This window comes from Mesoplodon bidens, assembly GCF_964165515.1.
Source record: "Mesoplodon bidens genome assembly, chromosome: 1".
In the NCBI taxonomy this organism is placed as follows: domain Eukaryota; kingdom Metazoa; phylum Chordata; class Mammalia; order Artiodactyla; family Ziphiidae; genus Mesoplodon; species Mesoplodon bidens.
In genome coordinates this window covers 151064488-151352845 of record NC_138176.1, presented here as the reverse complement: position 1 = coordinate 151352845, position 288358 = coordinate 151064488, and the positions used below count along the sequence as shown (strand labels likewise).

At 36.7% G+C, this 288358-nt stretch overlaps 1 protein-coding gene across 1 annotated transcript; it reads right to left on the bottom strand.

Moving 5' to 3' along the window:
* Positions 1-62037: 62037 nt before the first annotated feature.
* Positions 62038-267858, bottom strand: ARAP2 (ArfGAP with RhoGAP domain, ankyrin repeat and PH domain 2; the record flags this gene model as incomplete). Its single annotated transcript, XM_081237829.1, has 33 exons — positions 267787-267858; positions 253029-254081; positions 234088-234146; positions 232920-232996; positions 232093-232184; positions 230267-230620; positions 214750-214819; positions 208298-208418; positions 195030-195208; positions 183806-183921; positions 180835-181034; positions 177317-177402; positions 176120-176302; positions 173457-173631; positions 172620-172754; positions 165330-165474; positions 163205-163307; positions 162375-162570; positions 162107-162170; positions 148347-148510; positions 143871-144083; positions 140530-140635; positions 137005-137152; positions 135441-135509; positions 132968-133042; positions 130097-130214; positions 115037-115165; positions 104853-104992; positions 94728-94810; positions 93592-93627; positions 78246-78309; positions 71818-71952; positions 62038-62397 (listed from the first exon to the last, which is right to left on the bottom strand). Exons 2-33 carry the CDS (start codon positions 253934-253936, stop codon positions 62038-62040), a joined length of 5103 nt encoding a protein of 1700 aa, XP_081093955.1. The 5' UTR covers positions 253937-254081; positions 267787-267858.
* Between the last annotated feature and the right edge of the window lie 20500 nt (positions 267859-288358).

Sequence of the window (288358 nt, the reverse complement as noted above, 5' to 3'; positions counted from 1 at the left end):
CCCCCCATCCCACCCATCTAGGTGGTCAGAAAGCATGGAACTGATCTCCCTATGCTATGTGACTGCTTCCCACTAGTTGTCTATTTTACATTTGGTAGTGTATATATGTCCATATATAAACTACCACTCTCTCACTTTCTCCATGCTTAGCTTTCTCCCTCCCTGTGTCCTCCAGTCCATTCTCTAGTAGGTCTGCATTTTTATTCCTGTCTTGCCCCTAGGTTCTTTATGACCATTTTTTTTTAGGTTCCATATATATGTGTTAGAATACAGTATTTGTTTTTCTCATTCTGACTTATTTTACTCTGTGTGACAGACTCTAGGTCCATCCACCTCATTACAAATAACTCAGTTTCGTTTATTTTTATGGCTGAGTAATATTCCGCTGTATATATGTGCCACATCTTCTTTATCCATTCATCTGTTGATGGACACTTAGGTTGCTTGCATGTCCTGGCTGTTGTAAATAGAGCTGCAATGAACATTGTGCTACATGACTCTTTTTTAATGATAGTTTTCTCAGGATATATGCCCAGTAGTGGGAATGCTGGGTCATATGGTAGTTCTATTTTTAGTTTTTCAAGGAACCTCCATACTCTTCTCCATAGTGGCTGTAACAATTCACATTCCAACCAACAATGTATGAGGGTCCCCTTTTCTCCACACCCATCCAGCAATTAATGTTTGTAGATTTTTTGATGATGGCCATACTGAATGGTGTGAGATGATATTGCATTGTAGTTTTGATTTGCATTTCTCTAGTGATTAATGATGTTGAGCATTCTTTCATGTGTTTGTTGGCAATCTGTATATCTTCTTTGGAGAAATGTCCATTTAGGTCTTCTGCCCATTTTTGGATTGGGTTGTTTGTTTTTCTGATATTAAGTTGCACGAGCTGCTTGTAAATATGGAGATTAATCCTTTGTCAGTTTGTTCATTTGCAAATATTTTCTCCCAGTCTGAGGGTTGTCTTTACGTCTTGTTTATGGTTTCCTTTGCTGTGCAAAAGCTTTGAAGTTTCATTAGGTCGCATTTGTTTATTTTTCTTTTTATTTCCATTTCTCTAGGAGGTGGGTCAAAAAGGATCTTGCTGTGATTTATGTCATAGAGTATTCTGCCTATGTTTTCCTCTAAGAGTTTGATAGTGTGTGACTTACATTTAGGTCTTTAATCCATTTTGAGTTTATTTTTGTGTATGGTGTTAGGGAGTGTTCTAATTTCATTCTTTTACATGTAGCTGTGCAGTTTTCCCAGCAGCACTTATGGAAGAGAATGTCGTTTCTCCATTGTATATCCTGGCATCCTTTATCAAAGATAAGGTTAGCATATGTGCGTGGGAATATCTCTGGGCTTTCTATCCTTTTCCATTGAGCTATATTACTGTTTGGGGGCCTGTACCATACTCTCTTGATTTCTGTAGCTTTGTAATATAGTCTGAAGTCAGGGAGTGTGATTCCTCCAGCTCCATTTTCCTTTCTCAAGACTGCTTTGACTATTCGGGATCTTTTGTGTTTCCATAGAAATTGTGAAATTTTTTGTTCTAGTTCTGTGAAAAATGCCAGTGGTTGTTTCATAGTGATTACATTGAATCGGTAGAGTTCTTTGGGTAGTATAGTCATTTTCACAATGTTGATTCTTCCAATCCAAGAACATAGTATACCTCTCCATCTATTTGTATCATGTTTAATTTCTTTCATCAGTGTCTTATAATTTTCAGCATACAGGTGTTTTGTCTCCTTAGGTAGGTTTATTCCTAGATATTTTATTCTTTTGGTTGCAGTGGTAAATGGGAGTGTTTCTTTTATTTTTTTATTCTTATTTTCTGCTTTATAACAAAGTTAATCAGTTTTACATATACATCTGTTCCCATAACCCTTCCCTCTTGCGTCTCGCTCCCTCCCACCCTCCCTATCCCACCCCTCCAGGCGGTCACAAAGAACCGAGTTGATCTCCCTGTGCTATGCGGCTGCTTCCCACTAGCTATCTGCCTTGGGAGGGTTTCTTAATATCACTTTCAGATTTTTCATCATTAGTGTATAGGAACGGCAGAGATTTCTGTGTAATAATTTTGTATCCTGCTACTTTACCAAATTCATTGATGACCTCTAATAGTTTTCTGGTAGCATCTTTAGGATTCTCTATGTACAGAATCATGTCATCTGCAAACAGTGACAGCTTTACTTCCTCTTTTCTGATTTGGATTCCTTTTATCTCCTTCTCTTCTCTAATTGCTGTGACTAAAACTTCAAAAAATTATGTTGAATAAGAGTGGTGAGAATGGGCAACCTTGTCTTGTTCCTGATATTAGTGGAAATGGTTTCAGTGTTTCATCATTGAGGACGATGTTGGCTGTGGGTTTGTCACATATGGCCTGTATTACGTTTAGTAAAGTTCCTTCTATGCCTACCATCTGCAGGGTTTTTATCATAAATGGGTGTTGAATTTTGTCGAAAGCTTTCTCTGCATCTATTTAGATGATCACATGGTTTATCTCCTTCAATTTGTTAATATGGTGTATCATGTTGATTAATTTCCGTATATTGAAGAATTCTTGCATTCCTGGAATAAACCCCACTTTATCATGGTGTATGATGCTTTTAATGTGCTGTTGGATTGTGTTGGCTAGTATTTTGTTGAGGATTTTTGCATCTATGTTCATCAGTGATATTGGCCTGTAGTTTTCTTTCTTTGTGACATCCGTGTCTGGTTTTGGTATCAGGGTGATGGTGGCCTCGTAGAATGAGTTTGGGAGTGTTCCTCCATCTGCTATATTTTGGAAGAGTTTGAGAAGGATAGGTGTTAGCTCATCTCTAAATGTTAGATAGAATTCGCCTGTGAAGCCATCTGGTCCTGGGCTTTTGTTTGTTGGAAGATTTTTAATCACAGTTTCAATTTCAGTGCTTGTGATTTGTCTGTTCCTATTTTCTGTTTCTTCCTGATTCAGTCTGCCAGGTTGTGCTTTTCTAAGAATTTGTCCATTTCTTCCGGGTTGCCCATTTTATTGGCATAGAGTTGCTTGTAGTAATCTCTCATGATCTTTTGTATTTCTGCAGAGTCAGTTGTTACTTCTCCTTTTTCATTTCTAATTCTATTGATTTGAGTCTTCTCCCTTTTTTTCTTGATGAGTCCGGCTAATGGTTTATCAATTTTGTTTATCTTCTCAAAGAAGCAGCTTTTAGTTTTCTTGATCTTTACTATCGTTTCCTTCATTTCTTTTTCATTTATTTCTGATCTGATCTTTATGATTTCTTTCCTTCTGCTAACTTTGGGGTGTTTTTGTTCTTCTTTCTCTAAATGCTTTAGGTGCAAAGTTAGGTTGTTTATTCGAGATGTTTCCTGTTCCTTAAGGTAGGATTGTATTGCTATAAACTTCCCTCTTAGAACTGCTTTTGCTGTATCCCATAGGTTTTGGTTCATCGTGTCTCCATTGTCATTTGCTTATAGGTATTCTTTGATTTCCTCTTTGATTTCTTCAGTGATCACTTCGTTATTAAGTAGTGTATCATTTACCCTCCATGTGTTTGTATTTTTTACAGATCTTTTCCTGTAATGGATATCTAGTCTCATATCATTGTGGTCAGAACAGTCACTTGATATGATTTCAATTTTCATAAATTTACCAAGGTTTGATTTGTGACCCAAGATATGATCTATCCTGGAGAATGTTCCATGAACACTTGAGAAAAATGTGTAGTCTGTTGTTTGTAGTTGGAATGTCTTATAAATATCTATTAAGTCCATCTTGTTTAATGTATCATTTAAAGCTAGTGTTTCCTTATTTATTTTCATTTTGGTTGATCTGTCCATTGGTGAAAGTGGGATGTTAAAATCCCCTACTATAAATGTGTTACTGACCATTTCCCCTTTTATGGCTGTCAGTATTTGCCTTATGTATTGAGGTGCTCCTATATTGGGTGCATAAATATTTACAATTGTTATATATCCTTCTTGGATTGATCCCTTGATTATTATATAGTGTCCTCCTTTGTCTCTTGTAATAGTCTTTATTTTAAAGTCTATTTTGTCTGATATGAGAAGTGCCACTCCAGCTTTCTCTTGTTTTCGATTTGCATAGAATATCTTTTTGCATCCCCTCACTTTCAGTCTGTATGTGTTACTAGGTCTGTAGTGGGTCTCTTGTTGACGGCATATATACAGGTCTTGTTTTTGTATCCATTCAGGCAGTCTATGACTTTTGGTTGGAGCATTTAATCCATTTACATTTAAGCTAATTATCGACATGTATGTTCATTTTACCATTTTCTTAATTGTTTTGGTTTTTTATTGTAGGTGTTTTCCTTCCCTTTTCTTTCCTGCCTAGAGAAGTTCCTTTACCATTTGTTGTAGAACTGGTTTGTTGTGGTGAATTCTCTTAGATTTTGCTTGTATGTAAATGTTTCTTTTTTTTACATCTTTATTGGAGTATAATTGCTTTACAATGGTGTGTTAGTTTCCGCTTTATAACAAAGTGAATCAGTTATACATGTATATATGTTCCTGTATCTCTTCCCTCTTGCATCTCCCTCCCTCCCACCCTCCCTATCACACCCCTCTAGGTGGTCACAAAGCACCGAGCTATCTCCCTGTGCTACATGTCTGCTTCCCACTAGCTATCTATTTTACATATGGTAGTGTGTATATATGCCCATGCCACTCTCTCACTTTGTCACAGCTTACCCTTCCCCCTCCCCATATGCTCAAGTCCATTCTCTAGTGGGTCTGTGTCTTTATTCCCGTCTTACGCCTTGGTTCTTCATGACACTTTTTTTTCTTAGATTCCATATATACGTGTTAGCATACAGTATTAGATTTTCTATTTCTGACTTACTTCACTCTGTATGACAGACTCTGCGTCCATCCACCTCACTACAAATAACTGAATTTCATTTTTTTTGTGGCTGAGTAATATTCCAATGTATACATGGGCCACATCTTCTTTATCCATTCATCCGATGATAGACACTTAGGTTGTTTCCATCTCCTGGCTGTTGTAAATAGAGATGCAATGAATATTTTGGTACATGACTCTTTTTGAATGATGGTTTTCTCAGGGTATATGCCCAGTAGTGGGATTGCTGGGTCATATGGTAGTTCTATTTGTAGTTTTTTAAGGAACCTCCACACTGTTCTCCATAGTGGCTATACCAATTCACATTCCCACCAGCAGTGCAAGAGGGTTCCCTTTTCTCCATACCCTCTCCAGCATTTATTGTTTCTAGATTTTTTTTTTTTTTTTTTTTTTTTTTGCTGTACGCGGGCCTCTCACTGCTGTGGCCTCTCCCGTTGCGGAGCACAGGCTCCGGACACACAGGCTCCACGGCCATGGCTCGCGGGCCCAGCCGCTGCGCGGCATGTGGGATCTTCCGGGATAGGGGCACGAACCCGTGTCCCCTGCATCGGCAGGCGGACTCTCAACCACTGCGCCACCAGGGAAGCCCCAGTTTCTAGATTTTTTGATGATGGCCTGTCTGACTGGTGTGAGATGATATCTCATTGTAGTTTTGATTTGCATTTCTCTAATGATTAATGATTTTGAGCATTCTTTCATGTGTTTGTTGGCAATCTCTCTATCTTCTTTAGAGAAATGTCTATTTAGGTCTTCTGACCATTTTTGGAATGGATTGTTTGTTTTTTTGTTATTGAGATGCACGAGCTGCTTTTAAATATTGGAGATTAATCATTTGTCAGTTGCTTCATTTGCAAATATTTTCTCCCATTCTGAGGGTTGTCTTTTGGTCTTGTTTATGGTTTCCTTTGCTGTGCAAAAGCTTTTAAGTTCCATTAGGTCCCATTTGTTTATTTTTCCTTTTATTTCCATTTCTCTAGCAGGTGGGTCAAAAAGGATCTTACTGTGATTTATGTCCCAGAGTGTTCTGCCTATGTTTTCCTCTAAGAGTTTGACAGTTTCTGGCCTTACATTTAGGTGTTTAACCCATTTTGAGCTTATTTTTGTGTATGGTGTTAGGGAGTGTTCTAATCTCATACTTTTACATGTACCTGTCCAGTTTTCCCAGCACCACTTACTAAAGAGGCTGTCTTTTCTCCACTGTACTTTTCTACCTCCTATATCAAAGATAAGGTGACCATATGTGTGTGGGTTTATCTCTGGGCTTTCTATCCTGTTCTACTGATCTATATTTCGGTTTTTGTGCGAGTACCATAGTGTCTTGATTACTGTAGCTTGTAGTGTAATATGAAGTCAGGGAGCTTGATTCCTCCAGCTCCGTTTTTTTTTCTCAAGATTGCTTTGGCTATTCGGGGTTTTCTGTGTTTCCATACAAATTGTGAATTTTTTTGTGCTAGCTCTGTGAAAAATGCTAGTGGTAGTTTGATAGGGATTGCTTTGAATCTCTAGATTGCTTTGGGTAGTAGAGTCATTTTCACAATGTTGATTCTTCTAATCCAAGAACATGGTATACCTCTCCATCTATTTGTATCATGTTTAATTTCTTTCATCAGTGTCTTATAATTTTCAGCATACAGGTCTTTTGTCTCTTTAGGTAGGTTTATTCCTAGATATTTTATTCTTTTTGTTGCAATGGTAAATGGGAGTGTTTTCTTAATTTCCCTTTCAGATTTCTCATCATTAGTGTATAGGAATGCCAGAGATTTCTGGGCATTAATTTTGTATCCTGCTACTTTACCAAATTCATTGATGACCTCTAGTAGTTTTCTGGTAGCATCTTTAGGATTCTCTATATATAGTATCATGTCATCTGCAAACAGTGACAGCTTTACTTCTTTTCTCATTTGGATTCCTTTTATTTCCTTCTCTTCTCTGATTGCTGTGGCTAAAACTTCCAAAACTATGTTAAGTGTGGTGAGAGTGGGCAACCTTGTCTTGTTCCTGATATTAGTGGAAATGGTTTCAGTGTTTCACCACTGAGGATGATGTTGGCTGTGGGTTTGTCGTATATGGCCTGTATTATGTTGAGGAAAGTTCCCTCTATGCCTACTTTCTGCAGCGTTTTTATCATAAATGGGTGTTGAATTTTGTCAAAAGCTTTTTCTGCATCTATTGAGATGATCATATGGTTTATCTCCTTCAATTTGTTAATATGGTGTATCATGTTGATTAATTTCCTTATATTGAAGAATCCTTGCATTCCTGGAATATACCCCACTTGGTCATGTTGTATGATCCTTTAATGTGCTGTTGGATTCTGTTGGCTAGTATTTTGTTGAGGATTTTTGCATCTATGTTCATCAGCGATATTGGCCTGTAATTTTCTTTCTTTGTGACATCCATGTCTGGTTTTGGTATCAAGGTGATGGTGGCCTCATAGAATGAGTTTGGGATGCTCCTCCTTCTGCTATAATTTGGAAGAGTTTGAGAAGGATAGGTGTTATCTCATCTCTAAATGTTAGATAGATTTCGCCTGTGAAGCCATCTGGTCCTGGGCTTTTGTTTGTTGGAAGATTTTTAATCACAGTTTCAATTTCAATGCTTGTGATTTGTCTGTTCCTATTTTCTGTTTCTTCCTGATTCAGTCTGTCACGTTGTACATTTCTAAGCATTTGTCCATTTCTTCCGGGTTGTCCATTTTATTGGCATAGAGTTGCTTGTAGTAATCTCTCATGATCTTTTGTATTTCTGTAGAGTCAGTTGTTACTTCTCCTTTTTCATTTCTAATTCTGTTGATTTGAGTCTTCTCCCTTTTTTTCTTGATGAGTCTGGCTAATGGTTTATCAATTTTGTTTATCTTCTCTAAGAAGCAGCTTTTAGTTTTCTTGATCTTTGCTATCATTTCCTTCAATTTCTTTTTCATTTATTTCTGATCTGATCTTTATGATTTCTTTCCTTCTGCTAACTTTGGGGTGTTTTTGTTCTTCTTTCTCTAAATGCTTTAGGTGCAAGGTTAGGTTGTTTATTCGAGATGTTTCCTGTTCCTTAAGGTAGGATTGTATTGCTATAAGCTTCACTCTTAGAACTGCTTTTGCTGCATCCCATAGGTTTTGGTTCATCGTGTCTCCATTGTCATTTGTTTCTAGGTATTTTTTGATTTCCTCTTTGATTTCTTCAGTGATCACTTCGTTATTAAGTAGTGTATCGTTTACCCTCCATGTGTTTGTATTTTTTACAGATCTTTTCCTGTAATGGATATCTAGTCTCATAGCATTGTGGTCGGAAAAGATACTTGATAATATTTCAATTTTCATAAATTTACCAATGTTTGTGTTGTGACCTAAGTTATGTTCTATCCCGGAGAATGTTCCATGAACACTTGAGGAAAATGTGTATTCTGTTGTTTTTGGATGGAATGTCCTATAAATATCAATTAAGTCCATCTTGTTTTATGTATCAATTAAAGCTTTGTTTCCTTATTTATTTTCATTTTGGTTGATCTGTCCATTGGTGAAAGTGGGATGTTAAAATCCCCTACTATAAATGTGTTACTGACCATTTCCCCTTTTATGGCTGTCAGTATTTGCCTTATGTATTGAGGTGGTCCTATGTTGGGTGCAGGCATATTTACAATTGTTATATCTTCTTCTTGGATCAGTCCCTTGATCATTATGTAGTGTCTTTCTTTGTCTCTTATAATAGTCTTTATTTTAAAGTCTATTTTGTGTGATATGAGAATTGCTACTCCAGCTTTCTTTTGATTTCTCTTTGCATGGAATATCGTTTTCCATCCCCTCAATTTCAGTCTGTATGTGTCCCTAGGTCTGAAGTGGGTCTCTTGTTGATGGCATATATATGGGTATTGTTTTTGTATCCGTTCAGCCAGTCTATGTCTTTTGGTGGGAGCTTTTAATCCATTTACTTTTAAGGTAATTATCCATATGTATGTTCCTATTCCCATTTTCTTAATTGTTTTGGGGTCTTTATTGTAGGTTTTTTCCTTCTTTTGTGTTTCTTGACTAGAGAAGTTCCTTTAGCATTTTTTGTAAAGCTGGTTTGGTGGGCTCACTCTCTCAGCTTTTGCTTTTCTGTTAAGGTTTTAATTTCTCCATCAAATTTGAATGAGATCCTTGCTGGGTAGAATCATCTTGGGGTAGGTTTTTCTCCTTCATCACTTAAATATGTCCTGCCAGCCCCTTGTGGCTTTCAGTGTTTCTGCTGGAAGATCATCTGTTAACCTTATGGGGATTCCCTTGTGTGTTATTTGTTGTTTTTCCCTTGCTGTTTTTAATATATTTTCTTTGTATTTAAATTTTGACAGTTTGATTCTATATGTCTTGGTGTGCTCCTCCTTGGATTTATCCAGTATGGGACTCTCTGCTTCCTGGTCTTGATTAACTATTTCCTTTCCCATATTAGGGAAGTTTTCAACTATAATCTCTTCAAATGTTTCCTCAGTCCCTTTCTTTTCCTCTTCTTCTTCTTTGACCCCTATAATTCCAGTGTTGGTTCATTTTCTCTTTTCCCAGAGGTCTCTGATACTGTTCTCAGCTCTTTTCATTCTTTTTACTTTTTTCTGCTCTGCATTAGTTATTTCCACTCTTTTATCTTCCAAGTCACTTACCCATTCTTCTGCCTCAGTTATTCTGCTATTGATCCCTTCTAGAGTATTTTTAATTTCATTTATTGTGTTGTTCATCATTCCTTGTTTCCTCTTTGGTTCTTCTTGGTCCTTGTTAAATGTTTCTTGCATTTCCTCTATTCTATTTCCAAGATTTTGGATCATCTTTACTATCATTATTCTGAATTCTGTTTCAGGTAGACTGCCTATTTCCTCTTCATTTTTTAGTTCTACTGAGTTTTTATCTTGCTCCTTCAGCTGCTGTGTGTTTTTCTGTCTTCTCATTTTGCTTATCTTACTGTGTTTGGGGTCTCCTTTTTGCAGGCTGCAGGTTCATAGATCCCATTGTTTTTGGTGTCTCTCCCCAGTGGTTAAAGTTGGTTCAGTGGGTTGTGTAGACTTCCTGGCGGAGGGGACTAGTTCCTGTGTTCTGGTGGATGAGGCTGGATCTTGTCTTTCTGGTGGGCAGGTCCACGTCTTGTGGTGTGTTTTGGGGTGTCTGTGGCCTTATTATGATTTTAGGCAGCCTCTCTGCTAATGGGTGGTGTTGTGTTCCTGTCTTCCTAGTTGTTTGACATAGGGTTGTCCAGCACTGTAGCTTGCTGCTCGTTGAGTGAAGCTGGGTGTTAGGGTTGAGATGGAGATCTCTGGGAGATTTTCGCCATTTGATATTACATGGAGCTGGGAGGCCTATTGTGGACCATTGTCCTGTAGTTGGCTCTCACACCTCAGAGGCAGAGTACTGACTCCTGGCTGCAGCACCAAGAGCTCTTCCTCCACACAGCTCAGAATAAAAGGGAGAAAAAGTAGAAAGAAAAGAAGAGGATAAAATAAAATAATATAAAGTAAGATAAAATAAAATAATGTTATTAAAATAAAAATAATTATTAAGAAAAAAGTTTTTAAGTAAAAAAAAATACGGATGTATAGGACAAATGGTGAAAGCAAAGCTATGCACACAAAATCTCACACGGAAGCATACACACACACACTCACAGCAAGAGGAAAAGGGGAAAAAGTAATAAATCTTGCTCTCAAAGTCCACCTCCTCAGTTTGGGATGATTCATTGTCTATTCAGATATTCCACAGATGCAGGGTACATCAAGTTGATTGTGGAGCTTTAATTCACTGCTCCTGAGGCTGCTGGGAGAGATTTCCCTTTCTCTTCTTTGTTCGCACAGCTCCTGGGGTTCAGCTTTGGATTTGGCCCTGCCTCTGAGTGTAGGTCGCGTGAAGGCACCTGTTCTTTGCTCAGACAGGACGGGGTTAAAGAAGCAGCTGATTCGGGGCTCTGGCTTTCAGGCCGGGTGGAGGGAGGGGCATGGGGTACAGGGCGAGTCTGCGGCAGCAGAGGATGGCGGGACGTTGCAGCAGCCTGAAGCGTGCCATGCGTTCTCCAGCAGAAGTTGTCCCTGGATCACAGGACACTGGCAGTGGCGGGCTGCACAGGCTCCCGGGAGGGGAGGTGTGGAGAGTGACCTGTGCTCGCACACAGGCTTCTTGGTGGTGGCAGCAGCAGCCCTAATGTCTCATGCCCGTTTCTGGGGTCCGTGTTGTTAGCCGTGGCTCGCGCCCATTTCTGGAGCTCCTTTAAGCTGCGATCTTAATTCCTCTCCTTGCGCACCAGTAAACAAAATGGAAGAAAAAGTCTCTTGCCTCTTTGACAAGTCCAGACTTTTCCCCGGACTCCCTCCCAGCTAGCCGTGGTGCACTAGCTCCCTTCAGGCTGTGTTCACGCCACCAGTCCTCTCCCTGGGATGCCACCGAAGCCTAAGCTTCAGCTCCCAGCCCTGCCCTCCCCAGCGCGTGAGCAAACAAGCCTCTCGGGCTGGTGATTGCCAGTCGGCACAGATCCTCTGTGCGGGAATCTCTCCGCTTTGCCCTCCGCACCCCTGTTGCTGCACTCTCCTCTGTGGCTCCAAAGATTCCCCCCTCCACCACCCTCAGTCTCCACCCATGAAGGGGCTTCCTAGTGTGTGGAAACATTTCCTCCTTCACGGCTCCCTCCCACTGGTGCAGGTCCCATCCCTGTTGTTTTGTCTTTGTTTATTCTTTTTTCTTTTGCCCTACCCAGGTATATGGGGAGTTTCTTGCCTTTTGGGAGGTCTGAGGTCTTCTGCCAGTGTTCAGTGGGTATTCTGTAGGAGTTGTTCCATGTGTAGATGTATTTCTGATGTATCTGTGGGGAGGAAGGTGATCTCCGTGTCTTACTCTTCCACCATGTTCCCCGAGACCCCTCTGTAAATATTTTAATATCTCCATCAAATCTGAATGAGATCCTTGCTGGGTAGAGTAATCTTGGTTGCAGGTTTTTCCCTTTCATCACTTTAAGTATGTCCTGCTACTCCCTTCTGACTGCAGATTTTCTGCTGAAAGATCAGCTGTTAACCTTATGGGGATTCCCTTGTATTTTATTTGTTCTTTTTCCCTTGCTGCTTTTAATATTTTTTCTTTGTATTTACTTTTTGATAGTTTCATTAATATGTGTGTTGACGTGTTTTTCCTTGGATTTATCCTGTATGGGACTCTGTACTTCTGGACTTGATTAATTATTTCCTTTCCCATATTAGGGAAGTTTTCAACTATAATCTCTTCAAATGTTTTCTCAGTCCCTTTCTTTTTCTCTTCTTCTTCTGAGACCCCTATAATTCGAATGTTGGTGCTTTTAATATTGTCCCAGATGTGTCTGAGACTGTCCTCAATTGTTTTCATTCTTTTTCCTTTATTTTGCTCTACAGTAGTTATTTCCACTATTTTATCTTCCAGGTCTCTTATCAGTTCTTCTGCCTCATGTATTCTGCTATTGATTCCTTCTAGAGAATTTTTAATTTCATTATTGTGTTGTTCATGATAGTTTGTTTGCTCTTTAGTTTTTCTAGGTCCTTGTTAAATGTTTCTTGTATCTTCTCCATTCTATTTCCAAGATTTTGGATCATCTTTACTATCATTATTTTGAATTATTTTCCAGGTAGACTGCCTATTTCCTTTTCATTTCTTTGGTCTGGTGGGTTTTTGCTTTGCTCCTTCATCTGCTGTGTGTTTCTCTGTGTTCTCATTTTGCTTAACTTACTGTGTTTGGGGTCTCCTTTTCTCAGGCTGCATGTTCGTAGTTCCCATTGTTTTTGGTGTCTGTCCCCAGTGGCTAAGGTTGGTTCAGTGGGTTGTGTAGACTTCCTGGTGGAGGGAACTAGTGCCTGTGTTCTGGTGGATGAGGCTGGATCTTGTCTTTCTTGTTGTCAGGTCCACGTCTGGTGGTGTGTTTTGGGTTTTCTGTGATCCTATTACGATTTTAGGCAGCCTCTCTGCTAATGGGTGGGGTTGTGTTCCTGTCTTGCTAGTTTTTTGGCATAGGGTGTCCAGCACTGTAGCTTGCTGCTCCTAGAGTGGAGCTGAGTCTTGGCGTTGAGATGGAGATCTCTGGGAGATTTTCACCTTTTGATATTACATGGAGCTGGGAGGTCTCTTGTGGACCAGTGTTCTGAAGTTGGCTCTCCCGCCTCAGAGGCATAGCCCTGACCCCTGGCTGGAGCACCAAGAGCCTGTCATCCACACAGCTCAGAATAAAAGGGAGAAAGAAAGAAAGAAAGAAAGAAAGAAAGAAAGAAAGAAAGAAAGAAAGAAAGAAAGAAAGGAAGGAAGGAAGGAAGGAAGGAAGAAAGAAGTGAAATTAAATTGAATTAGTTATTAAAATAAAAAACAATTATTAGAAACATTTTTAAATAATTAAATAAAAGGCAAGAGAGAAAGAAGAGAACAACCAAACCAACAAACAAATCCACCAATGATAACAAGCACTGAAAACTATACTAAGAAAAAGGGGGGGGGGGGGCAGATAGAACCCTAGGACAAATGGTAAAAGCAAAGTTACACAGACAAAATCACACAGAGAAGCATATGCATACACACTCACAAAAAGAGAAAAAGGGAAAAAATATATATATCGTTGCTCCCAAAGTCCACCTCCTCAATTTGGGATGATTCGTTGTCTATTCAGGTATTCCACAGTTTCAGGATACATCAAGTTGATTGCGGCAGTTTAATCCGCTGCTCCTTAGGCTGCTGGGAGAGATTTCCCTTTCTCTTTGTTTGCACAGCTCCTGGGGTTCAGCTTTGGATTTGGCCCTGCCTCTGCATGTAGGTCGCCAGAGGGCATCTGTTCTTCGCTCAGACAGGACGGAGTTAAAGGAGCAGCTGATTAGGGGGTTCTGGCTCACTCAGGCCGGGGGAGGGAGGGGTACGGAATGTGGGGTGTGCCTGCGGCGGCAGAGGCCTATGTCATTGCACCTGCCTGAGGCACGCCATGTGTTCTCCCAGGTAAGTTGTCCCTGGATCACAGGACACTGGCAGTGGCGAGCTGCACAGGCTCCCGGGAGGGGAGGTGTGGAGAGTGACCTGTGCTCGCACACAGGTTTCTTGGTGGCGGCAGCTGCAGCCTTAGACTCTCATGCCTGTTTCTGGGGTCTGTGCTATTAGCCACGGCTCGTGCCTGTCTCTGGAGCTCCTTTAAGCAGTGCTCTTAATCCCCTCTCCTCTCGCACCAGGAAACAAAGAGGCAAGAAAAAGTCTCTTATCTCTTTGGCAGTTCCACACCTTTTCCCCGGACTCCCTCCTGGCTAGCCGTGGAGCTCTAACCCCCTTCAGGCTGTGTTCACGCTGCCAGTCCTCTCCCTGGGATCCGACCAAAGCCCAAGCCTCAGCTCCCAGCCCTGCCCGCCTTGGCGGGTGAGCAGAAAAGCCTCTCGGGCTGGTGAGTGCTGGTCGGCACCAATCCTCTGTGTGGGAATCTCTCTGCTTTGCCCTCCACACCCCTGTTGCTGCACTCTCCTCCATGGCTCCAAAGCTTCCTCCCGCTGCCACCCTGCAGTCTCCCCCCATGAAGGGGCTTCCTAGTGTGTGGAAACCTTTCCTCCTTCATAGCTCCCTCCCACTGGTGCAGGTCCGTCCCTATTCTTTCGTCTGTGTTTTTTCTTTTGCCCTACCCAGGTACATGGGGAGTTTGTTGCCTTTTGGGTGGTCTGAGATCTTCTGCCAGAGTTCAGTAGGTGTTCTGTAGGAGTTATTCCACATGTAGATGTATTTCTGATATATTTGTGGGGAAGAAGGTGATCTCCACGTCTTACTCTTCCACCATCTTGAAGTTCCTCTCTCTTAAAATTTTTATGGAGTGCCATGTGCTGACACTGTCCCTTCCTGATTTTGAAGTGCACACATACCCATGATTAAGTAGCTTCACCATGCTGACAAAGATCCCCTGACACATCTTCAACGTTTGGGTCTCTGTATTCAATAAAATAATCAATGATTTTATAAACTAATCTTTGATAATATGAAAAATCTAAAGGAAACCTTGGAGAATTGCATTTTTCTTTTCATATTTCACTTCTATGCTTTAGCTAGAGTTTTCTGCTGAAAATTGCTCTGTGTTTCAATATAGAGGAATTTTAGTCCACATATCAGAAACATCATTTCCAGAAGTCTAACTACAAAATGATAATAGGACTTTGGGGTTGCAAGTAATAGAAACCTTTTTAGAAATTTATAGTAAGTCTCATATATTTCCCAGACCCTAAAGGTATGCAAGTCGAGGAGGAAGAAAACTGTGTGAGATACACATTTGTAGTAATTAGTGAATGTGTGGTATTTAAGGCCATGATACCAAATGAAAGAACTCAAGAATGAGCACCAATATTGAAGAGAAGAAGTATGAGCACTAAGCATGCCAACACTTTGAGGTTTCTGTGTACATTCATTAGAATTTGGTGTCCTCTTTACCAAGAGAGGAAGGATTTGGAAAGGGAGCGATCACCTGTGTCAAAGACCACTGAAGTTATCAGAGATATGGGAATTAATCAGTTCATTTGGCAAAGTGGAGGTCATTCATGATCTTGTCCAGAAATAGTTTCGGGTTTTATTGAAGAGTGCAGGATCTGGTGGGGAGGAAAGCCTGATCAGAGAGAGTTCAAGAGAGAATAGGAGTAAACAGGACACTGTAAAAGAGGGTCATTTGAGGTAGTTTGCTATTGGGAAGTAGCAGGAGGAGTATAGGGTATCAAGAGGGGCTTTTCTTTTTTCTTTTTTATAGTTAAGATGAAAGTTCTTATAGGATCGTTGGTATATTTGTTGGTTTGCAACCTCAGGAATTCCCTTGGTGAAATCTGAAACTGGCCCAGCGAACAGAGGGCAAAGAGAGATTGAAGAAAGAGGCAGACCACTCCAGGTTGGGAGATGGCAGGTTTCATGAGCCGAGGAACTTACATACAAGGCTTGTCTTGGGCAGTCACAAGATGAGTAGATCTCTGCACCTGCCCACTGAAATCCTAAAAGTTTACATAGCGGCCTAACAGGGTTCAGTCATGCATACCGTCCAGATGGTCTCAGTAACACATTGCTCTCTCTGAAGGCTGTGTTGTTGAAAACAGTGCCTAGTGAGGGAATGGGAGGTGGAACATACATTCCAAGGACGGAGGAGGAGGTAAGGAGCCTCTGGTTGTCTGGGTCCAGCTTGCATTTCAACTGACAGATTCTCTTGCTGACCTCCTCCAACACCCTCCCCCTCATGACTAGCTCTTACAATATTACACATGCCCTCACTTCCACAATGTGCCCTGAGCTGTGTAAGAAGTTTTGTGAGCATGAACATGGCTCGTTAGGTGACTCTCAGACTATGTTGAAGGCAGAGGCCACAGCAACAATATAGGTACATGTAAGAGAAACACAAATTAAGCCAGTGATTCCCAAAATAAGTAATTTTCTTTTTACCAAGAGCCACATGATCCAAACCATTGATTTACTAAGTCCCCTAGGTTGAGGGTCAGATGACCCAGGGCATTTACTCGTATGCTTATGTGATTTAATAAAGATGACACATTAGCAGACTCGTCAGGTATAAATACACAAATTCTGTTTGGAAAATGGCACAAGTACCTTTTTGTGTTTCAGTAATAATGTCTAAGTCTATCCTACCTTGGAGGACAACTTTTCTCATTAGACATTTCAGTGTTCCATAAAGAAATCTTTGCAGACTATTATGTAAGGTTTGTTGGGCAAATTTAGTGAGGACTTCTCTGCGTGCTATAATGTCTTCCAAGCCAATGGAGGGAACAAAGATGGCATCCAAATGATCAAACCAATGGAAAACGGAATGTGCCCACCTGGCCTGAGGAGACAGAGGTTAGCAGCTTTAGGAACTTGACCTGGTTGTGCATCACATTCATGTCAGCCAGGAGAGGCAGTATTGGCAGGAGTGAGCAGAGGGATTGGGGATATGCCACGTCAGAACCCCCACCTTCTACCTTCTTTCAGTGGTAAATATTCCAGTCCAGATATAGTGCATTTCCACAGGTCCAGCTTGCAGTAGGACAAAGGGATCCCGGTGGAGATTGAGTAGTTTCCCCTCACCCAGGGGTGCAAAGTTGTTCACCCATCCTGGTATGACATCCAATTGCAAATTCCAGTAGATAGTGCCTTTCCCAGGTCTGATGAGACTGGGTGTTCTCAGCAGCATAGCACATTGATCCATGGTGAGAGCCAGGGCAATGTCTTTCCCCTGAGACTTCTAAACTTTATGATGTTGTGTGTCTCAGCAGGGGTCCCCAGTCTGGCATATGGGGCAACAAGCCCTAATGGTTAATCGTACAAATGTATTAAAGGCTGGGATAGAACTTTAGTTCAGTCAGTCAATCTGGTTTTAACTGTTAGTAATTCAATATGCTGCTTTGATATTCCGTTCTTCCTTTCTGTCAACCCTGTTCCTTGTGGGTCATAGGGGAGATAGAACCTCCATTCAGTGTCATGTTCTGTTGCCCATTCTTATATATCATGTTCTGTTGCCCATTCTTATATGATCTTTGAAATGTGGCCCTTAATCACTGTGTATTTGATGAGGATACCTGTACATTGTACTCAGCTTCTCTAATCTCCTAATGGTGGCAGCCTGGTTTACAGAGTGACACGGTAACTTGGGTTAGGCCAGACACAGTGTCCACACAAACCAAGGCATATTTAGAGCCCTCACTTGGAGGGAGGGGGCTAATATAAGTTTTTCAATTCCACACCAGCTGGGAACTCCAGTGAATGGCCCCAGACTCCTTTGGCATTTTCCCTGGGGATTGTTTGGAACACACAGGACATGCTGTTATTTCATTAACCAAATCACTGTATTTCACTGATTGATTTGCATATGTTGAACCATTCTTGTGACTCTGGAACAAACCCAATTTGATCATGGTGTATGATTCTTTTTATGCATTGCTAGATTCACTTTGCTAATATATTGTTCAGGATTTTTGCATCTATATTCATTGAAGATTTGGCCTGTAATTTTTTTTTTTAGTGTCTTTGTTTGGTTTTGGTATCAGAGTAATGGCTTCATAGAATGAATTTGGGAGTGTTCCCTTCTCTTCAATTTTTTGGAATAATTTGAGAATTTTTGAGAATAATTTAGAATAATTTTGGAATAATTTGAGAAGGATAGGTGTTAGTTTGGTAGAATTCCTCTGCGAAGCTGGACTTTTGTTTGCTGGGAATATTTTTATTACAGATTCAATTTCACTTCTAGTGATCAGTATGTGCAAATTGTCTGATTCTTCTTGACTCAGTCTTGGAAGGCTGTATGTTATAAGCCAGAAATCTGTTCAATTTGTTGGCATATAACTGCTCATAGTATTCTCTTATGATTTTCTGTATCTCTGTGGTATGTTTATTTCTCCTCATTCATTTCTTATTTTGTTCATTTGGGTCTTCTCTCTCTTTTTCTTGGTGAGCCTAGCTAAAGGTTTATCAACTTTTTAAATTTAATTTTTTATTTTGTATTGGAGTATAGTTGATTTACAATATTGTGTTTCAGGTGTACAGAAAATTGATTCCATTGTACATATACATACATCCATTCTTTTAAAGATTTTTTCCCATATAAGTTATTACAGGCTATTGAGTAGAGTTCCCTGTGCTATACAGTAGGTCCTTGTTGATTATCTATTTTATATATAGTAGTGTGTATATGTCAATTCCAAACTACTAATTTATCCCTCCCTCTTATCAACTTTTTTTTTCTTTTCTAAAAACAGCTTTTGATTTTATTGATCTGTTCTGTTGAGGATTTTTATCTCTACTTCTTCTCCGATCTTTATTATTTCCTTCCTTCTATTGAATTTCTGCTTTGTTTGTTCTTCTTTTTCTAATTCTTTTAGGTGGTAGGTTAGGTGTTATTTGAAATTTTTCTTGTTTCTTGAGTAAGGCCTGCATTGCTATGAACTTTACTCTTAGAAATCCTTTTGCTGAATCCCCTAGATTTTCGAAAGCTGTGTTTTCATCTTCATTTGTCTGGAGGTATTTTCTGATTTCCTTTTTGATTTTGTTGACTAACTGCTTTTTAGTAAATTGTTCTTTATTCTTCACATGTTTGTTCTTTTCCCATTTTTGTTTCTATAGTTGATTTCTAGTTTCATAACCTCATGGTTAGAAAAGATGCTTAATGTTATTTCTATCCTGTTACATTTCTTGAGGCTTGTTTTTTGATGCAGTATGTAATCTATCCTGGAGAACATTTCATGTGCACTTGAAAAACAATGTGTATTCTACTTTTTTGGGGTGTAATGTTCTGTAGATTTCAGTTAAGTCCAACTAGTCTATTGTGTCATTGAAGACCTCTGTTGCCTTTTTGATTTTCTGTCTGGATGGTCTGTCCATTGATGTCAGTGGGATGTTAAAGTCTCCTACTACTGTTGTATTATTGTCAATTTCTCCATTTATTTCTGTTAATATTTGCTTTATATAATTAGATGCCCCTGTATTGGGTGTGTATATGTTAATGAGTGTAATGCCCTCTACTTGTATTGATCCCTTTATTATTATATAATGTCCTCTTTTGTCTTTCATTATAGACTTTGTTTTAAATTCTATTTTGTCTAATATGAGTATTGCTCCACCTGAAAGAATTGTTACTTTCTTGTTTCCATTTGCATGAAGTATCTTTTTCTATCCTCTCACTTTCAGTCTCTGTATGACTTTCACCCTGAAGTGAGTTGCAGCATATTGAAGGACTTTGTTTTTTATTCAACTAGCTACCCTATGTCTTTTGATTGGGTTATTTAGTCCATTGATATTGAATGTAATTATTGATAGGTATATACTTATTGAAATTTTATTCCTTTCTACTCCCCTCCCCTACAGTTTATATTTTTGATGTCATATTTTATATCTCTATGCTATCCCTTTACTGTTCATTGTAGTTATAATTACTTTTACAGTTTTTTCATTCTTTAATCTATGTACTGGCTTAAGTGATCTTCAATCCTTACTATATATTTGCCTTCCTTATTGGAACTTTGCCTTTTCTAAAAATTCTTCCTTTTTTTCCATTTAGAGGAGACCCTTCAACATTTCTTTTAGAGTAGGATTAGTATTGCTGAATTCTTTTAGTTTGTGCTTGTCTGACAAGTTCTTTATCTCTCCTGTTCTAAATAATAATCCTACTGGGTAGAGTATCCTAAGTTGAAGGTTTTTCTTTTTCTTTTTTGTCTATGAATATATCATCTCACTCTCTTCTGGCCTGCAAAATTTCTGTAGAGAAATCAGCTGATAGCCTTATCAGGATTCTCTTGTATGTGACTCTTTGTTTCTCTCTTGCTGTCTTTAGAATTCTCTCTTTATCTTTAGCTTTGCCATTTTAATTATAATGTCTTGGTGTGGGTCTGTCTGGGTTCATCTTGTTTGGGACCCTCTGTGTGTCCTGTACCTGGATATGTTTCCTTCTTTAGATTTGGGAAATTTTTATCCATAATTTATTCAAATACATTTTTGCTCCCCTTCTCTCTCTCTTCTCCTTCTGGAACCCCTATAATGTCTATGTTGGTATGTTTTATGTTTCCCATAAATCTTATATATTGCTTTCATTTTTTTATTTGTCTTTCTGCTGTTCTGATTGGGTGAGTTCCATTATTCTATCTTCCAGGTCACTTATGCATTCTTCTGTGTCATTTAGTCTGCTATTCTTTGCTTCTAGAGTGCTTTTTGTCTCAGAAATTGAATTACCTATTTTTGGGGGTCGTCTTTATCATTTCTAGTTCCTTGTTAAAATGAGCTATGCATAGATCAATTCTCTTTCCTAATTTAGTTAGCAACTTTTGTTGTTGTTGTTACCAACTCTTTGAATTCATTGTCTGGGAGACAGATTATCTATGTTTAATTTGTTTTTTTCAGGGGTTGTCTCTTGCTCTTTTAATCAAAAAGGCAGAGGAACTACTCTCATCTTACTTAATTTTCTCTGTCTCTATGAATTTATGTAAAACAGTAATCTATTGTGGTCTTGAAGGGGGTGTTTTTATGTGGGAGAATTCCTATGTAGACAACATGTGCCCAACCTTTTTGGTGTGAGGTATGGTAAGGATGCCAGACACGTCTTTCCTCAGGGTGTGCTGGCCACTCTCACCTTAGTAGGGGGTGTGGCTAGTGTTGGAATAGCTAGAGCCTGTGCATTGTGTGAGGTGGGACTTCCTTTCTGCTCAGTGGCAGTTACCTACCTGTCAGGAATGGGTTCTGCTCTCAAGTTGCTAGAGCAGAATCCCTGAAGGTCAAGCTCAAGCTGACACTGTTCCCTTTAAGTGTGTGTATTTCTCCTCCCTACACTGGGGCCTTTACCCCAAAGGAGTGGAGTGTTGAATTAAGTGGATCCTGTGCCTTTACAGAGGTCTGATGTACTACTTGTGTAGGTGTCTGCAGCTCCACTCAGAAGCAGCCCAAGGATGCATCTTTTCCTCTGTTGTGGTCATCCCAGATCTAGTGCTATGTTTTGACATGGTGTGTGTAGGGCTAGAGTGATTGCTCAGGTGGGACTGAGGATTGCAGCATGTTGGTTGTGGGAGTTCAAGCAGCTGAGCTACTGTCAGAAGTCTGGGCTGCTTCGGGGGAGCTATTTGAGTAAGTGCCAACAGTGGCCACTGCCGTACTACCTGGACCACTTCCCAGAACCCAGGTGGCCTCTGCATCCCTAGATCAAGTATCTTCCCAGGTTCTGGCTGCCCTAGATCCAGTGTCAGGCAGTGGGGTGGAGAGAGCAGGTCTGGGGTGTTTGCTCTGTTCAGTTTGGGGAGTGAAATGGCAGCTGCTAGGGGAGACCTCTTTCTGCCCTGACTGTGGCACACCAGCACCTGTGCACTCCTCATAACTGGAGTCTATGCTACTCCAGCCTTTCTGTCTGTCCTAATGGTTCTCCAAGCAGCTAAGGGGGCTTATCTCCTCCATGTAGGTCCCTAGGGCTGGGACACCCAGTCTGTGGCTCATCCTGCTCACTCCCCAGGGCAAGTGTCCACTGGTGCAATTTCCCTTTTCCTCTTAGTCCCCTCCCAGGGATCCAGATCCTGACCCGATGCTTTTCTTCCTGTTCTACCTGATTACATGGGTATCTCTTGCAGTCTTGGTTGTATAAGAGTTCTTTTGCCAGTTTCCAGTAAGTTTTCCATGAGAACTGTTCCACATTTAGATGTATTTTTGATATGTTTGTGGGGGAAGGTAAGCTCCATGTCCTCTTACTCCTCCATTTTTTCACCCTAATATAAGTACACTATTGATATCAAAGTTTATTTTTCTTTAAGCCAATTAAACAGTGCTCTTTTATAAATTATTTTTAAAATACCATCTGATGGTATAAAAATACCACATATAAATATAACATTTATAGACACACACAAACATACAGGTGCAGAGAACCTATGGCTTTCATCCCAAAATGTTAATCATGAATCAGGTACAAAAATGCAAAACTAACTAGTTTATAAATAACATTTGAATCCAAATTGTGTCTGGCAGACAGAACAAGTTAAGGTTACTTGCTCACATGACTAACGATTTTTACTAATATCTGTGGGAAAGGTTTTAAGATTTGTATTTTCCTTTGAGTAATCTTATGGAGACTGTGGACTAGATTTTGGGCAACGAAGTTTCTATAGCAGTCTATATTTTAAAAAGCCTCTTTTTTATTTCTCATTTTTAAATAATCTCAAGCAGTCATGGACAGTGTTTTAGGTATTTCCTGGGGTGTTAGATTTCAAAGATGTAAGATTTCTATCTTCAAGGGAAAGAGAAAGAATGTAAGCTTTTTCTAAGGAGTTTTGGGGTATACTTGTTTATTACCAGAAGTCTAGGGTAATTACTATTTAAAATTTTCTTCTGTATTAGTGGTTGGACAGCATGTGGTGTTTCATCTTTTTCTTTGTCAATCACTTCAACATCCTCCCCTTTCTCTCCTCACTTTGCTAGGGGTTCCACCTCTTAGTGTCTCAATCAGGCTTTGCCAAAAGTGTTTGGGCTTTAATCTGTGGTAATTTGTGTCCTCCTAGCTTTGCAAAATGGCATGCCAAGGTCTCCAACTTATTATCCTATTCTCCCACCTTGTCTGCCAGCCCCAAAGCTAGCAGTCATGGACACTTGCACATTCTTCTCTAACCTCACCCCTTCTTTCAACTTTCTAACTCAAGCTTTAGTCTCTAGTTAGGCATCAGTGTCCAGCCAATCTGCCCACAGTAGAGGTCCATCCACTATATAGCCCTTGGTCTCCTTTCTTTGCCACAGTGCACTCTGCGCAGTTTATCAAGCAAGAGCATCAGACAAGTCCCCACTTGGGGGACATCCCCATATTCACTCAGTGGTCCATAAGCATCTCACATACAGCCTATCCCTCCCCACATAGAGGTCATTGGCCAATCAGGATTTCCCCCATGGATGCCTCTTCTCCAAGACACATATATATATTTTTTTCTACTGGATGGCTCAGGAGTTGCTGGTTCACAACCTCCAGAGTTTCCTGAGTGAAATCTGAAACTGCCCCTCACACCCATATACAGCGGGCAAGGAGAGACCAAAGAAAGAGGCAGATCAATCCAGATTAGTAGGTGGCCGGTTTAATAAACAAGGGAAGGGCTTCCCTGGTGGCGCAGTGGTTGAGAGTCCGCCTGCCGATGCAGGGGACACGGGTTCGTGCCCCGGTCTGGGAAGATCCCACATGCCGCGGAGCGGCTAGGCCCGTGAGCCATGGCTGCTGAGCCTGCGCGTCCGGAGCCTGTGCTCTGCAGGGGGAGAGGCCACAACAGTGAGAGGCCCGCCTACCGCAAAAAAAAAAATAAATAAATAAATAAATAAATAAATAAACAAGGGAACATCCATGCAAGGCTTATCATGTACCACCAAAAGATGAGCGGATCTCTGTACCCACCCACGAGAATCCTAGAAGTTTATATAGAAACCTTAACTGGGTTAAGTCATGTATACTGTCCAGATGGTTTCAACAACACATGCTCTCTCAAGGCTGCATCCTTGAAAATAGATCTCACAGTGGGAATGGTGTACAGAACAAGCATTCCAAGGACAGAGGAGGGGGTGAGGAGCCCCTGATTGCCCGGGTCCAGTTCATGGGTCAACTGGCAATCATGTCCTCTTGATGGCCTCCTCCAACAATGTTGGTGATAATAAAAATGCAGAGACAGAAAAATTATAAAGCAAGGGAGAGGGGACAGTTGTCAGAACAATTTACAGATGAGGAAACTGAGATATGAAATGTTGAGAAATTTGCCCCCAGTTTCACTGTTAGTAACTGGCAGACCTAGAATAAAATCTCAGGATGCCTCACTGCAGAGATTCTCCACTTCAGTTCTACTCTATGTTGCCTCTCCCTATAGAGGGGAGGGAATGATTAATCACCTCACTGTAAACTGGGTGTATGCCCCAAAACACATCCTAGCAGCCTAAAAGTAAGGGAGTTCCTAACTAATAGTATGTTATTTTATAAACCTCAGTGAGGAGAGAATTCCTATGTGGATTTTAGAAAACATTCTCATGTAGACCACAGGAAAAAAAAAGTTTTTGAAGTTTTGTGGGAATGTATAGGCCATTATCCCCAAAGGTGGTGTGTGAAAGAAGTAAGCAACAATAGGAAAAAACCTAACCACAGGCATTCCCCACAGGCATAAGAAAAACCCTCACTAATCACAATAATACAGAACGAGGAAACCAGAAAGTTTAAGCTTTCTGTCCAGGCCAAAGCAGAGCTAATTCATCAAGTTCAGCAAAAATCCAAAAACAGTGACTGTGAAGCACATAGTTCATAATGCCATTAGGTCAGTAAGATGACTTTCATTAGATAGAAATATGTGAACAAAATATGTTCTGATTATATTAACATATAAGTAAACCTACAGAATACAAACAATTTTTCACTTTCACATGAATAGTCAAGAAGCAGATCATTCAGGAGTCCACCTCTGGCAAATCTATCCAAGCAGGCAGCACCTTCAGAGTCTTATGTGACTTCAGAGATACATGCTGAGAATCTCATGCCTTCCAGGTGATGTGGATCTATAGGACTTGACTTGGGATGTGCTAGTGTTCATCACCTATAGATCATGTTTCCTTGCACCAGGGTGTCTGCCTCCCAGATCAGCATGTGGAGGTCAGGTCTTCAGGGGTTCCCCTCCACACTCTGTTTAAGAACTCTCCAGCCAGGAATAGCTCCCCAGTGACTGGACAAGGAAAGCAGCCCTTCATTAGGGGACAAGGTGTCTCTCATCCAAGAAAATATAAGACTTCTGAGAAGGCACAATCTATTCTGGACATAGCTTACACTTGACAGGCGTAAACTCATTCTAGTGACTATATAAAAACGAATGCATTTTCCATCCTCTTAGCTTTGGTAATAATCCAAATTATAAACCATTCTAGTCATCTAGTCTCTTCAGTACAAGCATCCTGTTTTGTACCAATTTTAGTTTTATACTTTTTCCGATACTAACTTCCTTATTGAAATTTCCATTGTTCTATCAGGTACCTCAATTCTGTGACTGGCTCCTTTACTCCTCAATATCTATTGACTATTTCTCTCCCTGTTGGCGTAATTGAAGTCCATCTCATTCTTGTGGATACCAGTTTCTCTCCATCTTCCTCAAGTGGGCACTGCTAATTCTCTCATGAATACATAGCTTAAGACCCAGATAATAATAACAATTAATGTTTAATGAGCACACAATGTGATACATTTTATGAAAATTTTCTCATGTAATCCTATCAGTATTTTGATTCTCAATTTTCAGATAAGAAAAGCAGACATGAAGTAAATTTGCAGAAGCCAAACAATTGGTAAACTATGGAACCAAAAGGCTCAAAGTGCCTGAGACCAATCCTAGTATGCAGTCAGAATCTTCTTCAACATGTTCTTCCCTTTTGTACAGACTACATTGGAATACATATTACATTAAAGATATCCCTGAAAACTCAGTGCAAAGTGGATGACAGTGCATTTTTCTAGATAATACTGTCTATCTGGTATACATAACATACGTGAAAGTAAATTTTAATCAGAGTTTAACCAAATACATATATCTATATCTGTATCTATCTATCTATCTATCTATCTCTTATCTAATTTAAAAATACCACACTAGGAAAACATCAATTTCCAAATAGGGGTTAGGTTCTTGAGCCAGGTCTCCCCTCCCCCTTTTCTCTACTTTCATGATAGACTAACCCCTACATTGACTCACACATTCTTTGTTAGATATATAAAATACATTTTTTTCTTTTTTTAAATTGAAGTATAGTTGATTTACAATGTTGTTTATTTCTGCTGTATAGCAAAGTGATTCAGTTATACATATATATACATTCTTTTTAAAAATTTTATATTGGAGTATAGTTGATTAACAATGTTGTGTTAGTTTCAGGTGTACAAAAAAGTGATTCAGTTATACACGTATCTATTCTTTTTCAAACTCTTTTCCCATTTAGGTTACAGAATATTGAGCAGAGTTCCCTGTGCTATATAGTAGGTCCTTGTTGGTTATTATTTTAAATATGGTAGTGTGTATATGTCAATCCCAAACTCCCAATTTATTCCTCCCCCACCATGTTTCCCCTTTGGTAACCATAAGTTTGTATTTCCCCTTTGGTAACCATAAGTTTGTTTTCTAAGTCTGTGAGTCTGTTTCTGTTTTGTAAATAAGTTCATTTTTTAGATTCTGCATAAAAGCATTATTATTTGATATTTGTCTTTCTCTGTCTGACTTACGTCACTTAGTATGATAATCTCCAAGTCCATCCATGTTGCTACAAATGGCATTATTTCATTCTTTTAAATGGCTCAGTGATATTCCATTGTATATATGTACCACATCTATATCGATTCCTCTGTCGATGGGCATTTAGGTTGCTTCCATGTCTTGGCTATTGTAAAACATAGCCAAGACATGGCAATGAACATTGGAGTACATGTATCATTTCGAACCATGATTTTCTGCAGATATATGCCCAGGAGTGAGATTGTAGGATAATATGGTAACTCTACTTTTAGTTGTTTTAAGGAATCTCCACACTGTTCTCCATAGTGTCTGCCCCAACTTACATTCCCACCAACAGTGTAGGAGGGTTCCCTTTTCTCCGCACCCTCTCCAGCATGTGTTATTTGTAGACTTTTTGATGATGGTCATTCTGACCTCTATGAGGTGGTACTTCATTGTAGTTTTGATTTGCATTTCTATAATAGTAATGTTCAGCATCTTTTCATATGCCTATTGGCCGTCTGTATTTCTTCTTTGGAGAAATGTCTATTTAGGTCTTCTGCCCATTTTTCAATTGGGTTTTTGAGGTTTTTTTTGTTGTTTTTGAGTTGTTTGAGCTGTTTGTATATTTTGGAAATTAAGCCCTTGTTGGTCACATAGTTTGCAAATATTTTCTCCCATTCTGTAGGCTGTCTTTTGTTTTGTTTATGGTTTTCTTTTCTGTGCAAAAGCTTGTAAGTTTGAATAGGTCCCATTTGTTTATTTTTTTAAAATTTCTATTGCCTTGGGAGACTGACCTAAGAAAACATTGGTACGAATTATGTCAGAGAATGTTTTACTTATGACCTCTTTAGGAGTTTTATGGTGTCGTGTCTTATGTTTAAGTCTTTAAGCCATTTTGAGTGGCTTATTTTTGTGTATGGTGTGAGGGTGTGTGGCTGTCCAACATTCCCAACAGCATTTCCAGAAAAGACTGTCTTTTTCCCATTGTATATTTTTCATTCCTTTGTTGAGGATTAATTGACCATAGGTATGTGGGTTTATTTCTCAGCTCTCTATTCTTTTCCATTGATCCATATGTCTGTTTTTGTGCTAATACGATACTCTTTTGGTTACTGTGGCTCTGTAGTATTGTCTGAAGTCTGGGAGGGTTATGCCTCTTGCTTTGTTCTTTTTCTACAAGATTGTTTTGGCAATTCTGGGTCTTTCATGGTTATATATAAATTTTAGGATTAATTTTTCTAGGTCTGTGAAAAATGTCATGGGTAATTCAATAGAGATCACATTAAACCTGTAGATTGCTTTGCATACTGTGGCCATTTTAACAATATTAATTCTTCCAATCCAAGAACATGGGATATCTTTCCATTTCTTTCAATCCTTGTCAATTTCTTTTATTAATGATTTATAGTTCTTAGCATATAAGTCATCTCCTTGGTCAGGTTTATTCCTAAGTATTTTATTTTGGGGGTTGTAATTTTAAAAGGTATTGTCTTTTTACATTCCCTTTCTGATAGTTAATTGTTAAAGAAATGCAACCAATTTCTGTATGTTAATCTTATATCCTGCTACCTTGCTGAATTCGTTTATCAGTTCTAGTTTTTGTGTGGAGTCTTTAGAGTTTTCTATATATAGTATTATGTCATCTGCATATAGTGACAATTTTACATCTTCCCTTCCAACTTGGATTCCTTTTATTTCTTTTTCTTGTCTGACTGCTGTAGCTATGACTTCCAAAACTATGTTGAATAGAAGAGGTGAGAGGGGGCATCTTTGTCTTGTTCCAGATTTTAGCAGGAAGATTTTCAGTTTATCACAGTTAAACATTAGATTGGCTGTGGGTTTGTCATAAATAGCTTTTATTATATTGATATATATTCCTTTTATGCCCAACTTGGTAAGAGTTTTTATCATGGATGGATGTTGAATTTTGTCAAGTACTTTTTCTGCATCTATTGAGATGATCATGTGGTTTTTGTCTTTTGTTGATGTGGTATATCACATTGATTGATTTGCATATTTTGAATCACCCTTGTGAACTTGGGATGAATCCCACTTGGTTGTGGTGTATGATCTTCTTTATGTGATGTTGGATTCAGTTTGCTAATATTTTGTTGAGAATTTTTGCATTTATATTCGTCAAAGATATTGGTTTTAATTTTCTTTTTTGATGCTGTCTTTTTCTGGTTTTGATATCAGGGTGATGGTGACTTCATAGAATGTCTTTGGGCATGTTCCCTCCTCTTCAATCTTTTGAAAGAGTTTGAGAAGGGTCATTATAAGTTCTTCTTTGTATGTTTGGTAGATATTTCACATGTGAAGCTATCTGATCCTGGACTTTTGTTTGTAGAGGGTTTTTTAAAATTAAATATTCTATTTCACTTCTAGTGACTGGTCTGTTCAAATTATCTATTTCTTCTTGATTCAGTTTATGTGTGCTCTATGTTTGCAGAAACTTGTTCATTTCTTTTCGGTTGTCGAATTTGTTGGTATATAATTGTTCATAGTTCCCTTATGGTTCTGTATTTTTGCGGTATCAGTTGTTATGTCTTTGTTTTCATTACTATTTTGTTTATTTGAATTCTCTCTTTTCTTCTTGATAAACCTGCCCAGAGGGTTGTCAATTTTGTTTACCCTTTCAAAGAACCAGCTCTTGGTCTTATTGATTTTTTTTTCTCTTGTTTTTTTAATCTCTATTTTATTTATTTCCTCCCTGATCTTTATTATTTCCTTCCTTCTGCTGACTTTAGGTTTCATTTGTTCTTCTTTTTCAAATTCTTTAAAGTGGTAGGTTAGGTTGTGTATTTGAGTCTTTTCTTGTTTTTTGAAGGCCTGTATTGCTGTGAACTTCCCTGTAAGAACTGCTTTTGCTACATCCCATAGATTTTGTATAGTTGTGTTTTCATTGTCATTTGTCTCAAAGTATTTTTTAATTTCCTCTTTGATTTCATTGTTGACTGATTGTTCTTTTAGTAGCAAGTTGCTTAGCCTCCATGTAATTATCATTTTTCGCATTTCTTCTTCTGTGGTTGATTTCTAGTTTCATGCCATTGTGGTCAGAAAAGAAGCCTGAGATAACTTCTATACTGTTAAATTTGGGGGTGCTTGTTTTGTGCCCTAGTATGTGGTCCATCCTAGAGAATATTCCATGTGCACTTGAAAAGAATGTGTATTTTCTTTGTTTTGGATGTAATGTCCTGAAAATATCAATTAACTGTTGTATCATTTAGGACCTCTGTTGCCTTATTGATTTTCTGTCTAGAAGATCTGTCCATTGATGGGGTGTTAAAGTCTCCTCAATCTTCTGATTGAATGATTTTCATTATTCTATCTTCCAGATCACCTGTTCATTCTTCTCCATTATTCATTCTGCTATTCATTGCCTTTTGCTCAGTTTTTGTCTCAGCAAATAAGTTTTCTAATTTTTCTTGGCTCATCTTTATAGTTGGTTTCCTTTTTACAGTACTCTGCATTTCTGTTGATAGCCTTTCTTATTTCCTTCAATATTTTCATTATCTCATTTTTGAAACTAGTGTCTATTAGAGTGAAGTGGTCTGTTTCATTGTTTGTTCTTTCAGGGGAATTCTCTTGGTCTTTTAACTGGAGGTGATTCCTCTGCTTCTTTGTTTTACTTATATTTCTCTTACTCTGTGAGTTTAGGGGAAACAGTTATCCACTGTGGTCCTTGAGGGCTATTTATATGTGGGAGCATCCCTGTGTAGCTTGTGTGAGTTTAATATTTTTGGTTCAAGGGCTGTTTTCTGTATGGATCCCTGCTGCCTCTTTCCTCAGAGTGTACTGGCCATTATTGCCTTGATAGGGGGTGTTCAGATTCAGCGGCTGGTGCCTGCTCTTGGGGTTCTTGGTGGCGTTGTCAGCTCTCATGTGCCCTTGGAGCCCACGATGGCAGCACAGGCAGCTTGCACTCACCCCTGGAGCACAGGAGCCTAGTGAGAGGGGCTCATGACTGCTTCTGAAGCCTGGGAGGGCAGTAATGGTGGCTCATGACCACTCCTGGGGTCTGTGATGGTGGCCCAGAGCTTGTGTAGGTGATGTCCTGTCACCTCAGAGCATGCAGGGAAAAAGGCTGTAATGGCAGGTCCCACCCCTCTCCTTACTCACCTCCCAAACAATGGCTCCTAGCCTCTAAGGTCAGCCAGGCTTCCCCAACGTATGCCCTCAGTTGTGGTCACAGCAGACTCCAGCCTGTTCAGGCTGTTTCTGTGCCACCAATTCCAGTCCTCTCCTTAGGTCTGATCTCCAAAGCGGAAGCTTCAGCATCCAGCCCCTGCCCACACTAATGGACACACGTCTCAGGCTGAGGAGCACAGGAAGGTGGAACTGATCGTCTTGCAGGTTTCCCTCCATTCTGGCTGCTGCAAACTGGTTGCTGCACTCTCCTCCAATGCTCTGAAGTTTCTCCCTGTCCCAGGTGTTCTCCCTGCCAGTGAGGAGATTGTCATGGTGCAGGAACCTTTTCCTCTTTCATAGCTCCCTCCCAGGAACACAGGTCACATTCCGGTTTTTCCCTCTTTCTTTTATTTTTATTTTTTCTTTTGTCCTACCCAGTTATATGAAGATTTTCTTGCCCTTTTAGAAGTCTGAGGTCTTTTGCCAGTGTTCAGTAGATATTCTTGGAGAATCATTCCACATGTAGTTGTATTTTTAACATATTTGTGGGAGGAGGTGAGCTTCACGTTGTAATACTCCACCATCTTGATCCTCAGCCCTGTAATACATTTCTTCATACCACAATTAAGGCTTGAAAAATCCACCTCTAAAATATACCTCTAATCATATTCATTTTTTTCACTGCCACTGCAATAATCTAATCCAACTCTGCATCATTTCTTTCCTAGATTACCATAATATGCTCCCTTTATTTTTCTCCCATCCTTATTCAATCCATTCTCCACCTAGCAGCTTCAGTAGTATATCCTGAAATTGGGTGCTCTAAATCCTTCATTGGTGTTCAGTTAAGCTAGAGAAAAAATTCAAAAGCTTTAAATGTGTATGTCAGGATCCTTCATGATCTAGCCACTGCCTACCTTTGCCTCAGCTTTTGGAACTCTCATCATGGCTTCCTAGGCTTCAGACATATTGATATTTCAGATTCTCTAATGAAACAATTTCCCTTTCAGGAGGCATTAATCTTTGAGTTATGACAGCTACTATATTGGTGTATGAAAAGAAAACATGCAAAACATATTTTATCTCATCCTTTATTAGTACCTATTTTTGTTGAAACATAATATCTGTTTCATTAACAAATGTATATATGCAACTAAGAAGAAAGGAAGGAAAGAAAGGAAGGAAGAAAGAAGAGGAGAGGAAAGGAGAGCAATAAAGCTAGCTAGCTGTTGGCAGTGTATGCTCATAAATATTTTACTGGTAGAAGTGTAAAATCAAACAAATTTGAAGGACATATCCTAATGCTGCAAACTGTTTCCTACTTCTGAGATTTCAAACTTGTTATTCTCTACCTGGAATATTCTTTGCCTAATTTTTCATCAGGTTAACAAATTGCTTGTGATTCTTTTATTGTCATTTACAGAAAATGGAAATAACTCCCTAATAAAATTTGGTCCCTCTGTTATATGCTTGCTATATCTTTTCTTCAAATCATTTATCAGAGTGTATAAATCTATTTATTTAGTGAGTATTATATAATCTTCCTTGTTAACCACTAAGTTTCTTGAGGGTTAAGAGGGTCTATTTTGCTTATCACTGAATCCCAGCTAGCTAACTAGGACCTTGCTCAGTTACTCAACCCAGCTTCCGTGAATGGTGCTTTGTCCCTGTAAGATTCCTTTTTTATCTCTCCTTTGATCTGTTATGTTTTAATTTCATAATTAACTCTTGAAGGTTAGTTCTGTCTCTGTCTTATCTAAGTTCTTCACAGACTTCACAGACTTCACAGACTCTCGAAACACTGAAAAATGCATAAAATAAAGAGTCTACCACTGGGACAAACTGTAAGACCACACTTCGTATCACCAGATTAACTTTAGGATCTAAAACTAGAAGTTAACTCTGGTGTACATCTTTTTATTTAGTAACTGTGACCTGTAGCCAGTTATCTCATTGTCACACCCTTTTTAAACATAATAAACCATATACTAGCTATTAACTTCTATTTTGCAAAAATAGTCACCTGGACATATGAGGGTAATGCCCAGAGGGAACTATGTCCGAGAAATCACAATTATAAAACACCTTGGTTTTCTTTTTAATTTTGATTGTTTGCATGTTGTGTTTTGAAAAATGATAAATTAATCTTATGTTTAATTAAGACTTAAGTTGACAAACAGTTTTTCCTGACTTTTCTAATATGATTAAAATGTTTGTTTTTCCAAAAAATTGTTTTGTATCATTCTTTCAAATAGTAAGTCCTTTGGAGTAAAACCCCTTCTGAAGAACTCTGAAGCAGTTGGCAAACTTCTATCTTACTCTAGAAACTGCCTTCATGATCTGAATTCTAGGTATTATGGAAAATGACTGCCACAGGCATCTAATAAGAGGCTGTCTTTGCTTCTTGTTATTAGACCATTTTCTTGAAGAGAGCTAATAGCTGATTGTTACCGAATTCCTACAGTTGTTTTAAGTAAGCCCCCACTTCAGAATTCATGCATTCAGCTATTTCAAAATACAAAACTTGATGGTTAAATTTTAAAATTTTGAAGTTTTCTTTGCCTCATAGATTGGTATTCAGCTCTAAATAAAATGAGATAGGATGTGTGAAACTACATAATGCCTAGCCTAGTATACACTAGGACCTCAAGAAATGTCCATTAAAGAGAGTTGAAAGGAAAAGGAAAACTCTTTTCAGTGTAAAAAAAAAAAAAGGCTACAATTAGCCAATTAACATTAAATATAATGCTTGACATTTCATTTGCATGCAGACAGATATGTGAATAAAATATCTTGACTTATTATAGAGTTTATCTTCAAAACTTTTCACACTTTTCTTAGAATTAATTATGCATAATTTAAACAAAGTTAATGGAGAGGAGATAATGGCATTTTTGGGTTATATTTGAAACTGTAATTTGTTAGTTCATTTTTTTATTTAACACAGATTTATTCAGTGTATATTTTATGAAAGCTTTAAAGGTGATGACCTGAGAGTTGTTTTCCATGCCTAGAAAGGAACCTCTTTCACTTGGTTCTGTAGATTGATAGAATTGCTATATTTTAGAAGTCCCTCACTTATAACTTTCACCACAACAATGTAATCATCCAACTGCTCTGTGTTGTGAACACATAGGACTGTGTTCACAAATGTTCTGACACAGAATATCTGCAGCCAGACTCTAGGGATGTTGCTCCAGTCAGAAAGTCAGAACCACATGTCTGGTAAAGTTTGTCAGGATTTTTTTTCTTTTAGGTTTAGCCAACTGATATAAAATTAGCATGAAGGTAATTTTGCAGTAGTTCTTTGGAATTCCCTCACAAAATGAGGGCATTTGCAGCTGAAACACATGAACCTAAAACAACATATGGAATATGGAATATTCCCTGTCTCTGAATAAGGATGGAATGGATTCGCTTGTGATACTCTCTCATCCTGGAATCCTCTCTTCATTCTAATCAGATGCTGCTCCATGAGCACTTACAGGTGTTTCAAGAAACATTGATTTTATTAGTCATTATTTAAGATCTGCCTATCCTCTATATTTTTCTTTAGAGGATCACAAAAATGTAGTTCTTTATGTATTTCATTACTGAAGTGAAATCTAGAAAAAAACGTAAATTGGGACACAATTAAAATATGGGTATTTTCATCCAACTGAATACTGTACTTTCTGCACTTGTTTGTTCAGATCTTCAGGCAATTTATTTTTGTCTGCAAAATAATGCACTTATGTTTGTTTGTCATGTATTACTCCAGCCCTCTACTACAGGAAGAACAAGTCTTTGTTCAATTCTTTTTGGTTTTCATGTCTTTCACTCAAAAAAGACTTCTAAAAATTTATAATTTATGTTAGTAAAATTTTGTAAAGTACAATATTAAGTATCAAATGACTTTTAAAATCCCATTTAAAAATTGCAGAGATTTGTCTTCATTCTCTCCATGTTTAAAAAGTCTTGTTCCCATGAAGACTTTATACTATCATTAGTTAATATCTCAAGACGTGAAAATTCCCTTAGGGCTAAATTCAGCATTAATGGTAGTGAATATAATTTCTAATAGTCTTCATCTTGATAACTACAGTTTTAGGTGACTTTTGGTCAGATCACTTTAGGGCATCAACTTTATTGCATAATGAGGCTCTGAAATGCTCCAATTTTGTGGTCAGGAAGATAAGTTGGTTTTGTCATCTTGTTTTATGTTCACATTATTAGTATTACTTTCATTTCACAGATCATTTTTCCTTTCTTTCTTCATTTCTTGCCTGCTTTTTAAAAAATCTTTTAAACCAAGTGTCCTTGTCTAAGAGTTTTCTTAATTAAAATTAGTAAATATTTATAAATCCATGTACACAGTCAAGTATGAACTACAATATAAGACAATGAACATAACTGCTAACTCTTCCACATTGCATATCACTCTTTCTTGAAGACCAAGTGAGCATGTACTGGTCAATCTGTAGATTAAATATGAATAAAGTTTTTAAATAAAATTCAGATAGTAATTTTCATATGCTCTTTGGACACCTTCAATGAACCTAACCATTTTCTGGACCATTACCTAGTGCATCCTATTAGAACAGTTCATATCTGAAAAATAGGGCATGTTAGATTTATGAACTATGAATTTTTTTAAAAAAGTTAAATGTTGAACATCCAAGTAGAGTCATTAAACTCTTAAATAGAAATAACAAATGATAAAATCTGACATTTATTAGGAAATGTATACATTTCAGGAATATGGTAATTTGAATATGAATGTAAAAATAAAATTGCCAGGAAATACAAACGTTAATAGCTTTTAATTAGAACACATTGGAAAGGAAGTAGGAATGAAAGGAGCATGTGATTGAACTTATTCATAAAGAGCAAACACTAATTTATTCTAAGTCATTAGTGTTAATATAGTCTGCAGCAATGGACAAATCAATGTTAATTGAGTGCTAAAAGGAAAACATGCAGGAAGCAGCTTTCACTATTATGAACTGTGGGTACATATGAATAGGCAGAATTGAAATTAAATACAATTTAATTCAGTCCGAATACTTTTATTAACATAAAAATTGCTAGACAGAGTGAAAAATTATATGTGCCTTTTATGCTGCATTTTCCAATACTTTATTATGAAAACACATGAACATGCAGCAGAGTTGAAAAAATGTTTCCCTGAACCCCCTGAAATCTACCACTTAGATTCTACCCTTTACATTTTACTATACTTGCTCAACTATCCTATCTGAACCTCTCTATTCATCCATTAACTCATCCTAGTTTCTGCCCATTTAAATAATTTTGCAGATATCGCAACAACTTCCTCAAATACTTTAGCATGCATTTTTATATAAAATTTACATAAAATGGAATGCACATATATTAAGTGTATCTTCCCTGAGTTTTCATAAATGCATATGCCTGTGTAGCCCAAACCTCTATCAAGACTACAGAAGGTTATGATTCATCCATTCCAGAAAGTTACCTCATTAGCAGTCCAGTCAATTGCTGTCCCCACCCAACACAATTACTGTAATATTATGATTTATAATAAATATATATTTGATCTTTGTCCCCATTTCTGGCACAAAGCTCCTAAAACCCTTGGCGATTTTTCTGATGAAGAAATAATGGTATTTTTTGTTATGTAAATAAGGTGACTTTTGGAAAGTACCTAAGCATGGAGATGACCTTGTGATTAGAGGGTTGGAAATCTCAGTCCCATCCTTCTGACCTCTGGGGAGGAAAGAGGGGCTAGATATTGAGTTCAGTCACCAGTAGCCAATGATTTAATCAGTCATACCTGTATAAAGAAGCCTCTGTAAAAAATCACAAAGGAGAGCTTCCAGGTTGGTGAACATATGGAGATTTGGGGAGAGTGGTGCTCCCAGAGAGCATGGAAGCTCTGTGCCCTTTTTCCATACCTTGTCCTAGGCATCTCTTCCATATGGCTCTTCCTGGGTTATATCACTTTATAATAAACATAATCTAGTAAATAAGTAATCTAGATTACTAGTGATTTAGTAAGTAAAATATTTCTGAGTTTGGTGAGGCACTCTAGTAAATTAATGGAACCCAGGAAAGGGGGTCATTTGAACTTTGAATCTTTAGCCCATGGTGATAACGCAGAAGCACAGGTGATAATCTGAACTTGTGACTGGCAACTGAAGTGGGGAGTGGGGAGCAGTCTTGTGGGACTGAGTCCTCAATGTACGGGGTCTGATGATATCTTCTTTGGGTAGATAGTGTCATAATTGAGTTGAATTGCAGGACGCCCAGCTGGTGTTGGAGAATTGCCTTTTGGTGTGGGGGAAAGCCCTCCAACACGCACACATTGGAAATTGGCACTCAGAACCCATTTGATTTATGACGTTTTTCCACTACAGTGCTGTATATTTCTAAAACTGATCCACCAATTAAAAAGCAATTACCATACATTCAATTACCTGGGTGTCCGTTTTTCAAAGACATTAACAATAATGTCTTTCTCTTTAAAAGAAAAATATTTCAAATTTTACTCATAAAATACTTATGCACCTTTCAAATAGTTGAGTAAAACTTGAAGACTATTTAAAGTAAAAATTATTTAAAGGGAGGCTGGGTTTAGTTGGAGACTGAGTGAAGCATTAGGCAACTTCCATTAAATCTCAGAGAGCTGGCAAGTTATAAGCACTGTGGATGAACCGTGGTCCCATTTCTTGTTCTTCACCCAGTTGATTATCTTACACATTTAGATCCAATTATGAAATTGCTAACTAGCTCAATACCAGCCATAAAGAAGGTACACAATAAATCATTGTTAAGTGGAATAAAAGAGTGAATGAAAACAGAATGAATGAGGAGGGAACTAGCATTTGCCAAGTATTTGGGAACATGACTAGCAAAATGCTACACGTTTTAAATATATTATCTTGTCTTTTCTTAAAGCAATCATGCAAGTTAGGTACACTTTGCTAATGCTTTGTACATGATAAATGCTCAGTACATCACTATAACTGCTAGTATGCATCACTGTAACTCCTGAAATGCGCAGGCTCAAATTTACTAAGGGGTTTTAATCCTCAGGAACATCAGAGCAGCAATTGGATTACTCACCTGCAATAGGCTTAACACTAATCTTTTCATATTCCCAAATTCTCTTTGTCTGGACCAGAAAGAAGTAGCTCAGTAAATAGTATATCAAATGCCAGTGGTTTATATTCATAATCAGTTATTGCTCCATTATTCTAAAAACTGGAAATATTAGCAGCTTTATTTCAGGGTCAATTTTTTTCTATTATAGTTGGTAAGTAGAAAAAGCCACAGAATTTCTGATAAATGGTAAATTTAAATATTCCATGCTAAAGGCAATTGAATCTATTTCAGAAGTGCAACAGGAATTTATAAGGATATATATCTTCAAAAAACAAGCTGAAAGCGAATTTTAATCAAAACTGAGACCAGATCTAGACTTCCAGTATAAAATGACATTTATATAAAACAAATGAAAATTTCTATTTAAATACCATTAACAAAAGGAGGAAAAAAGCAAACAAAAAGGCAAAATAAGCAAATGAATAGGCAAATAACACTATCCAAAAAATCATTACACCATTACCACAAACTGTTAGATAAACGTCTGTCAAAATCTGGAAATAATTTTCACCAAGTCTAAGGCTGATTACTACTCTTGTCTGTGCAGTCATCCAAGAAATATTTATTAAACACTTTGTCCTGTGGTAAAATAGGAAATCTCCCAAGGGCCTATAGGCTATATAGGACATTTTATAATGATTGTTGATTACCGATGAGGACAGGAGTTTGTTTTGCAGTAGTAATTTAAAATGTATATTGCCAGGAATTTAGTATTCAAGTTTAATGACTTTAGCTGATTGACAGGTTATATCTTTTAAAATATGCAATAACTCCTGGTGTTGATTTTGTCGTTTGAACAGCCAACTGATATAAATGATTTAAATGTTTCTGGTATTTAAATTGTATTAATTGTATAAGAGCACATTCAAAATATTTAAAAAGTGATTGACTCCCTCTCCAGACATGAGTACAACATCTGCCACTAAATTAGCCTTATTATTCCACTAAAATCCTATAAAGAAGTCTCAATTCTGGTAATTTTGTAAGATGATTTTAAAATCTTAGATACTTGGAATGAGTGTATAGCATTCTCTGTGTGCAAGCACTGTTCTTCATGAGATGGAGTAAAATAGAAGTCATTATGTTTTGTAAAATCAGACATAAATAACCATCACATCTTTAGAAATGTGATCTAGCATGTCAAATGTGTAATTTCTAACTTGTTCTAAAATACAGTACTAGTTAGATGTCTAATTTCCTTATTCAACTGAGTAATTCTGTATAGTTGAAAGAGTACTGATTAAATCATTCTATTTCATTTACTTGTGTAATTTCACAGTTCTATTTCATGAACAGACAAGAATTGGTGTATAGTTAGAATAATGCATAAGAAAACACAAGCCAGACAAATCCCTTGGAAGCAAAGGCTAGGTTCATCTGCTAAGGAAGATTTGTATCTCACTAAAGGATTCTTAGTCTTTTTATTAGGTAATTGAGCAGATGGGCAGAAAATGATTAAGAAATATTAGGATTAATACAAATTTACTCAAACATACTGGTTATAGGTAATATTTTCAATATAAAACTATAAATATAAAAATATTTTCATTGGTGTAACCATTTGTAGAAAGTATGTGTAGGTACAAATGCTTGCACTGGAGCCAGGGCACATTTGCAGAGCTTGACTTGTGTTGTAGTCAGCACTTCCAGGAACAAGAGCCATGGATACACCCCCATAGGAGCTATGAGACCTGATAAAGGAGCCAACATTTATAATGAAGTCTAAGTGGATTGCTGAATAGTGTTGCCTTATGTTGCTGGGATTTGGTAAATAAAAGGAATTCAACAGAAATGAGCTGAAGGTCCATGGTTTTGGTGATGGTTTATAGCTTTGAATGCTGCAACCAGTCCTTTGGGAATGGAAATTTTCATGTCTCTGGAGTGCTTAGCCTCTGCTTAGCCTCTAAAGGCACTGCTTAGCCTCTAAAGGCAAGTGTGTGTTTGGGAAGAAGTGTGTGTCAACCACTGAGGTCACTGGTTATTGCAATGATGGATGATCTCAATAGTTGTTAGGTGGTAAGTCTTTTCCTCAAAAGAAGAGAATTAATTTGCTTAATTGTTCTGTCTTTATTCAGGTGGGTCCCTAGTTAAATCTTGTATAACTGTTAGGAAATTGTTTCTAAGACATTTTCTGTCAGTGGAGAGGTTAATAGTACAACTATTGATACTTTCTTTATCATTGTAATCTCTTGTCCTTGCTTATGAATTGAACCAAAGAGACTTTTGTGAGAGCAAGTGCCAAGAAGAGAAAATTTGTAGACTTACTTCAGTGTTTTCAGTCATGTAACAGTTACATGCAATAGAGCTCATGTATGGAGCTCTTAGCTATCCAGATAGCACCTTCCAGGGAAATGTGATCCTGGACTGTGAACCTTGAAGATTACAAATGTATGGTAGATATAAAGATTTTATTCATTTATATTCTGCTGTATAAGAAATGTCTCTTTTTATCTGAAGTAATGCTTCCTCCTTTAAAGTCAAATTTGTTTTGTATTAGTATGGGGTCACTAGCTTTCTTTGGATTAGTGTCTGCAGAGTATATTTTTTCTTCAACATTTATTTTCAGTATCTGTCTTTATATTTAAGGTGTGTCTTAGAAGCAGCATTTAGGTTTTGTTGCTGTTTGCTTTTAATCAAAATTTAGTTATTTTAAATTTGAGGTAGTTACTGATATATTTGGCCTTATAGCTACCACCTTAGTATTTGTTTTTGGCTTGTTCTGTTATGCTCATTTTTCTTTTTGTTCTTTTGGATAATTTAAATAGATTTTATTTTTGTTTTTCTTCTCTGTAAACATGAGTCATACATTCTTTTTTTTTTTTTTTTTTTTTTTTTTTGTGCTACGCGGACCTCTCACTGTTGTGGCCTCTCCCGTTGCAGAGCACAGGCTCTGGATGCGCAGGCTCAGCAGCCATGGCTCACGGGTCCAGCCACTCCGCAGCATGTGGGATCTTCCCGGATCGGGGCAGGGCGCGAACCCATGTCCCCTGCATTGGCAGACAGACTCTCAACCACTGTGCCACCAGGGAAGACCAAGTCATATATTCTTTTACTATTCGTTTATTAGGTACTCTAGAGATTACAACACACATGCTTAATTTATTAAAATTTATTACATTCATTTCTCTCATATGCATGGAACTTCAAGTCCATGTAGCCCCTAACACATCTTTGGTATAGTTATTACTTACTCTATGTATATCAACCAAGACAGTATATCATTATTTTGTACAGTCAATATTGATTTATGTTTACCTGTATTTTCCCCCTTCTTTTGTTCTTTAGTTTTCCTGCATTTTGGCACTTTATCTGGGACCAATTTCTTTTTGCCTAAACTCTCTTTAGTATTCCTTTTAGTACAGATCTCTAGGGAAACATATATATTTATCTGAAGTAGTATTTATTTTATCATCTTTTCATTTCTATTAAGGTATGGTTGATGTACAATATTGTATAAATTTCAGATGTACAAGAGTGATTCACAATTTTTAAATGTTATATTCCATTTATAGTTACTATAAAATATTGGCTATATTCCCCATGTTACACAACATATCATTGTTGCTTATTTATTTTATGCATAGTAGTTTGTACCTCTTGATCCCCTACTACTATCTTGCCCCTTCCCTCCTTCCTTCTCATTGGTAATCACTAGTTTGTTTTCTATATCTGTGAGTCTGTTTCTTTTTTGTTATATTCACTAGTTTGTTTTATTTTTTAGATTCCACATATAAGAGTATCATACAGTATTTCTCTGCCTAACTTATTTCACTTAGCATAATAACCTCCAAGTCCATCGATGTTGCTGCAGATGCCAAAATTTCGTTCTTTTTTATGGCTGAGTAGTATTCCAATGTGTATGAGTATGTTTCTGTATATACATACACACACACACACACATAAATACATATACATACATACATCTTGATCCATTCATCTATTGGCCACTTAGGTTGCTTGAATTTCTTGACTATTGTAAATGATGCTGCTATGAACATTGGGGTACATGTATCTTTACTTTTTTTCTTTTTTAAATTGAAGTATACTTGATTTACAATGTTGTGTAATTTCTGCTGTACAACAAAGTGATTCAGTTATATAATATATACATTATTTTTCATTTTTCATTATGATTTATCGTAGGGTATTGAATGTAGTTCTCTCTGCTATATAGTAGGACCTTGTTGTTTATCCATTCTATATATAATAGCTTACATCTCCTAACCCCAGCTTCCCACTCCATCCCTCCCCCAACCCCCTCCCCACTGGCAACCACAAATCTGTTCTCTATGTCCATGAGTCAGTTTTGTAGATAGGTTCATTTGTGTTCTATTTTAGATTCCACATATAAGTGATATCATATGCTATTTGTCATTCTCTTTCTGACTTACTTCACTTAGTATGATAATCTCTAGTTGCATCCATGTTGCTACAAATGGCATTATTTCATTCTTTTTTATGGCTGAGTAGTATTCCATTGTGTATATGTACCACATCTTCTTTATCCATTCATCTGTCTATGGACATTTAGGTTGTTTCCATGTCTTGGCTATTGTGAATAGTGCTGCTATGAACATAGGGGTGTTCTTTTTGAATTACAGTTTTGTCTGGATATATGCCCAGGAGTGGGATTACTGGATCACATGACAACTCTATTTTTTGTTTTTTGAGGAACCCCCATGCTGTTTTGCATAGTGTCTGTACCACCTTACATTCCCACCAACAGTGTAGGAGGGTTCCCTTTTTTCCACACCCTCTCCAGCATTTGTTATTTATAGACTTTTTATTGATGGCCATTCTCACTGGTGTGAGGTGGTACATCGTTGTAGTTTTGATTTGCATTTCTCTGATAATTAGCAATGTTGAGCATCTTTTCATGTGAATATTGGCTATCTGTCTGTATTCTTTGGAGAAATGTCTACTTAGGTCTTCTGCCCATTTTTTGATTGGGTTGTTTGCTTTTTTTGTTATTAAGTTGTATAAGCTGTTTATATACTTTGGAAATTAAGCCCTTGTCAGTCACTTCATTTGCAAATATTTTGTCCCATTCTGTCAATTGTCATTTTGTTTATGGTTTCTTTTGCTGTGCAAAATCTTGTAAGTTTGATTACATCTCATTTGTTTATTTTTGTTTTTATTTCTAATGCCTTGGGAGACTGACCTAAGAAAACATTGGCATGACTTACGTCAGAGAGTGTTTTGCCGATGATCTCTTCTAGGAGTTTTATGGTGTCATTTTTAAGTCTTTAAGCCATCTTGAGTTTATTTTTGTGTATGGTGAGAGGGTGTATTCTAACTTCATTGATTTACATGCAAATGTCCAAATTTCTCAGCACCACTTGAAGAGATGGTCATTTTCCTATTTTATATTCTTCCCTCCTTTGTTGAAGATTAATTGACCACAGGTGTATGGGTTTATTTCTGGACTCTCTATTCTGTTCCATTGATCTGTATGGCTGTTTTATGTCAATACCATGCTGTTTTTATTGTTGTAGCTTTGTAGAATCGTCTGAAGTCTGGCAGGGTTATGCTTCCTGCATTTGTTCTTTTTCTTCCAGATTGCTTTGGAAATTCTGGGTCTTTTATGGTTCCATATAGATTTTAGGGTTATTTCTTCTAGTTCTGTGAAAAATGTCATGAGTACCTTAACACATTATTGACCAGAGACATATTAATACGTCTTTTGTTAACTGAACATTATTGACCAAAGACATATCAATACGTTTTTAGAGAGTGATACAATTAACATCACTGTGTGAAGTTGTTAGAGCTTAAAATTGATCAAGGGTTCATTATACAACTTATGATTGTCATTATCATATACATTTTGTTCCATTAGGTTTTTGTTCTAAGCTTGCATATATTATAAATGCAAGTTTATTACATAAAATTTTCAAAAATGACACATCGTGAAAATTTGAGTGAAGATGAATTTTTGGTGAATTTTATGCAGATACTTTCTCTGTCTGAGTGACATATATACTAGTGTCTCAGAAAATGATAGTTCTTCAGAATATAGTTCTGATTCAGACAATGTGAATAGGAGGCCAACAAAAAGACAACAAAGCATAGTGATTGATTCTGATACGGACATTGAAAATTAAACTCATGGAGCTGGAGATTGCTCCTTTGTTTCTACAGAAAAGTGGACTGAAGATAACATTTCACAAAAATGAGACAACTTTACACATGTGTCAGGTGTCACTATTGAATGTAATAACCTACAAAGTGTTAGTGAAATAACAGAATTAATTTTTGGTAATGACTTTCTTGAGTTGGTCACTTCTCAAACAAACTTGTATCATCACCAACAGAATGAAAAATCATATAAAAAGTATGATAAGGCTTTAAAATGGACTGATGTAACCAATACTGACATGAAAAAATTTCTTGGTTTAATAACTTTGATGGGACAGATAAGAAAGTCACACTGGAAAGAATATTGGTGGACTGATACCTTACTTGAAACCCCTATCTTTCCAAAGGTTATGATGAGAAGCAAGTTCAAACAAATGATATTTCTCCACTTTAATGATAGCTCAGAAACTCCACTTCCTGTAGACAGAATTTCAAAGTTATTTTGGATTATTTTCTACCAAAATTTCAATTGATCTGTATACAAAAACAAGAGTTATCACTTGATGAGGCAATGATAAAGTGGAGAGGATGACTCAGATTCAAAACCTATAATCCAGGAAAACTTACAAAATATGGAACTTTGGTCAGGATGGTTAGCAAAAGTGAAACTGGATATATATGCAACCTTGAGATTTACATGGGTGAAGGAAAGAAATTGCAAGAAACAATGCTATCAGCCCTACCACCTTATCTTGGTTCATGGCACCATATTTACCAAGACAATTATTACAACAGTGTGTCCACATCTGAAATATTGTTGAAAAATAAAACCAGAGTTTGTGGGACTATAAGAGAGAATCATGGTCTACCAAACCAATTAAAGGAGAAATATAAAAATCTACAAAGGGGAGAAATGACATTCTAACAGAAGGGAGAAGTGATTCTTCTTATATGGAAAGATAATAAGCTAGTCCACATGGTGACAGCTATTCATGACCCCACCATAGCATCTACAGGAAGGGAAAACAGGAGGACTGGCCATCAGATAACTAAGCCCACTTGTATATTAGAGTATAATAAATATATGAAAGGAGTTGATCGATCCAATCAATATCTGGCAAACTTCAATATCCTTCAGAAAACTCGAAAATGGTTTAAGAAAGAGGGTTTCTATTTGACCAATTGTGTTTATTCAATGTGTTTAAAATATATTGTAGCCTTAATGCACAGAATAAAATGACTTACAAGCAATTTTTTTAGCAGTAGCTAGAGAGTGGGTAACTGACCATTCTGGTGAGTGTAGTGGTAGTCCCACACCTAGTCCTTCTTGTGGCATTTCTAAAAGAGCTCCCTGCCAAGATCCACCTTGTTGACCATCAGGTAAAATAAAAGAACATATTCTAGAGGAAATAATACCCACAGGACTAAACAAAAAATGCTGTTAGAAAGTGTAGTCTGCTCTTCCAGGGGAAAGAAGAGTGAAACACAGTATAGATGTAATAGATGTTCTGTTCCCCTGCACAGAGGTGCCCGCTATACTGCCTATCACACTCTAACAAAATATTAGAATGCTTTAGTAATACATGTACAAAGTTTCAAATAAATACATTAAGTGAAAAAAACATTTTTTGATATTTATTCAAACGTGGGTGTTTCAATATTCACTTACATGACAAATCGACAACCACAGGTGTTAGTTTCTGCAAAAATCCCTTGGTCAGTAATGTGTTAATAAAGGTTGCATTAAATCTGTAGATTGCTTTGGATAGTGTGGCCATTTTAACAATATTAACTCTTCCTATCTAAGAGCATGGGATATCTATCTATTTCTTTGAATCATCTTCAGTTTTCTTTATTAATGTTTTATTGTTCTCAGCATAGAAGTCTTTCACCTCCTTGGTCAGGTTTATTCCTAAGTATTTTATTTTTGGGGGTGTGATTTTAAAAAGTACTTTTTATTATTTTATTTTACATTCCCTTTCTGATATTTCATTGTCAATGTAAAGAAATGCAACCAATTTCTATATGTTAATCTTGTGTCCTGCTATCTTGCTGAAATAGTTTTTCAGTTCTAGTAGTTTTTGTGTTGAATCTTAAGGGTTTTCAAAAAATAGTATCAAGTCTTCTGCATATAATTACAATTTTACCTCTTCCCTTCCAACTTGGATAACTTTATTTCTCTTTCTTGTCTGATTGCTGTGGCTACGACTTCCAACACTATGTTGAATAGAAGAGGTGAGAGTGGGCATCCTTGTCTTGTTCCAGATTTTAGAGGTCAGGTTTTCAGCTTTTCTCCATTGAGTATTATATTGGCTGTGAGTTTGTCATAAATAGCTTTTATTATGTTGAGATATGCTCCCTATATACCCACTTTGGTAAGAGTTTTTTCATGAATGGATGTTGAATTTTGTCAGATGCTTTTTCTGCATCTATTGAGGTGATCATGTGATTTTTGTCTTTTCTTTGGTTAGTGTGGTATATTGCAGTAATTGATTTGCATATGTTGAATGAGACATGAACTTGGGATGTATCATACTTGGTCATGGTTTATGATCTTTTTTATGTGTTGCTGAATTCAGTTTGCTAATATTTTGTTGAGAAATTTTGCACCTATATTCATCAAAGATAGTGGCCTGTAATTTTCTTTTTTGCTAGTGTCTTTGTCTGGTTTTGGTATCAGAGTGATGGTGGCTTCATAGAATGTCTTTGGGAGTGTTCCCTTCTCTTCAGTCTTTTAGAAGAGTTTGAGAAGTGTTGGTATAAGTTCTTCTTTGTATGTTTAGTAGAATTCACCTGTGAAGCCATCTTGTCCTAGACTTTTGTTTGTAGGGAGTTTTTAATTACAGATGTTATTTCACTTCTAGTGAATCGGTTTGTTCAAGTTATCTATTTCTTCTTGATTCATTTTTGTGGGATGTGTGTTTCTAGAAAGTTGTCCATTTCTTCTAGGTTGTTGAATTTGTTAGCATATAATTGTTCATAATATTCCCTTATATTTTTTTGTATTTTGTGGTATTGGTTGTTATGTCTCCTTTTTTATATTTTATATTGTTTATTTGGCTTCTCTCCCTCTTTTTCTTGGTGAGCCTGGCCAGAGTTTTGTCCAACTTCTTTACCCTTTCAAAGAACCAGCTCTTGGTTTTATTGATTTTTTTCTACTTTTTTTTAATCTCTATTTTATTTGTTTCCTCCCTGATCTTTATTATTTCCTTCCTTCTGATGATTTTATGTTTTGTTTGTTCTCCTTTTTCTAATTCTTTTAAGTGGTAATTTAGGTTGTTTGACATTTTTCCTGTTTTTTGAAGAAGGCGGGTATCACTATGAACTTCCCTCAAAGAACTGCTTTTGCTGCATTCCATATACTTTGTATGGTTGTGTTTTCATTGTCATTTGTCTCAAAGTATTTTTTAATTTCCTCTGATTGCATTGTTGATGCATTGGTTTTTTGGTAACATATTATTTAGTCTCCATGTAATCATTTTTTTCTCATTTCTTTTTCTGTGGTTGATTTCTAGTCTCATGCCATTGTGGTCAGAAAAGATGCCTGAGATAATTTCTATACTCTTAAATTTGGGAGGCTTGTTTTGTGCCCTAGTATGTGGCCCATCCTAGAGAATGTTCCATGTGTACTTGAAAAGAATGTGTATTCTGTTTGGATGTAATGTCCTGAAAATATCAATTAAGTCTAACTGTTGTATTATTTAGGATCTCTGTTGCCTTATTGATTTTCTGTCTAGAAGATCTGTCCATTGATGTGAGTGGGATGTTAAAGTCTCCTACTATTATTGTACTACTGTCAATTTCTCCCTTTATGTCTGTTAGTATTTATGTATTTGGGTGCTCCTATATTAGGTATATATATGTTGACTAGTGTAAAATACTCTTCTTGTGTTATCCCTTTATTATTATATACTGTCCTTCTTCGTCTTTCTTTATGGACTTTCTTTTAAAGTCTATTTTGTCTGAGTATTGTGAATGTTCTTTCTTGTCATTTCCATTTGCCTTAGATAATTTTTCTATGCCCTCACTTTCAATCTGTGTGTCCTTTGCCCTATTTTTTAAATCCAATCTACCACTCTGTGTCTTTTAACTGGAGCATTTAGTCTATTGACATTAAGGTAATTATTGGTTGATATGTATTTGTTGACATTTTAAACCTTGTTTTCTCATTGATTTTTACATTTTTCTTTGTCCCATACTTTTTCTTTTTGGTTTTCCTTTTGTGGTTTGATGTTTTTCAGTTGTATTATACTTATATTCTCTTCTTTTTGACTTTTCTGAATCTACTGTACGTTTTTGATTTGTGGTTACCCTGTTTTTGAAATATGTTATTCCCTTCCTATACCTATTTCCCTTAGCCTGGTAGTCATATAGGCCCAAACACTTTCTAAGAAATGAAAACATCTACAATTTTTTACTCTTCTCACCCACATTTTCTGATTTTGATGTCCTCTTCTACATCTTCCTGTTCATCCTTTTGCTGTTCATTGTAGTTATCATCCATTTCACAAAAACGTTTTGATTTTTTAAAAACTGTGTACTGGTTTATTTAGGTGATTTGCTTTCCAATTGTGATTTTCTCTTTCCTATAGATTCTTATTTCTCTTCTATTTAGAGAAGACTTTTCAGTAGTTCTCTTAAAATAGGTTTAGTATTGTTGTATTCATTTAGTTTTTGCTTGTCTGAGAAATACTTTCTCTTTCCCTCTATTCTAAATGATAATCTTGCTGGGTAGAGTATCCTAGGTTGCAGACTTTTCCCTTTCAGGACTGTGAATACATCTTGACACTGCCTTTTGGCCTGCAACATTTCTGTAGAGAAATCAGCTGAGAGTCTTACGTCAGTTCCCTTGTAATTAATGCTTTGTTTTTCTCTTGCTGCCTTTAGAATCATCTCATTAACTTTTGCCATTTTAATTATAACATGTCTTGGTGTAGGTCTGTTTGGGTTTATCTTGTTTGGGACCCTCTGTACTTCATGTACCTGGATATCTTTTGGGGAAGTTTTCAGCCATAATTTCTTCATATACATTTTTGATCCCTTTTTCTCTTTCTTCCCCTTTTGGAATCCCTATTATGCATAGATTGACATGCTTTACATTATCCCATAGGTCTCTTATATTGCTTTTATTATTTTTTTTTATTTGGCTTTCTGTATGCTGTCCTGATTGGGTGATTTCCATTATTGTATCTTCCAGGTCACTTATTCTTTCTTCCACATTATTAATTCTGCCATTCATTGCCTTTAGCTTGGCTTTCATCTCGGCAAATGAGTTTTCTAATTTTTCTTGGTTCCTCTTTATAGTTTCTAGTTCCTTTTTATAGTACTCTGCATTTCTTTCAATCACCTTTCTTAATTCCTTCAGTATTTTCATTATCTCCTTTTTGAAATTGGTGTCTATAAGACTGAAGAGGTCTGTTTCATTGTTTATTCTTTCAGGGGAATTCTCTTGGTCTTTTAACTGGGAGCGGTTCCTCTGCTTCTTCACTGTACTTATATTTCTCTTACTTTGTGAGTTTAGGAGAAAGAATTATCTACTGTGGTCTTTGTGGGCTATTTATATGTGGGAGCCTCCTTGTGTAGGTTGTGTGGGTTTAATATTTTTGGTGTAAGGGCTGTTTATAGTGTGGATGCCTATTGCCTATTTCCTCAGTGTGTGCTGGCTGTTATCCCCTTGATGGGGGGTGTGCTGATGGGGTGGCTGTTGCCCGGTCCTGGCGTTCTTGGTGGTGATGGCAGCTCACGTGTGCCCCCCCAGAGCACATGATGGGAGTGGAGGTGACTCATGACTGCTCCTGGATTTTGGGAGGGCAGCGGCAGCAGCTTGCAACTGCTCCTGGAATCCGCCAGGGTGGCTTGCAACCTCTCCTGGAGTCCGCAAGTATGGCAGCAGCTCACGACTGCTCCCAGAATCCAGGAGGGTGGTGGTGGTGGTGGCTTGCAACCACTTCTGTAGCAGGTGCTGACAGCAGCAGTGGCGGTGGCTTGTGATTGCTCCTGGAGCTCACGTAGTTGGTGTCCTGCCACTTGAGAGCTCACACAGGGGAAAAGACTGCAATGGCAGATCCTGCCCCCCTCCACATCCCCCAAAACAAATGGCACCTGGTTTCTAAGGCACCTGGGCTTCCTCCACATACACCCTCAGTTGTAGTCGCACATGATCCCAGCACATTCAGGCTGCTTTTGTGCAGCCCACCCCAGTCCTCTCTCTGGATCTGATCTCCAAAGCCACAGCCTCAGAACCCAGCCACCACCCCCATACTGGTGGATGCACGTCTCAGGCTGGGGAATGCAGGGCAGTGGCACTGACCGTCTGTGCAGGTGTCTCTCAGATCCAGCTGCTGCAAACTTGTTTGTGCATTCTCTTCTGAGGCCCTGAAGTTCCTCCTTTGTCCCAGCTGATCTCCTTGCTGGTGAGGGAACTTCCAGGGTGCAGGAAATTTCCTCTTTCACAGCTCTCTCCCAGGGATGCAGGTCCATCCCAATTACTTTCTCACTTTTTTTTTTTTTTTTTTTTGTCCTACCTGGTTTCATGGGGATTTTCTTGCCCTTTCAGCTCTCTGAGGTTTTCGGCCCACATTCAGTAGGCATTCTGTGAGAATCTTTCCACATGTAGATGTATTTTTGAAGTACTTGTGGGAGAAGGTGAACTTCATGTCCTACTACTCCACCATCTTGATACTCAATTCCTATCTTTTCTAATTAGTGTCTCCATTTTTTGGACATATACTGAGGAGTGGAATTTCTGGGTCATATGGTAGTTCTAATTTTTAGGGTTTTTTTTTGTGGAAACTTTCATAATGTATTCCACAGTGCCTGCACCAATTTACATTCCCACCAATTTACATTCCCACCATTCCCACTAGAATTCCATTTTCTCATATCCTCACCAACATTAATTATTTGTGTTCTTTTTGTTGTGAGATGGTATTTCATGGTTTTAATTTGCATTGCTCTGATGATTAACTGTGTTGGGGATCTTTTCACATGCCTGTTGGCAATCTGCATGTCTTCTTTGGAAAAATATCTGTTTATATTTTCTGCCCATTTTAAAATTAGGTTATGTAGGGGTTTTTTTGATGTTGAGTGTATGATCTGTTTATATATTTTGGATATTAATTCCTTACTAGTCATACCATTTGCAAGTATTTTCTCCTAATCAGTAGGTTTTCCTTTTGTTTCGTCAGTGATTTCCTTTGCTGTGCAAAAGGTCCTGTTTGGGATTAACATATACACACTACTATATATGACATATATAACAAACAAGGGCCTTCTGTATAGCACAGGGTGCTATACTCTATATCTTGAAATAGCCTATAATGGAAAAATAATCTGAAAAAGAATAGTTATATATATATATATATACATATATATATATATATATATAAAACTGAATTTCTTTGCTGTATACCTGAAACTAGCACAACATTGTAAGTCAACTATACTTCAATTTTAAAAAGTTTAATTAGGTCCCATTTGTTTATTTTTGCTTTTATTTCCTTTGTTTTAGGAGACAGATCCAAAAAATTATTGCTACGATTTACATCAAAGACTGTTCCACCTATGTTTTTCTCCAGAAGTTTTATGATGTCCTGTCTTATATTTAGGTTTTCTATATGATGTTAGAGAATGTTCAAATTTTATTCTTTTACATGTAGCTGTCCAGTATTCCCAGCACTGGTTATTGAAGAGACTGCCTTTTCTCCATTTTATATTCTTGCTTCCTTTGTTTAGATTAATTGACCATAAATGTGTGGGTGTATTTCTGGGCTCTCTTTCCTGTTCCAGTGACCTATGTGTTTGATTTTGTGCCAGTACCTTACAGTTTGATTATGCTAGCTTTGTAGTGTAGTCTGAAATCAGGGAGCATGATTCCTCCAGTTCTGTTCTTATTTTTCAAGATCATTTTGGCTATTTGGGGTCTTCTGTGTTTCCATACAAATTTTAAAATTATTTGTTGTAGTTCTGTGAAAAATGTAATTGGTATTTTGATAGGGATTACATTGAATCTGTAGATTGCCTTGGGTAGTATGGTCATTTTAAAAATGATAGTTCTTCCAATCCATGAACATAGTATATCTTTCCATCTGTTTCTGTTATATTCAATTTCTTTCATCAGTGTTATATAGATTTCCGATTACAGGTCTTTTACCTCCTTTAGTAGGTTTATTCCTAGGTATTTTATTCTTTTTGATGCAATTGTAATTGGGATTGTTTCCTTAATTTCTCTTTCTGATAGTTCATTGTTACTGTATAGAAAGGCAGCACATTTGTGTATTAATGTTCTATTCTGCAACTTTACCTAATTTATTGATTAGGTCTAGTAGTTTTTTGGTGGCATTCTTAGGATTTTCTATTTATAGTATAATGTCATCTGCAAATACTGTCAGTTTTATTTTTCCTTTCCAATTTGGATTCCTTTTATTTCTTTTTCTTGTCTGATTGCTGTCACTAGGATTTCTGATTCTATGTTGAATAATAGCTGCGTGAGTAGGCATCCTGTCTTTTTCCTAATCTTAGAGGAAATGCTTTCAGCTTTTCACCATTGAGTATAATGTTAGCTGTGGGCTTGTCCTATGTGGCTTTTATTATGTTAAGGTATGTTTCTGCTGTGCCCACTCTCTGGAGAGTTTTAATCATAAAAGGTTGTTAAATTTTGTCAAAAGATTTTTCTGCATGTATTGAGATGATCACATGGTTTTTAATATTTAATTTGTTAATGTGGTGTATCACACTGATTGATTTGTGGATACTGAAAAATTCTTGCATCCCTAGGATAAATTCCACTTGATCATGGTGTATGATCCTTTTGATGTATTACTGAATTCAGTTTCCTACTGTTTTGTTGAGGACTTCTACATCTATATTCATCAGTGATTTTGGCCTGTAATTTTTTTTCTGTAGTGTCTTTGTGCGGCCTGGGTATTAGGGTGATGCCGACCTCACAGAATGTGTTTGGAAGTGTTCCTTCCTCTGTAATTTTTTGGGAATAGTTTGAGAAGAATAGTTTTTAACTCTTCTCTAAATATTTATTAGAGTTCACCTTTGAAGCCATCTGATACTGGACTTTTGTTTGTTGGGAGTGTTTTTTTTTTGGTTATTGATTTATAGATATTTTATTACTGTTTCATTTTCATTACGGGTAATTGGTCTATGCATATTTTCTATCTCTTCCTCGTTCAGTATTGGGAGATTGTACATGTCTAGGAATTTGTCCATTTCTTCTAGGTTGTCAATTTTATTGGTGTATAATTGCTCTTAGTAGATTTTTCTGTTTCTTTGTATTTCTGTGTTGGTTGTAACTTCTCCTTTTTCATTTCTGATTATATCGATTTGGGCCCTCTCTCTCTCTTTTGTCTTTCTTTCTTTTATTTCTTTAAAGTCTGGGTAAATGTTTATCAATGTTGTTTATCTTTTCAAAGAACCAGCTCTTAATTTTATTGAGCTTTTCTTTTTTAAAATTTTCTCTTTTTTTTTGTAAATTTCATTTAAGTTTGTTCTGATCTTTATGATTCCTTTCCTTCTACTAACTTTGAGTTTTGTTTGTTCTTCTTTTTCTAGCCCCTTTAGGTATAAGTTTAGGGTGTTTATTTGAGATTTTTCTTGTTTCCTGAGGTAAGCTTGTATTGCTATAAACTTCCCTCTTAAAACTGCTTTTGCTGCATCCTGTATATTTTGGATCATTGTGTTTTCATTTTCATTTGTCTCCAGGTATGTTTTGATTTCCTTTTTGATTATTTTCAGTGATCCATTGGCTGTTTAGTACCACATTGTTCAGCCTCCCTGTGTTTTTGTATTTTGCAGTTTTTTTTCTTGTAGTTGATTTCTGCTCTCACAGTGTTATGTTGGAAAAAGATGCTTGATATTATTTCAGTCTTCTTAAATTTACTGAGACTTGTTTTGTGGCCTAGCATGTGATCTATCATGGAAATGTCCTATGTGCACTTGAAAAGACTGTGTATCTTTGCTGCTTTCAGATGGAATGTTCTGTGTGTGTTTGTGTGTGTGTGTGTGTGTGTATAAAATGCATCTCGTATAATGTGTCATACAATGACAGTGTTTCCTTATTGATTTTCTGTCTGGATGATCTGTTCATTGATGTAAGTGGGTGTTAAAGACCCCTAATATTATTGTGTTACTATTGATTTCTACCTTTACGTCTGTTAATATTTGCTTTATGTATTTATGTGCTCCATGTTGAGTGTATATATATTTACAATTGTTATATCTTCTTCTTGGATTGATCCTTTATCATTATGTAATGTCTTTCTTTGTCTAACAGTCTTTATTTTAAAGTCTAATATAAGTATTGCTACCCCAGCTTTCTTTTGGTTTCCATATCCATGGAATAGCTTTTTCCATTCCCTCACTTTCAGTCTGTGTGTGTCTTTAGATATGAAGGGAATTTCTTGCAGACAACATATATATATATATATATATATATATATATATATATATATATATACACATACATACATACAGGTCTTGGTTTTATCCATTCAGCCACTCTGTGTCTTTTGATTGGAGGTTTTAGTCCATTTACATTTAAAATAATTTAAAATACATTTAAAATAATTATTGATATGTGTATTTTTATTGCCATTTTGTTAACTATTTTTGGGTTGTTTTTTTGTAGGTGCTTTTTGTTCCTTTCTTCTTCCTTTCTTCTATTCTCTTGAGGTTTGATGACTATCTTTGGTGTTATGTTTGGATTCCTTTTTCTTTTTGTGTGTGTGTATTTATTATAGATTTTTGGTTTGTTGTTACCATGAGGTTTAGCAATCTATATATACACATGATTGTTTTAAGTTGCTGATCTCTTAATTTCAAATGCATTTTTAAAACCCTGCATTTGTACTCTCTTCCCTCATGATTACTCTTTTTGATATATTTTATGTCTAATTGTTTTGTGTATCCCTTATCTGCATATTGTAGGTCTAGATGATTTTACTATTTTTGTCTTTTAACCTTCCTACTACCTTTGTGCATGGATGATTTTCCTCCTTTACTATAAGTTTGCCCTTACTGATAAGCTTTTAGTTTTTGTGATTGTCATGTTTCTTGTTGTGCCTTTTTCTGTTTTACTTAATGAAGTTCCTTTAACGTTTCTTGTAAAGCTTGTTTGGTGGTATTGAACTCTTGTATCTTTTGCTTCTCTGTGAAGCTTTTGATCTCTTCATCAAATCTGAATAAGAGCCTTGCTGGGTGGAGTATTCTTGGTTGTAGGTTTTTCCCTTTCTCACTTTGAATATATTGTGCCATTCCCTTCTGGCCTACAGAGTTTCTGCTGAAAAGTCAGCTGATAGCCTTAAGGGAGTTACCTTGTACATTATATGTTGCTTTTACCTTGCTGCTTTAAATATTCTGTCTTTATCCTTAATTTTTGCCATTTTAGTTACAATGTGTTTTGATCTGTCTTCTTTGGGTTAATTCTGTGTGAGACTCTCTGTGCCTCCTGAACTTGGGTATCTGCTTCCTTTCCCAGGTTAGGGATGTTTTTAGCTATTCTATCTCTAATTATGTTCTTAGCCCTTTTATCTGTCTCTTCTCCTTCTGGGATCCCTATAATGAAAATATTAGTGGACCTGATATTTTCCCAGTGGTCTCCTATACAGTGTTCTTTCCTTTTCATTCTTTTTTTCCTTTTTTAGTTCAGCATCCGTGATTTCCATGACTCTGTCTTCCAGCTCGCTGATCCATTCCTCTGGATTACTTAGTCTATCATTGATTCTTTCTAGTGTATTTTTCATTTTAGTTATTTTATTCTTCTTGTTTGGTTATTCTTATATTTTCTAACTCTTTTAAAAACTTCTAACTTCTTGCTCTGTGTTTACGTTCTTCTCCCTTGTTCTTCGATCATCTTTACAATCACTACCCTGAACTCTTTCTCAGGTACATTGTCTATATACACTTCACTTAGTTCTTCTGGAATTCTATCTTGTTCCTTCCTTTGGAATATGCTCCTCTATCATTTCATTTTGCCTACCTTGCATTTTGTTTGTTTTTATGTATCTGGTAGGTTGGTTACCTTTCCTGACCTTGGAGAGTGACATTTTAAAGGAGAAGTCCTATGCGTGCCAGCAATGCAATTCTCTCTCTTCGCCAGAGCTATATGCACTAGGGTTTCCCCCCATGAGGGTTGTATGGATCTTTGTATTGTGGCAGGCTGACTAGCCTAGAGCAGTTCCTATCTCTTGTTGGAATCATTGTCCTTCAAGCTACTTTATTATACCATGACTTCATTTATTCAACATATCCTTCATGAGTGACTATAGGCTATGTTATAGGCACTGTTCTATATACTGGGAATATAGTGGTGAACCTAAGATTCTGCACTGGCTGAGTTACATTCTGGTGTAACTAATTAGACCATTAACACATATACTAATAAATATGTAAATTGTCAGATGATGAGCCCTATGATGTAAAAAAAATAAGATAAAGGGGATAGAAGGTGATGATGTCATTTTATATGAGATGTTCAGAGGAAGTCTGTCTGGTAAGGAGACATTTGATGATGCTTTAGATATGGTATATTTGAGATGACAGTTGGACACTCAAGTAGAGATGTAAATTACTCAGTCTTGAACCCAGTGAGTAGGTCCAGACTGTAGTTAAACAGATGGGAAAGCTGGAAGATGTACTGTATTTAAAGCTATGAGATTGGATGAGTATCCAGTAGAGGTTCAGAGAAGACTGACTAGTGAAGGAGGAAAACTACAAGATAATGGTGTCCTGGAGACCAATCCTAGAATGTATTGCACAGAGGAGGGGAGAAAAACTGTATAAAATGCTACAGATAGTGATGGGTCAAGTATGATGATTGAAAACTGACCATTTAGATTGGCAATGAGGTTGTTTTGATTGTGAGAGGAGTAGTTATGGTAGAATAATGGGAAACAAAATGTTGAATGAAGAGGGTTCAAAGAAAGAATGGGAGGGAAAAAATAGAAGGCAGGAAGTGAGACATTTTATCAAGAGATTTGCTGCAAACAGAAGTCAAATGAAGCATTAGCTGGAGGGGAAGATGAGATTGCCTCCAATGAGATATGTCACTTTTATCTGAGCAATATTAGTGTTGATCTTATCTCAGGATCATGGTTTGGCTTATCTTGGTTGATTGAAATGACTTTTTGTCTCTCCCTAGTGAGAATGCTCAGTTATTTAACTGAAGACTTCTCTGTGTTGTTCTTTGAAAGGATTAACAATATTTTTTATCAGTCCAGTTTTGTGAACCATCAGCATCTTCACTCTTCTGGAATAGTGGTTCTTCATGTCATAGAACTTGGATCTTTACAAGCAGCCCCAAACTATAATTTTGCTGGGCAACAATTTTGAATTGTTTGTGCTGTATTATTTCAGTATTCAATTTATTTAGCTATCTGACTTCTAAGTAGTTACATCTCAAAATGCTCTCTTATCCTCCATTAATCATTATGATAGGTGTAACTCTGATGTAGTATTACAAAGTTATTCTGAGATGTGGGATAACAAGAGCACAAGAACCAGTGCTTGAAAATACCAGGGGGCATTCTGCTCATCTCATACCTGTATTAACAGATTAATATAAAAGTGTACTAGGGCTACCATTAACAAAATTCCAGACTGGGTGGCAAAAATAATAGGAATTTATTTCCTCTCGATTTTTTTTTGGAGGTTAGAAGACTGAGATCAAGATGTTGGCAAGTTTGTTTTCATCTGAGGCCTTTCTCCTTGGCTTGCAGATGGCCGCCTTCTTGCTATGTCCTCATACAGTTTGGCCCCTGTGTGTTGTGTGTCCAAATTTCCTCTTCTTATAAGGACACCAGTCAGATTTGTGAGAGCCCACCCCAAAAACCTCATTTTGACTTAATCACCTCTTTAAAGGCTCTATTTCCAAATACTGCAAATTTTGGGGTACTAGGGTTTAGGGCTTCAGCATACGGGTTTTGGGGAAACACAATTCATCCTACCACCTGTGGTAATCTGTTCCATTAGTGTATAACATATTTTTAAAGGGATGAGAAAAAAAATAAGCAATTTGAAAACAGTAGTAAGAAGTAGCAACTTAGACCCAATGAGAGCTAGAAAAACTAATAAATTAATAAAGAACATTTACTACACCTCTACCATGGGTCAGGTATGTGATATACACACACATAGAAAAATATGTATACAGTCATCTCTCAGTATCTGCAGGAGATTGGTTCCAGGACCCGGTATGGATACCAAAATCTGAGGATGCTCAAGTTCCATAGTCAGCTCTTCATACTCATGGGTTTCATATCTGTAGATTCAGCCAACCATGAATAGCATATTAAATTTGCAGTCACAGTTGCCTGAATCTGTGAATGCAGAATGGGTGGATACTGAGGGCCAACTGAATACTTATTGAAAAAAATCCACAGATAGGTGGACCTGGGCAGTTCTTTCCCTTCAACAACCTGGGGGTTAAGGGCGCTGACCTCTGCCCAGTTGAAAATCCTCGTATAACTTAGAGTTGGTTCTCCCTATCTGTGGAATCAACCAACCATAGATTGTGTAGTACTGTAGTATTTACTGTTGAAAAAAATCCACGTATAAGTGAACTGGCACAGTTCAAACTTGTGTTGTTCAAGGGCCAACTGTATATGACTCATACTACAAGATCAGTGTTATTCCCACTTCTTGGATGAGGACATTTAGATTCTGAACTTTAATAATTCACAAAAAGTCTTAAATCTGTACAGGTATCTCAATTTTTAAAAATGTTACATTCAACATATAGTAGCCATGGCAGAGAAGATAAGGATATACAAAATAATTTAAAACATTTAACAAAAAATTGTTAAAGATAATAACTATAGGGCTTCCCTGGTTGCACAGTGGTTGAGAGTCCACCTGCCGATGCAGGGGACTTGGGTTCGTGCCCTGGTCCGGGAAGATCCCACATGTTGCAGAGCGGCTAGGCCCGTGAGCCATGGCCGTGGAGCCTGTGCTCCGCAACAGGAGAGGCCACAACAGTGAGAGGCCTATGTACCGCAAAAAAAAAAAAAATAAATAAAATAATAATAATAATAATAATAACTATAAAATGTAAAGTAGATAAATTTTATCTATCTACAAGATTCATTTCTGTGATGACTATTTCTAAATGATTAGAAATAAATGTGATGGTTGTACACAATAGGATATCCACATTGTTGATAATATGAAAGCCTTGGTGCAAATTTTGATGAGATAGTGAAAGTTTACATCTTCTTCTCCCCAGAGTGATTATCAAAAGTTTGAGAAAACGTGCAAATATCTGGATACTACCATCTATCCAAATAAATTTGGTGCATTTTCAAAAATATTTCCTTTTACAATATAGTTTATTTTAGGATTAAAAATTATCAAATGTAAATGCAAATTAGCAGCTAATATAGTTATGTGCACATCATATTTTTGCTTCAATTACTTTTGCTTAGTTTTATTAACTTTAGGGCTCTAGAAATGAGAGTACCATCAATCTGTTTGTGTCATGTCTGCATATATTCATCATTTAAAAAAGAACAATATTCATACTGACATGTTTGAAAAAATGACAGCTAGTTTGAAGTGTATATTAAATTCAGATTTTTAAAAAAAGGCAAAAAGGAAGGCAATCTATTTGATTTCTCTATTTTGAAAAGTTGAAAGTGGTTATTTTGAAAATCAGTCACACTCAAGTGGACTTGTAAAACAATTTTAATTTTTACTCAAAATATATGAGAGGTCATCATTAGTCCTTATCTTACACTTGAAAAATGGAGACAATTGTACAGGAAGGGAAGGGAAACAGAAGTTATTAGATTTTAAGCTCGAGTTTCAAAAGTATTCAAATAAGGCAGGTAAAAAAAAGGATACTTTCCCATTGTCCAACATAATTTTCATGTCTCATTTCATAAAACATAAATATCATTTACCAGAAATAAGTTTATTTTAGATTTTTTCCTAAATGCCATTTCTTGCTTTTCAAAGGCTCCCCAGCAGTGCCACCTATAAACTGACCAGCAGTTTCTCTCTTTAAAAAAATTCCAATCTATGTGAATTTAAAGAATAAATATCACACCCCCATGGTAAACTATTTTATCACCACCAGATATAAGTGATCAGTATTTTTCAATGAGGAAATTCATAGCATTAAACAGTGTTATACTGCACTATGATTGGACTGACTGAAGTATGGGCCTCTGTATACAAATTCTGATAAGACACCTGAAAAACGGGGAAAAGGAAATGGAAACTTACACTGCATTGAAGAGACTGTGTGCACAGGACCTCACATGGATGCCACCTGCACTGTGTGCAAGTGGAATAAAGCTAGGAATAAAGCTTGGCTACCTAAAATAATTTTGCTCAAAATAATTTTGATCAAAACTCAACAGACTTAATAAAATTCTAAAGAAACTGACAAAAAGTGCTACCACTAATGTCACCTATAACTAGATAGTATTGTCTGTCTGAGGAAAATAACCAACTCAGTAGGTGCTCTTTATGTGGAAACAAAAATAGAGGCTTTGTCATTATTTGTCAGGCACAGGGAGGAGACTGCTGCTTTATTAAAAAAAAAAAAAAAAGACAAGGTTAAAAGTGAACTGGTAGCCCCCAGAAGTATAGTATCAATAGTTAATCTAACTCCTACCCCCAGGTGGCCATATGTTGTACACTTCCAGTAAATTCTGACTCAGTCTTACCTAATAAGAAATGAACATACAAAGAAAAACAATAACAAAAACCCAACAATAAAACCCTGTGATGATGAATGTTGCTCATATCAAAATGATAGTAAGGAACTCTAAATAAAAAAACAAAAAAACAAAAATTGCTTGTACACAGCAACAGTGCAAGTGTCATACATGCCAGGTCCTGTGCACACAATGTCTTCAATGCAGTGTAAGTTTCCTCTCAGCAGCCACCTGCAAAGAACTGAAGTGTAGTGAATGGATTTGCACTGCAGCTGATTAAATAACACTGTAAGGAAGAGTGGCCAGTGCCACTATTCATGTTTAGTGGCTGAATACTAATCTTGGGAAATACTTAGTCACTAGAATTTTTTTTCTTAACAGTTTCCCATGAACAAGGTCTGGTCAACAGTGAACTAGAATGAATCTCAACCTGATCTCCTTGACTTTCAGGACATTTTTAACTCTCTGCCTCTTTTTTTTTTTTTTTAATGTCAGTTCATTGGTTTGTTTATTTATTTATTTTTGGCTGTGTTGGGTCTTCGTTTCTGTGTGAGGGCTTTCTCCAGTTACAGCAAGCGGGGGCCACTCTTCATCGCGGTTCGCGGGCCTCTCACTATCGTGGCCTCTCTTATTGCAGAGCACAGGCTCCAGACGCACAGGCTCAGTAGTTGTGGCTCACGGGCCCAGTTGCTCCATGGCATGTGGGATCTTCACAGACCAGGGTTTGAACCCGTGTCCCCTGCATCGGCAGGCAGATTCTCAACCACTGTGCCACCAGGGAAGCACCCTCTTTGCTTCTTTTTAAAGTGTGGTTTGATAGGCAGCCACTAAAATAAATCCTCCCCTTTTTCAACTTACTTCCTTTTTTCCCTGTAAGGTGGACCCTGTGTAAACCTAAAAACATATGGTAACTTTATATACAAGTTTCTCAAAGTGCAAAATGTGTTACGTATAGCTTCATAGGCTTCATTTATACAGAGCATTCTATACAATACAGTACAGTTTGCGATTTCTGTTCATAAATTTATACCACTTAGACAACTACAGTTGACCCTTGAACAATGTGGGTTTGAACCACATGGGTCCACTTATATATGGACATCTTTTGATAGTAAATCCTACAGCACTACATGATCCACAATTAGTTCAGTCCACAAATGCAGAGGAATTCTGTATAGAGTGGAGGGGGTTGACTATAAATTATGCATGGATTAACACACCAACGCTTGCCCCGTGTTGTTCAAGGGTCAACTGTACTTCAAAAGGTTGGCCACTCAAAGTAACCCAATGCCTTCCTACACAAGGTTAATATAGCTGAACTGTACAGGCTTTGTTCAGAACAAAACACAGTGAATTTTACACTTATATATACATACATAGTTTAAAATGCTCTTTAAATGGTTAAGGATAGCTAGACAAATCTCACCAACCATGAAATATATTTTGGTTTCTGGTTTGCACATATACATTGTACACAATATTTAAAAAAATAATTTGCAAGACAAGTCATTTTACTTATTTTTCACCATCTATTCAGCCTGTAACTCTTTTGGAAGGGTTCTTGACCGCTGTAGAACCACACTAAGCTCTTCGATGACCTTTGGCGGTAACTTATTATTAGACTCTAAAGTAGCTTTGCCATTCCTGTCCTCAGTCTTCCTCAATGTCTTTAGGCCTTTATGGCCTTTCTCTTGCCCTTGAAGGACCTCAGCTTCTGTGTCCTCCAGACAGTTGAAACTCCAATGTTTTCTGGTTCGATTTCGAAGTTTCTCATCCTTGTGCTCCAGGCACTGGGCCACAATGGAGGCTCTCTCCTTTAAGGTGCCATCCCCATGCTCTTGGTCATGCTTTGCACTGAGCCGTAGCCTTTTGAGTTCTGCTTTTGCACTCTAAAAATAAAACAAAACATCTCACAGGGAAGCAAGATCTGGCACACTTTGTTTAAAGAATACTCTGCACATAAAAGTTGATGCTTCTTGTATTAGAATTTATTTCTATGATTTAGGTTCTAACTTGACTTTGGCACAAGCAGCATGTCTGCATTTATAGACTGAACTCAGAGCTACAAAATCAACTGAAATGGAGATCACGGAAATTCATTTTAACAAGCATTTAACATACTACTTCAAAGATGTCTTTCAAGTCAGTTATTCAAATTGACTCTCATTTCAAACTTGCCTCTTCCAATTCACTGCCGCTTAGATGTGTCACATATTCATGCATCTGTAATTCCTAAAGTATTATACCCAAGGGACAGAGGAAAAAGGGAATCTCTGTGGCCATGAGTCCAGGAAATGCTCTGTACTACAGATCCCTCTTTGAGAGTCACAATACATATTAGCATATTAAAGAAGCTAAGAAATATTACAGCAGAAAAATCTGACTTCTTTTTCTATTTTCTCTTCCCCAAATATTTGACTAGTGAAATCTTTTCCCCACATAATACACTATTAGAATCCCACAGAAATATATACCCATAGATATACTTATGAAAATACTGAAAGGTATATATAGTTATGTATTAAAACCCACTTTTGTATCAATGGATTAAAGTAAACATTCATTCAGTGAACTTTAAGTGCCTACAGGTACCAGAAATCCATCGAGACACAACTTGTATTGGAACAGAGGTGCACTTTCTTAACTAGCATCCAGGGTGTCTTGTGACTGGGCAAGTACTGGCATCCAGAACTCTCATGAGATTCTCAAAGGTGACTACAACCTCATCAAATGTAAGATAAAAGAATGAACAACAGAGAAGCAAGCTTCTAGTGGATATGGAGCCACAGCAAAAGGCTACCCAAAAAACTGGGTCAGGGAGGTGGGGGCAGGAAGGCATAGTCATTTTTCTTTTCACGAATTGAAGGAATTTCTTCAATATTTCCCTAGTAAAAATTGCAAAGCACAGAAAGAAGAGAGCCAAAGAAAATTTTGTTATTATATTACAAATGTTTGAGATAGAGAAGATGAAATGAAAGGGGTAGTATAATATTAAGAATGGGACTATTTTGCAGATGGCAGAGTAGTAGGATGTGAGCTCACCCCTTCTTAGGAAAACACCAAAAATCACAACTAACTGCTGAAAAACCATCAACCAAAAAAAAAAAAAAAAAAGAAAAAAGCCAGAACCTACAAAAAAAGATACCCCACATCCAAAGACAAAGAAGAAGCCACAATGAGATGGCAGGAAGGGCACAATTGTGATAAAATCAAATCCCATATCTGCCAGGTGGGTGACCCACAAAACTGGAAAATAATTATACCACAGAAGTTCTCCCACAGGAGTGGAAGTCCTGAGCCCCACATGAGGCTTCCCAACCTGGGGGTCTGGCAACAGGAGGAGGAGCCCACAGAGAATCTGGCTTTGAAGCCCAGCAGAGTTTGATCACAGGAATTCCACAGGACTGGGGGAAACAGAAACTCCACTCTTGGAGGGTACACACAAGTTCTCATGCACACCAGGACCCAGGGAAAAAAAAGGAGTGAACTCATAAAAGACTGGGCCAGACCTACCTTCTAGTATTGGAGGGTCTCCTGCAGAGGCAGGGGGGTGGCTGTGGTTCACTGTGGGGGACAAAGACACTGGCAGCAGTAGTTCTCGGGAGTACTCATTGGTGTGAGCCTTCCTGGAGGCTGCCATTTCCTCCCCAAGACCTAGCCCCACTCAACGGCCTATAGGCTCCAGTGGTGGGAAACCTCAGGCCAAACAACCAATACAGCACCACCCATCAGCAGACAGACTGCCTAAAGTCTTCCTGAGCATGGCCCTGCCCACCAGAAGGAAAAGACTAGCTTCACCCACCATTGGGCAGGAACCAGTCCCTCCCACCAGGAAGCCTGCACAAGTCCCTTAGCCTCATCTACCAGAGGGCAGACAGCAGAAGCAAGAACTACAATCCTGCAGCCTGTGGAAATGAGATGGCAGAGGAGTATTTCCCAGATGAAGGAACAAGATGAAACCCCAGAAGAACAACTAAGTGAAGCGGAGATAGGCAATCTACCAGAAAAAGAATTCAGAGTAATGATACTGCAAGATGATCCAAGATCTCAGGAAAAGAATGGAGGCACAGATTGAGAAGTTACAAGAAAAGTTTAACAAAGACCTAGAAGAACTAGAGAACAAACAGAGATGAACAACACAATAACTGAAATGAAAAATACACTAGAAGAAATCAATAGCAGAATAGCTGAGGCAGAAAAATGGATAAGTGAGCTGCAAGACAGAATGGTGGAAATCAATGCTGCAAAACAGAATAAAGAAAAAAGAATGAAAAGAAATGAAAACAGTCTAAGAGACCTCTGGGACAATGTTAAATGCCCCAACATTCACATTACAGGAGTCCTGGAAGGAGAAGAGAGAGAGAAAGGATCTGAGAAAATAATTGAAGAGATAATAGCTGAAAACTTCCCTACCATGGAAAGGAAACAGTCACCTAAGTCCAGGAAGTGCAGAGAGTCCCAGGCAGGATAACCCCAAAAAGAACATGCCAAGACACATAGTAATCAAATTGACAAAAATTAAAGACAAAGAAAGAACATTAAAAGCAAAAAGGGAAAAGAGACAAATAACATACAAGGGAACTCCCCTAAGGTTAACAGCTGATTTCTCAGCAGAAACTTTACAAGCCAGAAGGGAGTGGCATGATATATTTAAAGTGATGAAAGGGAAGAACCTATAACCAAGAATACTCTATCCAGCAAGGCGCTCATTCACATTTGAGGGAGAAATCAAAAGCTTTACAGACAAGCAAAGCTAAGAGAATTCAGCACCACCAGACCAGCTTTGCAACAAATGCTAACGGAACTTCTCAAAGCAGAAAAAAGGCCACAGCTAGAAACAAGGAAATTAGACATGGAAAAGTTTTCTGGTAAAGGCAAACATACAGTAAAGGTAGGAAATCATCTGCACACAAATATGATTACCAAAACCAGCAACTGTGAGACGAGGAGAGCACAAATGCAGGATATTGGAAATGCATTTGAAATGAAAAGACCAGCAACTTAAAACAATCTTGTTTGTATATAGACTGCTATATCAAAACCTCATGGTAACTGCAAACTGAAAATCTACAATAGATACACTCAAAGAAAAAGGAATCCAAACACAACACTAAAGTTAGTCATCAATTCACAGGAGAACAAAAGAGGAAGGGAAGAAAAAAGAGCTGCAAAGACAAATCCAAAACAATTAAGAAAATGGCAATAAGAACATATATATTGATAATTACCTTAAATCTAAATGGAATGAATGCTCCCACCAAAAACAGACTGGCTGAATGGATACAAAAACAAAACCCCTATATATATATTCTGTCTACAAGAGATGCACTTCAGATCTAGGGACACATACAGACTGAAAGTGAGGGGATGCAAAAAGGTGTTCCATGCAAATGGAAATCAAAAGAAAGCTGGGGGGCTTCCCTGGTGGCACAGTGGTTGAGAGTCCGCCTGCTAATGCAGGGGACATGGGTTCGTGTCCTGGTCTGGGAAGATTCCACATGCGGCGGAGTGCTGGGCCCGTGAGCCATGGTCGCTGAGCCTGCACGTCTGGAGCCTGTGCTCCACAATGGGAGAGGCCACAACAGTGAGAGGCCTGTGTACCGCAAAAAAACCAACAACAACAAAAAAAACAAAGCTGGAGTAGCAATACTCATATCACATAAAATAGGCTTTAGAATAAAGACTGTTACAAGAGACAAAGAAGGACACCACATAATGATCAAGGGATCAATCCAAGAAGAAGATACAACAATTGTAAATATATAAGCACCCAACATAGGTGCCTCAATATATAGGGCAAATACTAACAGCCATATAAGGAGAAATTGACAGCAACACAATAATAGTGAGGGACTTTAACACCCCATTTTCATCAACGGACAGATCATCCATACAAAAAATCAGTAAGGAAACACACTTTAAATGACACATTAGACCAGATGGACTTAACTGAGATTTATAGAGCATTCCATCCCAAAGCAGCAGAATACATATTCTTCTCACATGCACATGGAACGTTCTCCAGGCCACGTGCTGGGCCATAAAGTGAGCTTTGGTAAATTTAAGAAAATTGAAATCATTATCAAGCATATTTTCCGACCACAACAATATGAGATTAGAAATCAACTATAAGAAAAAAAAACATAAAAAACAAACATGTGAAGGTTAAACAATATGCTATTAAAGAACCAATGGATCGCTGAAGAAATCAAAGAGGAAATCAGAAGATACCCAGAGACAAATGAAAATGAAAGCACAATGATCCAAAACCTATGGATGCAGCAAAAGCAGTTCTAAGAGGGAAGTTTATAGCAATATAACCTTACCTCAGGAAACAAGAAAAATTACAAATAAACAACCTAACCTTATGCTTAAAGCAACTAGAGGAAGAAGAACAAAAACCCAAAGTTAGTAGAAGGAAAGAAATCATAAAGATCAGAGCAGAAATAAATGAAATAGAAATGAAGAAAACAGAATATCAATGAAACTAAAAAGCTGGTTCTTTGAAAAATTAAAATTGATAAACCTTTAGCCACACTTATCAAGAAAAAAAGGGAAAGGGCTCAAATCAATAAAATTAGAAATGAAAAAGGAGAAGTTACAGCAACAGCACAGAAATACAGAGGATCATAAGAAACTACTACAAATAACTATATGCTAATAAAGTGGAAAACCTGGAAGAAATGGACAAGTTCTTAGAAAGGTACATGGACAAGTTCTTAGAAAGGTACAATCTCTTAAGACTGAAACAGGAATAAAAAATATGAACAGATCAATCAGGAGTACTGAAATTGAAACTGTGATTAAAAAACTCCCAACAAACAAAAGTCCAGGACCAGATGGCTTCACAGGCAAATTCTATCAAACATTTAGAGAAGAGCTAACACATCCTTCTGAAAGTGTTCCAAAAATTTTCAGAGGAAGGAAAACTCCTAAATTCATTCTATGAGGCCATCATCACCCTGGTACCAAAACCTGACAAAGATACTACAAAAAAAGAAAATTACAGGCCAATAGCACTGGTGAACGTAGATGCAAAAATCCTCAACAAAATACTAGCAATCTGAATCCAACAATACATTAAAAGGATCATACCCCATGATCAAGTGGGATTCATCCCAGGGATGCAAGGATTCTTCAGTATCTGCAAATCAATCAGTGTGATACACCATATTAACAAATTGAAGAATAAAAACCATATGATCACCTCAGTACATGCAGAATAAGCTTTTGACAAAATTCAACATCCATTTATGATAAAAACTCTCCAGAAAGTGTGCATAGAGGGAACATACCTCAACACAATAAAGACCATATATGACAAACCCAAAGCTAACATTATATCCAACAGTGAAAAGCTAAAAGCATTTCCTCTAAGGTCAGGGACAAGAGAAGGATGTTCAATTGCGCCACTTTTATTCAACATAGCTTTGGAACTCCTAGCCATGGCAATCAGAGAATAGAAAGAAAGGAATGCAAATTGGAAAAGAAGAAGTAAAACTGTCACTGTTTGCAGATGACATGATACTATACATAGAAAATCCTAAAGATGCTACCAGAAAACTACTAGAGCTCATCAATGAATTTGGTAAAGTTGCAGGATACAAAATTATTACACAGAAATCTGTTGCATTTCTACACACTAACTATGAAAGATCAGAAAGTGAAATTAAAGAAACAATCTCATTTACCATCTCATCAAAAAGAATAAAATACTTAGGAATAAGCCTACCTAAGGAGGCAGAAGACTTGTACTCTGAAAACTATAAGACACTGATGAAAGAAATCAAAGATGACACAAACAGATGGAGAGATATACCATATTCTTGCATTGTAAGAATCCACATTGTCAGAATGACTATACTACACAAAGTATTGCTATATTTAAAATAGATAACCAACAAGGTCCTCCTGGATAGACCAGGGAACTCTGCTCAATATTCTGTAATAACCTAATGGGAAAAGAATTTGAAAAAGAATAGATACATGTATATGTATAACTGAATCACTTTGCTGTACACCTGAAACTAACACAACATTGTTAATCAACTATACTCCAATATAAAATAAAAATTTTTAAAAATACTATTTAAAAAAAAGAATGAAACTAAGTAGCATAAACAGTGCTGTAACTAAGGATGTCTAATATAATGTTTAAAGGGCAACACCTCACCTCTTTATTTTTCTCTATAGTGCCCATCAATTTCTAATATACTAGACAAGCTACTTATATCTCTTGTGATTATCTGAATGCCCTGCTAGAAAGTTAATACAATGCAAGGTTTCTTTTGTTTGATTTGTTCATTGACGTGCAAACCTATCACAGTGCCTGCACACAGGAAGTGGTCAATAAATATTTTCTGAATAGGAAATGAAGAAAGCTTAAAAAAATTCAGATGTTTAATATTCTGTTCTATTTTTCTAAATTTCAGCAGATCAGGACATGTAATTTTGTGATAGTCAAATTCAAGCTGAATAAAAACATTTTACTCAACATAATTTGTAAATAATTTTGCAATTTAGAATTTTCTGATAAGCTCATGATTATACATCTCAGATAAATATTTCTTCTCTAAAACTGACAGGAAGAAATATTTAGTTATCTAGTATGTAGTTGAATTCCAAAGTTTAATTAAAATATGTTTAAGAGAGATAGTAGCAATAGTTGCACAACCATGTGAATGTAATTAATGTACTATGCACTTAAAATGGTTAAAATGTAAAATTTTATGTGTATTTTATCACAGTACAAAAAATATGAGAGATTAGTAAAAATTATGGCTATTTAGCATAGGAATGTGACTGGGAGTTTATAAATATGAATCTTATTAAAAAGTTTCACATGACATCTATTAGGGAAAATCAAGGATCAATATAGAGTGGTTTTTATATTATACAGTTCTCATTACTTTTCAATTATCAGCAGAAAGACTTTGGGATGCTCTTAGATGCAGAATTTAGAGGCCAAATATTCATACATGTAATGCTGAAATTTCAAGTAAAACTATGATATTAGTCTAAATGACATAACCTTATACAAAGGTGGGGAGGCATGATGAAGTGAACAGGTAGAAATCAAGAAGAGATGGTAGTGAGTGATTTGCATGAACAATATGGTGTGTGGAGTGCCTTTGCATGTTGTGGGGAAAGAAAGCCAAGGCATCAGTACTGTGGAAAGAAGGGCATCATTTATGTGCTGCACTATCCTTAAGGTCTTAATAATGTAAAAAGAAAGACTGATAAGGTATGAAATTAGGAGAGTAAAAGGTAGGCTGGTCCAGACGATGCCAGTTTGTGTCAGAGGGCATTTAGAGACAACTGTTTGTTTAAATGGAAATGAGGATATGAAATGGAGTGTGTCTCCCAGCAGAGAGAACACCCCCCTATGAAGTAATGGCTTTTATTATCCCTAGGAGCTTACAGATAAAAGCTGAGCACAATGAACACGATGAAGTAGGCACCTAAGAGGAAGTAGGAGGGCCATAGGTAGCATCTAGCTTGTACATTCTTATGCACTATTTGCCTCTTCATGTATGATTTCCTTTGTCAACAACTTACTTCCTCTGGCTTATTCACTAGCTCACTACTAATTTACTCAATTAATTTTGGAAGTCACTTCCTCCAGGAAGCCTTCCCTGCCTGAAGGAGGTATTCTCATACAAGTTTCAACTGAACCTCATGAAAGCAAGACAGCTCACAGAATGGGAAGTCACCAAATTCACCAATCTGTCAACAATTTGTTTGAAAAGCAACGCTTCTTGAATATATCTGTTGATATGACTATATTTTTTTCTTATGAATCTAATCTTAGTAATACTTTGTCATTTTATTAATATATTTTCTTATGTATTTACATAAATCTAATTCAATAACAAATATTTTATTGGTTCATATGAAAACTTGCAATTCTAATTATGTCTTAATTCTTTTTAAGAATTAAATTTTAAAATTTGTTGAATTACCATATTTACTAAATTTACAAAAAAGCTTGGTTTAGTTTACTAACAAATCTTCTAGCAATTAATATTTCACTTTCAATCCTGAGGCACTGTCAGGAGAAGCTGGAGTCACAGTAGGACATATCTACTCCCTATGTTTCTGTGTTCCCTAATCTGGGTTCTTGGGAAAAATGACTCTTAAAGTTTTAAGATTCCAGATTAGCTGAGGAATCCATAGTTCTGCAAAGCAGTTTATTAGGAAGAAAAACCTGTAAGCGCAGAATGGCAGGAGTGACAAGCTCCTGAGTTCTTGCTGTCTTATTCCTCCTTTTGATCACAGCAGCGCATAAGGACTGAACAGGCAACAAAGGGAATAAACCATTATTTCAAAGCTTTTATCTTCTAGAGAAGAAGCATATTACAGTGAGATAAATGTTCAAGGAAAGACAGTCATGGAAAAACATTAAAAAAATCTGATCACAAAATTAAAATGGCTTTTTTCTTTCAAAAGTTATTCCTGTTACACCTGAAACTAACACAACGTTGTAAATCAACTATATTCCAGTAAAATTTTTTTAAAAAGTTATTCCTGTTTGGAAAGCAAGGAACTCACACAGCTTAATGGCCAAACCTAGACTCCAAGAAGAAATAACAGTATCTTTTACATGCTTCTCTTTTTGCTATGAGGGACTCATTTAAGGCCTTGAAATGCACATTAGTTGCAAATTGTCTAATGAGTTTTGAGTGCAAACAGCCTATGTCTTTTCCTGAATCAAGACTGATGCTACTTATGGTCACCCTGCCCTTCAAGGTGAGAAGGAAAGCACACAGTTTTCATGAAAGATGCCGAATCTTCTTTATTGATGCTCAGGGGTCATCTTGCAGTTCCTTATATTAACTGAGACACCCCATCGGTTCCCAGCCTCTGAAATTTGACTGTGTTACGGGAAAGTCTAGTTACCATGGCTCCAGACATTCTGCCATGGGCTCATTCTAAGGAGGTTAGAAGTGAACTTGTCAGGCTAATTTGAGACTGTGATTTTTATCACCAGAACTTCTATATACATATTTAACATTCTTGGCCACTTTAGGAATAAACAAATAAAGTGGTATTGTACATATTTAATTGAGTGGTCAATGACATTATTAAAATTGATCATTTAAGAGAAGTTAATAAAATATAAAACTTCAGAGAGTGGCATAGGGTTATTCATAAAGTTTTCTTGATGGATGTGATTTTTACTGTGCTTTTCAAAGTGCTTATTACTGTGCTTTTGAAACCAATGAAGTAATTAATGCATTTAATCACATTAAGACTTAAGAAAACAAATGCTATGATTAATATAAAAACAAATAAAATCCTAACCTTACCTCAATATCTCTCCAGGCTTGAGTTGCATTGTTCTCATGCTGGATGGGAATTAGAGGCAAACCTCCAATTTTGGGAGTTTTGGTTATAGAACGTTTTCGTTCCTTTCCAGCTGGTGGCCATATATCACTTTCATGCTGTGGAAACACAATTTCTTGCTGTGGGTGTGTGATTTTATTATGTGGTACACCAAATTATATAGTCACTTGGCTCCTTTCTCATATATCCAAGTCAGATGATCTGCTTTCCATGAGAAGCCTGTTTGTAATTATGATTTTCACTCTGATGGTGGCACTGCTTGAGTATGTAAAACTCTTAAGTGAACTGAGCTTTGAGGTCTCAGTTCAATTTCTAAACTTCAAATACATGCCTTCTGTACTACTTATCCAACCAAAAGGGGAAAAATATTTAAGGAAACCGGCAAATCTCTTTGTGGAAGAAAAATAATATACGTGTCTACATTTTTAGGCCCTGTAATCAAAGCAACTGTACATTCATTTTCCCTTACCACCGAAGACAACTTGAGTGTCAAAATAATTTGACATTATATATACCCCAAGTCAACCTAAGGTATGGCTATTGGAAAAATTATCTTTATTTTATGACCTTTTGAAAAATGTTACTTTTTCATCTAATTGAATTCCAAAGAAACGTTACCTTGTACACAGACATTTCTACTGCAAATCATTGTACAACAGAGAGTGGCGCACATTTGTTCTCAAACTATTGACTACATATTCTGGGCACTGAGCAATTATAGATATGACTGGAGAAAAGGTAATTTTGCAAAGGGAAGAAATATCCATAGGTTAAAAATATAAGCTCTTCGATGATAAATCCTTAAGATATGCATATAAAAGAAAAATCTTTAAAGAATTTTTCTCTTCTTCAGGGTAGATTAACTTTTCAGAAGTTGGGAAAAACAAATTGATTTTCAGACAACAACCTGTGAAAGAAATACAGAATACCAACTACACACAATGAGACGTTTATAGATGTTATGATGAAATGAAAACCATTTGGTAAACTATATAGCTAAATGCCTACTCATTCTTTTCCTCTACTCTTAAGAATGAACAGATTCTTATTCTTATGTTGCAATTAGTAGTTTAACATTGTGTTTTATAGCAAAAAACTAATTTCAACAAATGTTGACTATATACTCACTATAAAATAGCAGCTAAGTTATACTGAGGGGCAGACTGCTTGACTTTGTGCTTATCAATATACAGATATTATCTCATTTAATCCTCAATGGTCCTACAGTGCAGGTCCTATTATTACTAGATTTAGTGCATAGGCATCAGATCTACCCTTGGATTTCAGTGAAGTGCTTACTTTGGTTCAGCAAATCTACAATGGTAAATTATACGATATTTCAATCAGAGAGAAAGTTACAAGTTTCATATTATTATTTTTATGTCATGGTCTTAAACTTGGTAAAAAAAACTTTGATATTACATAATTGGGATGTTCCCAACATGTAAAGCTGGGAGAATACTGGCTGGGGAGGAATTAGGTAATCCTATGAATTATGCCTACACTTTTACTCACTGATGTATAATATATGTGTTAAATGGTATTTTGAGGAATCTAAGAGCAATGTAGTTTTCAAACACATTTTTTTTTCTGACATGATATACAATGCTGTGAATACTAGCTAATTAGTTCTCAGTGGATTGATCCAAGAGGTATTTTTCCCAATAACAGAAATCTTTAGATCTAAGTAATATGTTCTGATAACATTTATAGTTATGTATAAGTGACTTCAAAAGTCATACTGCATGGAGCATATAGTTGAGGATCATACTCTCATTATTATAACCAGTGATCACATCCCCAAATCTTCATTTTGCATCCCACTTTCTTTTTCAAAATTTTTCCCCACAGCTTTACTGAGGTATAATTGACAAGACTGTAAGATATTTAAAGTGTACAATGTGATGATTTGATACATGCATACATTGTGAAAGGATTCCCCCCATCAAGTTAATCAACATATCTATCATCTCACATATTTAACCTTTCTGGGTTTCTTTTGGTGAGAACATTTAAGTTCTACTCTCTTAGCAAATTTAAATTAGATAATACAGTGTCATGAACTATAGTCACCATGTCATCTATTAGATCCTCAGACCTTATTCATCTTATATCTGAAAGTATGTACACTTTTTCCAACCTCGCACTATTTCCCCCACAGCCCCTGGCAACCAACTGTTCCACTCTGTTTCTATGAGTTTGATTTTTATATGGGATACCATGCAGTAATTGTCTTTGTCTGGTTTAATTCACTTAGCAAAATGCCCTCCAGGTTCATCCATGTTGTCCCAAGTGACAGATTTCCTTTTTTAGGGCTGAACAATATTCCATTGTATACATGTTTGCATATATGTATGTGTGCGTATATACACACACACTACACACATCTTCTTTATCCATTCATCCATTGATAGACACTTAAGGTTGTTTCCGTACCTTGCCTATGGTGAATAATCCTGCAATAAACATGGTTCTGCCTCTCACTTTCTGACCTTGACATCTTTCTAGGTAACCTAGTTTAGTTTCATTAACCCTAAATATTCTTTAGACTCCTTGAGAGCTTCAGTCCATTCTCCACCACCATTCTACTTTTCACATTTTTTCCCACTTCCTTCACAGTCTGGCTTAGATTTCATGGTCAATCAATCAGTATACTCACCTCCTTATAAATAAGATCAAGTCCTGTGTTGCTTCTCCTTTGATCACACTTGCCTGGCAAAGCCCCAAGCCTAGTTAAACCCAATTCTACTTACTCCATGGGTGCCTCCAAATTGATGGAGGGGAAATAAAAAATAGAAAATCAATCTGGAGATTCATCTCACTTTAAATTTACCCTTAAATTTCAAGTGAGCACTTAGCCTTCCCTTTATATTCTAGTATAGTACAACTGGCTCCCTCACTCTCTGAAGGTAATATCTCATCTTTTATTCTGCCCCTACACTTCTAATATCCACCCCGACTCACATGTGCTGACCTCACTGATTTAATTGAAAATTAGTAATCATCCAATAATTTCATTTTCCCACCATGAAATGTACCAGTCTCTCTGCATCTATAGCCATATAAACAAGGCTCCCTTCTCTTCCAATAAGTATTTACTCTGATTATAAATAACTCTGCCCCAATCATATCTATAATCACTCAGTGGGCCAGAATATATAGTCAATAATATGAGAACAAAAGTGCCCCACACTCTGTTGTACAATGATTTTTTTTTCACAATGCTGAACACATGTACTTGCTCACATTGCTTCCTGTTGGCTCAGGGCCTCTGCTGGTTTAATATTCTATTCTCTAATTCCTTGATAGAACTCTCTACACATATCACTTGGTTTTCCTCCTTCCTCAAAGCTTCCTATTTCTTTTGCTCAATTTTTCGCTTCTGTTTGACCTTTAATGTTTGGAATGTCCTAGGGCTTATTTGTCTGTCTTTTCTTTCTCTCTCTCTCCCTGTAGCCTCCCCTCTCCAATTTTGTGTTCTAATTCTCTATCATTCATACAGTCTCTCTCTCATCTCACCCTATCCTCCCATGGTCTTTCAATACAATCCAAATGCTGACTTTCACAAAATTTACATTTCGGCCCCCAAATTTTGCCTGAGTTTTTGATCTATACACCTAAACTGCTGCTCATCATATCCCCTTGTATGTCTAACAGGCATCTCAAATTTCATGTGGCCAAAACAGTACTCTCAATTTTCTTCTGCGGCTCTGATAATGTCACCTACATTCATCAGCTGCCCAAGGCCAAACAAACTAGGACTCTTGCTTGATTTCTACTCCTCTAAAACTGCTATAGTTGATCAATATGTATGCTTTACTGCCTCTACCTTCAAATACTCCTGGACCTGAATATGTCTTACCAGACCCACTGTTACCACCCTAGTCTGAGCTGCCATCTTCTTCCACAGAGTTGTTCTTCCTGCTTCCATCTTTGACCTCCTACAGTGCAGTTCAACAAAGGAACCAAAATTATTATTATCCAGTAATATAAGCTGATTATATCTTTCCCTTGTTTCCCACTGAACCTCCTAAACTGGGACTACATCATCTGTCCCCTGCCTTCCTCATCTCTTACATCCTGTCTCAGATAGGCCTTCATAATAGTCATGGAATAAGTCAAGATTATAACATGTCAGGACCTTGCTGACCCCTATCCCTGCCCTGGAATGCTCTGCCTGTCCTGCATACTCAGCTCCCTCGTTTCAGACAGGTCTCAGCACACCTTTCAGATACTCAGAAAGGTATTCCCTAAGAATCTTTCTCAATTAATGTCCTCCTTATATCAGTCACACTGGCTTTCCTTTCCCTAGCTTATTTTATTTATTGTTTTATCACACTAATATCTATTTGAAATTTTATCAGATTATCCTCTATACTACTTTAGAAATACTAACTGCACATGTACTTTGTAACATGTATTGGGTTCGGTGATACAGATATATAATTAGTTCTAATAAGACTGACAAGGTCCTTCCTCTCATGGAGTTTACATTTTAGTAGGAAAGACAGACATAAAGCTAAAGACACAAATGCTTTTTAATTAGTATGACAGTGTTGAAGTACAGAATGCTAAGTGTTCCTACAGCCTGAAGGTCTAATTGGTCTGAAGGTCAGGGAAGGTTTCTCTGAGAATGTGACATGTAAGCTGAAGACTTTTGAGGCAGGGGTAAGGATGGGGGTGGATATTAGAAAAGTATTCAGGGCACCAGAAAGAATGCATTGTAAGGGGCACTCACTGTTGGACTGTGTGTGTGTGTGTGTGTGTGTGTGTGTGTGTATTAACATATATATTAATGTTTGCTATTTTCCTGTCTCTTTCCCTATGGAGGTGAACCATTAAATTCTCAAATCCAAAAGGACCCTACTGTTTACCTTAATCCTAAGAAGTGGAATGAACTTAAGAAATGTAATTGGGCTGAGTCTCTGGGGCCAACACAATGAGGGACAGGTGAGTCAGGGAGAAATAACTTGGCGGTAAGAGCAACCTCTGCTTCCTGGCTATTTACACCTTGATTTTCAACTACAGAGCCTACTGACTTCAGTTATAAAAATGAAAACAATTTAATTCTGCCATAACCAGACACTATAACAGTTTTAGACTCTATAGTTCCAATTTTACTAATACTTCAAGCCTACTCTTTTTACATTAGGACTTGAATATCTGGTTTTTTAAATAGTCACAAAAAAGAAGCAAAGTCTCTAAAAAGTTAGCCACTGGTCTTTTTCTGAAAATGCATTCCCAGGTAGTAACAGTAGAATCGGGCTGAGAAAAGCAGTGTTTATTAACCACTGGGAAGGTTAAGAAGTTAAATGAACAGAGAAAATGGTTTTCAAGATAAATAAGGACAAGATTTGGGGGTGAATTAACTTCTCACTTGTAAGAGAAACAGGGAAGCACATCCTCAGTAATAAAGAGTGGCAACTTAATTGTTACCAGTGAATTTCAATGCTCTTGTGGGAAAGCGTTGCTGGGAATTCAGCCAGACAAGGTTGGGGAAGAAACCAGTCCTATTAATGGGTCTATTTAACCCTTCACTGAAAGAGTGAGTCCTCCAATACGGAGGAGACTAAATGGAGAATTGAGTATAGACGTTGGCCTCTGGTGCCTCTGTGTTAAACCACTAACTAAATGTATGGTCCTAAGCAAATCATGGAGCCTTTGGTAACCTTTGTTCCCTCATATATAAGCAGTGCCATGCAATTTGTTGCAAGGAATACATGAGTTAACTCTTTTGAAGTATCTAGCACACAATATGTACTTAAAGAAATGTAGGTTCCTGTCCTTGTTTCTGAAAAAAGCAGGAAGCTGTGGGGAGAACAAGAAGGAAAAGAGCATATTTTCTAAACAAAGATCAATGTGGGACTCTGGGAGGACCACAGCTTAGACAAGTCCATTTCTTACACCACTGTCTTGAAGCACCTCCCCAACCTGAGGAGCTGCTGGGCTGGCTAAAAAAAAAAAAAAAAAAAAAGATGCAACAAAGACTAGACTGTCTTTCAGGGGCTTCCCTGGTGGCACAGTGGTTGAGAGTCCTCCTGCTGATTCAGGGGACACGGGCTCGTGCCATGGTCGGGAAGATCCCACATGCTATGGAGTGGCTAGGCCCGTGAGCCCTGGCTGCTGAGCCTGCACATCCGGAGCCTGTGCTCCACAATGGGAGAGACCACAACAGTGAGAGGCCTGCATACCGCAAAAAAAAAAAAAAAGAGTAGACTATTTCAAAGAGTAATGGGTAAATCTGGGTTCTCTTATATTTAAAAAAACATGAATGATAAAATAAAAGCATACACATAAAACTCATTAAAAATTCTTTGAAAACTACTACCCCATTAACATTTGCTATAAACAGTTGTTATACTTTACTGGCTAGTTGAAACAGATATGATACCTGGGCGATAAAGATATTGGCCATCCACTCCATCTGAGTTTGTGAGCTATCACAACACAGGTGCCTGCAAAACAAGGTTTATAAAATATAATATTCAAAAAGACAATGGAATTCTCCAATGTATTTATTTGGTGAGTAAGTGATCAGAAACCTCTTGGGGTTTCTCCTTTTAATGACATTAATGTAATCAAAATGGGAGTATTTCAATACAAGTTGTTTCAGGCTTCTGTTAAGTGGACAGTATCAAAATAGTATAAAGATGCTAATTTAACCAAAATATAGCCAAAGGCTTTGGTAACTGCTGAAAAATGATCGGTGGTATTTTTGGAAAGGCAGAAAGGTCAATGTCATTTGCTTTCTCAGGTACATGACTGTAAAACATCTTTTTCCCCAGAAACTCTGAGCCTAAGAAGAAAAAGTATGTGCACATAAGAGCAGGTTTTTGAAAAAGGCTTAATCAGCCACCTTCATTATGATTATAAACATTAATACCCACAAGGCTCATAAAAATGAACTAAATGAAAAACCACTGCATGTCCAATAACACTGATTCAGTAACCTTTTTTTATTGAAAACCTACACAAAACAGAGATGTTGCCCTCTAGGTTCACATCATCTATTAGGGGAGCCAGGAATATAAACAAATAAATTATAAGACAGTGAGAAAAGGAGAAAGTAAAGTTGAACACAAACATAGAAAGAGAGGGAGCTTCAAGATGGCGGAAGAGTAAGACATGGAGACCACCTTCCTCCCCACAAATACATCAGAAATACATCTACATGAGGAACAACTCCTACAGAACACCCATTGAACTCTGGCAGAAGACCTCAGACCTGCCAAAAGGCAAACTCCCCACATACCTGGGTAGGGCAAAAGAAAAAAGAAAAAACAGAGACAAAAGAATAGGGACAGAACCTGCACCAGTGAGAGGGAGCTGTGAAGGAGGAAAGATTTCAACACACTAGGAAGGCCCTTTGTGGGCAGAGACTGCGGGTGGCGGAGGGGGTAAGCTTCGGAGCCACAGAGGAGAGCACAGCAACAGGAGTGCAGAGGGCAAAGTGGAGAGATTCCTGCATGGAGGATCGGTGCCAACCAGCATTCACCAGCTCAAGAGGCTTGTCTGCTCACCTGCCGGGAGAGGTGGGGGCTGGGAGCTCAGGCTCAGGCTTCCATCTGATCCCAGGGAGAGGACTGGGGTTGGCTGCGTGAACACAGCCTGAAGGGGGCTAGTGTGCCACAGCTAGCGGGAGGGAGTCCGGGAAAAAGTCTGGAGCTGCCTAAGAGGCAAGAGACATTTTCTTGCCTCTTTGTTTCCTGGTGCACGAGGAGAGGGGATTAAGAGCGTGGCTTAAAGGAGCTCCAGAGACAGGCGCAAGCTGTGGATATCAGTGTGGACCCCAGAGATGAGCATGAGACGCTAAGGCTGCTGCTGCAGCCACCAAGGAGCCTGTGTGCAAGCACAGGTCACTATCCACACCTCCCTTCCCAGGATCCTGTGCAGCCCACCACTGCCAGGGTCCCATGATACAGGGACAACTTCCCTGGTAGAATACACAGTGCAACTCAGGCTGGTGCAACGTCACACCAGCCTCTGCTGCTGCAGGCTTGCCCTGAAATCCACACCCCTCACTCCACCAGGCCTGAGTAAGCCAGAGCCCCTGAATAAGCTGCTCCTTTAACCTCTACTTGTCTGAGCAAAGAACAGAAGCCCTCAGTGACCTACATGCAGAGGCGAGGCCAAATCCAAAGCTGAACCCCAGGAGCTGAGCAAACAAAGAAGAGAAAGGGAAATTTCTCCCAGAAGCCTCAGGAACAGTGGATTAAATCTCCACAGTCAACTTGATGTACCCTGCATCTGTGGAATACCTGAATAGACAAATAATCATCCCAAACTGAGGACGTGGACTTTGGGAGCAATGATATATTCATATTTTTTCCCTGTTTCTCTTTTTGTGAGTGTGTATTTGTACACTTCTGTGTTGTGACTTTGTCTCTATAGCTTTGCTTTTACCATTTGTCCTAGGGTGCTGCCTGTCCTTTTTTTTTTTTTTTTTTTTTTTTTTAGTTTTTAGCACTTGTTATCAATGGTGGATATATTTTTTGGCTTGTTGCTCTCTTCTTTATTTCTTTTTATTACTTAAATTTTTTTCAAATTATTTTTTATTTTAATAACTTTATTTTATTTTATCTTATTTTATTTTATTTTCTTTCTTCCTTTCTTGTTTTTCTACATTTTATTCTGAGCCGTGTGGATGACAGGCTCTTGGTGCTCCAGCCAGGCATAAGGGCTGTTCCTCTGAGTTGGGAGAGCCAAGCTCAGGACACTGGTCCATAAGAGACCTCCCAGCTCCACGTAATATCAAATGGCAAAATTCTCCCAGAGATCTCCATCTCAATGCCAAGACCCAGCTCCACTCAATGACCAGCAAGCTACAGTGCTGGACACCCTATGGCAAACTAGCAAGACAGGAACATAAACCCATCCATTAGCAGAGAGGATGCCTAAAATCATAATAGGGTCACAGAAACCCCAAAACACACCACCAGACATGGACCTGCCCACCAGAAAGAGAAGATCCAGCCTCATACACCAGAACACAGGCATGAGTCCACTCCACCAGGAAGCCTACACAACCCACTGAACCAACAACCTTAGCCACTGGGGACAGACACCAGAAAAAACAGGAACTACGAACCTGCAGCCTGCAAAAAGGAGACCCCAAACACAGTAATTAAACAAAATGAGAAGACAGAGAAACACACAGCATATGAAGGAGCAAGACAAAAACCCACCAGACCTAACAAATGAAGAGGAAATAGGCAGTCTACCTGAAAAAGAATTCAGAATAATTATAGTGAAGATGATCCAAAATCTTGGAAATAGAATGGAGAAAAGACAAGAAATGTTTAACAAGGATGTAGAAGAATGAAAGAGCAAACAAACAGTGATAAAGAACACAATACATGATATTAAAAATTCTCTAGAAGGGATCATTAGCAGAATAACTAAGGTAGAAGAACGGATAAGTGACTTGGAACATAAAACAGTGGAAATAACTACTACAGAGTAGAATAAAGAAAAAAGAATGAAAATATTGAGGACAGTCTCAGAGACCTCTGGGACAACATTAAATGCACCAACATCCGAATTATAGGGGTCCCAGAAGAAGAAGAGAAAAAGAAAGGGACTGAAAACATATTTTAAGAGATTATAGTTGAAAACTTCCCTAATATGGGAAAGGAAATAAGTAATCAAGTCCAGGAAGCACAGAGAGTCCCATATAGGATAAATCCAAGGAGAAACACGCAAGACACATATTAATCAAACTATCAAAAAATTAAATACAAAGAAAAAGTATTGAAGGCAGCAAGGGAAAAACAACAAATAACGCACAAGGGAATCCCCATAAGGTTAACAGCTGATCTTTCAGCAGAAACTCTGCAAGCCAGAAGGGAGTGGCAGGACATATTTAAAGTGATGAAGGAGAAAAATCTACAGCCAAGATTACTCTACCCAGCAAGGATCTCATTCAGATTTTTTTTTTGAACTATGTGGGCCTCTCACTGTTGTGGCCTCTCCTGTTGCAGAGCACAGGGTCCAGATGTGCAGGCTCAGCGACCATGGCTCACGGGCCCAGCCGCTCCACGGCATGTGGTATCTTCCCAGACCGGGCACGAACTCATTTCCCCTGCATCAGCAGGAGGACTCCCAACCACTGTGCCACAAGGGAAGCCCTCATTCAGATTTGATGGAGAAGTTAAAACCTTTAAAGACAAGCAAAAGCTAAGAGAATTCAGGACCATGAAACCAGCTTTACAAAAAATGCTAAAGGAACTTCTCTAGGCATGAAACACAAGAGAAAAGAAAAGACCTACAATAACAAACCCAAAACAATTAAGAAAATGGGAATAGGAACATACATATCTATAATTACCTTAAATGTAAATGGACCTAATGCTCCCACCAAAAGACAAAGATTGGCTGAATGGATCCAAAAACAAGACCCATATATATGCTGCCTACAAGAGACCCACTTCAGACCTAGAGACACATACAGATTGAAAGTAAGGGGATGGAAAAAGATATTCCATGCAAATGGAAACCAAAAGAAAGCTGGAGTAGCAATTCTCATATCAGACAAAATAGACTTTAAAACAAGACTATTAGAAGAGACAAAGAAGGACACTGCATAATGATCAAGGGATCAATCCAAGAAAATATAACAATTGTAAATATTTATGAACCCAACATAGGAGCACCTCAATACATAAGGCAAATACTAACAGCCATAAAAGGGGAAATCAACATTAACACAATCATAGTAGGGGATTTTAACACCCCACTTTTACCAATGGACAGATCATCCAAAATGAAAAAAAATAAAGGAACACAAGCTTTAAGAGGTACATTAAACAAGATGGACTTAATTGATAATTATAGGACAATCCATCCAAAAACAACAGAATACATTCTTCTCAAGTGCTCATGGAACATTCTCCAGGATAGATCGTATCTTGGGTCACAAATCAAGCCTTGGTAAATTTAAGAAAACTGAAATCGTATCAAGTATCTTTTCTGACCACAATGCTATGAGACTAGATATCAATTACAGAAAAAAATCTGTAAAAAATACAAACACATGGAGCCTAAACAACGGACTACTTAATAACCAAGAGATCACTGAAGAAATCAAAGGGGAAATCAAAAAATACCTAGAAACAAATGACAATGAAAACACGACGGCCCAAAAACTATGGGATGCAGCACAAGCTGTTCTAAGAGGGAAGTTTGTAGCAATACAATCCTACCTTAAGAAACAAGAAACATCTCAGATTAACAACATAACCTTACATGTAAAGCAATTAGAGAAATAAGAACCAAAAAAACGCCAAAGTTAGCATAAGGAAAGAAATCATAAAGATAAGATCAGAAATAAATGAAAAAGAAAGTACGAAAACGATAGCAAAGATCAATAAAACTAAATCCTGGTTCATTGAGACAATAAACAAAATTGATAAACCATTAGCCAGACTCATCAAGAATAAAAGGGAGGGAGCCTGAACCAAGATGGCAGAGTAGAAGGAAGTGCTCTCACTCCCTCTTGTGAGAACACCAGGATCACAACTAGCTGCTGGACAATCATAGAGAGGAAGACACTGGAAATCATCAAAAAAGATACCCCACATCCAAAGACAAAGGAGAAGCCATAATGAGATGGTATGAGGGGCATAATCACAGCAAAATCAAATCCCATAACGGCTGGGTAGGTGACTCAGAGACTGGAGAACACTTAAAGCACAAAAGTCCACCCACTGGAGTTAATGTTCTGAGCCTCACGTCAGGCTTCCCAACCTGGGGGTCTGGCAATGGGAGGAGGAATTCCTAGAGAATCAGACTTTGAAGGCTAGTGGGATTTGATTGCAGGAATTTGACAGGACTGGGGAAAACAGAGACTGCACTCTTGGAGGGCACACACAGAGTAGTGTGCACATTGGGACCAAGGGGAAGGAGCAGTGACCCCAGGGGAGACTGAACCAGACCTACCTGCTAGTTTTGCAGGGTCTCCTGCAGAGGCGGGGAGTGGCTGTGGCTCACCATGGGGACAAGGACACTGGCAGCATAAGTTCTGGGAAGCACTCCTTGGCGTGAGCCCTCCCAGAGTCTGCCATTAGCCACACCATAGAGCACAGGTAGGCTTCAGTGTTGCACTGCCTCAGGCCAAACAACCAACAGGGAGGGAACCCAGCCCCACCGATCAGCAGTCAAGTGGATTAAAGTTTTACTGAGCTCTGCCCACCAGAGCAACAACCAGCTCTACCCACCAGCAGTCCCTCCCATCAGGAAACCTGCACAAGCCTCTTAGATAGCTTCATCCACCAGAGGGCAGACAGCAGAAGCAAGAAGAACTACAGTCCTGCAGCCTGTGGAACAAAAACCACATTCACAGAAAGATACACAAGATGAAAAGGCAGAGGTCTATGTACCAGATGAAGTAACAAGATAAAACCCCAGAAAAACAACTAAATGAAGTGGAGATAGGCAACCTTCCACAAAAAGAATTCAGAATAATGATAGTGAAGATGACCAAGACCTCGGGAAAAAAATGGAGGCAAAGATCGAGAAGATGCAAGAAATGTTTAACAAAGACCTAGAAGAATTAAAGAACAAAAAAATAGAGATGAACAATACAATAACTGAAATGAAAACTGCACTAGAAGGAATCAATAGCAGAATAACTGAGGCAGAAGAATGGATAAGTGACGTGGAAGACAGAATGGTGGAATTCACTGCTGCAGAACAGAATAAAGAAAAAAGAATGAAAAGAAATGAAGACAGCCTAAAACACCTCTGGAACAACATTAAACAGAACAACATTCGCACTATAGGGGTCCGAGAAGGAGAAGAGTGAGAGAAAGAACCCGAGAAAATATTTGAAGAGATTATAGTCAAAACGTTCCCTAACATGGGAAAGGGAATAGCCACCCAAGTCCAGGAAGCACAGTGAGTCCCATACAGGATAAACCCAAGGAGAAACATGCCGAGACACATAGTAATCAAATTGGCAAAAATTAAAGATAAAGAAAAATTATTGAAAGCAGCAAGGGAAAAATGAAAAATAACATACAAGGGAACTCCCATAAAGTTAACAGCTGATTTCTCAGCAGAAACTCTACAAGCCAGAAGGGAATGGCATGATATACTTAAAGTGATGAAAGGGAAGAACGTACAATGAAGATTACTCTACCCAGCAAGGATCTCACTCAGATTCCATGGAGAAAGTAAAAGCTTTACAGACAAGCAAAAGCTGAGAGAATTCAGTACCACCAAACCAGCTCTACAACAAATAGCAAAGGGACTTGTCTAAGTGGAAAACAGAAGAGAAGGGAAGGACCTATAAAAACACACCCTAAACAATTAAGAAAACAGTAATAGGAACATACATATCGATAATTACCTTAAACGTGAATGGATTAAATGCTCCAACTAAAAGACACAGGCTAGCTGAATGGATACAAAAACAAGACCCATCTATATGCTGTCTACAAGAGTCCCACTTCAGACCTAGGGACACATACAGGGTGAAAGTGAGGGGATGAAAAAAGATATTCCATGCAAATGGAAATCAAAAGAAAGCTGGAATAACAATATTCATATCAGATAAAATAGACTTTAAAATAAAGAATGTTACAAGACACAAGGAAGAACAATACATAATGATCAAGGAAGCAATCAAAGAAGATATAACAATTATAAATATGTATGCACCCAACATAGGAGCACCTCAATACATAAGGCAACTGCTAACAGCTGTAAAATAGGAAATCAACACTAATAGAATAATTTTGGGGGATTTTAACACCTCACTTTACACCAATGAATATACCATCCAAAATGAAAATAAATAAGGAAAGAGAAGCTTTAAATGGTGCAAGACACCAGATAGCTTTAATTGATATTTATAGGACATTCCACCCAAAAGTAGCAGATTACACTTTCATCTCAAGTGCACATGGAACATTCTCCAGGATAGATCACATCTTGGGTCAGAAATCAAGCCTTAGTAAATTTAAGAAAATTGAAATCATATCAAGCATCTTTTCTGACCACAATGCTATGAGATTAGAAATGAATTACAGGGGAAAAAACAAAAAACAGAAACACATGGAGGCTAAACACTACGTTACTAAGTAACAAAGAGATCGCTGAAGAAATCAAAAAGGAAATCAAAAAATAGCTAGAGACAAAGGACAATGAAAACATGACAACCCAAAACATATGGAATGCAGCAAAAGCAGTTCTAACAGGGAATTTTATAGCTATACAAGACTACATCAAGAAACAAGAAAAATCTCAAATAAATAATCTAACCTTACACCTAAAGGAACTAGAGAAAGAACAAACAAAACCCAAAGTTAGCAGAGGAAAGAAATCATAAATATCAGAGCAGAAATAAATGAAATAGAAATGAAGAAAAGAATAGCAAGGATCAATAAAACTAAAAGCTGGTTCTTTGAGAAGATAAACAAAATTAATAAGCCATTAGCCAGACTCTTCAAGAAAAAGAGGGAGAGGACTCAAATCAATAAAATTAGAAATGAAAAAGGAGAAGTTACAACAGACACTGCAGAAATACAAAGTATCGCAAGAGACTACTGCAAGCAACTCTATGCCAATAAAATGGATAACCTGGAAGAAACGGACAAATTCTTAGAAAGGTATAACCTTCCAAGACTGAACCAGGAAGAAATAGAAAATATGAACAGACATATCACAAGTAATGAAATTGAAACTGTGATTAAAAATCTTCCAACAAACAAAAGGCCAGGACCAGATGGCTTCACAGGTGAATTCTATCAAATATTTAGAGAAGAGGTAACAGCCATCCTTCTCAAACTCTTCCAAAAAACTGCAGAGGAAGGAACACTCCCAAACTCATTCTATGAGGCCACCATCACCCTGATACCAAAATTAGACAAAGATATTAGAAAAAAATAAAATTACAGACCAATGTCACTGATGAATATGGATGCAAAAATCCTCAACAAAATACTAGCAAACAGAATCCAACAACACATTAAAAGGATCATACACCATGACCAAGTGGGATTTATCCAAGTGATGCAAGGGTTCTTCAATATACGCAAATCAGTCAATGTGATACACCATATTAACAAATGAAGAATAAAAACCATATGATCATCTCAATAGATGCAGAAAAAGCTTTTGACAAAGTTCACCACCCATTTATGATAAAAACTCTCCAGAAAGTGGGCACAGAGGGAACCTCACTCAACATAATAAAGGCCATATACAACAAACACACAGCAACCATCATTCTCAATGGTGAAAAAATGAAAGCATTTCCTCTAAGATCAGGAACAAGATAAGGATGTCCACTGTCTCCACTCTTATTCAACATAGTTTTGGAAGTCCTAGCCTCGGCAATCAGAGAAGAAGAAGAAATAAAAGGAATACAAATTGGAAAAGAAGAAGTAGAACTGTCACTGTTTGCAGATGACATGATACTATACATAGAGGATCCTAAAGATGCCACCAGAAAACTATTACAGCTAATCAATGAATTTCATAAAGTAGCAGGATACAAAATTAATGCACAGAAATCTCTTGCATTCCTATACACTAATGATGAAAAATCTGAAAGAGAAGTTAAGGAAACACTCCCATTTACCACTGCAACAAAAAGAATAAAATACCTAGGAATAAACCTACCCAGGGAGACAAAAGACCTGTATGCACAAAATTATAAGACACTGATGAAAGAATTAAAGATGATACCAGCAGATGGAGAGATATACCATGTTCTTGTATTGGAAGAATGAATACTGTGAAAATGGCTCTACTACCCAAAGCAATCTACAGATTCAATGCAATCCCTATCAAATTACCAATGGCATTTTTTACATAATTAGAACAAAAAATCTTAAAATTTGTATGGAGACAAAAAAGACCCAGAATAGTCAAAGCAGTCTTGAGGGAAAAAAATGGAGCTGGAGGAATCAGATTCCCTGACTTCAGACTATACTACAAAGCAACAGTAATCAAGACAATATGGTACTGGCACAAAAACAGAAACATAGATCAATGGAACAAGATAGAAAGCCCAGAGGTAAACCCACGCACCTATGGTCAACTAATCTATGACAAAGGAGGCAAGGATACACAATGGAGAAAAGACAGTCTCTTCATAAGTGTGCAAGGAAAACTGGACAGCTACATGTAAAAGAATGAAAATAGAACAGTCCCTTACACCATACACAAAAATAAACTCAAAATGGATTAGAGACTTAAATGTAAGAGTGGACACTATAAAGTCCTCAGAGGAAAACATAGGAAGAACACTCTGACATAAATCACAGCAAGATCTTTTTGATCCACATCCTAGAATAATGGAAGTAAAAACAAACATAAATAAATGGGACCTAATGAAACTTAAAAGCTTTTGCACAGCAAAGGAAACCATAAACAAGACCAAAAGACAACCCTCAGAATGGGAGAAAATATTTGCAAATGACTCAATGGACAGAGGATTAATCTCCAAAATATAGAAACAGTTCATGCAGTTTGATATTAAAAAAACAAACAACCCAATCCAAAAATGGGCAGAAGACCTAAATAGACACTTCTACAAAGAAGACATACAGATGGCCAAGAAGCACATGAAAAGCTGCTCAACATCACTAATTATCAGAAAAATGAAAATCAAAACTGCAATTAGGTATCACCTCACACCAGTTAGAATGGGCTCCATCAGAAAATGTACAAACAACAAATGCTGGAGAGGGTGTAGAGAAAAGGGAACCCTCTTGCACTGTTGGTGGGAATGTAAATTGATACAGCCACTATGGAGAGCAGTATGGAGGTTCCTTAAAAAACTAAAATTTGAATTACCATATGATCCAGCAATCCCACTACTGGGCATATACACAGAGAAAACCATAATTCAAAAAGACACATGCACCCCTGTGTTCATTGCATCACTATTTACAATAGCCAGGTAATGGAAGCAACCTAAATGCCCAATGACAGACGAATGGATAAAGAAGATGTGGTACATATATACAATGGAATATTACTCAGCCATAAAAAGGAACGAAATTGGGTCATTTGTTGAGACGTGGATGGATCTAGAGAGTGTCATACAGAATGAAGTAAGTCAGAAAGAGAAAAACAAATATCATATATTAATGCATATATGTGGAACCTAGAAAAATGGTACAGATGAACCAGTTTGCAGGGCAGAAATAGAGACACAGATATAGAGAACAAACGTATGGACACACAGGGAAATGTATGGAGAAGCCATGGGGGGATGGGGGTGGTGGTGTGATGAATTGGGCGATTGGGATTGACATGTATACACTGATGTGTATACAACTGATGACTAATAAGAATTTGCTGTATAAAAAAAATTATAGGAAGTAATAATGTAAAAAAAAAGGGAGAAGACTCAAATCAATAGAATTAGAAATGAAAAAGGAGACGTAACAACTGACACTGAAGAAATACAAAGGATCATGAGAGATTACTACAAGCAACTATATGACAATAAAATCGACAGCCTGGAAGAAATGGACATATTCTTAGAAAGTCACAACCTTCTGAGACTGAACCAGGAAGAACTAGAAAATACAAACAGACTAATCACAAGCACTGAAATTGAAACTGTGATTAAAAATCTTCCAACAAAAAAAAGCCCAGGACCAGATGGCTTCACAGGTGAATTGTATCAAACATTTAGAGAAGAGCTAACACCTATCCTTCTCCAACTCTTCCAAAATATAGCAGAGGGAGGAACATTCCCAAACTCATTCTATGAGGCCACCATCACCCTGATAACAAAACCAGACAAAGACTTCATAAAAAAAGAAAACTACAGGCCAATATCACTCATGAACATAGATGCAAAAATCCTCAACAAAATAGTACGAAACAGAATCCAACAACACATTAAAAGGATCATACACCATGATCAAGTGAGGTTTATCCCAGGAATGCAAGGATTCTTCAATATATGCAAATCAATCAATGTGATATATCATATTAACAAATGGAATGAGAAAAACTGTATGATCATCTCAATAGATGCAGAGAAAGCTCTTGACAAAATTCAACACCCATTTATGATAAAAACCCTCCAGAAAGCTGGCAGAGAGGGAACTTTCCTCAACATAATGAAGGCCATATATGACAAACCCACAGCCAACATTGTCCTCAATGGTGAAAAACTGAAACCAATTCCACTAAGATCAGGAACAAGACAAGGTTGCCCACTCTCACCACTCTTATTCAACATAGTTTTCTAGCCAGAGCAATCAGAGAAGAAAAATAAATAAAAGGAATCCAAATTGGAAAAGAAGAAGTAAAGCTGTCACTGTTTGCAGATGACATGATACTATACATAGAGAATCCTAAAGATGCTACCAGAAAACTACTAGAGCTAACCAATCAATTTGGTAAAGTAGCAGGATACAAAATTAATGCACAGAAATCTCTGGCATTCCTATACACTAATGATAAAAAATCTCAAAGTGAAATGAAGAAAACACTCCCATTTACCAATGCAACACAAAGAATAAAATATCTAGGAATAAACCTACCCAGGGAGACAAAAGACCTGTATGCAGAAAATTATAAGACACTGATGAAAGAAATTAAAGTTGATACAAATAGATGGAGAGATATACCATGTTCTTGGCTTGGAAGAAGCAACATTGTGAAAATGATCATACTACCCAAAGCAATCTACAGATTCAATGCAATCCCTATCAAACTACCACTGGCACTTTTCACAGAACTAGAACAAAAAATTTCACAATTTGTATGGAAACACAAAAGACCCCAAATAGCAATAGCAATCTTGAGAACAGAGCTGGAGGAATCAGGCTCCCTGACTTCAGACTATACTACAAAGCTACAGTAATCAAGACAATATGGTACTGGCACAAAAACAGAAATATAGATCAATGGAACAGGATAGAGAGCTCAGAGATAAACCCATGCACATATGGTCACCTTATCTTTGATAAAGGAGGCAAGAATATACACTGGAGAAAAGACAGCCTCTTCAATAAGTGGTGCTGGGAAAACTGGATAGCTACATGTAAAAGAATGAAATTAGAACACTCCCTAACACCATACACAAAAATAAACTCAAAATGGATTAGAGACCTAAACATAAGGCCGGACACTATCAAACTCTCAGCGGAAAACATAGGCAGAACACTCTATGACATATATCACAGCAAGATCCTTTTTGACCCACCTCATAGAGAAATGGAAATAAAAACAAACATAAACAAATGGGACCTAATGAAACTTAAATGCTTTTGCACAGCAAAGGAAACCATAAACAAGACGAGAAGAGAACCCTCAGGATGGGAGCAAATATTTGCAAATGAAGCAACTGACAAAGGATTAATCTCCAAAATTTACAAGCAGCTCATGCAGCTCAATATCAAAAAAAGAAACAACCCAATCCAGAAATGGGCAGAAGACCTATATAGGCATTTCTCCAAAGAATATATACAGATTGCCAACAAACACATGAAAGAATGCTAAACATCATTAATCATTAGAGAAGTGCAAATCAAAACTACAATGAGATATCATGTCACATGGGTCAGAATGGCCATTATCAAAAAATCTATAAACAATAAATGCTGGAGAGGGTGTGGAGAAAAGGGAATCCTCTTGCATTGTTGGTGGGAATGTAAATTCATACAGCTACTATGGAGAACAGTATGGAGGTTCCTTAAAAAACTAAAAATAGAACTACCATACGATGCAGCAATCCCACTACTGGGCATATACTCTGAGAAAACCATAATTCAAAAAGAGTCATGTACCAAAATGTTCATTGCAGCTCTCTTTACAATAGGCAGGACATGGAAGCAACCTAAGTGTCCATCAACAGATAAGTGAATAAAGAAGATGTGGTACATATATACAATGGAATATTACTCAGCCATAAAAAGAAATGAAATTGAGTTATCTGTAGTGAGGTGGATGGACCTAGAGTTTGTCATACAGAGTGAAGTTAGTCAGAAAGAGAAAAACAAATACCATATGCTAACACATATATATCGAATCTAAAAAAAAAAAAATGGTCATGAAGAACCTAGGGGCAAGATGGGAATATAGACACAGACGTACTAGAGAATGGACTTGAGGATACGGGGAGTGGGATGGGTAAGCTGGGACAAAGTGAGAGAGTGGCATGGACGTATATACACTACCAAACGTAAAATAGATATCTAGTGGGAAGCAGCTGCATAGCACAGGGAGATCAGCCCCGTGCTTTTTGACCACCTAGAGGGGTGGGAGAAGGGGCGTGGGAGAGGGAGGGTGGGAGGTAGGGAGTCACAAGACGGAAGATATATGGGGACATATGTATATGTATAACTGATTCACTTTGTTATAAAGCAGAAACTAACACACCATTGTAAAGCAATTATACTCCAATAATGATGTTTAAAGAAAAAACAAAAGACATAGAAACAACACAGTTGGGGATGAGGTGAGGTTGTTTCCTATAAGAGGAAAATGTTGTAACTGATATTAGAATGGCATAATGGACATTTCAATGTAATTTTTTTTATATTCCTGTATTATAATTTGGAAGAATGTTAGAATGAAACTTCTAAAAATAATCCTTGCCTCTTTCATTTGATTGTCATGAAGACAGTGTCCCTTCCCTTTACCATGTCCAAGAAAACTGTTCCCTCTACAAATCATTTAAATTTTGCATCCATGTGCACAAAATACTGTAGTTGCAAAGAAGAAATAAACTATGATTAGAGGGGAGAGTTATCTGATAAGACTTTTGTAGCATTTTAGCTATGGTTTGAATAATAAATGATAGCTGAGTTTGCCACATCAGCAGGAAGAAGATAAAAGTGATGAGGGAAGGAGGAGCACATACTATGGAAGAAGGTTCAATAAAGGGACCCCATATATTAAATATATGACATGAAGCAGCAAGGCATGTATGATGAATTAAGATAGATTTTATTTTATCATTAAGTAAAAGAGGGAAAGTCGTTGGAGATGCAGTTGATGGAGCTTCATGTTAAAGGGACTTGTGTGCTGTGCCAGCACTCCTGTACTTTATCCTGTAGGTTTAGGATTCACAGAAGAGTTTTAAAGCAGAAAAGAAACATGATACATTTTAGAAAATCTCTTTGGTGCGGGGTGGAGAATGTACCAGAAACCAAAAGCAAAGCCAGAGGCATGAAGAGCACTTAGGACTCCTGGAATAATCCAGGCAGATGAATTAAGGCTTTAAGGATAGAGGGCAGATCAGAGAGATAATTAAGAGGCAGGTGTGGTATGGCTTAGGGATTGATTAGACATAGGTTGGTAAGGGAGAAGGTGACATCTAGTCCAATCTCTATGGAGAGTGGCTAGATCCTGGTGACATCAATGGGAAAAAATACTTCTATGGAAAGAACAGGTTTGAAACTAAGATTTTTTTTTTTTACTCTGAGTTTTGGTGACTTATTATCCTTTATGTAAAACTGAGTTATGCCTGCTTAACCCATAAAACCAGAGATTCTGCATTTACATAATAAGTAGGAAGAAATCATGTGTAGCTTCTCTTTAGAGGCAGTGGCAAATAGGATACATGTGACTGAAATAGACCTAAACCCTGAAGCAAACCTACTTTCCTCTTCTTAGGCTCAAAGTATTTAGAAAAGATTTTAACTTCACTTAGAAGAAACATTTCCTGTCTCTAGATCTATCTGCCAAATAATATCATTATTTGTTTACTAATCGTGTATCATCAATATATCAAATCCAAAACCTGCTGGCTGTTAACTTACCAGAGATGTTTTTCAGCATATGCCGTCAATCCCCAACTGCATCGCATAGGAAAAAAACACATGCATACATATTAAAAATGATTCATTTTACAAGATAATACACAGGATTAGATGTTAAGGAGGTAATATTTAATGGGGGGTATGCATAACAGAATTGATACCCACAAGTGATGATTCATTGGGTATGATTTATCTAGAGGTAAATGATAGATGTTGAGGGATTTGGCTACAAATTTAAATACACTGAAGGACACAGGGGGAAAGGGTCTTGTGATGTTATGCGGCAGTGGGGGAAATCTCTCACAGGATATTCGGGGCTGAGTAAGGACAGATGTCTAGGAAAATGGCCAAAATAAGATAATATATATATTTACTTATTGATACTGTGAGAAATTTTAAAGAATGTGCCAGTCACAACACATATATATGTGCTGGGCTTAGAAATTAAGCACAGAGGCAAAAGTGAGGACATTTTCAGTGATAGAATCTGAATCATATGCAGTTCATTAAAATGATATTTCATGATATTAAAAGTATTAGTGCAAACATTAATTAGCTAATCAAAGTAATCCGTGATGAGAAAGTGTGGTATAACTCGAATGTTTGGTTGATTCAAGTGATAATGAGAAACATAATATTTAAGAAGGGTCCACATCCTCTCAACCATCTGTGTGCTGTGGGTTTATTACCAAACAGCAAAACGAAGGGGGCAAATTATAGAGCCGGGACCAAGATGATGTAAAAGCCATGGAGGCTGGAGGGCAGCATTTGTCTCCCTTGGGGTAGACTTGTTTGGGACATTCCTTACATTGCTAGGCTGTGACTGAGCAAGGAATGTGATGTGGAGAAACCCATGTGCTTCCCAGTAGACAGGGCCTTCTGGGGATTTCTTGTTCTACACAGAGGAGAAGCAATCACCCAGGAGCTTGACTTGAGCGGGAACATCATCCCTCCTTATCCACCCACACAGGTTCCCTTGATCTGCCATAGGTCCCCTGCTACATGTCTGTGGCAACTTAAGGAATCTTTCTAAAGCTTAACTTATAACAAGTTAGACTAATACCACTGATCCCTAAGTCCTTGAACAGACATACTTTCCTGTAACTTTTTCAACAACTCTTCCTTTCCAAGTTTACCTTGTTGGAGGCTTCATCTTCTTTTTTACTCCAAGATAAAACTTCATTGAACCGAGAGAAAACATTTTGTCAGGTTTACTACTCTGTAAAGGAAAACAAGGTAATTTGTAATTAAACAGATTTTATCAGTATCCTATTTTCCTTAAGTATTAAGAATCGAGTTTAGAATGTTTAGTTTCTCCAATGTTTCATGAATGTAATACCAAATTTTTAGTAAATGAAGATTGTTTTGATTACAATGTTCTAAATTTAAATAAATCTGGATACATATGTATGATTGCATATGTGTGTATATATACAAACACACACATACAATAATTCCTTATTCAAAACACTTGGGACCAAATGTATATGAGAACTGATAATTTTTCAATTTTTCATATTTAAAAAACACATGTGCAATATATTTTGTAACTCCATGATACCACCAGTGTTGTCTGAGGCAGCACCCTATATTCATATATATTCATATTTCTCTACAAAAATGCATGACATTTCATACAGTGTTTATAAGTGAAGGTCATAAATATTGTTATGGACTGAATGTTTGTATTCCTCCAAATTGAAATATAATCCCCAATGTGAAGGTATTTGGAGGTAGTAGCTTTGGGCGGTAATTAGGTCATGAGATTGGAGCCCTCATGAATAGGATTAGTGCCCTTTTAAAAGAGGCCAGAAAGCTAGCTTGCCCTCTTTCTGCCATGTGAGGATATGAGGAGAAGTAGGCAGTACAATTCGGAAGAAGATCTTCACTAGAACCTGACCACACTGGCACCCTGATCTCAGACTCCTAGCCTCTGGAAGTGTGAGAAATCAATTTCTATTATTTATAAGCCACCCAGTCTATGGCACTTTGTTATAGCAGCCTGAATGGACTAAAATATCTTCATGTTGGTTTAGATCAGATTTTTCCACCAAATGAGTTATGATTTTCTGTACTTTTTGGATTTCAGAACTACAAAACTATATAGGGCTAGACTGAACTATCTCAAATATCCCTATTAATGAAAATTTTCACTAATCATGAAAGTAGACTATAAAAAAATTTACATTTGCCCTAGATCAATTATATATTCTCCATATACATCCCAACATATTTACCTGATTAATATTAAAAAAATTTAAATCCTTGAACCATTAGGAAAGTTACCTGACAGAGGCAAAACTTAAGTATACTCTAATTTAAAATTTTAATATCAAACCATGCACATTTTATTATTTATTCCTGGATAGGCTGCAATAGATTTTATAAAGATAATAGCCATGGAAATAATAATTAAAACAAGCTTTCCCCACATCCTAAAGATTTTCAAGGAGGTCTCTTTCTTTCAATCTGGTAGGCAGATGGCAGATATAACCCGAGACCTGGGTGCAAATCTGGCTTGCTACTTACCAGCTCATGACCTCACATTACTGCTCTCTGCTCTCATTTCTTGTTTGTAAACGGGGATAATAAACACATTGACTACCTCACATGGTTATTATGGAGATTAAATGAGAAAGTAAAGTGTTACTGTGAAGGGTTATTGTAGAGAGTAAACAAGAAAAGTGCCTTTAAAGGGTTTAGTCCAATAACTGGCCATATACTGAGTGCACAGCAAATTACAATTATTAGTATTACAAATTTAGAGCACATTGCTTCATAAAAATAGAAAGATAGACAACTTGTTAGAACTCTAGGACAATGCACAAAAGCCCATTTAGCAAATATGTAGCTCAAATAAGTCCTAAGTTCTATAAATGTTAAACTATTACTATAAAGTCTTTTCTTTGTGAAAGCAGTCAAAGATGAAAAGGATGGAAAATATGTTTATAAAATTAAAAATTTGTTTCAACAGAGAAAACGGGTTAGGAGAATATACAGAGGAAATGTAGAGAAAAAAGCAAGCAGGAAGATCAGGAATCATGATTTGGTGACCAGTGTTTTGTGTGGTTGTTGTGATAAGGCCTGGAATTTACATGGTGAATTTACTCCTAGTCACCCTTATCAATAATTTTGCCATTATTATCATGGTACATAATTTAAAAAATATTTTGGATTTTTTTCCCTGTATGGCAATATTTCTTGAAATGGAATCACTGGATCAAAGGCTAGGAACAGGATTAAGATTTTGGCAAAATTGATAGGGTACATTTACTTACAGTTAAACACATATTCCTGTATTCAATAGCGATTTTCAGTTTTGATTTGGTCAAAAATTTACTTATTTACTTATTGACATTAGTTCTTTATATAGCAAATAGGCAACTGCCTTATCTTTTTAAATGAAATTGTCTACCCAAATTGCTCACTGTTTACTTTTATTATTTTTATAAAGTCAAATATATTGATCTTTCCTTTTGAACTCTCTTAGCTATTGCTTCAAGTTTAAAGGGTTCCCAGATAGCTGATAAATACTCAATTACTTGGTCATGCAGCTTGAATGGTTGCTATTTTAAAAGTTATATTCTTTTATCCATCTGGAATATATATTTCACATACAGTACAGATGAGAATTTAAGTTGAAAAACTTTTGTTAACAATTATCCCAGCCCTATTTTTTAAACAAATCTTTCTTTAGACATGCATTTATGACAGCATATTTATCAAAAATAAATTATGATAAAAAGTTACATCTTTTACCTACTTTATGTTACCAATGCTATCTCTGTTCATTTTTATGCCAGGATATTATCTAACCTATTTTAGTTTTACTGTATGAATAAATAGTTGGATGGGAAATACTTGACAATTATTTTACTTTTTATGTCCCCCAAAATGTTTGCAAATACTCTTATCTGTTTACCCTTTGAGGTGAGTTATCAAATCATTTTTTCCAAGTTCTAAAAATAATTCCCTTTGCGATTTTGAAAAGAATTACATTAAACCTATAGATAATATTAGTAGACTTTGTGTTTTTTGTGTGTTTTTTATATATAAATTTATTTTTTGGCTGCGTTGGGTTTTCGTCACTGGCCGTGGTCTCTCTCTAGTTGCGGTGAGCGGGGGCTACTCCTCGTTGCTGTGCACAGGCTTCTCACTGCGGTGGCTTCTCTTGTTGCAGAGCATGGGCTCTAGGCAGGCAGGCTTCAGTAGTTGTGGCACATTGGCCCAGTAGTTGTGGCTTGAGGGCTGTAGCGTGCAGGCTCAGTAGTTGTGGCACACAGGCTTAGTTGCTCCGCGGCATCTGGGATCTTCCCGGACCAGAGCTCGAACCCGTGTCCCCTGTGTTGGCAGGCAGATTTTTAACCACTGCACCACCAGGGAAGTCCATAGATCAATATTAGTAGACTGTACATTAATTTTCTTTCATCTCTATCAGTGCAGTTCTGTAGTTTTCTTCATGTAAGCCTCTTCTTCTTAAGGTCATTTTCTGGTAGTTTATGTGTTTGGCTTTGGGGTATTGATTTTTTAGCTTGCTACTTTACTGAATGTTAAGGAATAACACTTGAAGTCTGATATGGAACAGTGAGGTAGCTTTGTAATGCAGTAAGTTTTCCATATAGGAAAGAGTCAAGGAGAGGAGAACGTAGGAGTGTATATAGTAGCACAGACTCCTGGATACCTTTGTCAGAGGTTCAATCGGATTACAACTGTGGTTAATGTCCCTCCTCAAAGCTTAGACTGCTAGTCCCAACGGAGGAAGCAGCAGGGTCGGGTGAGAGGTTGCAATTCCAGTAGTACAGGTAGAGGGGACCTGCATATTTAAGAATGAGAAGCACTGTGCCTGATCTAAGTAGTCTTATTTATACACGGCACTGATAAACCCAGGACTGCCTATATTTTGAAACACTGTTGGCAATAGATGGAGAGCCTGAAGTAATACAACTGATTCCCAAGCTACTCTGGGCATGCCAGCTCATGACTTTGATTCTATCCTGTCCAAAGAGGACACAGATGCCATAATTTAAGATGAGTTCAGCCAAGGTGGAAAGAAACCCTTTTTAGGTTCAATCTTTAAACTGAATAAGCATAAATAGGAACTGTAAGGATCCTAATGCAAAGTTCTATTAAAAGAAATCTCTTCTGGCATTCTAACTTTACTGTTGGTTTATTACAACTCTTTTGGTATGTGTACTTTCTGGAGTATTTCTTCAAAAAGTTGACGTGTTAAGAAGTGTATAGTATGTTGTTACAGGCAGTATATTTCAAAGTGAAATTTTTAACTGAGCCAATTAAATTAGTGTGCTTAAAAAATTATTCTTGTTACTAAGAAGAGTTTGCTTATTAGTGCATGCAACTTTTAATGACCACTCCCTCCCCATTTGCTTTTTTCACACCATTATCAGTGTAATGATAATATTCATTGAAACTTCTCACCTTTTATGTAAATCAAGTCTGAAAACATTTTAATTAACATTTTCTGTGCAGGGAAAACTCTCAAAACAAAATATATCTTCCCCTCTGTATTACCCTAATTTGTTGTTAATGAGCATTCATAAATTCTCTCTAATTAACACATAGTCTCTTTAAAAACACTTTTCAATTTGTAATTTCTACTCCCTTCTCAGTAAATCATTTTCTAAATATGTACAAGCACACATATATTAAGGGCAACTGTCAAACCAGAGCCAAATCTTTATTCAAATAAGCTAGGAGATTTTTACTATTGATTATTTACTGTAAAATAATTTGAAAAGCAAAAATTGCCAGTGACTTGACCATCAATATTAAAAGGGAAAGACCAGCAACATGAAGAAATAACCAGCAAAATAACACCATGTGTTGAAAATAACAATAGTTTGAGTTTAAAGGAAAACCATAAGTCTCTCATCTGCTTGCCTTAATGTGCAAATTAAAATATCAGTGGCATTGATACTGACAGATGCATAAATACAACTTTCATACACTTAGACTATAATTCCATAACCTGAGGTCACTGTGACAAAAATAAAATGTCTTCATTGTCTTTAAAGAACACTATCTTTCTGCCAAACACTATATGATCTCACTTATACGCAGAATCTAAAAAAGTCAAACTCACATAGAAGCAGAGAGCAGAATGGTGGTTTCCAGAGGTTGGGAGTGGGGGGAAATGGGAAGGTGTTGATCAAAGGGTACTAAGTTTCAGTTATGCAAAATGAATAGGTCCTGGAAACCTAAAGTACAGCATGGTGACTACAGTTAACAGTACTGTATTGTATACTTGAAACTTCCTAAGAGAGTAGATCTTAAATGTTCTCACCACAAGTGCACACACACACAAAACTATGTGAGGTAATGAATATGTTACTTAGCTTAGACTGTGGTAATCATGTCATAATGTATAGGTATATCAAAAGCATCACGTTGTATAACAAATAAATACAATTTTTGTCAATTATACTTCAATAAACAGGAAAACTTTTTAAATGTCAAGAAAAAAAGGACACTGTCTTTCAGGCAAGCTCTCGATACTATTACTGTCCACCAGTTTGTATGAATTATTTTATTTTATTTTATTTATTTTTTTTACAACTTTATTGGAGTATAATTGCTTCACAGTGGTGTGTTAGTTTCTGCTTTATAACCAAGTGAATCAGTTATACATATACATCTGTTCCCATATCCCTTCCCTCTTGCATCTCCCTCCCTCCAGCCCTCCCTACCCCACCCCTCCAGGTGGCCACAAAGCACCAAGTTGATCTCCCTCTGCTATGCCGCTGCTTCCCTCTCTCACTTTGTCACAGCTTACCCTTCCCCCTCCCCATATCCTCAAGTCCATTCTCAAGTAGGTCTGTGTCTTTATTCCTGTTTTACCCCTAGGTTCTTCATGACATTTTTTTTTTCTTAAATTCCATATATATGTGTTAGCATACGGTATTTGTCTTTCTCTTTCTGACTTACTTCACTCTGTATGACAGACTCTAGGTCTATCCACCTCATTACAAACAGCTCAATTTCGTTTCTTTTTATGGCTGAGTAATATTCCATTGTATATATGTGCCACATCTTCTTTATCCATTCATCCGATGATGGACACTTAGGTTGTTTCCATCTCTGGGCTATTGTAAATAGAGCTGCAATGAACATGTTGGTACATGACTCTTTTTGAATTATGGTTTTCTCAGGGTATATGCCCAGTAGTGGGATTGCTGGGTCATATGGTAGTTCTATTTGTAGTTTTTAAGGACCTCCATACCTTTCTCCATAGTGGCTGTAACAATTCACATTCCCACCAGCAGTGCAAGAGGGTTCCCTTTTCTCCACACCCTCTCCAGCATTTATTGTTTCTAGATTTTTTGATGATGGCCATTCTGACTGGTGTGAGATGATACCTCATTGTAGTTTTGATTTGCATTTCTCTAATGAATAATGATGTTGAGCATTCTTTCATGTGTTTGTTGGCAGTCTGTATATCTTCTTTGTAGAAATGTCTATTTAGGTCTTCTGACCATTTTTGGATTGGGTTGTTTGTTTTTTTGTTATTGAGCTGCATGAGCTGCTTGTAAATTTTGGAGATTAATCCTTTGTCAGTTGCTTCATTTACAAATATTTTCTCCCATTCTGAGGGTTGTCTTTTGGTCTTGTTTATGGTTTCCTTTGCTGTGCAAAAGCTTTGAAGTTTCATTAGGTCCCATTTGTTTATTTTTATTTCCATTTCTCTAGGAGGTGGGTCCAAAAGGATCTTACTGTGATTTATGTCATAGAGTGTTCTGCCTATGTTTTCCTCTAAGAGTTTGATAGTGTCTGGCCTTAAATTTAGGTGTTTAATCCATTTTGAGCTTATTTTTTTGTATGGTGTTAGGGAGTGTTGTAATCTCATACTTTTACCTGTACCTGTCCAGTTTTCCCAGCACCACTTATTGAAGAGGCTGTCCTTTCTCCACTGTACATTCCTGCCTCCTTTATCAAAGATAAGGTGACCATATATGCGTGGGTTTATCTCTGGGCTTTCTATCCTGTTCCGTTTTAGATTAAGCAGGATGATCCTTTCAAAAAGATACAAATTCTTAAAAACATTCTGTTAAGGGATGAGATTCTTTAGCTCAATTATGAAATCATTTCATCTTAAAAAAATAATTTCTCCATGAACAGCCTTCCTTGTGGCAGGTTTTAAAATTTACATCAGCTTGGGGAAAAACATTATAAAAAACCTGAATTGTGTAAAGTGTCATATTTGAAAATATTTGGTACTATTAAAATGAAAAAAAACTTATCCTCTTTAAATAAAATTCCATCAGCAATAACACCAAGCCAAAATAATACAAATTATAGTTTCTTTAGTAAGTCCCTGCATAAAGCCTTTGGAAATAGCCATCTGGGAATGAATTCTGACTGTATCTCTTATAGGCTAATTGATCTTGGGCAAGTTATGTAATATCTTGGTACACTACATTTCTTCATCTGTCAAGGGGGAATAACTATAGCACTAGTTTCATAGGATTATTGTAAAGATAAAGTACAATAATCAAAGCGAAATGTATAGAACTCTACTTTTTATGGATTAATGGGTTGAATGTTAGTTGGGGCCATTATGACTGCACTTCTATTGATACTAGTTGTTTCTAGCAACCGTCTGTTGCTACACAATGGAAGCGTAGGTTCCTTAATGGGACTAAAAAGTCCATGATGATTTTAAAATACCATAAGCAGATATCCAACTACACAAGTGACAATTAACCAACATGTAAATGGAAGGACAAGGATGAAGGAAATGAGTCTAATGAAGATCAAGGTGGGTGATGCATTGAAGAAAACCAAACAAAATTCAATCAGATTGAGTTCTAGATGGCTAGAATAATCAGCTGTGAAGTTTAGCATTTCCTTTCATGAACATAAACCTACAGTTCATGAACCTTAAAATCTGATGTGTTTGGTTCACATAATTCCAAATTCTTAAATGCCTTATTTCTGCAAACTCCACCCTTCCTGCACTGAAAAAAGTGAAGAATGATATAAAATGATAATAAATGATAACAATCGTTTGATACCCACACAGATTCCCTGCTAGGTTTATCAGATGGAGTAACAAAGTGTGACTTTCAGTATATAATACAGCCCTCTGAAGAGAGGGATAAGGGCTGCGGAATTCAGTGCTGTTTTGTTAGCTCCCTGCCTGGACATTCCACTGTTCTTGAAGAACATGAACATGAAATGGATACACAAAGTAGGATGCTACTAAAATTTATTTATGCCCACCTGGAGGCTTCCCTGCTGGAGGAACATTCAGGACAGTGGTCAGTGTGTGGAGAGCTCAGTAGAAGCCACAACTAAATGGGGCTATAGAACTTTGGAAAGCTGCTTAATAATTCTTCCTTCATAACAATACAGTATTAAATAATAGATGTTACTAGTCTGGTCCTTCTTTATAGATCTCCAAAACACAACATAGTGAAGCGTCACACACTTGAAATATGCAAGCAATGCTTACTCAAGCGAAGATTAGAATTCAATGGTAAAAAGTATCTTTAGGTCCTGCTGTCATTCCACATTTAAAAGAATTGCTTGGATATTGCTTGAATCTCAAGGAAGTAGAAATGTTACTGTATATACCCATGTAACCACCACCCAAAACTGGAGAGAGAACATTTATTTCTGTTATCCTAGAAAGTACCCTACTGACCCTATCTTCTTGCTTCAGTAGCAAACCTTCTCCACACCACAGGCAAACACTTTCTGACTCCCATCACCATAAATGATTTTGCCTCTTCTTAGACCTTTTATAGACAGACTCATATGGTACTATTTTGGCTCAAACTTTTTTGCTCAGCAAGGATTTGAACATTCACCCATGTGGTTGCATTCATTCATTTTTATTGCTGAATATTATTCCATTGTCTGAATATATCATTCTCCTATTGATGGGCATTTAGAATGTTTAAAGGTTTTAGTTTTTATAAATAAAGCTGCTTATGAATATTCTTGAACAAGTGCTTTAGTGGATATAATACCTGGGAATAGAGTTGCTGAATCATGGGGTAGATGTATGAATAACTTAATTTTAAAAACTGCCAGAAAAGTTCTAATAGTAATTGTGTGATTTTACCCTTCCACCAGTTATTGATGAGGGTTTTAGTTAATCAACGTCCTTGTCAACATTAGATGTTGTCACTCTTATGATTTTAGTTTTACTAATGGTATATCTTGTGGTTTTAATTTGCATTTTCCCTGATAACTAATGATGCTGAGCACTTTTGGTTCAACCACTTATTGGCCATTCCTATGTCTTCCTTCCTGTAATGTCTGTCCAATACTTTGCCCCAATTTTTACTGGGTTGTCTTTTTATTGTTGATTTGGAGGAGTTCTTTATATTGTGCAAATGAGTCCCTTTTCAGATATATGTACTATGAATATATTTTTCTCAGAAGGGAACTTCCCTATTCATATTCTTAGTGGGCTGTTTTGATGAGCATGCTAATATACATATATATATATATATATATATATGTTTCACAGTTGAAAAGGAACTTTTATATATATTCTTATTTAAGCATTACAACAATCTGGCATGCAGGACTCATACTATCATCATCATATTACAGATACAGAAATTGAGGATGACAGTTTAAGATTCTTATTCACACAACCAACTTGGCGGTTTTGAGGTTTTCTGATGCTAAGTTTGATATTCTTATACCTACTCCCTCTTTTTCATCTCTAAGTCCTCTCTCCATTCCTCAATTCATTAATAAAAGCTGTTAGGGAATTCAAACATATTGGGATACATCAGTAAGATTCAATTAATAAATACAATATTATGAGTTAATTCATTCAAGAGTATAGGAAATATATTAATCAGATTTAATTTTTAATCAGATTTAGCATTTGGGTTTTGCCTTTTTATTCTACATTTTATTAATTTCCATTTGCTAAACTCAATCCACTTTTGCCTTAAGGCATGACACATTCTCTTAATTTTATTGACTGAGATGCTGATTTATATGCTAGTTTATGTAACACGTATTAGACTTTTCTTTAGAACTTAAGTCAATCTCTGCCCTAAAAAATGAGGTGCTCAGAAAGGCCATATATGGAGTTCTTTACTGTGTTACTAGTTGCATTAATGTCATATCCCAGAGGCTGAAAGTAATCATCAGCTTACTGTACATTTTATTTACTAGAGGCCTTGACTTCCAAGAGAGAGGGCTGAGAGGCATGCAATAAGAATGTTAACACTCACAGAAAACTATATACGTATTCAAATACTACATATATTAAATACCTTCATATCCTTGTAAAGAAAGAGATACCCATCTCGTAAAACAAAATACCGGTCTTGAAACTTATTTCCAGAGAGTATTTTAGATGGTTCTTCTTTGATTTTCAAGACTCCCTCTTTGATACTTTCCAGGGCCTTCCTCTCTGTAAAGTACAACATTTACTTTTGTAAGTTGGGTACATTTTCATTTATTTGGAATAGAATATAAAACATTTTTGTGTTTTCAGTTTTGATGATATAAATAATAACTTGTTTCCTACCATTAAGAAGCCTCTAGTTAATTTCTGGGAACACCTTGTGTCAGGGGAGTGTTGGATAAGTCATAGATCCAGTAACCAGATCTATTTATATCTATTTATAATACATAGGCCTGCCCATGCTGTCCAATTAACTACTGGCTAATGAGCATCTGAAACATCTGTGTTGTGCTATGAGTATAAAATATATACCATATTTTGAAGATTAGTACCAAAAAATAAATATATCACAATTTTATAACACTGATTACATGTTGAAATAATACTATTTTGGATATGTGAGTTTAAATAGAAGATACAAGTAAAATTAATTTCACCTATTTCTTTATATATATGTATATATATATATTTTAAAATGTGGCTATTAGGCAATTTAAAATTACATACTCAGCTTGCATTTTATTTCTTTGAATAGCACTCATATAAACAATGCAAAATACACAGGTAAAAGAGAAATCTCTTCTAGAATCCTGTCTCAGGAATCCAGGAATTCTTGAGACATTAGAGAAATTCCTATTCCTATGAAACAGGAAGGGTAAATAAGGCAAAACTGCTAATAATGCTCATGCAATACTGCCAGTGTCCCACACTTAGAAATCATTTCAACAGTTTTACTAAAAATCATGTTTTTGGTTAAAAAAAAAGTTGAATTTGTGTAGATTTATCATGAATAAATTTATCACTGTATCTCTAGTCTACAGCTTTCTTCTTGAAATCCCAACAGTATTCAACTGCCTACTTGAGAACTGAGGAACAGTGGAAAGAAAAGAAACCTGAAGCCAAGTAGCCACGACATGGTCATTCTGGGGTCAACTCCTGCTTTTCCTGTAAAACAGGAGTAACAACACTTATCCTGCAGATTGTTGTCCTCATATTAGATCATGTCCATAAACGATGAAGCATGAGACATTATATCAGGATGAGGGCTTTTAGCAATTTCCTGGTATTAAGGTGACACAATTTTTAAATATTCATGCAGAGTTTCTAAAATTTACAAATAACTTGATTTTAGAAAGAAAAACTCTTAATCTAAAACCTAGCATCCCTTGGTTTGGGGAAAACCTTTACTTATACAGCAAATACTACACAGACGTTCACAATTATAGTTAGTATAAGAAGACTAAAGTTAGAAAAAATTGAAATAGTGCCTTATAACTCAAATATGACATGGGATGACAACCTGGAAGCAAAAATCCCCATGATTAATCACATCACTGATCCTAACCACAAACAAAAGTAACTGACAAGCCCCGATAGTTTTCATGATCTGCATACTGGTCACAGATAACATTCTTTTAATTGCGATGTTATACTAAAATAGGTTATTTTTAGGTGGTCTGTGACCTTAAAATAGTTTCTGAAAAATACACTGCTAAAATTTGTCTTCTGGTATAATCTCTTAATATTTAATTTCATAGAAAAATATTTTAAGTAATATTTTATAGCTAAAAAACTTCTATTTAAATTAAAAATAACACTTTTCCAATTAAAAGACGTGAAAGAAGATGTATTTTAATGCAATAGGAAGATCAAGGAAAAAATATAAAAGTAGTATTCAGCAAAATTCATATGACATCAATTCATTCTTCATGAAGTATTAAGAGTCCAGTATGCACTTGGTTCTAATAATATACAATACCTCAAAAGAGATGATTTCTGGACTTGCAGTGCAGTGTAAGAGACAGAGTAAACATGGACTAACAAACAATGCTTATATATCCTGATAGGAGAAATACAGTAAGCAATTTAGAAAACATTGGGTGGGCTTAGTGATTCAGCTGATTTAGAACAGAAAAGTGGAGAAAGGCATTTATAATACTATTGATTTAGAAATAGGTAAAGTATTTTAAGAACATTAAATTATAATCAAATTGTGAGATAAAGATATTATATATTGCTTAAGCCAAACCAATTCTATTCACACCTTCTGATTATACTTTTTTAAGATTTTTGTTCAATTTAATAAAGCTTTCTAATTTTAACAATAAGAAATAATCATATGCCCAGTGTTAAAGTAAACCACTCATAGGTCAAACAGAAAACAGGCTTAGGGAAAAAAATTATTGTTGACACCTTTGGTTTCATTTTTATTAAAATTTATTTTAAAAAATCGTATGTAATTATCTTAGCTAAATCTTGTTGTACACATTATTAAGGGACTCGGGAGGAGGCTTTGAGAGGAATATATGTTAAGGAGAAGGAAAGACCAAAAAGAACCTTGAAACACTAAGTTCCATGATAAATACTAAGAACTGGGAAGAATTTCTAAAAGCTCACACAATGTTAAAATAAGTAGAAAAAAATACCCATCGCTTAAGGGCCAAGATTAAGCTATGTACTTTGGGGACATTGTGCATGACTCAGTGTGTAACACAATGAAGGATACGAATTAAATGGCTTCCAATAATTCACTTTTCCAAGCTTTTCCAGTACTGCCAGGTCCCTCAACTGTGGAGTACTTTACACTTATATTTTCACTCCCTCTACCTCATCCTGGAGAGAAAGTTTAAGATCTAGAGACACTGTTATCTTTAGAGAATCATAAACCCCTTTCCCCCTCCAAGTGTTTGCTCGGACAAGGAAGGAAGTATCAGTTGAGTTCAGTGAAGGTTCTTTAGAGTTAACACTGGGTAAGGTAACAGATTGGTATTCTTAGTTAGATTGTGCTGTAATTTTGTTATTAATTAGAAAAGCCCTTAAAAAGTACATGTATGAAACCACGCAGAATGGTCAAATTTATTTATTTAAACAGAACAGACATCATGTTACTGAGACTATGAAACTGATCTCCCCACCCAAAGAAAAAAAAGTTTTCCAAATCATTTGAAAAACCTCAAGTTCTTAGACAAAAACAGTAATTCCTAACTAGTGCCCCCTAATCCTAATAAAATACCTGATCTGTGGAGGAGCTTGGAGGGTCTTGGGAAGGAGAGACAGAGACAGACAGAGATAGTGAGAGACACAAAGAGAGAGAAGCGGGGGGGACATAAACTAGGAACGATATTTCTAGAATACATATTCCCCCTTTATCCTTCATGTCCAGTCATCTAGCAGTTCAGCCGTTGTTCTCTCAAAGCTTCTCTCTGGGGTTCAATTCCACTTCTTTTCCAATATCATCTCCCTAACCCCTGCCTTTTCTACCTAATACCTAGACGCCAGGATTCTATAATTCCATGTCCTGCTTTTCTAATGGCTCCATATAATTCCAGATTTGTGCTATGTAAATACTGTTTTATCATGTTAATCCCCTTTCCAAAACTCTGTTTTTGTTTTTTTTACTATTTGAAGTCTTACTTATGTAACATTAAAAGCCTAAATTTCCCTGACTTTTCAAGGACTAAATAATTAACTAGACTTCTCCCACTCATCTTCATAAGCTATTAAGTTAAAATATAATATTTATTTATAAGTCAGTTTATCATAATACACTGTTTGGAGAACCAATCTGTGTCTCTGTGGCATGACTGAAGTTGATCATCTGAGTGAACCTAAGGGAAATTCCATTCTCCTTGGTTCTATACAAATTCTACCCCCACTTCTGGACCCAACTCATCCTTGAAGATTTTCTCTAACTACTCCAGTCCATACTTGTTATTCATGTCTTTAAAACTCTAAGATAAAATTTAGGCATTGAATACATGAAAAGTCATGTTTGTCTCATAAGTTTGCTCTTAAAAATAATAGTTTCAGTCTATGGCCATACCACCCTGAATGCACCCAATCTCATCTGATCTTGAAAAAATAATAATTTCATGTTTGCTTTTTAAAAAATTGTGGGCTTTAAATTTTCCTCCCCAACCATGTGAGAACTAACATAGCACAGTGACTAAGAGTTTGCTCTGGAGCTAGACTACCTGGGCTTGAATGACAACCACATCCTCCACTGGATCCCAGGTAGTAATCTCTAAATCTCAGTTTCCTCAGCTGCAAAATGGGGATTCATACAGTGATCACCCAGTAGATCTGGTATGTAAAGTATTTAGAAGAGTGCTTAGCACATAGCAAGCAGAATGTAATTGCTTATTTATCTAATGGAGGACAGACATCATTTTTTTCTGTACTGCAGAGTCTGTAGTAAACAGTATAGAAAAAATTACCCTTCCAAAGGCCTGGTGATTTATAGACTGAATTTACAAAAGTTTTAAAAACTAAAATCTGCTCTTCCACTTACCAGCAGGTCACATTGAGGGAGTTACGTAACGTCTCCATGTCCAAGTCTCTCCATTTATAAAAGGCTTAGAGAGTACTAGTAAAAAACCCCTTAAGACTGCTAGGAAGATTAAATGACATGGTGTATGCAAAGCCATTAGCTCAGCAACTGGCGCCCAGTAAATGCATAGTAACTATGAACAATTTATCTCTTATATATGATCTGAGCAATGAAAAGGGAATATAAAACAAATGGGTCTATTTTCCATGGTCTCTATGTGTCTCCCTTCCTCTTTTGCTGGCAAAGACTATTTTCTCAGGCCTGTACATTATCTGAAAAACCAAGTTCCACCCCTGCGCATGTACTCTAAGTGCTGAAGGAGTCAAGCAGTTTTCATGAGACATCCTCTTGAAAATGTGCCACAACCAAGTGATATTTGGCAATATTTGCAACCTGAAATCTATAAATTTCTTCCAAATTAAAAATTATCCATATTTTCCTTTGTTTGATATTGATTATATAGAACACATATATTCTTTATAATTTGGAAGAAGCAGAATTTGATATAGTTCACACACTGCATGACATTCGCTCAAAATGTATTTAATAAAATTTAGTTCTACAACTGAGTAGAAACCAAACTTGCTTGAAAGTAATCTAGGAAAAGTCAAATACCCACCCCCCCGCCCTGATTCCCAGTATATTTTCCTTTGTTACTTGTATTGAAGAAGCAATGCTTAATAGAACTAGCAGCCTAATAACATCCTTTTGTAATTAGATTATCCTTAAACAGTAAAATTGTAAATATACTTACTACTGGAGGATTGACTAGAAAAGTGCCAGAGATTCCACCCCACTTTACTGACAATGCAGCAAATTGTAGAAAGTAGAACACTACTTTTCTATTCTATCATCAATTTCCGAGAAAATACTTCCACTTGAAGTGGACTGGATCTTACCTTCAACTTTTACACATCTTTGGATTTAAAAAGATATGATGGGGAGTGGAATATAAATTATTTCAGCTAGACTATGATTTATGAACTCATACTATTTTTGCTGGAATTTTCCTTTATTTTCTTAAGTTAGTTGATAGTGGATGGCTCAGCTTTCCACGTCTGAATTTGCTGGAAGCAGTTGCATTTTGAACTATTCTATTCTAATGTAAATTTAATTCCAAAGCATCTGTCATATGTGGCAATCTAAATTTAGAAACCCACACGCATCTTCATGTGAGTTACATCTTCTATCTTAAAAGTAGTTCTTCCCCATTGAGATCATTAAAACTTGATTCTGTTGTATCATATTCTATTGGGGTAATATTAAAGAACTTTAGTGTTTAAAATAAGACTTCTGCAACATAAAAATTATTTATTCTGGAACCTTATAGAAACTATAAATTTATGGCTAACTTGTGAAAGAGATGTTGAAACTTAATATGAGATAATGATAATATAAGATGGTCTAATATGATTAGCTCTGAGAAAGTCTAAATAGCAATTTAAATGAAGTTTCATTCTCCCTATCTCAATGTCTCAGCCATAATCCATGGGGTAGAAAAGAAATTCAGACTATTATTTTTCTTTTCAAGTTAGTTAACTCCTCATTACAATAATGACAATGGCCCAAAATGCTTCTCAGAAATACAATGCTGCTTTTGAAAAACACAGAATTGATTTTTAAGTAGAGGCAACAGAAAATTCACTTACTCTTACATACTTGTATAAAAGTAAAGTATGCTTCCTTATTACCTTAAATGAATGAGCAGAAATTAAGTGTTGGTTGACTCTAAAGTCTATTCCTTCTTGTGATATCTATATTTTAATCTATTGAGATAAAATGAACAAATTGAGAAAATTAAAACCCCTAAACAACCCCAAACCCCTAAACTTATTATTTGATAAAATTTTTCATTAAGCAAGAAGGTGGTATCAACCACAAGTATATGCCTATAACTTGTTGCATAAAATCAGAAATACCATCATGCAATTAATGAAATGCAAGTCGTGTGTGTGTGTGTGTGTGTGTGTGTGTGTGTAGATAAAGGAGAGACAGAAAGAGATAGGGATAGGTAGACAGACACTAAGGTTTGTGGCAATTAGGTGTCAGGTATGATGAGACAGGTGGGAAGGATGTGTCAGTGCTACTTTATGTTTTAAGAAAATATTAACACAATAGCTATTCATTACTGAGAGAAAAGTATGGTTGTAACCAACCAGCCTTGTTTCAAACTGTGCTAATTTCCACTTGGCCCCCAGGTTAGAAGAAAATCTTAAGAAAGGAAAAGAAATCCTTAACATTGTTCCCTCTCTGCTGTGAAGAGCCATGTGTTTCTGAGGTGATTCCAGTTTTTCTGCTAACAAATTGACAGAGAAATCACATTTGATTTACTTTCATATTTTCCTTTTAGATCCCAATTTTAAGTAGTAGTGCATGTAATGAATGGAGCAATAATTCTGGAGTAGGTGGTCACTGTGTTTGATTTAGGAGACATTTGCCAAGACAGAGACAAAGTAGACTGAATACCTAACCAACCTAAAATCTATCACACAGGGTACCCCATAAGAAGTACTTAGAATCCCCAGGTTACTGTAAGACATGACTATAAGAAAAAATCATGACTTTAAAAGTTGATTTTAAAAACAAACAATAGGCCAAACCTTCTTTAAAATGACAATCCTAAATGCACACAGATGCAGAACCAACCATAATGAAAAAGATTTTACTTTGACAATCTGAATATAAATCAAGCTCTGATTAAAAACATTTATAAAAATTTTATTGTCTAGAAAACTAAAAAAGAAAGTTAAATATTTACTTCATAGGTACTCCTGTTTCTGACCAAAAGTACATAACTACTAATATGAAATGGTCTAATTAATGTATTTCCTGAGGGTTACTCTAAAACCTGACTTTGTTTTTCATGCAGAGGGACATAATTTCCTGGTAGAAAGAACTACTGATATCATAATAACAAGCTGCATATTGGTTTGGCCAGCTGAGGAGGGTAGAGTACAGGGGCAGTGATAAGTTTCATAGCTCCCACCCTGTCAGAGGGATGAAGGAGATATGAGAGTAGCATAAGAGTTTACTGACATTTTACTCTAGAGAATATTTCAACCAAATCTCAGAAACTGTCATGCAAGCCTGCTTTCCACTGCTTGGGTTCCCCAGTTTTTATGCAAGGTGCTTTGTCTAGACTTTACAGAAGCCTGATGCTTTCACAACAGGACACACTCATAACCCCCAAAAGAGGACACGTACAGTAGGTGAGGCATCATATTAATGCCCAATTAAATGCCCAAACTTCCTACCTAGTTTGTGGGTAAAGCAATGTATAGTTTGTCACTCGACCATTTCTTGTTGCCCTTAAACAACAAAGATTTTACTCAGATGTGATTGCTCTAAACCCACTCAATCTAACATTGCTAATACAGCACTTAATGGTATCCTTGCTTTGGGTTATCCCTCAGGCCCACCTGCACAAAACCTTCCTTTATATTATAGCCTTTTAAGATCTTATTCTTGTCTGGTTTTATTCACATAGCCAGTCCACTAGCATTCAAACAAGAGCTAAGTTTTTGCAACATGGAGAATTAAGAGACATTTTTGAGGGATATTAGAAAAAAGAAAATTCTCACCAAAAAAAAATTAAAATTTACCTGAAAAGATGACTTATTTTCTAAAAGAAAAGAAGCCATGAGAACCTATAATGTATTTCATAATGCAGGCAGGAGTTTGTTCATAAACTCAATACGTTTCCTTTATCTCAATGTTAAAATGAAAGACAGAATTTAAGAGCTAGGCCAGACTTCAAAGGTTATGTAAATCAGAGATTCTCAACATGACACCGTTGACATGTTGAGCCAGATTATGCTTTGTTGTAAAGAGCCTTCCTGTGTATTGTAAGATGTTTAGCAGCATCTCTGGTCTCTAACCACTAAATACCAGAAGCACCACCCTACCCAGTGTGACCGTCAGAAAAATCTCCAGACATTTCCAAATGCTCCCTGGGGGACAAAAATCTCCCCCACCTGACAATCACTGCTCTATGACAGGGATGCTTGTAGCAGTCATAAGATGAGAGAGAATTTCTATTGCAATCGTTGAGCAGTATACAGAGGATGTGGCCAAAATCATATGTAGGAGTAAGAAAGAAGTTAAACAAGATAAAGGTGTCTAAAAGGCTAAATTTCTACAGCAAAAAGAACACATGTTCTGTTTACTTAGATGCCAGTAAGACCAGAATGACATAGAAGCTGTTAAACTGCTTGCATTTTGTAAAAATACTTTTGTGTAATTGTAAGATATGAAGGGCAGAGTTATGGACTGAATGTTTATGTTTCCCCAATTCATATGTTGAAACCTACCTACATGGTATCAGGTTTTAGGAGGTGGGGCCTTTATGAGAAAATTAGGATTAGATGAGGTCATGAGGGTGGAATCCTCAGGAATGGGATTAGTGCCCTTGTAAGAGTCACAGAGAGTGCACTTCCCCTTTCTGCTCTCCGCCCTGGGAGGATACAAGAAGTCCCCAGTCTGCAACCTGGAAGAGGCCTCTCACCAGAACTTGGCCAGGCTGGCACCCTGATGTCAGACTTCTAGTCTCCACATTGTGAGAAATAAACTTCTGTTGTTTATGAGCCATCTAGTCTATTGTAGTCTGTTATAGTAGCCAGATTATCATGAAATCAGAAACATATCAGATTAGCCTGGTACAATTAAGAACTTGCTGACTTATGGCTACTAGCTAGAGAGTCTGCAATCATACCAAGTAGCTTTACCGCATTTAAGAACTGTACCAACCTCCCCATCTTTTTTCTTTTTTTTTTTTTAATAATTAGAAGTAAAACCAATCTGTTCTCAAATCTAGTACTTAATAAATGTGTGATCTGGAGGCAAGTTACTTAATTTCTCTGAGCTTCCCTTTTCTCAGTCATAAAATTCAAATGAAAATATAACTCATGGAGAAATTTTTTAAAAAGTATAAATGAGTTTTGGTATGCAGAGAGCTCATTTTATAATACCCGATTAATAAATAGTAATGGTTATTATCAATATGAATTATAAAAGTTGTGGTAAATTTCATCTTATAAAACTTGAATCCTCTGCTTTTGGGGTTGGTTTCTAGACAGTGTGGCAGGAAATCTTTCTCTAATCTGTCAGATGATGTCAACATAACAGAAGAATCTAAGTTTCAAAATGAAAGTTTTCTGATACCTCAAACAAGTTCAGAGACTGTCTTGTATGGATCCCCCGTGCTAGCTAACATCTTATTTAACCTTATATGTATACACGTCTTCTCCCAGTTGGATGGCAAATATCCTTATTGGAAGTATTTATTTGTTTTCCAATATTACTGCAAAATAGGTGAGAATTATAACAAGCACACAATCTCAGAGCTTGTGATTCTTGAATGCTCAGAGAACTTTCAAATGTAAATATAATTCAAGAAGATTCACCATCTATCTAAAAATTACGAAAACACTTAAGCATGGCAAATAAATAAAATAAACCCAAAACTTTAAAAAGATGAATCATTCCTGCTAAATCTTTAATTTGATATGGTCAAATTAACCAACTATTACCACAGTCTGACCCACCAGGAAAATATGACCTTGGCACTTGGTCTATATATTCTTCTTTCTAACAATAATGGCAGTAGATTTTTCATTTAGCTACTCATTTTTACATTTTCAGAAAACACTTGTGCCATAATAATTATCCTTTAACCACTTGAATTTTCAATCATAGTTGCAATGTGAAATAACAGCACCTACCATTATAGTGTTTAACTGTGTCAATGGTTAAGAATTTCTTCACCACAAGATAAGCAGATCCAGGTTCAGCTAATGAACTCCACCGAAGCACCTGTTCCAACACATTTTCTGTGTAGTGAAGAGGGCGCTCTGCAAACAAAAACAAATCAAATTACAAAAAAAATCTTTTTTTAATTATAAAATTAAAAAAGTCCTTTTAGAAAGCTCTGTACAAGATAAGCATGACTGTATCTTATGGTACACAAGAATAGTGCTAGGACTACATACAGGAAACCCTAAGACCTAGAACACCATTAAGCACGTAATAAAATTTACTGTATAAATAAATCTGTGCAGGGACATTTGTTTGTTATGCAACTATTTTTTAAAAATTCAGAGGTACTATCCTATAAATATAATTTCACAAATATAGCTACCTTTTTGTACAACAAATTAGTGAATTACTCTACTTTTAAATTTAAACAACATTCTGGTTTGCTTATTGAAAGCTGTGTATTTGCATATGCAAATAATAATTATAAAAGGACGAGTAAAATTAGTCTTGTCCAGTACTAAGTAATAACATAAATAAACCCTTTGTTTCTCTCAACAAGACTAGCATAATTTGTGATCAATATTAGTGAACTTATAGCTGATACAGTCAACTTACATGAAATTATAAAAGATAAATTCAACAGAGAATATAAGATAATCATTATCAAACAGTACTGAGTAATCTATGTTTCACTATTAGTGGAAATATCAATCAGAAACATTATGTAGCAATATTACACATTAACTGTTCATATAATAGGCCAACAAGCAAGAAGTTGACGACATCTTAAAGATTTCTCCTTGGTAGAAGGACGTGATCTCATTCCCTCTTGCGAGAACACCAGAATCACAACTAACTGCTGAACAATCATTGACAGGAAGACACGGGAACTCACCAAAAAAGATACCCCACATCCAAAGACAAAGGAGAAGCCACAATGAGACGGAAGGAGTGGCACAATCACAATAAAATCAAATCCCATAACTGCTGGGTGGGTGATTCACAAACTGGAGAACACTTATACCACAGAAGTCCACCCACTGGAATGAAGGTTCTGAGCCCCATGTCAGGCTTCCCAACCTGGGGGTCCGGCAGCAGGAGGAGGAATTCCTAGAGAATCACTTAAAGGCTAGAGGGATTTGATTGCAGGAATTCGACAGGACTGGGGGAAACAGAGACTGCACACTTGGAAGGCATACACAAAGTAGTGTGTGCACTGGGACCCACGTGAAGGAGCAGTGACCCCAGGGGAGACTGAACCAGACCTAACAGCTAGTGTTGGAGGGTCTCCTGCAGAGGCAGGGGGTGGCTTTGTTTCACCATGAGGACAAGGACACTGGTAGCAGAAGTTCTGGGAAGTACACATTGGTGTGAGCCCTCCCAGAGTCCACCATTAGCCCCACCAAAGAGCCCAGGTAGGCTTCAGTGTTGAATCATTTCAGGCCAAACAATGAACAGGGAGGGGACCCAGCCCCACCCATGAGCAGGCAAGAGGATTAAAGTTTTACTGAGCTCTTCCCACCAGACCAACAGCCATCTCTACCCACCACCAGTCCCTCCCATCAGGATACTTGCACAAGCCTCTTAGATAGCTTCATCCACCAAAGGGCAGACAGCAGAAGCAAGAAGAACTACAATCCTGCAGCCTGTGGAACAAAAACCACATTCATAGAAAGACAGACAAGATGAAAAGGCAGAAGGCTATGTACCAGATGAAGGAACAAGATAAAACCCCAGAAAAAAACCTAAATGAAGTGGAGATAGGCAACTTTCCAGAAAAAGAATTCAGAATAATGATAGTGAAGATGATCCAGGACCTCGGAAACAGAATGGAGGCAAAGATCGAGATGATGCAAGAAATGTTTATCAAACACCTAGAAGAATTAAAGAACAAATAAACAGAGATGAACAATACAATAACTGAAATGAAAGCTACACTAGAAGGATTCAATAGCAGAATAACTGAGGAAGAAGAATGGATAAGTGATGTGGAAGACAGAATGATGGAATTCACTGCTGCAGAACAGAATAAAGAAAAAAGAATGAAAAGAAATGAAGACAGCCTAAGAGATGTCTGGGATAATATTAAATGCAAAAACATTCGCATAATAGGGGTCCCAGAAGGAGAAGAGACAGAGGAAGGACCTGAGAAATATTTGAAGAGATTATAGTCGAAAACTTCCCTAACATGGGAAAGGAAATAGCCACCCAAGTCCAGGAGGCTCTGAGAGTCCCAGGCAGGATAAACCCAAGGAGAAACAAGCTGAGATACATAGTAATAAAATTGGCAAACATTAAAGACAAAGAAAACTTATTGAAAGCAGCAAGAGAAAAAATGACAAATAATATACAAGGGAACTCCCATAAGGTTAACAGCTGATTTCTCAGCAGAAACTCTACAAGCCAGAAGGGAGTGGCATGATATACTTAAAGTAATGAGGAAAAACCTACAACCAAGATTACTCTACCCAGCAAGGATCTCATTCAGATTCGATGGAGAAATCAAAAGCTATACAGAGAAGCAAAAGCTAAGAGAATTCAGCACCAACAAAGCAGCTCTACAACAAATGGTAAAGGAACGTCTCTAAGTGGGGAAAACAACAGAAGAAAGGGACCTACAAAAAGAAACTCAAAACAGTTAAGAAAATGGTAATAGGAACATACATATCGATAATTAACTTAAACGTGAATGGATTAAATGCTCCAACCAAGAGACACAGGCTTGCTGAATGGATACAAAAACAAGACCCATCTATATGCTGTCTACAAGAGACCCACTTCAGACCTAGGGACACATACAGACTGAAAGTAAGGGGATGGAAAAAGATATTCCATGCAAATGGAAATAAAAAGAAAGCTGGAGTGTGAATTCCCATATCAGACAAAATAGAATTTAAAGAATGTTACAAGAGACAAGGAAGGACACTACATAATTATCATGGGATCAATCCAAGAAGAAGATATAACAATTGTAAATATATATGCATCCAACATAGGGGCACCTCAATACATAAGGCAACTGCTAACAGCTGTAAAAGAGGAAATCAATAGTAACAATAATAGTGGGAGACTTTAACACCTCACTTACACCAATGGACAGATCATCCACACACAAAATTAATAAGGAAACACAAGCTTTAAGTGACACAATAGACCACATAGATTTAATAGATATTTATAGGACATTCCAGCTAAAAACAGCAGAGTACACTTTCTTCTCAAGTGCACAGGGAACATTCTCCAGGATAGATCACATCTTGGGTCACAAATGAAGCCTCAGTAAATTTAGGAAAACTGAAATCATATCAAGCATCTTTTCTGACCACAACACTATGAGATTAGAAATGAATTACAAGGAAAAAAACATAAAAAACACAAACACATGGAGGGTAAACAATACATTACTAAATAACCAAGAGATCACTGAAGAAATCAAAGAGGAAAACAAAAAATACCTAGAGACAAATGACAATGAAAACACAATGATACAAAACGTATGGGACGCAGCAAAAGCGGTACTAACAGGGAAGTTTATAGCTATAAAAGCCGACATCAAGAAACAAGAAAAATGTCAAATAAACAACCTAACCTTACACCTAAAGGAACTAGAGAAAGAAGAACAAACAAAACCCACAGTTAATAGAAGGAAAGAAATCATAAAGATCAGAGCAGAAATAAATGAAAAAGAAACAAAGAAAAGAATAGCAAACTTCAATAAAATTAAAAGCTGGTTGTTTGAGAAGATAAACAAAATTGATAAACCATTAGCCAGACTCATCAAGAAAAAGAGGGAGAGGACTCAATAAAATTAGAAATGAAAAAGAAATTACAACAGACACTACAGAAATACAAAGCCTCCTAAGAGACTACTACAAGCAACTCTATGCCAATAAAATGGACAACCTGGAAGAAATGGACAAATTCGTAGAAAGGTATAACCTTCCAAGACTGAACGAGGAAGAAACAGAAAATATGAACAGACCAATCACAAGTAATGAAATTGAAACTCTGATTAAAAATCTTCCAACAAACAAAAGTCCAGGACGCGATGGCTTCACAGGTGATTTCTTTCAAACATTTAGAGAAGAGCTAACACCAATCCTTCTCAAACTCTTCCATAAAATTGCGGAGGAAGGAACACTCCCAAACTCATTCTATGAGGCCACCATCACCCTGATACCAAAACCAGAAAAAGATAGTACAAAAAAAGAAAATTACAGACCAATATCACTGATTAATATAGATGCAAAAATCCTCAGCAAAATACTAGCAAACAGAATCCAACAACACATTAAAAGGATCATACACCATGACCAAGTGGGATTTATCCCAGGGATGCAAGGATTCTTCAATATACACAAATCAATCAATGTGATAAACCATATTAACCAACTGAAGAAGAAAAACCATATGGTCATCTCAATAGATGCAGAAAAAGCTTTTGACCAAATTCAACACCCATTTGTGATACAAACTCTCCAGAAAGGGGGCATAGAGGGAAGCTCCCTCAACATAATAAAGGCCATATATGGCAAACCCACAGCAAACGACATTCTCAATGATGAAAAACTGAAAGCATTTCCTCCAAGATTAGGAACAAGACATGGAGGTCCACTCTCACCACTATTATTCAAAATAGTTTTGGAAGTCCTAGCCATGGCAATCAGAGAAGAAAAAGAAATAAAAGGAATACAAATTGGAAAAGAAGAAGTAAAACTGTCACTGTTTGCTGATGGCATGATACTATACATAGAGAATCCTAAGATGCTACCAGAAAACTACTAGAGCTAATCAATGAACTTGGTAAAGTTGCAGGATATAAAATTAATGCACAGAAATCTCTTGCATTCCTATACACTAATGATGAAAAATCTGAAAGAGAAATTAAGGAAACACTCCTGTTTACCACTGCAACCAAAAGAATAAAATACCTAGCAATAGACCTACCTAGGGAGACACAAGACCTGTATGCAGAAAACTATAAGACGCTGATGAAAGAAATTAAAGATGACACCAACAGATGGAGAGATATACCATTTTCTTGTATTGGAAGAATCAATATTGTGAAAATGACTATACTACCCAAAGCAATCTACAGATTCAATGCAATCCCTACCAAATTACCAATGGCCTTTTTTTTTACAGAACTAGAACAAAAAATCTTAACATTTGTATGGAGACACAAGAGACCCTGAATAGCCAAAGTAGTTTTGAGGGAAAAAAGCAGAGCTGGAGGAATCAGACTCCCTGACTTCAGACTATATTACAAAGCTACAGTAGTCAAGAAAGTATGGTACTGGCACAAAAACAGAAATATAGATCAATGGAACAGGATAGAAAGCCCAGAGATAAACCCATGCACATATGGTCACCTTATCTTTGATAAAGGAGGCAAGAATATTCAGTGGAGAAAAGAAAGCCTCTTTAATAAGTGGTGCTGGGAAAACTGGACAGCTACATGTAAAAGAATGAAATTAGAACACTCCCTAACACCATACACAAAAATAAAATCCAAATGGATTAGAGATCTAAATGTATGACCAGACACTATAAAACTCATAGAGGAAAACATAGGAAGAACACTCTTTGACATAAATCACAACAAGGTCTTTTTTGATCCACCTCCTAGAGTAATGGAAATAAAAACAAAAATAAACAAATGGGACCTAATGAAACTTCAAAGCTTTTGCACAGCAAAGGAAACCATAAACAAGAGGAAAAAACAACCCTCAGAATGGGAGAAAATATTTGCAAACGAATCAATGGACAAAGGATTAATCTCCAAAATATATAAACAGCTCATGTAGCTCAATATTAAAAAAACAAACAACCCAATCCCAAAATGGGCAGAAGACCTAAATAGACATTTTTCCAAAGAAGACATACAGGTCGCCAAGAAGCACATGAAAAGCTGCTCAACACCACTAATCATTAGGGAAATGCAAATCAAAACTACAATGAGGTATCACCTCACACCAGTCAGAATGGCCATCATCAGAAAATGTACAAACAACAAATGCTGGAGAGGATGTGGAGAAAAGGGAACCCTCTTGCCCGTTGGTGGGAATGTACATTGATACAGCCACTATGGAGAACAGTATGGAGTTTCCTTAAAAAACTAAAAATTGAGTTACCATATGATCCAGCAGTCCCACTACTCAGCATATACACAGAGAAAACCATAATTCAAAAAGACACAGGCACCCCAATGTTCACTGCAGCACTATTTACAATAGCCAGGTCATGGAAGCAATCTAAATGCCCATCGACAGACGAATGGGTAAAGAAGATGTGGTACATATATACAATGGAATATTACTCAGCCATAAAAAGGAACGAAATTGGGTCATTTTTTGAGACATGGATGGATCTAGAGGCTATCATAGAGAGTGAAGTAAGTCAGAAAGAGAAAAACAAATATCATATATTAACGCATATATGTGTAACCTAGAAAAGTGGTACAGATGAACTGGTTTGCAGGGCAGAAATTGAGACACAGATGTAGGGAACAAACATATGGACACCAAGGGGGGAAAGCAGTGGTGGGGTGGTGATGGTGGTGTGATGAATTGGGAGATTGGGATTGACATGTATACACTGATGTGTATAAAATGGAGGACTAATAAGAAGATGCTGTATGAAAAAATAAAATTAAAAAATTAAAAGAAAAAGATTTCTCCTTGATAAATGCTCATTCATATACATCTGTTTTATGTAAGCATATTTTTATATACGTCACAAGTTCTCAGCATAGAGTTAACAAAAAAATCACAGGCTTTTAAAGTTACAATCAAAGTTACATAGGAAAGTGTTTTGCTGATCAAAATATGCCAATCAGTTAATAAAATGTTATGACAGAAGCATATTCTGAGAATAAAAGAAATTCAAGCATTTTCACAGTACACTGAAAATAGCATAATTGAAATAGCAAGAACATAAGCTCTAAAATGAAGATGTTGATGTAACTTTCCTTGTACCATAGGCTTTATAAGTCAGTTCAGCTCTTTCATACCCTCCTACATGTAAAACGAATAGTACTTGCCTTTTCATTTTTGGTTAAAGTAGTAATTAATGCTAATGACATACAACAAAGCGTATGTCAATAGCATCACACTTGTATATGACCCATGCTACTTTAATTGGTAATAAAATTACAAGTAAAAAAGACCAAATATATCACATTCTCCTTAATACTGGTCTCCCAGAGAAGTTCAACTACTTGCCTAAAGCCAAATAGCTGGTGAGGAACAAAGATTTGACTCTCAAATGTATCTGACTTTACAGCCCCAAATCATAACTACTACACTTGGTTTTATTTTGGACAAATAAGTAAACCTCCTCATGATGATTTTCACACATGTAATTTTTGGGAAAAAGTATCAACTCACCAAGATATTTCTGAGGACTAAATAAGGTAATATAAGCAAAGTGAAAAACAATTCAGTTCACACTTTCTCCTTTACTTTCCTATCCTTAGTGAGAAGATGGTAAGGAAATAAGATAGTTTCAACATCCTGTATGTAAAGAAACTGATGATATTGCAGTTGGCTTGGCAGTGGGAATGATACTCTTAACTGCAAAACTATCTGGATTGAAATAAAAGCGTACTCTCCTTTATTACAAGATTAAATTTGTAAGGAGACTTCCAAATATCAGAAATTTTATATTAAAGAGTGTCTCCATTACAAGTAGACACAATAGTGATAGTTCTGAAGTGCTCTTAGTTATACTGAAATATATCACAGCAGATATAGAGATAAATATAGATGTGCAAAAAATTAGCCAAATATGTTTTTCACATCAGTTTCATAGTATGAAATACTTCAGGAGAATGAAAATCCTGAAGATCCAAGTTCCTGCTTAAAAACAGAGATGAGAGCTTCCCTGGTGGTGCAGTGGTTGAGAATCTGCCTGCCAATACAGAGGACATGGGTTCGAGCCCTGGTCTGGGAAGATCCGACATGCCGTGGAGCAACTGGGCCTGTGAGCCACAATTACTGAGCCTGCGTGTCTGGAGCCTGTGCTCCTCAACAAGAGAGGCCGCGATAGTGAGAGGTCCGCGCACCATGATGAAGAGTGGCCCCCGCTTGCCACAACTAGAGAAAGCCCTCGCACAGAAACGAAGACCCAACACAATCATAAAAAAAAAAAAAAAAGCTGTAAAAAACAGAGCTGAAAAATGGGTTGAAAAGATAAATATTTTAAATTGTTAGACTGTCAAATGATACAATTATAAAAGAAAGAGGTAAGAGGCAGGAAAAATGGACTGAGTCATCAAACGTTGTTGGAATATAAATTCCTACAAATAAACTTGTTTTTATTAATAGTTACATTTACAACCATCATGATAGATTTTATGCTATGTAAGTCAGCTGGCATTAGGGCATTATTAGAAATAACTCATTTGCACACTATCTATAGCATTAAAATTGCTGAAAATTCAGTGTAGTTAGTTAACAACAGGTCTGGAGGTGGTTCTTTTGCTAGGTAAATCGTGTTCTCAGTAGTTTAAAATCTTGTCCACAGAATTAAACCTGGCCTACCTTGTTAGATAGAGAACTATTCATTTCCACCTGAAATAACAGGTGTTGTCCTTAAACTTCTGGCAGTAATGACACAGGATTTCCAGAGACAATTATGACTTCCTTAATAATTATTTTTAGTGCCAAGCCTAGAGCCATGCAAGTCTTTCTCTGTCCTATCCACATACTCAGAGGGTGACAGCACTTGTGTCAATCAAGAGAAGAACTAGAAAGACTCCGATTAAAAATGAACTGATCTTCCATTTCATAGTAACTATGAGGAGAAGGAAGAAAACAATTTGTTATGATATTGCTGTGTAGAAAGTAACTGCTTCACAAACTTGAACCTCTCAGTGAGGAAGCCCACTTAAATGAGGCCCCGTGGGCAGTTATTTTTTTTCAGCATATGAAGAACCTAAGGGGTATGGGACTACATTGGCAGGGTACAGGTTCATTTTTAAGGTGAAGCATTAAAATAACAGTGTACTTTATAAGTATGGTGAAAGGGATACCCTCTCCTAAGGTGGGTTTCAGCTTGTCCTGATGATTGCCTGGCATCTTTCAAAGAATGAAACAGAGAAAGACTTGTTCTCCATCTAGTACAAATTTCAAAGGTCCCACAGACATTCATTTAAAAGAAAAACCTACTTATAAACTAACAGCTTAGAATCTAACTCAGTTTTACATATAAATTCTCAAAATATTTTATATGGTTTTAATGTGGTATTTTTTTCCCATGACTCTCTAACTACTATATGAGCAAAAAAAAAAAAAAAAAAAAAAAGATTGTGCTTTGTCTGTCAGAACTTTTCTAAGAGTTGTTTACCATTTGCTATGGTCTGAATGTTTGCCCCATTCACCCTCCCCTTCCCCAATTCATATGTTGAAACTAATCCCCAGTGTGATTAAATCATGAAGGCAGAGCCCTCCTGAATGGGTTTAGTGCTCTTATAAAAGAGATCCCACAAGCTCCCTTCTATCATGTGAGGACTCAGTGAAAACATGGACATCTGTGATCCAGGAAGCAGGCCCCCACCAAACACCAAGTCTGCTGGTGCCTTGATCTTGGACTTCCCAGCCTCCAGAACTGTGAGAAGTAAATTTCTGTTAAAGCAGGCTGAACAGACTAAGATGCCATTTCACCAATGATGGCACTTCTGCTAATGATACATGAGTCACAAACTGACATGCTTGTATCAGTCTGCATCTGTAGCTGTCACATCCATGATAATTCCATTTATAAATTAAAGAATATATTTTCATTATCTTTGACTATATAGGAATGTCTGAGCATTTATGTATTATAACACATATTTTCTTTTTACTTATTTCTATAATTAGGTTATAACATTTTTTTTAATGGGTATAATAGAGTATCTCAGGAGAGTAAAGGGACAAACAAAATATCTATTATACAAAGGGGGCACTGGAAAAGACAGGGTAGAAGACTATTGCTTTAAAATTTACAGGTACCTAAAATAAAATCCAGCACTTCTGGTTCACTTACTTATTTATCCATTTATTTATTTACCCACTTATTTATTTATCCATTTATTTATCTATTTATTTATTTACCCATTTATTTATTTTTGGTTGCTTCAGTTACTTGGAGGATTTATATTTACGTTAGGAAAAGCATCAATTTTCTGCTGACATTCTTCCTATCAACTACAATCTTGTGACTACCAATGCCTTCACTTTTATCTTCTTTTTACATTTCTTTATCTTCCCTGCATGTTACTGGAAATAAAGCTCTTAACATTTCAGAAGGTCAGGTGCAGCTCACAGGTTCCATCTGCTCCAGTAAGCCAACATAATCACAGGCCCCTTTGTTGCTTTCTTAGCTTTGTTCCTCTAAAAGCAGTGAAAATAATCTTAGTTTTCCCTTCTGGCAATTTCGACTTGAATGGTTGACCAGACATTAAAACCATGCCAAATTTGAATTCCTAACTCCATCAGATGTATTCTTTCTTGATGTACATGGGGTGTTCCTTTGATTACATATTTGGACATTCACAAGTCAAAACAGCTTGAAGTCTCCTAGTCTTTTTATATCTTCATCAAGATAACTTTTTTTAATTAGCGAGAAGGAACCACCACTACCACCACCAACAACAAAAAAAACCCGATTCCAATCTTAGCATTTGTGATGTACTAACGGGCACATGCAAGTTGATAATTAGTCATTTTCAGGGTAAGCCTCCCTTCATTTTCCCAGGTGAAATTTAAAAAGACTGTTTCCAGATATACTGCAATCTCTCTTCTAGCTCTACATAATTCTTCCTATCCTCATCCATTCTGCTTCCTCCTCTCAGTCCGAAAGACCAATGCCCAAAGGCACAGAACTCCAGAGCTGTGACACAGGGATATGCTTTGACTCAACCCCTGAGAGAACAAGGGCGGTAGCGAGAGGATGCTTACCCCCAAATCCACGATTCATTTTTTTGCTGTGGCTCTCCTAAAAAACAAACAATCAAACAAACAAACAGCAACAGAAGCATGCAGGAAACCATCAGCTGTCTACGAGCTAACCAGGGCTTTGATATCTCCTGGTGGTTCCTAATCTATAAGCAGAAATCACTTTTTTTGAGCCTTCCATATTTGGATACATCTATCCAAGCAGCAACAATCCCAGTCACTCAGGTTCAGAATGCACCCCTATCCTGTTCCACCTAAGTTAACAAGATATTGAAAATATGTTCCACATCATACACTATGCTAGAGGTACCAAGAGATATAAAGATCTAAAAGATATGGTAAATCCTAAAGAACATAAGGCAGAGCCAGGTTACTATTCTACAAGTCCGATTAGTAAGCAGTATTATACATCTTTAAGCAAATAATCACAAAAGATCAGTAAGAACTATATTCATCTAATTACCGTCTTGGAGGAAGGGGCATTTGAGCTGGATCTTGAAGGATGGATAATATGGATAATGAAGAAATAATGAAAGGGTATGTATTTATATATTGAAGTATAGTTGATTATATATATTATATATATATTAGTTTATTATAGTTTATTATAATATATAATATATATTATATTAGTTTCAGGTGTACAACATAGTGATTCAATATTTTTATAGGTTATACTCCATTTAAAGTTATTACAAAATAATGGCTACATTTCCTTGTACTGTATAATATATCCTTGTTGCTTATTTATTTTATACACAGTAGTTTGTATCTCTTAGTCCCCTACCCCTATCTTGCCTCTGCCTCTTCCCTCTCCCTCTGGTAACCACTAATTTGTTCTCTATGCCTGTGAGTCTGTTTCTTTTTGTTATATATATTCATTTGCTTTACTTCTTAAATTCCACATAAAAGTGACTATATATGTGGATATAACAGAGTACTTGTATTTTTCTGACTTATTTTATGAGCATAACACTCGCTAGGTCCATCCCATTGCTGCAATTGGCAGAATTTCATTCTTTTTTATGGTTGACTAGTATTTCACTGTACATACACTGTATACACATATCACATCTTCTTTATCCATTCATCTGTTGATGGACACTTAGGTTGCTTCCATATCTTGGCAATTGTAAATAATGCTGCTATGAACTTTGGGGTGCATGTATCTTTTCAAATTACAGTTTTCCTCTTTTCTGGCTATATACACAGGAGTGGAATTGCTGGATCATATAGTAGCTCTATTTTTAGTTTTTTGAGGAACCTCCATACTGTTTTCCATAGTGGCTGCACCAATTTACATTCCCACCAACAGTGTACTAGGTTTCCCTTTTTCCACATCCTTGCAAACATTTGTTATTTATAGACATTTTGATGATAGCCATTTTGAGAGGTGTGAGGTAATATCTCATTGTGGTTTTGGTTTGCATTTCCCTGATGATTAGTGATGTTGAGCATATTCTATTATACCTGTTGGCCACCTACATGTCTTCTTTGGAAAAAATGTCTATTCAGATCTTCTGCCCATTTATTAATTGGGTCATTTGGGGGTTTTTTGCTACTGACTCGTATGGGTTCTTTATATATTTTGGATATTAATCTCTTAACAGATATATTATTTGCAAATACTTTCTCATATTCTATAGGTTGTCTTTTTGTTTTGTTGATGGTTTCCTTTGCTGTGTACAGCTTTTAGGTTTAATTAGATCCCATTTGTTTATTTTTGTTTTTGTTTCTTTTGCCTTGGGAGACGGATTCAAAAAATATTGCTACAATTTATGTCAGAAGAGTCTTCTGTCTATGTTCTCTTTTAGGAGTTTTATGGTTTCAGGTCTTATATTTAAGTCATTAGTCCATTTTAAGCTTATTTTTGTATACGGTGTGAGAAAATGTTCTAATTTCATTCTTTCACATGTAGCTGTCCAGTTTTCCCAGTACAACTTATTGATAAGACTGTCTTTTCTCCAGTAATGAAAGAGTTTTAAAATGGTTTTAAAACAATATGAGAGAGTGGTATGGATTAATATATACTACCAAATGTAAAATAGTTAGCTAGTGGGAAGCAGCCGCATAGCACAGGGAGATTAGCTCAGTGCTTTGTGACCACCTAGAGGGGTGGGATAGGGAGGGTGGGAGGGAGGGAGACACAAGAGGGAGGAGATATGGGGATATATGTATACGTATAGCTGATTCACCTTGTTATAAAGCAGAAACTAAGACACCATTGTAAAGCAATTATACTCCAATAAAGATGTTTAAAACAATAACAACAACAAAAATGATGAAAATTAAAAGAAAAAAAATAAAACAATAGGATCCTATTTGTGATTTAGAAAGATAATTCTGGCAGTAATGCTGACAATTATCTTTTACTCACAAGTATGATGAAGCTGGTAACCTAGCCCCTCCCCTTAAAATTAAACAAAAATCAAGACTTTAGCACCATTGAACCATATAGTAATACAAAAGTGTGCTTCACTTATGCAAAAGATTTTAATTGTATGGCAGCTAGTACTAGGCACTCTGCCAGGGACAGAGACTGTACTAAAGATAGAAAAAAAGAGAGTCCCTCCTTCCTTCTAAAGAGTCCTCATCAAGAAAGACAAAAATAAATCCACATGATAGGCATTATAAAAAAAGATAAAGACAAAGTGCAATGGAACCCTTAGTCTGGGTTTTAAAGGAGGTAAACAGGTGGGCCAGAGGGGGAAGTATAAAGGCACACTTGGGAAACACCTGCTTGCATGTTAGTCAAGCGCAAAGGGTAGAAGTGATTGTCTATAAAGAAATGTAAAATGAGAAAAGATGGTAAAAGATCAGAGCAGCAGAAACCCACTGCTTAGGGAATAGACAGAGGAAAAAGAACTGACAAATGAGATAAAACGATTTGAGCACCAGGAAGAGAATCCAGGCAGCAATGAAAATAGAGTGAACACTTTCCAAGAAAAAGGGAATGGTCATTAGCAATAAATGCCACAGTAAGGACAAGCAAAGTAAAGCCGGAAGCAAATCCACTGTACTTGGCAGTTGGGGGTCACAGGAGTCGTTTGACAAAGCACCTTCTGTGAGTGGGGCAGACTGAGCCCAACTATGGGCGAGACAGTGTGAACTGACACCGAAGGACCAGTGTCACTGAATTCTGGCAATGAATATTGGAAAGTAGTGTTTTAATACAAATTATATTTTTAAAGAATTGTGCACAATAAAAAGAAAAAAAGGAATAAAAACATCAAGATGGAATAATGAAAGACAAAGTATTTGATAATCCCATTTCATTCTAACCCTGATTACAAGACTCCTAATAATACATGATGAGGTATTTTAAGATTCATTTTTAATTTTTGTCTTGAGCTTGTGGGTGGCAAGATTTTACTTTTGGCAGTTTGACATCTATACTTGAAAGGGTCCCAAGACCTTAGCAGGTATCAGCTAGACAGATGGTAAAGGTACAAAGATGTTCTGCATCTCATTTTTTTCCCTAGAGGTCTTTAAAACCAAATGGTGTCATTATAATGTTAGGCTTATTACTCTTGGGGTAGTCAAGGTGTTTAAAAAGCTCTCTTTATCCTTTTGCATCTGAGATAAAAGATGACAAAATACCTGATTCACTCCACTAAAGATGAAAAAAAAAAACTAAAAATATGCTTCTGCTAGGCTTAAAACAATATTATTTTTAAAAATAATAAATAACCTTTTAAATCAGTACTCTTGTTCTTGTTAAATAAGTAGCATACAGGAATAAGGTAGAATAAGGTGGATGGTGGTGGTGACATTTAGAATATTGTTACAAATCAAATTGCTTGTTCTTATAAATAAGGCCTTATTTCCTGAGGCAGCAACATACATGCCTAATGCTTTATACTCTATGTTTATGGTCAATAAAATAATTACTTTGATGAGTAAAATCATAGGAGGGCACCCTCAAGTGGCACTAACATATATCAACACATGTGATGAGGTAGAAGGGAAGTCATACGAGATGTTAAGCTTTAGAAAAACATAAAATGTTAGTAATGACTTGTCACAAAAATAGTATTTCTTCATACTTTAAGAAATTTAAGAATCCCTAGCATGAGAACCACTTACCAAGTTCTTCATTGTCTATGACTTCAAATGTGGCCCAGATATCATCTTTTGTAGGAATTATATTTTTTATTGCTAATATGTCATTAGTTAATTCTTCTGCTTCCATCACGGGAGATATCTAAAAGAGAAGCAAAATTTCTTCAGAATATATGTCAGACACAGAAGTGGCCTTTGTTAGGGCAGTAATACTCCCCCATCTACCACCTAATGATACTCCAAATTTCCTCTTAGTATGTTTAACTAGCTTCTCTAAGCACATGGGGAAAGCCTATTCAGATCTTCTCCATATAATGTAATACATTTTAATGCATGTGTAAAAAAAAATCACCATATAGGCATAATCAGAGAGAATGTTTTTTTCTCACTTAGTGAACAATTAGATCACTCAAAAAGGGAAGAATATACCTACTCATACTAAGACCTTCCACAGACATTGGATCCAATGTCTAGGGGTAAAACATTTCACTCAGTTCTATAATTAGGAGTTCCAAGGAGCTAGGTTTATTCAGCTTGGGCCCTAAATTATACACAGTTGACTGCTGTCTGCCATGCCAAAAAGCCCCAGGGTTTTAGTGGTCTGTGGTGTGCCCCACCATGCCAAGTGACAGATGGTGCGACACTGAAGTATGCTTGAGCCAGGCTTTCAGGGCACAGGGCAGAGTCTGCAGTGTCAGCCTGGGGGCCAGCTCTACAAGAGTCCCAATTCCTGAGGCCATTGTATAAACATGCCACCTTCTTCAGGGACTTTGGGGATTTTTGATTTGTTTCTTCCTGGTTTTGGTTTTGCCAGTCTTACAGGTATGCTGGCCAAAAGCAAGTTGGCTTTCTCCAATTAGAATTTAGTTATAATGTCAAACAAATAGAAGATGATTTAAGCATTAGAATATTGCAACTGCAACTTAATTATACACGTTTTCAGTAAAACTATGTACCTATTCAAAAATTTCTTAGAAAATGTGCTCACTTCCCTTTCTCCTGTCCATTACTAATCATAAGCATACTGCACATATATAAATAACGTAAAACATTTTTTCTTACAGGTAATTCATATAGTCTATCTTTTGGAGTTCATGGAATTTAGTGCTTTCTTTGGAATATATTAATGATACAGTGAAGTCCATTATTTGCTATTTAGAAAAGCCTAATGTAATACAACCTTAAAAGAAAAAAAAACATTAGCATGGGAAAAGTAGAGCACTTTAAGCAGCTGAAACATCAGTAGATGAGTCACTTCAGTGACACCATTCATTGGAATGGCTTTATACTTTTTTACGAAGTGTAGCCCTTTCTTAAAATAAATAATAAAACTGAGAAACCAAACTAGTGAAATAGTCAGCAGGGAGTTCCTCAGGTTGACTTAGGAATGTAAGACTGGGACTCATTTCCGTGTCCCAGGTGACACCCAAGGCCCCTCTTAAGAACACCTAGAACTCCACGAAGCACATTTTGGAAATCATTACTCTAAGCAATATACACATCAGTATAATGATCATCAGGTTTGGAATATGATGATTAAGGTTTGCATCCGGGCCTGAATGCTATTAATTCCCAGTTTCTACTCATATAAATGTGAGCTATCACCTGCTTCAACTACCTCCTTGGGTTGAGGTAATGATCAGCTGAAATAAGTGTAAGAGTTGTGCAAAGTTTTAAGCATTAAACGAACGTTAATGATTATTTCTGTATAGTTTTTGTTATATTTTTCAAGAGAATTTAGAGTTGTTGTAGGTGAAACTGGACAGTCCTTTATGTGAATATACTTAAAATAAGAACTTTGCTCAACTGTAGTAACTTCTGTTATGGCTTTATTAGATAAGATTAAAACGAGCTACTAGAGAGTTTATGTGTAAGTGGAGTTAAGTCATGTGCTTTGACTACCTCTTCCAGCATTAGTGATGGACTTGTGCTGATTAATCTCTACTACTTCCTCATGTCCCCTGTGATGAACATCACATGTTCAGCATAACAAATAGATGGGGACAAGGAGGGGCCAGGCAGCTCATAGTAGTTCAACTGTACAACTAGGCGAGTAATCAGTGCCAAAGAGTCATAATATGTAATCATTAAAAAATATAAAATAATAATTACAATATCTTTGACCTAAGTGAAGTCCAGAAATATCTAAGACCTGTTAAGACCCTGTTTAATCTTGGACTTTAAAAATGATAAGAATCTAAAGCTGAATTTCTACTCTTAGATGGCATCATGTCTATTTTGCCTACAGAGAAAGTAGTCTCACTCTCTCTAAGGCAGACTAAGTACAGAATATGGTAACACAAGAAGGATCTTTTTAATTCAGAACAAATGGCTAACTAGTGGTCTCAAGGAAGAAGAGAGTTATTGAATATTCAAGTACATTGAAAGACTGGAAGCTAAAGTCTAGGATACAAGGGTGGGGGATTAATAATAATAATACTACTAGTAGTAGTTATTTATTAAACACTTATGTACCAAGCAATTTGCTAAATGTTTCATAGGCAGGATCTTATTGAGTCCTCACATCAGTGCTATGATGTAAATACTGTAATTTTCCCTCATTTTACAGATCAGAAGATTGAGACTCAGATAGAGTATATAAGTGCCTAATGTTGAGAAGGAAGAAAGGAGAGGAGCAGGTGATTGAGCTCAGGTAGTTTTCCAGAACCTATAGTATGTCCTAACCATAACCTAAAGAACATAGGATGGTCTCTTTCCAAATCATCAAAACATGGAATTCCCAGAGGATATTGGCATGAAGAGTCAAACTTGTCATGACTTGAATTGGACATGTAAAATAAGACAGAAGAAACAATAGAAAATTCAAGATATGCAAACTAATGTTAACACTTATGACTTCCAACAGTACTCTTTACATCCATCTTTAGGGCTCACCCGAATTATAATACTGCAGTCAGGTTCCTTCCTTTCTACATACACTTCAATTAACAAATCTCCAGCCTGGGAAACCTAGAAAAGGGCAGATGTGAAGAGAGCAAATGTAAGTATCTTTCAAGAACACACACATGACACTTAAGATGGTTAGAAAACCCTAGTCATATTTTTGAAGATTTTATAATAATGAAATGAGATCAGTCCCCCTGTTAACAGCATAATGATACCCATTTTCTGGATGTGGTTGATTAAGGACAAGGAATCTACACAAATGACATAGTTAGCAAACACAATCACAATGCAGTTTTTTCTCTTACTCAAAAGTTTAGTGACCTCACATACCCTTAAGGTTCTTATTGAGATAATGAATCTGGCTACAGTGGAAATAAAGAGATGATAAGTCCAAAAATTGAAATTTGAAGATAAATTAGGTCAGAGCTGTGTTAAAATTACAAATAGAAAAAGTATATTTAGCAAATAAAATTAAAAGTGAAGTGATAGAATAAGGAGATAATAAAGTTAAGTTTTTATTTTAATTACCTTTAGCCAAGCATCAAGTGCTAGGTTATTTGGGTCGCTGTTATAACCAAGAAGACACACTAAGTGAAGAATACACAAGCCAGAAAATAAAAAGCATAAGATATCACTATGTAGACTGACAGCATATGTGGAGAAGACTAACAAAGAATGAAATGAATCTGTGAAAAATATTTTGAGTCGCTTTTTTCAAATATTCCCTTAAGTTATATAAACACTTGGAAATAATATCCATCACTCATTTTTCAAGAAAGGTCATAATGGAGGAATGATCTTTCCACAGTTAAATGTGCCTCAGAATCAACCTGATGAGTAAATTTAGTGGAAAAACATTAAAAATGCACTTTGAAGAACTGCTCATAGTTATTCTGACACTACAGGCTTAGAAAAGCTTATTTCCAATTTTTCTACCTCACTTTTGGTGCTACATAAAAATTCTAGGGAAGAAAAGATACAGTTGACATTTTTACTTTTCCTTGTGTTTGCATAAACAACTCTCCAGGAAGGACACATTTTAAAAATTAAAAAAGCAAATACAAAGAACTCATAGCATGCAGCCAAAAACAAGAATAGCTAAGAAATTCAAACAGGGATAAGACTTAGAGACTGTCAGAAAACTACTTCAGAGGAGTTTTGAATGGACTAGAGAAAAACTCCAGCAAAACAACAGATTTTTTCCAAACTGTTCTACTTTTCTTTCCCAATTACTCTATTTTATAGACAATTCTTTTCTTGTTTTACTGACTTCTACTTAATCAGAAAGCATTCAAGGCTCATTTCTTTATTGTAGCATGAATATAAATGATAAACTTGAAGAATGGTACTCATACTTTATCCAATAACAATATAGATAGTGCTAACAAAGATTATCCCATGGGCTCACACAATCTTTTATTTCATAACTGAAACTCTCCCCGAAAAGCAAGAATCCAAGAGAACTAACTGATAAGGAGTCACATTTTTTAGTGTTACTGCTAACTTGTCTGGAGGCTGCATTAATTACTTTGGGTCAAAATGGAGGACATACTGTCTTAGAGAATTAATGTCATAGTATTAGTCCTCGGGGAGCTAGGCACTAGGGTGAAAGCCTTTCCTCACATCCCTCATATGGAATGATAACTCCCACAACTTCTCTAATTAGTTGTGTGTATTTCAGGAATGAGGTGAACTTAGGGTTTGACTAAGAAGGAAGCATTGGCCTCATCCTATGAGTGTATCTATATGGAGAATTCATTGATATTTGACCCACTTCTATTATTTGCATTGGTACCCTGAATCCACTACAGTTCCTAGTTATTAGAAGACCAACTTTAAGAAAGTCCAGTGAATATTCATCAAACAAGGAAAGGTACTCTGGAAAAGTATAGTGCAATCTGAACATACAAATCCAGTATGATGCAACCAAGGAAAGCAAGAAAAGATCTAGAAAAGTCAACTTAAGACATAAATAACATATGTTACTAATAGCACAATAGAAACATTCCCACTAGTCCAATCATCCAAGAGCATGCAAAGCAAAAGCATATAAGAAATAACTTATTTCAAAAGGATAATGGAAAGAATCATTAGGGAGTCTGAATTTTCAATTTATTCTAGTATTTCTTTTGACTTTAAATGCTTCTTTTGAAATCCACTAATATTTTCAATAGTGCTTTTATAAATGAAAACTGATTTTAAAAAGGACATTTTGATAAGATTAAAACTGATTTTTCCATCTATGTTTTAAAAAATTTATATTAGAATACTTTGGCATTTTGCATATGTGCAATGCTATAGAATTTCACAACTATTTTATCTAGGTTCTTTTTTCCCATTACTTTTACTTTGCTTCAAATAGGAATTTGAAAATAAACACAACAAATGTTTACTTACAATGAAAGTTTTTTGTTGTTTAAATTTTTTTTTTTTTATCAGAGATCTAACTATTACTACTCACTTGAGTGTCTTTCCACTTGGTAATAAAGCTATTTTCTATGTCCATTTGTTTGACTTGGTCTTCTTTAACCTGTTTAAAATATAATTTGGGACATTCTAATAAAATACAAAGAGTGATGGTACTTATCCTCACATAACTTTCTTCAGGAATTTAAAGACCAACACATTAAAAATAAATGAGAATGGCCATCTTTAGCAGTGTGGGCCCACAAAGCTAGGGCAGAAATAAAGCCAACTAGATAGAGCCTCATAAAGTTCAGAACATCTTATGATGATATCATTTCAGGCTGCAGATTCCATCAATGGAATCCCCTTTGCTGAGGCAATTTAATTAGCAAAGGGGCTGATGATGTCTTTGATAGACTTTACGTAGGTTGACAGACAAGACTCATTTCTCAAACAGAAATGTTGATTAAGTGCTTATGAAATTTTCGGCATTTGGTTAAAGTTGGATTTAACAAAACTATGTAGATAAACATTTTTATTAATTTAAGAGTACAAAAATAGAAAATAAAGAGAGCATGCAAAGCCACACATTTTTTTTCTACGTCTTTCATTTCTCAGCATCAGAACTATTGCAAAGAAGTTGCTATTGATCAAAAACAGTGGACACGTATAGGAAGAAGTAAAAAGGAGATCAAAGAGCAAAGAAGATCCAACAATTCTGGTCCATTCCTATATAAATTAAGATACAAACTGTGTTATTTTATTTTATTAAAATATAGTTTCTTTCCCTTTGCTAAGGAATCTTTTTATCAGTTATTGTAAGAATGTACAAACTCTACAAAAGGTGACCTATTACATTAAGCTATTTGATTTCATCTGGTATATACATAGTCCTGGAAAACAAGGGTCCTTGTACAAGACTGTTTAATAGAATGCCCCGAAAGGTTAAATGGCAACCCTGAGATGGCAGAAGCAGTTAAGCAATGGAGCTGGACCTTTGACCCAGATCCCTTATATTCCCCCCATATTCAAATCCTAGGCTTATTTCGTCTATTTTTACTCCTTTGAATTAAGAAATCATCCCTATTCTAACAGTTTTCTGATGAAACATGAAAATCTGAACATAATATAGCAAATTGAAAAGTCAAATAATTAGAACAGAGATGACTTAATAAAAACCACAGACTGTTAATTCAGAATTTTCTTTTTTTCCAGTTCATGAGCAATTAAAAGAAAAACACTAAAATGCTTTCAACTGCAAAATTTATCAGCCTGATGTATATTACCGAATTTGTGAAGTTCACAAATTTCATACCTCTAAGTAGACATACTTATAATGCATACATATACTGAGGAAAAAAAACATAGAAACACTATAAATAGAAATATTCTGTCCAAGACACCAGATGGTAAAAACGCTTTAGAAGCAGCCAAATTTAAATGAATGGCTATAGCTTAAAAAGCTAGTTATATCTAAAAAATTAAGGATCATATAACTATCCATTATTTTCTTTAAATATACATAAAGACCTGAATAAAAACATCCCAAAATACACATTTTTGTTTGCAAACAGTAACATCAAAACTATTTTTACAATGGCAGGATATAAAATATTTACCTCAAATATTTCAACATAATTATTAATTAAGTCCTCAATTACATTCACTTCTTCACTAGTTTGTCCCTTAGTTTGAAACAAACAGGAGGAAAAAACCAAGGCCAAATTGTGGGCGTTCATGTGATTGATTTCTGAGCATTTCTGAACCCTGTGAGAGAAAAGCATAGGTTATTACAATGTATTTCTATTTGAAAATTTCATAGAACTTATAAGTCTTCATACTCATTTATTTTTTTCTCTCTTTTTTTTTAATACACACATATTGAAAGTCTCTGATGTAAAAGGTACAGTGGTGATTTAAAGAAAAATACACAGTTCTTTCTTACAAGTAGCTCACTTTAATTAAGAACATAAGAAAAGATTACTGTTAAAGATATTACTACAAGTTACAAAGCAGTACTTGATCATTGCTTTAGAAGAGGGACTCCTCACCCACCATATCCAGACAATTCCACTAATTGGACAACCTGCAGCTAAGGCATAAAGGTGTGCTTGCAGAATGGTGTCAAATGACTTGTGGGGTAGGAGCATAATAAAAGAGGAGAAAGGGGCAGAAGGTAAGCAGGAAATAAGGCAAGAATGGCAAATTGGGAGGCACATAGGAGAGAGTTCCAAATTCAAGGTTTAGGGCTAGGCTGAATTTCCCAGAAAGTACATATCGGGTGAGAAAATGCCTGGCAGCCTGTGTTTGGATGGTTATTCAAAATAGGATATTTTCTCTCAAAAAGCAATCACTTAATTAAAAAATACAATTACATTTTTCTTGGATAGAACTAAGAATGGCTTTTTACAATGAACAGACATGAACAGAGGAGTGAATTCTCCCAATCAGTAGGCTACAACACTTGAGTTTTACAAAGAGCATTTAAAGTACTCACGAAGTTCAAAGTGATTAAAAATAAAATACAGTCATTACCCCAGTAAAAGGAAATTTACACTGATAAAAATGCTGGAGAACTCTAACTGATGTCCATGGAAGTATCTGTTAATGCTCTCTGTCACTGACTATAGACATAGCAGCTGCTCAGTTGCCTGTCTAATTACATTTGTAAATTTCTAAAAAAAAAAAAAAACATACTAAAAAAGGGAGACCAAGTCTATCAAAGGAATAAAGCAAGACTAAGGTAGGTACACCTGACTATAAAGAGCAAAGCTTCTAGTAGGTACAAGAAAAATATGAAACATGACAGGAATATATATGATAGTGTAAGAAACTCACAAGGATATGCCAAATTGCATAGCAGAGACAGAGCAAGCTTGATCATCATATATGATTTATAAGATGTAAAAGGCATTGCAAGTTAATAGAGGAAGGTGTCGTAATTGTGGGTATCCCTCTCAAAACCACTTCTGTACTTTTTTTTTTATATCACACTGAACTGTAAACATCTGGAAAATTTATCTGCATGTCTGCCTGTGCTACTAGAATCTAAGCATCTCACAGTCAGAGACTTTGTGTTAATAACACTGTAGTGCATAATAAATACCTGGCGAATGGAATTAAGTCAAAGTTAGTCATGGAGGAAATGGTCTGTTATCTAGGGCAGGGGTGGAAGTGAATGCTAAATCAACCTGACCTTACCCAAACTGACCTCTCAAACTTTTGACAACACTATCAAACATTCCCATCTCTCCTGAGACCTCCTTCTGCAATAGCCTTCTCCTCCAGCACTCGTCACCTCTTCAGTTTCTATAGCTGCCTTAATTTCTGGCATAAAGCATGTACACTATGTATTTTCCTTTTCTTCCTTTATTTCCCTGCTCCCACACTAGCATCCGTAAGTGTCCCATATTCAGCCAGCTCACTCTCTTCCCACTCAGCCCTTCTCATCAGAAGCCAAGGAAATGGTTTCTTAAATAGTTTCTCTGCCTCTATTCTAACCTCTTCCCAATCAATCGCAGGACATGGGTTATTATCCTAAAACAGATTGGATCAGCCACTTCTTATCACTTAAGGGAATGAAATCCAAATGTTTCTGCATGACCAACAGTGTCTTTCGCAGCCTCCTGCCAGCTAGCTACAAACCATCTCATCTCCTGGTACACCTATTTCCTAGAAAATACCCTTCACTCATGTCTCGTACTTATTTTTCTTTCATGCCCAGTTCGTTTATCCATTTAAATCTGAAACATCACTTGGACCTCAACACACAATGAACCACTTAATCCCTCCTCTATAATTCCATGTCTTATGCTAAAATTCTTCATATTAAAATCTGTTCTGAGGGCGCTGTGTTTTCCTAAAAAATATAAAATGCCCTGCAACATCCCTGTGAGTTCCCACTGTAATGTCCCGGGGCTCCTTGGTGCTATTTAGAAACTGCAGACTTAAGACTATTTTTGTCATTCATGTATTATTGTCAACTATTTTTTTTTTACATGGAACCTTAATGGACATTGTATTGTACATAGTAGAAGCTAAAATATATGTCAACTGAAGAAAAGGATTGGAAGGAACTCATCTAAAATTCAAGTATAAAGTTTAAGAATTATGTGTAACAATGTTTAAAATGTTAATGTGATAATTGTAGCAGCCTGGTGACATATTATAACTTCTGAAGAAAAAAATATCTGTCCCAATGTCTCATAGGCATAGAGATAGGACTATAAACATATATACTACATTTATATGATACAATAAGAAAATCAGCTTTACAGTAGGAATGGAGTTTACAAGTATCAGAAGTGATGGCTGGAAAAGAAAGATAAAGAGAAAAGACCAATTGTGGAGGATTTAGGAATCTAAACTCCAAATAAGGTACTTTTAGTAGAATTCAGGTTCATAGAAATTTATTCAAGGGAATATTGCATCCACGAAGGAAGCTGCAAACAATATATTCCTTAAGCAATATTTACACTGATATAAGTTTTTGTAATGACAAAACTTGCTCATAGCAAAACAAACAAACAAACCTTAAGTTTGTTGACTTAAAATGTTATTCCCAAACATTGTCATCCTTCAGATGTCATTTCGAAATCAAGCTACCATTTTATTCCTCTTATCCTCCCAAATGCAGGGGACTACATGCCCCAACATAGAAAATGTTTTTGATTTTTAAAATTTTCCTCATCTAATCAACTGTCTGACACCAAAATATTGGAGTCAAGTTAGATACAAACTCATAATAAAGAAATAAAGGTTTATTAAGAGTCCACCACGAGAAAATACTGTACTCACAGATTCCTGCTATAAAATTCTGGTCCCTGTACTTCCTTCTCTGACATCCCTCTTAAATGTTTTAAAATCCTTGCTTATGTACTGGATGTATCTGATTTGCTGTGCATGATTATTTCTAATCCATTTAAGGAATTCTCCAGTGCTGTTTATGTGAAATGTGTCTTAATTCCACTAAGAGACACTAAAGTGATAGTTCATGGGAATTCCATTTTGAAACTATTCTTAAGATATGGCAAAAGATTCATAGTCACAAATAGAAGGTTAACCACAGTACTTTAAATTTAAGAAATAATGTCTTATTGAGTGCCACGTTTGAAATGTCTAGAAAAGTTCATGAATCCACCCACCTATAAAGGTGTTCAATTATAGCTGCCAATGTTGCTCGGTTGACCCCAGGAAGAGTACGTATAAATGCTCCATATTTTTTAATTCTTTCCTTGTCATCTTGGGTATCTAGAGGTTAAACACACACACGTAAAACTTGAGGCCTAACTAATCGTCTGTATTACCAATTTGCCATTTATCAATATTTTAAAACAATATTCACAATTGTTATTTCACTGACACAATCAAGTTTCAATAGAAAAACATTCAAACTTCTATAATTCTGTAAAAGTATTTACAAAAACATTCCAGGGCTATATGTCATAGTTCTTATACTTTGTAATTAAAAATGAAGCAGTTTCAAAACCCAGGGTTCTATTTTATCTTCAACTTTACAGACTACTGAATGTCAACTAAGAGGAATCTTTTCAATTAGTAACAAATTAGAATACAAATTGAAAAGATAAGCCAAAAGTATTTTAACTGTAGCTATGGAAAGATTTCACTATTTGTTATTTGAAAATGACATTTCTGACCTTTTTCCCTTGTGGAATCATAAAAATCTTCCCCAAACTATGAACCATCCCAGAACTATGAACTGTACCTTACCCCACAGATCCATGTAAGGGAGCTTTCACCAGCCCTGGAACCTTCAACTCTTTGGAGAAGGTAAGGGGACAGTGGAAGAAGTCATGTGTAGGCCCTGGAAACGATGATACAGACAGAGAGGGGGATGGACCCTCTGCCTTAGTCATGGAGAGAAGGATGAGAAGGAATTACTCTCCGCCACCCTCCTAACCACAAGAAGTCAAATACTTAGAGCAACTACACAGGAACCTCCAAAGTTCTGGAGTCTAGAAGATGTGCAGTGGTGGTCTGGTCTAACCTACTCCCTCACAGGGAAAATAGGAGACCTCTCCTCAAATAAATAACTTGTGCTGACTCTGTAACTCAAGGGGATTGCATTTATATATCCCCTCTCAATTCCCAATTACCTTTGGAAACAAGACTTTTTCATTTTCTGCTTAGCCTTACACATTCTATTAACAGAAAGCCAGCAGCACTTTATGATTCTTTGAAAGTACACAGTCACTCGTAAAGGGCATTCCGATTCCTGGGGAGGTAAGAGACTCTGTGACACATTTTTGAAGTATGCTCCTATTCAAAACTGCAACTGATAGCTCTTTTGTACTGACTTTGCCTGCACATGAGATCTATAAAAGTAAACATGGTCATATTGACTTAACTGTGCTAGTAGGTGACTCTCTAAAAGCAAGAGGGGATGACACCCAAATGACATTCAAAGACGATACTAGAAGTGAATTAAGAACTTTCTGTCATCCTGGTATAATCCAAACATTTTCCCTTGTGTCATCCAGTTTCTAACTGTAGAGGTAATTGTATTTATTCAACAAAATGCAATTAATACTACTACGCTTATAACAAGTCATGCTATTACAGCATATTTTCACAAATCTTATAAGAATAAAATAGATGATATTTTCAAAATAAAGCTTAAGTAATTGGAAAGGAAAACTGAAGATAGATTTTAGGTCATATAGGAAACACAATGATCTATTCAACTAGCCACAGACTTCAGACAGTTTAATAGTGTTCTTAGAAGAAGAGGTCATATGTCATATAAATAGGTGCTATGCCACTGTAGGGCATTCTTCGCCTTGGGCTCACAGGACCCAAGAGAGCTCTCCTGTGAGTTCACCCAGAGAGTTCTAGTTTATTCTTGTCAGATCCAACAAAGGGCACTTTTCTGACAGGTCAGGGTGAGCTACATTGGATCTAAAAGTAAAGAACTTTTAACACTATTTGACCCAATAGTAGAAGCCTCCAAGTAAATGCTCAAGGATTCACATCCAAACGAAAGATGAACACACTCCTCTCTGACACATGCTAATACTTCCCAACTACTTCCTGACGGTAGATTGACAACAATGAAGACATCTCTGTCATGAAATTTGACAACTTCAGCAAAAGCATATTTGTCACAGATTTTTGATAAACGATTTTATAATGAAGACAAATTGTAATTCTTTATAAAATAGAGATACTATAAATAACTTCAAGGTTATAAATTACAATAAAATCTTAAAACAAAAAATGAGGATGGCAGGGTAATTGGGCTTAAAAGATATCTAATTCCATATTTTATATTCCAGAAAATTATACAATCAACTTTTCTTGTGATTAGAGTTAAACCTATTGATTTTAGAAGTATCAGGAAGTAACTATAAGACTTCTGAATTAGGCAGTTAAATTGTGAAAAGCTTTATTTTAATAACAATACTACTCTTTTCTTGCTGACACAAATAAGGGACATTCTTGGAATAATTTTTCAAACTGTGGATGTTTTATGACATTTCAAAATTAACCCCTTCAAATGTCATAGTTATGTTTTAGATTAAACAAATGCTTTCAATGAAAAAAACTTTCTCAATAGAGGGACATCATATAGTTAAACTCAAAGGTCATTTTATAAAAACATTTCTCAAAACAGATTAAATGTACAAGAGAGAAATATATTAGTAAATTATGGTATAATTCAATGATACATTTTAAAAACTGTAGAAAAGTGAAGATTCAAAATTGTCATTTTGAAAGCATTGTAGATATATGGGAAATATTTTTGGTTTATTAATAAAATAAAGATGATATGTACATCATAGGCATGGGGACAAAGACTATAAAATAATGTGAAAAATGAAAATAGCTCTGTTAGAAATCTGGGATTAAAGGCAATGTTTATATTTAAAAATATTTATCATAATCTTTCTATAAAAAGAGTTATTTTTAATTAATTGATGTCAATATAGGTTTTACTAAAATCGATCTGACCCATTAACTTTTCTAGGGTCATTTCTTAAATAAGTTCTCTTACAGTGCAGTAAAGCTTTTTTCCTTCATTAGACAGAATCTAGAAAAAATAAAGAGTAAAAAAAAAAAATTGGTTTGTAACTCTAAAGAGGTAGAATAAATGAAAAAGGAAAGCCAAACAGCCATATGGCAAAACTGTGTAAAACCAATCTTATATTAAAACTTTCATTTTAATCTTAATGAGAAAATTAACAGCCTACATGGACTTGACTATAACACTTCCAAAGTTAAGGCAAAGTAAGCACTAAGAAATCTACCGAAAACTAAGTATTACCATAAAACACTGTTTAGCAATTATCACCATAAATTTCTTTTGAGGCAGATATAAACAACTATTGATTGCACAATTTCTGTTCTGAACCATTATGTATATTGTTCCTTTCAATTAAATGTTCAGATTATCAAAGGAGTTTTTAAAAATCTATTATCAAATGAGAAGGCAAGCCTTTATTCTATTCTATATTATATATGTTACCTAAGGTAGAGATCCAATATGGATAGAGCTCCTTAGTAAGAAGTGCGTCGTCAATGTCAGAGAGAAAACTCTTCAATACGCCCGTCACATCTTCAAGCTGATGTTTTCCAGCCCTCAATTTAAAGCTTCTTGCATCCTTTTTGAAACTCTCCAGGAGTTCACTTACATGTAAAGGATCACCATTCTTTTGATAGATATATTTGCACCCTAAACCTTTGTTAAAGAAAAAGAAAATGGTTATATGAAAAAAGTCTCAGGTCAAAATCCACTTTGATATCTTAAAAATAGGACCAATTTTTGTGCTGGAACAATGCACAAGACAAAATCATTATCCAAGAGCTGATATAAAAATGCATGAGAAAAAAAGAGCCCCTCCTCCTGCAACTTTAATATTTAAAATGTAAACCTGATGAACAACTATTTCATTCTCAGCTTTTCGTAAGTCTCTGGCCAGCCCTTTCCCTAGTCCTTCATAGCATCTTTTTCAAATGTTCTTTTACCACAAGTACCCTTCGCTTAGTCTCCCAGAATACAAATTTGCCTCCAGTTTCACTGACAAAAGTGAGGCTCTCTGGTATAAATTTCCTCAAGTCTCTGCACTCACATTTGTATATTAATTCTGTCTGTTCCCACCTTCACCTTCTTCTACATGAAGAGTTAGGTCATGTCCTTTTCAAAGTTACAGATTCATCAAGTTTCTCGTATAAAATAAGAGGAGTAGCAGTGGTTAACTGGAGGACGAGAAGTGATGATGGTGATATACAAACAAAAAAAAAATTTAATCCTTTTTTGCCCCTCCCCCCAGGTCTCTTGTCTCTCTTCCTTCCAAAACTAATCTGAGTTTCCTATATTTATTCTTTCTCTCATCTCACATCCCTGTTAATCTTTCAGCCACATAATCTGGCTTCTGTGCCCAATTCCTACTGTATCAGGACCATCTTCATCAAGGATATCTATTTTCTAGATGTTTTTCAGTTTGTATGTGGTAAGAATCCCTTGCAGTGTCTGACAATCCATTGAATCCCTGTTAAAATTCTGTTAATCTCAAGGTTTTCATGATGTCATGATCTTATCTTTTTTGCCCCTTCCTCTATGACTACTCTTCTAGTCTTCTATTTATTCTGCTATCTAGTATTTACTGATGATCACAGCAATCCATCCGCAACTCTCTTCTCTGCTCCCCTACAAAATTCTCTGGATGAACCCATCCATCTTCATCACTTCAACTACTACATGTACATTTCCACTCAGGTTTTAATTCCTAAAATTTCAAATACACACATGCACTTTAATATATATACTATATAAATAATACATGCAACACACACTATACTTATACATATGAACAAATTAATTCTCCTGCCCCATTCACTACTTCACCTCCCAATCCCAACATGTTCTTTATTTATCTTGTTCCTATACCTCAGAATTTGGCATTGCTTCCTCCCCAGTCCTTTATAAGTCAGAATGTTTCTTTCTCACTTACCACATCAAACAAAAATGTCACAAATATTTTTCATCATGACTTCTCTCTCAAAAGTGTCCCCTTTTTCCATCCCTTGTGCTATTATTATTTTGTGCAACCAGTTCCTTACTATGTTATCACAACTCCCTGTCCTATTCCTGTGCAGCCCTCCAGTCTGCCTCGAAAATGACAACAGCATGGTCTGAGACACAGGTTGGCTAGTATTACCAACATGCTTAAAAATATGGATACAGCCCTCCCACTGCTTTGAGGGCAAGTTTGAGGATTTTATTATGATACATAAGACCCTACATGAATTTTCCTAACTAACCCTCCTGCCTCTTGTATTTGTCCACTCTTCTCACACTGAGTCCTGGCCACATTTAACTACCCCCAAGTTCCCTGAACAGACAACCTCCTTCATGACTCTGCACCTAGGCATACACTGTTTCCTCTTCCAGGAACTCCTATTCCCTCTTTCACTTAACTAGTTCCCATTTTCTCTTAGGAACTGTGGTAGGTTCCATGCTTCACCCATGAAGCCATCCATGACCACCTCTACACTGGGTGAAATTCACCCCTAAACTGTGGACACCTGTACCAACCCCTGAACCTCTCTACCATAGAATTTTGTACACTTAAGATGTAACTGCCCACTTGTTTGTCTTTGATCCACAATCTGTAAACTCCTAGAAGGCAAAGATCATGTCTTATTTTCTGTACACAGCAGCTACACAGTTCCTAGAAGAACTCAGTAGGTACTTAGTAAATGTCCACAACAGAATAATAAGCAAAATCTACAAAAAAAAAAAAAAATTGCCTAAGTTTCTGAGAGATTTTGTTGCTGGTTGAGTGAATTTCTAATAGCTGGTACACAAGGTAAGTGAATGTGAATTTGAAGGTAATTTTGTTTACATAAATTAAATATATTCTCCAAAGAACTAACTACTGTAACTCATTAAAAAAATTAAAACTCTAAGAATTATTCTGTGAACTTGGTCAGATTCGAATCTTGACACCATGAACACAAAAAATTGGCCTTAGATTTTAACCCAAAGATTAGGAAATTCAAAATAATTATGACCATAAAGGCTCTGAGCCAACCACTTGCATCCTATAATTATTGGGCATTTTCTAAGTTCATATCAAATCTTCCCTTGTATACATGCTGGTAATATTGGGGTTTTCTCCATGCTCTGCTCATTAAAAAAAAAAAAGCTAAAAATACATGAAGACTTTTATTGGCTTTATTACTTTAATATGCAAGTTAATGTACCTTATGCTAGAGCTACAAAGTAGTTATAATGTATGAAATTTAGTTGAAAACAATCTAATGCTTAATGATTTTAAATTCAAATAAACACCACAAAGAAACTTCTGATTTCCCCAGAGAAACATTAAGCTGGATACGCTGAAGCTAGTCAAGTTATTTTAATCATTTGTCAGCTTAGGAAACACTTTATGCCATTATGAAATAAAGATGATTTGAAAATTCCCAATGAGGTTACGCTCTTGCGAAAACAGAATATGTGTGCAATTCATTTACACCTACAAAATGTAAATGCACTAATACTGAATTACTAATAAATGAAGATGATAACCTTCTTCTTCCCCTGTTTTCAAATAAACAGATGATGACAGTTGATAAGAAAAATATAAACATACTATCAAGGGAAGGAACTTCATAGAGTAATCCCACATAATGTGATTACATACATATTTACAATAGCTATATAATTCAAACACAATAAATCTGAATATTAATGATAATTGTACTTGGATTACATATGAAATAACTAAAATACTTAAAATGGCACTCTCCCTAGGAGAAAATATATTAATATACACATATTCTAAACTTAATTTCCCAAAATTATTTTCTTCGTAGCCTTTGTTATTTTTGACATTTTGTTTCACATCAGCTCATTTGGTTCTCAGACTGGAAGGCATGATTTATGGCTCTGTGTTTCACTCTTTACTCCCACTGTTCAATTTCCAGTATAAAACTCAGCAGCTAGCACACAACAGACACTTGATAAATAAAAATAAACCACAATGTTTTACTACAGCTCTTTCAATGATTACATTTTCTTTTCAAATTAAAAACACCCAAAGATACTTTTAATATTAGGAGAACAATGAAAGGTTAATATATCAATAGCTTCCAAAATACCAGATAATCGTTTTACTCTTTTCTGCATGTGCAATCTAAATCAATGGCACTTATCGACAGGTTAAAAGAAAAAACATATTTTTATATTAAAAATATAGTTAAGCAATTTATTTACTCTACCTTTTAGAGTATTAAGGAAATATGTAACAGAAGGAATTTTAAGAATGAATAGTAATTTGAAAATAAACATGAATAATAAAGGCATACTTCATTTAATTTTAGGCATAGCTAAAATACTACCATAGCATATTAAATTAAAATGAAGCTGCACATGTGGGTATAAATCAAGTTGGTTTTAACCTGCAAACTATTCATAAAAATATTTGTTACAATTAAGTCAAACTATCAGAGTTAATGGCCATGATTCTTAATATAAACATGTGACCAATAGCACGTTGAGTGGAACAAATACACATACACTTTGTATGCAGGCCAACAAAAAGTAAATTCTCTTACACATTGTCCCATAGTTTACCACTTCTAAAAACACACTGAGGCACCTCTGCGTTCCCCTAGATTTACTGTACAGTTATAACCTCTGAAAAGTACAATCTTAATCAATTTTTAATATACATTTTATAATATAGATTCTTCTACTATGTCATTTAAAATTTTTATGCATGTAAAGGAAGAAGGAAATGGTAAAGGCACATGATATAATTTAAATGAGCTTTATTGTGAGAAAGAATGGCATTTAGGCTGAAGAGTGACGACACTTTTATTTTTCACTGATGTACTTACAAGGGGCCCTAATTCAGTCCAATGGAGGTACCACTTAAAAACTGTAAATATGCTACTATGAGTTCAACGAGTTGAATAAAAACTTTGTGATACTTACCATACTGTGTAACAAATGCTATACAGCTGTTCACGATAATGGGAACGTCATTTTTGCTGAGCTGCTGATCTTGTAATGCATTCCCATCTGTACCTGCTGCTTTTTCAATTGCAGTATGCCAGACTGTGAAATCTAACTTGGTATGCCCATGGATGTATAATGTTCTGTAAGGTTTCAAAAATATTTCAAATTATAATTTTGTCTTTTAAAAATTCTTAACTTCTACACAGATTATCCTTAGATCCATATAAATGGGATCTTGTCTCATCCATCAGAATAAAACCCCTCTGGGGACGTCCCTGGTGGTCCAGTGGTTAAAAATCCATCTTGCAATGCGGGAGAAGATGGTTTGATCCCTGGTCAGGGAACTAGGACCCCACATGCCGCGGGGCAACTAAGCCTGCGCACCACAACTACTGAGCCCGCACACAACAACTAGAGAGGCCACGCACCACAATGAAAGATCCCACGTGCCGCAACTAAGACCCGACACAGCCAAAGATAAATAAATAAATAATAATAAATAAATATATTTTAAAAAAGAGGAAGAAAACTCCTCTACCACCAGCTTCCACTCACTCAATCCCTCTTTGCATGTACAGTCATGTCTCTCTCTACATAGAGTCCAGGAAGTTCCCTGAACTTGTGGTCTCGCCTCCTTGCCTCCTTTCATTTCCCCTTTCATTCTGTTTCTGAATAACTAAGCAGAAACCCTTCTAGCAAGCATCGCCTGTGACTTCTCATGGATATTTGGGGTTATATTTTTCAAGATTTTAGAACTGTTTGATGACTTCGTTCCTTAAAAAAAAAAAAAAAAAGGAAAAAAAAATACCACTCAATTCGGCTTTTGTAGCACAATTCTTCCTGGCTTTTCCTCCTATCTTTCTGGTGCCTCAATTTCTTTCCCAAGCTCACTTCCTGTTTCTGAAAATGAAGTTGTAACCTCAGTGCACTCACATGAACTCCAAGTACTCTCCAGGGACATGTCATTCAGGTCAGTGGTTTCATCCCCCATATATAAGCTGGTAACTCCCAAATCCCTATCTCCAGGCAATAACTGTCTCACAAATCAGATCTCTATGTGATTGAAAAGTAAGAGCATAAAGCAGCTAAGAGAGCGGGAAATCCAATCAATTCCCAAACTCAAGTTTTAGCTCTGCACTCCCTTTATGACTTTGGACAAGTTATCAAGCTTCTTTCATTCTCAGTTTCATCGCTGGCACAATGAGAATAATAATAAATGTAATATTAGTAAATAATAAAACATAATACTAATTAATGTTGATTTTTGGACATCTTCACCTTAAGGTGCCACAAGCATCTCAAACCTTTATCCCTCCTCATACCAAACCAGTACTACTTTCTCCACTTATCCCACCAGATATTTAGGATTCATTAACTGTATATTGGTCCACCCCCACTCTCACCCCATCACTGCCGCATGAATTCAGTCACAAAATTCTGTTCATTCCAGTTCCCTGACATTATGTTCTGCCTCCTCTTTATTTGAACGTCGCTTTCTTTCAGGTCTTTGTACTGCTCCTTGAAATCACTAAAACCCCTCCAAACAAAATTCATTTCTCAATTCTCCACCTCTCTAGTCCCTGCTCCCCAAGATTGCCAGAACGATCTTTCTAAAATACGAAGCTAATGACATCACTTCCTAATCACTGTCCTTCCACAGCAGCTCTGGAGTTTTCAAGATTAAAAGGCCCTCATGATCTGGCCCGTATTTTCCCCTCCAATTTTGCCATTCCAGGAAGTAAGGAAGGGAGGGAAGGAGAGAGGAAGGGATGGAAGGGAAGAAAGGGAGGGGAGGGAGGGAGGGAGGGAGGGAGGGAAGGAAGGAAGGAAGGAAGGAAGGAAGGAAGGAAGGAAGGAAGGAAGGAAGGAAGGAAGGAAGGAAGGAAGGATTAACATGTTCTTGTCTTCATAATAAATTCTTCCGGCTCTTTGGCTGGTTTCTCCAGCTCCTCCCCCACCGGTGTATTCAAGGTAACCCTCGCTGACACTCCATCCCCATCTCTCTCCATCCAATGCTTATTGTGTACCAGGCGTCCCTTCTTAATCCTGAACATCCACTCTACCCACCATCATATTGCCTGCTCTATCTGTGTGAATGTTTTAGCCGCTACACCCCAAACTTTGTACAAGCAAACAAAGACAGCATTTCAGCATCAATAGCCTTTAGCATAGCACGAGGTATTTAGTGGGTAAATAAGTTTTAATGTTCTATCACTAGATATAAAATTTGACTTGAAACACAAAGTAATCGTTGATGTATTTAAGTATAAAACTATTTAATTTTCATTTCAGACTATGAGACAGCTACTTTGGATTCAACCCAAAGAGAGAGGAATGAGCTGCTTGAACTCTGGATTGTTTTGGTTTCTTGTTTTTTGGGCGGGGGGCGGGTAATGTTTCACATTCCTGATAATTCATTGGCCCTAATTTAAAAAGAAAACAAAAGTACTCCTTTCTGTCCTTCGGTTTCTTTTCTTGAAATGCTCCTCTAAGAAGATAAAGCTACTGGCACCCCACTCCACTCACTTCTAACATCTTCTGAACTTGCTGTAACTTCTTCTTCAGTGACACTGGTGCCCGTAATCTTCATCTCTTTTCTCCTGGCATCTCTATCTATTGTTTTTATTTTCCACACCACCACAACAGCCTTGACCTCCGGGTCTTATAATTTTCTTTTTGAAGAATTCTGATACTTGCTCTAATACTCCTGACATACCTTAGCCTTACATCATCTTTAGCTCAAAAACATTCTACTTTTGGCATATTTGTCTAAATGAAACTACATAACCTGGGTAATTTCCTTGAGGAATATCAAGCCCCTACATTATGTAGACTTAATCAAAATTACCTCTTGCTAAATTAAGGAGTTTAGATAAAGAGAAAATTTTAACTCTTTTTGAATCTTGGTTTTTTTTTATCTGATAATTAAGCTCTGAATATGAGACAAAAATCTTTGAAAAGGTGAGCTTATAAACAAACGACAATTAGTATTTGAGCAAGCAGTAAAAGAAATCCAAAAGGTAATGGCCTTCCTATGATAGCAGTATAATTCTGCCGTTAACTGTAAATGTTTGCAACTTCAAATTTTCTTTCTAACCTGAAGAAATCCTGTGATGACAAGTTTAGCTGTCTGCTTGTGAGCTAGTGAAGGGTAGAATGAGTAATGACAAGTTAACTCCTGAGTCCACTTGTCAAAGGCTGAATCCTAAAATACATCATCTTGTGCAGTAGATGTTTGACATTTAATAGCATCTGTTCAACAGCTTTCCTCTCTGATGTTATCTAAACTCTGTGCACATTGAATAAAGCATCAAAAGATATTTTTAACACAAATGCTGGCCAACTTTGTGATTTCAAGTGTTATCAAACAACAATTTTACATTTCTGGATAACGATTCCAAAGAAATAGGAATTTATATCTTGAAAATCTGCAAGTTCTTTTAAAGAACTCTAATTATAGAAAAATAAATTTTCCTAACTGTACATTCCCCAAGCCTAAATTTTAAACGGTACTTCAAAGCCATATTAAAAAAAAATCCCTATATCCTATAATGAGTTAAGACAGTTCAATAAGACCTAGAAACCAAGTCCCAAGAATAATAAAAATAACTTTCTCAAAACTGTAATATAATAACCACAAAGTAGAGACTATCATATTTGAGCTTGGTTTACTGACAAGAACCAGAACAAATGATAGGATCTATAAATATAGCTGTATGAAAAATAAATTCACCTTTATAAAAAACATTTTAAACACAACTAAAAAACAAAAACAACACATTCCAAAAACATGACTAAAGAAGATAATATCCTAGGCATTTATACAGAAATAAAAAAACTGAGTCTTGTAGTATAAGTCAGCATGTTTGACCAAAAAATACTTATTTTGCTTTCATTTCTGGAAGATCTTTTTGCTGGATAGAGTATTTTAGGCTAATAGCTGCTGGTTTGGTTATTTTGTTTCCCCCCTGCCCCCAACACATTAAAAGATTTTATTATACTATCTCCTGGCTTGCACTGCTTCTGACAAGACATTCTCATCTTTGTCCCCTATTTTTAATGTGTCATTTTTCCTCTGGTACTTTTTAATTTTTTTTTGTCTTCACACTGGTTTTCAGGAATTTGGTTATATGTTTTAATGTGGTTTGCCTTTATCATGCATGAGGTATGTTGATCTTAGTACATCTGTGGGTTTACAGTTTTTATCAAATTTGAAAAAAGTCTGGCCACATTTCTTCAAATATATATATATATATTACTCCATCCTTCTCTTATTTGGGATTCTAATTATACTTTCATGAGAATGATATTGTCTCACAGGTCACTAAGGCTAATTTTATTCAGTCTTTTCCCTCTGTGCTTAAGTTTTTATAATTTCTATTGTCATGCCTTCAAGTTCGAGGTTTTTTTTAATGTAGAGTCTATTCTTGCATTTAGCTGATCTAGTGAGATTTTCTTTTCAGATAGTGTATTCTTCAGCTTTAAAAGTTCCATCTGGTTCCTTCTTTAGATCCATTTTTCTATGTTTATGTTTTCCTTTACATCTTTATTTCTGTGTGTAAATAACTGTCTTTTTATTTACTTTTTTTTACTGGAGTATAATTGCTTTACAATGTTGTGTTAGTTTCTGCAGTACAGTGAACTGAATCAGCTATATGTATACACATATCCCCTCCCTCTTAGACCTCCCTCACACACCCCCAGCCCAACCATCTAGGTCTTCACCGAGCTGAGCTCCCTATGCTATACAGCAGGTTCCCACTAGCTATCTATTTTACACATGGTAGTGTATTTATGTCAAACCTAATCTCCCAATTCATCCCACCCTCCCTTTCCCCCACTGTGTCCACACGTCCGTTCTCTCTGTCTGTGTCTATTCCTGCCCTGCAAATAGGTTCATCTGTACCATTTTTCTAGATTCCACATATATGTGTTAATATACAATATTTGTTTTTCCCTTTCTGATTTACTTCACTCTGTATGACAGACTCTAGGTCCATCCACATCTCTACAAATGACCCAATTTCTTTTTATGGCTGAGTTATATGCCATTATATATATGTACCACATCTTCTTTATTCATTCATCTGTTGATGGACATTTAGGTTGTTTCCATGTCCTGGTTATTGTAAATAGTGCTGCAATGAACATTAGGGAACATGTGTCTTTTTGAATTATGGTTTTCTCAGGGTACATGCCCAGTAATGGTATTGCTGGGTCATATGGTAGTTCTGTTTTTAGTTTTTTAAGGATCCTCCATACTGTTCTCCACAGTGGCTGTATCAATTTACATTCCCACCAACAGTGCAAGAGGGTTCCCTTTTCTCTGCACTCTCTCCAGCATTTATTGTTTGTAGATTTTCTGATGACGGCCATTCTGACCGGTGTGAGGTGATACCTCATTGTAGTTTTGATTTGCATTTCTCTAATAATTAGTGATGTTGAGCATCTTTTCATGTGCTTCTTGGCCACCTGTATATCTTCTTTGCTGAAATGTCTAGTTAGGTCTTCCGCCCATTTTTTGATTGGGTTGTTTGTTTTTTTGATATTGAGTTGCATGAGCTGTTTGTACATTTTGGAGATTAATCCTTTGTCCACTGGTTCATTTGCAAATACTTTCTCCCATTCTGTGAGTTGTCTTTTGGTCTTGTTTATGGTTTCCTTTGCTATGCAAAAGATTTTAAGTTTTATTAGGTCCAATTCGCTTATTTTTGTTTTTATTTTCATTACTCTAGGAGGTGGATCATAAAAGATCTTGCTGTGATTTATGTCAAAGAGTGTTATCTTTTACAATATTTATAATATTTTAAAATTACTGTTTATATTCTTTGCTAATTCCATTATCTTTCTCATTTCTGGGTCTGTTCTTATCAACTGATTTGCAGCTTTTTCACTTTGCTAGTAACTTTTACTGTATGCTAGACATCATTCAGTGCCAGGATTGTGTCTTCCTTTAAAGGGTGTTGATGTTTGTTTTGGGATCTTTTGCCTATTTGACCTCAGGTAACTAAATGACTTGTGAAGAGGTCTGTTTTTAAGCTTAGCAAGGTAAAAATGGAGCAGCCTTTACCTGAGGGCTGGTTTAGCCTTAATACTCTGGAATTACCTTTCTGGAGTCTTTACAAATGCTCTGTGTGTTAATGAAGTCTATCTAACTTGGCTAGATAAAATTTGAACCCACTCCAGCAGTGTCTAAACTCTGGGAATTGTTCAACTCACAGCACACCCTGGGAGTATTTCTACCTGGAGTTTCAACCTGCAAATATGCAGGTTTGTATTGAGCTGAAGGTGGAAGGGAACTCCTTTGAAGATTTCTGAAGCTCTTGCTCTGCACATCTTCCCCTCTGCTCTGTACTGTATCCTGCAATGTTTAGCTACCACAGATTCCCCTATCTCTATAGGGGAAACCAATATAGCAAAACCTCTTCAATATAGCAAAACCACCACATTCTGCTTGGGTTCCCCCATTCCCTGTGCCAGGGACTGATAAGAAGCCAAGGTGATCTTAACCCTTATGTCACTTGTTTCCCTTCTCTCCATGATCACAATCCTGGGATACCTATTGTCCTAAAGTCTGAAAATAGTTCATCTCATATGTTTTGTCTGGTTTTCTAGTTGTTTAAAGTGAGAGGGCATGTTCCATACCAGCTATTTCTTCATGGACAGAAATGGGAGTCCAGAACATTTTATTCAGTCATCGCATCCATAAATCATCCTCATCTTAGTTTATAGAGAAACAGTAGTTTTTTCCCCATACCTTCAGATAAGAAACTGCTGCACAGTGATGGAATATTAGCCAGAAAGAGGCAAACAATTATTAAGAAAATCTGCAGATGCAGAGACTGTATCACAGAATAATGAAGAATGAAATATTAGCTTAACTAGCTTGTTTCCTCTGAAGCCAACAGTTTAGTAAAAAGTGTCAAGGCACACTATTCCCTAAGAAAGACAAAGCCTCCAAGTTTTCAATTTCATCTCTATATAGTATTAGGCAATCACCTATAGGAATGTGAGAAACAACCCTGTTTCAAGTCTCCTTAAAAAAAAAAAAAAAAAAAGCTGTCTTTACCCTTGTAAAAAGCCTGCAATCCTTTCCAGAACAAGGCAAGTTATTAATTGCATTTAATTGATAATACTAATATGGTATCAATCTATCTCACCAGGCCTACTCTCTCATGCTTCCTCCTTAAGAACTGAAGGTTAAGGCTGAGCTGGACTGAAGTTGTACCCTAGCCTATCCAATTTCTCTGAAACTATCGTTTCCACCTCTTTGAAGATCTTTGTGTCTCAACCCCTCATTTTTTTCCTACTCTAATCCTACCTAGGATTCCAGAGCCACTTAAGTATACTTTTTCTTAAAAAATAAAAGTGATTATCTTGATCTCATTTATCTAGAAGGGATCTTCTCATTCTTTTGTATTTTTTCACACCATATTGCATTTATTTGTTCATAAGCTTACATTCTAGTATATGGGAGGTGTCTTGAACTGAATGAAATACATTTTTGAAGAAAATAATATATACTTTAAAATCCACCTTTTATTAAATAGGCACACATTCCCTTTATCGTGATTCTCTTTAACAAACAAACAAAAAAATCACCTTATAATGTAAGTTTGAATTGTCCCTTTCTTTCTGCAAAACCTGCGGGGGTGGTGAGAGAAGAGTGTCTGGTTTGCTTTGGCAACATTCAGATTAAACCATCTCTGCAAATTAAATCATCAGAAACTTACAAAAGCAGTCAAGTTGATATTGTGGGCAATCAGCTACTGTTTAATTTGCAATTAAATGCACAATTTAGAAACCACTTTAAGATAATTCACCCTGGAGGGTATTGCTAACATATCAGCTGCTATAAAACACAATTCAAGGAGGGAAAAAAAAATCACATGAATAAGCTGATATGAAATAAGAATCTTCAACTTAGGGTATTAATCATCCAAACTGAGAAAAGTAGTCTGTCCCATAATTGTGAAACATATCGATAAAATGTTTATTCCTCAGTGTCGACTTCTTTATGTCTGGAATTTGCAGTTAAAACTGGATGTCATCAGGCTTGGGAGCCATCAAGTGCTTCATGCTTTACTATAGGTCAACTAAACAATCTTAAAAAATTTAAAACAAACAAACAACAACAAAAAGCTAGGCTGTTCTGTTTCTGATTAACACAGATGAGTTATTCATACTGTGTTTATTACAACTAACAGCCTTTCTATAAAAGCTTAATAATAGGTGTCTTTGACAAACGAGCAGGAAGCTACAGAATGTGAGATGGTGCACACAGTAACTTATTTATCAGAAAGAGATACACAGAGAATGTGGGCCAAGTGCAGAAATAGCTTTTAAATTTTATGAAAAGGATGCTGTAATCTACTGAATACTTCAGTCACAGTGGATATATAACCTACTGTCCAGAAAAGTGCCTTCTGACCTCAGCAGGGTCCAGGACATTCACTGACTAACAATGGGTATTCAAAAACATGATTTCTTTCTTTCTTTTTTTTTTTTTTCTACACCAAGAAAAGCACAGAATCTAAGTCCCAATAACAGCATCAAATATCATGGCAGAAAGCCTTAAGTGTAATCAAGAAAGCTTTATTTTCCAAAATAATAATTTTTAAAGTATACAAAGAATACACATTAAAGCGACACCATCTGGAGCACCTTCTGCTTAGAGCTTTTCAGAGCAAAAATGCTCTCTGTGTGGAAAATATTATTGCAATATTTTTCTGTCTAAAGACACTCATGCTATGTATATAGAGAAAATTACCATGAAGATTAAAATATATATCTAGTGACTATATTCAGTGGATGGTTATCAAGTTATGAACTAGTCATGGGGTTCATTCTCTTGCCTTTAAGAAACATTAATATATTTTAACATTTTAATCAAGGGTAGACAAGGGCAGAGAAAATATGTGAAATTAATTCTTTAAGTTTATTTATGATTTGTAGCTCTGGTTCAAGCTGTTACTAGCAAAAAATAAAGGTTAAAACTTATAGCTAGTTGGTTTCTCTTTCTTTCAATTCTTCTCCCTATCTTTATATGCCACCCACATGAATAATTAGAAGTTGTTTTATTTCTTAAAGCCACAATTTTGTCTGTCATTGACAAGTCTACCGCAATCGACTGTACTTTACAGTCGGTATTTCCCAAGGGGCTAACAGATCAAAAGACAGATGAAAAATAGGGCAATGCAATGAAATTCTCTTATTTTTACATGATATTAAAACAGACCTTAAACCATTACATCTATAATTAACTGGCTTTGTTTGAGTACTGGGAGAGAAGTACAGTACATATTCCCTATTTTGGTAAGTGATAAAACCATTCATAAAGTCACCCAGGCCAAAAGCTCAGGAGTCATCCTTATTTTCTACTTCACAAAACAACTGAAAACCAGCAGGTTGATTGAAAACCAACAGATTGGTCTCTCTCTCAACATCCCACCACCAAATCTAGAAAGCTACCAACAGCCAAAACCATCCATCAATTCCTCTTTTCTTCCTGTTAGAATTGAGGGACCTGTCCTGTTGTCCTCTCTCTTATACCTTCACTCTTCTCCTTTTTTTCTTTAAATCTCTGCTCCATCAAAATGTTTTAGATGGCACAAGTTCAAGCCATCTAAAACAAAATTGCACATACATTCCCTTCCTGGGTCAAATCCCTTTCACCTCATTAATCCTATTAACCTCCAGACATCCTAGACCAACTGGTTATCTAATCTGATTCTGTTCCCAGCCCGACTCTAATCCAGTTTCTGCTTTATCACTTCTGTTCTCCACAGAGTCCCCAGATGGACTCCCTGTCACTTACCAATGGAGTATCTGTCCTCATCAGATAGCACCTGACACTTTTGACTATTCCTTCCTTCTTGAAACACCCTCTTCCCGGGCTTGGTGCCACATTCTCTCTTGGTCTCCTGCTCCACTCTCTGGATAAACTAGCTTTACACCCCATGATAGCTATTCCTCTCTGACAACCATCCCCACCTCCAACTGACCTGTATTCACCAAGGCTCCCACATGTTACTTCTTCCCTTCTCACTCTGTAGACTCTCCCTAGGTGATTTCACTTTCTTTCTTCTATATGTGGCTAACTCCAAAATCTATATCCCCACCCCATTAACCAATCAGGACTGTCAGATCCATAAATATAACTCCCTCCGAGCAACTTTTCCTTAGCTGTTTATAAGCATTTCATGTTCAATATGTCGAAAATCAAACTCATTATCTCCCCAGCTCTCTCCCAGACCTGCTCTTTTTCCATTTTTCCCTATCTCAAGTCCGTTTATTTACATATGTATATACATATCCACATATATGTACACACACGTGTGAGTGTGTGTGTATAAATATATAGACATATGGGTCCCTGTTCAGCACCACACAAGGTGCTCTGGACACCTGCAGGCTCTTTGTTACATCAAAGATTACAACCTAGTGCACTAACCATCTCCCAGGTTGATTCTTTATTCACACTTCTAACCTCTCTTCTTTCTGCTTCATCTTTAATTATGTAAGCATTGTATGGATACATTTTTTTAATAAAATAACTTTTTAAGTTCTCTAATAAAATTTTTATTTTCTAATAAAATGTTGAAATTTTAATTTCTAGTGACTTATATTATTTATCCAGGCTTCTGGTACATTTGATGACAATTCTTGAGAGTGATCTACACAAAAGTATTGGTAAATTAATACTTAACACTTGTTTTAAAAAGAAGAAATATTTAGGTTGTTAAGTTAAAAAATGACCTTACCTTGATGTCAAAATGGATTACTGTCCTCAATATCATATAGGCACTGGAAGGCTAAGTGCTTAAAATAGTGGCTAGTATATGGTAAGTTCTATACATTGGTGTCATTGTATTATTGTTATCTGAATATTATTGACTTGAAGAAAACAGGGAAAGCAAATGAAACCAAGATATAAGCATGTGATAAACATAGTTGTTTTCAAATGGTGCCTTTGTATGGCAGCTATTCAAAGAGATCCAAGGAAAATACCTTAGTTTTATATTTGCCCCTGTATTTCTCCTACTCTCCTCCTGACACATTCTCTGTTCTTTCCTTTCATAAAAATGCTTTCGGCGTAACTAGTTGATAACACATGTAGATTAAAAACTTTAAATTATCAAAAACAAAATTACACAGCTTTGACCATTATTTTGGAATTCTATTAGTTTTTAACTATTCCATGAACTCAGAGTGTATCTGAATTCACCTCCTGATTCCTGTTGCCCAGGGGAAAGGTCAAGATGTCACAAAGTAACAAAACATCTAGTCTTCTGGCTTCCTTATCTAGCACTCATGAGGGAGTGCACTGCATGCAGTAAGCACTAAAGAAAAATTAAAATTGAATATCACTAACCCACATTTGGTACATTTTAATTAAAATCTAGGTACAACTGGTCAAATCCTTTATAGACTAAAAATGATAGAAAAATACCTTGGCTATAGTAACCTGATTTAGAAAAAATTATGTATACATATAATAAATACAATAAATTCCACTAGCAAGTTTCTGCTTTCTTATTTGTTTAAGAACATGAGCTCTGTGAGCTCAGACATGCAATGTGTATTGCTGACCACTTTTTCCTGCCGTGTAGATAACAGGCGGCAGGCATTCCATAAACATTAATAGATGACTATAAAAAGTACATTTGTGCTAGTACTTTAATGCCATAATACTATCCACTGTCTCATTATCATTTCTGAACACATACGTAACAGGATTCTGAGAGAACAGTATAACTATTATCTGGTACTGAAAATCAGAATCTAAAGTATCACTGACCATTGTAAGTCCAGAAATAAATAAGTAAAAACATAAAATCCTAACTATGTTTGTAAGTTAAAAAACACACTCTGACGTAAGTATCTAATCAGCAATATGTTTGCTGTCTAAAGCTGTTGATATTCTCCTACGAAGTTAAAGAAAAGACAGGTTCAGATAACTGCTCAAAGTCATTATCCTTGTCACCAGCATGGAAATTCACCAGAGGGAAGGCTGATTTAGCTATATTTTTATATTATCATTACATATATTTTTACAAATCATCCTGTACTCTTGTGGAACTAAACATTCTGAATTAATGTAATTAAGGGATTTGAAAGCAAATAATGAAACATCAAGAGAAAACAATTTGTTCTTCCTAATTGTTGTGATATGACTCTAGCTGCTCCTTCTCAGGCTCTTTTGCTAGATCATTCCTCCTCTAAAATTGGAGGCCCTGGGGCTACATCCTTGTCTCTTTTCTATCTACAGTCCTTCTCTTGGTGAATCTGTCCAGTTCCTTGGCTAAATAAATAAGTCAAAATGCTGATGACTCAAATCTTTATCTCCAGCTGCAACCTCTCCACTTAATTCCAGGCTTGTATATCCAAATGCCCACTCACCAGCTCCACTTTGCTTTCAAATAGACATTTCAAAATTATTATTTCCAAAACCAAATTCTTGGCCTACTACCCTAAACTTACTAGTATCCTACCTCTATTCTCCATGTACTTTTTATCTCAAAAAAACAGCACCATTCATCATTTATGTAAATGCTAAGGCCAAAAACTTTGGGGTCATCCTTGACTCTCAGAGTCATTGAATCCATCAACAGACCTGCTCACCTCCACCCTCACAGTAGATCCTACACTCAATACTATGTCATTAGGAAGTCACGTTTTGCCTGGCCTCTGCAGCATCATCCTACCTGGATGCTCAGTTTCACTCCTGTCCTCCAAAAGCTATTCATCTGAATCACAGTAGTCATTTAAAAACATAAGTCAGATGATTCCACTTCCTGGCTCTCAAATCAAGCAGCTTCCCATCACGCTTAGAATAAAATTCAAATCATTTTTACATATAATGGCCTGTAAGGCCCTATATGTTCTGGCCCAGGGATATCTCCACAATCATTTCTTCCCACTGTCACTCATTCAAATTTCCCCAGCCACAGTAGCTTCCTTGAAGACCCTGAACATTCCAAGCACAACACAGCCTTGGGGTCTTCAAAATACCCTTGACTTTGTGCCTGGTACATTCTATTCAGACTGCTGTATGGTTTGCTTCTTTATACAAATCTCTGATCAAAGATACCTTCTCTTACCACCCTATTGAGAAGAGAATACTGCTCCATCAGGTGCACTCTCTTCACCTTATTTTTTTCAAGCATTTAAAATTAAGGGACACAATACTATGCCATTTTTTTTGGTCTGCTTATATTGTGTTTCCCCCACTAGTGTAGATGCTTCATAAGGGCAGAGACCATATCTGTTTTATTCATCACTGTATCCCCAATACCTATAACAGTTCCTGATATACAGTAGAAGTTTAATATTTATTGAAAAACTGAATAAATTCGAGAAATCAGGTTTTAGCTATGCATGATTCAGGGTATTATTTATAGCCATCATATAACTACACTGAAAACATATTTACAACTGCCAAAGTGCTTCCAAATACTTATATGTGAATGTTGCAAAGGGATCAAGGTCTGTAGAAAACTTTAATAACTGATCATACTGAGTTTCTCCTAATGAATATAAAAATATGCAAGCTTCTCGATGTACTCGTTCTACTAAAGAGAACACACACACACACACACACACACACACACACGTACGATTCGGAAAATTCCCAACAGGCTGCGAAATAATGGGTTCTCCTCCAAGAGGATAACCAGAATACTCAACTCCCTAGAGCTGTAGAGATAAAGAGTAAAAAGCAAAGATGCACTTACCTCCCTTTTTCTACCAAGAGCAAGACATCCAATTTTTCCCCATTTTGAAGTACTGTGCTAATTGCTGAAGGGAAAGAAGAAAAGCATGAACATATTTTTTTAAAAAAACATTATACTAAATACCCTTAAAGACTACTGAGTCAGTCATATGATGTTTGGGGGTGAGCCATCATAATTTTATGTGAAATCTACTACTTTCATGTACAATAAAGAATTGTGTGCAGAATATAAAGTGAGAGAGAGAGAGAAAAAAAAAAAACACACTTACTTAGTTCTTGCAGTCTTCTTAAGTGCATTCTATCCTCCTGACCTTGCATTTGAAGGCAAAAACGCAAAATAGATTTGTCCAGAGCAAACCAGCCTTTTCTCCACTGATCCAGGGCATGGCAGTCTTTGTAGTAGAGTTGACCAATCAAATCATAGTCAGCTTCTGTTAAGTTTTCAGCAACAAAGGGAACAAAATGCTGTTAAAACAAATACAAAAAAGTAGTAAAGACAGTGGAAATAGGAAATCCCTTACATAGCTACAGATAGGAGGGAAAGTGGAAAATTTTGTTTTTCTATTTTAAAGATTTAGGAGTCCAGATTGCAAAACAATTATGTAAACCTGCTATCAGTCTTAAAACTGAAGAGCTATAATGCAATTTCAAATGGCAGCATCTTAAGCCATTTTTCTATATATAGATTTGAAATAGGAAGACATTCTTTTTGTTGATTTGTGGCATTTTTCAAAATGTCAACCTTCAATGTTTGTCTTCATTTGTATCTTTTACTGAATCTGTTCTTTTCCCTTTGTGTATACCATGAATAAGACATCTACCTATAAAAAGACATACATAAAAATGACTTTACAACATTGAAAAGATCTCCATCATCAAAGCACAGCCTTAATTTGAAGAATGATTTGTCCAAGATCCTACATTAATTTCTTCTCTGCTTAAGGCTCTAGGGAGGTATCTCTTAACCTCTTTTGACTACAACATACGAAAACCTAATGAAGTATGGACATCCTTCCCAGAATCCTGTATAAAATTTTCATGGACCTCTGAAGGTTACGAATCTTCTCTGGATTTAGGTAATAAAACAATATTTAAATACCTTGGCTATTGCTTCTGTCCATTTTCTTTGAGCTTGAGATGTTTCAGCTCCAAATAAAAATGCACGTTCTGAGGGTAAATAGATCTCGAAGGTAAAGATGGGCCTACAGCACACAAGAATAAAAAGATACCACTGGTTATGTTTGGCTTTTATGAGAAAAATAATACAAAGGTCCAGTTTTTAATTAAATTCCTTTTGAAAATGGAATAATGGTGTGAAATCTATCTACCCCCTACCTACCATATTTTTCTGTTGATGGCTTATATTTTATTCAAACGAGTTAAATAGAACACACTGGATCAGACAAAAGGAATATTATTCTGACTAATCACTCTACAGCATGATTTTGTCGATGCCTTGATGTGACAAAGGCTGTCTTCTGTCTCCTCTTCCCTCTCAGACCACTCCTTCTTGATTTATTCTGACCCCCTAATTCAACACAAACATTGTCCAAACAGTTCTCTAATTAGTTCTCTTCTTGTCTTACTTCACAAATTTTCCTTCCATCATCTTGTCTTATGCCAAAATTTCATCTCCTTACCATAGATAAAATTAGGGTAACATCCCAAGCCCTGAATTTTTCCTTCTGTTCCTCATCCACAGCTCCAAGTATTTCTTGGAACATGCTAAGTATATATTCTGTCATTACTCAAAATAACTTATACCAAACTCAACTTCCTTCTTCCTCTTTCTCACCCCCAACCTACTGTATCTCCTTCATATTCCAATTTAGAGGCATCACCATCTACCTCATCAACAAGATCAAAACTTTGGAATCTAATCTATTCTTCCCCTTGACATCAGATCTTCATCCATTCAGTCAGACATTTAATGTTATCAGTTCAATCTTAAAGAGTCTCTCAACCCACTGTTTTCCTTTTTAATTATTTCTTCCTCTAGCTAAACTTTCAGTAATTACAGTCTCTCTCCCTCCAACCTCTTCTTTATCACTTCAGTCAGCTCTCTTCCTAAAATACAAATCTGTATGATTATTTAGTGGCTACATTACTGATTTAAAATTCTGTAATATGCTATTGAAGGCAATTGAGAATCTGGCGGTAGCAATTATTTTTTTAACCACATCTCATTACAGATGCTTTCTCCTGTATATCTACTTGTATCAGTAACATTCCATCAAGAATGTTTTATTTTTGAATATGATTATATGCTAATGTAAAATTATTTAAGCAACTTAATAAATAGAATGCATTTAATATTCCATAGTAAGCCATGTTAAACTGATCATTCATTTAGAGTAAAAGCACTATTAAGATTAAAACAGAAACAAATCAACTAATAACCAGTTTTGTTCACATAAAAGAATCAAATCAGATTTACTAGAAAACAACAGTCATTTCAACTAGTATATATTGGTCATTATGTGATAACAGTAATATGTTTCATGCAATTTTATATAAATAACATAGCTTTACAAATCTCTTCCTTTTCTCACATAAACTTTTTATTAAAATACTATGCTCCTATAAAACTGGTTTTTGCAGATTTTAGTATTCATACTTTTTCATTAATTACATGACAAAATGTGAAAGAAACTTTCACACCAAAGATTTTAGAGGGTCAATTTCCAAGAGTCCTCACAGAATCCTATTAAACTATTTTGTAAGTCAAACATATTAAATAAAAAATGCTTACTCTTTTAATTAAAACTTTTTTGAGACCATAAAAATGCCAAAGTAGATCTTAAGGAATTTAGTATTTCAATATGCTTAATATTTTATTTTATTGTGAACCACTGAATTTTTTGTCAGCTCTTTTAACCATGATACATTTAATTAAGCATAAATTTTGTCACTAGTCCACTATTTTAAATAATGAATAAGTCATAAAAATTATGGGATTCAAGAATGGAATGACATAAACTTACTTAAAATTAGATGCAAACATGTCAGCCTTTCATATTACCTAATATAATATTTAAATTTTTCCACTTTTTAGTGAATTCCCTAAGGAACTTTTAGAAGCTGAAAAATGAGTAGGCTTCAAGAAACCATTAAACTCTTCTAAAAGAAGCAACTGAAGTGAAATGATAATAAAATCCTTATTACCTGGTATGATACATACCAGAAAATACTTTCAACTCCTAACCATTTAATGATAGACCTACCCAGTATTTAAACAGAAGTCTTCTTTGTGTACAGCCAGGCAGATAACTTCATTGATATTAATGGTGCCATTAGGCGTGGTAGACTTATCATTTTCATAGTAACTCAAGAAGCCTCCTTCCAGAACACACCACTTTTTATTTGTCTCTAGGAATTTAAAACAAAACAAAAAATAAATTGAGCTATACCATAAATCAAATTTTAAAATATGTGGTTTTAAATAATGACTGGATTCAAATAAATAAATGTATTAATTTCCTATTTTGTGTAAAGAGCATGATATTGCTGCATGGGATAAAAAGTTGTCACACTCCCTGCTCTCAAAAAAATTTACAATCTAGTAGCCAGGGACATACAAGACAAAAACAACTATGACACTGATGACCAGAGAAACAAGAAGATCCATAAAGAGACCACTGCAAAACAACTCTGAAATGGCAAAGACTAATGTCTGTACAGAGTATTAGGAGGGAAAAATGTAGGAGGTAATTAGTACATTGTAGGAGGGAAAAAGTAAGACTGTGGATGATGTGAGGTAGGTGAGCAAAAGAAAGAAGGGGTCAGACCCTACAATGCTCTTAATGCCCTGTTTAGGGGATTTGAAATTCATCTTGTTAAGAATTCAGCACACTATGGCCTGCAGGCAAAATCCAGATCAACACCTGTTTTTGAAAATAAAGTGTTATTGAAAAAGAGCCACACCTATTCATTTATGGATTTTCTGGGGCTGCTTTCCTGCTACAAGGGCAGAGATGACTTGTGGCAGAGACCATCTGGCCTGCAAAGCTTGAAATATTTACTATCTGGCCCTTTTCAGAAAAGTTTGTTGAGCTTTGATTTTACAGTTGATGGTGAGCCACTGAAATGGTTCCAGCAGAAGAAAATTCCAGATTTAAATTTTACACACTTCCTTTCTGTGGAAAATGGATGTGAGAAGGTGAGGCTGGAGGCAGGAAACCAGTTAGGACACTGTCAAAAGAAGTCTAAGTGAAAGATGAAGATCATCCAAAGCAGGATAGTAGTAGTAAGGATAATGGGTGGGGGAGGGGGGAGACAGAATGATGGGAAAGGATGGGGGACAATAGAGAGAGACAGGAGACAGAGGGAGGAAAGGGAGAGAGAAATGCATACATGCACCTGTGTGTTTTAAAGGGATACAACATGTATTGATGGGATGAAGGGGGTAAGGGAGAATTTATTAATGGTTGTATCATTTTTAGCTTTGATTACAAGGTGGGCAGAAATGTTTACTTTTTTCTACAAGAAAATAAAATAGAAACAGTTTTAGTGCATGTAATCTGAGTTTCCTTCGATATATGCGAAATGAGAGCTATCCCCTGGAAATCCAAGTAGGAACACCTATTAGGCAGATCACCCCATGAATTTGCATCTTCAGGGCAAGGAAAGGCCTCAATGACCAGAAAGTCTTTAGCATACAGCTAGTGGTTGAAAATACACAGTAACCAAGGATAAAATCTTAGGGAACTTAGGGAACAATGGATATAGAAGTGTCCATGAAAGCAATGAAGAAAATGAGAAGAGACGGTGTATAAAACAGGAAAGCGGGGCTTCCCTGGTGGCGCAGTGGTTGGGAGTCCGCCTGCTGATGCGAGGGACACGGGTTCATGCCCTGGTCCGGGAAGATCCCACATGCCGCGGAGCGGCTGGGCCCGTGAGCCATGGCCGCTGAGCCTGCACGTCCGGAGCCTGTGCTCCGCAACGGGAGAGGCCACAGCAGTGAGAGGCCCGTGTACCGCAAAAAAAATAAAATAAAATAAATACCAACATTAAATATAGAAAGAGATCCAATAAAACAAGGGCAGAAAATAGCAGTTGGTCTTCAGAATAAGGAAGTAACTGCCTATACTTTAGTGAGAGCTCTGTCTCTCTCATCATCATCCTGAGGTGGACCCTTCAAAGGTTAGACCCATTCTTGGAGGGAAGCTACCCTCAAACTGGAGTCGTAAGAAAAAAACTTCAAACAAAAATACAGCTTTTGAAACAGTCATTTATGGCTGAAAAGGATGTTTCTAAAGCAGCAAAAAATGCTTTCTGAGCTACAGTCCTTCCATAATTCTCAGAAAGAATTGTGGGAGGAAAGTCATAGAAAGAGGAAACTGCCAAAAACCTACCTGGCCAAAGAAAGAGATTACATGTAAAGTTAGGACTTAGGAAACGAGACTGAAGGCTCATGGCAGAGGCCAGGCCCCGGGAGTCTTACATGAGAGGTGTTCAGGAGTTTGTACCTGTAGACAAGTGGGAGCCATTGGAAGGTCTTAAACAAAAAGTGCCAAATGCATGATACATAAAGTAAATGTAAATGCAGAATCTAATTATCTTAATTCTAATGGGAAACAAATGACAGATCTCTTTTAAAAGGTGAGTACAGGATCACTGTAAGTTAGAAATATGGGCTTGAGGAGATTTAATCCTGTAGCATCATCACCATAACCCTTGATGAGCTTCCTTTTTATAAATGAAAACAGGCCAGGGGTCAAACAAAGTAGGCACAGATATTACCTTTAAGGATTTATAATAGCAAAGCTGTGATAGTAAATCCTGACATTTCTATTCATCTGGGAAGCAACAAAAAGCTTTAACAAAATTACGTTGGATGGCATTGGTCTGCTTGGGCTAATTCAGACAGGACACCCTCTCTGCTACAGAAGTCTTACTTTTTAATCAGTTACCAGAAGATGTCCACCAGATGGTGCACAGAATGGGCAACTCTGAGGACACAAGGTATTTACTAGACAAAAGGTTGTGTGTATGGTGGTTGGACTGGCTGGAGGGGTTGTTCTCTGTTTCTATTCAACCTTGACGTTTAGATCAGGGAAGAAAAACACTACTGGAATTTACTCACACACAACTAAAGAACTCCAGAGGTGACCTGCTGAAATACTCCTATGAAGTGATGTAGATACTGTAACAGAGCTGGGCAGCTTGGTTGTCAGCTACCACCTGTAGGATATACCTAAACTCAAAGGCTCACTGGAAACCAAAAGCAGCTGTGTACATGGATAGCCTCTCTGCTACTCTTCCTCCTCCTCCTCACCCCCTTATCATCATATGCATGTGGCACACACTATTCTACACATCTTATGCACATTAACTCACTGAATCCTCAGAACAACCCAGTTAGGTCAGCTGTATTACTACATACCCCTTTCCTTATACCCTGCCCACAGGCACAAGCTGGTTGACTGACCTTCCCAACATCACACAAGTACTTAGCCTCAGAGCTGGGGGTAAAACCCAGGCAGTCAACTAGGGAAGCTACCCTTTTATCTACTTCACAAACTGCCTCTCTGTGCCTGTTACATGCTTGAAGCATGTATGTCCATTTTTTAAATGCATCAGGGTACAGCAGAGGTCATACCTTCAAATAGATATGTGCACAATAAATGTATGAGAGTTAAGACGAAACTATTATTTTTTGAAACCATGAAGTTGTTTCCTGATGAAGAATTTCCTCAACTGATGGCATTCAGTGTTCACAGAAGACAGGAATACACATTAGGAATCCTTTTGATCTAAAATAAATGTATTACAGCCTTGGAGAAACATTTGTAAACTATACGAGTTAGGTATTTATAGGACAAAAGACCTTCAAAATTCCTCAATGCTAATCTATAAAATAAAATATAAACAGTTAATAGAGAATTTCTAGTAAACCGTATCAACCACTTTCTTTTTAAAAATCAAATGCTGTGTCAACAAATCAAGGTAAGATACCAAGGGAAAATAATACAGTTGAGGGGAGAAAACAGAAAACAAAATCAGGATGCTATTATTCAGCTCTACACTTCGGTTTAACAAGAGCTATCAATCTTTCCTTTCATGAACACTAAATTGGGAAGAAAAAGAAAAATACAGATCAGTCTTCATAACCAGAGGCTAGAAGAACTTCAAATCCTGAAAACCTGAACTGACAATTTGAAGCCTCTGTAACTCTCTGAAGGACTTGCATGCATTTTATTCCCCGACTTCTTTGTTTTTAATCAGTCTATTCTATGGCCGTCCTGACAAGCCCTCATGGAGTTATACAGTCCAGATGCTTTCAGAGGCAAAGGTGACAACCACACTTTAATCTCTAAATCTTTCCAAATAATTCAGTTTTTCCATAAAGCTGGTGCTCAACAGGAGTACCACCACTGCAGAATCTTGACAGAAAAGAAAAACAAAAAAACCCACCAGAACTCTATGTTTCTTGGTAGTTCGACTTTTTCTTCTTCATTTTTAAGTAGGCTTTTTCTGAACAAAATGTGTTTTGTTCAGAATATTAACTAATAACTATAAATGGAATATAACCTTTAAAAATTATGAATCACTACATGGTACACCTGTAACTTATACAATGTTGTACAGAAACTATACTTCAATAAAAATTATATTAAGTCAGCTGTGCTTTTACACTGGTAGTAATGTGATTAGAGAAATGCCTATTTATTCAACAAATATTTATCACATGACTACTATGTGTAGACACTGTTTTAGGCGCCAGGGATTTGATAATCCTTAATAAACCAGAAAATGCTGATGCCTCAATGAGCTTTCACTCCAGAGGGGGAGAGAAACAAATCAAAGAAGGAGGGATCATTTTCATGCGATGAGTGCTATGATAGAAATAAGCAGCACACTATGAAAGAGAAGAGCTGACAGTGGGTGCACTCTTTAGTGGGCTGCCAAAGAGGTCTCTCCGACCAGGTAGCACTGAATTGATCCCCTGAGAGATGAGAAGCAGTCAGGCTGGGGGAAGTGAGCTCCTTGCAGAGTGAACGGCAATCACAAAGGTCCAGAGGAGGCAGAAGATGAAAGCGGCACGTTGCAGGAACAGACAGGAAATGGGTGTGGCCAGGCATGCAGAATAGGAAGGAAGGATGTGAGATGAAAGGGGGAAGGCACGAGAAGGTCTTTAAGGTCTTAATAAGGAAGAGAGTTATACTCTGTAATGGAAAGCCATTAAATGTATTTGAATGATGGAAATACATGATCTGATTTACATTTTCAACAATCACTAAGCCTGTTTTGGGGAATGGTTTGAAGGGAAGCTAGGGCAGATATCGGCAAGTAAGCGGGGTTGGGGCATGGGATAGGGGTGGGCGTATTACAGCCCAGGCAGGACAGGATGGTGGCTGGAGCTAGGATGATGTTAGTGAAGATGGAGGGTAGCCAACTGATTCATGGTCTATCCTGAGTTTGAAATGAGAGACATATTGGATGAAGAAATGAAGACCATCAAAGAATACCTTGTCATTAGATTATTTTCCAATGAAATCATTTCTGTGTGCTGCATGGTCAAAGTACAAAAGTTCAGTTTCCCATTACTTAAATCAAATGCTCCAAAATGAGAAAATATCCCCAATTAAATTACATATATGGAGAATGCACTGGTTTCTGTTTTTTGAAATAAATTTTAACAACAAAAATCCATAATTAACTTATAAAAGATAAAAAGGAAAGAATGATTTAGTTACAAGTTTAAAACATCAATTCAGTCCTCAAGTGATTAAGAAAAACAATCTATTTCAATGAAATATTAAAAGAAACTGGTAAGTCTATAAATATTATAACCAGAATTACCAAAAAACAAGTAAAAGCTTATTTTTAGCCTGCAGAGTACTTATGATATATTGAGAAGCTTTAGGAAGAAAAGCTTATATTTCAAATTCCCTATTTCATCTTTGTATAAGTTCTTTGAAGGGTGGATCCAAGATATCCTACCATTTATAAGAAACATTTTAGAAAGCTTGTATGCTTATTAACAAGTACATTAATTGCCTTGTTGTTCAATTATTTTAATAATTACTATCGTCAACTCACAGATTGTTCTGATACTTTTTCCCTCCTGATCACTCAACTTTCGACTACTTAAGGGTTAAATACAGACAAGAAGCAATGGAAGATGAGAAAATCTCTGTAAAATTCGTTATTTATTATTGGTTAGATTGCGTAAAGGAAGACATTAAAAACCATTTGCTGAAAGAACCAAAAAAAACCTAAACTCAAAGAATAAAAATGGTCTGCCATCTAGTGTCACCCAGCCATCACACTCACCAAAGCCAAAGTTTTACAATAACAATTATAACACAAATCAGATGTAAAACTCTGTTTCATGTCGAGCTCCTCCACTGTTCATGTGAAATCAGCATAATATCAACTATCTTGCAGAGCTTTCATGAGGATTACAATGAACATAAAAAAAGTGATGCCTTACACTTAGTACATGCTCACTAAAGGAGAGGTACTGTTTACAGGAAAATCTAATAAAGTATACTTAATCCCAGTACAATTCTGCTTAGGTTTACAATTTTGTTTGGAAATAAAGCCTTTAACTGAAATGATCACTTCAAATGCATGAGGATCCAGGTTAACATTCTAAAGTTAGTTTTTCATCCTATTGTTCCTTTGATCGAGTAATATAGCTAGATTTTACCACCTAGGGAATTACTAACCAGGCTCCCAAGCCTCTGAATATCCATCATCAACTGGCCTGCACAGATTAATCTCTCTTAAATTCTTTTTGCTCCAGTGAGACAGAGATCATTATATTTTCATGCCTACATTTCTAAAATTAGTTCAAATGTATATAGCAAGAGCATGAGGCCTCTGTCTTACTCATTTTCGTATGCCTAATGCCCAGCACAGGCCTGATTCAAGGAGCTGAATGGCTAGATGGATAAATGATGATTCTGCTAAGATTAATGTCACAAACCTACTATGATTCTGCTAAGATTAATGCCACAAACCTAGAATAGGTTGTTAAATCAAATTAATTCACATCATTTTTTTGAAACCATGCTTAAGCTTTATTTACTTACACAGACACACACACACACTTATCATCAGGACAAACTGAACTGATAGAATATACTGATAGAATACTGATAGAATATGTACTGAAAACTTGTCAGTTCTTCCTACATGTTGACATTTATCTATATTATCTCCCCAGTTAGGGTTTCTGTCCCGAATGGAAGGGGCTAAGTTTCACATTTCTTTGGAATAACACTTAATCCTGAAAACAGAATTGGTTGGCCCTGAGGTAGATATCACTGAATTCTGCTGAGAATTCACTCAGCATTCCAAACCAGTGGTAAATCTTTGCTGCAGTGCATGAAATAATATCTGTGCCTGGAACCATTTATAAAACCTCAAAAAAATATTTCTCTACTGCAAGATCAAATCTAACATCTTAAGGGAAAAAAACAATCAAAATTTAAACCTAATTGTTTTGATAATGAAATAAAGTTTTACCAGATTACAAATCTAAAAGGAGCAAGAAAAGATACCTTCAAGCAGTTTTTTTTCTGAAGAGAGTTTAGAAGCTGCAGCAGGAGCCTGATACAAAAAGTCACAGAGGAACGTGGACTGGGAGGACTCTTGACTTAATCCACCTTCAGAATGTATGTCATGTTGAGGGAAATCTAGAAAAGTTACAGAAATAACACATCTGAAATCTGAAATGTAAACAATTTTCCCTTTGCTTATAAATATGTAGGTGAGTTTTTTGTTTGTTTGTTTGTTTTTTGCGGTACGCAGGCCTCTCACTGTTGTGGCCTCTCCCGTTGCGGAGCACAGGCTCCGGCTGCGCAGGCTCAGCGGCCATGGTGCACGGGCCCAGCCGCTCCACGGCATGTGGAATCTTCCCGGACAGGGGCATGAACCCGCGTCCCCTGCATCAGCAGGCGGACTCTAGACCACTGTGCCACCAGGGAAGCCCTGTAGGTGAGTTTTGAGGTAGAAGAAAAACTACTTCAAATATACCGCAGAATAAATATACAGAGATATTTATTTTACTTTGCATAAAACTTGCAAGTAAGCACTTCAGTTGTATTTATTATTCATGCATGAAAATTAGATTTAATTTTGGTGAAAATGATTATGTGGGATGAACTATTTTAATCTCCCATTTATAAAATTAAAGACACATATAAGATTTATTTCCTAAACTTCCCCTTTAAATGAAGTAAAACATGGGTCTTAATAAGCATCATCCATCTTTTTGGTAATTACATTTTCTTTTCATTCTGATGGTTTTTCTGATTTGAGAAACAAACAGATTCGTGCTTCAGTTCTCTTGGGGATATATAAGGAGAGATCAGGCTAGTGAAGGGATAGGGACTAACCTGAGAATTTGTTATGGTAGAGAAATTCCATTTGCAGACTCTGCCCCGCCTTCTTGGCCAGCAGATAGGGGGTGCTATGCTCAGGGTCACCTGTTGCACACATGACATCTGCTCCACTGAACAGCAAAGCCATTGTTTCCAGAACATCTGGTTTCACCACAGCAGCACACAGAGCCTAGTCAATAAAAGAAAATACAATTTTTAAGGGAAGAAAATATGATTCTAGCTATTAAAATGTGTGAAAGTCTGCCAATTCATTTATGAGAGGAAGTCTGTATTCCTTTTTATTTTTTTAATTTTTATTTATTTATTTATTTATTTATTATTTTTGTCTGTGTTGGGTCTTCATTGCTGCAGGCGAGTTTTCTTTATTGTGGCGAAGGGGGTCTACTCTTCGTTGTGGTGCTCGGGCTTCTCATTGTGGTGGCTTCTCTTGTTGTGGAGCATGGCCTCTAGGCGCGTGGGCTTCATTAGTTGCAGCACGCGGGCTCAAGCTGCTCCATGGCATGTGAGATCTTCCAGGTGCAGGGCTCGAACCCATGTCCCCTGCATTGGCAGGTGATTCTTAACCACTGCGCCACCGGGGAAGTCCCTGTATTCCTTTTAAACAAATAAATCTAATAATCATTATGCCCTGAATTAACCAACAGACAAAAAAGGCCTGCTTTGCATGAATTTAAATTTCAACCGAAGATGTCCAAATCTCAATTCATTGTTTTGTTCCTGTGAAGTTCCAAATCTTCAAATCCGTCATATTTGCCATGGAAGATATTTTGTATGTTTACATACTATGACAATAGCTGATGCTCAGAAAATTCAAAATATTTCAAATGTAGTAATGAAGTATCCACTAAATGTTTTGTTATGTCATATGAATGTTGTACGCATATATGTCTGTATGTCTGTATTTTCCAGAGCAATCGGGATGTGAGGAATCTTTAAATTACTGTTATGCTTTGGGAATTTGAAAGATGTGTACAAATTCAGGATCTTTCCTTTTGTAAGGGGGTATAGGTAGGGAGGAGGAACAGCAAGCAAGACACAATAAGACATGATTGACATGATATACATCATCATTGTACAAACAGTAAAACTCCTGGAACATGATTTTTTTCCTTTGAAATAATAAGCTGCCTTCACAACTTTTCCCATCCCCTCTTCTTGCTTCCTCACTTTACTGGCTTTCCATTTGCTTCTGAACTCTCTGATTTGGTACCCTGATTCCGTCTGACTTCTTAGCCTTGGGTTCACCATATTCCTCCTTCCTGACATGGTGCACCTGGACAGATGACTGGTTAATTTGCTCTCTGTAATGCAACTTCAGGACAACCACTCACTGATTATCCCAATGGGCAGCTCAGAGAAGAGTGTACAACCAAGAAGTCTCAGGACACATTCACAGCTCCAGCCTAGAGGATCTACTACTAAAAGAGTACTTATCTTTTCTACCATGGTCTAGCTAACCTCTACAATTTCCTTCACATCAGAATCAAGAAGCCTAAATTCTTGTACCTGACTGTACTAATTTGCTAGGTGATTTGGGGCAATTCCTTCTCACCTCCAAGTCTTAGTTTTTCTGCACCTGCAAAATGAGGATACTGGAAAGTGAAACAGCTAACATCCCTCCACTAGGATATAGCCTCTGACTGCTCTCACAATCTAATCCCATGTATTTCCTCTCATTCCCTCTCTCATTACCCTATTCTTTTCCTTCACAGCGTGCTGCACTTGCTGTGGTATATTTATTGGCATGCAGCTGTTTATGGTCAATCTCCCCTGCATGCAGATTACTCTCATGAATAAAAGCATCACATCTACTGTTTACTACAACTGTATCCCCAGAACCTAAAAATGAATTCAGCTATGAGTGAGTGTGCAATAAATATCTGTTCACCACAAACACTCAATGGAGAAAGGATAGTCTCTTCAACAAATGATGTTGGGAAACTGAGTAACTACGTGCAAAAAACAAAAAACAAAAAAATTAAATTGGACCCCTACCTTACACCACTCACAAAAATTAATTTGAAATGTATTAAAGACAAACATAAGACCTGATACCATAAAACTTCTAGAAGAAAACATAAGTGGTAAGCTCTTTGACATCAGTATTGGCAATGATTTTTTGGATATGACACCAAAAGCATAAGCAACAAACACAAAAATCAAAAAAGGAAAGGGGGGCAGGATGCTTAACAAATTCTCTGCCAAAAGGGCAACATAAAATGGTCACAAGAAGACGTGGAATAACTCAACCAAAGGCAAACGACACTTCAAATCAATGGCACTAAACAAACTACTGCTTTTAAAAATAAATTAATTGAGTAAATGAAGTTAATTTTGGTGATACCAAGTCAACAGTGTACCAGCTGAAGTTATGTTCAGTATCCCGTCCCTAAAATGGGGAAAGTTGTCGAAGTTTTAAATGGTGTGGGCCTACGTCAGATAGAAACTTCAGTTAGGGACAGAAGTTTATTCACTATTGATAACGAATCCTCAAGTGAAATGAAGGGAAAAAAACCAATGGCACAATCTCACAAAAGGAAATAAAATTAAACAATAATTTTATGCAATAGCAAAAAAGTTAACTTTTTTTCAAAACCCTTGGCATATATTTAAAAAGACCTTAACATCCATGTCTCTTGTTACATTTCATTGGTTACCTTATTTAATTCTTCCTTGGTAAGAGATGCCCAAAGGGTTTTTCTGAATCTTCCTTCTTTGTATTTCTGAGTGATAAAGTATTTTCTCTTTTCTACTGGAGAGTCCACGTGTAATTCTTCATCTTTTTGAAGACTACCAGCCCAAAAGTCGTTAGCTCTTTTGTTTCCAATGACAATAAAAAGCTGAATTATCAAAAAAAATTATAAAACATATCAATTCACAAAATGTATTTGAATCTGCAGAAAACTGACTCACATGACAAATTAAAGCATATCTTGGTATAAAATATGCAAAATACAAGACCCAACTTTTTCCAGAAGATGGAGTGTGAAAGCAGATACTATTTCTATTTTAAATAGTTTAGCTGCTCATAATAGTGGTAAAAGATTAGCTAGAAAAGAAACTGTAAGCAACACAAATTGAAGCAAAAGCATTATTACTTTTTTTTTAACATCTTTATTGGAGTATAATTGCTTTACAATGGTGTGTTAGTTTCTGCTTTATAACAAAGTGAATCAGTTATACATATACATATACATATGTCCCCATATCTCTTCCCTCTTGCGTTTCTCTCCCTCCCACCCTCCCTATCCCACCCCTCTAGGTGGTCACAAAGTACTGAGCTGATCTCCCTGTGCTATGTGGCTGCTTCCCACTAGCTATCTATTTTACGTTTGGTAGTATATATATTACTTTTTGAAGGTAGCTCTCATTGAGACAGATTCATTTAAAATGGCTGAGTAGGTGGGCTAACGTGGTTGACAGTGGTGCAGACACCTCAGCAGAGAATGGATACAGGAGACAGCAAGTTAGACATGATCTCAGTTAGTGACAGAGCATGGCCAAGATAAAGAATAGTCAATTTTGCCAAATGTTTTCCTTCACTTTTCTGATATTTTATCCATGCTGGGTTAAAAAGAAAGAAAGTCAATTCTGGCTTTAAAAAAAGCTGCCAAGCCTTTAAGAGTAGTTATTAGTATTAAAGCTCCTTGTATTTATTATTTTTAAAATAACTGTCTCATTTAGGAAGCATTTGGAAAGTTAAAGTAGAAAGTTACTACTATCAAACAGGCTATAAGCCATTTTTATAATGTGGTGAGAACCTGATCAGAGAGCTCTTAAAGTAACCACCCCACCCCACTGCACACCTCCTCCTGGACCTCTGCTGACCACCACCACAGTCAAGTCGGACTCACCTCAATGAGTTCATTGCTCCAAATGCTGGCATCCATTTTCAGACTTCTAACCTTGGAATCTTTTGGTCCTAAAGATCTATGTTGCCCTGAAGTCAAAAAAAAACAATTGATTTCTATTGGAATTTGTATGTAAATGTATTTTACCTTTAAAAAGAAAAGTGTATATGTACGTGTATAGGTATGTGTGGATTAATATATCTTTTGAACTTAAAAGAAGCCAATACCTACTTTCCACCCTACAGTAGTGGTGGTAATCATACAGGAATCATAATTAACCGCACTGAAGATAACAGAAATCAACATCACCACCCTGTACTGGTATAAAATTACACTTTTAAAAAGTGTGTATACATGTACATGTGTGTATATGTGTGTGTGCGTATGCATGTATGTGTGCATGTATGTATGTGTATATACGTATATATATATATTTTTTAAATTGTTTGGTAATTAACTAGAAATTGTAGGTCACTGAAAACATTTTATAATGGGTCTGTGTGAATTATACATATGTGAGTAAATACAGATATCATCCCTTTACTTTTAAAAAAAAAACTAGCTACAACTGTAATAAATGCCTACTTAAAAATCTAAAGTCGATTCTTTATTCTACTATTATGCCTGGAAGAGAATGCCCAGCATTCTATCATAATCAATTTAATTCTGCTGTATAAATCATCATTCAGCCATTACTGGGCATTCAGGCATATGTCAGACTCTTTCTAAGCTGAGATAGAAAAAAGGTATATAAGACATCATCCTTGATCTTTTGCCTAATGCGCATGAGAAAGCTCATTTCTCTCATTCCTCTCTCTACATTACATAGGTTCCTTTCCTCCATTCTTTGAGAAGGAAACTACTCAGAGCACAAAGCCCTAGAATTCCCATGGCAAGAATCTGCATAGGTTTGCACTTATGGAGACTACAGAAAGGCAATACCAAAAGGAGTAAAGCTCAAAAGCATGCAGGAAGAAGGGATGCTGGAGTAGCCTAGGAAAGAATCTGAGTTGAGGCAGCAGGAAAAGAAATAATGTGGAGAACAGATTTAGAGATATTCAGAAGATAAAACTGATGGGACCTGGTGGGCTTTAAGGAAAGAGGAAGGGTCAAGAGGGTCTCTCAAGGTTTAGGCTTCAGTGTAGGGTAGATAGTATTGCTTCTGACCAAGATTTGGAATATAGAATATACAGTTTAATGTAATGAGCTGGGCAGCAATGACAGCTCCATTTTATCATGTTAATTTTGAGGTATCTTGGGCAAATCCAAGTTGAGAATCTAGCAGGAGCTATAAGAGTAGAGTTTCCAACAGAGTGAGAGTCCCCTGCTTAAAAATGAGTATTGAATTCAAATGACAACCTCACTCAGGAACATCAGAGTGAAAGAAAGCTTAGGATATAATCCAAGGGAACACACATATTTTAGGAGCAGGCAAAGGAAAAGTAACGTGGAAAAGGACGACCAGAGTAGTAAGAGCACACTAAGAGAAAATGGTGTGTCGGAAGTTGTGGGAGGACGGAAAGTCACTGAGCGACAGATTGGTCAAGAGTGTCAAATACTGCAGAGAAGGCAGTGAAGATAGGAACTGACCACACAGAAACTGAGAGGTAAAATACACTGGTAACTGTGGTGAAAATATTTTTACTGGAGGTGAGAGAAACGAAGACTCATTACAGGATGCTGATGATACACTAGGAAGTTAAAGAAATGAAGAAAACCTGTGCAGACCACTACGCTTGAAAGTGTCTTGTCTGTGAAAGGAAAAAGGAACAGAGAATGATACGTAAGAGAATAGTAAGTTATCAGAAAGCTGGTGTTAACAGAATTATGCAAGTTTATATGCTGAACCAAATAAACCACAGTTGAATACAGTTGTCCCTCGGTATCTCAGATTGGTACCAGGACCACCTACAGATACCAAATTCCGAGGATGCTCAAATCCCTTGTATAAAATGGCCATAGTATCTGCATATAACCCACACACATCCTCGTATACTTTAATTCATGTCTAGATTACTTTTTTTTTTTTTTTTTTTTTTTGCGGTACGCGAGCCTCTCACTGTTGTGGCCTCTCCCGTTGCGGAGCACAGGCTCCAGACGCGCAGGCTCAGCGGCCATGGCTCACGGGCACAGCCGCTCCGCGGCATGTGGGATCTTCCCGGACCGGGGCACGAACCCGTGTCCCCTGCATCGGCAGGCAGACTCTCAACCACTGCGCCACCAAGGAATCCCCTAGATTACTTTTAATACCTAATACAATAAAATGTTATGTAATAGTTGCTGGTACATGCAAATTCAAATTTTGCTTTTTTGAACTTCCTGTACTTTTTTTTTTCAAATATTTTTGATCCACAGTTGTTTGATGTAGAACCGTGAATATGGAGGACCAACTTTACTTACACAGAGAGTGAATAAGTGACAGGGTGAGGATCCTGAGAAGAGAGGAAAGGAAGGGAACATATGTAGACAGAGCAGCCTTAAACAACACAAACACTATCTCTTCCAATGAGACTGGAGAGGAGAAGAGGTTAGGAAAAAATACAAAGTCAAGGAGGATTAACTGATGCTTTTTATTGTTGCTATTCATGTAAGTGATTAGCTCATGAGGACATCTACCTCAGTGCGATGAGAAATGTGGTAGCACAGAGCTCTAGAAAAGTCTGAAGGGCTTGAAGCAGCTGTCCTGTCTTTGCTCTGAGGTCCTCTTTCTCTGCATTCTCTCAGTGAAACCTGTGCTCAACTCTATTCCTGCCCTTATCACACTGTATTGCAATTACTATTTATATATTTGTGCAGGAAATGTCATGTTTTGTCTTACAGATCATTTTAATTCCCAGACCAGCACAGTACCTAGTAGAGCTGAAAAGCTAAAGGCAAGTTTAGGTTGCAGCTAACTTTTTCCAAGACCTCCACGGTCGCATACCTACGCTAGGGTCCATTCCCTCTACTCAGTTGGACAGCTGTCTTACCTCCCAAATACAAGGAGCTGTCAAATAGTTTGTAAGGTATAAGATCACAAGAAGAAAATTAGTCACAGTACTGGTTACTTTCATAAACTTCAATGCACCTGGAAAATGCTTCTATATAAAAATTCTCATTATAAGAGATACCAGATCTGGTGAACCAAGATTAGAGTGCAGAGCAGATTGATGTGAAAAATAGATCTTACAAAATATGACTGAGGAAAAAGGGACAAATCATATGAAGAGCAAGCGTGTTCAGGGTGCATTCTGAAACACATTGATCCAAAACCTAAAATTTTCAGCACTGTCTTTTTAAAATCCATACATGGGCCAGTAGGCACAAAAAAAATGATTACATGCTTAAAAATCAATTTTTATATTTAAGTCATGCATAAGAGAAGTTTAGAATTATATTTCTAAATTTGATTTAAATGTAATAAATTTTCTCTGTTTTTATTTTTCATAGCCATTAGCTGGGACACAGTATATATGACACTAAAGAGCATTCAGTGCCAATCTGCCGCCAAACAGTGATGAGCATAACTTATCACTAATTACCTGCACACTTCTTACAGATGACAACACAGAGATTGATGGATGCCCAGTCAGGATTTGGGGCTTTACAATCTGCACAGCTCCTGTTGGACTCATTGAACCAAATCTTCTCAGCTACTTCATAATCAGAGAGAGTTTCTGCTATCGATTGCTGCACAGCTTCAATCCACTCTTGTTTCTCTTTTTCAGACTCGGCTGTAAAGCTGAAACAATTAACGTTTCTGCATTATCGATCTCCCTTGTAAAAGCCAATTAAGCAGTATGTTCAGTTTGCATTTTCATTTCACTCATAAATTAAACAGCTGCTGAAAAATATGCCTTCCAGGCGGTTGGGGTCTTTTCTGTTAAAAATCATCTCATTGAGAAATCTATTTTTTTCCTTTAACTTTCCACATTGCTTATGACTTTGTTTACCTATCTTGAACCATAATTAACATACACATTTTTCTGATCAGGATATAAAAATCACCTTGTTAGGTCAAAAGCTTAAAAGAGAAGTCATGTTTCCTAAGCAGTGGTTACATAATAATAAGAGACTGGCAGAGTTTCAGGACTATTGGCTTATTTTGCCAAGAAAATATGCCATAGTCATAAACTAAGTTATCCCCATGAGAAATTTTGATTTTTTGTCTTAAAGGTAGATTCTTGTTTTTAAAATAGAAGAATGTCCAGATGGCTTTAAGAAACTGAGAAATCAAAAAAGTTTTAAGTGATTACTATTCTAACAGAAATCTAACTCATTTTTAGCCATGTAATTCTTAGTGTTTATTGGGTGCCTGAGTGAAGGAATAAAACATTAAAACATCAGTTCACTCTTTCAAGAAATATTTACTGAGTACTTATAATGTGCCAGAAAGTGTGCTACATACAGTGCTCCAAACTCAGTCAATGACCCACAAAATGATGCTTTATACTGAAATTTTCTGTTCTGAAGATGAAAATGCTTTGAGAGACAATGAAAACAATAGAGGATTAACATTTTCTACATAATCTATGAAGAAATTGAGTGGCCTACATGGATTATATTTTTTGAATCACTTCATGGTTCCATCATCACTATAATATTTATAAATTCCTTAGTGGTTTCTGCTTCTCTATAGAGATTGGTCAGAGTCCATATGGTACAATGGAAAACAGATATTTGGTCTTAGTCCCTGGTTCCTGGTATATAGTTCCCCAAACCCTTGGAATACCCTGAATGATAAAAGTCCTTTATACGCTAATGAGATAGCTTGTGGCTGAAGGCTAGACAGCTTCAGGATGGGAGCTGGTCAGCAGACCAAAATGTGACTAGAGACTTGGAACTTTCAACCCGTGACCTCTGGGAAGGAGAGAGAGGCTGGTGGAATTAATCACCAATGGCCCAGGATTTCATCAATCTTGTCTATGAAATGAAACCCCCATAAAATCCCCCAAACAACAGGGTTCGAAGAGCTTTCAGGGTGATGAACACATTGAGGTGCCGGGAGAGTGGTGCACCCAGAGGGTCATTACAGATCATTAACACATATTAAGAACACACATTAAGTTTTCTGTTTCATTGTCATAATAAAGCAATTACCAGAGTGCCATAATACAAGACACGTATCAAAATGCTAAGGTATTTGATCATACGTGCTATGAGATCCATTAAATTCAGCAACATTTTGAGCTGAGGTTACTTTTAAGAAATCATGGAGCAATTGTAATTAGGGATTGCTCTTAAAGGACAGACTGTATTTGGTTAGGCTAAAAGAGGGCAAAATAACAATACAGCTTAAAGACAATGTAATATCTCTTTTTATTTTATACCTTCAAAATAAAGTAATTTTTCACATATTTGTGGATCAGAAATCACCAAGCCTTCTAAGAAAAAGAGGTATTATGAAAAGAAACTACACAAATCTCATGAAATTAGTATCTTTCAGGTTGTATGATTATTCAAATCACTTTTGCAAGGTGTTATTATACACTGGATAATAAATTACATGATATGAAAAAGTAAAAACATAATTTTTTTCTTTGTTTCAGATGTACAGCAGAGTGATTCAGTTTTATATATATATAGTTTTCATATTCTTTTCTATTATAAGTTATTACAAAATATTGAATATAGTTTCCTGTGCTATACAGTAGGTACTTGTTGTTTATCCATTCTATATATAGTAGTGTGTATATGTTAATCCCAAATTCCTAATTTACCTCCCCACCATCCCCTTTGGTAATCATAAGTCTGTTTTCTGTCTGTGAGTCTGTTTCTGTTTTGTAAATATTTCATTTGTATCATTTTTTAAGATTCCACATATAAGCAATATCATATGATATTTGTCTTTGTCTTCACTTAGTATGATAATGTCTAGGTCCATCTATGTTGCTGCAAATGGCAAGATTTCATTATTTTTATGGCTGAGTAATATTCCATTGTATATATATATACCACGTCTTCTTTACCCATTCATCTGTCCATGGACACTTAGGTTGCTTCCATGTCTTGGCTATTGTAAATAGTGCTGCAGTGAATACTGGGGTGCATGTATCTTTTCAAATTAGAGTTTTCTCCAGATATATGCCCAGGAGTGAGATTGTAGGATCATGTGGTAACTCTATTTTTAGTTTTTTAAGGAACCTCCATGCTCTTTTCCATAGTGGCTGCACCAATTTACATTCCCACAACAGTGCAGGACGGTTCCCTTTTCTCCACACCCTCTCCAGCATTTATTATTTGTAGACTTTTTAATGATGACCATTCTGACTGGTGTGAGGTGCTACCTCACTGTAGTTTTGATTTGCGTACCTCTAATAATCAGTGATATTGAGCATCTTTTCATGTGCCTACTGGCACATTTTTATATACTGGCTAATAAAATATGAAAAAGTAAGAACATAATTTTATTAAGTGTCCTATAAGAAGTAAAATCACCATTGGCAATGTAAAAGGGGATCACTCAAGCTTTCCTGTAGTAGTACAAACAAAAAATGTTTAAATATAACTTACCTAAAACTCCTATAAGGAGTGATTATTTCAAAAGACTGTTTCACAGTTCGGTCCACTTGCTTTACATTTGCTACATTCATAGGAATTATGGTAATACCAAGTCCACTCTTAAAATCCTAGTTTGGAGAAAAACAAAAGATTATAAAGAAACAAAAATATGGATTTTGAAAGTACATTTATATTCTCTAAAATTCAATAAATCTCATCAAATTTTACTACAACATATAAAGATGGAATTATTTCATTAAAAATGGATTGAGAGTGGTTTTATTTTAGATAGTCACTTTCAATACATGGTAACATGATAGCATTTGAAGCTTGACAGGCTATTAATAAAGCAAGGGTCTTTTCACATGAAACATAAGTTGACTAGGACATAGATCCTGAACTACATACGCATTCCTGTTAACAGTTAGGCACTTTTTCACCTTTAGCCATTTAGTAAAAGGAACTAACAGTGAACTAACCCTTACCATGTGCCCAGCCGTTTTCCAGCTGGGGGAGCCAGATGACACTGTGAGGTTGGTATAATCACTATTTAGATGAAAAGAAGGGAAAACCGAGGCTCAGCAAGGTAAAGTGACATGGAAAGTGCGGCTGGCTGTACATGGTAGAAAGGGACTGAAACCCAAGCCGTCTGACTGCTCGCTCTTTGCTCTGCTGTATGTTACCTCTGCTCTGTCACATTATTTTCCTCATTTGCTCTCAACCAAAAGCATTACTTATGTTACAATTTTATCTCATTTCCAATATTTCATTACTTTCTTCTTCCTTCAATTAGATTTTTTAAAAGCTCCTCTAATGCTATTTTCGTATGAAAACTGCCATTGGTTCAGCACCTACAGCCACTATGTTCAGCTTGATCTACCAAAATTAGAAACTGTTCAAAAGGCTACAAAGTCTGCCTTCTAAAAGCATAAAAGTTTGCAATATATTATCTAGCCATAAGCATTCTGGAATTTGATTTATCAAACCATCTCACACCTTAAAAATATAATTAATCTGTACCTCAAAAAATGAATTATCTATGTGAACAGGTTCAGATTAAATGTGCTCTGAATACCTAAATTAAATTATGACTAGGAAAAAGTAGACATACTAAAGACGACTGCAAAAAATATTGGTCCACTTTCAGGAAGGGCACTTCTGGCAGAGACCGTGAAAGAAACAATTCACAGGTCTTCTCTCTGTCCCTCCTGTTGTACAAGCTAAAAGCAAAAGTACTATTTTCCTATCTCCCTTGCAGCTAGGAGTGAACATATGTCATACTTATGGTCAATAAAATATAAATAATTCCGGGCCTGGGGGGCAAGAGGAGGTGGGTGGAGAGACAAATCTTCAAAGAAAAGACTTTCATTCCTTGCCTTTCCATCTTCTCAGGGAAACAACATCTAGAAGCACAAAGCCATTTTAGAATGTAATAAGCATCCTTGAGATGAAAAGCCTGAGGACAAATTCTTGTACTGTAAGGATGCCAGAGTGAGGAAAAAAAAATAGGAAGCATCTTGTTCTCTGATGGCATTAGCAAGAGATTTGTTAAAACAAATCCCTGTCTATTTAAACTAACCTTCAGGTTTTTGTCATCTGATACTAATACATTCCTGATTGATAAAATAAGTGGAATAAAACAACATTATAACAAATTTCCCCCATTCGTAGAGGATTTCCATTCACAAACTGCAGAAAAGTTTCACTTCATATTTTCTAAAATGTACAAGTTTTTAGTGAGAATGAAGAAATGACCCATTTGTAAATTGAGTATGATTTTTTCTGATAAAAGAACAATGGTTAATTTTGTTGGGAGAAACAAGCCAGAAATTGAGTCAGGAATATAAAGATGCAGAGACATGCTAGGTGTTGTGAAACACTTAGAAGGTGATATACTTCCATTTTGTATCATAAGCCCACCTAACAAAAAACAGTATTATATGGAGGAGGGGAATCAAACTTTTCCAATCTGCCCCATTTTAATAAGTTTTAGCATATTGGTATAGAGTTAAACTTATAATTATCAAATTAAAGAAAACAGATTCTCAGTTATCTATACCAATGCTTCTGCTGGATAATGGAACTATTGGAGAAACTCCCAGGGCATGTGATTAGAAATTCAAACTCTCTTTTATAAATCAGAAAATAAAGTAGGGGTAGCTAGGTAAGATATTTTAGAAACAGCTTTCTGATGGCTCAGCTTGATATGGGGGTACCTCTAGAATAAAACAGTCAGGCTGCATCTTCTTCAAACAATTCTCTGTGATGCAGCTTTTGACGAGACCTGGCTATCAGACTACTCCTGCTTATTATTCTCTGAAGGGGCCTGGCCTGCAGGTACTGCGCGTTACTAAGGGCGGAGATACAGACTCAGACCATCAGACTAGCAGATGGTAAGACTGACAACCTTGGATGGAAACTGATGAGCCTCACTGAGGCTCCAGCCTGAAGAGATGGTGCCTCATTTTGACAAGCAAGTCGTGAAGTATCTACATATAAAGCTGCGACTTCTGTTAAAAATAAAACAAGTGAGGGTTGGCTCAAGGCCCCAGATTTCTCCCAAGCAAGGCAAAGATGATTTTTTAGCCTGGAAAGAAACTGTAACCCATTTATCAGCTGCTTGCCATGGCCATATGGTTTTGAGTAATTAGAGTATCCACTGAACTCACCGGCACAAATGGACTGTAAAATGTACAGCAGAGTAACAAAATAAATGTCAGTGCTCTTGAAAGCTATTAAATATGAAACAACTGCATTTCTTACTAAAAATATTTGTGGTGACATTTAGCCATCTTTCCACACAGTCTTTAGAACATGTTTAGAACATATCTCATTCCTAGACGCTCATCAAAATTACCTGTGTTGATCTCTTCCTACCACCCTGAGATTCTGATCCCATGAATCAGGGGGCATGCCTAAGGATTTTCAGTTAAAAAAAGGCAAAACAAAACTACCACCATATGATTCTCATACATAGCAAATACTGAGAAACACTGAATTAGACAGCAGAACCAGTTGTAGAATTTAGATAGTATGAGTCTACAGCACTTAAATATCAGGATACAAACATTTCTCTCTGCCTTCTGCAGAGCAAAAAAAAAAGCATGCAGTCAGATTATACAAAAACCATTTGAAATTATTAAGACTAATGGTTAAAACTAGGCTGGTCAGAACACAGTGACACATTGGATTGTCAAGAACCTATTTATCCTGTATTCCAACCTTTCTTCTAATGTCCAAAGGCTTTAAAAGCATTGGTCTTCATTAAGCATATACACTCCATAACTGATTTAATATCTGTTAGTGTAGTGCTCTGAAGCTTACAAACAGCTATGAACTCTTATTTGATTTTCTTAACAATTCTGCAAAGAAGGCAGAGCAGATACAGCCATTTTTAAATAAAAAAATTTGTCCTGGCAAAACCGTGTTTAGTAAGTACCTAGCAACTGCCAGAAATGTGCAAAGTCGTGGGTCTGCACAAAAGCATAAGACAGGGTACTCACCTCAGGGAAGCTTATAGTCTAAGGAGGGAATGAGAGAGAATTGCAATAAGTGTAAAAAAAACTAAAAAACAAACCATGGCTGTAGGGTAAGCACTGAATCCTACCCAGAAAAGAGAGCTGTGTTCTTATTTTTTCCAAAGGAGGTGACACTTGACTGGGCAAACAACAAAATCCAGACCAGCTTGATCAAGCGTACCTTTCTTGCTTCAGTTCACTTGTTTGCAAAATGGGGCTAACAGTAGTGCCTATTGCATCAGTGTGTGAGGATTAACACATAAAAAATGCTTAGAATAATGCCTGGTGCAAAACGTGCTATCTACTCCCAGTTAACTAATTGTTATTATTATTGTTATTTTATACCTCTTGAATTTGAAGGCAACCGAACATATTACCTATTAAAAAGTTAATTACAAGAAAATGCATGCTTAAAAATAACTAGCAGGCATATATAAATTTTATAAAATGGGATGGAATGTGAGTGTTAAATTTTCAAGAAAATTAAAACTAAATTACCCATTAACTACAATCTGATTGTGAGCACTATTCTCATTTTGAAAAATAGGCATGAGTCGGGAACATGCCAAACTTCAACCTTTAAAACCCTATAAACTGCATTGAAAAAAAACAACAGCGTAGAAATTCAATAGGTAGAAATATATTGGCAGAAAGCATAAAGCTAAAAACAGATTCTGGAGTAAACTATATTTTACAGCTAATTTGCTGTCATACAATGTAGGATCTCAAAGAGCATGAATGGCCACACTTGGCAGAGCAGGTCTGATGTTGCAAAGGTGATAATGATGATGTAGGCACCAGGAGTCAGAACTGGGGGAGAATCTTGGCTGATCCATTTACTGGCTGTATGACTACTGGCAAGGTCCTTAATTCATCTAGACCTCCATTTCCTCATTTATGAAAAGACAGTACTATCTACCTTATATAGCATTGCTATAAAAACTGAATAAAGAAATACACATTGGGGGTCTGATACATCCAGACAGTCCCCTGATTTGAGGGTTCTAAATACAGAATTTGTCTTCAATGAGAATATATCCATTTTACTTGCAGTGACTGAAAGTATTCACACCAATGATTCGATATTCAACATTCAGATTAGATTTAATGGCAAATATTTACCACGACACTGAAATGGGTTATTTGTACAAATGCGAAGCAACAGAACCTGGCTCAAACTACCTTTTAAAACTACAAGGTGAAAGAGCAAAACAACAGTTTGATTCCTAAACAGAAAAATTAAAGAAGGGTTTGTTAACCCCAAATTCGCTGAAACCTCAAACCTATTTTTGGAAACACCAGATGCCAGGTTTCCATGCCAGGAATTTAAGAACTCGGTGCTTAGACATTTGTGGAAAACAGATGTGGCATTGTATGACATTGGCACCAGATTTCCAGGGAAACACCAGATGCAGAGTTTGGCCAGATATAGAACCAGAGAAACAGCAGGCCACCACCTCCATCCTGCTGCTTTTTTTCTGCACCACACAAGCCAGAGCCCTATGAGGTCTATTTAAATCCTGTTAGAGTTTCATTCCCATGCCAGACACGAGGGAACATTATGTTGGGGGAATGAGTCTCTTGCTATACCCCGACTTGAGAATGTTTAATCAAGTCAATGTAGTTAAAACCTCAACACCACAATTTTCATTAAATGGATACACAAACCCACCAAGCAAGACATCTGGTTGTAATGAATTCCCTAATATTAACACGATATTCAAAAACTCATCAGGAAAAGATGGGAGACTGGCTGTCAGGACAACATGACAAATGGAAACCAAAGTCAATTATCTTAAATTCACCTCATATCTATTTGCAGAAATTCCGTTCAAGTAGCTGTACCATATATATAAGACTACATATATATACCTGAGGGTATGTTCATATTTCATTACCTATCTAAAATTTTAAAAATACTTGCTTCTATACTACACCCACATCATTTCAAGATAAATAAATGTATAAAATAATTATTTTTCAGAATACAGAAAGTCTATTAGCTATGAACTGGAAAAAAACACACAATTTATCTCTACAAACAAAATTTCTATGCAACAAAAATTAACTGAAAAGGCTTCCCTGGTGGTGCAGTGGTTAAGAATCTGCCTGCCAATGCAAGGGACATGGGTTCGAGTCCTGGCCCGGGAAGATCCCACACGCCATGGAGCAAGTAAGCCCGTGTGCCACAACTACTGAGCCTGAGCTCTAGAGCCAACAAGCCACAACTACTGAGCCCACACGCCACAACTACTGAAGCCTCCGCACCTAGAACCTGTGCTCTGCAACAAGAGAAGCCACCACAGTGAGAAGCCCACACACAGCAACGAAGACCTAACACAGCCAAAAATAAATAAATAAGTAAATAAAAATTAACTGAAAAGTGAAAAATAAGCAACAGCTTAGAAAAACAGTTGCAGAAAACATGACATGAAGATGAATATCTATATTATATGAAGAGCTTAAAGAAATTGTCAGGAGTGACAATATAATTCCAGCAAACAAATAGGAAAAAATGAAAAGAGAATTCATAAAGAAGAAAATAATATTAAAAGAAATTTTTTTTTTCAAATACAAACTCTCTAGTCATGAAGACAGCTGTAAATGACTATTAATTCAACCATTTCATTCTACAAATGTTTACTGAGTGTCAGCTACTTGCCTGGAACTCCTAAGGGCACAACAGTGAATAAAGTAAACTGTCACAGCCTTAATTTGGGAATATAAAAATAATAACACTTTTAAAGTTAAAATGAAACTGGTACCTATTCAGGTACCTAACAGCATTTTAAATATAAACAATTATTTAGAAAAGGGTCATAGGAATTCTTGTCCAAAAAGCAAATCTAAAAGAAAGAAAAGGTTACCAACAGAAGGCTCTCAGAAATCTCATTTATTTATCACGATGTGTTACCCCCATCAGAAGGTAAGATCCTAAAGAGCAGGTACCTTGTGAGTTACTAGTGAGCCCCTAGTGCCTTGAGCAGCACCCAGGAATGAAGAGGTACCCAATAAACTTTTGTAAAACAGATGAATAAATACAGAAACACAGTGAACTGTAATCAAACTCTATTACACAACTCATTTTATACAAAGTTGAAGTAACAATGTGGAAAAACTATCATAATTATAATATATTGCAGGCATATAAACATAAGCAGAAACAAGGGATAGAAGAAAATATGCAAAAATTAAACACATGGGGGGTGGGCTGAGAGATGGTGTAAGCATTTAAAGGGATAACATTTAATTTATATAATAGCACCACAGTGTTTTTCAACTGAGTAATTAGGTAAAGAAGTTTAGTATCTATTTTTACTTTGCCATCTTCCTCTCTAACAAATGTTTTTACATATCTCTTCATAGTTCTTTTCTGCCTCTTATAGCCCATCTGGAAAAACAAAACAAAAAACAAAAAACAAAAAACCCTAACATTCCCTAAGGCATTTCTCCTACTCAGAAGCTACTTTAAGTTAGTTTCAACAAGCCACTAATAAATGAAAGGGAAAGAAAGAGATTTTTAAAAAGTAAATCTTTGAACTGAGCAACTGAGAAAATGAAAAGTCCATGTTAATTGCATAGAGTTTAGACCTGGCAGTGTAGTGTTGAGAATGTGCAGATTGGCATCTTCCTTGCTGTTATCATGACACTTTTCTTAAAAAATAAAGAATTTCAAAACTAAGACCATAATTATGATAGTCTATTCTAATAACTATTTTAACTTAGAAAATATAAGTTCTTGATTCAGTAGAAGGGATAGATCCAGAAAAAATGAAAGAATTACTGCAAATATATCTGTACGGATGCTTGACATGGAATATTAAGGACACCTATGGGAAGTAGAGGGAAAGCACTAGAAAAGATAAACAATAATCCACAAAGTTAGAGTAAATTTCCAGATATATACACAGAGTTAAAGGAACTTATGGGAAATAACATTTTCAAATTGTTTTTCAAACACTTTCCTGTATGCTGATTTTGCAAATGGAGTTTTAATTTTTCCAATAGATCACGCTCTGGTAACAGGAGTTTGTATGCAGAAAAAGGAATTAAGCAGTTATCATATAATTTATAGGCTGAAAAATTTAAATTTTATATAAAAATTGAGATTGTAGGAAAAAAACCCAAAACAGCAACTATAGTTTAGAACCATACACAAGTTATTAGTAATAGTTCTTCAAAACTATTTGAAAAGTAATTACCACTAAAAAATGATTGTCTTAAATTTCCACTTAAACATTTGCACATTTCAAAGTGTTTGATCAGGAAAAAGACACACTTCCAAGTGAAAGTTAACCTCAAAAAGAGGTATAGCAACCCCAAGATTAGGGATGATGAACTAAAAGCAGCACTCAGTGCTGTCACAGGAGATCTTTACACATTTTCCATCTCCAGAAATATCTCGTTTCTTTAGCTGCATGCTTATCATTTTTAAAGAAGAAAACCCCATAAAGCAGTGATTTACTGTGTGTGGTTTTTGCATCAGCAGTCACTGAGTCAACTGGGATGCTTTATAGGAATACAGATTCAAACCCCTGTCCCCAGAAATAAGTCAATGGGTCTGGAAGGAGCCCAGATACCTGGAATTTTAACATGCAACTTAAATAATGGCCTTAGAGATAGTAATCCAACTCTCTTCTTCATGTGATGCCATTCAAACTGGAAGAGATTAGCTTAATTATCTGAGCCAATCAGTAGCAGAGCAAGAATGAAAACCCAGAACGGCTACAGCCCAGTCCAATCTTCTTTGCTCTAAATAAGCTTCCAATCTTCCATTTTAATAACTCTTCAACACATTCTGTAGCAGCTACCCTTCCACCTCTATCCACTCTTTGTTTACTTCCTCTGGAGAAACTTCCAAAGTAAATCAGTAAAACTATGTATAAATAGAGGCAAGAAAAATAAAAATAGTTCATATGTGAGGGGGATGTAGGTCAGTTTTATTTTTTATTTTATTTATACTGTAAGTTATGTGGGTGATAAAAATCACTATTTTAATTTTTTTTAAACTAAGCTTTGATTCTTGGTCTTAGATGTAATACAAATTAAGATACAGAGGTTCAAATCTAACACCTCTTACATTTTTACGATTAGTTTTTTTTCTATCATTTAAAAAAACCATAAGATTACTTCATGTGTTGTGTGTATAAAACTTTTAGAAGTGACATCTAACTATTTTACTATCTTTTAGTGCTCTTCCTAAAACACTAGCTTAAAGCCCTCTGCATTCAGAAGGACTCCTTATTTAGCCTGTCACCCAAGTTCTTTCCACAGTCTGCTCAACCACATAAGAAAACCCACGAGCAACCTTCCTCTGGAGAGAAAGACATATACCAGGATGTAAAAATAGATGAAACTGGAATGGTATGTCAGGGCCTAAACATGAAGGGCCTTCCTTAATTTATCCATCTGGTCTTGAGCCAACTAATTCCTTAAGACTTGACTCAAGACCAAGTGCCTTAAGACCTGGCTCTATATAATATGATGTAATTTTTTTTTTAAGACCACATATACAAACAATGGTGTGCACTTTTTAAAGGCACACATACGGGCATGTTAAAGCATTGAAAACAGACTTGAAATATACATTCATCAAAAATGGGTGTACTTCTCAAAAGATGAGGAGGGGCCCAGCAAAAATGCTTTAATTTTTAAGGAGATAATATTGATTAGTTGTATATGGAAGTGTTTGTAATTCCCAGACTTCACTAGATGCCCTTTTTGCCCTTCTCTGTAACTTCTGCACAAGTCTAATAAAGCACTGAGCTCACCATCCACCATAAATGCTGACTTGTCTGACTTTTCCTCCTGGAAGGTAAGACTGTGTTCTCCTCAGTAAACACACCATTTTTAGAGTGTCTGACATGGTATACAATGTTTACTGAATGCACACTCTGAACTTCCTAGGCAACTAAGTTATTCAAGGAAAGAATTCTTAGTCTATTTCTAAAAGGTCACAAGCCAGAAATTTTCTTTTCAACATACGCTTTAAAAAGACACTGATATAGTGGCTAAGAAGCTAGGCTTAGAGTTATAAAGTTCTTGTTTTAAATTAAACTCTGCATGATGAACTGTAATCCTTAAAGAAGTTACTTAATTGTCATTCTCCTCATCTATAAAACATGGATGAGAATATCTTCCTCCTACATTTGTGGGGAAGATTAAAAGGGAATATTTATAAATTAATTAGCACAGTATCTGGTACCCAACATATGGTGGTCATTATTATGCTCTTCATGCTCAATTATTATTAAAGCAAGAATTTATAATTTTTTGCTAACCAGAAAGTATTAATAAAACTTTAAAAACATATACTTTTAGAGGATAACATAAACCCAGACAATCTAGCTAATGTAAATAACGAAACTCGTAATTGGAAGTCCATCAGGTCTGTGCAAGTAAAAAATGAATACCTCAATTAATTTGGCAGAGTAACTTCCATTCTGATACATGCAAATTTTGCATTTTTAACCTTATTCCATTTTTTTTTAAGTTTTAAGCATCTTCACAGACTGAAAATGTTCATATTCAATCCATACACATTATTATGCTGTACATCACCACCCTTCTTGAGGAATATGCTAACTCTCCATGTTATTAATATGCCAACAGTGCTCAATGATGCCTTCCACAGTTAATTGGCTAAGAAATCTTATCCTTAAAAACGTAATTAATAAATCCACACTGAAGTTCAGAAGATGCCTTGGATAAAGATCTATAGTTAAGTTTTTTGAAACTACTGTTTGTTTTGAGTTGCTATCTCTATCTTCTGTTATGAAAAATGTCAGCATTTATATTTCACTTTATCGTAATCCATGATAATTTATCACAAACTAAGTTCATGTTAGATTGGATATCCAAAACACACTGCTTAATTCCACAAATAATGACTAAGTATCTAATACATTCTAGGCTGAAAGATTAAAAATTCATTCCTAAAAAGGGGTAAGAAAATAATTTTCTTATACATATTAAAAACCAGGTATGTTAGAGAAAAAGAAGTCTACAGAATCAAATGAAATTAACAGAATTTGTTAAAACTAACATCAGTCTCCTCAAAACATTTAAATTCTCTACTGAGTCCTTTGATGTTAACAAATTTAATATCCCAACAATCTATCTTATTTATATATGTGACATGTGTGTGTATGCATGCGTGTGTATGTATGTATATCAATCACTTGTCTCTTGTCAATTATCTCCTTGGCAAGCAACGTATCTACTCCAAAAAAAACCGACAAAAACAAAACCAAAAAGAACCCCAAATCCTGTAAACTCAAGAAAATATGTTACCTGTGCCTACTCTATAATTTTCTGTCACAAAACAAAAGAAATAACAACAGATGCAGAACGAGGTCTATTCAACAATGGATGTAATGGTTAATTGGTTCTTAATTATTCTCTCATGTAGTTTTGTAATGTTACTTCAGCTAAGAATATTTTTCAAAAATTAATTTTCATGATTCTATTTCCTCAGTTCCTTCAAAGAGTGATGTCCATTCTCAAATTTGATGTAGATTACCTTCCTGATTCTGGTGGAACTGAGAAAATTCAACAGAGCAACTCTTTTTTATATTTAGTGGAGTACAGAAGGCAAAAGCAAAACTCTATCAGTAAAACATGAATAAGTCTAACAAACAAAGCACTGTTGTTAATGTAGTTTTGTCACGTTTGTAATGTAAGGAACCACAATTTGCAATCACTGTAACATAGCTCACCTGTTCATTTTTGCAAAGCCACACACTGTTTCCACTTAACACAGTAAAAATTTTAGCTTTATAGCCTCTCAGTTCAAGATATCCACATTTCTCAGGTGCAACAGCTCCTTGAGACTGTGAGGAAAGGGCCTGTAACTTCAGTGCATTTAACAGGACACTGATCCAGTCATTTCTCTCCTCTGAAAATAGACAGGAGAAAATACATATGCTTAGTAAGTTATAAACACATACAAATGTGGAAAGAGATTGACTTTCTCTGAAACAGATCATTTACAGATTCTTTCCCAGAACCACAATCTAAATGCTACTGTCGGCAGGGCAAATGGCCCAATTTTGTTAGGGAAAAGAAATAACACTTATTAGTCATTCCTTGGTATCCACAGGAGATTGGTCCCAGGACCCACAGCAGATACCAAACTCTGCAGATGCTGAAGTCCCTTAGAGTCAGTCAGCCCTCTGCATCCTCAGGTTCATCAACTGAGGGTTCCACCAACCAGGGATCAAAAATGTCCTCAGATGTGGAAATCAAGGATATGGAGGGCCGACTGTATTCAGATGTCCTGTAACCAATATCACTGGCTTCACCTGGCAGCTAAATAGAAATGCAAGATCCTAGACCTTGTTACAGGCCTCCTGACTTGATGAATTAGAATCTTCATTTTTAAGAAGATCTCCAGATGATGTGTATCCATGTTAACATCTAAGTAGCATTCTGTTAGATTATTCATGAGATTGGATTGTCTCTTTTAATATAAGAAAATAATATGGCTACTGAACAGGTAACAGATTGTACCCAGCAATGCAGTTACTAAAATATCCAGAAAAGCTTACTTTCTAACAGGCACTTGGAATCTACTCAAGAGTGTGCTTGCCTTGATATTCACTCACCCATTCCATTCACTAACAATAGCATCTTCATCTGTTGAATTAAAACTTAGTTCTCTCACTCTTTCCACAAAGTGACCCTCAACTATGTACAACACATTGTGTTACAGGCATAGGAATTCGATCCAGTCCCCAAAGAGCAATCAAAGCTGTAAGTCAGGTTTGATATGAACACATAATGGAACACAGAATACTACAACTGTCATGCAAGAGGTATCAAATAATGTATGAGTCAATTCAATGGAGGTAAGTGATTTGCTGAAGGTCATATAGCACATATTAAAATTAGGAGAATCAAATGTTTTAATTCTCAGACAATTGTCCTCGGCACTATGAGAAAAAAAAAAAAAAAGGATATTTGTGTGAGCTCTTGAGGATGAGGAGCAATTTAAAAGACAAAACTGGAGTTTGGGAGGAGGATGAGCAAAACAGAATTCTAAGCAGAGGAAACACAAGACCAAAGGTGGAAACAACAAACATCTGCTCAGGGACTAATTTATGAATGAGCATATTTATAATTCTGAACTCACAAAGAAATAATGGGAAATATGGCTGGAGATCCTACAGGGCCTAGGAGAGGAATTTGGTCTTTATTATGGAAGCCAAAGAAAACCATTTCAAAATTCTTGGCAAGAAAGGGACATGATTAAGATGACAGACCAATCTGGAAGCTTGGAGGTCAGGAATAAGGCAATAGAGACTTAAAGTATACAAGGAAAAGGGAAACATATGGAGAGTCAAGATATTAAGGAGAGTAAAAAATAGCTATGTTTTTGAATATGTTTGACACGTGTTCACCAAAAAATGAATTAATTACTCAGAATAAAAGGTAGCTGGGTATCATGAGTCGACCAAAGAAGGTAGAAGCTTGTATTAACAGAACCACCTGAGGTTTTCAGCTCCCTGGCATGAGCATCCAGGCAGACTGATAGCAATATGTGAATGAAGGTAATCTATACAAGGGAAGACTCATGACAGTGGATAAATGTTTAATGTAAAAGGAGAAGAAATGGTATATACCTGAGGTATAACTGATTCTAGGAGGCCAGAAAATGGGCCAGCAAAAAAAAAAAAAAATGGAAAAGTGATTATTAAGATAAAAAGGAAAAAAACAAACAAAACAGGCTAAATTCCAGGTAGGAAACTTTTTTTGAGAAGGAAAGAGTAAACAGGACCCAAGCTTGGGAAATTGCCTGGTATCTCAGATCCTTCTAAGACAGGTCTGGATAGAGGTGATGTCATTGTGGATTGAAATAAGTCTCCATATTAGACTTGCTTACATTCCAGCATGGATCCAGAGTTATTATACAATACAAGTCTTAATTTTTAAAGTATCTTCATTCTTTCTCACCTTCAAAACTACTAAAACCAGCTAGTTGTGTCTTTAATGACCAAGGCCAAAGTATTTATTAAAAACTCATTCAACAATATTTTTTTGCAGGTATTACATAATCTTCAATAACAGCATTTGTTCCTATATACCAGGATGAAATATTTCTCATGTTTCCCTAGCATCATTATAAAGTAAAAGACATGAAAATATTCAGGTAACTAAGCCTATGTCAATATACAGTAGCTACTCTACATTTTACATCTACACAAACAGACTGCACTATAATAACTTATTACATTTTCAGTAACAGCAAAAGACCTTCCACTCTACTTGGTGATTACTTGTGATCATTAAGTACACACAAGATATTCCTGCCAAGTAAATGGTATATAATGTTTTCTGTTTGTTTATGTTAATCCATATAAATCACTGACTTTGAAATGTAGGTCATAATTTAATGAACAGGGCCAAAATGATTGTGGTTTCCAGACTACTATTAGCATATATCTCAGTTTGTCAGGAAATAATTTGAAACTGGCAATTGCATTAACTGTTGGACTTAAGTATATTATGGCTGTATCTCAACAAATGGTGCCCTTATAGCCTAGAAGAATTCTCTAGCTCCTGAGGGCCTCATTTACTAATAGGAAGTACAGTCATGAAGAAGAACAGGATTGAATAGTAACATTCAGTTTATATTTAATTACCCATACCAATGGAGATAAACAGTGATACAGACAATTCAAACACAATGAAAGAGATTACAAGTGTCACTGGTATTTGGCTTTGCAAAGTGTACATACTTGAACATGGGAAACATGCTCTGACAAGTCACAATATTCCAAAACAAATAATGATTTCCCCTTGGGCAAAGGCAAAGCTGGATACTAAGCTGGCTTTTGCCTGCTCTTCACACCAAGATACTTTTATTCTTTCCAATAACAGGTGTTTATTGAGCATCTATTTTGATCTTAGCACTGTGTTAAGCACTATTCCCTCTGAGAATATACTCTGATGTTGATATATCTTTGCTCAGAGTAGAGCATTCCAGGTTGGAAAAAGAAAAAAAGGAGTTAACAATCCCCTCAAACCTCAAATTATTTCTTGAGGTTTTCAGGAATGCCAACTCAAGAGTGTATAAATTAAAAAAAAAGAGGTTAATAAAAATGAACAGGAGAGACTTAACATCCTCTGGACTACTGGATTTAGCACTAGGCATATTCATTAGTAAAAAAGGATTGATTATATGAGGGGTTACTACACAAGTGCCATGTAAAACATTAAAAAAAGAATCTAACAAAGTTTGGATGTACTCTTAACTTTGGATATAATATAATCTAACTAAAGATTCCTCAGTGTAACCCATGATCAATATTAGAGAAGGAATTATTACACACCAGTGTTGTTCTTGAAATTGATAATGATTCATTCGTACAAATGTCTACTGAGTGCCTACTATGTTCTAAGCCCTATTCTGAATACCAGGAATGAAGCAGGAAGATCATGGCCTTACTCTCCACAAACTTACACTCTTGTGAAAGGAGGAAGGCAATAAAATGTAGACATATATTACACGGTGACAAGTGCAATGGGATAAAATAAAGCATAGGATGAAGGGCACAGAAAGTGCTATTTTATATAGGGTAATAGAAAAAGGCTCAGAAAGAAGGTGATGGTTAAGCAAAAGCCTAAAGGAAGTGGAAGTGATGGAGCAAGTTAGGAGGAGGACTGGAGGAAGAGCCTTCCAGGATGCAGAAAGCAGAAAGTGCCAAGGCAACAGCAGATTTGGCATGCTCACGGGACAAGAGACCCCTGTAGCTGCAATTCAGTGAATGAGGTAGAGCACAGAAGGAAACAAGACAGAGAGACCAGGGTCAGATCCTGCATGGACTCTGGAAATCACAGTACTTCACTCTCAGTGAGCTGGAAACATGACAGAGCATCTGAAATAAACTGACAGGACCTGACTTTCTTGTTGAAGGATCGCTCTGACAACCGTACTGAAAATATGCCTGCAGTCGATCAAGGGAGGTTGTGACAATCATCAAGATAGAAATGGTGGCTTGTAGGAGAGTGACGGTGGTAGAGGTGCTGACAGTTGGTCAGAGCCCTGACATATTTCCAAAATCAAACTGGTAAGATTTGCTGATGGCCTGGATGTGAGCGAGGTAGGAAAAGATTCGATGATGACACCAAAGTTTGTGGCCTGTTAAGTTATGATAGCCAATCAAAGTACACAACAGAGAACTTTCAACTCACCTGGCTCTTCCTCAAGATAGCAAATGTTCCATGCCTTGCTCCGTTTTTTAAAAAATAAATTTATTTATTTTATTTATTTATCTTCGGCTGCATTGTCTTCCTTGCTGTGCATGGGCTTTCTCTAGTTGGGGCGAGCGGGAGCTACTCTTCTGTTTTGTAGATAGGTTCGTTTGTGCCATACTTTAAATTCCACATGTAAGTGATATCATATGGTATTTGTCTTTCTCTGTCTGACTTACTTCACTTAGTATGATAATCTCTAGTTGCATTCATGTTGCTGCAAATGGCATTATTTTGTGCTTTTTTATGGCCGAGTAGTATTCCATTGTATAATTGTACCACATCTTTTTATGCATTCATTCGTTGATGGACATTTAGGTTGTTTCCATGTTTTGGCCATTGTGAATAGCGCTGCTATGAACATTGGGGTGCATGTATCTTTTTGAGTTATAGTCTTGTCCAGGTATATGCCCAGGAGTGGGATTGTTGGATCATATGGTAATTCTATTTTTACTTTTCTGAGGAACCTCCATACTGTTTTACATACTGTCTACACCAACTTACATTCCCACCAATACTGTAGAAGGGTGCCCTTTTCTCCACACCCTCTCCAGCATTTGTTATCTATAGACTTTTTAATGGTGGCCATTCTGACCAATGTGAGGTGTACCTCATTATAGTTTTGACTTGCATTTCTCTAATAATTAGTAATGTTGAGCATCTTTTCATGTACCTACTGGCCATCTGTATGTCTTCTTTGGAAAAATGTCTATCAAGGTCTTGTGCCCATTTTTTGAACGGGTTGTTTGTTTTTTGTTGTTGAGTTGTATCAGCTATTTGTGTATTTTGGAGATTAAGCCTTTGTCGGTTGCATCAATGCAAATATTTTCTCCCGTTCTGTAGGGTTTTTTTTTTTTTTTTTTTGGTTTGGTTTGGTTTGGTTTGTTTCTTTGTTTGTTTTATGGTTTCCTTTGCTGTGCTTGCAGGTTTGATTAGGTGCCACTTGCTTATTTTTGTTTTTATTTCTATTGCCTTGGGAGACTGACCTAAGAAAATATTGGTATAATTTATGTCAGAGAATGTTTTGCTTATGTTCTCTTCTAGGAGTTTTATGGTGTCATGCCTTATGTTTAAGTCTTTAAGCCATTTTGAGTTTATTTTTGGACCACTCAGAATTCATAAGCCTTCTAACTATGAGAACTGCCCACTGAAAATGTGATATCACCTGTTTTTTAAAGTAACACAACACCTGTGTGACTACAGGTGCCAAGGGCATACAGACTAACTGAAGGATCATTAGCTGTTACAACCCTCTGAGCAATTCCAGCAATTCCGCTTGAGGACAAAAGTAATCAGATTAAATTTTCTAGTTGAGGAAGAGAATTTTAAAGATGTTATTATTTCAATAAAATTAACTTTCAAGTAAGAAAATAACAATATTTTCACAAGGAAATCCAGGGGAATTGAAGCCTTAGAAAATTTGTGGGGAAAAGATGCCAAATTGTAATCTTCTCTTAGCAACACCAGTGGTCAATGCAGCATTTTTGAAATCCTGACACTGGTTTCAGGGGAGACAAAGGGAGCTGTGTATTTAGGTCACTCAGAACCTTTTCACCAAAAATGAAGAATTCATCTCTGTTACAATGTCAAACTACTGCCCCTTTCTAAACTTTGATTTTGCTTCTTGATTAGATTGAAGCAAAGTTTAATTAGGCTTAAAGTTCATTAAGTCAAGTTTTTCATAAGCCACTATGGTTGACTTCTCAGTGTCCACCAAATAAAAAATAACCAACAATTTGTATACATGGAAGGAGGAATAAAAAATAACTTAATAAAATACATATAGTATCTTGTTGAAGGTTCCATACCAAATACATAGACACATGTGCCATTTAAATATATATATATGCATATACACATACATACACACACACATACACCCTTATACACTTCTCTTTAAAAATGTGAGTTGTTACTATGTAAAAATGACTTTCAATGAATAGAGCATATTCATTAATTCTATGTTGACAGTCTCAGTTTTCACTGAAGCAGTATTTTCATGGTTTCAAAAATTAAAGACCTAAGACTTATTTAACAAACAATAATTCATACTAAGGTTCATAAAGTTTTTGTTTGTTTGTTTAATAGATCTTTATTGGAGGATAATTGCTTCACAGTACTGTGTTAGTTTCTGCTGACACCAAAGTGAATCAGCCATATGCATACATGTCCCCGTATCTCCTCCCGCTTGAGCCTCCCTCTTATCCTCCATATCCCACCCCTCTAGGTCACCACAAAGCACTGACCTGACCTCCCTGCGCTATGCTTCTGCTTCCCACCAGCCAACTATTTTACATTCGGTAGTGTATATATGTTCATGCTACTCTCACTTCGCCCCAGCTTCGCCCTCCCACCCCATGTCATCAAGTCCATTCTCTATGTCTACCTCTTTATTCCTTCCCTGCAACTAGGTTCATCAGACCATTTTTTTTTCTTAGATTCCATATATATGTTAGCATATGGTATTTGTTGTTTTCTTTCTGACTTACTTCACTCCGTATGACAGACTCTAGGTACTTCCACCTCACTATAAATAACTCAATTTCATTTCTTTTTATGGCTGAGTAATATCCCATTGTATATATGTGCCACATCTTCTTTATCCATTCATCTGTCAGTGGACATTTAGATTGCTTCCACATCCTGGGTATTGTAAATAGTGCTGCAATGAATACTGTGGTATGTGTCTCTTTTTGAATTATCATTTTCTCAGGGCATATGACTAGTTGTGGGATTACTGGGTCATATGGTAGTTCTATTTTTAGTTTTTTAGGAAACTCCATACTGTTTTCCATGATGGTTGCATCAATTTATATTTCCACCAACAGTGAAGGGGGGTTTGCTTTCCACCACGTCCTTTCTAGTATTTACTGTTTCTAGATTTTCTGATGATGGCCATTCTCACCAGCACGAGGTGATACCTCACTGTAGTTTTGATTTGCATTTCTCTAATAATTAGTGATGTTGAGAATCTTTTCATGTGCCTCTTGGCCATCTGTATGTCTTCCTTGGTGAAACGTCCTTAGGTCTTCCACCCATTTTTTAACTGGATTGTTTGTTCTTTTGCTATTGAGCTCCATGAGCTATTTGTATATTTTGGAGATTAATCCTTTGTCTGTTGATTCATTTGCAAATAGTTTCTCCCATTCTGAGGGTTGTCTTTTTGTCTTGTTTATGGTTTCTTTGCTGTGCAAAAGCTTTTAAGTTTAATTAGGTCCAATTTGTTTACTTTTGTTTTTATTTCCATTTCTCTAGGAGGTGGGTAAAAAAAGATCTTGCTGTGGTTTATGTCAAAGAGTGTTTTTCCTATGTTTTCCTCTAAGACTTTTATAGTGTCTGGTCTTATATTTAGGTCTTTAATACACTTGGAGTTTATTTTTCTGTATGGTGTTAGGGAGTGTTCTAATTTCATTCTTTTACATGTACCTGTCCAGTTTTCCCAGCACCACTTATTGAAGAGGCTGTCTTTTCTCCACTGTATGTTCTATCCTCCTTTGTCGTAAATTTGGTGACAATATGTGCATGGGTTTATCTCTGGGCGGTCTGTCCTGTACCATTGATCTATATATTTCAGTTTTTGTGCCAGTACCATACTGTCTGGATTACTGTAGCTTTGAGGTGCAGTTTGAAGTTGGGAAGCCTGATTCCTCCAACTACATTTTTCTTTTTCAGGATTGCTTTGGTTATTTGGGGTCTTTTGTGTTTCCATACGAATTGCAAAATTTTTTGTTCTAATTCTGTGAAGAATGCCATTGGTAGTTTGACAGGGATTGTATTGAATCTGTAGATCGCTTTGGGTAGTACAGTCATTTTCACAATATTGATTCTTCCAATCCAAGAACATGGTATATATCTTCATCTGTTTATGTCATCTTTGATTTCTTTCATCATTATTTTATAATTTTCTGAGAACAAGACTTTTGTCTCCTTAGGGAGGTTTATTCCTAGGTATTTTATTCTTTTTGTTGCAGTGGTAAACAGGAGTGTGTCCTTGATTTCTCTTTCAGATTTTTCATTGTTGGTGTAGAGGAATGACAGAGATTTCTGTGCATCAATTTTATATCCTGCAACATTACCAAATTCATTGATTAGTTCGAGTAGTTTTCTGGTGGCATCTTTAGGATTTTCTATGTATAGTATCATGTCATCTGCAAACAGTGACAGTTTTATTTCTTTTCCAATTTGTATTCCTTTTATTTCTTTTTCTTCTCTGATTGTCATGGCTAGGACTTCCAAAACTATGTTGAATAAGAGTGGCGAGAGTGGACATCCTTGTCTTGTTCCTGATTTTAGAGGAAATGCTTTCAGTTTTTCACCACTGTATATGGTGCTTGCTGTGGGTTTGTCATATATGGTCTTTATTATGTGGAGGTAGGTTCCCTCTATGCCCATTTTCTGGAGAGTTTTCATCCATCATAAATGGGTGTTGAATTTTGTCAGAAGCTTTTTCTGCATCTATTGAGATGATCATATGGTTTTTCTTCTTCAATTTGTTAATGTGGTATATCACACTGTTTGATTTGCATATATTGAAGAATACTTGCATCCCTGGGATAAACCCCACTTGATCATGGTGTATGATCCTTTTAATGTACTGTTGGATTCTGTTTGCTAGTATTTTGTTCAGGATTTTTGCATCTATGTTCATCAGTGATATTGGTCTATAATTTTATTTTTTGTGTGAGTCCTTTTTCTGGTTTTGTATCAGGGTGATGGTGACTTCATAGAATGAATTTGGGAGTGTTTCTCCCTCTGCAATTTTTTGGAAGAGTTTGAGAAGGACTGGTGTTAGCTGTTCTCTAAATGTTTGATAGAATTCCCCTGTGAAGCCATCTGGTCCTGGACTTTTGTTTGTTGGAAGATTTTTAATTACGGTTTCACTTTCATTGTGATAGGTCTGTTTATATTTTCTAATTCTTTCTGGTTCAGTCTTGGAAAATTGTACCTTTCTAAGAATTTGTCTGTTTCTTCATGGTTGTCCATTTTATTGGCATATAGTTGTTTGCAATATTCTCTTATAATCCTTTGTATTTCTGCAGTGTCAGTTGTGATTTCTCCTTTTTTCATTTCTTATTTTATTGATTTGTGTCCTCTCCTTTTTTTTCTTGATGAGTCTGTGCAAGGGTTTATTAATTTTGTTTATCTTCTCAAAGAACCAGCTTTTAGTTTTATTGATCTTTCTATTGTTTTCTTCATTTCTATTTCATTTTTTTCTGCTCTGATCTTCGTGATTTCTTTCCTTCTACCGACTTCGGGTTTTCTTTGTTTTCTTTCTCTAGCTGTTTTAAGTGTAGTGTTAGATTGTTTATTTGAGATTTTTCTTGTTTCTTCAGGTGAGATTGAATTGCTATAAACTTCCCTCTTAGAACTGCTTTTGCTGCATACCATAGGTTTTGGGTTGTCGTGTTTTCATTGTCATTTGTTCCTGTTTCTTTTGGTTTTTTTTTTTTGGGGGGGGGGGTACACGGACCTCTCACCGTTGTGGCCTCTCCCACTGCAGAGCACAGGCTCTGGACGCACAGGCTCAGCGGCCATGGCTCACGGACCCAGCCGTTCCACAGCATGTGGGATCTTCCTGGACCGGGGCACGAACCCGTGTCCCCTGCATCATAAGACAGACTCTCAACCACTGTGCCACCAGGGAAGCCCCCTATGTATTTTTTAACTTCTTCTTTGATTTCTTCAGTGATCTCTTCATTATTTAGTAGCACACTGTTTAGCCTCCACGTATGTATGCTTTTTAGTTTTTTTCCTGTAATTGATCTCCAGTCTCATAGTGTTGTGGTCAGAAAAGACGCTTGATATGATTTCAATTTTATTTAATTTTCCAAGGCTTTATTTGTGACACAAGATGTGATCTATCCCGGAGAATGTTCCATGTGCACTTGAGAAGAAAGTGTATTCTGCTGCTTTTGGGTGGAATGTTCTATAAATATCAATTAAATCTATGTGGTCTATTGTATCATTTAAAGCTTGTGTTTCCTTATTTATTTTCTGTTTGGATGATCTGTCCATTGGTATAAGTGGGGTGTTAAAGTCCCCTACTATTATTGTGTTACTGTCAATTTCTCCTTTCATGGTTGTTAGCATTTGCCTTATGTATTGAGGTGTTCCTATGTTGGGTGCAAAAACATTTATAATTGTTATATCTTCTTCTTGTATTTATCCTTTGATCATTATATAGTGTCCTTCCTTATCCCTTGTAACAGTATTTATTTTAAAGTCTATTTTATCGAACACAAGTATTGCTACTCCAGCTTTCTTTTGATTTCCATTTGCATGGAATATCTCTTCCCATCCCTTCACTTTTAGTCTGTATGTGTCCCTAGGTCTGAAGTGGGTCTCCCCGGGATCGAGTGGGCCAGGCAATCGCCCTTGGCTCCTCTCTCGCTCCTCCCAGAAGGCCCCTCCTGCCTGCCTCTCTTACTCTCCCCAGCCTCAAGGGTGCCGATCCTTTCTGGCCTCCAGTTCTCCTCCCCTCTCACTCACCCCACATCCTACCAGTTCACTTGGGGGTTCCTCCCATCTCCTTGGGCATCAGGGTCCCCCACTAGCGGCTGGCAGGTGCCCTAGTTGTGGGGAGATACTAATTCCATGTCTTCTCACACTGCCATCTTGATTCCATCCCCTCCATATACTAAGTTTACATAATAAAGATGAACTATATATCCCGGAGGGACTTATTGGTCCATTGTAAACATGTAAATTTTAAACGTGTGGGTTGATACATTTTCTTTAAATAAAATGTGTCTGTTTAATTTGTAACTGCCACAAGTAAATATGGCTAAACAGATTTTCACACAAGTCGAAGCTTTATTATATCTAGCCTAAAATGCAGACTCTGTGGCATATGTGAATTTCCCTATGAGAAGCCAACGGGAAGAGGATAAGCACCTCAAAGAAACAGGAAATCAGCTCGGGCAGTGGAGACCAGAGCATAAGGACTGACCATTCTGATAGCCAGTCGAGAGGAGCAATGTCGTGTGTTTTAAGAAAATACAGAAAAAGAGAAACTGTTATTTCAAAAAAGAGTTTCATATCGAGCATCACAACTGTGGATAATTTTCTGAATTTCAGGCATTTGACTCATAATACATATGTCAATATCATATACTCTAGGACATGGGTTGGCAAACTTTTCTGTAAAGGGCCAGAGAGTAAATATCCCAGGCTTTCCTGGCCATACAGTCTGCAGCAACTACTCAGCACTGCCACTAAGGCACAGAAGCAGCCATAAGGCAACATAAATGAATGAGAGTGGCTGGGGTCTGATAAGATTGTACTTACAAAAACAAGCAGCGGGCCAGATTCTGGTTACAGGCCAGTTTACCAACCCCAGCTCTAGGCTACATTTCTTGACATTTGTTTTTAAATAGCAAGTCAAGTGAGAAACACTTCTTATGTTACACCTGGGCAGTATATACATAGGTACGTTTCACACTATGAGACTTACACTTACTGTAGGCAGTGCACTTTGATATTCCTTATTCTACTGTATTTTATATTTGTTTGGTTTTTGTTTTGTGGGACTTTGGGGGAACTATCAGAAACCACTATGCTGATCTCACAAATTGACAGTGAGTGACTCACAGTTTGAAAAAAATTTGCTGCAGTGTGAGCAGCAGTTGGGACTTATCCATTTACTGATTATCCCAAGTAATAATGGAAACTTTTCAGTGACATACAGTATTTATTGAATGCTTTCCATGTGCCATGCATTGGCATATGTTCTAGGAATCCAGCAATAAAAAAAAATTGCCCCATAATTCCTAATATTGTTGTAGTTTATAAAAGGTAAATACTTACATGTGTAAAATAGGATAATAACTGTACTACCTACAAATCTCATGAGACTATTGGGAACATGAAGCATTTAGCAAATATCACATATTCAGTAATTTTTCCATACCACGATTATTCAAATAATTAAGTACCAAGAAGTACATTTTAAAATCAAGTTATCATCTCTACTAAAATAAAAGATGCTTTAAGTTAAAATTCTAATTCTTTAGTTAATGAAGATGGCCTTATTTACATTATTTGAAAGTAGTACTGATATACTGAGAGTCAATCAAAGTTACAACAGGGAATTTTAATTTGCCTGTCTCTCCCTTCCCTATCTCCCCCACCCCAGAAAAAAGAGTCAGAGAAGATTTAAAGGTTTAGACTCCATCCACGAACCATGTGCCATCTTTAGATCAATTTTCACCATCAAGTGACCCACAGCAGATGTTACAGGTGAAAAAAACTCAAGAAATATAAAAGATACTCCAAAATCTATCTTAAAATGATTACCATGCCTGCTTGATCGTAAAAATAGGCCATACATAAACTTCATAAAACCAATGTTTTAATTGTTAGAAAAAATATTTTTCCACATTGAATAACTATTTTGCATTATCAACAATTAAAAGTGAGCTCCATAAGAGCAGAGATTTTTGTCTACTTTTCTTCACTGCTATATACCCCAAATTTAGAAGAGTCCTTGGCACTTAGTAGATTTGCACTAAATATTTGTTGCATGAAAGAACAGTGAACAAACAACAATGACTTGTCAATTTGTTTATGTTTTCATATAATGGCATTCAAAAAATTAATATAAAATGTAAATCATTTAAAAGTAACATATTTAAAGATTGCCTGACATTTCTAGCTTAACTGGTGTATTAAATCTAATGATTGGTCAGAAATTAATGTTTCTCTTTTTATAGGGATAAAGAAAGAATCTTACCTTCTTTTTCTACTCTAAAAACAAAAGTTCTTTGTGTTGTAACAACTTCAAATTTGTTGTCTCCTTGAACTCGTACCGTAGATATAGCAGAAAGGGGAATTATTCCTTTTGAATACTTCTCCTGTATTGGTTAGAGAAAAAGATCCATAAAGAAGAAACATTAAAATAAAATTCCCTTAATCAAAAATAGAATGGCAAGATATTTACAAGTGCTTCTCCTTCATAATTTCAATCTAAAATTTAAAAATTACATATAAATAGCATATATCCTTATATACACTTAAGTCCCCAGAAAGGAAAATATTAAGTGCCCCTTCCAAGTGAGATGTCTTTTCACTTTTCTCTTCATCTGCAATTAAGAGACAATGACTCACATACAAACAACATAGCAGACCAGCAATACATAGTTCCAAAAAACAGCGGTATGTTCTTTGAAACAATCTGGTCAAAATGATTTTATGGTGTTTGCAGGCATCTGCTGGCCATCACAGGTACTGTAACTACACCATTTCAAAACCACTGCTACATATTGTGAACAAGAATATTACCTAAGAAACCAGACTGTTGGATTGTCTCAATTAACCCACATTGCTCAATGCTCTGATAATGAAGATCTTAATCTCCACTGCCTCACTTTTTATTCTCCAGTGACTGAAGAGTGAAAAAACATGGATTCGGCTGTTTGCAATTGGAATATACTTATTACAATTTTGCTCAAGAAAGTCATTCTTAAGACTCTTGATAACTTTCTCCATCTGCATTTTCCTGGACCCTCCTAAACCAATTGGCATAATCATCGCCCCCATAATTTCAACTATTTACTAAGAGTGTAACATTTACTGGGCCCTGTGTTGGAAAGAAAATTCCAAGAGTACTTATATGTTCAAGTGGCCTCAAACTGAAAAACCAACTAATCAAATGAGAAAAAAGTTTAAAAATGAGTACAAAACATGGGAAGTAAGAGTACGAAGATGAGAATTCTCAATTCTGCTTACAAGAGGTCAGAGGTATTTTCACAGAAATAGTGACATTTGAACCTGACTTTAAGAAACCTTAAGTTAACCAAATAGATAAGTGAGGGGGCAGGGGGCATCCTGGCCAGAAAGACTGAATAACAGAGGTGTAAAGTAGAGAAGTAAGAGGAGCTGCAGTGTCGAGTCAAAAGAGATGAGGCTGAAAACATAAATCAGGTCCACATCATGAAAGGTCTTAGTGTCAAAAGAGTTTAGACACAACTTTATGGGGTTTCTTCTACAATTCCTTTCCATCATCTATGGAACCATCACTTTTGACCCGGGTCCCAAGTATCTGAAACAACTGGTTAGGAGAAGAATGTACTAAACCATTCCATGCAGATCACAAGGGTCAAGTTCACATTCCTCCCAGCGGCAAACTCCAGCCATACAATAGCAGATGGGTAAAAGACAGTTGCTGCGAGCAACATGGCAGTCTACTGGGAAGTTTCTCCTCTGCCAGTTGAAGAGATACACTATACTCTCATGGTATTCCCTCTTAGTTATTTGACAGTTTCTTCTACTCTAACCCCCATTCCTGCCTTTATGTATCCATCAAAATCCTATCCATTCTTTAATGCCATCTTCAATAACAACACCATGAAGGCTTTCCTTTATCCCCTCAAGCAGCCAAAATCAAGTAAGATACTTGAACTGTGATTTAGGAAGATGAGGGGGCAACTTTCTGGAAAAAGGGGAGGGAGGTCAAGGAATAAGTACTAACAAAATAACTTTTTCTCCTCCTTATTTTCCATTTTTTTGGTTTTATCTTCTGTCCCTAAGAAAAAAAAATCCCTTCTTACTATTTCAACTACCAACTTTATGTGGAGAATTCTAAAATCTGTCCCTTCCTTCCTTCTTTGTCCATTTCTGTTAACTCCACTCCCATATTTTGAATCATCAATGGGACATATAACTGTCCCATAAGCACCTCAAACTTTAAAACTGAATTACCTCCTGGAAACATACTCTTCCTCTATATCTGTCCATAAAAATATCACTCTTCTGGTCAATCAGTCTTCAATAGAGTAGTTTTTGACTTGTGCTTCTCTTTTGTACCCACATAACCTGGGACTCTTCCGACATCTACATGGTCAACTTGCTCCCTACCAGTTCCTGATTCTTTCTAGTCACGTTAGCTTTCTTGAAGTTCCATGAATACATTGTGGTTCTGCTCAGTCCAGTGACTTTACATACTCTGTTCTGCAAGGAACCATTTTTCATACCCATTTTCACATACTTACTGCCTCTACATCTTTCCTATTTCAGCATGAATATATGCTCTGAAGAAAGCCCTCTGACCAGTCTCTTTTCTCAGGCCCCTCATCCTCACCCAGCCAGATAACCCTAATTTAACAGTAACCTGTACTTTCCTCTATAACAATTACTAATTCTAATTTAAATGATAATTCTTTATATTTACAGTGGGATCATCTGATCAGTACAGTCTTTCCAAACTGTTCATCTTACATCTATTTTCTCCATTACCTTTCACATAATCAGTATTGCATATTTTCTGAACGAATGAATCCTTTGTCCAATCAATCACAATTATACAAACTCTGACAGCTCATTTTTAGTATTTTTCGAAATTCATTTTTTTAAACACCTCCACTGGCCTATACAGCCTACACCCTGATAAACTAACGCCTGATTTACTGCACACTCTCCTGATGTGCCTCCCTACTTTCAGCTTGTTTTCCCTCTCACCTTTCCTGCATATTACTGTTCAAATGTCATAGTTGGAGAGAATAAAGGAAACATTCATGGAGGAGGAGAACAGGATGGGTCTTGAAGTTTGCACAGGATTTTCATGGATGGTAATGGCTAATGAGAGTTAGAGGGAAGAGCAAAACCATGGAGGTGAAAATACAGGAAAAGACACACAAGTTCTCCACAGTTGTACCAAGACACTGTTGAAAAAGGTCACTGCAAAGAAACACATGACATGATTGGCTTAACAAAGAAAACCCAATAAATGCAAGTGGGTTACAATGGCAATATTAGGCAATACTAGACCAGGAAGTGCTCTAGGAATTGACAGGAGGGAGAGAATGTCTCCCCATTGTCAGGCAACCTGAGAGATTCAAAGGGGCACAGCACCTTTGGGGACAGTGATACAGTCTCTCTGGCTGTAAGTTTGTAGTGGCTGAGTCCAGACAGTGAAAAATCCAGAATATCCAGAAACATTTATTTACACTTTATCCCCCAGGTGATCCACTGTCAAACTGTAGTTTGCCTAAGAATTAGAGGAGCTTACAAAAATACATCTCTAGTGATATAATTAACTATATGCTGAATAAAACGTTACCATTAACCCATTTTTCAGTAGAGAAAAAAATGAAGCAGCATTGTAGAGAAAGACACAGGAATTTTAAAAAGGAGATTTTCCTTCTTCTAGATCTCTTCAAAGAGATTAAAAAAAATTCCTTAAAAACATAACAACTCACCAACATGCCTACAATAATAATGTTGTTTAACGTTAGTACTTATGGAAGAGTAATAGAAAAATAAATTCCCCAGAAGTGATAAAAATGTCCTTAAGAAGTGAAATACTATGCTACTTTAACCTCAGGAAGTTGTAGTTTCTCTAATAGCTCATCTATAATCTTTTCTGAGATTCTAAGATAAATCTCAAAATTTTTAACACTGTAGAGTTCATTTTACATTTCCATTCTAACACACAATAAAGACAAAACAGGAAGAGAAATAAAACTAAACTAAATGACACTAGGCTCAAAATGACTGCATTTTTCAGCATGTGAAATTTTCCTTAAGGAAAGAAATTCTAAAGCATCCCTTGAGCCTATAATACACAGATATCTAGGTCAACTTTGCCATTTATCTACCACTTTCCGACAATGAAATGACCATAGGGCAATTCTGCCCCTAGCTGAGTGAGAACAGGGGTGAGTGAGATCTCTTGGCAGGTGACCAGATATCAAGGCTGTTGGGATGATGCCATTTTCAGTAATACAATGAAAAGGCCTTGCTGAGACATGATTGGGCAGCACTGAGGAAAGCAGAAGAAAACTAGGGGAACAGGCAACTCTGCAAACTACCTCCTGAAAGCCCAACCACAGGCTTCTCAAGTGCACATTAAACACCGAAAGACACAACTCCTTGACGCACAGGACCACGAAAACTGCACACCCAGCTGAGATAGAAGCTATGGCCACACTTATGCTCTCTGTTCACTGGCCTTGAAATCCCCTCTTCCCAGTCCACCAATCCATCCCTTTTGCCAGAAGGGTCACAACAGAAACCATGTCTCTTTTTAGGAAACACCCATCCTAGTGTTTTGGGTTTTTTTTGCCAACATGAAACCACTCATCTGAGTAGTAAAGGAACGAAATGCCATAGGAAACAACAATTTGATTTTTTTTTAATTTTAATGTCAAGGTAAAGAATTTATAATAATTCATCTTAACAAATTTTTATCTTAATTTAAAGCCAAGGCTGGGGCTTCCCTGGTGGCGCAGTGGTTGAGAGTCCACCTGCCAATGCAGGGGACACGGGTTCTTGCCAAGGTCCGGGAAGATCCCACATGCCGTGCAGCGGCTAGACCTGTGAGCCATGGCCGCTGAGCCTGCGCGTCCAGAGCCTGTGCTCCACAACGGGAGAGGCCACAACAGTGAGAGGCCCGCATACAGCAAAAACAAAACAAAACAAAACAAAACAAAACCAAGGCTGCATCGTTTTTATTGCATCAGGGTGGATAGGTGCTCAGCTCCTCTCTACAGTTGAGATGAGCTTTTAAAGGACAAAGAGAGTGAGTCTGGTTGGACAGAGACACTAGAAATTCTCTCTCCTGAATGATAATGATATCAACCCCACCAGAGCCTGATGGCACAGAACAGTTTTCTTCCTCATTTCAAGCAAACCAGAGAAGGGCACAGGTGCTAAAGAAAACCAGAGGTCAGATTGCATCAGATACAGAGACTACATTTTACCCACCCTAGGTTACCAAAATTGTCTCAAGATTCAAATGAACAAGCAAACTAAAAACAGTAGCTAAGGCAGAAAACTAGCTTTTAAAAATGTTCATCCCATATCTTGCAAATGTCAAAGAGGTGTGTTTAAACCTATCTGATGCTTTAGCGGGATCACTGCAAAGAGAAACCAATTAATACTTCTCTAAACTTTCTATTATTCTTAGTGTTGTAGCATGCAGTGTGTATTACTTTCTGTCTAAAAGCATACGCTCTTCTTCCTTGTAGCACTGAACAATCAATACGTGAAAGGGAATCTAAATCTCTATTTGAGCCACAAATAACACCAATATTAGGCAGTGAAAAATCACTAAATAATGAGAAGATAATATTAGATTGTAAACTATAAATAAGAAGATGTGGTTAAGTGTTAAATCAATATATTAAAAGAATGAATATAGTTAAGATTGTAAAATTATATGATTTTAACTAACAAAAAATACGGTCTACTTATTAGTTGCAATGTTTTAATTAAGGAAATTTTCAAACACATAGAAGTTGAAAGATTAGTATAACGAACACTCATAACCTCAATTGGACAGTTGTTAACATTGCTATTTTTTGTTTCACCTAGCTATGCATGTGTGCATATATATATATATATATATATATATATATATATATATATACACACACACATATATATAAATATACATATAGAGAGGGTATATATAGATAGGTAACATTTGAAAGACATTTGCATATATAATGACACTTCACCCCTAAATATTTCAGCCTACATCTCCTAAGAATAAAGACATTCTCATCCCTAAGGAGAAGGACGTGATCAAAATAGTATCATGTCGTTAAGACTCAACTGCCTAAAGAATATACTGTAACCACTTGCACATCAAGATATTCGGTGTGCTCTAACTCCAAACACAACCTTCTCAGCTTCATCTCCCACTAGTCTCCCAAACATACTCTATTTTCCAATCAGAGAATCTGGGCATCTCATTGTTCTCTCTGCTATCAAGTCCTGTTCTTTCTAGTTTCTCTACGTACAAACATTCTTCTTTCTTCAAAATTCATGGTCATTAGAAATCTCATGCAAGAAGCGTTCCTTGATTCTTCCATACCCCTTCCAGAGGACAAAATAATCTCTCCTTGCTTTGCCATTTTCTACTTGTGGTGTCATTTTGTAAACATTTTTGAGCACCCTCTAGGATAAAGGCAATTTCTTATGTATCTGCATATCACTTATACCAAATCCTGTAGTTTGTAGGAGATATCCCATAAATGTTAGATACTTAAGTTTTAAAAAATCCCAATTTTATATGTCTGGGAAAAGTTAAACTATGGAAAGAGTTAAGTGTTTTATCCTATGCAAATTCTTTTCATGTTGATAATCCAACTCCTATTCTTAAAGACCAAATCACGTGCTTAGTTTACTGAAGTACACTCAGAATGCATAGGACAATCTTTGAAAACTGTAAAATGTACTTACCTTATCATTATTGTAATAAGAAATGCTAAGGCCATCAAATTTCACCCATCTCTTCTGAAACATGCGTTTTCTGTAAAACGTATGAAATTGTCATTTTACATTTAAGAACCATGCACTTGGATTTTAAATACATTTGTAATATAGAACTGTGTTGAGTACATTCCAATTTGATAGTAAGCAGTGAAGAAAACAGTAGGCTATGACAATGTACAGTTTTGGCAATGGTACAAAGGAAAGGAAATATGTACAATGACACTTTCTAATCAATTGACCTAGGTGTTTTTAAAAAAGGATACTGCTAACAGTGTCATCATTTTTTAAAATGTAACTTGCAGTGTCATCATCCACATTGGTAAGGTTGAGTGGAAAACTAAGTGCGGTCAGAAACACTATCATGGCACCCATATCCCTTAAAGGAGATAATTCCTCAATGAAGATAACATAAATTTTTATCCTTCATTAGTTTATAACATTTTATCTTATTTTTTAAAATTTTTGCTTTGGGGCATGCATAATATTTTGCTAAAATAACAAAGCTTTGTCAATTGGCTTTACATAGATATATTATTTAATTCTGATCAAATAAGCTGAAAAGGCCCTGACTAAATATAAAGAATCATTTGCAAGCATCCAAAATTCATTGAAACATTAACATTTTGAGAAAAAGAATCATATGAAAGGCAAATGCAGTTTAAAATGGTTACTGACATGAGAAACAAAGCAAAATAATGTCATCATATGTTCCCTATTTAGGCATAAAGGAGAAAAAGATTTTCTGACTATATAAGGGAAAAGTGAAGACCCATTTCTAGTTGGGCTTGTTTTTGTTTTTTGTTTCAGTCCTCTCCCCCGAAGTCAGACAATCCTAAAGGTTTTGAATGTCTTATTCTCTATGAGACTCTCAATGTGAACTGATATAATCTAGATACTTTTAGCCTTTATCACAGATAATATATGAAAACTAATTTCCTGTTTAAAAAAACAGTCATCTCTAAACAAATAGGTAGATAACCACGTCTACCTTTTCCTTTTGCAGTTTCTGACATGTTTCCTTTCTAACATGTTTAAGGTAAGGAAATGGTATATCTTTCTGTGGTTTTCAGAAGACTTAAAGGTAGAAAAAGCACCTCAGAAAGTGTGGAGAACTTGTCTTCTGGGCTCTTTCCTGGGCCACACACACCTATTACTCTAGTGAAATACAGCGAGCTGCCCACATTGATCATTAGCCGAATTATTCTGCTTAAGATAAAATTAGAGGAAACCTGATCAAACTGAGAAAAGTTGCAAAATTCATTGGTATGGACAACACTTTCACATATAAGCACTGAATTAATCATGAAGTAATAAGAACATAAGACCTTACAATTATATAACTACAGCTAACGATCCACCCCTCTTTCCATCTTACTCCCTCATCCTTCTGCTTCTTTTTAACTTCCCTTGGCCTGTTATGTGTTCTCTTAACCTTGCAACATCCAACAGTGTCAGTTTTCATTTCCTTCACTGACTCAAAGGTTCTTCAAGTTGCCAGCATTAAGAGTTACAAGGTAAAGAAATACTAAGCAAACACACAGTCATTATACATTGAATAAAATCACTTAGCACTCATTTCATACTGATCTCTGTCACACTTAAAGGCAGGTGAGCAGACATCTTCCCACACAATCTCAATAGTAATTCTATAAATCAAGATTTTGTTTTAGGCCCACCTTACATGGTGAATAGCAGTAAGCTAGAGCTCAGTAGTACATATAATCTTCCATTTTAGAATAAAAATAATCAACGTCTGTGGGAGATAACGGCCTTAGGACCTTCCATTAGCCCTCTAATTCCTTTGCTAACTACTCCTTACCTTTCAGAGTTCCACCTAAACCACCTATACAGACACTCCTTCCCTGATGAGCCAATCCAAAGCAAGTCACAAAGCTGTCCTCTCAAAGCACCCTCTCCTTTTCCTCATAGCACTTAACACAATCTCTAATTACATGTTTGTTTAGTTGCTTTATGTCTCCCACACCAAGGATGTTTCACTCTCTACTCTATGATCAGCAACTAACACAGAGACACATATGGCACTAATAAAGAATCTGTTCAATGTAAGAGTGACATGATTAAGCACAAATCCCCTTAGCAAAAAACAGCCAGATGACAGACAGATAAAACCTCGAATGACCAGCACTCAAATAACCAGCATATTTTAAAAGAAAGCCTGCCAGAAGGAGAGAAAACTTCCGAAACCTCAGAGTTAGATTAAAAGTTTCAAAATGTGCCAAAGCTGGAAGTGAAAAAAAGTTTAGAACCTACTTTTTTTTTTTTTTTTTTTTGGCTGTGTTTGGTCTTCATTGTGGGCTTTCTCTAGTTGTGGCGAGCGGGGGCTGCTCTTTGTTGTGGTATGCGGGCTTCTCATTGCAGTGCCTTCTCTTGTTGCAGAGCAAGGGCTCTAGGCACGCGGGCTTCAGTAGTTGTGGTTCGCAGGGTCAGTAGTTGTGGCACGTGGGCTCTAGAGCACAGGCTCAGTAGTTGTGGCACACGGGCTTAGTTGCTCCACAGCATGCGGAATCTTCCCGGACCAGGGCTGGGAACCTGTGTCCCCTGCATTGGCAGGTAGATTCTTACCACTGTGCCACCTGGTAAGTCCCTAGAACCTACTTTAACATGTCTTACTTAAGATGGTTTAGTTGCGGCCACTTGGACTCAAAGTTTTCTTAGAATTCCATCACCGTCTGGATAGACAGTTTGAGGTCTGAGGCATCATCCAGGAACTTAACATTCATGTCCACAGGAAAATGAGAAGGAGAGGATGGAGGGCAGACAGCTCAGAGATCAGTCCGAGATGCTACCATGTGACAAGCTACATTTCTCTTCTCAGGCACTGACTACAAACCACACACTGGATGCTTGGCTTTCTGACGAAAGCCAACCAAAACGTCAGCCTCTGAGAGACTCAACTCCTAAGATATTCCCCCAACTATTTTTTAATTTTCTCAGCTACCGGGTGACTATTAGATTTGTTCAGCCATTTTAACTGAATATTTTGAAAGGTTAAATCTGTTTAATAATCTATGGAAGGACAGGTAAATAAGACAAATCCCAGCCCACGTTGAAATGGAATGAGAGTGTGGCCACTCAAAAATCAAATGTTCTGTAGTTGGAGAGAGCCACTTTGCTATCCTGCCATTAAAACGTTACTTCTGCTACCATTCATTCATCCAGTCAGCCATCAAATCTGTGGGTAACTATTCTGTGGACACTATCCTTCAGCCATACTGCCTCCTCTGTCTAGATGCTTTCTTGCCTCGTGGCCTTCCCATATGCCATTGGAATGCTCCCTGCCTGCTCCTGCCCTAGCTGGCTCCTTATCCTTGAGATCTCTGCTCAAAAGTCATTCCCCCAAGTGGCCACCATTGAGTAACACATAGATCCTTCAGGTTCCTTTGGTCTCTTGCTCCATTTCTTTACTTAATGACACTTAGCAGAATTTGCAATTATATATTTGTTTTGTGTCCTCCACCTCCCATACTAGATATTGAGATCCTTGAGTGCAGAAACCATTTGTTTTTTTAATCAATGTAAAACCAGCAACTACCACAGTTTCTAGCATATAAGATATGCTGAATATCTAATGAATAAACTAACAAATACATATATTTCTCATTGCAAGATGCTTCCTCAAATTTTCATGTTATGTATAGAGAAAACAAATACTACTAACAAAACCACTTCACCCTTAATTGCATTTTTTGCTTTTTTCAAGTACAAAGATCAGAATTTTTATATGACAAAAGCTTTGTAATTCATCATTAGTTTCCATGTAATTTTTTTTTTTTTTTTGAGGTATGCAGGCCTCTCACCGCTGTGGCCTCTCCCATTGCGGAGCACAGGCTCTGGACGCACAGGCCCAGCAGCCATGACTCACGGGCCCAGCTGCTCCGCAGCACGCGGGATCCTCCCAGACCGGGGCACGAACCTGTGTCCCCTGCATCGGCATGTGGACTCTCAACCACTGCGCCACCAGGGAAGCCCTCCATGTAATTTTAAAATACATCTTATAGTTAAATATTTTTAAATGTATTCTTTAACATGTGTGCATTTTGTACCTTCCTATTTAAAAATTCAAATTAATAAATTAAATGTTTCTAAAACTAAATTTATATAAACATGTTTAATCTATTTTGCTCATTAAATGTGTCAACACTCAATTAGTTATTTTCTGCATGTGAACTTCAATACTGAATTCTAATAATTGGCTAATTAAAGATAAGAACTTATACTTAGATCCTTTCTCACAATTCCTCTTTCTAGCAAATGGAAACTTGAATTTAAATTGTTAAACTCAATAAATTAATCAAAATTTCAACTATTGATACATAAAAGGGAAAGCTTAAGAAGCACTGTTTCTAAATTTCAATAAAATTTTAAATTAAAAAAATTGGTGAATAGTAAATTTTTAAGAATTATCTTTCCTTACCAGAGTTAAATATTTTTCTCATGTATTTATAAAAATCTACTTGATACCAGGCAACTAAATCCAGTGTAATTATGTAAAATTAATCAATAATACACAATTAGAGGTTTCTAAAGTACTTTAAAGGCTTTCTCTGACATAAGTTATGTCTTTCCCTTAAATTTCAGTTAACAATTTATTTAGTAAATGTTAAAAAAAAAAGACAAAGTATAAAATACAGTGTCACTCTAGTCTGTGTTCCTACTATCACATGACACAAATTAGAACTGACTAATGGATTATTATACAGAGAAGAGATTTTAAAGCCTGTCAATAAAGAACTTATTTGGCACAGTAATCTTGATAATAAAAACAACACATACAGTGCTTTGTTCTAGGCACTGTTGCAAGCCATATACAAACATTAATTCATTCAGTCCTCCAAACAATCATATGAGGCAAGTAATATTATTATTCCCATTTTACAGATGAAACCACAGAGGAGCTGGCAGGTTAAATAATTTGTCCAAGTCACACAACTGATAAAGATCATTTCTGTGAGTCAAATCCAGGCAGTCTGGTCCCAAAGTCTATGCTCTTAAAAACTACACAAAACAGAGTCTGTTACATTTTATGGCAAAGCACCCTCAATATCCCTTTAGGTGGCAATAACATTTGACCTCTACCCATCTAATATGTGAGTTCAATTCTGCAAAGTGCTTCAGAATTCCTTCGGGAAAAAAAGGTAAAGTAGACGTGAAAAATATTAGCCTAGGTTTTATCCTATTTTGTTTTTAGGGTTCTAAAGGAAAACATTTCTTTGAGAAGCCTTTTTAGAATAATTCATAAGACATGTGTGGTGTTACTGAATGGATTTCTATAAGCACTTCCCTTGAGCTCTAGTAGGGCAGGTTGTGTAAAGTTTCAACTGCTATCGTAAATACAGCCTTGCCACCTGGTGTCAGTTTTTGTTGTGTCAAAAACTGTGTGTCTTAAAAATTCTTTTTTAACAACAGTGTATATATAAACAATTACATCTCTATTTATGAAGTATATACATGAAGGCACTCTGTTTAATTTCAATCCTAAGTGCCAGAAGGGTTTTTAATTTTTTTAAAGATTACATCTTTTAGCTTTAAAAAAACTACAAAATTGGATAAGCATGCTAACCAATGATATTAATTTAAAGTGGCAGAGGCTACCAATCTGTTATCTTCAAATATCACATAACCAAAATGAACCTCAAAGTAACTAAGTCAAATTTATGGCTTTTATTAATCATGGTATTTTAATCATCAAAAAATACTTCTTAATTATTCTAAACAATATCTAAGAAAAAAGATATCATAGACATGCTGTTCCAGATTCACCTGCCTTATTTACATAATCCTGAAGAATTATATGCATATTTTATCTTATTTTCTACTCTAACCCTAACTAGACTCAATATTTTTTAGAACTACTACAATTTCCAAAAGTATAGATTTTTGTTTGTTTATCTAATTACTCATTTTCTATTTAGTTATTTTATCTCATTACTCTTAAGTATGAAGCTTTTAAATGCTGCAGTATTATATGACCCAGCAATCCCACTACTGGGCATATACCTAGAGAAAACCATAATTCAAAAAGACACATGCACCCTAATGTTCATTGCGGCACTATTTACAATAGCCAGGACATGGAAGCAACCTAAATGTCCATCAACAGACAAATGGATAAAGATGATGTGGTAAATATATACAATGGAGTATTACTCAGCCATAAAAAAGAATGAAATTGGGTCATGTGTAGAGACGTGGATGGACCTAGAGACTGTCATACAGAGTGAAGTAAGTCAGAAAGAGAAAAACGCATATTATATGTATATGTATATTATATGGATAAAAGATAAATAATAAGAACCTACTGTATAAAAAATAAATAAATTAAATTAAATTTAAAAAATAGTAAATGCTGCAGTATTAGTTATGAAGTATTTTAAAGACACACATCCAAGGAATTATAATATTTCTAGAAAATATCAGCCTTTTTTTCTAGACTGTATTTCCTTACTTTTAAGTAAACCAAAATGATTGTTTCCAAGATTATATGAACCAAAATGAGTTGGGGCCAAAAAACAAAAACAAAGCAAAAATTTTCTGAAATCCCAGCTTCCATTTCTGCTTTAAATGAGAAAAAACAAATTTTAAGATAAAATCTCAAGTGCTAAAAGGAGTTTTAGAAGCCAATGATAAAGCACGAATTTTAATGTGTGACTTCCAACTTTTACAATATTCACAAAGAGCTTTGTGCTTACATGACATGGTATATGAGAAACCACGTTAAAAGACTCAGACCTCTTTATTTTATGGAGTCATACTCTGTTAAAAAAAAACAAAAAATCCAACATGAAACCAGCTTCTAGTTAAGACGACCAGTGAAAAGTTTGCATTTATCTCTACTTCTCCTGAAACCTCAAAGGATTAAAAAACAAATAAAAATAAATAAATAACTACAAGCCAACACTGACCAGAAAAGTAAATGACAGCATCAGTATCAAGAAATCAGGAAAGCCTAAGAAGGGATAGGAACTAACTCAGGAGGTTTCAGAGAACTGATTGCTAAGCCTGCAAGAGATCAAACTGAGAGGAAAACCAGTTTACTCACAAAATGTCAGAAGGTCTCAGGAGATACAGGCACAAGTAACTTTGGAAGTGACTATGAAGGAGAGGGGGTGCTGAGAATAGAAGAGTTGTTGAAAGGCAATTAAAGAGATAAACTTGCACCCCTCACCACTCCATCCCAGAATCCCTCCCTTATTTCTCAGGTGGAAAATTGCACCTCCTCTTCTTCAACAGGATAATAGGGTTTTATTCACTGGAGAAGATCAAACAGGGGTCTCTGGACTGGGAGACTCAGACAAGGCTAAAGGTAGGGGACAGCATTAAAAACAGTAGAATCACATCTATATCATAAATATTTATACTCAAAGTCCACGTTCCCCTACTGAGCTCCCAAAAAGCCATTAACCACTCTTACCACCCTCAATAAGGAGATTCATTTAAAAGATACTGGCATGAGGAGTCTCCAAGGAAACACATTAGGAAAGCCTAGCAAGATCATCTTACAAGAAATAGATAGAAAGACCCATCAGGGCCTGATCCAACCAGCTCTGTAGGATCTCATTTTAAATGAACAGCCCAAACAGAGAATCATTCATGAAAGGACGAGGCAATAGATACGGCAAACTTCACTGTTGTCTTATTCTAAGAAACAGCCACAACAGCCCCAGCATTCAGCAACTATCACCCTGATCAGCGAGGAGCCATCAACACTGAGGCAAGACTCTCCACTAGCAAAGAGGTTATGACTTGCCGAAGGTTCAGATGATAGTTAGCATTTTTTGGCAATAAATTTTTTTTAATTAAAAAAATTAAAAGCCCAAGATTAACAAAACATTTGAGGAAAACATCTCTGAGGTAAAAGATGGGGAAGAAACCCTCCTCCAAAAAATTGAAAGAAATAGACACTACAGGAAAAGAAAGTTTCAAAACACTTATTAATATCCATAGAAAGATAAGAGAATACATTAAGTTCATGGAACAATAACAGTACATTATAAGATGAACAGTCAAAAGAAAGAAAGTGCTTTCGACATTAAATATAGGACAACAAAAAACAAAAGTGGGTTAGAAAATACAAGCTAAATAAGCTTTCTTAGGGGGCTGTACAATGGTGAAATTGATATATGTATGTATTTTGATTACTTCACAAATTCATAGTCCTGAGGAAGAATTTGTGGATAAATGAATTTTAAGTACATAAAGAACAAAGTAAACCAAAAAGAATCGATAATTATTAACTCCAAGGAAAACTAAAGGTTGCAAATGAAAGAAAAATTAATCATAATATGCTGCAAAGCTCAAATATGAGTAGCATTTACATATATATTAAGAGTATAAAACTAAATACAGATATAACATAGACATTTTATATGGCTACTTTAAAAGAATGATTAGATGGGAACTGTGTCTATGCAGGGGGGACAGTGGGTGAAAATGAATAAACATTATATTCCATGGTAGTGTCTCAACAGCTAATTACTAACACTGAAGAGTCAGAAAGAAACAGTATGAAAAAATTATTAAGATAAACAAAGTAACCCTCAGAATGGGAGAAAATATTTGCAAATGAAACAACAGACAAAGGATTAATCTCCAAAATATACAAACAGCTCATGTAGCTCAATATCAAAAAAACAAATAACCTAATTAAAAAATGGGCAGAAGACCTAAATAGACATTTTACCAAGGAAGACATACAGATGGCCAAGAGGCACATGAAAAGATGCTCAACATCACTAATTGTTAGGGAAATGCAAATCAAAACTACAATGAGGTATCACCTCACACCAGTCAGAATGGCCATTATCAAAATATCTAGAAACAATAAATGCTGGAAAGGGTGTGGTGAAATGCAAACCCTCCTGCACTGTTGGTGGGAATGTAAATTGATACAACCACTATGGAGGACAGTATGGAGGTTACTTAAAAACTAAAAATAGAATTACCATACGACCCAGCAATCCCACTACTGGGCATATACCCTGAGAAAACCATAATTCAAAAAGAGACATGTACCACAATGTTCACTGCAGCTCTATTTACAATAATAGCCAGGACATGGAAGCAACCTAAATGTCCATAGACAGATGAATGGATAAAGAAGATGTGGCACATATATACAATGGAATATTACTCAGCCATAAAAAGAAATAAAATTGAGTTATTTGTAGTGAGGTGGATGGACCTAGAGTCTGTCACACAGAGTGAAGTAAGTCAGAAAGAGAAAAACAAATACCGTATGCTAACACATATATATGGAATCTAAAAAAAAAAAAAAATAGTACTGATGAACCTAGTGGCTGGGCAGGAATAAAGACACAGACATAGAGAATGGATTTGAGGACACAGATGGGAGGCGGAAGCTGGGGCAAAGTGTAAGTAGCATCGACATATATACACTACCAAATGTAAAATAGTTTTGGCTGGTGGGAAGGAGAAACATAGGACAGGGAGATCAACTTGGAGCTTTGTGATGACCTAAGGGGGTGGGATAGAGAGGGTGAGAAGGAGGCTCAAGAGGGAGGGGATATGGGGACGTGTATGCATATGGCTGATTCACTTTGTTGTACAAGAGAAACTAGCACAGCATTGTGAAACCATTATACTCCAATAAAGATGTATTTAAAAAAAAGATAAACAAAGTAAGTAGCAAAAGAAACTACTAAAGAAAGTAGAAAGTGGCTGCCTCTTGTGATAAAGTGGGAGAAGAGGAAAACTGCTTTTTTTCCTCCAGTTTTATTGAGATATAATTGACATACCACACCATATAAGTTTAAGGTGCACAGCATAATGATCTGACTTACATACATCATGAAATGACTATCACAGTAAGTTTAGTGAACATCCATCATCTCATACAAATGTGACATTAAATTTTAAAAAATCTCCTTGTGATGGGAACTCTTAGGTTTTACTCTCTTAACAACTTTCATATAGAACATACAGCAGTGTTCATTATATCTATCATGTTATATATTACAAGTACTTATTTATGTTATAAACTGGAAGTTTGGACCTTTTGACTGTCTTTATCCAACTTCCCCTCTCCCCAGCTATTTTTTTCTTAATAAGCCATGCAGAACTTTCAAATGCTTTAAACCATGTGCTTTTATAACCACTAAAAAACTTAATTTTGAAAGTTTAATGTGAACACATGATTTCTTTACCTTATAGTTGCCAAGGTAAGAACTGACTAGAACTTACTTTTGGTAACATTATCAAAGGTCACCTGAAATGAAATGATGTTCTTCTGAAAAGAAAGCAAGCTGAGGTTTACTGAGCCCTGCTTAAGGGGCTCTGTAGTCAGACCCAATGTTACCTACTTTTCCAACTGATTCCACAGAGGAAGCCTTGACCTTACATTTTTATGTGTGGGAAACAGTCGTTCTGAGACATTGAGTCACACAGCAAATGAGCGATAGCTTGACAATTTTAATTTCTGTCTGATTCCAACACCCTCATTCACTTCTCTGCAGCTAGACTGACTGAAATTAGCCATGTTATTTTAATAAACACTAAAACTAAGAATTTTTTCCTCAAATTACAAATAAAATATGGAAGCCTTTTATTTGCTTGGCATGGTCTTCAAAAGTTATGTGTGATTTGAGAGAAGAGGCCAACTAGTTCACCAGTATAAAAAGATACTTTTTATCAGAGATTTAAGATTCAACTTTAAGTTCAACACAGTGATTGATATAGAAAACCCTGGTCAGATAGACTTGTCAACTTTCCACTACAACTGCTTTTCACTGAAAGGCTGGCCTCAGGACAGCACTCCCACGAGGCTTGAGGCCCTCACACACTTATGGAGCAGGTGGAAAACTGCTCCACTAAAGCAGCCTTGGAGATTCTGGGCACAGGATGGAAAGTCAGCCACTGACAAAGGAACCAACAGTATAAGTTCTGATCTCCCTCCAAGTCATGGGTAGCTTCTAAGTGATCTCTCAATCACTGTTTGGAATTTGACCCCTTTTTTGGTATTTGATCACTGGCTTTTTCATTTTCCCTAGTTCTGTGTTCAACCTGGACATGTAATTCTCTGGCAGTTTCTCCCTCCTGGTCCTAGAGCCTAACTTGTGTCTTCCATAAAATAACCTCAGCTAACCCCTCTATTTATCTCATAGACTTCAGGACATCCAGATATCACCAACATCAGTGCCTTTTCACTCCCTCTAGCCTGAAAAGTATTTCATCTAAAAACACCAGTTGAAACGGTATCCATTTTCCAAAGGTCAGTCAAGCTGCTATTTCTCCTCCTTAGAAGATCTCTGAAGAAATGTTTTCTCAACCCCTCTGTAACCTCATGATTCTGTGCTCTGTGGACCTTTCCATAGCAATTATTATATATTGTCTTTCAAATTTATTTTTATTTGTATTTTTTTCTGCCCAAAGTGGAAGATACAAAAAAGGCCAGGAACACATCTTGCTTATCCTTGTATTCGTCCAGAAATTCTTGAGCATATTATATACACAAATTTCTGAGTTAACCTTGCGTGTTCAGCTCCTGCTGTCCCAGACTCACATTACCACACAATGCTTCTCTATGGTTAAAAACATTAATTTTTTAAAAGAGGAACTTAGCTGAGTAAGAAAAAAGTTCTAAAACATCCTGTCAAGTAAAAATATGAATTCTTCAAGATATATTGCAGTTTTTATAACTATGCTCAGTGCGTGATACCAAACACACAAACATCTTTAGAAAACAGCAGGTTAAAAAGTCAAAAGCATTTCCTAGTTGCAGATATTCTTGGATATTTCAATACGTGGTTCTCCTAGAAGGGGTGTGGCACATTCAACCATGTTCTCTTTGATTTACAGAAACTCACAGGATTCTTCCTCTTAGTTGCATATTCAGGAAATTCTGGAATAAATTCTCTCCAGTCTTCCATATTTGCATCTACTCAGACTTGCTGAAAAGCTTGAGCTTATTAGTTGCAGATAGGAAAGGGGAAGGAAAGAGACTTGTTTTTTTATCTTCAAAACCCAGTGAGGTTTTTTTTTTTTTAACATAGACCATTTATTAAGTTTCTCATCTGCCTCACCTGTTTGAAACACTAACAACAAACCCAAGTTCAACATTTTATCAAGTTTTTTCCATACAATTTTTTAAACCAACAGTATAAGGCTATATTATAATTAGATCATTTGAATAGTTAAATAAATGTTCATACTTTAAGCTCAGCTGGAAATGTTTCCATATTTCTCTAGTTGCATGGTGTTATACAATTATTTTCTTCCTAAATATTGGGCAGTTTTCACATACTGTGCATTGATTCAGAACTGGCATTTCCATTTCAAAGCAAACAGACACTCAATAACATGAAATAAATCCAGATTATGAATTTGATTACTTTGTTTAATGTCACTCATGACTGAGGACAGTTTCCAACACTATTTGGAGAAGGATAACCAAGTATGTCTATTTTTTTTTTTTTCTGTGGCGTATCTTGTGGGATCTTAGTTCCCTGACCAGGGATTGAACCCAAGCCCACAGCAGTGAGAGCACAGAGTCCTAAATACTGGACAGAGCAGGGAATTCCCACTAGTTGTTTTTAAACTGTGTTTTGACAACACATGTACTCACATACAGAAAACAGCACGTTAAAAGTCAAAAGGGTTTCCTCTATGTCTATAGGGGGAAACAGAATTTAAATAAATGCACTGAGAGTTCACTGCTCTGTTAATGTACACCAGCACTATCAACGGCACCAGCAGATTTCCAACCAATACAGTGTCTGGAGTTTAGTTTTTACTACAAGATCCCTATAAATTAAAAAATAGCTGTTTTAGAAAGATTGAAAGAAAAAACGATGACTAATACTAGGTTTTTTTACTAATTCATTCAACAACAAACACTAAGAATATCTACCACTTGCTAGGCAAACTTCTAATTGCTGAGGATACCACAGTAAACAAAAACCAATATAGATGACTGTCCCCATTGAGCATATATGCAACAAATAAATCATCAAGTGTATAAGCTATGAGAAAAATAATTAAGGGAGTGATGGGGTGGTGAGGGAGGGGCAGTGATAATATTAACTTTGGTGTTCAGGGATTCGTGCAAAGGAGACTTTAGAGCAAGAACTTGAGGGAGGTAAGGTACAAGTCATGCTGCTGCCTGGGCACGAGCATTCAGGGCAGAAAGAACAAGTTCAAAGGTACCCGAAGAGAGATCCTGCTTCTTATTATGTCTAGATTTGATAGAATAATAAAGCAGTTTCCTTGTTCTGTAATCTATCAGGTTATAATTTTCGATGTGGGACCCAAAGGAGATGGAGGAAGCTGGTATAAGATTTCAGCCAACCCTCAAATCTGTTTTATGCTACTATGGCCCACAAGCCAAACCTGACCCATTAAATGTGTTTATAAATAAAGTTTTATTGAAACACAGCCTCATTCATCAGTTTACACATTCTCTGTGGCTGCTTTCATGCTACAACTGCAGAGTTGCTGAGCTCCCACAGGCAACATATGGCTGTAAAGATTAAAGTATTTATTATCTGACCCTTTACAGAAAAAGTGTGCTAATACTTTCTCTGTGGAATTCAGAATGCCATCAAAATCAGTGCTACCTGCACCAAAGAGACATGTGACCATGAGTTAAACAAAGCTCAGTAACCTCTGCATAAGGAGTGGGTAGGCATCATTTTGTCTAATTAATGAGCATCTTAAACACCCTCACCATAGCCTACACAGTCTAACTAGAAAAAGGAAAAATGGAGATTCCACTTGTGGTCTAATAAATACATGCTTCTTGGCCAGTTACACATATTTCTTTTAAGTCATAGCAATATAATCATGGAGAAGAACTTTTTAATTTCTTGGTGATATAACAAGCTCCTTTGTTTACTTTCCTAGCTGCATCCTGGTAACCTGGAAAAAGACTCTGAAGTCAGAAAACTCAATTATTTTCTCTAAACTGGAAAAATAAAAATCTCAAAAAATTACAGCCTCTAACCTTAGGCAGGTTCAGAATAGAAAGGATGGAAAGTCAGAGTTCTGATAAAAAGAGAGAGAAAATGTTCTAACTATCCCAGAGGTGGCCAGTAATGGTGAAGCTTTCTCAGTGTGCCTGCAACATAAACATACTAACCCCGTCAAGATCGAGGTACCACCCACCAGAGATCATTCAGGAAACCACAGCTGCTAGGGGCTCTGTACGCAGAATCTGCTAAATCTTCCAGTGATACTTTGAGAGAGCACTGGGATCTCCCTAATCATTTAAATTCTACAGAAATGAAAGACCTGAGACTATTCCCGCGCAATGTTTCATTCCACCAGTGTGTATATTTGAGTAATGACTCATACCGGTGCAATTTGACTATGCATTTACCAATAATACCGATGACTGATGAAAAGCAGACATAGTTAACTACTTTGTCAACCTAATGGAACCAGAAAGGAGTGAGACAAAATATGTGATGCTAAGAAGTTCTCTGCTTCAGTTTAGTCAACATCTAATTTGCTAAAGGGATGCAATCCTATAAAGTATTAATCATGTAATTACTAACCACAAAAGGGTTCAGCTTTTTTTCTCAATTTCTTAAGAAATATCATTCCTTCTCCCACTAGTCAACTGATGCTTCTTCTAGCAATTTTTTTGCTAATAAAATTTATTTTAGGAGAAAACAAGGCTTTCTAGAAATGATGCACCTTTTCAGAGGAAGAGTAGAGAAAACCAGCACAACATAGGGACTCACCACAACAACTACTTAAACAGAAGAGATTTAATCCCTAAATAATTTAATAATTCATGAGGAACATTTCCAGGAAATATTTCAAAAGGACATTCAAAATTCAGGATGTCAGAAAATAATTCTAATTAAACATAATCCCTCCCCAAAGATTTCTCAGTACTGCAAAATGCTTAAGGACAGAAGTTTCTTTGTCAACAACTGAAATGATAAATCTGCTTTTAAAGTATAATATTCAAGGGACTCTGACCTTTTGTGCAACATTCAAAACTCAAAACAATATATCAATAACAGTGAAGCCTTAAATGTAACAGTGACATACTTTCCCCTAACTACAATAAGCCTTGTATTCCCAAACAGAACGCTGTTATAATGTGAGCGAAGAGCGAAGGCCAAACAGTGTGGGCTGAGTAATACAAACTCAATCGGTGCTGTTTTTCTTTGCTACAAATTGAGATAGAGGATAGTGCATTTTGGTGCAAAGTTAGAAACTAACATTAAGGATCTAGATGTGAAATCAGACTTCCAGTTTTAATTTGCTATGCAGAACCTTAACCCAGAATTCCATACAGCACATGGCCCATGCCCCACATTATATCTAAAGAACAGCATTTGCAAAAGCATATTGAAAGTCCCTACAAACTGTCTCTGTATGCATGGGGGGTGAGGAGGAGAGCAACAGCAACCTAGCAGGTTTAGAAATGGATACGCTTGAATTTTTTAAAATATGCCACTTAGGAAAAAAACAACAAAAAAGAATAAATACATACCCTTGGGGACAGAGTTTGTCAAGCCATCCCGATTTAACCTTTCTTGCAGATGATCCATAAAAACAGGCATAGGGAGATATTACATTTGAGGAAATGATTGATGAATCAGCCTTTCCACTTGTTGAGCTTAGTGGATAACTGTGCCTATTAACAGGGATGAAATTCGCTGCTTTTTGAGTCTTAGATTTATATGGCTTTGAATGTTTTCTTCTTAAACTCTGAAAGCATTCATCTACTGTTGAATATTCTGATTCCGAAGCAGAGTCTATAGGAAGATTGTTTTTGTCCTCTCGAGGTATCCAAATATCTTCTACTTTGTCTTCACTTACATTCTCCATCCTGTTATCATATATGCTAAATGGAAAAAGAATGGTTTTAATATTTCCCACAGCTCTATGTGACTTAAGCCATTGGTTACTTTTTCTATTTATAAACAATCAATCACAGAAATTTAAGGCCAGGAAAAGTCGTGGAGTTCAATTAACGCATCTGATAATTTTGGAAACTTCCTGAAAAATAGAAATCTCTCATTATACTAACACATATTTGAATACTACTAGAAGTAGTGTATTTTTTCTTATGTATCATTTAATCTGACCTGTTTATTTTGGGGGTTGGGTGTGAGTGGTAAGGATGGAGACTGCCATATTCTCTGCATCACAATTTAAACGTCTTCACCAGCACCAGTAAGTGGCCAGCCACTTAATGGGCCAGATCATGACCCACTACCTTGTGGAGAGAGGTACTGGAGATCTTATTTCCACATGTTGCCCCTTCTCTGACTCTCCAGTAATTGACTTCAAGGACCCTATGTTCCATCATAATGTAATAAAACAAAGAGTACCTCTGACTGGTGAGAACTTTAGTATTATTTTGCATCACTAATGAGAAAAAAAACTGCACCACATTGCTAAATAGAAAACAAGGAAGGGCCAGGGTACATTCAGAAGGTAAAAGCTGTATAACATATAATATTTACTGGAACACATAGTTGCTAAGTATATTCCTATAGATTTAAGGAATGACAAAACAGATTGGCTCAGCCATTTATGCATAATAAAACTCATTACAAAGAAGTTTTTGCTAATCAATGAAACAGATATGCCTAGGAGTCAAATTACATCCTTCTGGATGTGGTATTCTAAAAATCATTGTCACCTTAAAGGACTTAACTTGGCCCCTTCCACATTCTACATTGTAGTAAGTTCATGTCAAATGCCTACTGAAGATTCTCAATTATTTAGTCTCATCTTAAGGAAACCCTCAACAGTATTAGCCTTGGAGAATAAAGGTTAAAATAGACAAATGTTAGGTAATGATGCACTACATCAAGTGCTAATAAAGCTGAGAGAAAAATAAAATTTAAGTTGGTACCTTACAAACTCTAATCAATCTCATGTGTGATCCAAATAACTGGATAATTTTCAAGCTGCTTGTCAATGCTGAACTTCTAATAAAAGGATACATTACATTTGTAAAAATTCTGCACCTCACATAGTGAGATTTTGGCACTGCCCCTTTCTTCTTCATAGTAAGGTAACTTCCTATCTTTAAAGTGCAAACATGGTCACCACATATTTGTCATTTTGGGAAAGGGAGAATGGTTTCAATTAGGAAAAGACAAAAATAATGTGCTACAGACTATAGAATCGACTTATAGGCTCTAAATTCAATTACTGAAATGAGTGCTGTTGTCAAAAGAAAGGATTTGAACTTACCAATGTAAACTTTTTTCTTAGAAATATAATATGAGCAAGAATTCAACATTGTATATTATATAACATTTTATTCAAAAGAATTAATCATCATCAATCATGTCCTCATACCTTGATTTGACAAAAAATGAGTTTCTTTCAGTAGTTGTTTCTCCTTTGAGTGTTTCTTCCTGGGTCCAAAATTCATTCTTTATGGATCTCTTCTATAAAGAAACAATACACGTTTTTTTAGGGGAGCAATATTCTACAAAGATTCACAGTATCCGGGTTTAGTTTTATTAAACAAACGTCTAATTGTTTAGATCAATTTTCAATAAAAACAATTTAATTAGGGTGACTATATTAAATGGTAGCCTTTTGATCCCTTTTTCAATATTTTATTTAAATCATTAATAACTCATCATTTCAACTAAGAAGAACAGAAGATGCTAAGAATAAAATTTATTTACTTTTACTTTCCCACTTACTTTTTGTCTTCCAACTTCTCTTTCATCATGACCAAGAAATAAAATACCAAAAGAGCACAAGTAGTGGAGAGGAAAGACTAAGTGATAAACGGAATAATTAAGATTTGTAAATAGTTAGAAGTCTGTCTATATTTGGGTATAAGGCAAAGTAAAATCTAGTAGCTTTTGTCAGTCTGCCTTTCCTTTTTACAGGGGTTTGTCTTACTCTTTTTTTTTTTTTTAAGTAACTTGTGGTAAATTTTGAAAACCCACTGATCTGTATTCCTAAAATCAAACTGAAATGTATTTCTGTGATATATTTTTAAAGATATAAAGCTGCCATGATTTTACTGAGCAGAATTTCACTGAATGGAAATTTCTTTCTTCAATATAACACATTCTTCAAACAGCTTAAAGGAAAATGAAGAGGCATATATAGGCAGAAAAGCAAAGAATTGAATATGGAAAAAAATTAAAATGTATGGAACTAACCTTGGAATTTTCTAGTCTCTGGAAGAGAAAGGTCTCTCCATAAGGGAAAATGGAAGATGAATTCTCCTCATTCGTATCTTTTGGGGGAATTATAGGATGAGAATGGAAAGATGTGAATAATGTGAAATATTGTTTTAAAAAAGCATGTGTTTAATTATTTTATAGCAATATCACAACTTAAGCTTTATTCTCTGAGAGTCCAAAATTCTGCTCATAATTCTTACTCTCAAATCAACTCTAAGCACGATTTTCTCAATGTATACACCTCTTACTTCACAACCAAAACACATTACTCACTGTTTCTCAAAGTGTGATGTGTCACATTTGTCCTTGCTAACCTATAGAATCCACATTAATATAAGTAAGCACATTTCCCCATACAATGGAAATTGTCATGGTGTGTTTATAATGTTAATTCCTAAATAAGAGATTAGTTTTAATGGCAGAAAATTAATCTTAATTCTATTATAATTTTAAACAAATGATCATTGAAAGTTCACTAACATAACAGCTAGATGTTATAGCATTCAAAATACCAGAATCCACCTAATATAATCCCTCTAATACCATAACTACTAATGCACCTGTAAGTAAATTATTTCTAGAGAATTTCCACAATCCCTGAGTTACACCGATCTACAAGAAAGAATTCTCAACACTTGCGTTTTCTGCTGTGGCAAATTTTTTTAAAGGTTCAGTAGTCAAGTGTTTGCTAACAGCATTGAGAAGAATGTTCCTGAACTTGTACACGCAGAATTTTCAAAAAGAAAGAAAAGCCTCTGTCAATGAGCAGTTGACCAGAGCAATGTCAACCCTTTCCTGTTACCATGGCAAAATTACTTTCCATAAATCTATGCCCTGTAGTACAGACTGTCAGAAACCACATAATTTAGTTAAATGCTTTCGACTGTGGCTAATGATAAATGAAGCCTGGGTAAAAAAATCTTTTTACATTAGCATGTGCAAATTTCCAGGTGTCTGCGTATATATTACCGTCTTTCATTCACTCGCCTTTAAAAGTGTCTGGAGTACTATGAACCCTGGCAGACAGTTATTCCCACTATTCCCTATTCCACAGGTGGGCTGCCTTCTTGATCATGATTTTAACACATGTAGGAGTATCAAATGAGTACTAACTAATTTACAGACTTGAAAAGCTGAGACTCACTTTGCTGTGTCATAGATTTTCCAGTTGAGGTAGGAACATTTCTTCTCTCACGGAAATAGCTTAAGGCAAAGGGAAAAATAGATAAAATAGGTAAAAATAGATGTTACCATCTTGAGTAAAGGATTAATTGTAGGTACATATATTCTTTTTGTTAGAAAAACCAATATTCAAAAATAAGTTTGATTTTAATGAACAAATACAATGGCCAAATTCTATAAATGTATTTTTTTAAATAGCCTTAAAGGAAGAGATTTTATTGGATTTTACAAGTGTTTGCTTCTTACATTTATAATTCACAAAAGTAAATGAACATATTTGCCCAAGTATTTATGATTTTTTTTTGTCTTTAGCTTTACAATTTTGAATAAAAAATCTGTCTGGCTCTAAGATCATAATTTGAAAATACATAAGACCTTTTCTCAAAGACCTCACAGCCTTGAGAGAGAAATACTACAGGTAATTAATTAGAATACAACATAACAGCAATGCCAGAGGAAAACACTGTGGAAACAGAAGGTAATGAATACCTACTACCATATGAAAGAGTTCTATTTTTCCATTTAAATATAAGGATCAGGACAGTGTCCTTAACTTCTCTTAAATATAAATATGCCCAAGTAACTATAGGAAAGACTATATATATATATATATATGTAGTTGTAGTTATTTATTTATTTATATCTATATAAAAGAACAGAAACAAATGAAATGGAATATAAACAAAATTTTAAAATAATGGTAACAAAAAGCTGGTTCTTTGAAAAGATCAATAAAGTTTATAAACCTCAGGGAAGGAAAATAAGAATGAGAGACAGAAGAGACAAATTACCAATATCAGGAATGAAAGAGAGGACATCAGTACAAATCCTACAAACATTATTAAAGGGATAATTACAGATTATTAAGAAAAACTTTATGGCAATAAATTCAACAATTTAGATGAAATGGAAAAATTCCTTGAGATACAAATGATCAAATAGGACACGAGAATAAATAGAAAATCTTAATATCCCTGTATCTATTAGAAAAATGGAATTCAGTAATTAATCACCTACCCACAAAAAGCTCCAGGCCCAAATACTGCACTGGTGAGCTCCACCAAACATTTAAGGAAGGAATACTACCAATTCTATGCAAACCTTTTCAGAAAATAGGGAAGGAAGGACTACTTCCTAGCTCACTCAGTAAGGCCAGTATTACTAATACACAACCAGTCAAAAACAAAACAACAGATAAATGTTAGACAAATATTCCTCAAAAACTTAACATGCAAAAATCATTAACATAATATTAGCAAATAAAATCCAACAATACATAAAAAGGATAATATAAATTATGACCAGGTGAGATTTACCACAAGAAAGCAAAGTTGGTTTAACATGGAGAAAATAATATAATTCACCAAATTAATAAAATAAAGGAGAAAAACCACATTTCACAGCAATAGATTCAGAAAAACCAACTGACAAAATTCAAAATCCATTCATGACAAAAACTCTCAGCAAACTAGGAATAGAAAAAAACTTCCTCAACGTAATAAAGGGCATTTATGAAAACCAACATCACAATCAAAGATTAAAGACTGAATCATTTTCCCTAAGACTGGAAGTAAGGCAAGGAGGTGGGCGCTCACTAGTTATATACACATTAGTTCATATGTTGCAGTCAGTGCAACAAGCGAAAGAAATAAAAAACATTCAGATTGGAAAGAAAGGCCTCTTATAAGCAGAAGTCTGTATCTAATCAACAGTAAATCCTTAAAAATCTACCTAAAAGCTTCTCAAACTGCTAAGTCAGTCTAGCAAGGTACCAGGATAGGGGGAAATATTTTTAAAAATCAATAGTATTTCTAAATACTAGCAATGAACAATTGGAAAAATAGTTTGAAAATATAACTTTTACAATAGCTTAAAGAAACATGAAATTCTAAGGGGTAAATTTATCAAAATATGGGCAAGATCTGCACACTGAAAATTCTAAAACATTGCTGAGAAAAATTAAAGAGGACCTAAATAAGTAGATATATCATGTTCATGGATTGGAAGACTCAATATTGTTAAGATGTGAATTCTCCACATATTGATATATAGCATCAACATAATCCCAAACAAAATTCCAGTGATCTTTTTTATAGAAATTAACAAGGTGATGCTAAAATTTACATGCAAATAAGAACAATTTAGAATGGTCAGAACATTTAAAAGAAAGACAAAATTGGAAGATTTATAGTATATGATTTCAATATTTAGTCTAAAACTACAGCAATCAAATTTGTGCGCTATTGGTGAAAGGGCAGACATAAAAATCAATGGAATTAAACAGAAAGTCCACATATACTCCCACACATCTATGGTCCAGTGATTTTTGAAAAAATGTCATGGCAATTCAATGGGGAAAGGATAGTCTTTTCAAAAAGTGTTGCTGGAATAACTGGACAGCTCAATTTTAAAAAAGAAATGAATATCAACCATTACTTCATATCATATACAAAAATTAACTTAAAATGCAGTTTAGGCTTAAATGTTAATACTATAACTCTAAACCTTCTGGAAACCAACAGAAGAAAAATTTTTCAACCTCTAAGTATGCAAAGATTTCTTAAATAAGATACAAAAACCACCACCCCCAAAAACAGTTGGACCTTTACGCTGTCACATATTTCTGATAAATGACTTGTTTCTAAAATATAAAAAGAATACTTACAATCTATTAATAGGAATGATTCAATTAAAAATGGACAAAAATTTAAATAGACACTTTATAAGAGGATACACAAATGTGATAAATACGGACTCATTAGAATGGATAAACTTAAGGCTGTAAATACCAAGTGTTAGAGAATATGTTGAATAAATAGAAGGTTTAAATACTGCCAGCAGGAACGTAAAAGGGTACATCCATTTTGGAATACTGCTTGACATTTTCTGATAAAGTTAATTTAAGCTCCCAGCTATCCAATCCTAGAAACTCAAAAGAATTGAAAACATATTTCCAGGGAAATAAATTTTTCTGGTCTTTCTTCATAGCAGTTTTACCCCCAATAATCAATAACTTAAAACAAACTAAATGTACATCAACAGATAAATGATAAACAAGTAGTGGTATAAGGACCTAAGGGATTACTACCAAGCTTGGGGGTGGGGACTAATAAAAGGATACAAATTAATACTAAACATAATAATATGAATAACTCTCAAAATCATCATGCTGAGCAAAAGAAGTCTGGCACAAAGACGTATATCCTATATGATTCTATAAGGGAGTGTGAAAGATGGATGGACTGTAAAAGGACACTAAGAAATGCTTAGGGTTGATGGAACTGCCACTTCTTAATTGTGGTGATAATTTAATAGGTTTACACATCTTTCAAAACTCATCAAATTATATGCTTTGAATTGGTACCATTTATTATGCAAATATTATACCTCAAAGAGTTGTTTAAAAATGAATTTAGCAAACCTACTGTTCATAGGGTTGATACATAAAATATAAACTATATTCCCAAATATCAGCAAACAAAATGAAATATTAAAAGTGATACCATATACAAAAGTATCAGAAAAATATAAAAACCCAGGATTAAATCTAACAAAAGATTTGTAGGAACTCAGTACTGAGAAATCATTCCTGAGAAAAGTAAAGAAAATCTAATTAAATGGAGGAATATATGGAGGACTGAATACTGCAGAGATGTCAACACTGCCTACGTTCATTTGTAGAATCAATGCAATCCCAATCAAAAGAGTTACAGGGGTGGGTATCTATGTGGAATTTAACAAGTTGATCTTTAAATTTATAAGAAAAAGCAAAAGACCAAGAATAACTAAGACACTTGAAGAATAAAGTGAGAAGATTTGCTCTGCTAGGTATCAGGATTTATTTTAATAGCTATGGTAATGAAGACACTACATTATTGATAAAAGGACAGATATATAGATTAGTGAAGTAGAATGGGCATAAAGGCACCCAATATTCATTTAAGTTAAAACAAAGATGTCAATCTTGAGCAATGAGCAAAGCATGTCTTTAATAAGAAGATGACTTGGATATCCACTTGGCATTAAAAAAAAAAAAAAGTACTCCTACCTCAAACTATACCTAGAAATCAATTAAAGGTGGATTATAGGGGCTTCCCTGGCAGCGCAATGGTTGAGAGTCTGCCTGCTGATGCAGGGGACACGGGTTCATGCCCCGGTCCGGGAAGATCCCACATGCCGCGGAGCAGCTGGGCCCATGAGCCATGGCCGCTGAGCCTGCACGTCTGGAGCCTGTGTTCTTCAACGGGAGAGGCCACAACAGTGAGAGGCCAGTGTACCACAAAAAAAAAAAAAAAAAAAAAAGGTGGATTATAAATCCCAACATGATAAGCCAAAGTTAGAAGGAGATAAAACAGAATATCTTCTGTGTCTTAAGATATGAAAAATCCTAACTCTAAAGGAAAGTAATAGTAAATCTGACTAAATTAAAGAACTTTCATTCATTAAAAGTCACCATCAAAGAATAAAAAAGCAGTATGTAGAAGAGGAAAATATATATTTGACAAAGGGCTCATACCGATGGTGCATCAATAACTCTTAAAAATCATTATAAAACACAGAAAATGCAATTCAAAACAACCCCCCTGCCCCCAAATGGGTAAATGACTCAAAAAGCCACCACATAAAAGATGATAGAAATATGGTCAATGACCAATAAATGTGTTAAAAGGTGCTCGATTTCATTAGTCATCAGAAAATACAAATTAAAATCGCAATGAAATACAACTACCCGCTCACCCGTATGGCTAAAATTTTTTAAATAACGAAATGCTATTGAGGCTATGAGACAAAAGAAATGTACATACACTGCTAGTGTTAACATAAGTGAGCATAACCACTCAATAATGAGAACCACTTTGCATTACCTACCAAAGTGGAAGATAAGCATATACTATGACAGCAACTCTACTTCTAAGTATATATTCAACAGACATACATGTAGATGCAAAGAAAAACCACCCAAATGTATGTCAACATAAAAAAGTTAAAGAAGCTGTGGAAGAATCACACAAAAGAATAACATTCAACAGACAAAACAACAAACTGACATGCAGCCACATGGATGCATCTCATAAACATCAGGTTGAATAAAAGATATCAGACACAAAACGTTACTTGCTGTATGATTCCATTTATATGAAATTCTAGAATAGGCAAAAGTAATTCAGTGAAATCAGTGGTTCCCCAATGCAGGTGATAGGATATTTACTGCCAATGTGCAAAGGCGATTTTTGAGGGATGATAGAAATGTTCTATATCTTGATTGTGGTCACATGGGTGTATATATTTGTCAAAACTCATCAACCTGTCTATTTAACATCAGTCTTTTTTCTTACATATAAGTTAGATATAAATAAAGCTGGTTTACACATGTGTGTACACATGTATCATTTACATGTAAAATACTAGATGTGGAGAATGTGAACTATAACAGTAGAATGGATATCATGATATATCTATACGGTGACATATTATACAGCAGTGAAAATGAACAGTCTACAACCATAGGTACCAACATAGATTAAGTCTCAAAGTTAAGAAAAATGAACTTAACTAAAAGACTTACTATACGGCTGCATTTTTAAATCCATAAGACAGTCAAAACTACAGTATAGAGAGGGGATTCAAGATGGCGCAAGAGTAAGACATGGAGATCACCTTCCTCCCCACAACTACATCAGAAATACATCTACACATGGAACAACCCCTACAGAACATCTTCTGAATGCCGGCAGAAGACCTAAGACCCCCCAAAAGGCAAGAAACTCCCCACGTACCTGGGTAGGGCAAAAGAAAAAAGAAAAAACATAGACAAAAGAATAGGGATGGGACCTGCACCAGTGGGAGGGAGCTGTGAAGGAGGAAAGGTTTCCACACACTAGGAAGACCCTTTGCGGGTGGAGACTGCAGGTGGCGGAGGGGGGAAGCTTCGGAATCGCGGAGGAGAGCACAGCAACAGGGGTGCGGAGGGCAAAGTGGAGAGATTCCCGCACAGAGGATCGGTGCCGACCAGCACTCACCAGCCTGAGAGGCTTCTCTGCTCACCACCCCCGGGGGTGGGTGGGGGTGGGGAGCTGAGGCTTGGGCTTCGGTAGGATCCCAGGGAGAGGACTGGGGTTGGCTGCATGAACAGAGCCTAAAGAGGGGTAGTGTGCCACAGCTAGCTGGGAGGGAGTCGGGAAAAGGTCCGGAGCTGCCGAAGAGGCAAGACACTTTTTCTTGCCACTTTGTTTAGGGGTGCGCAAGGAGAGGGGATTAAGAGTGCCGCTTAAAGGAGCTCCAAAGACAGGCGCGAACCGTGGCTATCAGCGCAGAACCCACAGACGGGCATGAGATGCTAAGGCTGCTGTTGCAGTCAACAAGAAGCCTGTGTGCAAGCACAGGCCACTCTCCACACCTCCCCTCCTGGGAGCCTGTGCAGCCCGCCACTGCCAGTGTCCCGTGATCCAGGGACAACTTCCCCGGGAGAATACACGGCACACCTCAGGCTGCCGCAACGTCACGCTGGCCTCTGCCGCCACAGGCTTGCCCAGCATTCCATACCCCGGCCTCCCCCCGGCCTGAGTGAGCCAGAGCCCCCGAATAGCTGCTCCTTTAACCCCGTCCTGTCTGAGTGAAGAACAGACGCCCTCAGGCGACCTACATGCAGAGGTGGGGCCAAATGCAAAGCTGAACCCCAGGGGCTGTAGGAACAAAGAAGAGAAACTGAAATCTCTCCCAGCAGCCTCAGGAGCAGCAGAGTAAACCTCCACAATCAATTTAATGTACCCTGCATACCTAGATAGGCAACAAATCATCCCAAATCGAGGAGGTGGAACTTTGGGAGCAACGATATATATATATATTTTTCCCTTTTTATCTTTTTCTGAGTGTGTATGTGTATGCTTCTGTGAATGATTTTGTCTGTATAGCTTTGCTTTTATCTGTTGTCCTAGGGTTCTTTTTGTCTGTTATTTTTTCTTTTTTTTAGTATAGATTTTAGTGCTTCTTATCATTGATGGATTTGTTTTTTGGTTTGGTTGCGCTCTTCTTTCTTTCTTTATTACTTTAAAAAATTTTTAATAACTATTTTTATTTTAAAAACGTTATTTTATTTCATTAAATTTCATTTCATCTCATTTTATCTTTTTCTTTCTTCTTTTCTCCCTATTATGCTGAGCCGTGTGGATAACAGGCTGTTGGTGTTTCAGCCAGGCATCAGGGCTATGCCTCTGAGGTGGGAGAGCCAATTTCAGGACGTTGGTCCACCAGATACCTCCCAGCTCCATGTAATATCAAATGGTGAAAATCTCCCACAGATCTCCATCTCAATGTCAAGACCCAGCTCCATTCAACTACCAGCAAGCTACAGTGCTGGACACCCTAAGCCAGACAACTACAAAGACAGGAACACAACCCCACCCATTAGCAGAGAGGCTGCCGAAAATTATAATAAGGTCACAGACACCCCAAAACACACTACCAGATGTGGAGCTGCCCACTAGAAAGACAAGAACCAGCCTCATCCACCAAAACACAGGCACTAGTCCCCTCCAACAGGAAGCCTATAAAAACCACTGAACCAATCTTAGCCAGTTGGGACAGACACAAAAAACAACAGGAACTATGAACCAGCAGCCTGCGAAAAGGACACCCCAAATACAGTAAGTAAAGCACAATGAGAAGACACAGAAATACACAGCAGATGAAGAAGCAAGGTAAAAACCCACCAGACCTAACAAATGAAGAGGAAATACACAGTCTACCTGAAAAAGAATTCAGAATAATGATAGAAAAGATGATCCAAATCTTGGAAATAGAATGGAGAAAACGCAAGAAACAGTTAACAAGGACCTAGAAGAACTAAAGAGCAAACAAACAATGATGAACAACACAAAAAATGAAATTAAAAAATCTCTAGAAAGGATCAGTAGCAGAATAACTGAGGCAGAAGAACAGATAAGTGACGTGGAAGATAAAATAGTGGAAATAACTACTGTAGAGCAGAATAAAGAAAAAAGAATGAAAAGAATTGAGGACAGTCTCAGAGACTTCTGGGACAATATTAAATGCACAACCATTTGTAATATAGAGGTCCCAGGAGAAGAAGAGAAAAAGAAAGGGACTGAGAAAATATTTGAAGAGATTATAGTTGAAAACTTCCCTAATATGGGAAAGGAAATAGTCAAGTCCAGAAAGCATAGAGAGTCCCATACAGGATAAATTCAAGGAGAAAAACACCAAGACACATATTGATCAACTAACAAAAATTAAATACAAAGAAAAAATATTAAAAGCAGCAAGGGAAAAACAACAAATAACACATAAAGGAAACCCCATAAGGTTACCAGCTGATCTTTCAGCAAAAACTCTGCAAGCCAGAAGGGAGTGGCAGGATATATTTAAAGTGATAAAAGGGAAAAACCTACAACCAAGATTACTCTACCCAGCAAGGCTCTCATTCAGATTTGACGCAGAAATTACAATGTTTACAGACAAGCAAAGCTAAGACAATTCAGCACCACCAAACTAGGTTTACAACAAATGCTAAAGGAACTTCTCTAGGGAGGAAACACAAGAGAAGGAAAAGACCTAAAATAACAAACCCCAAACAATTAAGAAAATGGTAATAGGAACATAAATATTGATAATTACCTTAAACGTAAATTGATTAAATGCTGCAACCAAAAGACACAGACTGGCTGAATGGAGACAAAAATGAAACCCATATATATGCTGTCTACAAGAGACCCACTTCAGACCCAGGGACACATACAGACTGAGAGTGAGGGTATGGAAAAAGATATTCCATGCAAATGGAAGTGGAAAGAAAGCTGGAGTAGCACTTCTCACATCAGACAAAATAGACTTTAAAACAAAGACTATTACAAGAGATAAAGAAGGACACTACATAATGATCAAGAGATCAATCCAAGAAGAAGATATAAGAATTGTAAATGTTTATGCACCCAACATAGGAGCACCTCAATACATAAGGCAAATACTAAAAGCCATAGAAGGGGAAATTGACAGTAACACACTCATAGTAGGGGACTTTAACACCCCACTTTCACCAACGGACAGATCATCCAAAATAAAAATAAATAAGGAAACACAAGCTCTAAATGACATATTAAACAAGATGGACTTAATTGATATTTATAGGACATTCCATCAAAAAACAACAGAATACACATTCTTCTCAAATGCTCATGGAACATTCTCCAGGATAGATCATATCTTGGGTCACAAATCAAGCCTTGGTAAATTTAAGAAAATTGAAATCATATCAAGTATCTGTTCTGACCACAACACTATGAGACTAGATATAAATTGCAGGAAAAAATCTGTAAAAAATACAAACACATGGAGGCTAAACAATACATTACTTAATAACCAAGAGATCACTGAAGAAATCAAAGAGAATATCAAAAAACACATACAAACAAATGACAATGAAAACACGACGACCCAAAACATAAGGGATACAGCAAAAGCAGTTCTAAGAGGGAAGTTTAGAGCAATACAATCCTACCTTAAGAAACAAGAAACATCTCAAATAAACAGCCCAAACTTACACCTAACACAATTAGAGAAAGAAGTACAAGAAAACCCCAAAGTTAGCAGAAGGAAAGTAATCATAAAGATCAGATCAGAAGTAAAAGGAAAAGAAATAAAGAAAAGAATAGCAAAGATCAATAAAACTAAAAGATGGTTCTTTGAGAAGGTAAACAAAACTGATAAACCATTAGCCAGTCTTATCAAGAAAAAAAGGAAGAAGACTCAAATCAATAGAATTAGAAATGAAAAAGGAGAAGTAACAACTGACACTGTGGAAATACAAAGGATCATGAGAGATGGCTACAGGTAACTATATGCCAATAAAATGGACAAACTTGAAGAAGTGGACAAATTCTTGCATGCAACCATCCGAGACTGAACCAGGAAGAAATAGAAAATATGAACAGACCAATCACAAGCACTGAAATTGAAACTGTGATTAAAAATCTTCCAATAAACAAAAGCCCAAGATCAGATAGCTTCAGAGGTGAATTCTATCAAACATTTAGAGAAGAGTTAACACCTATCCTCCTCAAATTCTTCCAAAATATAGCAGAGGGAGGAACACTCCCAAACTCATTCTACGAGGCCACCATCACCCTGATACCAAAACCAAACAAAGATGTCACAAAGAAAGAAAACTAAAGGCCAATATCACTCATGAACATAGATGCAAAAATCCTAAACAAAATATTAACAAACAGAATCCAAGAGCACATTAAAAGGATCAAACACCATGATCAACTGGTGTTTATCCCAGGAATGCAAGGATTCTTCAATATACTCAAATCAATCAATGTGATACACCATATTAACAAACTGAAGGAGAAAACTCACATGATCATTTCAATCGCAGCAGAGAAAGCTTTCGACAAATTCAACACCCATTTATGATAAAAACCCTGCAGAAAGTAGGCATAGAGGGAACTTACCTCAACATAATAATAAAGGCCACATATGACAAACCCACAGCCAACATCCTCCTCAATGGTGAAACACTGAAATCATTTCCACTAAGATCAGGAAAAAACAAGATTGCCCACTTGTACCACTATTATTCAACACAGTTTTGGAAGTTTTAGCTGCAGCAATCAGAGAAGAAAAAGAAATAAAAGGAATCCAAATCGGAAACGAAGAAGTAAAGTTGTCACTGTTTGCAGATGACATGATACTATACACAGGGAATTCTAAAGATGCTACAAAAAACTACTAGAGCTAATCAATGAATTTGGTAAAGTAGCAGCATACAAATTTAATGCACAGAAATCTCTTGCATTCCTATATACTAATGATGAAAAATCTGAAAGTGAAATTAAGAAAACACTCCCATTTACCATTGCAACGAAAAGAATAAAATATCTACGAATGAACCTACCTAAGGAGACAAAAGACCTGTATGCAGAAAATTATAAGACACTGATGAAAGTAATTAAAAATGATACAAATAGATGGAGAGATATACCATGTTCTTGGATTGGAAGAATCAACATTTTGAAAATGACTCTACTACCCAAAGCAATCTACAGATTCAATGCAATCCCTATCAAACTACCACTGGCATTTTTCACAGAACTAGAACAAAAAATGTCACAATTTGTATGGAAACCCAAAAGACCCCGAATAGTCAAAGCAGTCTTGAAAAAGAGAAATGGAGCTGGGGAATCAAGCTACCTGACCTCAGACTATACTACAAAACTATAGTAATCAAGACAGTATGGTACTGGCACAAAAACAGAAATATAGATCAATGGAACAGCATAGAAAGCCCAGAAATAAACCCAAGCAAATATGGTCACCTTATCTTTGATAAAGGAGGCAAGAATACACGATGGAGAAAAGACAGCCTCTTCAATAAGTGGTGCTGGGAAAACTGGACAGTTACATGTAAAAGAATGAAATTAGAACACTTCCTAACACCATACACAAAAATAAACTCAAAATGGATTAAAGACCTAAATGTAAGGCCAGACACTATCAAACTCTTAGAGGAAAACATAGGCTGAACACTCTATGACATAAATCACAGCAAGATTCTTTGTGACCCACCTCCTAGAGAAATGGAAATAAAAATAAAAATAAACAAATGGGACCTAATGAAACTTAAAAGCTTTTGCACAGCAAGGGAAGCCATAAAGAAGATGAAAAGACAGCCTTCAGAATGGGAGAAAATATTTGCAAATGAAGCAACTCACAAGGGATTAATCTCCAAAATTTATAAGCAGCTCATGCAGCTCAATTTCAAAACAACAAACAACCCAATCCGAAAATGGGCAGAAGACCTAAATAGACATTTCTCCAAAGAAGATATACAGATTGCCAAGAAACACATGAAAGCATGCTCAACTTCATTAATCATTAGAGAAATGCAAATCAAAACTACAATGAGATATCATCTCACATCAGTCAGAATGGCCATCATCAAAAAATCTAGAAACAATAAATTCTGGACAGGGTGTGGAGAAAAGGGAAACCTCTTGCACTGTTGGTGGGAATGTAAATTGATACAGCCAATATGGAGAACAGTATGGAGGTTCCTTAAAATACTAAAAACAGAACTGCCATATGACCTAGCAATCCCACTACTGGGCATATACCCTGAGAAAACCATAATTTAAAAGAGTCATGTAGCACAATATTCATTGCAGCTCTATTTACAATAGCCAGGACATGGAAGCAACCTAAGCGTCCATTGACAGATGAATGGATAAAGAAGATGTGGCACATATATACAATGGAATATTACTCAGCCATAAAAAGAAATGAAATTGAGTTATCTGTAGTGAGGTGGATGGACCTAGAGTCTGTCATACAGAGTGAGGTAAGTCAGAAAGGGAAAAACAAATACCGAGATCAGCTCAGTGCTTTGCGACCACCTAGAGTGGTGTGATAGGGAGGATGGGAGGGAGGGAGATGCAAGAGGGAAGAGATATGGGGATATATGTATATGTATAGCTGATTCACTTTGTTATAAAGCAGAAACTAACACACCATTGTAAAGCAATTATACGCAAATAAAGATGTTAAAATAACGACAGTATATTGTTTAGGACATACTTAAGATGTAAAACATTTTTAAAATCATTAGAGTAATCATCATTATTTAAAGTCAGGATAGAAGTTGTCTTTGGCTGGGGAGGGCACACAAGTTTACCAAAGGGTTGCAAAATAATTCACCCTTTATTTGTGCATTATCTCCAGATTCTTAACACTGTTATATGGCTATAATCATTTCCTCAAATTTGTATGTAACTGACACAAATACATATTAATAATCTGAACCCCTGAGTAGAGCAGCATTCAAATTTTCTACAACTTTGGTAACGTGCTAATAATATATAGAGCTAATTCTTATTAAGCATTTACTATATGTCAGACACAGGTCTCAAAATTTTATAAATACACACACAGTCATATGTGTGTGTGTGTGCGTGTGTAGTCACAAACACACAAAGAAGTAAGAACTATCATTATCTGCATTTTTTAAGAAGAAAATTGCACACAAAGCAGTTAACTTACTTTTCCACAGTCACACAGCTCATAAGTAACTACCTGGGATTCAAACTCAGGCAGTCTAGCTCCATAAGTCCTTTTCTAAGCCACCATGCTTAATAAAAAACTCAACATTAACTTACTAAAAAAAAAAAAAATGTAGGGCCTCCCTGGTGGTGCAGTGGTTGACAGTCCACCTGCCGATGCAGGGGACACGGGTTCATGCCCCAGTCCGGGAGGATCCCACATGCCGTGGAGCGGCTGGGCCCGTCAGCCATGGCCGCTGAGCCTGCACGTCCGGAGCCTGTGCTCCGCAACGGGAGAGGCCACAACAGTGAGAGGCCCACATACCGCAAAAAAAAAAAAAAAAAGTAAATTAACAAAAAAAAGATTTTTGAATTATTTTAAGTACATCCATTAGTGGTATTTTTAAAGCATATTTTGTTGGTTTTAATTTTAGTCTGATAAATGTAAAGAAAAAAGTTTGCAATTATTTTTATTGATAGCTCTATTCAATATCCACCTGCAAGCAATTACCAAATCTATCAACCAAGTTCATTTGATCTACTGTAGATGAAAATTAGGTCAATACAGGAAACAAGCTGTTTTGAAAACTGGTGATTAGCAATTTATATTCTCATTTATCTATGAATAAATTATCACAAGCTATTTTATTTTTTTAATTTTTTTTTTTAATTTTTTTTTTTTTTTTTTGCAGTATGCGGGCCTCTCACTGTTGTGGCCTCTCCTGTTGTGGAGCACATGCTCCAGATGCACAGGCTCAGCGGCCATGGCTCACGGGCCCAGCCGCTCCGCGGCACGTGGGATCTTCCTGGACAGGGGCACGAACCCACGTACCCTGCATCGGCAGGCAGACTCCCAACCACTGCGCCACCAGGGAAGCCCCACAAGCTATTTTATATTCTAATATCTATTATGCCCAAAACATTTTGTTAGGGGTTTATATATCTACATCTCATATTTCATCCTCCTAATAGCCCACTGAGGTAGGACTTAGTGTCCTAATCCTACCAATAAGGAAAGGAGGTTCTCCCAGCCCAAGGCACACAGCTAATAGGAGACAAAACCAACATTCAAGGTCAATTCCGTCTTGAGTGCAAAGCCCACGTTCGTTCCTTTCTCCCTCTTTCTGTCCTATTATTTCTCCATCAGTTATCCTAAAAACTGCGATTGCTTTTAAATTTGAAATATAAAGCATGGTTGATTAGCAAAAATTTAAAACCCATTAAGAAAAGCAGTAGCTATTATCATTTTTTGTTATTATGCTTTGGTGATCTTGGTCAAGTTACCCAACAGCCCTGAGCCTATTTTTCCTCATTTATTGAAGGGGAATAAAAAAAGGGTCTGCTGCCTATGAATATTATGAGGATTAATGAGATGATGTTTTTAAAGAGCATAAGGTGTGTGCCCTACACAATGTAAACACTCAGGTAGAATGAGCCAACTGTTATTTTTTTTTATTAGTGAAAAGAATGGTTGGTCTTTCTGGTACACTGAATATGCACAATTGTTTCTTAAAGTCCTTAAAAGTATGAGAACTCTTCATTTGTAATAGTGAAAAAAAATAGTCAGTGACCTAGTAGGGGAATAAACTGTGTTTTCCATCATTTAATAAAATACTATACAGCAATTATTGCTAAAATACGTGCATGGATGTGAACAAATCTCAAAAATAATATTAAAGGCAACACCAAGTTGCAAAAAAATAACTCTGATTATCAAAGTGAATCTTCAACATGCCTACATATGTTATGTGTTCACATATTTTGTAATCACTAAAATTGCCAAGAAAAGCAGAGGCATAAATGTTAATTAACATTAAAGATCTCTCTTTATGATCTACACTTACCTATTACTTAAGCAAGGCAGCCGTGCTTATCATTACACAGAATATTTGTTTTAAAAAAATGCAATTCTTACAATTCATAACAGACGAACTACGGGTCATTATAGTATTGAATTCAAAAGAAAAACACCACAATCATTAGGCGGCAGTTGAAACTGCCTTGAGGTTACATAATGTCTAACTAAAACACACAAATCTGGGGCTTCCCTGGTGGCACAGTGGATGGGAGTCCGCCTGCCGATGCGGGGGATGCGGGTTTGTGCCCCGGTCCGGGAGGATCCCGCGTGCCGCAGGGCGACTGGGCCCATGGGCCATGACTGCTGAGCCTGCGGGTCCGGAGCCTGTGCTCCGCAGCGGGAGAGGCCACAGCAGTGAGAGGCTCGCATACCTCAAAACAAAACAAAACAAAAACAAAACAAAACAAACAAACAAAAAAACCCCACACAAATCTGAATTCGGAAAACACAAGAGTGCATTAATTACAGCACAGACTACGAATATGAAATGTATATATAATGCACAGATAATTAAGTCTCAATCTACAAAGTTACAAAAAAATGTCCTTAGGATAAGAATAAATAATTACAGAAGGATTACAGCACAAAAGTCTACATCATTATTGTGAAACTTTTTTCATCAACAAGCAGAAGCTTCAGTTCAAAATATATTTTTTCAAAGAAGGGCTTTTCAAATTATGAATAAAGGGTACATACGTTAATGTCTTTTCACTTGTAAAAAGGATCACACAGATACCTTTAACCTCTAACAATAAATCAAACGGTTAACTATTAATTTTGATTCATTATTTAGATATTCAAGTCAAAATTTGCAAATATTGAAATAATCAACCCATTTTATAAAAAGTCATTTTAAAGGAAAAAGTCTGAATTTTAGAATGCTAAGCATTGTTCTGCTATAACATGAAATGTAAAGTTTTCTTTGAACATGGAAAGGATAGGATGAGTTTCTGTATTTTTCTAATTCAATGTAGCAAACAATTACCATTTTTCTGTACGTTTTTGGTTCACATGTATTTCACCATTAAAGTTTAAAATAGTTGCATCCATTTTTAATATCTATGTATTAATACATCTAGAGAAAAATATCTAAGATTTTTACTTTTAATAAAAAGTTCACAGGAGGCTGGAGACTTCAGGTTTAGAATTCAAACAGTCACTATAGTACCTTAGTCTTATAACAAGTTATAACAGATACTCCAGTCACAGTGCAGCCTTGCATACCACCCTCCTCCCCTTTACTGCTGTTTCCTTATTTTTCCTTCCCCCCAAGCATTCAAAGGCATGACACCTAAAAGACAGGGCTTTGACTGTGCCAAGGATAAAACAGTTACATGAAAGATGGATGAAAATCATTAAACTGGGGAGGAAGATAAGACAGGTACCTCTTCAGTAGCTAAAGATACCTGTTCCTTCCTGCTTTGAGCACTAAGGAGGATCCTGCTGGAAGGATCACAAGACACACCTATGACTCCCAGGGAAGGGCAGCTGGTGAGACTTGCTTTCTGCTTGGAGACCTCTGTGGGAGACCTCCGTGGGAGACCTCTGTGGGAGACCTCCAGATGAGCTGAGAAGGAAGAAGCTGGCTCTTCAAGCCTAGATCTGACCTGGCCCTCCAAAGACAGGACTTAAAAAAAGAGATCCTGAGGTCCAGTGTCCAGCATAGCCCCACCCAGCCCAGCCTTCCCAAAAGGAGCAGACAGGAATTCAGGGAAGAAGCTCAAGGCAAGGACAAAGATAACCCATTTGACTGGCAAGTTAATTGCATCAGATAAATTGGCGGGGGGGCGTGGGGTGGGGTGGGGGTGGTGGTGTGAGGGTACATGTCCGGGAGATAGAAACAAAGCACCTCACACATCAGGAATACACATCCAGCATCATGTTCCTGTCAACACTTATATGAAATCTTTAAGGAGTAAAGAAATTATGTTCCAAATCACTGACCACAAAGAAATATATTTATATGGTACAGCAAGAAATGTACTAAATATCATTTAGATGTTATTTGATTAGAGAGGATCTCAGATTATATAAGCCGTGGTTTCATTTTATAAAAGTCATAACACTGTAATTAGTTTGCAATTACTGTTTGCAGTTCAGGCAAGGACCACAAAGAAAAGCAGACAGTGAAGTCTGAAAATAATTTAATTTACTTTCTCATTTTATAATTTGATCACCAGAAATGCCTAGTTACCATTTACTGCCATAATCAAAGAAGAAAAGAGAGGTGACAATGGGTTCTCTGGCAGTGCTATGATGAGGCTCCTGCTAAGCTCTTTACTGCTAATTTCAACATTATTTTAATTCTCATTTTCAAAGACTCAGTCACAATGTGAATAACAAGTCTTTCACATGGTGCAAAGCTTACACTTAGAAGTAAATGAACATCAAAAGATTCTCAAAATTTTATGAAAAGTAGCACAACTTATTTAAAACTTGAACCAAATGTTTCTTATCTGAAGTTATCCTTATGGCTCACAAAAGGATTCTGTTCCCGCAAAGACATAGCAGACCCTTCTCATTTACTTTCTTTTAATTGTTTAAAATTAGCAAAATATGCTAAAGCTATGGTGTCATACAAAAATTGGTGATCTTCTACTTTCCTAAGAAATACTCCATTTCTTATATATGCAATCAACACTTTTAAGAATATTTACTAAATGAGTGGTTAAGAAAGTGTGTTATAGAGTCAGATGCACTGGAATGAAATCCCAGTTCACTACCCATGTGATCCTAGAAAAATTAACCAAAGGCTCAGTTACCTCATAAGAAAATGGAGGAGTAATACCTATTTCAGAGGGCCAATGTGAGAATTAGATAACCCATAGAAAATTATAAACCAAACCAGCTTCTAGGTGTTTAATAAATGATACTGCCAATTGATTTCCCAGTAAATACTCAATATTGTCATTGGCACCAGGGGTGCCACGATAAAGACAAATTAATTAGGGCCTCTGCCCTCAAAGAGTTTACACTCTAATGGGAGGTATTTAACATGGTCTTGTAAATTACCATGTTTTCTCTTGCATATACTAAATTTCCATATTTTTCTCTTGTAAATACAACCAAGACCCAGCACCAGGGACAGAGTGGATACACAGGGAGACAAAGGGGGAATGAGAACCTTGAAGAAATGCCAGCCTAGAGCCTGTTTACAGGAATCTGTAATTGCATTTAGTGCCATAGCAGTAAGAGTTGAACTTAAACAACCTCATGACTCCCAAGAGACAAGTGTTAGCTTTTAGTGAATTAAAAAAAAAAAAAAAATCCCACCACAACCCTGAAGAAACCACATCTTAGGTGTAACTTTGAGAAATGGTTGAAAGCTCTCCTTGCTATAAGTCAGCTCCTCTTAGACTCCACAGTTACCTCAGGGTACCAATGACCCAACAGGCCAGTAGGCCTCCTCTTTAGAGTTCTGGTCTTCAGCTGAAGTGGTCTCATATTGTACTGCTACTACTTTTTACATGTTTTCTACACTACACTCAAGCCCCTCTTTTTCTCTCTACCTCCTCCTCATCTAGTGCCGTGACCAGTACCAAGCAAGTGCTCACTAGATGCGTGATGAATGATTAATTCGTGCCAATTGTGTCAGGTAGTAGAGATACAGTCATTAGGAACATGGCCCCTGCCAAAAAACACATAACCTAGTGGGGAGATAGAGTCAGCAATTCAAATATAAAGTGCACTCATGGAAGAATATAATACCAGGCATGGAGGAAGGTACAGGAAAGAATGTCCAGGCAGAATTAGGGGAAATGAAGTCCCCCAATTAAATAGGAGAAAGCTGAGGAGTCCCAGGAAGTTATAAGTTGGAAACAGACTCTGGGCAGTGGTGTACAAGAGAGATGGCATGACAAAAAATTTCAGAAGAAAGAAAAGGTTGGTTGAATGGGTTAAATTTAGAAATGAACACTGAAAATAAAATTGATAAAAAATAACTAAATTCCCCCAAATTGAATACACACAACTTATCATAAAAATTCTTACCTCCCTGAAATTCCTTTTGCTGACCCTGGAATCTCTGGTACAGGCCGATGTCTTAGCAGAAAAGATCGAGATGGTCTTGAAACCAACTTGCTACGACTTCTCATAGGTGTTAGGACTGGCGAAGACGGAACATACAAATCATTTACAACCATTTCTCCTTGAAATTGAAAGAATGGGGATGGTGGTGAGCTTTCTAATAAACCATGAGTTCCATTTCCAGAATTTGCTTCTGATACTGAACAGTCAGGGGAAGAAAGGAATTCAGGGTCTGCACTAGGAAGCTTGCTCACATTTTCTGAGATCAAATCAACTTTTTTTGTTTGTTCTTCTTCGGTTGTACAGTCGATAGTCTTTTGTGCAGTCAAAGATTCTACATCAGTAATTTCACTACCAAATAAAGAATCTTGAAAAGAATCTGAATTCAGGTGTGGTTCTTCTTCCGGAATGGGAAAGTTGTATGTAGGAAGAGTCAGCTTATTATCTGATTTAACAGACTGGCTATTTTCCACACTAACTTCATTTTGATCAAGACTTTCTGTAACAGTCTCCAACTGCGTTGGGCTGGGTGTCTGAACACTGTGTGAATCTGAAAGTTCTAGGCAGGTATTCTGAGCAGAAGATGGAGCATGGTGATCCTCTGAAGTCTCATGATTCTTCTTTGTTTTATGAACATTTGCATATATTGAGATATCTTGCATTTTTGACAGGATTATCTGTAACTGTTTAAGTATCCTCCTCCGGTGTCCTGTAGGTGATATTCCAACTTTGAGGAGCACACTGTCATTTATTTCTGCACAGTCCCTTACATTATTAAAACCAAATTCGCGGAAGCGTAAGAGGTACTGCTCCAAATTAATGCTCATTAGGAAATCTTTGATGTCAACATTCACTTCACTGACTGAGGACATAATGGTGGCTTCATTACTAGGCAATGCGATAGAAGCAGTACAATGCAATACACACACAAGAGGGTGCACTTCTGTATTGAATTTTCCTCTATCACTTATCTCAAAATGTTATTTTCTGCACAGTGAATGCTTTAGGTACTTAAGCCTAGAAAAAAAGAAAATCAGTTTATTAGGACATTTTGGGTATTAAAACTAGTTTCACATTATAAACGTTCTCTGAAGAAAAACAATAGAAATGAGGATCATTACTTGTGCTCGCTGAGAGTTTGGAATCTTTGTGCATTACTTTGTATGCCCTAGAAAGTCAATTCCTAGGTAGAGTGTGAAGGGACAGGACAGAAATGCTATGGTAGTATCAAATGATGATTTTCAAAAAGGTAAAAAAAATGATTCTCAAATATAAAATGAACATGTATCCAAAACAATTCATTCACTAATTAATGAGGGAACCAGTAAGGTAGTAGGGCTAGTTCCAAGAGCATTTGTGGAACTGATTTACACAGTCCATCAGAAAAAGCTTTTTTTTTTTTTTTCTCAGTGCTAGAATAAAATGGGTAGGTTAGATAAAAAAACTGGTTAGTGCCCTACAGGGCAATAAAACCATAACCTTTGGAGATATCTTTCTACTAGACAAAAATCTATAAGCTAACAGGTAACTTCTCAGTCCAGGGCTCTAACCAAATAGTAAATGGAAAGTGAAGCACAAGAATTAGAATTAAATATCCCTGAGGTGAGCCTGTTAAACAATACCCCCCAACAAGGCATTGAGGGAACATGCTGTACATTCTTTTGATTTCCAAATTTTAGATAATTTTTCTTAATAGTACCTAACTAGATATGAAGAACTCCCCCTTTAGTACACCTTCTTCAAAGACTCTCTCCAAAAGCACAGTTAGAACATACTTCTCAGGTTAATAATTTTCACTTCAAAATTGCAGCAGCATTGTATGTAAATATTGTTATATAAGATAAGACTAGCTGAGCAACTGTACAGTAGATAACAGGAAGTTAATATGAAAGGAAAAAGTTTGAAGGTCACATTTTCCTTTATACACAGCATATACACATAGGTTCATTTTTCTCATAAACAGCATTAATTTTTTAAAAAGTTGATTTATCAGGTGCTGGTTACATGGCTCCATTCAGTTTGTAAAAATGTATGGTATGCAAAAATGTCTGTATATTATGCATCAGGAAAAAGAAAAAAATACAGAATATGCACAACAACCATACACTGAAGTAATAAAATGAGACACAGCCAAACAAGGTATATTTATCTGAGCAAGCACAGATGCAATATTTCTGGAAATCACATCTCAAAGTAGCTCTTCAAAAGACATAACTCAGAGTCTCTATGTGTTACATGTTCATAAGCTCTCTTTTTTTTTTAAATATTCCCGGGTGTATTTTTTTTTTTACATCTTTATTGGAGTATAATTGCTTTACAATGGTGTGTTAGTTTCTGCTTTATAACAAAGTGAATCAGTTATATATATACATAGGTTCCCATATCTCTTCCTTCTTGCTTTAACTATTCAAAAACATCAGCCAACATTGACAAGTGAGTATACGAAAAAAGGGAAAACACATATCGTATTCAGGCAGCACTGCAGAAACAGAGAAATAAAAGTACAAACAAGAGATGAAAGGCAGGAAATGCCTTTGTCAAACAGGTATCCCTCTGTCACACTCAAAATGACAAAATGTCATGGAAAAAAAAGTAGAAAGTTAAACCTCAACACCACGTACAAGCCTAATTCTCAGATATATTATTCTTGTTCACAAAATTATTTTGTTTAAAAAAAACGTATTAGCTAATTTTGTTTGCCCATAACAAAATGGAAATAGTTATAGCCAAATCGGCTGAAACTTTGATCTCGGACTCCCCAGCCTCCAGAACTGTGAAAAAACACCCGTGAACTGATACACTCCTCCCACCCGCCTCAACACAGTTCAGACCCTCATTACATCTCCTGCCTGAATCACTGCAACCATCCCAACAAACCCCTCAGCCCGGTCTCCATGTACCACTGAACTACTGAAAATCCACATTTGGCCTGTCACTCCACATCTGAACAAGACAGTCTAAGCTCCTTGGGGTGCCATACGACAGTCTGGTCTCAGTCTAACAATAAAAACAGCAGCAGCTACTATTGATGTAAACGGTAATGATGCTCCAGATACCGTACCTCATATACATTTCCTGCAAGGTGGGTGTTCCCATGTACTAACTTCAGGCTCAGGTTTAACCTGTGCCACATCACTGACTTTAGCACATGATTGTTAATTATTATTTCCCCCAGGCAGCAAACTGTTAGATGGTCCCATACCTTTTGCATATGCTTCAACTGCTTGCAAATCTACACATTTTGCAAAATCCTCGGCACTATTTAAAATTCTGAGTAGGCAGGTATTACTTCCTCTCTGAAGGCTTCCCATCAACCCCTTGAAATAGAATGAATCACTCCCTTCTCCATATACATCTCTAACTAGGTTGCTAGAAATTTGCAAAGTGCTTGGGACATGTTTAAGAGATGGGAGACCGGCCGGGAAGGATGGTAGCAGTGGTTTGGAAGCCCATTTTGTGAATTTTTTTTTGGGTGTGTGTGCATGTGGGAGCCTTTGTCTTTTCATACACAAGTCCTTTTTGTCTCTTACACATAAACTTCCTGAGTGGCTGACTCAGGGATGGATATACCAAATGTTCTAAGCAAAGCCACCTCTCTGTTATCAGTGGACATGCTGAATAGGGCTAATGAACCGGATTCCTTTTCGTGACCCAGAGAAGCTCCCTGCCACAGGCCTTACAATCCTCTCTGCACTTTTGTGTCGGCTGCATCCTCCAATCATCTGACTTTTTAACAGTCTGACCACCCAAGGGTGTTCACAGATCCACTTCAGAGGCTTCAAGCTCCCAGGCACGTCACCAGATGCAAATAGATGGGCACGCCTAACCATAAAAGTCTACCAGGTGCAAACTCCTTAACATGAAATCAAAGTCCTCCATGTTTTGACCTCCACTTGGGCACTGGGCACACATACCATGCTCTTAAGTTTGTGGCTCTCCAGGTACCGGTCAGTGAATCTGCTGTACAGCAACAACTGATGATAACACGCCCAAGAATCTATATTTGTAACACATTCCAAAGATGACTGGGATGCACAACAAAATTTGGTTCGGTTTTCAATTCCTCATACCTGAGCCTAAGCCCATCACTCCCCCGCTTAGGATGGATGCCCTTCCAAACACAGCCCAGGAGTCTGGAGTCATACTCAAGTCCCACCCTCCTCCACTTTCATAGGCACCTGTGTATGTGTCTTTTTCCTTACCCATAAAATGGAAATGCTCAAAGGTACGTGAGTGCTGGTGAAGATTAAATGAGATAATCCACCTTAAGTGTTAAAATGGTGCTTAGTCCCCGGTGAGTGTTTAGTACATATTCACTTCCCTCATTATAATTATTTTCCTCACTAAGCCATTATCTTCCCACAGTTGAAATCTTTCCCATTCTTTGAAGTCTAACTCAAATGCTATTTCCTTCACAAGGTCTCTAGTGAACAAGAAATACTCTCTTCTCTGTGTTCCTACCACATTTACTTCTCAGCATTTAATCACATTCTATTCATTCCATAGTAACCTATAGAAGTGGGGTAGTGCAGTGCAAAAGCCAGGATTTTGGAGCTGGACAATCTTGGTCAAATCCCAGTATTTAACCTCTCTGTGCCTCAGTTTCCTCATCAGGAAAGTAGGAGTGATAATAGTTCCTATTTCATAAAGCTTTTGTAAAGCATCGAGAACACCCATGGCACACAACAAATGTTAAACAAGTATTTGTCATTATAATTATTTTTTTATCCCATAATAAACTAATAAATCTGCCAAGATGATGACCAGTCCATATAGGCTGCCCAATAAATGCCAGTCAAATTATTTGTTTATACATAGTATATAATGTATATGCAGTACATGTTTAGAGAACGTATAAACAGCATTACAGATGTGAATGTACATTTGCCTGTGCTATCCTGACCCATTTCCAAGAGAAAGTATAAGTAAAAGGGAAGTAACATTTAGGAGCACCTGCTATATGCCTGGCTTTCAGTATCTCTTAATAACCATTATTTTCTTGAGCTCTACCTTAAAGGTACAACTGCTTCTCACCACCTCTCCTACTCACATCCTAGCCCAAGCCACTATCTTCTCTATCTTAGACCACTGCAACAGCCTCCTGACTGATATCCCAGATTCTGTCCTGGCCCCCTGCCCCCACAAGCAGCATGTTCTCAGTACAGCAGCCAGAATGATTCACTTTATAACGAAAGTCACTCCCTGCAACTTCCCAACTTCATCTCCCTGGCTTCCCCTGACTGCCCCCTGACCCCCATCACTCAATCACCACTAAGCTGGGTTCAGTCTTATTCCCACCTCATGACCCTACCTTTCACCCTTCCATCTCTTTCAAATCTATTTTTCCAACATATACCCATGGTTCATGGTTCACTCCATCACTTGAGTAGGTCTCTGCTGAAATGTGTCCTCTTCAGAGAGGCCCTCCCTAATGCCCCTATGCATACAAGCATGCCTTGTGCCTCAGTATTCCTTACCCTTGCTTTCTCTGTCTTCATGGCATTTGCCACTACCTGACATCTGTGGACTTTTACAAGAGGGTGGGGATCTTGTCTATTGTTCACTGCTCTAGGCCTTAATTTTGAACACTGTCAGGCACATAAAAGGTGCTCAATAAATGTTTGCTGAATGACCCCTTCCCAGCTTTGAGATGATTTAAGATAACAAGTGGAAAGTACACAAAGTTTTAAAGTTTTGCCTATTTAGGTCACCAGGCTTCTAAGGAGCAGAAACAGGACTCAAATACAGATTTCTCCAATCCATCTAACCACTACAAGAGATCTTCAAATCAAAAATCGGGAAGAGGAGAAGGTTGGCAGTAGGACAACTGGAAGCATTCCAAACCACCTTTGGGACTTTTAAAAATTCATCAAAAAGAAAAAATTACCTAAGAATAAACTTAACCAAGAAGGCTAAAGACCTATACTCTGAGAACTATAAAACACTGATGAAGGAAAATGAAGATGATACAAAAAAATCCTGTGCACATGGATTGGAAGAATATTGTGAAAATGGCCATACTACCCAAAACAATATACAGATTTAATGCAACCCCTATCAAAATACCCATGTCATCTTTCTCAGAACTAGAACAAATAATCCTAAAGTTCACATGGAACCACAAAAGCAAACTCAAATTCCCAAAGCAATCTTCAGAAAAATGAACAAAGCTGGAGGTATCACACTTTTTGACTTCAGACTATACTACAAAGTTATAGTAATCAAAACAGCATGAGACTGACAGAAAAATGGATACAGGCCAATGGAATAGAATAGAGAGCCCAGAAATAAACCCACACACTTATGGCCAATTAATCTATGACAAAGGAGGCAAACATTTACAATAGAAGAAAGACAGTCTCTTCTTCAATAGGTGGTGCTGGGAAAACTGGACAGTCTCATGTAAATCAATGAAATTACAACATTTTTTCACCCCATATACAAAAATAAACTCAAAATAGATTAAAGACCTAAATGTAAGACCAGAAACCGTATAACTCTTGAAAAGAACACAGGCAGAATACTCTTTGACATAAATCATAGCAATATTTTTTTTGGACCTGTTTCAAGGCAAATGAAACAAAAGCAAAAACAAACAAATGGGACTAGATCCAACTTAAGCTTTTGCACAGCAAAGGAAACCATCCACAAAACAAAAACACAACCTACTGAATGGGAGAAAATATTTGCAAATGACATGACCAATAAGGTCACAGCTCACATATTCAATATCAAACTTAATATTAAAAAAACAGACAACTCAGTTAAAAAGTGGGAAGAAGACCTGAATAGACATTTTACCAAAGAAGACATACAGATGGCCAACAGGAACATGAAAAGATGCTCAAAATTGCTAATCATCAGAGAAATGCAAATCAAAACCACAATGAGATATCACCTCACACCTATCAGAATGACTATGATCAAAAAGAACCCAAATAACAAATGTTGGCGAGGATGTGGAGAAAAGGGAACTCTCATACACTGTTGGTGGAAATGTAATTGGTGCAGTCACTGTGGAAAATAGAATGGAGGTTTCTCAAAAAACTAAAAATAGAACTAGCATATGATCCAGCAATTCCACTCCTGGGTATATATCAGAAAAAAACTAAAACACTAATTTGAAAAGATACATGCACCCCAATGTTCACAGCAGCATTATTTACAATAGCCAAGATAAGGAAGCAACCTAAGTGTCCATTAACAGATGATGAACAAAGAAGATGTGATACATATACACACAGAATACAATGGAATGTTGTTCGGCCATAAAAAAGAATGAAATTCTGTTATTTGCCACAATGTGGATGGACCTAGAGATATTATGCTTAGTGAAATAAGACAGAGAAAGACAAATACTCTATGTTATCACTTATATTTGGAATCTAAAAAATGAATGTAACAAAACAGAAACAGATTCACAGATATAGAGAACAAACTAGTGGTGAGGAGAGGGAAGCGAGGAGGGGCAAGATAGGGGTTGGAGATTAAGAAATACAAACAAATATATATGTATAAAATAAGCAACAAGGATATATTGAACAGCATAGCCAGTAGATTGTAATAACTTTAAATGGAGTATAATCTATAAAATATTGAATCACTATGTTGTACAACTGAAACTAATATTGTAAATCCATTATATTTCAATAAAAAAAAATTTATGGGTTGGGATAGCCCTCCCCCTCCAAATGCGTCAAGTATGAAAAACCGCCACAGTAAACCACTCCCCACCACCCATCCCCCCACCCATTACCAGTATAATTTCATCATATTCCCTAGTTGAACTAGGAAAGGAAATAACTGAAAACCTTGGGTCACTCCAGTAAACCATAAAGTCATTAAGTATTCAGTGCTGACAACTTTTGGGATCACCTTTGCCTGATTTTAATATTTTATGGGAGGTAAAAAGTAGCATAGTACAACTGAATTCACTCATAAGTTTAATCCATTTTTTTAAAATGGCACACCATTTTGAAATCATAAACATAACCTTATAGTATTTAGAAGCCTGCAAATATGTCAAAATAATGGCTTAACAATCATAGGATCCCAGGACTGAAAGGAACCTTAGAAGATGTGTACCAAATAAAAGAAATTAGGCTGCCACATGAGTAGCAAAACTTTTCAGTGTCATCAATACAAGTCTTACACATTCTAAAAACAAGGGAAGTTTATTGTATTCCATAACGGTGGTCCCCAATTGAGTGGAACTATCTCCTAGGGAGAAATCAAGAAATGTGTAAGAAATTTCTTTTGCTGGGCATAATGACTGAGTGGCACCAGTAGATAAGAAAGATGACTTAGGACATCCTACAATGATACCCAAGGTAGAAACCTCAGGTACAATTTTTACTTGTCCAAATCTTTACAGCTAATCAGCTATCCCTAAAGGATACCTGGCACTATAGATGATTAAGAGAAGTGTCTCTGACTTCAAGTTACTAACGTGGAGAAATAGCTAATCTCTTAAAAACTTAGGGCGCTCCATATAAATAATACACTGAGCTAGTTAGTTCAGGCTACAGGTCTTACAGAATTCCACCTTTGTTTCTGTACAGAATATAGTCACGAGAAACAGGTATCGCTGTATGTGCATATCAAGCAAACTCACTGTTTAACACCAAGATGTTAACTCCACATATTCATAAAGACAAATCATTCCACCTTGTTCCCTACAACCATGTAGAAGAGGAAGTGGTTTTGAGAAAGCATGCTTGTTGTTGTATTACTCCATCCTACAGTACAGAGCAGATTACAAAAGGTCAGAGGTCAAGAATCCTATTGTTCTAGTCTGAGTACTTTCACCTCAGAAGCTGTAAACTTGGTCATTTAGTATGCCTCTCCCCTACCATCGGTCACCTACCTTAGCCTGTGGCAACACTACCCCCATTTAACCCCTTACAGGAAACCCAGTTCCCTCAACCTGGCCATCTCTCTGAACTGTGGTCACCCACAGGCTCTGACCTTCACTGCCCCATGTTCTCTACCTTAAGCATTCTCTTTCCCATTCATCAAAACACATCCATCGCTTTCATTCTCCCTCAGACTTACATTGTTAATAGTAATAGCCAATATCTGTGGAGTGTTTACAAACCATCTGTATAGGATCTCATTCAATCCTAACAGCTGCCTTGAAAGACCCATGCCCAAAGCCACACAGAAGATAAAAAGCGGATAGATTCCAGAATTCTAAGAGTCGGACTCCACAATCTGTGCTGTTAACTGTGATGTCTCCTAAAAGCTATGCAATTGATTTAACAGTAGAGGGGTATCGAGGAGGTCGTATTTTCCCTCTCATTTGGCTGTCTGGTTATGCATAAGGACTTAGAGTCACTAGGGAAATGCTGCTGAAATATATCATGCCTTGCAAACTCAAGTTGTATATACCTTTGCAGCTGTGAGTATATGTGTCCATGTAAGTGGGTAAATATGGAAGCCTACAAGTCACTTACAGTTAATTCTTTGCAATATTCAGGCCATAGTACACAAAGCACAGTGCTCTAGGGTCAGGCTGCCTGCAATTCCAACCCTGTCTTTCCCAGTTGTTTACTGTGTCCCTGGAGTTATTTAACTTCCCTGAAGCTCAGTTTCCTTGTCTGTAAAATGAAGACGACATGTCTGATAGGATTTCTGTTAGAATTAAACAAGTAAAATATATAACATATATAGAACAGTACCTGACATGAATTATAAGTGTGCAAAAAATGTTGGCTGATTATTAATTCATCCGCTGTATATGATATTGCACTTGGTCATACATGGTGTGACTGGCATTCTTCTACCGGCCTAATAAAACTGCATTCCTTTCCATTAGCACTCTAAATTATTCTTCTAATAAACCTACAAAGCACTTCACACAGCAGTGAACATAGTTTTATTAATTTAGTAAAATGTAGATGTGGTTATAGTAGCGAGAATGATGATTTTACCCGAAGACTTTTGACTTGGGACAAGCACAGTGATGACCAGTGATCCCAGCTCTGCCATGTGACGCTTTCATGAACTTCAGAAAGTTTCCTTATTTTTCTGAGTCACACTGTTGTCACTGTTGTCATCTGGAAGCAGTGATCTGTAAGCAATAATGCCTACCACACAGGACTGTTTTGAGGATGAAATGAATAAATATGCATAAAGGTCTTAGTGCCTGGCAAGCAATAAGCATGTAATTATTGGCTGCTAGATGAAGAATAACTGAGGTTTGAGCTGAAAATAGCTAGGCTCCAGGCAGAAGCATTCTGCAGTTTGGATCAGGGAGAAAAGACTTAAGTCACTTTTGGATTACCTTTTTCTGGGCAATCTGAAAGACAACTCTTTCAAAATCTAGAACTTAATATCCATTTCCACATCCAGTGAAGGCCAGTAGTGATCATTCCTTTACTTATTATGAGAAGTTATTACTAGCATAAGTAATACCTGGGTTTAGGTGCTTTCAGTAACATCCTACTAGTTACGTGGCTTGAAAATCTTCTCAGCTTCAGTAAGTCTTTTCTCTTTCAAACTGTCCTTCCAGATTTTAAGTTAATTGCCCAATGCTTGAGACTTACTTTCAATTCTAATTCAGAGACCTTTAATGTGGGTCCATTAATTCTTGGTCAAGAATCTTCCTGAGTTCCTACAAGAGCAGGAGTGGGAATAATGAAAAGTCATAATAGGCCAAAACTGGCACCACTCTAGAGGACTCCTACCTGAGTGCCCCTAAAACCTGGGCAGCTGCCTCTGCCTGGTGCCAGCCCCCTCCTACCCCCTCTACAGTTTAGCCACATCTGTTTCCTGATAGCTGAAAGGAAAATCGGACCCTTTAGAATTCTTGATATGAGCACGGTACATACATATTCTTCAGGATTCTGTTCTATTTCATGCTACACTGAACACAGCTTTAACGTTTAATCAGCTGAGATAAAAACTAGCAGGATTTTATACTTCAATAAAAAGATTATAAAATGTATACTTATGATATATGCACTTTTATATATATCAATTTTATAATTTTAGTACAAATGTACACTCCACTATTTCTCTGAATTTGAGTCACATTTTTTTGACTAACAACCAGATGTTTCAAAATAGCCTACTGTGAATGGTTTCCTCTCTTAGCATTTATAAATAGCACCCTGACCTCTTTTCCAACTGAATTTGAGGGCTTATTCCTATTGGTTCTGTAATTATCAAAGTCTCTTTTTCTTAGGTAGAGGGTATCTCAGCAAATGTCTCTCGCCTTATTGACTCATTTATTTACATTTATTCATTCAATAAATATTTAAGGGATGCTAACCACTCTCTCCAAGATAACAGGGGGAAATATTTGCAGTTCAAGTTAACACCTATTATCTCATTTGAGAACAGTGCTAAGTCCTATAAAGAAAGTGAAAATGCAATGTATTCTCTCCAAGAGTTTAAAATCTAAAGGGATAGATTAAACAAGGCTGTAAGCAAGGGAAAATGGCATGCATATGATCAGTTATTTACTAGTCAGTAAGTGCCATAAAGGAGGAACACCAAAATTGAAAGACTCAAATGTACTGAATAAAAGCACTTAAAGAATAATGATGAGCAAACTCAAGTTTTGTGACCTTGACTTACACATGGTTTATATTTTAAGTATTGTTTTATGTTTAATTACATACAGAAGTAGCACCACCATCTTTCAAGAATGCCAAGGAACTCCAAAAATCTCAAATCAACTCCATGAATATAAGTGAAATATGCAGCAATTCAGAACTCTGAGGATGGAGTGATCAGTGAAGGAGCTATGGAGGGGAATCTCAAGATGTATGGGAAGAAATGTAGCAGGTGAAGACAGCAGTATCTCAAGTAGAAGGAATGACACAAAGGGGGCTGTGAGGGGGCTGTCTTCAGGCAATCAAGGAGACGAGAATAGCTGGGAAGGACCCAGGGTTCAACAGGTAATGAAAAGTGATGACAGAAAAGGAAGCTGGAAATGGCCATGGATGGGCTTAAATATTGTGAACTTCATCAAGATACTGTGCAAGTGTCTTGGCAACTACTTTCACCATGACCACCCCCAGGAGCCCATCACCTGATCATCAGCATGGAGACCACACTTCTCTTCTACCTTTCCCTGATCATCTTTCCAACTCCAAACTGATTAAACCATTCTCTCCTCTTCCTAAAGCTATGTAATGTAACCACAAGTCCTTTTTTTTTGCATCCTAATTTTTTTGCATCCTACTTTTTTTGCATCCTACTTTTACCTTCTTTGTTCCTTCCTGAGTATTCCCTCACCTACTCGTCCACCTGGTACACAAATAGTATAACATAGAAAAATAATTCTCCCCACCTCTTCACTAGTAGTTTTTACCCCTGAGGCTGCTCAAAATGATTACTCCAATCCATGTGCGAACTCCTTTGTTCCCTCTATAACATGGGTAAGGCAGTAAGTTTGTTCTGAGTCAAAACTGTAAAAATTTCACAGGTCAAATTTCTAATTAGAAAGGATCATGCAAAGAGAATACCACTGACCACTATTTCAATTAAGAAAATAGTGAGCAAAAGGTTTAGCTATAATATGTATTTAATCTGGCTAATACTTTAAAAAATTTAAAATGATAAACTACAGTGGTCCAGGACTTCACAGAAAAGATTGAGAAGACATCTCATAGCCTCTAGTCTCTCATCAATCACATTTGGTCAAAGATAAGAAATATTTCCAACATTAATAAGACATTCTTTACCTAACTAATATTTTACAGAAAATTCCCAAAATCCCTCAGTTTAGAAAGTCCAAAAATTGGATTCAATGAATGAGTCAACAAACAAGGGGAAAAAAACCCAAAACACTTGTTAAAAGAAAACATTAAAAGAACCACTTGTTAAAAGCAATGGTTGTCATTTATAAGTAGCATTTTTATAGCATCTTTCACCAAACTTTCTCAAAGTTGCAAGGAGGTGGGATAGAAAGAAACAAAGCAAAAAGAAATAACTTCTCAAATATCATGATGTTTACAACCCAGAGTCCTAAGCGAGTTTTTAAAACTTCATAGTCTTATGGTGCTAATGTAAGAGTTTCCAAGAAAACTGCAATTCATTATAATCTTAGTCCTATTAATCCTACTTTATCACAGTAAGTAGTTGAATTGAAAAGTACTCACTGAATATCTATGAGCCAAACACTGCTAGAAAGTTGTAGTGACGCTAGATGATTAAGCATTTGTTTTTAGAAGAAGATTCACAGATAATATAGAGAACAAACTAGTGGTTACTAGTGGGGAGAGGAACAGGGGAAGGGGTAATAGGAGTACGAGTAGGTGGGGGGGAAAAAAGGGCTGTTATGGGATTATATGAAATCACGTGTGCGAATCTACTGAAAACTGTGAAGCACTATAGAATTCAAAGAATCTTTCATTCAAAAAAAAATTTAATATTCAAGAGACATAGAAAAAAATATATATGTGTATGTGTGTGTGTGTGTGTGTGTGTGTGTGTGTGTGTTTTAAATGTACCATCCGTTTCTCCTTTCAGGGACAATCCATATAAAATCTGACAGGCTTACAGAGGAAGGAAAAAATACAAACACACACATGACCAGATAAATAAGTTTTAACAAGTCATTTGACTTCCCCTCTAGGTACATTTTAATTTAAATAAATCTTCTAGTACTGACAAATCAAGTCTATATAAAAGACTCTTGATGTTAAGACCCACCTTAAGTGTGTATGTGTTAAATATCTGTTTGAAAGGGAGCCAGGGAGATATTTCCACTTTAGGCTCTAGCCTAGTTCCATGACCCATTTTACTTTTTTCTTTCTTTTTTAAACATAGTTGAACAGTGGAAAGTCATGAGGATTTTCCCCTCAATATTTCTCTTGTAAGGGCATAAAAGTCACAACTAAGAGTTCAAAAATATTTTTCTTTTTTCCCCCCCTTAAAAAAGTTAGCTTCCTTTTTAAAACAGCCATAACTTCATCTTCCAATTATTTATGGGCAATGTTCCATAAACTCGTCTGGGTGTAGAGTGCTTAAGTGCAGGGGGAAATCAATACTGAGCTTGTAAGTACAATATTGTTATTGGTAATCACAGTGACACCCGATTAAATGTACTTTTAAAAATAGCTTACCCTTCAGTACGCTTTTTTTTTTTTTTAACCAAAAGGGTATATTCCACTGAGCAGCCTACTTCAAGGACAAAATTGCAAAAAAAAAAAGTTTTTGTCACCATACAAACTTGCGACAGCCTAAAATGTCACTATCCCACACAAACTAACTTCTAACTTGCCTGTAATTATCAAAGGTTATAGTTCACAATATAATTTCACGAAGCCTTCCCCCAAATCAAAATTGCTCCAGATCGCCGCAAGGAGGTGAGGGAAACGTTTAAGAAAACAAGCGAGGATGAATTTACTTTACTTAATGAGATGGGCACCCATTCTCCCAGGAGACTCTGTCTCCAAAAGTAAACGAGATCAACCTGGTAAACTCACTGTCGACAGCTCTCGAGTATAAGGTTGGGTTCAGGCAAGTGGAGGACAATTATTGTAATTAAAGTTAATTAACAGGCCTGCCGTCTCAAAGTGTAGAACAAGCAGGGTGCGGGGGAGCACGGAGATCCGAGCAAACTCATTATCTCTACCGAGAAAATAACTTGGTACCTGAAACTCAAGAAAGGGCAGCTCCTTTTCGAGGAAGGGGTCTAGTTGTCTAACCGGATTGTCACCCTCCCGGGTCAACTCCCATTAGTAAGCGGAGTTTTTGTGTCACTTACCCACTTCTGGTTTCCTTTTAGACGCCCACATGCGGGAGCAAAATCCAAGGGGTAGAAACCGGAGCCGAACACTTGGCGCTGTGGAAATTTACCCGGAAAGGTGCCGGAAAGCCCCGGCTCAGCCCGAGACGGTCCTCCCGCCCCGGTCGCGGCCCCGCCGACCAGCCCACCGCGGCCCTCGGGACTCGCCCTGCGCGCGGGCAGCGGACCTGGGAGGCGCGACGAAGCGCCGGCGTCTCTCCCGGCCGGTTTGATCGGTCCTCACTCGTCTGCCCCAGGCGCGGGGCCTCCTCCTTCCCGGTCCCCGCCAGCTGCCCGCACGGCGTCAGCTTCCAGTAGGCGGCCGCGCGGGCGGCGCTGTCACTCCGGCCGGCACGCCGCGGCCACCGCACCTGGAGGCGGGGAACACGGACCTGCGCGCAGCTCCGGAAGCGCCGCGCCCGCCGCCCGCGCCCTGCCCAGGTGCTTCGGCGCCGCGCCTCGGCCGCTTCCTCCCGGCCAGCGGGGGCGGGGAGAGGCGTCTGGCGTGGGGGCAGCGGGGCTCAGCGATCCGGGCAGCCGAGCCGGCCTCCCGGGTTCCACAGCATAGTTGGGTGGCTGACTCAGTCCTCCGCGACTTGGCCGCGCCTGGCACCCTCGCCACCTGGCGCACCTCGGCCCCGAGGCTCCCGGCGGGGTAGGACAAGATGCGAGGACGCGTCCCGGAGCCCAAATCGGCGAGGTCATGACCCTCCTGGGACGGAGATGCCCGTGACCCTACCCTGGCTCCGGCCAGCCGGCCAGTTGGTTGGTCAGTACGCACTGATGGGTGGGTTGTCAGATGGGCGGAACTCACCACCACTGGTTATTCGTATTACTCTGCTAAGTACTTTCCAGGTTGCCTCAGCGTTTCCCAAACTTAAGACTCATCTAGGGCGCTAATTTTCCCAGGCTGCTTCTGCGTAAAGTTGCATTCGATGGGCCCGGGAATCTATTTACCAAGGCCCGTGCTGATTAGGCTGAATGCATTATATCGGATCCTCCTTCACGTTGTCTCTGTGAGGAGGGGATTAATATTCCCATTTTCTAGTTGAGGAGTCTGCGGGGCAGAACAACTTGCCCAAACAGACAGAGCTTTAAGGGGTGGAGGTGATTTTCCATTGAGATCTGAACTAACACAGCCTCCTCACTGATTTTTTAAATTCCCCTTTCTTGTCTCCACGCTTCCCCCGCCGCCCCGCCCCGCCGCCCCCTCCAAGGGAAGGGATAACCCTGCCCTCGTCCTTCTGGCACCTGAGATTGTTAGATCCGGGAAAGACATTTCCCCTTGGACTTGGACCTTGACAGTCTGCCCTTGGAAGTAAAAATAAGACAGCAAGAAAATACGGGAATCCAAAAAGAAAAACCCTTGTGCGCCCCGGAATACCTAAGTGTCCATAAAATCCACCTGTCTGCTGGTGAGTTCAAGGGCCAGCTCCTTATTTTTTACTTAACATCTTTTTACAGGCTGTGCCTGAAATTCTCTCCCTTAAAAGATGAAATGTCCTTATTTTTCCCCTAGACCTGTTGATGGAAGTAAAGCAATTAGGGAAAGCGCTGAGCTTATGAAAATGAAATAATTGGTGAAGTCTGAAGTGTGGGAGGCTTCCCAGGAGGCCAGGCCCTAGGGAGGCCTCATCTTCACCAAAACACCTGCCCATCAAAAAGCACACTCCTGCCCCTGGGGAGACTCCGAGACAGCTGTGGCAAGCATGCTCCAGAGACACCAAATCTCCAGTTTCTTTTGAACTAAATACTTTATAGCAAGCCCTAGTTCCACCAGGAAAGTTTTCTTGACATTTTCCAAACCTCGAGAATTGTCTTTTTTAATTCCTGTAGAATTTTATTTTTGTGGCTCTTTCTTGACTTCATGTTAAGTCCATACTCTTTGTGTATTTTTATTTTTTTCCTCTCCCTCAGAGTTCTCACATACTTGTCATTTATTTTTATCTTTGTAAGCCATCTTAAATCCTTTTCTGAACAAGGTGGGTTATAAATAAACGAAAATTCTTACATCAGTTATGGTATGTCTCAGAACGTCAAGCATCGTTACTTGAATACTGAGTCCTCAAGTTACTTCTCTTGGTAGATTTTATAAAATAACTGAGAATTTGTGCCTCTTTGCAGCAATATCTTAGTTCATTGATGATTATTCTGTCATTTATTGTTTGAAAATTCTATTGAACATTTACTTTTTAATAGTTTGAAAAGACAGTGGTTAGCAAATACAATACGACCCCTAGATTTACAGTCTTCTCTGAGGGGAAATAAAGTTAAGCACTGTAAGGCACACCAGTGATTTAATAATAGCTCTGGGAAGTGAAAGAAAAACAATGCTCCCTCATTGAAAGTATACATTGGTTATAAGAAGTATGCTGATCTTAAGAACCTTAATAGGGCTTCCCTGGTGGCACAGTGGTTGAGAGTCCACCTGCTGATGCAGGGGACACGGGTTCGTGCCCCGGTCCGGGAAGATCGCACATACCGCGGAGCGGCTGGGCCTGTGAGCCATGGCCGCTGAGCCTGCGCGTCCGGAGCCTGTGCTCCACAACGGGAGAGGCCACAACAGTGAGAGGCCCGCGTACCACAAAAATAAAGAAAAAAAAAAAAGAACCTTAATATATGAAGGAAATTAAAAGATGTCTGTGGCACTAATCATACCAGGTTCTAGCCAAACACATAAGATATATGTTGTATATGTTGTACAACAACTCCATGAGTTGGAATTCTTTTTTCCAGTTTTATAAACATAGGCTTAATTGAGACTTAAAGAGATTAAGTAGTAAATAGTGGATCAATTGAACACATCTAGGCTGTATTCGTAGGCTATACATTATTTATTTAGCAGCCCTCAGAGTGAGGCATTCAGGGAGAAAAGGAGGCAGGAAAAATATCTTTATAAGAATTGATGTGTGGCATTAAAAGGATCATACACCATGATCAAGTGGGGTTTATTCCAGGAATGCAAGGATTCTTCAATATACGCAAATCAATCAATGTGATACACCATATTAACAAACTGAAGGAGAAAAACCATATGATCATCTCAATAGATGCAGAGAAAGCTTTCGACAAAATTCAACACCCATTTATGATAAAAACCCTGCAGAAAGTAGGCATAGAGGGAACTTTCCTCAACATCATAAAGGCCATATATGACAAACCCACAGCCAACATCATCCTCAATGGTGAAAAACTGAAACCATTTCCACTAAGATCAGGAACAAGACAAGGCTGCCCACTCTCACCACTCTTATTCAACCTAGTTTTGGAAGTTTTAGCCACAGCAATCAGAGAAGAAAAGGAAATAAAAGGAATCCAAATCGGAAAAGAAGAAGTAAAGCTGTCACTGTTTGCAGATGACATGATACTATACATAGAGAATCCTAAAGATGCTACCAGAAAACTACTAGAGCTAATCAATGAATTTGGTAAAGTAGCAGGATACAAAATTAATGCACAGAAATCTCTGGCATTCCTGTACACTAATGATGAAAAATCTGAAAGTGAAATCAAGAAAACACTCCCAATTACCATTGCAACAAAAAGAATAAAATATCTAGGAATAAACCAACCTAAGGAGACAAAAGACCTGTATGCAGAAAATTATAAGATACTGATGAAAGAAATTAAAGATGATACAAATAGATGGAGAGATATACCATGCTCCTGGATTGGAAGAATCAATATTGTGAAAATGACTCTACTACCCAAAGCAATCTACAGATTCAATGCAATCCCTATCAAACTACCACTGGCATTTTTTACAGAACTAGAACAAAAAATTTCAAAATTTGTTTGGAAAAACAAAAGACCCCGAATAGCCAAAGCAATCTTGAGAACGAAAAACGGAGCTGGAGGAATCAGGCTCCCTGACTTCAGACTATACTGCAAAGCTACAGTAATCAAGACAGTGTGGTACCGGCACAAAAACAGAAAGATAGATCAATGGAACAGGATAGAAAGCCCAGAGATAAACCCACGCACATATGGTCAACTTATCTTTGATAAAGGAGGCAGGAATGTATAGTGGAGAAAGGACAGCCTCTTCAATAAGTGGTGCTGGGAAAACTGGACAGCTACATGTAAAAGTATGAGATTAGATCATTCCCTAACACCATACACAAAAATAAGCTCAAAATGGATTAAAGACCTAAATGTAAGGCCAGAAACTATCAAACTCCTAGAGGAAAACATAGGCAGAACACTCTATGACATAAATCACAGCAAGATCCTTTTGGAACCACCTCCTAGAGGAATGGAAATAAAAACAAAGATAAACAAATGTGACCTAATGAAACTTCAAAGCTTTTGCACAGCAAAGGAGACCATAAACAAGACCAAAAGACAACCCTCAGAATGGGAGAAAATATTTGCAAATGAAGCAACTGACAAAGGATTACTCTCCAAAATTTATAAACAGCTCATGCAGCTCAATAGCAAAAAAACAAACAACCCAATCCAAAAATGGGCAGAAGACTTAAATAGGCATTTCTCCAAAGAAGATATACAGACTGCCAACAAACACATGAAAGAATGCTCAACATCATTAATCATTAGAGAAATGCAAATCAAAACTACAATGAGATATCATCTCACACCAGTCAGAATGGCCATCATCAAGAAATCTAGAAACAATAAATTCTGGACAGGGTGTGGAGAAAAGGGAACACTCTTGCACTGCTGGTGGGAATGTGAATTGGTACAGCCACTATGGAGAACAGTATGGAGGTTCCTTAAAAAACTACAAATAGAACTACCATATGACCCAGCAATCCCACTACTAGGCATATACCCTGAGAAAACCATAATTCAAAAAGAGACATGTACCAAAATGTTCATTGCAGCTCTATTCACAATAGTCCGGAGATGGACACAACCTAAGTGTCCATCATCGGATGAATGGATAAAGAAGATGTGACACATATATACAATGGAATATTACTCAGCCATAAAAAGAAACGAAACTGAGCTATTTGTAATGAGGTGGATAGACCTAGAGTCTGTCATACAGAGTGAAGTAAGTCAGAAAGAGAAAGACAAATACCGTATGCTAACACATATATATGGAATTAAAAAAAATGTCATGAAGAACCTAGGGGTAAAACGGGAATAAAGACACAGACCTACTTGAAAATGGACTTGAGGATATGGGGAGGGGGAAGGGTAAACTGTGACAAAGCGAAAGAGAGGCATGGACATATATACACTACCAAACATAAGGTAGATAGCTAGTGGGAAGCAGCCGCATAGCACAGGGAGATCACCTTGGTGCTTTGTGACCGCCTGGAGGGGTGGGATGGGGAGGGTGGGAGGGAGGGAGATGCATGAGGGAAGGGATGTGGGAACAGATGTATATGTATGACTGATTCACTTTGTTATAAAGCAGAAACTAATTTAAAAAAAAGGAAAAAAAATAGAATTGATGTGTGGGAATCTGTTTACTGCCAAGGCCATTGAAGTATATAGTCCCAGTTAATTTCCACCTATTTATTTATTCCAAATATGTATTTGGAACATATTTTTATTTCTGGATTTATTCCAAAATGACCCACTCCAACCCTTATTTCCTCCATTTTTAGTGAGAGAACACGGATAGCTCTGTCATTGTCAAATTATGTCTTTGCTCTGCCCATCTCTCCTACTCAGAATGCACTCTGCTTCTGAAAGAGCTAATTTGAGAGAGTGGAAACCATCCTCCTCTCCTCCCCCTCTCCGTCCTTTTCCTCCTTCCCTTTCTCCTTACATCATCAAGGTGAACACCCATAGAGCATTTATGTGCCAGTTGCTATTCCCAGCAATTTACTTGTAAAAGCTCATTTAATAATCTCAGCAGCTCCTTGAAAAATAGAGTTATTTTCCCCAGTATGAGAAACTTAGGAAAAAGATGTTGCATGATTTACACCAAATATTCCATAAGACAGAGAGAATTCCAACCCAGACTTCTCCAGGAACCATCCTCTGCACTGGATTTCCTATTAGGGAAAGCACACAGTGCTGGAATTGCAAAGGTCTGTGCTCAAAACGAAGCCTGATCAGTGTAGGTTGTGGCATTTTGAGCAAATTCAACTTAATCTGAGCCTCAAGTTCCCCATCTGTAAACTGGGAATAATAATACCTGTGATAATTTAATGTGATTACGTATCTAAGGCACCTAGAAAATAGTAGCCTCTCAATACATCTAATTCTATTCTCTTTTGTCCAATTATTCTTCAAAACTGGGTTCAAATCCCACCTCCCTCTCAAGCCTTTCCAAATCTCTGACACCCAGAATTATTACAGAACAGAATTTAAGGTAACCCCTGCATTTTTCTATAAAGGAAAATACAATATTACTTTTGCCAAACATAAAATTTTAGGAATGTAGATAAAATAGGCATATGTCTACTTATAATATTTAATTCATCATTTTAGATAAACTATTCATAAAAGTAAAATTATATATCAATGTGTAAATACTGCCTTTTCCATGCATATTTTATAAAATAATTTTATTCAAATTTTAACTTGCAACTTTGACATCAATGACTTCATCATTGGAGCCTCACTTTGAATCACAGGTGTTTCGTTTTGTTTTCAGAGTATATTATTTTCACTTCTGTCTAAATTTTTGAAGGTACCTAATTTTCTGAAACCTTTTATGATTCTGTCATTGGGAATTTTATTACAAACCACATGTTCCTGCTTGCTTTATATTAAGAAGTTGTTTTTTTCTCATTCATCCCAAATATGTACACTAATGATTCACCAATTTTTTTAATGGTTTTTAAAAGGATGCTTGCAATAATATGGTACACTTAAAATTGTGAGGTCATACCCCATAAATAATTGCTTAATCAGTTTTAAATATCTTCACCTCCTTTTAACCAATTTCATCAGATGGCTTCTGTATGTATCCTAAACTAGGATTGATTGAGGATGTTTTAGGCTACACTCCCCACTCCCACGGTTCTGTAGTTTGCAGTTCAGAGTGATGTACAATAATTACAGGCAGGTAAAGATCCTATGATACATAGGTTCTATGGTCCAGGCATTGTTACACTTTATGAACTCAATTCTCTCAACAGAGCTGACAGGTAGATACTATCATTATCTGTTTTTTTAGCCAGTGAGGAAACCAAGACACAGAAAGATTATTCCATCTAAGAACTCACAAGTAGTAAATAAGGAAGAAAGGATTTGAACTCAGCTAATGTAGATTCAAAGCCTATGCCTTAAGCATTCTGCTATGATGCCTCAGAGAAGACTTTTAAAGTTTTGACCATAAGGACCTTTTTTCTGATGCCTAATTTTGGGGGTAAAGTGATGTACAGTATATTCAGGCACATACAACACTCTCTCTTGGATTTTCCCATTACCCTCTCTTTTTACTGCTATTGGAGCACTTTGTCAGTGGGCTTTGCATTATGGAGATTGAGACATTTTTCTTATTACTAAATATTTGTATAACTGAAGTACTATTACCTCTATTATAGTATTCTTGTCAGTCTGCCTTGCACTATGGATACCTGGAATCTTATATTTGAATTCTCTGAAGTACTTAACATAAGGCCTTAGATAAATGTGTGTTTTATTAAACTGAAATGCTATATATTCATTAGGTTGACTCTTTTCAGTACTTTGTTACAAGTTTTAAGAGTTGCTTTGAAAGTTTTTTTTTAACTCTTTCTCACCACAAGGGAATAGCTTATTGTAAGGTAGACAAAAGAGCAGTGTAAAATATTCAATCAATTCAATTATTTACTAAAAGTTGATGGTATTGTGGAAATAATTTATTTTAAAATATAACTTTTTCAGAAACCACTAATAATATCAAGAAAAAAGTGAACACAAATTTCCCTATGAAACTAATATTTCAGAAACTCATTTAGGCTCTAGGGATTAGAGTATTTCATTGATACAGATACACATATTTTAACACTTTACTACTTCTGAAATGGAAATTCATCTTAAAATGAATTGCTGTTGACCAGGCAGCAGTCATAGCATAGATGTCATTGCCTACACGTTCATGAACTTGATCATAGATGTTTATGTTGTCAACACTTCATTGAAGTCACTCGCACTGACAGTGCTACAAGTTGAGTTTGTCATTTGAAATGTCTTCAAAAAGATTATACTAGATTTCTTGGCAGAATGGCAAAGAAACAGGGCTGTGAAAGATTAGATAAAAATCTATGTCTAAATAATTCTCAAAGAGCATTTTCATATGTATACATAATAAAAATTCTAAATGAATAGTGTTATATCATAGTTTAATAGTGAACTTTTTTCTCATAGTATAGAAAATAATCATGTATTCAAAAGTGGATTGTATTTCAGAGTTGCGAACACCCAGTTGTTTCTACCTCTGCTAATATAAAAATCTAATTTTATTTTTATATGGAAAAAGTTCCTTAAGGAAAAATCAGTGTTAAGAGAAGTCCAGAAATCCTAACTATCACTCAGTGGATTTGCACATGAAATACATCAGCTGAGTGTAACATCATTGCTTTCACTTTGTTGTGTCAATTTTTCTCAAGTATTTCTAAACTTGAGTTGACTAAACACATCACAAAATTCCATTTCTTTCTGCTATAGCTTGAAAATACTGTATCGTTTCATTTTTTTTCCTTTGTGCTAAAAATGCTGCCCTTAAAATAAATAAATAAGATAAATAAGATAATTAACCTTGAGAGTTCTTCTGACGTCACGGGAATAAAAAGTGGGGAGAGATTCAGAGAAGCAAAGTAGAGAGGTAGAATTACACAAGCAACAGCTAGAAGTAGATTCCTTATAAAATAATGAAATTAAACTGTTACAAGACCAATTTGAAAAGCACGGACTAATATTCATGTAAAAGGTAAATGAAAAACAAGAAAAGGATTGATAAAACCTCACCACAAGACAACTACCATAAAAGCAGAGGTCACAAACTAGCTGCCCATGGGCAGCATGAAGTCTGAGTATCTTTCTGACTACATAGAGTTTAGCAATTTTTAATTAGTTTCTCAAAATTTAGAAGATTTTACATTAAAATATGGATTTTCAGCTTCTTTTGAAAAATCAGAATGTCTGATAACACTGAATTCACATTCCCACAAAGCAAGTGTGAACAGATTGGGAAACTGACTGCCGTTTTTGGACAGGAATACACTCTCTAATTTGTTATAATCTCTCCTCATCCTAGTTCTGCTTGTTTAAAACTTAGGCGCTGTAGAAGTTGCGACTATGGGATATTGCCTGAAATCATGACCAGTGAAAGACAAGCTATATGAGCGACCCTTGGAGGCAAGCTTCTGGATTTCTGAAGTGGAAGTCTTAGAAATATAGAGCCCAGATCAAAAGTCAATAACCCACACATCAAGAATGTTTTATCAGCAAAAGCAGTAACCGGTGTGATCATCAGAATAGCTAGCATCTACTGAGTTTTTAAAATAAGTCAAATAACATGTTAAACACTTTGCAACTATTATTCATTCAACAAATTTTTGTATTTATTATAACATGTTATGGGGCACAGAGATGCAGAGATAAAGTAGACCTACTTCACTATCGTTTTGGAGGTTACAGTATGATAACAGAGGCAGATATTACCCAAAGATCATACAAATATATATAGTATAATGTATGTATACATATATATATATATATAACTTATAGTACAGTACACTATATGTGTAGTATACATATACATAGGTATATATATTACATATCCTACTAGTATATCTATGCATTTATATACTGTATTTATATATTTACATATGTATACAATCTATACATGTGTGATTTTCTTTAAACCATATGAATTTGCTGATATTTGTCTGTATTTAACTTCAGAAATGGTCATTGCCTATGGTTCAAATTAATACATTTTAACTGAGAAGGCAGGCACTGCTTTTCCCCTATTCCCAGGCTTTCCTTCTTGTGTAGTGAGTTTCTAACCCTCTTAGTTCCCTTCCTCCACCCACATACACACCCTGCCCTGAGACCGTGTAGTGACTTATTTATTTGGTGTTTTCGGAAGGGGGAAATAGCCACATGAGCCCTGCTCTTTCATTCCCTCCTTCTCACAGGGAGCCAGAATTCTGTGTTGCTCTTCCAAGCTGTAAAACCTGTGGGAGGTTTGAATGTATCCATAGCTTCCAGAGCCTGGCATGTTGTCAAAAGCTAAGAAGGGTAATGTTTGATTCCTTCTTTGCCTGATTTCTGACTATCTTTCCATTCATTTCAAACAAAGTACCCCAACATTTGTCGTTTTAGGAACGAATGAGATTCTATGCAAGAGAACAATAAGGGGAAGGAATGGTTTTGTATAGTAAATCAGAAGATTCTTCTTTACAAGTGATGTTTAAACTGAGAAGTACAGGCTGAGTGGGAGTGAGCTTGTGTGCTGTGCGTGTGAGTGGGAGGGCAGAGGTGTGTTCTAGGCAAAGAAGAACATTTGTGAAACCTCAGAGTTAGCAAAAATCGGGAATTTTTGAGGAACTGAAAGAGGGTCTTTCAGCTAGACAGTGAAGAAAGGACAAGATGAAGTTGAAGGAACAGGCAGGTACATTATGTACAACTGTATAGGCCACGTCTAGATTTGGGGATTTTATCAGAAGGTTGATTGGAAGTCATCAAAGGGATTGAAGCTGGAGAGAATGTAATCATTTCCTTATCTTATGTAATCTTCAAAATAACCCCTTGATGGAATGTATTATTATTATGCTCTTATGTCAGCTGTATAAACTGAGATGCAGAGAGCTTAAGTTGCAAATGTATTATATGATAGCTAGCACATTCACATGATTCCAGGGACCATGCTTTTTTTTTTTTTTTTTTTTTTTTTTTTTCCTAAGGCAGCCTCCCCATGTTTAGAGAACTGCCTTGTTCAGAGCCATGGTAGAGGGATGACGTGAAGAGCCAACTCTCCCAAAGAGGTGAAAACAATGCTTCATAAGAAAAGCCACAGTGAAAAAAGAGTCTTTTCAGTAAAACAGACTTCTAACAGGGACCATCCTTTTAATCACTCTTCTATTCCACCTATCCAAAAGAAGTACACAGTCTAATCTGTAGAGATTTCAAGGGCATGTGTCTATTTGTGGACTGCAACTTACAAATAATAGATATGACTGAGTCACAGCTTTCTGAGGGATTTACAAAAATTATTTGATACTTGTTATTTGATATCTCTGTGTTTAGGGACAATAAAATGGACAATCAAGTCGATTCATCCTTCTTGTTTCTACAGTAGAATCCTAATGTTAGGGAAAAATTAAGTTTTTAACTATGAGGTGCCTCTTTTGTGTTATATAAACAAATGTAATAATTTCCCCCAAACCAGGTAATTAAAAATAGATTGGCTGAAGGGGAACAGAGGTTTAAAATGTCCCAGCCCTTCATAAAAACGTGTTGGTAGATTTGAGAATGAAGCTGCTAACCACTTTACTCTCTCTGTCTCTAACAATGCCAGACATGGACACATGAGTTAAAAGTTCTTTCACCATTGACCTCATGTGCAGTTTGTACATTGCTTACTAAAACTTCCGTGCCATCCATGTCTGTTGTTCTTACTTTAGAAAACAAAGATCCATATATCCTGTTTATCTGTCTGAAAAGGTAGTGTTCTCAGTTTCTTTAAAACACATTTTTAGAAAAGATATCTATCTGCCATTTGATCATTTTCTATGTGTGAAATATGACATACCATCTCACTTATGCTCCACAGCAGGTGCACAGACCTTCAAAGACACAACTCTCAAGTTTGCATTTCCTTCACTCCACATGGTTTCTGTAGCATCCTGTGTAATGGTTTTATATTTTTTCCTGTGGAAACACTCATACCCACACTATTGCAACTTCAGCCTGGTTTAGCAATCAGAATACATTGTGTCTACCCAGTACATTTTGCAAGCATATAAAGGAGACTGTGGCAGTCATGCTTGAATAAACTTTGCTTTCTTTCACTTGTAAAGGAACTACTGCTCATGCATTCATTCAGCCATGAATGCTTGGCTTTTTCATTACAGTTACTAGGACACTATAAAAGGAAGGTTTCTTGGTTTTTTATTCATCTTCAGAAAAACAAGAAAATAAAACAGCACTGGATGCAGTCACTTGCCTTGGGTAGGGACAATTTTTTTGCCCTGGGTAGGGACAATTTTTTACTAAAGTAATATAAGAAAAAAGACACCAAGTTAACTCATTAGATTAGCTTCATAAGTGCAGGGTGCACTTTTAAATTAAAAAACAAAACATTTATACAATCCTCCGATAGGTTAGTATTTTATTGAACCAGCTGAATTCAACAGGGAACACTAAATACAAAGAACTTTAGTCTTTCTTCCATTGTCCCTTTCAAAATGTGCTTTTGGACTTACTCTACTCCTGCTCCTGAATGAAATATGGAAATCCTTAGATTTAATTAACTGTGTCAATGACAAGAACAGTCTAGTGTATGTAATAAAAAAGTCCAGTCTCATCTAACATAACAGACTAATTCCAGTATTATTCATTCAATATAAAACGTACTGTCCTCAGTCAACACTCCCTCTCCCACAAGTTTTCTTCAGGTTTGGAAGCCTTCCTTGGGGTGGTGGATAGGATCGGAAGGGTAGACATTTTTCCCCTACTTCACTAGCTGCTGCATCAGACCCCTCAAGGTTCACACCAATGGGAAAAGGAGATGGAGAGGAAGGGTTATCTCTTAAATGATAGGTGCAGCTGTAACTTTCTGGCTCTCTCTCTCTCTCCTAGCTCTTGCCAACTCTGTCCCCACTTCACCCCTTGCCCCTCAGTGACTGCTGGCGTCTGGACTCTACCTGCTGCTCCTGAGATGTTGGAAATTCTTCCCCTCAGCCAACGGCTTTTGACACCCTCTCCTCAGTCCCTTTTGGGTAATTAAATTTCTCTCTTTCAAAAGACTGAGTATCCACCTCAAACTTCTCTCAGACACTCCACAGCCTTCAGCAAGGTTCAGAGACAGCTGACATTTACTGCAGATGTGTGGACTGTTGTCCTACCTTCTTCAAAGCTGAAACTCAAACTACATTATGTACTACAACTAACATGATGAGAATAGTGGATAAGAGCCTACAGCCTATCATTTGGTAGAACAAATGACAAAAAGAACATGCTACTACATCAACAAGGCTGGGGTCTTGCAGTTTTGCAGGAGTGCATTCATGTGAGCATGTGTGGGTGGTCATATTTATTAAATATTACCTGTATGTATTAATATTGGGGTCAAATTTATCAACCCACAGGGAAGCTCAGTATAAAAACCCTCTGAATCCACTAACTCTATGAATCAGATTCCACTATTAGCCTCATTTTATAGATGAGGTACTTAGGGGTTTAAGAGTTTAAGTAACTTACTCAAAGTCACACACTTTGAAAAAGTTACAACTGGAGTGCAAGCTTAGTATCACTGTCAGATGTACAGGCCTAGCTCACTGTAATTACTACATCAGGCCACCTCCCCTTGGGCCTAGAGTATTATTAAGTAGTGACTGGAACTAGGCTATTAAAATGGATTCTTGCATCTTTAGACAAAGGTTTGCCCAGATAACAGACTTTAACAGCAGCTTTCATCTCTGTGTTATTGATGGAAATCTTTCACTGAGCGAGGTGTGTCTTGGGTACAGGCCTATACAAGACTGTAATCATCCCAATAAACAATACAAAACAATAACAACCCAAGTCTCCAAAGTAGCCCAGCCACTCCCTCACACACCTTCTTGCATATTGTATCAATAATACAGCCATCAATGTCCTGATTCAAATTTCTTCTGACTGTTAATGAAATTTGTAGTTTATTTAGTTATAATATCTAGGATGCATGCATTTCGAATCCTAGTCTTCAGGTTCCTTGTGGCAACTTTGAACATTGAAGAGAATCTGAATACTCATGATAACTTGTGAGGAAAAAAAAATGGGTTCAGTCAATAAAATTACCAGGCAGGTCATCCACAAGCCACATTAGTAACATGATGAATTCAAAGCAAGTGGATAAGCCCTGAAAAAAATTAAGGTTCTTGGCTATTAGGCCTAGAGGGACCTCAGTGGCAAGATTCAGCAGAGAAAGAGAAAGCTCAAGTCGGGCCTGAGGACAGGCCCTAGAAATAGTCATTATTTTAATGCATAGTGTCTCAAGTGGTTAAAGGAGGAAGGTATAAGGGCAAGAAAGCATTTGACTAATGATTTAATCTGATGGGATGGTTATGCCAACAGAGAACCCATTCAGCTCTCCAAGGCCCTGCTTAAGTCAATCACAGAATTAACATTTCCAGACTAGGGTTTCATAAAAGGTCTATATAATGCTTTATGAAAACAAGAGCTACTTTACCAAGTAAGTTTGGAAAATGCTTCAATCAATGCTCTCTCCTAGAGATTTATGACACACGTTATCATATTAAAGTCTTCACGGGACTCCTGCAGAAAAGAAACCTGCTTAACCGTGTTTAACTTAGCATTTCCTAAATTTATTTGATCAGGAAAACAGCCTTTTGTGTAACACCTTTAGTTTTTGGACCCACTTTCAGAACTTTTAGAAAAGCTAATCCAGTGTAATTAGGGAACCCCAAGAACCCTGTATCTGATAGGTATGCTCAAAGATTACTATTACTTCTTTTAGCAAAACTATTAAGAATTTTTTGGTGGGCATGGTTTAAAGAAATAATCTTTAAAATGTCACTAGCATGCATACATTCTAGACATCTGTTCCAGGTCCATAGAATTCAAGCTGGAAAGAGGGTTGGCAAACTTGAATGAAAATTATAGCACCTCCAGGACACAGGCTTCAATATAAGGTCTACCTACCTTTTAATGGAAATGAAATAAGATGTCCCTATGGATAAAGTTAAGGTTTTTACTTAAAAATCAATTCTAGAATTCCATCCAACTGACAACCAAAAAGTAATAAAGATCACTAAGTACTATACCATAGAAAAATTTAACCTAGGAAATTTGTGGATGGTAACAAATACCCATATGAGCTTCGAAAGATCTCACTGATGTGCCCTTATGACATATAACTAATTTAGTTTAACTAGTGATGTAACTTCCAAAGAAACTCTTGAAATAGTTATTTGCCAAAAATACATATATATAATTTAATGGGTTGATGTCCTGCTCTAATATACTAGCTAATATTTTTGAAGGCTTACATGGGTTAACTATATTAATCCTCATAGCAACCTACATTCTATAGAAGGGAAGGGAACCTGAGGATAAGAGACTTTCAGTCATTTGCTCAAATTCATATTGGTAATAAGTAGTTGAGCTAGAATTACACACTCTATTCAATAGCCTAGTATAAGATTTTTATGTACTTGGGGTTTTATGAGTTAGGATACTTGTTTGAATATGGTAACAAAGGCCAAAATAACAGTTACCTAAATAAGATTGAAGCTTATTCCTCTCTTAGTTCACATAAAAGTAGTTCAGAACTAGATAAAGCACTTTCCATCTTTATTAACATGTGGCATATATCTCACGGCTGAACATGGTTGCTCTAGCACTCAGCATTAGATCCACATCCCAGCTAGTGGGAAGGGAAGAAGAAGAAAATGTACAATGTAATCTTTTATAGGCCAGACATAGAAGTTGCCCATTACTTTACTCATATCCTCTGGACTAGAGCTTAATTAAATACTTATACTTAGCTCCAAAGGAGGATGAGAAATGAAATCTTTATTCTGGGCATCCATGTGATCACCTAAAATTCCAGTGGCTATTATTAAAGAATAGGGGAGAATGCCTATTTTGGGAAAAACTAACAGTTTTTGCCACAGAGTCATTAGCTACAGCTAGTTAATTAGAGATCCTTCAAAAATTTTGTTTTGGCTTTAGGATAGTTAATATTAGGCAATCTTTTCTGCTAGGAATTGAATAACAAGGCCAGTTGACTGGAATGGTATGGAGTCTCAGTCAAAAAAAACTTCTTTCTTCACAAGGATGGGAGAGAGTTGACCTTTCTGTTATCATGATGGAAGATATGTCCAACTTCTTCAAAAGTCTTATAAACTCATTGAAAATTATTGTCCTATCAATCTAGAGATCAAAAATACTCACCATGTCTCTATGGTGCTGTTAAGATGTAGATTGTGTTAAAGCATAAAGGGTCAACTTTGAACTCATGCAGAAAATCCCCGAATAATACATGTCTGTCTACAAGGGTCAAGGAATAGTCACTAAGGCTAATAATAGTCTCATTTATTCCTACTGGATTAAATGGATCATAAATAAGAAAACTAAATATGAGTGTGAGTAAAGTGTTATTTACCAATTAAAAGTTACATCATAAGAAATAAAGAATATTTAGCCTAACTGAATATATATGTGAAAACCATCAAGCTACATTTGAGATTAACTTGGATACCATGTGAGAAAAATCTACATTAGAGCAATCCATTCCAAACTACATCAGGATACAACACATCCAAAAATTCTACAGAAATGCTTATTAAGAACCATTTTCCTTTGGAAAAAAAATCTGGGAAATCTATGGAACCACAGAGAAATTACTGCAACTATCGCAAGTAAATGGCTCAGTTTTTAAAGACTAATATTTTCCCACATTTTGCTTGTTTTAACTAATAAACACTAGCATATAGTGAATTTATCAATTTGACACAAATAAGCCTGTCTTAAAAAATTCTGTTTTCATATGGCTTCCTCCTATATAGAATACTGATTTCTTTTAAATTTTGTATTTTCATTAACCTTTCTTTTGTTTTTTACCTTTTCAAATATTTTCCCAGGTATTCATTTTTATTGAGAAGAACATTGCAAATATCCACACCTTACTTTCGTTAGTACTTTTTAACTTTAAAATCCCTTTCATATGTAATTTTCATTTACGCCTTGGAACTAATGCATATTAATGCAAAGTATAATGTTTTCTTAGAAATCTCTGAAGCTCAACACATTTCTTAATTTTCTATTGTTTAGTGAAATCCAGGGGTTCTGATTTATGATCTTTTCATTGATGGAAGTTCTTGTACTTAGTGCCTACAAAGCAGTAAGTGTAACTACTACAATTTTTCTAGTGAGTTCTTTGCATCCATGAACACAATTTCAAGGAATGTAGGCCTTGAGTTTCCTTGAAGATCATGTACACACAGCAATATTTTCAACAAATAAGGGAGAAATTCATTCTTTTTAAATGTTCTAAAACTTGGGAGAAATTTTTATGTTGAATCCTAAGAATCACAGGCCATGCAAATATTTTTTTACATTTGTAGCGGTGGTCCTAGATTAAAACTTAGGTATTTTCACCATTGGATTTAGGTAAGTCTGGGCATACCAGAAGGTTCTATGCTAGCAGTTTTGAAAAGCTTTTTGTAGCAGAAGACTCCTTTGTACAAATGAAATCTTCAAAGGAAAGAAAAATAAAACAGATGATACTCCGGTTGAAGTTGAGCAGGCATGGGGGTGGGGCCTCTTTGCCTCTGTGTTGACGTGGGTAACTCTAAGCAATTCCCTCTATCAGTGACACAGATTACCTTGCAGTTCAGCCCCATGAAATGGACTGTAAAAGTGGAAACTATTCCCTACATGTCTAAAAGATACTGAGAGCCCAACACAAAAGTAACTTGTAATGTACATCAAAGAAAGCAGCCCTAGAGAGTGGAGGTTATATTATGATGGATATTTTTGGAGCAAGGGGTGGGCACAGTAGATTGAGGGGCAGAATGAGTAGAATGGCTTGCCATATTTGGATCTGCAGGGAGAACCTCACCTTCAATGCCTATCAGCAGGACCTAAGTTTCATAGCTTTCAAGGCCTTAGCAGTAGACATCATAAGGAACTAGGAAGAAGAAAAACACTGCAGATGCCCCAGAGTGGCTGATAGGATGTTTCTTGAGGACATTTACGACATACTTTAGAAACACTCATAAATACTTGAGGGGAAGAAAAAGGCAAGGAAGAAAATATAAGCCCCCCTTTACTTGCTAGAAGCCATGTAATAGTGATGGTAACAGAGTCCAATGAGTAAAACAGAATTCACATCAAGAGTTTCAACAAGGAAGATTTAATGCAGGGAATGATGACGTAGGCTTTGGGGGCCTTCAGAGCAAAAACGGAACACTAGGGTGAACCTAGAGTTAATAAGGATAAGCAATTACTACCCCCAAGGGCTCTGGGAACAGAAGGGAAAAGATAGAAGTTACCAGAGTAGCAGCTTAGAGGTGGGGCCTCACAGAGTGGAGGCTCAGACCTCTGATCGGGAGTCCCCCTTGGCTGGTGCTGGTTTCTCTAAGGCATGTGATGAAACTTATTTTGGAAGTGCCAAAACGAGTGGGAATAAGGAGTCACTTTGCAGGTAGATTACTGCGGACAGACAGTGCTGAGAGAAAAAGCAAGAAAGAGGAGGGAGGTACTCTCTGCTCTTCCTGCCCCGTCCCCCCATCCCCTGAACCAAATAGAACATCAGCTGGCACAACTACCATACAGAAGCATATGGAAGGATACACTTGTGGCAAAACCAAAATGGACAAACAGAGCAAGCACAGAAAAGAACTGTATACGACTATAATTATGGACCTATATTTTTTTTCCCCAGGTTGGTGTGACAGAACCATTGGTGACATAGTTTTTCCATATTTGATTCTCTGTTGTTCAAAATTAAAGCTGAAAAGAATAAAAGAGATAAAGTGTCTCATAAAATTACTCTCAGAAAAAAGTTTAATATAAATTATGACAAAGCCATAATTTTTGGAAGATATTTTTCAACATTCAATTTTATATATTGAGAGAGTAATATTAAATTAGCACCATTCAGTATCTTGAAGATGTATTTTGCAGGGAGTTTTAGACACATTAGAAATTATTTAATACTAGGGGCTTGATGGGTAGATAATGCCTGCTCTTAAATTTTCTTGACTAAAGTGTTATCCTCTGCTTTTTAGGACACAAAAATCTGTGATCCCAACGAGGTACATTTGTAGGTGTCCATATTTATTTAATTTTTTTGGACAAAATTTTTGCCCCACATATCACACACTGTAGGATGTTTATCTATTTAAAATATAATAATAATAATAACTTTTTGAATATTCACCATGTGGCAGATACTGTTAAAACACTTGGAAAACTATAAGTGAGTTACTTTAATCTCAATAACTTCTGGTCAAATTTTCTTCTTGCATATTTGAAACAGATGGAGCATGCTTGCTTTAATCCAAAACACAGGACATTGGACTCTGAAGGCTGTCTGTGTAGACCTCAATCCCTAGGCTAGGCCTAACTTGCCCATTCTTTCAATAGATGTTTATTGCACCGTTACTCTATCAGTCAGTGTTCAGGCAGGGGAGGAGAGTCACTATGTGTTCTGGAAAAAGGAATTTATTATAAGAAATAGACTTTACAATTGTGGAAGGGGCTGGGGAAGTAAAAGTCTGGAAGGGAGAGTTTAGAAGATCAGAGAAGTTAGCAAGCAGTCAGTCTGAGAAGCAAAGTACATCCCATTCCTAAATTAGAACCATAAAAGGGGATTCCATGGGGAGCTTTATGGAGAGTTATTCTTTCTGTGGAGGACAACCAACCTTTGGGTCCACAACCAAGTGTTTTGGGGTGTACATGAGGTCACTGTTGATCTTCAGGGCCAGTAACCTGCAAGGAGAACAGCTGGCAGAGCAGAGGAGAACTAAGACACGTTAGAACCCACTGATCACAGCTTCATCTGTCCATCATCTCATCTGGCTGCAGAATAACTTTCAGAGTAATGTCTGCTGCATCACTTCCAATTTTCAAACCTCTTGCAGGTTCTTCCTTTGGCTAACTCTATATGTAGGGGGACCAGATAGGTGAGGGGATTCTGGGAAACATAGTTCTCAGTTTAATGAAGATGATGTAATAATCCATCACAGCCGGTCCATGCAAGAAACTCATTAGGCAATCTTCTGTAAAATGGGAATAATAACAGGGTGTTTGTGATGGTGAAATAACATAATGCCTGTAAAGATTCTTATAATGTCTGCCACATGGTGAATATTCAAAAAGTGATTGTTATTATTACATATTAAATAGATAAACAAATATAGAAAGTAGGATGATTAACTCTGCTCAAAGTAAATTAAGGCCATTATATGTACATCGTTTTGGTGGCCATGAGATCTCCAAGGTCCCTTGGATCTCTGACTACTGAGAGTATAACTAACTAATGGACCCAGCTGCTAAGCTTTGCTGAATTCTCTTAGGGTCACGCCTTCCCACTGGCCTCTAGCCAGTGACTGGGTGTGGCAGCAATACTAAGGCAGGTCTGCTCCTAGGAGACCAGAAATTCCTCTTGCAGTAGAGACTTTGGCTCAAGACCTACCAGATGACAATGATGAACTTTCTTTAGAACTGCAAGGCCCATCTAGAATCAATACTTCTCTCTTCTCTCCCTCCCTCCCTCCCTCCCATCCTTTCTTCCTTCCTTCCTTTCTTCTTCACCCAAGGTCAGACCAAGCCTCTCCCAGCTCCCTCCCCTTTTCTCTCATTGGAAGTTCCCCTGAATACATTTCTAGCATGTTTAATCTGCTACTGGTATTTGCTTCTTGGAGGACATGGAGTAACATGAGTGCAAAAGAAAAAGGTCAGT